The sequence below is a fragment of the Dendrobates tinctorius genome, unplaced genomic scaffold, assembly GCF_039654945.1.
Source record: "Dendrobates tinctorius isolate UK_male_01 unplaced genomic scaffold, ASM3965494v1 ptg000107l, whole genome shotgun sequence".
In the NCBI taxonomy this organism is placed as follows: Eukaryota; Metazoa; Chordata; class Amphibia; order Anura; family Dendrobatidae; genus Dendrobates; species Dendrobates tinctorius.
Window position 1 is genome coordinate 38,158,067 of NW_027361775.1, and position 217,542 is coordinate 38,375,608.

Sequence of the window (217,542 nt, forward strand, 5' to 3'; positions counted from 1 at the left end):
AGAGCGAGAACAAGATTTAGAACGGGAGCAAGTCCCACAGGACTGCACAAAATTCCTGACATCATGAGACAAGGTGGGCCACCAAAAAGAGCGACTCACCAGATCTCTAGTACCAAAAATACCTGGATGACCAGCCAATGCAGAGCAATGAACTTCAGACATCACTCTCTTCTTCCACTGGTCAGGAGCATACAACTTTCCACTGGGACAATGCTCAGGTTTGTCCTCCTGGAACTCTTGCAGAGCAAGTCTCAAATCGGGCGAGATGGCAGAAAGAACTACCTGTCATGATCTCAGTGCGGGTTTGACTCGCACACGTGGGGTTAATGTTTGGAACCAGTGCTGATGACTGGCATTTCTGGGGTTAAAGGTTGTGATCCTGATGCAGGCTTACCTGCACACCTGGGGCTATGATTGTGGCCTCTCCCTGGTACTGGGGAGGCTTCTTATAGCTTCAGGACGCTCCCATCCCTGTCAGTTATACTGTTGCCCTTGGCATTGTGTGGTGACCCCTGAGTGTGTTAGTGCTGTGTTCTGGTTGCTTGATTCTCTGTGTATGACTCGGTCTGTTCCCTGGATATCGCTTTGGATTCTGCCTGGTACCTCCTATGTCTGTTTGGTTTTGATCTCTGCTTGGCCCTGATTATCCGCTCTGTCTCATCCCTGGTACTGTACTGTGATCCTGTGTATGACCTTTGGCTTTGTCTGACTTCCCGTCTGTTTGTCCCTCCTGTACTCCGTTTGCCCGTACTGTTGTGACCTCCGTTTTGCCTGACTCTGAGTTGTACTGTCATATCTGAAAGCAGGACGCTAAGCCACGCCCCCTTGCAGTCACATGACCATAGGTCCCGTGCAAGCTTGCTCATTTTCAGTGTCCGCAGGTCCTGTGCCTCTTTACTTTCCAGCGCTGACTGGACCCTGACACTATTAGCTTGTAGCACGCATTGTCACCTCTGCTGCCCTGCTCCCCAGGTAACTCTTAGCACTGCTTCTGTACTCAGGACACGCGCACTGGCTCTATGAGCAAGTGTAGTTCGGTGTCTCTGACATTATAACTGACCATTTCAGTTTTTTTTTTTTTTTCTGAAGAGAAAGAGAAAAAAAAAAAAAAGTGTGTTATCCTCATGGATCCCATACAAGCCTTGGCTGATCAGGTCAAGCACCTGACCCAAATGTTCCATAAGCTCAATGTGGAACAACACACGATTGCCCAGACCCAGCAACAGTTGGTGGTTACTGTGCAGGGGGCTGTTGATGCAGGGGCTTCTGGTTCTGGGGGTAGGGATGTGTCATTAGCGTCCCCCCGAATCTCCGGTCAAATTACCAGACCTTTTCTCAGGGGATAAAAAGGAGTTCAGGTCTTTCAGAGAAGGATACAAGCTTTTTTTTTCTCTAAGGCCCCGCTCCTCCGGGGATGAGTTCCAGAGGGTGGGGGTCATTATTTCCCTACTTCGGGGGGCTCCGCAAGCATGCGCTTTCTCTCTGTCTTTCTCTGCTCCTGAACGTATGTCAGTGAACGCATTCTTTGAGGCCCTCGGGCACATTTATGATGAACCTGACCGAGTGCGATTGGCAGAGGACATGTTGATGAGTGTCTGTCAGGGGAAAACTCAGCTGAGTGGTTTTGTTCTGAGTTCTGCCGCTGGGTGGCAGAGGTCTCTTGGAGCGACGCCGCACTCCGAGGACTCTTTCGCAGAGGCTTGTCCGAGCGGCTGCAGGATGCCTTGGCGTTACATCCACCACCTAACTCTCTCGAGGACGCCATGACCCAGGCCGTCTGGATGGACCGCAGGCTGCGGGCCAGAGGGGTGATGCAGGTGGATACTCCATTATTCCTCAGTGGAAAAGAGACTGCCCCTGAGCCCATGGATGTAGGCGCCCTCTCCCTGAAGGATACGGAGAGGAAACGCCGGAAGGACATGCAGTTATGCTTTTACTGCGGTAAAACGGGACATTGGAAAAGGGAGTGCCCGAATTGCCCGTCTTCAAACCCGGTCGGCGGGAAACGACTAGGTCTGGGTAGTCAACGGGGAGGCTGCTCAGACCCTCAGGTACCATTTTCCTCGTTTTCTAAAGTAGTACTGCCTGTGGAACTGTTTGTGGATGGTAGTTCTTTTTCCTCTACAGCCTTCGTGGACTGCGGATCATCTATTAATCTTATTGACTCCCAATTGGTCACACACTGCAAGATAGGGACAGTTAGGCTCATGGTTCCGATCAAGGTGATGGCCATTAACTCATCTCCCCTCACTAAGGAGGGAATTCGCTTTATGTCTGATGTGTTTTCGCTCAGAGTGGGCGCTACTCATGTGGAAAACATAAGTTGTTTTGTGCTGGACAATCTACCTGCAGGGTTGGTGTTGGGCATGCCCTGGTTACAACACCATAACCCAGTTATTAACTGGAAAACGGGGGAGATTGTACAATGGGGGTTTAATGATTTTGAGTTGTATGATAAATCCGCACTGCTGGTTGAACCTGTTAAGTCTGTGTCTGTATCATCTGTCGAGCTGGAAGGTATTCCGGAATGCCTGAAGGACTTCGAAGATGTATTCTCTGAAAGCGAGGCCGAGACGTTGCCGCCACATAGACCCTTTGACTGCGCTATTGAGCTGGTCCCGGGGGCTAAATTACCCAAAGCCCGTCTGTTTAATTTGTCCGGTCCTGAGCGCTTGGCTATGAAGGAGTACTGTCAGGTCAGCGGTCGCGGCTGCGCCCGCTCCCGCCCCTCCTCCGGCGGCGGCCGCCGCCTCCTCCTCCTCCTGCCGGCGTCCTCGTCGCGGCACGGTCCCGCGCTCTGCCTCCCCTCCTGTGACCGCGCCGCGCTCCTTCCTTAGGGCGCGCGCGCGCACCAGCGTTCCCTCTTCCCCCTACGGGGGGTGGCGCCGGGGGTGGCACGCACCGCCCGCTTCCGGTCCCTAGGGTACTTCTGGCGCGCTCTCTATTGAGAGGACGCCTGAGTGTTTCTGTGCGCTTGCCACGTTGCGCTTTGGCCCCCTTCAGCTTCCTATAGTGCCCCCAGTTCCTGGCTGTCTTCTCCTTGGCTTCTAGTCCCCGCTCTTCATCCTTGTTCCAGTGTTCATTCCCTGCATGCCCGCTCTGTGCTCCCTTCTGGTACCCCCTTGTGTGCTTCCTCCCGGTCCTCTCCCCTCCAGTACCTGCTTCCTGTCTGTCTCCCCATCCGGTAGTCCTGTTTGTTCCTCTACCTCTCAGTCCTGTACTCCTGCCTACGGGCGCCTCTTATCCTTGAGCCGCCCCTCCTGGTACCGGCTGTCGCGGTTCTGTCCTCGGTGGTCTTGCCCCAAACGATCCCTGTATAGGGGTCGGTCTTCACCTGGAGCGCTCGATCCCCGGGGCTCCAGATCCGCGACCCAGAGGGTCCACTCTCGGACGTCCAGCCCCGAAAAACGTCACAGTACACTCAGGCCATGGACCCCGCTGGTGCTACGGCTGCCACGCAGAAGGAACTGTTGTTCCTGCGTGAAAATCAGGCCCGAATCATGGCTTTTATGAAGTCCATGGACACTCGTTTGTCCGCTTTGCAGACCTCCGACCCCGGGCATGCTCCCCTCCTAGCCAGTCTGCAGCAGGAGCTCGCGCAGCAGCGCGATGCCCAGTCCCACGTTTTGGCATATATGGCGTCCATCGACGACCGACTGCTTGCCTTGCAGTCCGCTGCAGTCGTCTCTAACCCTCCCAGGGACGCCGTCTCCTCCCCGCCCCCCCGCCTGGGTAAGCCTCCCAGATTTGGTGGAGATCCTAAACTTTGTCGGGGCTTTTTAAATCAGTGCAGACTGCACTTCGAGCTGTTGCCCCAACAATATCCCACGGATCGCGCCAAGGTGGCGTTCATAGTGTCCCACCTCGAGGGAGAAGCCCTGTCCTGGGTGAACCCTCTTTGGGAGAGGGATGATCCCGTCGTAGTGAATATCCAGCACTTCCTGGAAACATTTCGTAGGGTGTTTGACGAACCCGGCCGCTTGGCTTCTACCACAGAAGCTCTCTTTAATCTCCGCCAAGGGTCGCTTACGGTAGGGCAGTACGCCATCCGTTTTCGGACCTTGTCGTCTGAACTCGGATGGAATAATGAGGCACTTGTGGGTGCCTTCTGGAGAGGCCTTTCTAGCAAAATTAAAGACGAGCAAGCCGGTCGGGATACCCCCACCTCTCTGGAGGACCTTATAGCCCTGGCTACGCGCATAGACCTCCGTTTTTTGGAGCGTTCGCGGGAATCGATTAGAGAACGCAAACCCTTCAGGCTATATCAAGCGCCCATTCTACGCTCTGCTGCTCCTTCTACTAGCAGCGTCCCCGAGCCCATGCAGGTTGATCGGGTCAGGTTGACTGAGCAGCGTCGCAGAGAGAGGATGACTAAAGGGCTCTGCCTGTACTGTGGTGGGGCTAATCATTTCATCCGCACTTGTCCTGAGAGGCCGGGAAACGCCTCCACCTAGGTCAGGTAAGAGAGGTCTCCCTAGGTGATCATAATTCCTCTCTGCCGCTTACCCTTTCAGCCTTAATTATTTCAGGACGGGAGCGCAGATCTGTGGAGGCGTATGTGGACTCGGGTGCGGCTGGCAATTTCATCCGGCAGCAAGAGGTGGACCAACTTCAGATTCCGGTGGTTATCTTAAAAGACCCACGGGCTATCACCTCCGTCGATGGAGCACCCCTTCCCGGACTCGTTACTCGGATCACGACCGAAGTGGACTTACAAATTGGAGCGCTTCATTTTGAAAAGATAGCCTTCTATGTGCTGCCTAAATTGTCTCACGCTGTCCTCCTCGGATTACCCTGGCTTCGGCTGCACGAGCCAGTTGTCAACTGGCGCTCAGGGGAGATCCTCCGCTGGGGTCAATCCTGCCACACTCGTTGTTTGCAATCCGTGCTCCATCCTCCTCTCCTGCCTACGCCGACCAATCTCACGGGCCTTCCCGTACCGTACTACGCTTACGCTGACGTTTTCAGTAAAAAAGATGCGGAGTCTCTGCCTCCGCACCGGGCCTATGACTGCCCTATCAACTTGCTTCCTGGAGCCACTCCGCCCAGGGGGAGGACGTATCCCCTATCTCCAGCAGAGACCTCGGCCATGACTGAATACATCCGGGAGAACTTGGCGAAGGGGTTCATCCGAAAGTCCTCGTCCCCAGCTGGTGCAGGCTTCTTCTTTGTTCGGAAGAAAGACGGATCTCTTAGACCATGTATCGACTACCGGGGCCTGAACAATATCACAGTTAAGAATCGATACCCACTTCCACTCATCCCAGAACTCTTTGACCGGCTGAGAGGGGCTCGAATCTTCACGAAGCTGGACCTGCGGGGAGCCTACAATTTGATCCGGATTCGCGCAGGCGACGAATGGAAGACGGCCTTCAATACCCGTGATGGTCATTATGAGTATTTAGTCATGCCGTTTGGTCTCTGCAATGCTCCAGCTGTCTTCCAGGAGTTCGTTAATGAGGTGTTTCGGGACCTTCTGTACACTTGCGTAATAGTGTATTTAGACGATATCCTCATCTTCTCGTCTGACCTTCCCTCCCATCGGAGAAGCGTACGCATGGTCCTGCACCGTCTCCGGGAGAATCACCTCTACGCCAAGATTGAGAAGTGTCTCTTCGAGCAGACCTCCTTACCCTTCTTGGGGCATGTCATCACAGTTTCCGGTCTGAAGATGGATCCCGAGAAACTCTCGGCGGTACTCAAGTGGCCCCGTCCCGTCGGAATCAAAGCCATCCAGCGTTTCCTCGGATTCGCAAATTATTACCGACAGTTCGTGCCGCATTTTTCCTCGTTGACCAAACCTATCTCGGCCTTGACCCGCAAAGGAACTAAGCCTGACCACTGGCCCTCCGAGGCGGAAGATGCCTTTTTGGCGCTGAAACGCTCCTTTGCAGCAGCACCGGTCCTACATCGGCCGGTGGCCAGTAGGCCTTTTGTTCTTGAAGTAGACGCCTCCTCCACCGGAGCTGGGGCGGTCCTCTCCCAGCGAGTCCCCCCTGGACGTCTGGTCCCCTGCGGGTTCTTTTCCAAGTCCTTTTCGCCAGCAGAGTGCAACTACTCCATCGGTGATCGGGAGTTGCTGGCCATCAAGATGGCTCTGGAAGAGTGGCGGTACCTGCTCGAGGGGGCTGTGCACCCCTTTACCATCTTCACGGACCACAAAAATTTGGCCTATCTGCAGTCCGCCCAAAGGCTCAATTCCAGACAAGCCAGATGGGCCTTGTATTTTTCTCGATTCGACTTCCAGCTTCACTTCCGGCCTGGTAATAAGAACACCAAAGCCGATGCACTTTCCAGATCTCTACAGTCGCCTGAAGAGGACGAGAGCCCCTCGTATATTATCGAGCCTGCCAAACTGATCACCGTGGCCCCGGTGAACTTTTCTACTCCTCCACCAGGCAAGACCTTCGTGCCTCAGAATAAAGAGGTGTTGCGCTGGGGGCACTCCTCCAAGGTTGCGGGGCACGTGGGGTTCAAGAAGACTCTATCGCTTCTCTCACGTTATTACTGGTGGGCCACCCTTCGCCACGACGTGGCAGATTTTGTTGCCTCTTGCTCAAACTGTGCGCAGAACAAGGTTCCAAGAACTTTGCCCTCCGGTCTTCTCCATCCGTTGCCGGTGCCGGAGGCTCCTTGGCAGCAAATTGCCATGGACTTTATAACCGACTTGCCCTGCTCAGCTGGTTGCACCACCATCTTAGTCGTGGCGGACCGCTTCTCTAAGATGGCTCATTTTATCCCCCTGGCCGGGCTGCCCTCCGCTCCGAAGTTGGCCGAGATCTTCATCCATCAGATCTTCAGGTTGCATGGTCTTCCCCTACGGATTGTGTTTGATCGAGGGGTCCAATTTACTTCTCGCTTCTGGAGGGCTCTATGTCAGCTCATGGGTACGTCCCTCGACTTCTCCTCCGCCTATCACCCGCAGACCAATGGGCAGGTAGAACGGATTAACCAGGACCTGACGACTTACCTACGCCACTTCTCCAACGCCCATCAGGATAATTGGGTCTCTCTTTTACCCTGGGCTGAATTCGCCCATAATAACCACCCCAGTGAGTCTACCACGAAAACTCCGTTCTTTGTGGTTTCTGGTCGCAATCCTGGTGTTCCTCTACCCTTTGTCGCCTCTTCGGGAGTTCCGGCAGCTGATGCCCTCGCCACAGAATTTTTGAATATTTGGAAGGAGACCAGAGAGGCTCTGGTGAAGACCAGTGCCCGAATCAAAAGACATGCAGACAAGAGACGGAGGGACCTTCCCCCGTACCACCCTGGTGATAAGGTCTGGCTTTCAACCAAGCACATCCGCCTGAAAGTTCCTTCCTATAAGCTGTGCCCTCGTTACATCGGTCCCTTCGAGGTTCTAAAACGCATCAATGAAGTGTCTTACAAACTGAGGTTGCCGGCTTCTCTCCGGGTCCCTAACGCCTTTCACATCTCGCTCTTGAAACCTGTAGTTCTGAATCAGTTCCAACCGGTCTTCGTTGCCCCTCCTTTACCTATTGGATCGGATGACGTCTTTGAAGTAAAAGATATTTTAGCCATGAAGAGAGTCAGGGGGAAGACTTTCTTTCTCATTGAGTGGAAGGGATTTGGTCCTGAGGAAAGGTCTTGGGAGCCTCAAAAGAACATCAACGCTCCTCTAATCCTAAAAAAGTTTCTGGCCAATCTCAGAAAGGGGGGATGTAAAGAGGGGGGTACTGTCAGGTCAGCGGTCGCGGCTGCGCCCGCTCCCGCCCCTCCTCCGGCAGGGGCCGCCGCCTCCTCCTCCTCCTGCCGGCGTCCTCGTCGCGGCACGGTCCAGCGCTCTGCCTCCCCTCCTGTGAGCGCGCCGCGCTCCTTCCTTAGGGCGCGCGCGCGCACCAGCGTTCCCTCTTCCCCCTACGGGGGGTGGCGCCGGGGGCGGCACGCACCGCCCGCTTCCGGTCCCTAGGGTACTTCTGGCGCGCTCTCTATTGAGAGGACGCCTGAGTGTTTCTGTGCGCTTGCCACGTTGCGCTTTGGCCCCCTTCAGCTTCCTATAGTGCCCCCAGTTCCTGGCTGTCTTCTCCTTGGCTTCTAGTCCCCGCTCTTCATCCTTGTTCCAGTGTTCATTCCCTGCATGCCCGCTCTGTGCTCCCTTCTGGTACCCCCTTGTGTGCTTCCTCCCGGTCCTCTCCCCTCCAGTACCTGCTTCCTGTCTGTCTCCCCATCCGGTAGTCCTGTTTGTTCCTCTACCTCTCAGTCCTGTACTCCTGCCTACGGGCGCCTCTTATCCTTGAGCCGCCCCTCCTGGTACCGGCTGTCGCGGTTCTGTCCTCGGTGGTCTTGCCCCAAACGATCCCTGTATAGGGGTCGGTCTTCACCTGGAGCGCTCGATCCCCGGGGCTCCAGATCCGCGACCCAGAGGGTCCACTCTCGGACGTCCAGCCCCGAAAAACGTCACAAGTACATTACTGAAAGTCTGCGCAAAATACACATACGTCCTTCAGTCTCACCTGTGGCGGCAGGTTTCTTTTTTGTAAAGAAAAAAGATGGCGGGTTACGTCCCTGTCTCGACTTCCGGGAGCTTAATCAAATTACTGTACGGAATACGTACCCCCTTCCGTTGATTCCCGATTTATGTAACCAACTATCAGGGGCAAAGTGGTTTTCTAAACTGGACCTTCGGGGGGCATATAATTTGATAAGGGTCCGTGAGGGGGATGAATGGAAAACCGCGTTCCTCACGACCGAGGGACTATTTGAAAATTTAGTCATGCCGTTTGGTCTTACCAACGCCCCTGCCATATTTCAGAATTTCATCAACGTGGTATTCTCGGATCTCATTGGTCGTTTTGTCGTTATCTACTTAGATGATATTTTGATATATTCCCCCGACAAGTATTCTCATTTGGAACATGTACGAACTGTGCTCCAAAGGCTGAGAGAAAATCGTATGCCAAATTGGAAAAATGTGTATTCTGTGTACAAGAGTTGTCCTTTTTGGGGTTAATTGTATCCGGTGAGGGTTTTCGCATGGACCCCAAGAAGGTGCAGGTCATTGCGGATTGGGTGCAACCCCGAGATCTTAAGGGTCTTCAGCGCTTCTTGGGGTTCGCCAATTATTACCGCAAATTTATCCGGGGGTTTTCGCAAGTGGTCAAACCTCTCACGGATCTAACATGCAAAGGTGCGGATGTGAGAAATTGGTCCTCGCTCGCAAAAGAGGCCTTTGCGACGCTGAAAAAATGTTTTATGTCTGCTCCTGTGTTAGTGCAGCCAGATCCGTCCAAACCATTCGTCGTGGAAGTGGACGCCTCTGAGGTGGGGGCGGTGTTGTCCCAAGGGCCTGCCACTCTAACCATAGAATCATAGAATCATAGAATCATAGAATCGTAGAGTTGGAAGGGACCTCCTGGGCCATCTGGTCCAACCCCCTGCTCAAAGCAGGATTCGCTAAATCATCCCAGTCAGATGTCTGTCCAGCCTCTGTTTGAAGACTTCCATTGAAGGAGAACTCACCACTTCTCGTGGCAGCCTGTTCCACTCATTGATCACTCTAACTGTCAAAAAGTTTTTTCTAATATCTAATCTGTGTCTCTTCCCATTCAGTTTCATCCCATTGCTTCTAGTCTTTCCTTGTGCAAATGAGAATAAAGTTGATCCTTCTACAATGTGACAGCCCTTTAGATATTTGTAGACAGCTATTAAGTCTCCTCTCAGTCTTCTCTTTTGCAAACTAAACATTCCCAAATCCTGCAACCTTTCCTCATAAGACAGGGTTTGCAGACCGGTCACCATTCTGGTCGCTCTTTTCTGAACTTGCTCCAGTTTGTTGATGTCTTTTTTAAAATGTGGTGCCCAAAACTGGACACAATATTCCAGATGAGGTCTGACCAAAGAGGAGTAGAGGGAAATAATGACTTCACGTGATCTAGACTGTATGCTTCTGTTAATACATCCTAGAATTGCATTTGCCTTTTTTGCTGCTGCATCACACTGTTGACTCATATTCAGTCTGTGATCTATTAGTATACCCAAGTCTTTTTCACATGTGCTGTCACTTAGCCCTATTCCTCCCATTCTATATATGCTTTTTTCATTTTTATTGCCCAGATGTAGTACTTTGCATTTCTCCCTGTTAAAAACCATTCTGTTAGTTGCTGACCACTTCTCCAGTTTATTTAAATCTTTTTGAATCCTCTCTCTCTCCTCTCTAGTATTAGCTATCCCTCCTAGCTTTGTGTCATCAGCAAATTTAATCAGTTTACCCTCAATTCCTTCATCTAAATCGTTGATAAAGATGTTGAACAATACAGGGCCCAGGACAGAGCCCTGTGGTACCCCACTTGAGACATTCTTCCAACTGGATGTGGAGCCATTAACGACCACTCTTTGGGTCCGATCACTAAGCCAGTTATGAATCCACCTAACAGTTGCCTTGTCCATTCCATACTTAGTCATTTTTTCAATAAGGATTGTATGAGAGACTTTGTCAAATGCTTTGCTGAAGTCAAGATATACTATATCTACAGCATTTCCTTGATCCACCCAATCAGTGATACCGTCATAGAAGGAAATTAAGTTAGTCTGACATGACTTATCAGTTACAAACCCATGCTGACTCTGTTTAATCACTTCATTCTTATCCAGGTATTGACATACATGTTGTTTAATAATTTGTTCAAAGATCTTTCCTGGTATAGAAGTCAGACTCACCGGCCTATAGTTGCCTGGGTCCACCTTCTTCCCCTTTTTGAAGATAGGAACAACATTTGCTCTTCTCCAGTCTTCTGGCACTTCTCCTGTTCTCCAAGAATTTTCAAAGATTATGGAGAGGGGTTCAAAAATTTCTTCTGCTATCTCCTTCAGTACTCTGGGGTGTAATTCATCTGGACCTGGAGACTTGAATTCATTTAGGTTAGCTAAGTGTTTCCTCACTATCTTTCTGTTTATAGATATCCTGGATTCTTCTATTCCCTTAATAGGACAGTGAATAACAGTTGATGTTGCATTTCCTTTCTGAGAGAAAACAGATGCAAAATAGGAATTTAAAAGTTCAGCCTTCTCAACATCCTGTCTTACCATTTCATCATTTTCATCCTGTAAAAATACTATAGCATCTTTGACTTTTCTTTTACTTTTGACATATCCCCAAAATCCTTTATTATTGCTTTTGACATCTCTTGCAAGCCTCAGTTCATTTTCAGCTTTAGATAATCTGATTTGTGCCCTGCAGGTTCTGCAGACAGCATTATATTCTTCTTTAGATATGCCTCCCTCTTTCCATTTTATAAACATTTTTTTCTTCCTTTTTAGCATGTGCTTAAGTTCTGTGTTCATCCATCCTGGTTTCCTTAAATGCTTCCTATTCTTCCCTCTTTTCGGAATTGTTAACAACTGTGCATTGAGAATTTCATTTTTCAAGATTTCCCATCCTTCCTGGACATTTTTGTCTTTAAGGATATCCAGCCATTGGATCCCTCCAATTCTCTTTCTGAATCCCTTAAAATCTGCCTTTCTGAAATCTAACCTTGACGTCTGAGTCTTCACAGGTCTTCCACCTCTAGTTATCCAAAATTCTAAAATAGCATGGTCGCTACCTCCTAGGGTCCCAGCCACTTTTACCTCCTCAACCATTTCCTCCCTGTTTATAAGGATTAGATCCAAGGTAGCAGTTCCCCTTGTTTTCTCCCTTACCTTTTGGAAGATAAAGTTGTCAGCAAGAGAGGATAAGAATTTCCTTGACCTGTTAGTTTTGCCTGAGAGAGATTCCCAACAAATGTCTGGATAGTTGAAATCTCCCATGACAACCATGTCATATTTTTTGGAGAACTTGGCCATCTGATGCATAAAGAGTTCATCTATATCTTCGGCTTGCACAGGCGGCCTGTAGTAAATGCCTACAATGGTGTCCTTTCCATTGTTCTGTCCTTGTATTCTTACCCAAACAGTTTCCACAGAACTCCCAGTAACCAACCTCAGGCCATGTGCTTTCTTTTCCAAGAAGTTCTCTGCTGCGGAAAGAAATTACGACGTAGGCAATAGAGAGCTTCTTGCGGTCAAATTGGCGTTTGAAGAATGGAGGCACTTTTTGGAGGGGGCCAGTCACCCGGTTACGGTGATCACGGATCACAAAAATTTGTCGTACATTGAATCTGCTAAAAGACTAGCGCCCAGACAAGCCCGTTGGTCACTTTTTTTTCCCGTTTTCAGTTTACGATTACATTTCGACCAGGGTCTAAGAATGTCAAGGCTGACGCCTTATCACGCAGTTTTCAGCCGGTGTCGCCCCCTGAGCCACCATCCTCCATTCTTCACCCTGGGGTTGTGATAGCAGAGGTCTCATCTGAATTGGAACGGGAGATTCAGGGGGCCCAGTCGCAGGCCTCGGCGGCCAAGCCAGAGGGGAAGTTGTTTGTCCCAGAGCAACTTCGCCTGAAACTCTTGCAGGAGTTCCATGAATCCAAGCTGAGTGCTCACCCTGGTATTTCAGCCACACGTCTGGTGGTGGCTAGGATCTTTTGGTGGCCTACCCTTGGTTCGGACATAAAAAAATTCATTGCTGGTTGTGGGGTCTGTGCTCGTTCTAAAAGCTCTCATAGCCGGCTGGCAGGGGAGCTGATACCCTTGGCAGTGCCCGAGAGGCCATGGACTCACTTGTCCATGGATTTTGTTACCAATCTCCCTCCATCTAAGGGTAATACAGTGGTATGGGTAGTGGTGGACAGGTTTTCTAAGCAGGCTCATTTCGTACCCCTGTCCGCACTACCGTCAGCTGAGACTTTGTCCAGGTTGTTTGTGCAGCATGTGATCCGGTTGCATGGGGTACCCCTGAATGTGGTGTCTGATCGTGGTGTGCAGTTTGTGGCTAAGTTTTGGCGTGCTTTCTGCAAAAAATTAGGTATGTCTCTGTCCTTTTCGTCTGCATACCATCCTGAGAGCAATGGGCAGACGGAGCGCACTAACCAGTCCCTGGAACAGATCCTCAGGTGCCTAACCTCTGCTAGACAGAGTGACTGGTGCGATGCACTGCCGTTGGCTGAATTTGCCTTCAATAGTCGGGTGAGTCAATCCACTGGTAGGTCCCCTTTCGTGATTAACTATGGGTTCAGTCCTCATTTTGGTGAGTTTTCTCGTCTGGATTCGGGGTGCCCCGGGGCTGAGAACTCTGTTCAGCGGTTAAAAGATACATGGGCAGAAGTCCAGCGGCGTATATCCAGGTCTCAAGGCAGGTATAAGTTTTTCGCGGACAGGAAACGAACACCTGGTCCCACGTTTCAGGTTGGAGAGAAAGTTTGGCTCTCCACTCGAAACATTAAGTTAAAGATTCCATCAGCCAAGTTAGGACCCAAATTCATTGGTCCGTACAAGATTGTGGAAAAAATCAATCCAGTGGCGTATAGGCTGTGCCTTCCACCCTCTTTCAAGATCCCTAACGTCTTCCACAAATCTCTACTGAAACCTTTTGAAGCAGTCCGGGGAGACTCAGAGTCTGCTGCTTCTCCTGTTTTGGTCGAGGGGCAGGTGGAGTACGAGGTTGGTCATATCGTAGATTCCAGGTTGGTACGGCGGTCGGTACAGTACCTGGTTCATTGGAAGGGGTATGGACCGGAGGACAGGTCCTGGGTACCGGCCCGGTTGATGCATGCTGATCGCCTGGTACGGGCTTTCCATGCTAAGTACCCGGGCAAGCCTGGGGGTCCGGAGGCCCCCCGTTGAGAGGGGGGTACTGTCATGATCTCAGTGCGGGTTTGACTCGCACACGTGGGGTTAATGTTTGGAACCAGTGCTGATGACTGGCATTTCTGGGGTTAAAGGTTGTGATCCTGATGCAGGCTTACCTGCACACCTGGGGCTATGATTGTGGCCTCTCCCTGGTTCTGGGGAGGCTTCTTATAGCTTCAGGACGCTCCCATCCCTGTCAGTTATACTGTTGCCCTTGGCATTGTGTGGTGACCCCTGAGTGTGTTAGTGCTGTGTTCTGGTTGCTTGATTCTCTGTGTATGACTCGGTCTGTTCCCTGGATATCGCTTTGGATTCTGCCTGGTACCTCCTATGTCTGTTTGGTTTTGATCTCTGCTTGGCCCTGATTATCCGCTCTGTCTCATCCCTGGTACTGTACTGTGATCCTGTGTATGACCTTTGGCTTTGTCTGACTTCCCGTCTGTTTGTCCCTCCTGTACTCCGTTTGCCCGTACTGTCGTGGCCTCCGTTTTGCCTGACTCTGAGTTGTACTGTCATATCTGAAAGCAGGACGCTAAGCCACGCCCCCTTGCAGTCACATGACCATAGGTCCCGTGCAAGCTTGCTCATTTTCAGTGTCCGCAGGTCCCGTGCCTCTTTACTTTCCAGCGCTGACTGGACCCTGACACTATTAGCTTGTAGCACGCATTGTCACCTCTGCTGCCCTGCTCCCCAGGTAACTCTTAGCACTGCTTCTGTACTCAGGACACGCGCACTGGCTCTATGAGCAAGTGTAGTGCGGTGTCTCTGACACTACCCCTTCACCTAAGATGGTAGCAGGCTTGGTCACCACAGGAGAATCAGCAAAGAAACTCCTAGAGAGGGCGTCTGCCTTGACATTCTTAGTTCCAGGAAGAAAAGAGACCACAAAATCAAAACGTGTAAAAAACAAGGCCCACCTAGCCTGTCTAGGGTTCAAGCGTTTAGCCGACTCTAGGTAAATCAAATTCTTGTGGTCAGTGAGGACCACAACTTGATGTTTAGCTCCCTCCAACCAATGTCTCCACTCCTCAAATGCCCATTTCATGGCCAACAGTTCCCGATTCCCCACATCATAGTTACGTTCAGATGGAGAGAACTTTCGGGAAAAGAAAGCACAGGGATTCATTTTAGATGTTACAGGATCCTTTTGGGACAAAACAGCTCCTGCACCAATCTCAGAAGCATCCACCTCTACCTAGAACGGGAGTGAGACATCAGGTTGCCGCAAAACCGGGGCGGAGGTAAATCTTCGCTTCAGCTCCTGAAAGGAAGCAACAGCCTCCAGAGACCAATTCAACACATCAGTACCCTTCTTAGTCAGATCAGTCAATGGCTTGGCAATACTAGAAAATTTTGCTATAAAAATTAGCAAAACCCAAAAACTTCTGGAGGGCCTTCAAAGAAGTGGGCTGAACCCAATCATAAATGGCCTGTACCTTGGCCGGGTCCATTTCAATAGTTGACGGAGACAAAATAAATCCCAAATTGAAATCCTCTGTACTCCAAAAAGGCATTTCGATCCTTTGACATACAGGGAATTCTCCCTCAAGATCCGGAACACAGTCCGAATATGTTCCACATGAGAATCCCAATCCTTGGAGAAGATCAAAATATCATCCAGATAGATAATCAAAAATTTATCGACAAAGTCTCGGAAAATATCGTTCATGAAGCACTGGAAGACAGAAGGGGCATTAGTGAGCCCAAAAGGCATCACCAGGTACTCAAAATGTCCCTCCAGAGTATTAAACGCCGTCTTCCATTCATCCCCCTGCTTAATGCGGATAAGATTATACGCCCCCCTGAGGTCAAGCTTGGTAAACCAGCAAGCACCTCTAACTCTAGAGAATAGATCCGAAATCAGGGGTAACGGATACTGATATTTATTAGTAATTTTATTGAGGGCACGATAATCAATACAAGGCCTTAAAGAACCATCCTTTTTGGCCACAAAAAAAGCCCCGGCACCTAAGGGTGAAGAGGATGGTCTAATATGACCCTTCTCCAACGCCTCCTTAATATAGGACCGCATAGCCTCGTGCTCGGGTACAGATAAATTGAAGAGCCGACCCTTGGGAAATTTACACCCCGGTCTTAGTTCAATTGCACAGTCATAACTTCTATGAGGAGGCAAGGACGCAGACTCATTCTCACTAAATACATCATAAAAGTCCGCCAAATAGTAAGGAACATCATGCGACTGAGGAGAGGTGGAAAAAACCGGAGCCTCACTAAAGGCACACCGACAACCCCAACTCACCACAGACACAGATTTCCAATCCAAAACTGGATTATGAATTTGCAACCAGGGAAACCCCAGAACAACGGCATCATGCAGACCATGCAACACCAAAAATCTGCAATTTTCTTGATGGTCTGAGGCGACCCGCATGACCACCTGGGTCCAAAACTGAGGTTTATTTTTAGCCAAAGGATTAGCATCAATCCCCCTCAAAGGGATAGGCGTCTGCAGAGGTGTCATCAGAAATCCACAACGTTTAGCAAAATCCAAGTCCATTAGGTTTAGCGCTGCTCCTGAATCCACAAAAGCCTTGGCGGAAAATGTGGACAGGGAGCAGATCAGAGTAATTGCCAGAAGAAACTTAGGTTCAACACCACCAACAGAAAACGTGTGTGCAAAGCGTTTCTCTCGTTTAGGACAAACAGAAATAATATGCGAGGCATCTCCACAGAAAAAACACAGCTTATTACGCCTTCTGAACTCCTGACGTTGCGCCTTAGACAAAACTCTATCACATTGCATAGGTTCAGACGTCTGTTCAACCGGTGGCAACAACTCTCGTGCAATCCTGCGTTCACGTAAACGCCGATCAACCTGAATGGCTAATGACATAGAATCGTCCAGACCAGAGGGAACAGGAAATCCCACCATAGTATCTTTTACGGCTTCTGACAAACCCTTCCGAAAGAGAGCAGCCAAGGCATTATCATTCCAGGTAGTAAGGACCGCCCACTTTCGGAACTTTTGACAGTACAACTCTGCAGAATCTCGACCCTGGTTCAATGCCAACAGGGTCTTTTCAACCTGATCAATAGCATTAGGTTCGTCATACAACAACCCCAAAGCTTGAAAGAATGCGTTCACATTAGTCAGAATAGGATCATCTGGTTTCAAAGAAAACGCCCAATCCTGGGGATCGCCGCGCAGCAAAGAGATGACAATTTTAACCTGCTGCGCGGAGCTCCCTGACGAGTTAGGCTTCAAGGCAAAAGATAATTTACAATTATTTTTGAAACTCAAAAATTTAGATCGATCCCCAAAAAATACATCAGGTGTAGGGATCTTTGGTTCAACAGCATGTGAACGAGCAAGGTAGGCGGAAATTCCCCGCACTTCCGCAGCGAGCTGCTCCACACGATCAGACAATTGCTTTATTTCCATTGAGAGAAAAAAAAATTCTCCCTACGGCCTCAGAGATATAGAGGAAAGAATATACACACACTTTTTTTTTTTTTTTTAAACACAATTCTTTCCTGCTATTGAGTACCCTAGGATCTGCGGTATGGCGGGTGATTCTGTTATGATTGAGTCACCGTAGGAGGCAAAAACAGAAATGCTAGCTAAGTCCAGAAAACCAAAGAGGTTGGCAGCTATCGGATTGCTGACCCCTGATCCTATCACAACAACTAACAGTAGCCGTGGGGTGTTCCTACGATGCCCTAGACCCCTCGATCACAGCCGGAGAATTAAATAGGCCTAAAGAAAGAAAGGGGAAATCTAAACTGCCCCAGAGCAGACCCCAAAGCAATAGGCAGCCCCCAACATATAATGACGGTGAAGCAAGATGAAAACACTAACACAGACAGAAAGATAGACTGAGCAAAGACGGGGCCCAAGCTAACTAGATGGGAAAGGACAGGAAGGCTGCTGTCTGCAATCCGTGAAAAACCCTATGAAAATAAGAGCCAACAGACTGACAGTGAAAAAGGCCCTGAAGACGCTAGGCTTCAAAAAAGCTATGTCAGTACTCAGGAATATTCTGAAGACAGAGCAACAGGCAAAAGGAGATTCAGCTCACCCCAGCAGGGAATGGCAGAATCCAGAAAAGCAAGGAAAACAAAAACAAAACACAAATGCTAACAGGCAAAGCAGAAAACTTAGCTTTAGAGGAGCAGGAATCAGACTGGTGTCCTAGAAGTCCACAGAGAAATCACCCGCAGGGCAGAAGGGCGTCGGCAGCCTTATATCCAGTCAGTGACTCCACTCAGCCAGTCATCCTCATTAGGCTCAGGTGCCTGATAATCAGGCTCATTACCTTCCTTTACCAGAATAGGGAGTTCACCAGACCTCAGTGACGAAGGGGAAAATGAACTCACAACAGTTGTCCTCGGCCGAGAGGAAGTATGACGTGGGCAAAAGGGAGCTGTTGGCAAATAAATTGGCATTGGAAAAATGGCGACATTGGCTGGAGGGGGCTGCCCACCGTATTAGTTATTACTAATCACAAAAATCTTGCATATTTGCAGTCGGCCAAGCGTCTGAACCCGAGACAAGGTAGGTGGTCGCTGTTTTTTACGAGGTTCAATTTCGTGGTTACTTTTCGCCCCGGGGTCAAAAATGTTAAGGCGGATGCTCTGTCTAGGAGCTTTCCTGGTGGGGGAGACCAAGAGAGTCCAGTACCGATATTGCAGGAGAGGGTAGTTGTTTCGGCACTATATCCTGAACTGGAGGCTGAGGTGTTGGAGGCACAGGGGGATGCAAGGTTATTAACGAACACCACAACTCGGTGCTAGCAGGGCATCCAGGGGGTAAAGCAACTGCCAACCTTCTCGCTCATCCTTTTTGGTGGCCGGGGTTGCAATGGGATGTGGTGGAACAGGTGCCCGCATGCAGTACTTGCGCTCGCTGTAAGGTATCGCATACTCACCCATCTGGTACTCTCCTCCCATTACCCATTCCTTCCAGGCCTTAGACACATCTATCCATGGATTTCATCACGGACCTAGCAGTATCTGCGGGTTAAACGGTGGTGTTGGTGGTCGTGGATAGATTTAGTAAAATGGTCCGTTTCATCGCATTACCAGCACTACCTAATGCCAAGACTCTGGCCCAGGTTTTCATTAATGAGATCGTAAAACTTCACAGGGTTCCCTCTGATGTCGTGTCTGATCGTGGAACACAATTTGTTTCCAAGTTCTGGAGGGCATTCTGTTCTCGACTGGGGGTACAGCTGTCCTTCTCTTCAGCCTTTCATCCCCAGTCGAATGGGCAGACAGAGCGGGTCAACCTTAATTTGGAGACATACCTCAGGTGTTTCAGCTCTGAAAACCAAGAGGATTGGTCATCTTACGTACCATTAGCTGAATTTGCAATTAATAATCACCGTCAAGAGTCCACTGGCAGGTCACCGTTTTTCGGTGCGTATGGTTATCATCCACAGTTTGGTACCTTTAATGGGGAAGGGGCTTCAGGAGTTCTGGAGGAGGAGCATTTTGCTTCGTCGCTCTCTCCCATGTGGCAGGGCATCCTGAAGAAACTGAGAATTATGGGAGACAGGTACAAACGTATGGCTGACAGGAGACGTGTGCCAGGTCCGGACCTGAAAGTGAATGACTTTGTGTCGTTGTCCACTAGGAATATTAAGTTGAAGGTTCCTTCTTGGAAGTTGGGACCTAGGTTTATTGGTCTTTATAGAATATCTGCTGTCATAAACCCAGCGGCAATTCGTCTGGAGCTTCCTCAAGCTCTCAAAATCCACAATGTTTTTCATAGATCTCTTCTTAAGAAATGTGTGAACTCCATTAAGTCCTCTTCCCCACCACCCCCAATTTTGGTAGATGGCAATTTGAAGTTTGAGATTTCGAGGATTGTTGATTCTCATCTTCTTCGTCGTTCCTTGCAGTTCTTAGTGCACTGGAGGGGTTATGGTCCAGAAGAAAGGACGTGGGTGTCAGTGTCAGAGGTGAATGCCCCCGGTTGGTTAGGGAATTCCATACCTCACATCCTGAGAACCCGGGTCCTGAGTGTCCGGAGGCCATTCGTAGGAGGGGGGGTACTGTCACCAGCGCTTCGGAGGTGACAGGCTATCTTCCTGCGTCAGACCTCAAAAGGTCTCAGCGCCTGTCCATACAGACTGCTCCCTGAACCATCTGCCTCTAGGACCCAGCGTTGACCTCCTCCTGCCCTGAGAAGTTTGGATCTATTTAGTTAGTGGCTCAGCTGTGACCCAGTGTGGGTAATAGCTTCATTTCCACTTCTGCTTGCTAGAGTGTTGGACCTTCTCAGAGTGCTCCAGTTTGGTGTCTGGAATCCCTCTTCTGGTATCCGTATCTGGCGATTCAGCTAAGTGTTCCCCTGTTTGTCTCACCTTACCGTCTTTAGTTTAGCGGAGACTGCCTAGCGCGCATCTCCCTCCCGTTCCCTATTCAGGACTAGGCCCCAGGGAGATTCAGGGCCCCAGGTTCCGGCTCGGCGATTGGTGAGGAACCAATATAGGGACTCGGTAGGTTTTCTAGGGAGAGATTAGATCTAGCCTAGGGGTCTCCAAATCCCTTCCTTAGTGTCTGGGCCCCCTTCCCCATTTCCCTTTATGTTACACTTGGTTTTCCCACACCGTGCTTGACATTCCCATTGGATGGGAAGGGGGTATCATCCTTTCCATGATAATGCAAAAACTCAGAGATGGCTTTTTCTATAGCATTTTTGGTGTTAATGTCTTCAAGAAGGTTTGGATTTAAACGCCAATGCCATGGGCGTGGTACTATATGAGTTGTGAACTGATGAGTAGTGGGTGTAATCTCTATCTTTAGGATCTAAGACATGCCACACATCCACTGCCTGCAAATTGAAGAGATTGTTTTTCCAGGAGGATAATTATGTAGGGGGAATTGTAGACTTAAGCCCCCGTTACACACGGCGATATCGCTAGCAATATCGCTGTAAAGTCACCGATTTTGTGACGTTACAGCGATATTGCTAGTGATATCGCTGTGTCTGATACTTACCTCCGACCGGCTCCCCCGCTGGTTATCGCTGATCGCGCGAGAAGCTGCTGGACCATTCCTCGTCGGCCACTTCCTGCGGCGCTTCCTGCTGTGACGACGAGCGACACGTGGAGCCGGGCGGGAGGACGTCAGGATCGCCGCGTCTGACAGGTAAGTAGCGATCCCCGTCCCCAGCGATGTCGCTAGTGAGATCTGCCTGAGTGGCAGCTCACTAGCGACCACCTAGCGATTCACCAGCGATCCTAGCCATGTCATATCGCTGGTCGGGATCGCTGGTGAGTCGCTAGGTGTAACGGTACCCTTACCGACTGAGGAGTCCCACATCTTAACCATCGTCAAGTTGAGGTCTCTCCCCAAAATCAAAAGGCCTTCCATAAAACCCTCCAGTCGCCGCAGGTATCTCAGCCCGGTCCTCACCTGCTCTTTGATTGGTAGATAAAAGTTAGCTAGTGTGTAGATTTGATTTAAAAAAGAGATCTTCAATAACAAAAAAAGTCCATTATAATCAGGTTCAAGCCCCTAGAAGAGTGAAGGGGAAATTTTTGTGAATGGCAATGCTGACCCCTTTAGATTTAACAATTGAATTCGAACCATGATACCAGGTTGCGTAGTACCGGTTCTTCATTTCTGGGAAGTGATTATTTTTAAAATGAGTCTCCTGTAAGAAAAGAATTTGCACTCCCATTTTATGCATCCCGTATAGAATTTGAGAACGTTTTTACAGGACAATAAACCCTCCAACATTTAGAGAAGCTACCTTAACTGATGCCATGTCTGATATTACCAATTTCAACTTAGTCTAGGTGGATGGACAAAGAAGAAATGACAGAGATAGAGAACATATAAATGAAGAATAAAAATAGAAGAGGTTGAAATGAGCCTATATAGAGAATAGTTCCTAGAGAAAAGAGTGAGGCTACAATTACTTAAGGGCAAACTTCAAAAACAGAAAAAACCTACAAAGAAAAATTGAAGTGCTAGACCCACGTAAAATTTATAATGTTTATTGATAATACATAAAAATCAAGAATAATATCTTTAAAATTACACAAAAATAGAGGAGATGAAAAACAAGAGAAACTGCAGGTGTGTGACCATACAGATGAAAAAAATATATAATAAAAATAATAAATCCAAAATATGTGAAATGTCCAAACAGTTAAAAAAATAATAGCAAATGAAAAGCATTAGTAAATGAACATATACATAATTGGTGTATAAAGTGCTGTGCAAAGAAACATTAGAAAAGATTTCATCATGCTGAAATACATGAAGTACAATATGTAATGAGAAAACAGTCTCAGAATAACTAGAATGCGATAAAGCGTTCTCACCTCATAAAGTGACACTGGTCAGATTTGTAAAATTTGAACTGGTTATGAAGGTGAAAACAGGATTGGGTGGTGAAGTGGTTAAATATGACTAGTTTTGATTGTGTCTGAAAATGGCTAAAAATGTTCTTTGTCTACGGTGAACTTTTATTTCTCTTGAAATCTGTGTATAAAATCTTCATTAAATCATTAAAGTTTTGAAATCACATGATAAGATGGATAAATACAACTCCATTATGCTGAATCACAGATTATTATGGAAAGTAAATCTGACAGGTTTGGAGGAGGCAGAGGCTATTATTTCTATCGATTTTCATTATTGCTTTCACGTTTCTTAATAATGTATCAAGGCTCCTTAAATATGCATTATCAAGTGCAATTATCGTGCTAATCATTGCCATACAGGAAGCTACAACGATTGTTTCCTCTGCTTTATTGCTGTCTGAAATGTGCATGGAAATATTTATCACAAATAGCCTTTACAATGGGCACATGAGGCATGTAATGATATGATGGTAATGCTAAGGTTGGGTATACATGATAAGATATATGGTGGAAGGTCATGCAGGAGTTTGTTAAGGAGTGCGTTTATGTGGACTAATAGTATGCCATTGGGTAAAAAAACAAATAAATAATTAAACCTTTTACTACGAATTACCTTTTTTATGCCAATTTGGGCTGCATGGCTTTTCTGCGTTATACTACACTGTGCAGCCACTGAAAATACAGGCGCTTCTCACAACATTAGAATATCATCAAGAAGTTAATTTATTTCAATTCTTCAATAGAAAAAGTGAAGCTCATATATTATATAGGATCATTACAGAGTGATCTATTTCAAGTGTTTATTTCAGTTAATATTGATGATTATAGCTTACAGCCAATGAAAACCCAAAAGTCATTATCTCAGTAAATTATAATGATTAACAAAAAACACCTGCAAAGACTTCCTAAGCATTTAGAAAGGTCCCTTAGTCTGTTTCAGTAGGCTCCACAATCATGGGGAAGACTACTGACTTGACAGATGTCCAGAAGGCAGTCATTGACACACTCCACAAGGAGGGTAAGCCATAAAAGGTCATTGCTAAAGAAGCTGGCTGTTCACAGAGTGCTGTATCCAAGCATATTAATGGAAACTTGAGTGGAAGGAAAAGTGTGGTAGCAAAAGGTGCACAAGAAACCAGGATAACAACAGCCTTGAAAGGATTGTTAAGAAAAGGTCATTCAAAAATATTGGGGAGATTCACAAGGAGCAGACTGCTGCTGGAGTCATTGCTTCAAGAGCAGACGTATCCAGGACATGGGCTACAAGTTTCGCATTCCTGGTGTCAAGTCACTCATGACCAATAGACAACGCCAGAAGCGTCTTGCCTGGGCCAAGGAGAAAACGAACTGGACTGTTGCTAAGTGGACCAAGGTGTTGTTTTCAGATGAAAGTAAATTTTGCATTTCATTTGAAAATCAAGGTCCCAGAGTCTGGAGGAAGAGTGGAGAGGCACGCAATCCAAGCTGCTTGAGGTCTAGTGTGAAGCTTCCAAATTCGGTGATGATTTGGGAAGCCATGTCATCTGCTGGTGTAGGTCCACTGTGTTTTATCAAGACCAAAGTCAGCGCAGCTGTTTACCAAGAAATTTTAGAGCACTTGATGCTTCCCTCTGCCGACAAGCTTTTTGGAGATGGAAATGTCATTCTCCAGCAGGACTTGGCACCTGTCCTCACTGCCAAAAGTACCAATACCTAATTTAAAAACAACAGTATCACTGTGCTTGATTGGCCAGCAAACTCATTTGACCTTAACTCCATAGAGAATCTACGGGGTATTGTCAAGAGGAAGATGAGAGACACCAGACCCAAAAATGCAGACGAGCTGAAGGCCGCTATCAAAGCAACCTGGGCTTCAATAACACCTTAGCAGTGCTACAGGCTGATTGCCTCCATGCCACAATGCATTGATGCAGTAATTGATGCAAAAGGAGCCCCAACCAAGTATTGAGTGCATTTACTGAACATACATTTCATGAGTCCAACATTTCGGATTTTAAAATAATTTTTTAAGATGGTGTTATAAAGTATTCTAATTTACTGAGATAATGACTTTTGGGTTTTCATTGGCTGTAAGCCATAATCATCAACATTAACAGAAATAAACACTTGAAATAGATCACTCTGTTTGTGTAACAACCCTGCCGGCATCATTGCATGGTCTCACATCCCCCACCTGCCTTACACATCAACTTACACACTACTCCGGGCCATGCTGTATGTTCTGTCCTCTGCCGGCTCTTTGCTGTGAAACCTCATGTCTCCTGCTTGCTGGCTTCATGCTTCCTGGCTGTGTGCTTAGGGCGGTGGCCCCGGCACTTCTTGTTTCTTATAGGGTCAGTGTGCACCTTCCTAAGGTGTCCCCAGCCAATTGCCAAGAGGCCTCAGGTACTTAAGGCATCCTCGCCCATTGGAGGATGCCTGAGCAATGATTTCTCTCAGTTAGTGCCTTGCTGCTGAGCTGCCAGGTCCTTTCTCTGCTTTCTGCCTTCTCTGGGGGCTGCATTCCCAGACCTGTTACTGTGCTATAGGTGCCTTGTGTTCCCACCTCCCTGAGGGCTGCATACTCAGGCCTGAATCCTTGTCCTGCATTTGTTCCCATGTCCGTCCTTGTCTGTACTGTGTCCTATTCCTGTACCTTATCCCACACCTGACCTTGTCTGAACTGAGTCCTTTACCTGTGTCCATTTATATCCCTGTCTGTTGCCTTTCCTATTCCGCTGTGTGTTTCCTTGTGGTCTCTGCATCCTGTGACTCTGCTCTGCATACTGTGACTGCTCTGCACTCTGCTCTGCATCCTGCGACTTTGCTCTGCACTCTGCTCTGCATCCTGCGACTTTGCTCTGCACTCTGCTCTGTATCCTGCGACTTTGCTGTGCACTCTGCTCTGTATCCTGCGACTTTGCTCTGCACTCTGCTCTGCATCCTGCTCTTTGCTCCGCAACCTGCAGCTCTGCCCTGCTCTTTGCTCCGCACTCTGTGGCTCTTCCCCGCTCTTTGCTCCACACCCTGCGGCTCTGCTCCGCTGTTTGCTCTGCACCCTGCGGCTCTGCTCCGCTCTTTGCTCCGCACCTTGCGGCGCTGCTCCGCCCGTTTCTCCGCACCTTGTGATTCTGCTCTGCATCCAAAGGTACTGCCCTGCACTGCACCCTGCGGTTCAACCCTCTAGTCTGATCTGGTTCCTACCGGTTCCTGTCCCTCCTGTCTGAACAGGCTCCTAACTGTTCCCATATACCATTCATACTTGTCTGTGTTTCTGTCCTCTCTGAATCAGTTCCAGCTCATCCAGTCTGAACAGGTCCCTACTGGTTCCCATATACCATTCGTTCTACTCCACGGCTCTGTCCTTCCCAAGTCAGTTCCTGCCCCTTCTGTCCAAGCCATGCCCTCCTGCCTGCCAGAGTACCTGCTGTGCCCGCATACTCACCTGTCATCTGCACCTGTCTTAGCATTCCGGCCCCAGTGGGATCAGCTGCCACATCCAGACACCACTCAGGAGTGGTACCTGCTTAGTTACTCCCCTTCCAGGGTAGTCTGGTTTGTGGTTCAGTGGGGCCACACCCCCACGCTCACACCAACCAGTCAGAGCGCGAGCGTTACAGTTTGTAATGACTCTATATAATATATGAGTTTGACTTTTTGTATTGAAGAACTGAAATATATTAACTTAACACAGCTAAATTAGCACAGTTTTATCAAAACTATTTGGAGTAGCAAATGGGGCCTCCTGAGACTGCCACACACTTTTTGCACAATCTAGTTAGTGTCATGATCACGTGTGTCAGGACGCAGATGATGCCGCAAGGCGAACCCATAACACACGTGACCCTGGATACACCGCCTCCAGTGGGGCGCATTTAAATAATAAAAACGTGCAGGTGGATACGCCGCCTCCACCTGGCGAATTTAGGTATTACATGTTATACATACAATAATCAAATAATAAAGGGGGAACCTGGGAAACTTTAACAATGGTGGGCCCTGCAATAGGGAAAAGGGAATTGGAGACCTCCTGAGCTCCCCTGAGCCAGTGTCCCTGCATTCCTAACGTTCCCTATGCCGGTTTTGCACCGGGCGCCGCACGCGTACCTCAACGCCCTAGCTCGCCCTGACCCTAAACCCTCACTAGGGAATAGGTCGGTGCGGAAACTAATCCCACCACTGCACTGATAACACACATGAGGAAAGAGACAATACAGGGGAAACACCACTTAGCTTTGCTCTGTTGCGTGCGCTCCTAGCAACAGAGCCCTCCACCTGAGTGCATCTTCTCCTCCACCTGGATCCATCACCATAACAGGATCCTTCACCTTAGTGCAGCCTTGGAGCAGAGTCCAACACCAGTTGCAGCTGCTTAGAACCAGAGTCCCAAGGAAGTGTTCAGCTTCTGTCACGAAGTCAAGCATGCTTGAGTCCAGCTCAGCGGCCAAGTCCCACATGGTGAGTGCCACTCTCCATAGTAGCCACTCCACCAGACCATGCAGACACTTCCCGCTGACTCCATCACTGCGACCCCACCACGCCATGCCAGCCCTTCGTCCAGACACCATAGCTGCAACACGTCCCCCCTGGCTAAGCTGCGCAGGACTCCTCATCAGCTCCATCCTTCCTCCAGGCTCTCCCACACAAAGTGAAAGCAATCTCACAATATCACAGGCAGTGATTGCACACCCCTAGCACACCTTTATAGGGTGTCCCACCTGATCCATAATTAAGTGCACAAAAACCCAAAGTGCAATACCACAACCACCACCGGGGACAGTCAAAACACCTTTGAACTTAACCAAAGTAAAAAAAGTTCACTTTGTGATTTTAATACCTCCAGATCCAACACTGGATCATGACAGTACCCCCTCCTTAATGAGGGGCCTCTGGACCCTCAAGACCACCCCTCATTAGGGAAACACCTACAGCGGGGACGCCCAGATCCTGAGTTCACCCCACCATTACCTGACACTTCAGGTTCATGACAAACACCGCTGGTATTGGCAATACATGTTCATTTTGGAGGCACCACTCATCTCCACAGCGCCGACCTGGGGAACGAGATTATGTATGTGTATGTATGCTAAGAGCTGATCAGACTCCACAACACATTTCCAAGATGTTTTTTGGTGGCACCCATACATGCTCGTTCACACACAGGTCCGGACCTGCACGTTTATTGCACACATACATTTGTCATAACTTGGTGAACTCACTCTGGACTTGACAACAGAGGCGTCCCCCTGTGTCACCACACTCACACCCCCACTATTCACCAAGGGACACACCCTCCAACCCTTTCACCATGAGGACTGCGCCTCCTAAGGTTGGTTAATGGCGAGGGTAGAGATTTGTCCCTACTCCCCCGCAGCACACCTGCTGCACACACCAGGAGGAGAAGGGGACCGGGAAATGGAGGAAATATACACTCACTGGTCGCCTCCACACGACCAGGAGGGCGGCTTCTTCGATGGTATGAAGATTTGGCATAAAACCCCGCGGACTATCACACCAGTCAGCTCACCACAGGGGCGTACCCCTTCACCTCGGGGAATACCAGGCAGCTCCGTGGGCACCATTCCTCCCACCTGCCTGGGTGCGCCCGCCTGCATGAACCAGTCCTGCTCCCCAGCAGCGACTCTAGGGGGTTTTAGTACCATAGCCGCAGGAATATGGAGGAAAATATATATACTCGCTGGTCGCCTCCACACGACCAGGAGGGGCGGCATTGAAGATTTGGCATGAGCCCCGCGGACTATTCACCAATCTGCTCACTACAGGGACGTACCCCTTCACCTCGGGGAATACCAGGCAGCTCCGTGGGGCACCATTCCTCCCACCTGCCTGGGTGCGTCCCCTGTAAGAGCAAGTCCCGCTCCACAGCAGCGACTACACACCTAGTCTGCTCACCACAGGGATGTACCCCTTCACCTCGGGGAATACCAGGCAGCTCCATGGGGCACCATTCCTCCCACCTGCCTGGGTACCTCCCCGTGCGAGAGCAAGTCCCCCTCCCCAGCAGCGACTCTAGGGGCTTTTGCCAGACCGCAGCCGCCATTTTTGTTTCTCTGGTTATCTGAGCAGAGGCCCCAGACCCTGATAACTGCTGCTGCAGCGGCTTAAACACACCTTGCCACTCCCCACTGCACCTCAGTGAGGACCGGCAGCAATTACCACAGGTCTCCACATGGCCAAAGCTCACCAGAAAAAAAAAGTAAGGGCCTGTGATAATGTCATGATCACGTGTGTCAGGACGCAGATGATGCCGCAAGGCGAACCCATAACACACGTGACCCTGGATACACCGCCTCCAGTGGGGCGCATTTAAATAATAAAAACGTGCAGGTGGATACGCCGCCTCCACCTGGCGAATTTAGGTATTACACGTTATACATACAATAATCAAATAATAAAGGGGGAACCTGGGAAACTTTAACAATAGTGGGCCCTGCAATAGGGAAAAGGGAATTGGAGACCTCCTGAGCTCCCCTGAGCCAGTGTCCCTGCACTCCTAACGTTCCCTATGCCGGTTTCGCACCGGGCGCCGCACGCGTACCTCAACGCCCTAGTTCGCCCTGACCCTAAACCCTCACTAGAGAATAGGTCGGTGCGGAAACTAATCCCACCACTGCACTAATAACACACATGAGGAAAGAGACAATACAGGGGAAACACCACTTAGCTTTGCTCTGTTGCGTGCGCTCCTAGCAACAGAGCCCTCCACCTGAGTGCATCTTCTCCTCCACCTGGATCCATCACCATAACAGGATCCTTCACCTTAGTGCAGCCTTGGAGCAGAGTCCAACACCAGTTGCAGCTGCTTAGAACCAGAGTCCCAAGGAAGTGTTCAGCTTCTGCCACGAAGTCAAGCATGCTTGAGTCCAGCTCAGCGGCCAAGTCCCACATGGTGAGTGCCACTCTCCATAGTAGCCACTCCACCAGACCATGCAGACACTTCCCGCTGACTCCATCACTGCGACCCCACCACGCCATGCCAGCCCTTCGTCCAGACACCATAGCTGCAACACGTCCCCCCTGGCTAAGCTGCGCAGGACTCCTCACCAGCTCCATCCTTCCTCCAGGCTCTCCCACACAAAGTGAAAGCAATCTCACAATATCACAGGCAGTGATTGCACACCCCTAGCACACCTTTATAGGGTGTCCCACCTGATCCATAATTAAGTGCACAAAAACCCAAAGTGCAATACCACAACCACCACCGGGGACAGTCAAAACACCTTTGAACTTAACCAAAGTAAAAAAAGTTCACTTTGTGATTTTAATACCGCCAGATCCAACACTGGATCATGACAGATGCTGGAAGATCGATCTCAAACAGGACAGGATCCTATCTAGCTGACTGACAAGTTCACTTGCAGCACTATCAGGAGCGGCTTCTCTGCACTGTGACACTAAGAACATGGCGCCAGCAAAACACTAAGGCTATGTGCCCACGTTGCGTGTTAAAATGCACACTAAAAACCGGACTCCTTCCCAGAAATCGCGTGTTTTTTTCTGCGCGATTTCACCGCGATTTTACAGCGATTCTGTTCGCGATTTTATCAAGCACTTTCCAAGCGATTTGAAGCATCACTTGGAAAGTGATTGACAGGTTGGTCACACTCGTCAAACATAGTGTTTGATGAGTGTGACCAGCTTTTTACTATTGAGGCCGCCTATGCGGCCTCAATAGTAAAAGATAAAATGTTAAAAATGATAAAAAAATAAAAAATCAGACGTCCCGCGCTGCCATCCCGGGCCACAGCGTTCCCAGTAATGCCTTGCGAGACCTGTGATGACATTGGTCTCACGTTACTATAGCGATCTCGCGAGACCGTCATGCGAGACTACGTCATCACAGGACCTTGCCGCAAGGCATTACTGGGAACGCTTAGGCCGGGAATGCAGCGCGGGACGTCGGAAGGTAAATATACCCCAATTTTTTATTCTTTTTTTTACAGGCGTATGGTACCCAGGGCCTGGAGGACAGTCTCCTCTCCTCCACACCGTGGGTACCAACCGCACATGAGACGCTTAACTTCCCGCATGGTGGGTATAGCCACATGCGGGAAGTAAGCGATTCTCATGCATTCCTATGGGTGCGGAATCGCGGCAATTCTTTGCGATTCCGCACAAAAGAATGACCATGCTGCGATTTTTTCCGCGATGCGATTCCGCCGTGGAAAAAAGTGCAGCATTAGCACAGCATGTGCGGAATGCCATAGGAATGCATGGGGTGCGTTCTGTACACGATTTTTAAATGTTTTTGCAGCGTTTTTAGTGCCGAAAATCGCAGCAAAAACGCTTAAAAATCGCATCGTGGGCACACAGCCTAAATCTGCTTTTTATATGGCCAGGGACACGTGATTTCGGCAGCCATTAAAGAGGACCTTGTGTCATGATGTTGTGGATGGTTTCTGCGCCCTTATTGGCTGCCGGATTCAACACACATAAAGTTAAGGGGAAAAAAAAGAGCTCCTCTAACCTCACCACACCACATCCCCTCATCAAACACGTCCCCTCCGTTTATCATACAGCACCACTATCCTAGCCAAAGTCATAACAAAAGCTTTCGTGGAAACGTGATGATTTACCGAACTGTGACCAAATTTTGCCGACTTTGAGTAAAAATGCTTGTGAAAGTGAACACGAATCAGAATTCGTGCAGAATTTGAGATTTTCGAACATTTTCCAAACAATTTTGCTCAGCTCTAGTGGGGACAGGCCACAAGGGACCGGCTTTTTTTGACTGCTGTCACCTTTTGTATCTGCTGTCAGGTTCTCTTTGTCAGGTAAGCAGTTCTGACGTGCCACATGGATCATTGTAACAAATAAGTAAATAATTGCCCTTTTTACATCAAGCTTTCAGAATTTTTTATCATTGAGAATCCACTGGGAAAAAAATGATATTATGTCAAACACCTAACAATTAAATTTTTGTTCAAAAGAGGAGCAGCCAAACCTTCGTAACAATTCAGTATTTATTAAGTGGTCTTCTATAAAACAGTACTCTGATTTGTACACAAAATAATGCATTGACAATAAAACAGTATTATGATTCATTTCCAAAGCTTTGTAACTCTTCAGGATGGAATGCAAGGTCACAGCTCCCAAAGACATCCTTGGACTTCAAGTAAAATGGGGAGGATATAAATAGTCAGAAAGCATGTCACTGTCTTGTTGAGTGAAGGAAGAAACACATTTGCTGTAGCTGAGCACATGTTTTGTAATCTTGTCTTTTGTAAGCACTGAAGATACAGTATTTTCATAAGCATAAAAAATACAGTTAGAAATAAGGATGTTAGGTAATTGTGGGCTAAGAAGTTACACTGTGTATTTAAAAAGGAAAATGTTTCTAATTAGCACAAGATTCCATGGAAATAGCTAGCTAATGTCATAAGATAGATACATAGATAATACTGTAGATGGGGGCGTGGCCTAAGCTCAGCACCATGGCGGTTCTGTGAGCTTGAAGCTCCCGTGGGACTATACAGTCAAGCAACAACAGTTGTTATAAAATTGATGGAAATACGCTTAAAATGCTCCAAAAAGGATAACAACCACCTGTGAGTCTTTGGAATACTTTATTTAAAGCTTGTGACTTTTTTTGTTTTTTCTGACTGGCAGCCATAATTGACTGACAAGAATTGGTGTGGTGTGAGGTGATCCTGTCAGTGGGATGATACCAGGTGTGAAGGGATTCCCCTGGTGAACGAAAACTTACATCAGTGCTATTTATTTCACAAAGAAATCTATTTATTATATGCTGCCATTATCATTGACGTCATTTGAATAAGGACGTTTGCTGAGGGGTCAGGCGCCATTTTGAAAGATTGGGTCCCCCTGTCCGACGTTCATCTGACTGGAAATCATCTTATTAAGCCGTGGGACATCTGTCCTGGAGCTGCTGATGCCGCTGTGGGAGCTGTTGCAGTCTTTTCAGTGAGGCCGGCGGTTCCTGAGGTGAGGAGAAGCGCTAACACAGCTGAAAGACATAACCGGAAGTGACGCCGCCGCCATTGTTCCTGTCACAGAGCGCAAAATTTACTGCCCTGAAAAAACAGAGGGCGCGCTTGAGGTGACGAGGTATACTTGCCCTGGACTCGTCGGGACCGTGGGGGAAGCTGCCGCAGCATTCCCAGGCTGCCCTTGAGTTTTTCTGAGGTAACGAAACGGTGAGCGTCCAAACCACAAAACCGGAAGTGACGCGGCCGCCATTGCTGGAAAAGGGCGCAAAGTTTATTGCGCTGAAGAGAGCAGAGGTTGGAGTGTACGAGGAGAGGCACCAGTGAGTGAGGAGCCAGATAAAACCGAATCTTAAACACACCGAGGAAAGAAGACGAAAGACAAAGAAGAAGATTAGAAGAATAACAAGAAGGTTTTTTTTTTTTGTTTTTTTTTTTTAAAAGCAGCTATAATTTAACCTTTCAATAGTCCTGTTAGGGCTCTAGTAAACAAAGACTGAACTTTCTTGCTTGGTTATAGCCTACTATATAGCTCCGCCTCATGTTCCCACATGCTTTATGCATCCATTAGCCCTCTGTGTCTGTACTGTTACACACTTAACATTATGGCTGGTCCATACAATCAGGGCAATGGTTACCACCCACCTTTCGTGTCTACCTCTTTCCTCATAGACTGTAAGCTTGCGAGCAGGGCCCTCATTCCTCTTGGTATTTGTTAGAATCGATGTGATTATTGTTAGGCTGTAATGTCTATTGTCTGTACAAATCCCCTCTGAAATGTAAAGTGCTGCGGTATATGTCGGCGCTATAGAAATAAAGTTATATTATTAATATACTATATATGCTCGCAATTTGTTGTCTCTCATTTTTTTTTTTTTTTTCCTCGATTATCATATCACTAAAGAAGAGTCACCCGGCTGATAAACATTGGATGTATTATATGCTTAAGTAAAGTATTTTGTCATTGAGTTTTATAGATTATAAACTGCGTATAGAAATCTCATCCTAGAGAGATAAATTGATAGAAGTGTTCACCATTTAATATCTTTTAGTCTCCAGAGAGTTACTCAGTCAACTCTTTTTTGTAATTACATTTATATACTGGGTGATAATTCTGTTTATAGAAATCTCATCTTAGAGAGATAAATTGCTAAAAGTGTTAATCATTTAATATCTTTTAGTTTCTAGAGAGTAGCTCAGCTGACTTATTTTTGCAATAACATTTACATATTGTGTGTTAACCCTTTTATATACAGTAATTCATTATATAAATTTCATCTTAGTGAGATAAATTGCTAGAAGAGTTGACCATTTCTCAAGGCTTGAGGAAATCTTGTTGAGTCATATCACTCAATACTCTATTTATTCCATACCATAATTTAGTTTTAGTCTTCTTTTCATATTATTGATTAGTGTATAACAGTCCTCATACTTTACGCTAATACCGTGTGGGGAGTTCTTTTCATTAGTTATAATTTTTAACTTTATTTTGCTCACTGTACTTGCCATTTCTCAACATGGCCTCAGGTAATGCTAGATTCAAGTCTTCAACTACTAAAACCCCAAAAACTTGGAGTTCTTTGCAAACTAGGCCATCAGGTGATCTACACAATTTAGTCAGTCCGATTAAGTCTAGGTCCCCCATTAAAAGGGGAGATGGTAAACAGGTTCCATTGGCGAGCGCTTCCACTGCATGCCATGGTAAAGCGTCTAAGGGGAAACAGACACAGAAAGAGCTTTTTTCTGAGTTTCAAAATCTTTCGCCAAGGTCATCTCAAACCCCTGAGGTCCACAGGGGGAAATCCCATGTGGACTTGTCACAATCCCATAAGAGGAAGAATTTGGAGGGGGGTAAACATGACAAAGGTGCTACTAATCCGGATTCAGATAGCACATAAAGCGAATTCTCTCTAACTAGCAGTCCGGTAAAGCCTCTACCTAAAAAGGGATGTTCCGTGGCCACATGCCTTGATACCCAAACTCTCGACATGGTCAACTACGAGAGGTTTCTTAGTTCGAGTAAGCCAGGGGATTTTGGCGAATTTCTGTAAGTCCCTTAAAGACAATGTCACTGACGGATTCGAATCACAAAAGACTCTGATTCAGGACGTATGTGATAAGTTTACTAGTAGATTTAAAATTAATGAAAGCAGGATATCGCAAGTCGAAGACAGGATGGAGACCCTTGAGAGACAGAATCTGTCCTTAAAGGAGTAAATCTGCTTTATAAAATCTAAGCTGACGGACTTGGAGGACAGAAGACGTCGCAATAACCTCAAACTTAGGGGGATCCCAGAGTCTGTTGCCCAGTTGGATCTTTCAGAATATGTTAAGTCCCTCTTCAAGAAAGCAATCCCCTCACTATCTGACATCCACTTAACAATAGACCAGATACATAGGCTGCCTCGGCCGAGGGGCATCCCTCAGGATAAGCCGAGGGATACTATCTTGCGGCTATTGTTCTTCGAAGCTAAAGAAAAACTCTTAAAACTGGTTAGGGATAGAGGGACACTCCCAGCCCCCTTTGAGCATATCAGGGTTTTTGCAGACTTTTCCCGCAATACGATGGAAGCAAGAAAAAGCTTCAGAGAGGTTACAATTAAGCTGCGAGACCTGGATATCGCTTATAGATGGGGTTTCCCCACAAGGCTCATAGTGTGGTACAAGGGGAAAAACATTTCCTTGTTGAACGTTGAAGAAGGTAAAGACTTTTTTGCTCATGTTCAAAAGGAGCTGAAAGTCAAAGGATGAACTAGGTAGATAAATTCCATTTTAAGAATTACAACTAAGTGAATATTTCTGTTTAAATGGAACTAAAATCGTATTGGTCCCATGGGTTTTTTTGCCACTTCCATTTTACCCCAACTCTAGGTCAAAAACCAGGACTGGTTTCTACCAGGAGTTCTTCATCGTTTGTATCTTCTTTGTTTATTTTTGTTGTTTGCATAAGTTTTTCTTAGACTTCAAGTTTAGATAGAATAATTTGAATGGACATAAGGCTCTTATCCTATAATGTTAGGGGATTGAATAGTTCTTTTAAAAGACATACCACATGGAGAGAAATTAAACTTTATAAAGCGGACATAATATGTCTCCAAGAAACAAAATTCGCCAGAAATAACCACTCTTCCTTCCAACATAAAAAATTCCCCATTACTTTCTAAGCATTTGGAACCAATAGGAAAGCAGGGGTAATGACCATTATTAAAGACAATTTAGATTTCCAATTGATTGTAGAAGAGGCAGATCTTAAAGGCAGGTATCATATCTTAGTTTGCAAACTGAATGAGCGTATTTTTACGATAGTTAATGTCTATGCTCCCCACATAAGACAACTTACGTTTTTCAATAAACTGATTCGTAAAATTGAGAAAATTAAATAGGGTGAACTCTTATTAATAGGTGACTTTAACATGGTACCAGACAATCGTTTGGATTCATCCTCATCTGCTTGCTTGTCTTCATCCTCATTTGCTTGCTTGTCTTGATCCTCATTAGGCGACTGGTTAGTACGCAACAAACTCTTTGATGTTTTCAGATGCCTGAATTCATCTTCTAGAGAGTTCACGCATTATTCCAGCACGCATAACTCATCTTCCAGAATAGACCTGTTCCTTACAAATATCTTTTCCTTGTCAAAATTTCGGAAGAACTCAATTTTGAGCAAATCTTTCTGAGATCACTCCCCATTACTAGCCCAGTTCAGTATAGGCCCTCCAGCAACTAATGCATTTTTGTGGAAGGCCAACTCATCGCTTCTTAAAAATCCTAAATATAAAGACATTATAGAAGACTCTATCTACCATTATTTTAATGAAAACTCAAAGGAGGATACTGACCCATTCATTCTATGGCAGGCTCATAAAGCCATTGTTAGAGGCAAGCTTATACAATTGTTAGCTAAACACAAAAAAGAACTTAGAAAACAAATAATTGAGATACAGGAGAACATTAAGTTGAAGGAGGAACTCCAATCTAAATCACGTATCCCATGCCATATTCTTCATAAAGAAATTTTAAAGCTCCGGCAAGAGCTTAGTAACCAACTAATGTCAGAATACGACTTAGCCCTCAAGGTCTCTAAATTTACTTCCTATCTTTCCAAAAACAAACCCTCAAAATACATGATGGCCAAGTTAGAATTAGATCGTGTTAAAAAAAATATTTTCAAGATCCAACCGTCATCGGGAGTAATTAAAACACATCCTCAAGACATAGCGAATACCTTTTCCCAGTATTTTGAATCTCTATATAATTTACATAAGGATCCCTCAACTCCCACCCCCAGTTTAAATTCCATAGAATCCTTTTTAAAGGGTCTAAAACTACCAAAAATTGATAAGTTAGATTTGGAACTCCTCAATAGGCCTATTGGAACTGAGGAAATTGCAAATACAATTAAGAATCTCAAACCCTCAAAGGCCCCGGGGCCAGACGGTTTTGTAAATGAGTATTTTCAGCTTTTTTGCAGACTTTTATCTCCACAACTTCAGGTACTATTTAAACATGTATCGGCTATAGGTAGTTTTCCAAAAACCATGCTAGAAGCTACAATCATCATGATCCCCAAAGGAAAGGAGGGGTTGGATAGGGTTCAAAATTTTAGACCGATATCATTGATCAACGGGGACATAAAAATTTTCGCTAAAATCCTGGCAGGCCGCCTTAAAAATATTCTTCCGAAGTTGATCAAAAATGACCAAGTAGGATTTATTGCTGGCAGACAGGCCCCTGATGGGATGCGAAGAATTTTAAATATTTTAAATTTAATCAATTCCTCAAATACTACTTCTATGCTCATATCTCTTGATGCCGAAAAGGCTTTCGATAGACTAAATTGGCTATTTCTTAAAAACATCCTCGCATGTTTCGGCTTTGATAACAATTTCATTAGTAATATTTTTTCCCTTTACCATGAACCCAGTGCCAGAATTTATATCAATAGCCATCTATCCAAACCTTTTATTATCAGTAACGGAACTAGGCAGGGATGTCCCTTGTCACCTCTACTATTTGCATTAGCAGTCGAGCTTCTCGCAGAAGCCATTAGATCATCCCCATCGATATCAGGAATTGATACTAGAAGGTCCTCCCATAAGATTAGTCTGTTTGCAGATGACCTTTTCATATCGGTCACAAATCCAGTCGAATCTACTAATGTATTATCACTTCTAGAAAAGTTTAATAAAATGTCTTTCTTTAAGATCAATTCTCTCAAATCCAAAATTATGCCGTTTAACATGACCCGGGAAGATGTAGAATGGCTCCTGCAAAGAACCAATTTTAAATTAGAAGAAAAAAGCTTATCCTATTTAGGAATTTCCATTACTTCCAGCTTATGCTCTATAGTGCCAGTAAATATTAAAACTCTTGAGGCTAACATCTCTAAAGATTTCTCACATTTTAAATCTTTGGAGCTTACACTTCTGGGCAGAATACTAACAGTTAAATCTATTATATTGCCAAAAATATTGTATATTTTCCGAGCCATTCTGTTAAAATTCCCTTTAAAGCTGATAGATAAGATACAAAACCTGATTAACCTTTTCATTTGGAAAAACAAGAGACCACGAATAGCCAGGAACACTCTTTTTCGTCAAAAAATCCATGGGGGCTTGGCTGTCCCAAACATTTGGGCATACCAACAAGCGTATCTAGTTAAACATAGTCACTAATGGTTTACCCAAAAGGATCATCCAGCATGGATGTGGGTCGCCCTCCCAGGGCCGTGGGGTACTCGGTACCGGGCCGGTGTCAAGGGGATGTGTCACAGCGGCGGTGACCCGGTTCGTGGCCCGGGGCGCCCAAATCAAGGGTGGTTTGTGGTTAATGTAATAGTTTGTGACGCCACCTGTGGTGTTTGGCAAGTAAGATCTTAAGCCAACGCTGCATGCAGATCCACTGGGACTGATGGGGTGATGCTGCTAAGATGGTGTAGCTCCCCACAGGTGGAGCTGTAGTCCCAGAGCAGTGTAGGTGCAATGGCTGAGGAGAGGCACAGAATGGTGCGGATGCTGATACCCAGATGTAGCGGTGCTGATGCGAGAATGAATGGAGGACACCAGAACTTGCTGTTTCAAAGCTTTACTCACAGTTCGTAGTGCACACAGCTGCATCAGTACCGTGTCCTCCGAGGCAGAGGCCCAGCCAACCTCCAGGCGAGATAGGACTCTCCCTGCCAACACTCCGCCAACATGTGCCTTTCTGAACGACTCCGCCAATGCGCCTTTAATGGTGAAGCACTCCAGTACTTAGTTACCCTGGAATACCTCCTTCTAGATGTTCCTAGAACTCTCACTTGTATGACAGACAGCTGTAGCCTGCTCGGGGATGCTCCTGGATCCCGGCTCTCTATCAGTTTGCTGTTGTCCCAAGTCTTGAATGGGAGTAGTGCATTTACAGCCACTACTCCACCGGTGTCTGCTGCAGAACCATAAGTGTCCATACAACCTCGGGGATCGGGCCCCGGTCTTGCGCTGAGAACCTATAGGCACGGTTCCTATCCAACCCACTCCTCCTCTCTGTTCTCTCTCCTTCTTCGTTCCGTACTTGTCTTTCTCTCTCTCTTATGGAAATGCAGGTTACAGTTCTCCGTCTCTCTCCTTCTCCTTCCTTTCCCGTGCCAGCTGGCTCAGATCACTGAGGTAGCTGCAGCACTCCTTCTTCTATTCCTTTCCTTGGGAGCTCTCTACTAAGACCAGTCCTCAGCCTCTCCTGACTGACTGTCTTTCCTCCGCCTGACCTCCCGGCAGGCTGACCTCCTGTCAGCCTGCTCTCTTCTCTCCAGTCATACTGACTGACTGACTGAACTGAACTCTAGATCCTATCTTTCCCCTTCTTTTATACTAACTCCACCCACCTCCCAGCACATCTCGTGTTACGAAGCAAGGATCCACGAAAGGTGCTCTGCTACCCATTAAGCATTGAGCTGTAATCTGGTCCTCTGCTGAACTATCCTGGATGCAGGTGTTGGAGTGTGGCAAGGAGTTCCCACCTTACCTGGATGGTGGGGCACTACACCTTAGGAGAAGGTGCAGTACCTCTGTGGCGACTGAGCCTCAGGGGTGCCACAAATGGATCTGGAAATGGTGCAAATTAACTATAGTTCACTACGAGATTTTTTTTTTAAATATGTTCTTGTCTCTTCCCTGAAAAAGCATAGGCATCCTATTTATAATGCTATTTTTGAAATGTGGAGAAAATTTGTCAAACTTAAGAAAAATGATAATAGAATTTCTATTCTCAACAACCTACCTCTCAAAACGATCAGTCATATATGATTGCCCAATACCAAATGCCTGGCTCGATCATAATATAAAGAAAATTGGAGATTTCTGTGATGGCATATGTATCAAGTCTTTCTCTTCTCTTAAAGATAGCTTTCATTTGCCCTCAGGTGAATTCATGTCTTATTTGCTGATTAGAGATAACCTTCAAAAGTTAATAAGCAGTAGAAAGTTAAATTTGGATGTGATTCTCTCCTTAGTGAGCAACCCTGCTCTTGAAAGTAGATGGACTCTTAGGCATATTTATTAATGTTTCAATAGAGATACAGTGTTTTCAATGACCAGTTATATGAAAAAATGGGAGATGGATCTTAGATCACCCATTTCTGAGGAACAGTGGAAATATGCCTTTAGGATTTCCAACAGATATACAATTTCTGTGGGACTACATGAGACTCATATGAAAGTAGCACTCCGGTGGTACTACACACCTATGAGACTATCTCATATAAGTGTGGATGCATCTCCATTGTGTTGGAGAGGGTGCCATTGTAATGGAAATTTATTCCATATTTACTGGAGCTGCCCCAAGCTACATACACTCTGGTTACAGGTAAAGATGCATGTCATCTCACTGTCCAAAACCTAGATCCATGTCTCCCCCCGTATGGCGCTCTTGTCTTTAGACCTAGTAGACCTAGAGGGTATTAGCCCGACAATCAAATTTGTGATGACGCACATACAGTTGTGGCCAAAAGTATTGACACCCCTGCAATTCTGTCAGATAATACTCAGTTTCTTCCTGAAAATGATTGCAAACACAAATTCTTTGGTATTATTATCTTCATTTAATTTGTCTTAAATGAAAAAAACACAAAAAGAATTGTCCTAAAACCAAATTGGATATAATTCCACACCAAACATAAAAAAGAGGGTGGACAAAAGTATTGGCACTGTTTGAAAAATCATGTGATGCGTCTCTAATTTGTGTAATTAACAGCACCTGTAACTTACCTGTGGCAGCTAACAGGTGTTGGCAATAACTCAATCACACTTGCAGCCAGTTGACATGGATTAAAGTTGACTCAACCTCTGTCCTGTGTCCTTGTGTGTACCACATTGAGCATGGAGAAAAGAAAGAAGACCAAAGAACTGTCTGAGGACTTGAGAAACCAAATTGTGAGGAAGCATGAGCAATCTCAAGGCTACAAGTCCATCTCCAAAGACCTGAATGTTCCTGTGTCTACCGTGCGCAGTGTCATCAAGAAGTTTAAAGCCCATGGCACTGTGGCTAACCTCCCTAGATGTGGACGGAAAAGAAAAATTGACAAGAGATTTCAATGCAAGATTGTGCGGATGTTGGATAAAGAACCTCGACTAACATCCAAACAAGTTCAAGCTGCCCTGCAGTCTGAGGGTACAACAGTGTCAACCCGTACTATCCGTCGGCGTCTGAATGAAAAGGGACTGTATGGTAGGAGACCCAGGAAGACCCCACTTCTTACCCCGAGACATAAAAAAGCCAGGCTGGAGTTTGCCAAAACTTACCTGAAAAAGCCTAAAACGTTTTGGAAGAATGTTCTCTGGTCAGTTGAGACAAAAGTATAGCTTTTTGGGCAAAGGCATCAACATAGAGTTTACAGGAGAAAAAAAGATGCATTCAAAGAATAGAACACGGTCCCTACAGTCAAACATGGCGGAGGTTCCCTGATGTTTTGGGGTTGATTTGCTGCCTTTGGCACTGGACTGCTTGACCGTGTGCATGGCATTATGAAGTCAGAACACTACCAACAAATTTTGCAGCATAATGTAGGGCCCAGTGTGAGAAAGCTGGGTCTCCCTCAGAGGTCATGGGTCTTCCAGCAGGACAATGACCCAAAACACACTTCAAAAAGCACTAGAAAATGGTTTGAGAGAAAGCACTGGAGACTTCTAAGGTGGCCAGCAATGAGTCCTGACCTGAATCCCATAGAACACCTGTGGAGAGATCTAAAAATGGCAGTTTGGAGAAGTCACCCTTCAAATATCAGGGACCTGGAGCAGTTTGCCAAAGAAGAATGGTCTAAAATTCCAGCAGAGCATTGTAAGAAACTCATTGATGGTTACCGGAAGCGGTTGGTCACAGTTGCTTTGGCTAAAGGTTGTGCAACCAAGTATTAGGCTGAGGGTGCCAATACTTTTGTCTGGCCCATTTTTGGACTTTTGTTTGAAATGGTCAATGTTTTGCTTTTAGCTTCATTCTCTTTTGTGTTTTTTCATTTAAGACAAATTAAATGAAGATAATAATACCAAAGAATTTGTGCTTGCAATCATTTTCAGGAAGAACCTGAGTATTATCTGACAGAATTGCAGGGGTGTCAATACTTTTGGCCACAACTGTATTCCTTACGGTAAAGAATTTTATAGCGCAGTGGTGGAAGAAGCCGGATGCTCCTATTTTCTTGGATATAGTTAACACACTACGTACCCATAGTATAATGGAGGAAAAAATAGCTATCAACGCAGGTTCATTGAATCACTATCATTTGAAATGGGAGGTGTGGAATACCAAATATAAATGATTTGTTATGTCCTATTTTAAAGTCATGAAAGAATTGTAATCTCCTTCCTTGATGCCACGGATGAATTTTTGCGTCCTATTTTGAAGTCATGAGGGAATTGTTATGTCTTCCATTTTGTCCTTGAAGTCTGGTATACGATAGCAATAATTCTTGTTTGTAATTGTATGATTTTACTATTTGTAAAATGAAGATCTCTATCTTTTGATTCCTTTCCCATTCCCCTTCCCTTCCTTCACTTTTAAATTGTTAAACTTTAATAAAATTATTTGAAAAGATAATACTGTAGATGCATAGATACATACGGTTGAAACCAGAAGTTTACATATTGTAATGTAGCGCTGTCATTCGGGTAGGGGATACTCGCTTGGCAGCCAAATAATCACGTGTGGCACGGGTTTTCCATAAAACAATAACAATCCATGCGGTTTATTCAGGCATCATAAACCCACAGCAGCAACATAAAGTTCATATAATCAGCATAGCGTTCATGACAGAGCTCCCTCTGTCCAGCCTGTGGTCACACAGGTTACGCAATGTCCCACACGCAGGCTCTTCAGCTTCACAGTTATCTCACCCTTCAGGGTTCCCTCATGGCTGCTTCTCCATGTTCACTGCAGACGTCCCTTCAAGCCTCCAGGGAACTATCAGGCACGTGCAGCCATTAACACAGCATTCACTTGCTGTCAGGAAGACAGCCCCATCTCTCTCAGACGGGACCTTCCAAAACGGACCAACCAGGTCCCAGCATTCACTCATGTGACCTACTCTGGCCACTTTATATGGTCCATAGCCACGCCCACCGGGTCACATGGCTATGACCTCATCACAGGTCCTTCACACACACTCACATAGTCTTTTATTACCGGCGTTTTCAGACATACCCCTGGGTGGATTTGTAGGTAGCTAGTCCTGCCCAACTCTCCAGTTACCTGAAGGCTTTTCCCCTAACACATTGGCATGAAAGATCAGCTCTGCTGATCAGCACATAATCAAGCCTTCATCTCAAGACCACCCACCATGAGATACATTACGATCATTCAGCATCCTACGCCTATCAGGACACTGGAAATGCTTATACACCTGTCGTGGGACACCCACACAGCACCCCCTAGTGGACACAGTGGTCACTACACCACATACCTCCCCCTCTGTTCAAACTTGTTGGGTTGAACACACATTACACCAGGATCTCAATACCAGGCACTCACTACACCTTGCCCCACAGGTCGAGAGAACCGTCTCCATCTGTCATACGGCCTTATTCTTACGTTAGGCCTCCCCCACCCCCAGCGGTCAGAATATCGGTCGTTGTCTTTGACCCTCCAGTCACGGTCTGTCTGCGTCGTCAGACATTGTTTAGTCACCATCCTTTCGCTATCTAAGCATCTTGTAACAAATGGTACCCCACCACGTCTAAGTTTGCTTTTCAGTGCATTAACCTCACAGTTCATTGCACCTGCTGTCTCTGTAACATCCTCCAGTTCACACTGTAATCTACGGTGCAACGTATTGGCACGTTGAGCCTCTTTCTCTGCTTCTTCCACCTGGCGTATCAGCTGTTTCAGGCGCACATCATTTCCCTCCGCCAGGTCTTGGTACTGCTCAGAATTACGCCTTTCATCCTCCATTTGCCTTAATACAACCTTCAGTTTTTTCTCCGTACGATGTACTTGTTTGATTGCAGATTGTCACACTTTAATTTCCGCATCAAGCTGTTCCTCCAGCAGTGCAACCTTTGCTTCTAACTCCTCATTCTGGCGAACTAATTGCTGACGGGCACTTTCATTCTTCTGCGCATTACTACGTTCTGTTTCCAGATCAGCATTCATCTGGTCAACCTGAAGTGTGGCCTTTCTCAGCCTGTCATTGGCTAATTCAACATTGCCGAGTTCTTCCTCCATTTCTTCTTCAAGCTGAGCAATGCGAGACTCTAACCGCCTCTTTTTTTCCAAAGCCAGAGCATCTTTACCACTGTTATTGGCAACTATATCAGCCAGTTCATCTCTTTCCTGCTGTGCTTGCCTTTTAGCACACTCTGGAGCAGCAAGCTCCTTCTGCATATGGACCATCTCTGCTTCCATACTTTCCAGTTTTTTCTTGTCTTCACACTGTTCCTCACTCAGGCCTGGCCGCTGTAAGTCTTCGTCCCACTTCTTCTCCCGCAGAAGACCTCTTACAGTTTCTGTTAGTACTCCTACTTCCTCTCTGAGGGATGTATTCAGAACTTGCCACGATGCCATGTGACCTTTGAGCTCGGATACTTCTTTCTCTAGCACTTCTAGTCTGGGCTCCCTTCCTCTCTCAGAGCCACAGTCACCCCTAGAGTCTGAGTCACGCCGATCATCCAAGAGAACCCTCCAGTTACCCTCTGACAGTGTGTCCACTCCAACCGTCTCATCTCCCAGCCCACCATCCGTCATGTCACGAAACGTCAGGTCCGTAAGTTGGGCAGATGTACCCCTTATTCCGGTCACTTCTACCACTGACCTGTCCAGCTTAGCAGGCGTCACCGTCACTATGTCTGCTAACCCAACAGTAGGAACGTCTCCATCCTCCTGCCATATATCATCAAACCAGACAAAGTCCCGACCCCTCTCAAAGGTATGCACTAAGTTGGGTGGCATACTACCACCTTTGCACTCTCCCTTTGTCATCTCAATCAGGACTCTGTCCACCGTATAATTCACAATGACCCCATGGTCGCAGCGAACTCTGACTTGTTTCTCGGTCAGAGATAAAACGAGCAGAGTTTCTGTCAGAGTCACCTGACTCTTTGAGTCCAGCCTACCAGAGACTCCTCCCGGTGCAGCATAACGTTACACACCCGTGGCCCGTCGTTATCAGGAAAATACATGCCGCACTCCTCAAAAGGCATACACACACTGCAGTTCCCCAGACATGTCCACTGAGGTACCCAGTGCTGCCCCTTATGCAAACTCGGCCCCTTTCTGGACCACCATCCCAATTTGGGCCACCGCCTCCCTCTGAGACTCCACCCCTTTTTGGGACTCCACCCCTTTTGGGCTACCACCCCGATTTGGGCCACCGCCCCCTTTCGGGATTTCCCCATGTCCGTTTTACCGGTCTCCTTAGACCGCGGTTCACACAACACAGTTTATGTCTCTTACGATACCACACAAGACCTTGCTGGCACCACCACAGCTACTGCTGCCACCGATCACCGACACCACCGGCTGCCGTTCACATACAGCTGCTGGTGTCACATTCGTAACCCCGCCGAGTTACTGGAAGCCGCTTGTCCCCTTCGTAACCCCACCAAATTACAGCAAGCCGCTTGTCCCCTTCGTAACCCCGCCGAGTTACAGCAAGCCGCTTGTCACCTTCTTGACTCCCACTGAGCCACCGCAGGCTGAGTTGAGACAAGAGAAAAAAAAAACACACCACACAAAACTCACGTGTCCTGTCTGTGTGCTATTCAGGACACCCGTCTCCGCCTGAGACTGTCCAACACACAGGGCGCACCGGGTGCTATTCAGGGAGCGACCCTCCTCCCAGGGTTTCCCAACACACCGGCCTCACCATGTCCAGGGGCTCAGTGGGTGCTCTTCAGGACATCTGTCTCTGCCTGAGACTGCCCAACACTCACGCCTCACCAGGTCCAAGGTCTTACCACGTGCTCCAGGGAGTCAATTCTTCTCCTAGAATCTCCCAACACTGACCCTCCAGGACCTTGCTCACTGAACCCTCCAGGTAGACAGTCATTCTCACTGACCCAGGTCAGTACAACACGAACACCTGTCCATTACCTGTGTCGGCCACACAGGTCCTCGGATACCTCTTCTCCACAGAGGCACCCTATAGCAATCACCAGTCTCTTTCTCACTGACCCCGGTCAGTACAACACGGCTTTCACGGCCGTCACCTGCTGGTCGTGCAGGTTCTCGGACCCCTCTACCGCAGAGGTGTCCTACAAGTCTCTTCCACTGACCTGCTGTCAGTATATCACATGGCTTTCACAACCGTCAGCCCTCCTGGCTCAGCGTTGCCCTTAGCAACCGAATTTTGAAGTCCTCTTCCATTGCTCCTAGCAACAAGGCTACAACATTGCTCATAGCATTTCTCCACCAATTGTAAGGTAGCGTTGTCATTCGGGTAGGGGATACTCGCTTGGCAGCCAAATAATCACGTCCGGCACGGGTTTTCCATGAAACAATAACAATCCATGCGGTTTATTCAGGCATCATAAACCCACAGCAGCAACATAAAGTTCATATAATCAGCATAGCGTTCATGACAGAGCTTCCCTCTGTCCAGCCTGTGGTCACACAGGTTACGCAATGTCCCATATGCAGGCTCTTCAGCCTCACAGTTATCTCACCCTTCAGGGTTTCCTCATGGCTGCTTCTCCATGTTCACTGCAGACGTCCCTTCAAGCCTCCAGGGAACTATCAGGCACGTGCAGCCATTAGCACAGCATTCACTTGCTGTCAGGAAGACAGCCCCATCTCTCTCAGATGGGACCTTCCAAAACGGACCAACCAGGTCCTAGCATTCACTCATGTGACCCACCCTGGCCACCTTATATGGTCTGTAGCCACGCCCACCGGGTCACATGGCTATGACCTCATCACAGGTCCTTCACACACTCACATAGTCTTTTATTACAGGCGTTTTCAGACACATCCCTGGGTGGATTTGTAGGTAGCTAGATCTGCCCAACTCTCCAGCTACCTGAAGGCTTCTCCCTAACACACTGTAACAGAAGTTCAGCAGTACCTCTCCTGATCAACACACATATTCAAGTCTTCATCTCAAGGCCACCCACCTTGAGATACATTACGATCATTCAGCATCCTACTCCTATCAGGACACTGGAAATGCTTATACACCTGTCCTGGGACACCCACACAGCGCCCCCTAGCGGACACAGTGGTCACTACACCACAATACACTATAAAAAGACACATATGCATGTTTTTCTCAATATCTGACATGAAATCAGAATAAACCTTTCCCGTTTTAGGTCAATTAGGATTACCATAATTATTAATATTTGCCAAATGCCAGAATAATGAGAGAGAGAGAGAGAATGTTTTAAGGCATTTTTATTACTTAATGCAAAGTCAAAAGTTTACACACATTTCATTAGTATTTGGTACCATTGCCCTTAAACTGAATGACTTGCGTCAAACATTTGGGATATCCTTCCACAAGTTTCTCTCAATAGTTGGTCGTAATTTGGGCCCATTTCTCCTGACAAACCTGGTGTAACTGATCCAGGTGTGTAGGTCACCTTGCTCTCACTGGCCTTCTCAGCTTTGCCCATAAATTTTCAATAGGAGTGAGATCAGGGCTTTGTAATGGCCACTCCAAAACATTGACTTTGTTGTCCTTAACCCCTTAACGATCAGGGGTATTTTTGGTTTTGCCTTTTCATTTTTCCCTCCCCATCTTTCCAGAGCCATAACTTTTTTATTTTCCGTCAATATGGCCATGTGATGGCTTGTTTTTTGCGGGACGAGTTGTACTTTTGAACGACACCATTGGTTTTACCATGCCGTGTACATCAAAACGGGAAAAAAATTCCATGCGTGGATCCGTTAAACGGATGCGCTAACGATGAGCCCCAAATTGTCTGTTTTTTTGTGATCGTATTAACGCATGTTAATACATGGTTGCATTGCGTCGGCCTGCATTAGCAATAGAGTTCTTTGCAGAGCGAATGCTTCCGTTTGCTGTGCGTTCGCCGTAACGGACCCGAAAACGCGGTAGTCCGCATTCGAAGGTGGGTCACAAAATAACGGACCATCGCTAACGCATGCCGATTTTGACATGCACTAGGATCCGTTATGCTAATAGAGGTCAATGGGTACGCTAACGGATCCGTTACATTGCGTTAGTGCCGCATAGAAATAAAAATGCCTTAAAACATTCTTTCTCTCCCATTATTCTGGCCATTATGAAAATCTAATTGACCTAAAACGGGAAAGGTTTATTCTGATTTCATGTCAGATATTGAGAAAAACATGCAGATGTGTCTTTTAATATAGTGTATGTAAACTTCTAGTTTCAACTATAGATAGATGGAGAGATAGATAAAGACAGTGATAGACAGACACATGTAAGATTTTTTTTCTTGATAACAGTAGTTCATCATCATTTATGTTAATCTTGTATAACTGCTGCATTGTCAGATTGCGCTTCTTCAAGTGGTTACAAAAAGTTTTGGATGCTTAAAATGGTAAGGGTATGTTTGCACAATGTGATTATTTTGCTGTGATTTTCCAAAATCGCAGTAAAACCTGTGCGTTTTTTTCATACTTTTTGAAAATTGCAGCAAAAACTATTCATTTTTTCCTTATCTTGAAAAATTACTGCAAAAAATGCAACGAGATTGCATTAGTGACATACCCTTACTGTCCTTTAGTGCAAAGTGATCTGTACACAAAGCAATTTTTTCGATTGGCTGTTTAGTGAATTACTCGAGAGGGCAATAACAATAACGAGGGGGACAATGCTGGCATAATTCCCTTTGGCGGCTCCACTGTTATCTGTCCTCATTCCTGCCCCAGACTCACTGCTGTCTTTTACTACAGAGAGAAGGTAATACAGTCATTTCAGGGAAAAGATGATAGGTTATTTTTTACTCCCTTGCAGTTTTGAAAAAACCTGGAAACTACCTTTAACTTAATTCCAGACAATATGAATAAGTCCCTATGACCTAAAATGGCTGAATTTTGGGAAACAGTGGCCACAATGTTACAATGAGAGTGTCATGTAACTTGTGAGTATGTGAACACATAATGCAACATTAACCCATGGGCTTTTCACAGTGTATGTGTATGATGTAGTCACTTCTCTTTGCCTGCAAGAAAATTCACATTCACATGTCAGTTTTTCAAATAGTGAGCGTGCATTTAGCAATATGATTGCCAGCTCATGACTCATGCCACAGAGGAGCATGGCAAACAGTCAAGACAGAATGTTCTCCATTTCTTGCCCATAGGTCTTGACAATTAGGCTAAGTGTTCATGATCCCACTGTTGCCAGCTATAGGTAAATACTCTGGCATGATATGCCAGTAAGGCTGTGTGCCCACGATGAGATTTTTAAGCGTTTTTGCCTCGATTTTCGGCGCTAAAACGCGGCGAAAACGTTTAAAAATCTTGTACAGAACGCCCCCCATGCATTCCTATGGCATTCCACACATGCTGTGCTAATGCTGCGCTTTTTTCCGCGGCGGAATCGCATTGCGGAAAAAATTGCAGCATGCTCATTCTTTTGTGCAGAATGGCAAAGAATTGCCGCGATTCCGCACCCATAAGAATGCATGAGAATCGCTTACTTCCCGCATGTGGCTGTGCCCACCATGCGCGAAGTTAAGCGTCTCATGTACGGTTAAGACTGTCCTTAGACCTTCCTCCAGGCCCTGGGTACCATACCCCTGAAAAAAAAAGAATAAAAAAATAAAAAATCGGGGTATATTTACCTTCCGACGTCCCGCGCTGCCTTCCCGGCCTCAGCGTTCCCAGTAATGCCTTGCGGCAAGGACCTGTGATGACGTAGTCTCTCGTGACTCTAGCGGTCTCGCGAGATCGCTATTGCAATGCGAGACCAACGTCATCACAGGTCTCGCAAGGCATCGCTGGGAACGGGAGCGTCGCTGAGACAGCGCGGGATGTCGGAAGGTAAATATACCCCGATTTTTTATTTTTTTATCATTTTTAACATTCTATCTTTTACTATTGATGCCGCATAGGCGGCCTCAATAGTAAAAATCTGGTCACACTCGTCAAACACTATGTTTGACGAGTGTGACCAACCTGTCAATCACTTTCCAAGCGATGCTTCAAATCTCTTGGAAAGTGCTTGAATATCGCACGCGAAAATCGCGGTGAAATCGCGCGGAAAAAAACGCGCGATTTCTGGGAAGGAATCCGGTTTTCAGTGTCTGGATTTAAACGCTACGTGGGCACATAGCTTCTATGTACTTTTAGGCTGTGTTTAAAGCTGTAGCATGGTATGGGTTTTTTATCTATTTTTTTTGCTGCAATCGCCGTAAAACTCAGATACAAACCAGACAGGCCTAAATGCATCTGCACTAATACAGGGTGCAGCGGACCCAAGTAAAATGGCAGCTGCACAGGTGCATAAATGATTGTAGGCTGGCTGTTTCATTTGGTATTTATGCACCTGTGCAGCTGCCATTTTACTTGGGTCCGCTGCACCCTGTGTTAGTGCAGATGCCTTTAGGCCTGTCTGGTTTGTATCTGAATTTTTTGGAGGATTTTTTCCTCTTTTTGAGGTTTTCATCGCCGTAAAACTGCAGCATTCTTACCTTGATTTTTGAGAACTGTGACAAAACGGTGTCACGCTACAAAAGAGACACAATGTCAGCACTGCTATTTTTGTCCTGCAGGGGGCATCCTCCATGATTGTTGAACCCAGTTGATTGTCTGCCTGTACAATTAACTATAATTTCTCCTGCTGTGAATATAGGAAAGGGGGAGATTTGAACAAGGAGTAGTTCAGGGATAACAGGGTAATTACAGAGCACAAAATTCAATATGCAATATCACAGTTGTTATAATAATAATCTTTATTTTTTTTATTTTTATATAGTGCTAACATATTTAGCAGCGCTTTACAGTTATCAACTCACTGTCAGGCTATGTGCACACGTGCAGAATTCCCGCGGGTTTTATGCGTTTTTGTCGTGTTTTTTCACTGCGAAAACGCATAAAATCAGCAACCCATTGAGTTCAATGGCATTCCTCACATGCTGTGCTAATGCTGCGCATTTTTCCACGGCGGTATCGCATCGCAGAAAAATATGCAGCATGCCCATTCTTTGTGCGGAATCGCGGGAATTCTGCACACATAGGAATGCATTGTTCTGCTTACTTTCCGCATGTGGCTATGCCAACCATGCGCAAAGTAAGCGGAAAATGTGCAGATGGTACTCAGGGTCTGGAGGAGAGGAGATTCTCCTCCAGTCTCTGGGTACCATATCCCTGTAAAAAATAGAATTAAAATGAAAAATTGTGTTATTCTTACCTTCCAGCATCCCACACAGCATCCCCAGGCCTCAGCGATGCTCCCGGCAAGTCCTGATCCCAGGGATGCCTTGCGATAATGACCTGTGATGACGTAGCAGTCTCGCGTGATGCTACGTCATCTGGTGTCATTGTCGCAAGGCATAGCTGGGAACGGGACTTGCCGAGAGCGTTGCTGAGGCCTGGGGATGCTGTGTGGGACGCCGGAAGGTGAGAAACGATTTTTTATTTTTTTAAATTATTTTTAACATTATAATTTTTTATTATTGATGCTGCATAGGCAGCCTCATAGTAAAAAGTTGGTCGCACTAGTCAAATACTATATTTGACAAGTGTGACCAACCTGTCAATCACTTTTCCAAGCGATGCTACAGATCCCTTGGAAAACACTAGTATTCTGTGAGATAATTACGCTTGCAAAACGCAAGTTTTTCGTGGGAATTACGTGGGATTCCGCATGCGGATTTCTCCCATATTTCCCGCGGCAGGGAGTTGCGGAATTGCCGTGGAAATTTCCGCGGCAATACCGCACATGTGCACATAGCCTAACTCTTGCAGAGAGATTTCTGTAATGACACCGGTAGTGTCACTGAAGAAGCCTAGGAGGCGCTATCAGGGGGCACGGGACCGAGCGCAGAGAGGGTGAGAACTGAGGCACACAGTGCGCACAGGACCTGAGACTAAGAAGTCACGTGACCACAGGGGGCGGAGTCTCCGCCCGTGAGGACGGGGAAGCCGCTGAGCAGGGCCGGCGTCAGCACCCGGGCAAGTGCCGGGGCCCTGGCGAGATGGGAGGGCCCACTCACGCTGTCTGGCCGCCGCCACGCCCCCCATGTACTGACCCCATCCTGCGCCCTCCGCGAGGGACCCACGCAGTGACGCAGCCCCTTACAGCCAGCAATGATCATCGCTTCCTTCGGCTGTAATCTTGTGTGCGGTGCCAGCACAGGACCTGTGATGAGGTCACAGGAGGGGAGGAGTCGGGTCACATGATCAGGTTGGCTGCAGGACTCTGCTGTGCTTGTCACTTTTCATTATGGTGCTGGTCTGGATGGATGAGGTAACGTTTATGTGTGGGACAGTGGGGTCAGGGAGGGGTTTAACAAGGTGGATGTAGCAGAGCCGTGTGTGTACTTGTGTGGGGTCAGGAGGGGTTTAACAAGGTGGATGTAGCAGAGCCGTGTGTGTACTTGTGTGGGGTCAGGAGGGGTTTACAAGGTGGATGTAGCAGAGCCGTGTGTGTACTTATGTGGGGTCAGGAGGGGTTTAACAAGGTGGATGTAGCAGAGCCGTGTGTGTACTTGTGTGGGGTCAGGGAGGGGTTTAACAAGGTGGATGTAGCAGAGCCTTGTGTGTACTTGTGTGGGGTCAGGGAGGGGTTTAACAAGGTGGATGTAGCAGAGCCGTGTGTGTACTTGTGTGGGGTCAGGGAGGAGTTTTACAAGGTGGATGTAGCAGAGCCGTGTGTGTACTTGTGTGGGGTCAGGGAGGGGTTTAACAAGGTGGATGTAGCAGAGCCGTGTGTGTACTTTGTGTGGGGTCAGGAGGGGTTTAACAAGGTGAATGTAGCAGAGCCGTATGTGTACTTGTGTGGGGTCAGGAGGGGTTTACAAGGTGGATGTAGCAGAGCCGTGTGTGTACTTGTGTGGGGTCAGGGAGGGGTTTAACAAGGTGGATGTAGCAGAGCCGTGTGTGTACTTGTGTGGGGTCAGGGAAGGGTTTAACAAGGTGGATGTAGCAGAGCCGTGTGTGTACTTGTGTGGGGACAGGGAGGGGTTTAACAAGGTGGATGTAGCAGAGCCGTGTGTGTTCTTGGGTGGGGTCAGGAGGGGTTTACAAGTTGTACGGAGCAGAGCCGTGTGTGTACGAGGTGTACGGAGCGAAGCCGTGTGTGTACGAGCAGAGCCGTGTGTGTACGAGATGTACGGAACGGAGCCCTGTGTGTACGGAGCTGAGCCGTGTGTTTATGGAGCGGAGCAGAGCCGGGGGTGTACGGAGTGAAGCTGCGTGTGTACAAGGTGTACGGAGCGGAGCCGTGTGTGTACAAGGCATACAAAGCGGAGCCGTGAGTGTACGAGGTGTATGGTGGGGAGCATTTATACCTCCCGAGTCCCAACTGTCCCGGATCCAGCGAGACAGTCCCGATTTTGAGAGAGAGACTGCCCCAGCCGGGAGCTTACTTTCCCCGCGGGACACAGGAGTACACAGCGGAGCCCCAAGGAGCAATTTAAAACTTGCACGTAACGTTCTACCGGAAGTGACGTGCTGGAAGCTGACCAGAAATTAGGTCATTTCAGTAGGAGATTGTGACGGAACCATGGAGGCACTTCATGGAATGCTTCAGATCCATCACCGTGTCCTCCTCTGACAGCGGACAGCGAGATCGCCTTGGAATCGGGGATGTCGGCCATGTGAGCGGATCATGATATGTCCTTCACCAGGAGGCTCAGGTAGGCACTACAATGGGAGCTGGGCTGCTATAGTATCTTTATAGAATTTTTCTTTCTCTGTTTCTTTCTCTCTCTGTTCTTTCTCTCTAATCTTTTTTTTCTCTCTCTGTTCTTTCGCTCTCTGTTCTCTTTCTTTCTTTCTGTCTCTGTTCTTTCTCTCTGTCTGTTCTCTCTTTCCTCTCTTTCTTTCTCTCTCTCTCTGTTCTTTCTTTCCCCTCTTCCTCTCTGTTCTTTCCCCTCTTTCTTTTTCTCTCTACCTCTCTGTTCTTTCTTTCCCCTCCTTTTTCTCTCTCTCCCTGTTCTTTTTTTCTGTCAACTCTTTTTCTCTCTCCGTTCTTTCTTTCCCCTTTTTTCTCTCCCTCTCTGTTCTTTATTCCCCTCTTTCTTTCTTTCTTTCTTTCTTTCTTTCTCTTTCTTTCTTTCTTTCTTTCTTTCTTTCTTTCTTTCTCTTTCTTTCTTTTTCTTTCTTTCTTTCTTTCTTTCTTTCTTTCTCTCTGTTCTTTTTTTCTGTCCACTCTTTCTCTTTGTTCTTTTTCTTTCTTTCTTCTTTCTCTCTGTTCTTTCTTTCCCCTCTTTCTTTCTCTATCTGTTCTTTCTTTCTTTACCCTCTTTCTCTTTCTCTCTGTTCTTTTCTTTCTCTCTCTGTTCTTCCTTTCTTTCTCTCTGTTCTTCCTTTCTCTCTGTTCTTTATTTTCTTTCTTTCTTTCTCTGTTCGTTCTTTCTATGTTCTTCCTTTCTTTCTCTGTTCTTCCTTCCATTCTTTCTCTTTCTTTCTCTGTTCTTTATTCCCCTCTCTTCTTTCTTTCATGCGTACACTACTAATCAGTAGCCTCCATCACATGAACGTGTTTTGCCACAGAGCGAGTGTCCGTGTGGATCACATGCGTGTCCGTGTGATCCACACAGAGAAGTCCGTTTTTGGCCGTCACCACGGATGTCACACGGCATGAGTCTTGGTATGTGTTAAGGGGGGGCCAACTGAGACTTTTTCGCCCGGGGCCCTCAAAAACCTGGAGCCGGCCCTGCCGCTGAGAGCATGGAATACAGGGCAAAAACAATAGCGTAGTCAGTAGCCAGCTGAGAGTGAGGTACTCAGGGGCAAGACAAAAGAGTAAACAGAGACAAGCCTAGGGGTCAGAGAACCAAGAAGGACAGAACAGAACCGAGAAGAAAATAGAGGTAGAAGTCAGGGGACAAACTGGGTCATGTACAGCAAAGCTCACACGCACAGAGGCACAACAATTACAGATGAGTAACCTGGGTCAGCTTCCTCTAACTGAGTACACGAAAGTATCACCAACACTGAACCCAGGAACTACCAGCATTAAATAGCTGCCCCAGAACCAAAAAGTCATGACAGTACCCCCCTCTCAACGGGGGGCCACCAGACCCCCAGGTGCCCCAGGAAATCGGGCATGAAAGGACCGCACCAGACGATCGGCATGAATCAATTGGGCAGGAACCCAAGATCGGTCCTCTGGACCATACCCCTTCCGGTGCACAAGATACTGGAGGGTACGACGGACCAACCGGGAATCCACAATGCACTCCACCTTGTACTCCTCCTGACTATCCACCAATACAGGTGGCGAGGGACCCAATATCCCTTCTTCCATAGCCCCCAATGGTTTCAGCAGGGCCCTATGGAATACATTGGGGATCTTAAAAGACAATGGGAGACGCAAACGAAATGCCACTGGGTTAACTACTTTTGTGATCTCATAAGGGCCCCAATTTCGCCGAAGGAACCTTAAGCTAATGTTCCTGGTGGACAGCCACACTTTATCTCCAACCCGGAGAGTAGGTCCCAAAGCCCGTCTCCTGTCAGCAAAAACCTTAAACTTCCTCTGAGCCTCCCCAATATTCTTCTGGACCTCCCGCCACAAATTCTCCAACTGCTGTACAGCCACATCAGCCCCAGGGCAACCGGAGTCCAAACGAGAAAACTCCCCAAAGTGTGGATTGAACCAGTAATTGCAGAAGAAAGGGGAGATACCTGTGGAGTGGTTAATACAGTTATTGAACGCAAATTCTGCTAAAGGCAAGACATCACACTAATCATTTTGACAGGAAGTGGAAAGACAGTGTAAAATTTGCTGCAACGACTGGTTGGTCCTTTCAGTCTGACCATTGGTCTCTGGATGGTATGCAGATGAAAAGGACTATGCAACCCCCAACCTTTTACAAAACGCTCTCCAAAACCTTGACACAAACTACATTCCACGGTCAGATACCACACTCATGGGCACACCATGCAATCGAACCACATGCTGTACGAACAACCTAGACAAGGTCTCCGCAGAGGGCAACGCCACCAAGGTGCAAAGTGTGCTTGTTTCGAAAACCTGTCCACCACCACCCAAATGACAGTATTACCCTTGAAAGGGGGAAGATTGGTGATAAAATCCATGGACAAATATGTCCATGGTCTATCAGGAACTGGCAAAGGCACCAATTCCTCAGCCGGCCGATTATGAGAACTCTTAGTGCGGGCACAAACTTCACAGGCAGACGCAAGCTTTTTAACATCAGACGTAAGTGAGGCCCACCATTAAACCTTCGTGATGGCTCCATGAGTAGCCGAGATCCCAGGATGTCTACTCAGGGTTGAATCATAGAACTCCTTGAGAACTCAGAGTTGAAACTAAGTAGGAACAGTTTATCAACCGGTTTGGATGGGGGAACCTGAGACTGAGCTTCCCGAATCTCCCATTCCAACTCTGATGACACATCAGCCACCACCACCCCAGGTTAAAGAATGGAGGATGGAGGCTCGGGGGGGAGAAGCTGGATCTAGTCTCCGGGACAAGGCATCGGCTTTCACATTCTTGGATCCCGGACGAAACGTGATTGAGAACTAGAACCGGGAAAAAAAGTGACCATCTAACCTGCCTAGGGGTCAACCTCTTAGCAGACTCAATATACGCCAGGTTCTTATGATCGTTAACCACAGTAATTGGATGCGCCGCCCCCTCCAAAAAATGCCTCCATTCCTCAAAGACCAACTTAACCACCAGAAGCTCCTGATTGCCCACATCATAATTTCTTTAAGCCGGGGAGAACTTCTTGGAGAAGGCGCAAGGTCTTAGATTGGTCAAAGTGGCGGACCCCTTGAACAACACCGCTCCCACCCCCACCTCTGAGGCATCAACCTCTACCACAAAGGGTTCAGATGGATCTGGTTGAACCAGAACCGGGGCAGTCATTAAGTATTTTTTCAAAGACAGAAATGCTGCTACCGCTGAGGCCAACCAGTTCTTAACATCAGCCCCCTTCTGCGTCAAGTCAGTGAGGGGCTTGACCACTTGTGAGAATCCCTTAACCCCTTCCTGACATCTGATGTACTATCCCATCCATGGGACCCGGGCCCCTATGCCCATGGATGGGATAGTACATCATAGTGATCAGCGGCGCTCACGGGGCGGTGCAGCCCGGGCTGGGATTACTGCCCCCAACAGGATGGCACACAGTTTGCACGGAGCCTGTGCTAGGAGGAGGTGTAGTGTTATATACAGTATATAGTGTAATATGGTGTATACAGGTCATACACATTGTGTGCAGTATATAGAGTGTAGTGTATGGTGAATACAGGCCAGACACATCGTGTGCGGTATATAAAGTGTAGTGTATGGTGTATGGAGGCCATACACATTGCGTGTGGTATATAGAGTGTAGTGTACAGTGTATACAGGCCATACACATCGTGTGTGGTATATAGAGTGTAGTGTATGGTGTATACAGGCCATACACATCGTGTGTGGTATATAGAGTGTAGTGTATGGTGTATACAGGCCGTACACATCGTGTGCAGGATATAGAGTGTAGTGTATGGTGTATACAGGGTCATACACATCGTGTGCGGTATATAGAGTGTACTGTATATACACTGCAACACTTCCTCTTTCTTGTCATTCTGTAGGATTCTGTCTGAGCTGTAGATGGGTGCCTCTACTCATAAATGGTGCACACTAGTGAGGAATCTCTTCTTTTATTGTATACTCCCTTATATGTGTATTGGAGGTTGGAGGTTGAGCACAGATTTGTACACCTCTAGATTATGTTAGTATGGGTTGTCAAAACTGGACATACCATCTCTTAGCTCCTTACCAATCTACAGAAGCACAAGACAGGGATGTTTCCTTCCCCCTTCTGCTCCTGTAGACCTTAGCACTCCTGGTGAATAGTCTGGACTTTAAGATTGAAAGTCATGGCATTGAAGCTAAAGGGAACCTGTCAGCAGGATTGTGCACCGTAACCTACAGACAGTGTCAGGTCAGTGCTGTTATATTGCTTAAAATGATACCTGGTGATGAAATCCATCTTATGGTTGTTCTTTAATCTTAATTTTCAGTTTTGAGTTAATGATATGCTCGTTCTTCGGGGCGGCCTATGGGGGGGTCTTCATGTGGTGCTCTGCTTAGGTATTCACAATGCAGACTGCTGACAGGTCACCTATCCCTCACTGACCTGCCCCCTAGTTTGCATAATGAAAACCTGTACATAGTGAAGAAAAAAAACATCTTCTGAAGGCAGGCTTCAGCCATGGCACCTGCGCTTCAGCATAATCTCATGTTTCATGTACCAATAATACATGTTCTTCATGTTATTCAGCTAGAAAAAAAAATAAATCAATTTGAAAATGACACCTGCCGCACCTGCGCAGTAGCAGCTATAGCTGTATATAGAGGTGATCCAATAGCTGCTACTGCGCGTTCGTGGGTGGCGCCATCTTGGTGTAGAAGAAAAAACAGTTTCTCCTCCAAGATGGTGCCATCCACGCTTGCACAGCAGCAGCTATTGGATCACAGCTATATACACCGATAGCTGCTACTGCGCAGGTGCGGCAGGCGTCATTTTCAAATTGATTTATTTTAATTTTTTTTCTAGCTGAATAACATGAAGAACATGTATTATTGGCACATGAAACATGTGATTATACTGAAGCGCAGGTGCCAGAGCTGGCGCCTGCCTACAAAAGTTTCTTTTTCTTCAATACGCACTCATTATGCAAACTAGAGGGCAGATCAGTGACCTGTCAGCTGTCAGCATTATGAATACCTAATCAGAGCACCGTGGCATGAAGTCCCCCCATAGGCCGTCCCGGAGCACGAGCATATCATTAACTAAAAGCTGAAAATAAAGATTAAAGAACAACCATAAGACGGATTTCATCAACCAAGGTATCATTTTAATCAGTATAATGGTACTGACCTGACACTGTGTGTAGGATACTGTGCACAATCCTGCTGGCAGGTTCCTTTTAAGTCTCCTATAAACTGGGGTGGCATGGTGGCTCAGTGGTTAGCACTGCAGCCTTGCAGCTCTGTGGTCCTGGGTTCAAAATCCCACCAAGGACAACATTTGCAAGGAGTTTGTATGTGCTCCCCGTGTTTGCGTGGGTTTCCTCAGGGTACTCTGGTTTCCTCCCATATTCCAAAGACATACTGATAGGGAATTTAGATTGTGAGCCCCATTGGGGAAAGTGCCAATAATGTCTGTAAAGCTCTGTGGAATTAAGGGCGCTATATAAAAAAATAAAAATGAAAACTATATTTGCAGATGATGTCCTTGTCATGCTCTTTACCATCCAAGACTCCCTGATGAATGTACTATAAATAGGGGGAAAACATTTCCTATGATTTGCCATGCAACAACACCTTTTTTACCACTTGGCCAAGCTCCATTGGTCCTAAAAACAAACCTTCTGGAAGACTCATTAGTTCATGCTGAAATTGATTAACCTCACAAGTGTCACATTATATAGATCTCTTTTTGCAAAACATAGTAGTGAAGTTACCATCCTATCTCAAAGACTCAGTATCACATCATAAGATATTTATTGGTTTTAATATGACTGAAATGTATTTTATGTATAACTTGTTTATCCAGTGGTGTTGTGTAGTTTGTGAAGTATTTTGTTTCCTCTCCTGCATTTCGCATTTATCTGCTTGATGAAGACTCTTGAGTATGAAGTCGAAATGTGTTGAATCTTTAAGGTAATAAAAAGAAAAGTTTCTAATTACCTGAGCTATGATGGTTTAATCCTTCAGATGTACTTCTCACTCTGGTGGCCATTGGAGTATCTATCTATATATATATATATATATATATATATATATATAAGAGGCATTGTGATTACTCGCTAATCCCGCCCCCTGCACAGTAGCTCCACCCCCCACCACATCACCACACACAATCCCGCCCCCACCCCATTACCACATACAATCCCGCCCCCACCACATCACCATACACAATCCCACCCCCCACCACATTACCACACACAACCCCGCCCCCCACCACATTACCACACACAAACCAGCCCCCACACCACATCACCACACACAATCCCGCCCCCCAACATATCACCACACACAATCCCGCCCCCCACCACATTACCACACACAATCCCGCCCCCCACCACATTACCACACACAATCCCGCCCCCCCACCACATTACCACACACAATCTGGCCCCCACACCACATCACCACAAACAATCCCGCCCCCCACCACATTACCACACACAATCCCGCCCCCCACCACATTACCACACACAATCCGGCCCCCACACCACATTACCACACACAATCTGGCCCCCACTCCACATCACCACACACAATCCCGCCCCCCCACCACATCACCACACACACAATCCCGCCCCCCACCACATCACCACACACAATCCCGCCCCCCACCCCATCACCACACCCAATCTTGCCCCCCACCACATCACCACACACAATCCCGCCCCACCACATCACCACACACAATTCCGCCCCCCCAACACATCACCACACACAATCCCGCCCCACACCACATCACCACACACAATCCCGCCCCCCCACCACATCACCACACACAATCCCGCCCCCCACCACATCACCACACACAATCCCGCCCCCCACCACATCACCACACACAATCCCGCCCCCCACCACATCACCACACACAATCCCACCCCCCCACCACATCACCACACACAATCTCGCCCCCCCACCACATCACCACACACAATCCCGGCCCCCCACCACATCACCACACAATCCCGGCCCCCCACCACATCACCACACATAATCCTGCCCCCCACCACATCACCACACATAATCCCGCCCCCCACCACATCACCACACATAATCCCGCCCCCCACCACATTACTGAACATAATCCCGCCCCCTACCACATTACCACATACAATCCCGCCCCCACCACATCACCACACACAATCCCACCCCCCACCACATTACCACACACAATCCCGCCCCCCACCACATTACCACACACAAACCAGCCCCCACACCACATCACCACACACAATCCCGCCCCCCAACATATCACCACACACAATCCCGCCCCCCACCACATTACCACACACAATCCCGCCCCCCACCACATTACCACACACAAACCAGCCCCCACACCACATCACCACACACAATCCCGCCCCCCAACATATCACCACACACAATCCCGCCCCCCACCACATTACCACACACAATCCCGCCCCCCACCACATTACCACACACAATCTGGCCCCCACACCACATCACCACACACAATCCCGCCCCCCACCACATTACCACACACAATCCCGCCCCCCACCACATCACCACACCCAATCTTGCCCCCCACCACATCACCACACACAATCCCGCCCCACCACATCACCACACACAATTCCGCCCCCCCAACACATCACCACACACAATTCCGCCCCCCCAACACATCACCACACACAATCCCGCCCCACACCACATCACCACACACAATCCCGCCCCCCCACCACATCACCACACATAATCCCGCCCCCCACCACATTACTGAACATAATCCCGCCCCCCTACCACATTACCACAAATAATCCCGCCCCCCCACCATATTACCACAAATAATCCTATCCCCCACCACATTACCGCACATAATCCTGCCCCCCACCACATTACCACGCACAATCCCGCCCCCCACCACATCACCACACATAATCCTGCCCCCCACCACATTACCACACATAATCCCGCCCCCCACCACATTGCCACACATAATCCGGCCCCCCTCCACATTACCACACATAATCCCGCCCCCCACCACATTACCACACATAATCCGGCCCCCCCACATTACCACACGAGGCTCCGTCCCCCCACAGTTTCGTTATGAAATTTGTTTAGATGCTGGAATGAATAAAAAACGCACATCTTACTGAATCCAGTTTGTTTTTGATTTTACACTGTGAATAAAATGTATCATTAGTATTATTCAGATTTTTAATGATTATTATTGTTATTAACTTCAGTTTAATATAATTTACCACCTGCGTAAGCACTATTGAATGTTGTCATTATTTACTTTAGTTTAATCACCAGCAGCGTTAATTAGATAGCAATGAGCGTGCCGAGCGTTAGCTGGCTGGAAACAGCTAGTATTTGCATACTTGGGGAATTACGCAAAACCGTGTCTATCAAATTCCTCATTTTCCTGGGTTATGAGGCTGCATTTACACTGAAAGATTACCGTGAACAATTGTTCTTAAGAATGTTCATTTCACAATAGTCTTTCAGTGTAAACAGGCTGCAGGTCACCCGATCTTTTGTGGAGCGCATAAGCAGAACTTGCACTGCTGAGAACTATGTAATCAATAATAGTCCATTTAAGGTATAAAACACTGGTTTAGCATTGAAGCCACTAAAACTGATTCCTTGGAATTATTTTATACTGTCTGGACTCGCTGGATAGACTCGCATCCTGAGCCGCTCTCTAAGTGTCTCCCCCTGAGTGATTTATATGGAAAGATAAGAGGTTATTTTTTATTTCTGATCTGAGCATTTAATCTAGCTTGGTTAATGATATGATATACTGTAATGCTATATTCGGCATAAATTCTGATTATAGACTGACATAAGTGTCATTAATTGCACTAAGTTTGGGTAATTAATGGTGTATAAAGCTTCTATTACCAGGATCTTATTCCCAATTAAGAATTCCCCTCCCTCTTCCCATTCTTCCTTTTTTATTTTATTTCTTTCGCCTTACTTTTTCTTTTGTTTTCATGTGTTAATTGTCAGAGTATAAACCATAATGCTTGTTACCCCCCTATGTGGTGAAATCGTTAAGCACTGAAGTTTATTTTCTATGTTGTCAAAATTTCAATAAAACAATTTTGAAACAAAAGCATTGGTTCATTGCATTTCAACACTTAAGCTCAACAACCACTGACTGTGAATAATTTTATCTCAAGGAGACAAAGGTGTACACATCGGTCCATAAAGTAGTACATCTTTATTAGATAACAAAGAAATGACAGGATAATATTATTCAAATGGTGCCTCACAAAGGGATTCGCCAATAGGTCAAATAAATGCAGTAGTGTATACAATCAAAATTGGACTTCTGTCAGTCAAAAATAGATGACACTGGGTATTCCCCATAAATTTGTATAAAGCACTATACTGCAAAACAATTGTGAACTTATAGCAGGCTAAAGAGACTAATTAGGATAGAAAGTACTACCTTACAGCAATGTTTGCAGCCTCAATAAGATGAAGCACCGCATCCCTCCACCCTGATGCGCGTTTCGCCCTGCTTCTAGGCAAAAAACAAACTGAGCAAGGAAGTGAACCAGCTATATATTCAAGCAGTATAATTTTATTGTAGCAAATCAGTTATAAAAACCACATATAAAACAAAGAAACAGGAGAGAGTGGCAAAGAACCTCACATACCCAGGTAGCAGATGTAAATATGACCTTAAACATATCAAAAATACAATATTAGGTTAGAATCATAGAATCATAGAATCGTAGAGTTGGAAGGGACCTCCTGGGCCATCTGGTCCAACCCCCTGCTCAAAGCAGGATTCGCTAAATCATCCCAGTTAGATGTCTGTCCAGCCTCTGTTTAAAGACTTCCATTGAAGGAGAACTCACCACTTCTCGTGGCAGCCTGTTCCACTCATTGATCACTCTAACTGTCAAAAAGTTTTTTCTAATATCTAATCTGTGTCTCCTCCCATTCAGCTTCATCCCATTGCTTCTAGTCTTTCCTTGTGCAAATGAGAATAAAGTTGATCCTTCTACAATGTGACAGCCCTTTAGATATTTGTAGACAGCTATTAAGTCTCCTCTCAGTCTTCTCTTTTGCAAACTAAACATTCCCAAATCCTGCAACCTTTCCTCATAAGACAGGGTTTGCAGACCGGTCACCATTCTGGTCGCTCTTTTCTGAACTTGCTCCAGTTTGTTGATGTCTTTTTTAAAATGTGGTGCCCAAAATTGGACACAATATTCCAGATGAGGTCTGGAGCTCATAGAATAAATCAAGGTCTGTAGACAAAAATCCTGTAATGATCTAATGAAAAATTGTATTCCCATGTGGGATAGTCAGGAACCAAGGAAAGGCTGAAATAAGCTGCAGGTAGTAGACATTAATGAAGTATGCAATGTTGGCAAGTATCACATGTGACCCATTAAGCGGTCAAAACAAATATCAACAAATTTGCACTTGTAAGACCAATAGTAACTTGAAATAAGAACACCATTCCCAATTCAAATATAAAGGGAGGCAATTGGTGATATCTAAAAGAGATAAAACATGCGTCACATGTGAAACAAACGGATTAACTAATGTACTCATCTGTACCTGGGTGCTGGGAGAAGAGGTTTCCCAATGCGCGTTTCGCTTTAGCTTCTTCGGGGGGAATACATAGGATGATAAGAGGGGCTATCCTTTTATATGCACACTCACCATTATATGTGTCTAATGCAGAAATGTTGGCTCTTCCGTTGGCTGTGCCGGGCTGGAAATCACAGGTGCAGCATGCCACATGACACAACCCCGACCCCGCCAATACGTCAGCTGGAAGGAGGGGAAGTGCAACACTTTTAGGACGTGTTGCCGTGGCAACTGCACAGCTGGCCGGCCCACAGGAGCACACACCATGTTATGAAGGGTGAGAAGGACTGCACGATATCTGTGCGCACCACGTTACAGAATGTATGTGTCCACACTCTGTATACAGCCATCTAATTGTAAATACATCATGTAGTAACCATAAGGATGAGAGAATTGAAAAATACCGATATATTCTCATCTTATTTAGTAAGCTTTATTCTCATAATTATATATTGTGCCAAAGTGAGTTTTAAATAGAAAGAGGAAATAACATGCATATTTAAAGTGACAGTGTACAATATATCATAGAGCTAACATACCACTATGTCTTGTTATAATATGTAAAAAAACAAACAAAAACATACTCATGGATAAAGTGCCATAAAAGGTGAACAATACAAGGTGAATTAGAGTGCAGTAAGACCATATTTAAAGTGACACTGTATGATATGAAAAAGACAAGCAACTGGAAAAAAAACCTTAAAAACACAAAAGAGATGACTGATAAGGATATTTAGTGGATAAGAATAATATACAGGGTGGGTCATTTATATGGATACACCTGGGTGGGCCATTTATAAAATGGCTGCCTTGGTCACCACCCATCTTGAATGTTGTAAGGATTTGCTGCGGATTGAATGCTGCGTACAGCCACAGCGTTCAATACGTCGAGTCCAGATGTTACAGCATAGTGGAGGGGATTTTATGAAATCCCGCCTCCACTATGCGTGCAGGGACACGGGTGTCACACCCAAAATTACGGACATGCGGCACGTCTTTCTAGACCGCAGCATGTCTATTTATCTCGTGGAGGCACTCCATCTCTGCAAGATAAATAACCCAGTCTATGGATAGGATGCAGTGATTCCGCATGTGTTCAATGAACGCATCCGAAATCACCGCAAAACAAAAGCCAGCAGTTTCCAAAGCGCTGCCAGCATGCAGTGTGGAAACATACCCTTAGGGTTGGGAATAGGTTTAGGGGTGTGTTGGAGTTAGGGTTGTGATTAGGGTTATGGTTATGGTTGGGATTAGGGTTAGGAGTGTGTTGGGGTTAGGGTTGTGATTAGGGTTAGGGTTATCATTAGGGTTGGGATTATGGTTAGGAGTGTGTTGGGGTTAGGGTTGGGATTAGGGTTATGGTTAGGGTTGGGATTAGGGTTAGGGATGTGTAAAGGTTAGGGTTGGAGTTAGAATTGGGGTGTTTCCACTGTTTAGGCACATCAGGGGGTCTCCAAACGCAACATGGCGCCACCATTGATTCCAGCCAATTTTGGGGTTCAAAAAGTCAAACGGTGCTCCCTCCCTTCTGAGCTCTGGCGTGCGCCAAAACAGTGGTTTCCCCCACATATGGGGCATCAGCGTACTCAGGGCAAATTGCACAACAACTTTGGGGGTCTAATTTCTCCTGTTACAGTTGGGAAAATAAAATATTGGGGGCTAAAAAACATTTTTGTGGAAAAAAATTATTTTTTTATTTTCACGGCTCGGCATTAAAAACTTCTGTGAAGCACTTGGGGGTTCAAAGTGCTCACCACACATCTAGATGAGCTCCTTGGTGGGTCTAGTTTCCAAAATGGGGTCACTTGTGGGGGGGTTTCTACTGTTTATGCACATCAGGGGCTTTCCAAGCGCAACATGATGCCCGCAGACCATTCCATTAAAGTCGGCATTCCAAAAGTCACTACTTCCCTTTCGAGCCCCGACGTGTGCCCAAACAGTCTCCCCCCCCCCCCACATACGGGGTACCAGCATACTCAGGACACATTGGAAAACAAGTTTTGGGGTTCAATTTCTCCTGTTGCCTTTCTGAAAATAAAAAATTGCGGGCTAAAAAATCATTTTTGTGGAAAAAAATATGATTTTTTTATTTTCACAGCTCTGCATTATAAACTTTAGTGAAATACTTGGGGGTTCAAAGTTCTCACAACACATCTAGATAAGTTCCTTGAGGGGGACTATTTTCCAAAATGGGGTCACTTGTGGGGGGTTTCTACTGTTCGGCCACATCAGGGTTCTGCAGACGCAACATGACGCCCCCTGACCATTCCCTAAAAATGTCTGCATTCCAAAACTGCGCTCCTTCCCTTCCGAGCCCTGCCATGCATCCAAACAGTGGTTCCCCCAAACATATGGGGTATCTGAGTACTCATGACAAATTGCACAACAACTTTTATGGTCCAATTTCTCCTGTTATCCTTGTGAAACTAAAAATTTGGGGGTGAAAACATCATTTTTGTGGAAAAAAAATTATTTTTTATTTTCATGGCTCTGCGTTAAAAACTTTTGTAAAGCACTTGGGGATTTAAAGTGCTCACCACACATCTAGATAAGCTACTTGGTGGGTCTAGTTTCCAAAATAGGGTCACTTGTGGGGGGTTTCTACTGTTTAGACACATCAGGGGCTCTGCAAAAGCAACATGATGCCTGCAGACCATTCCATCAAAGTCTGCATTCCAAAACGACGCTCCTTCCTTTTCGAGCTCTGCCATGCGCCCAAACAGTGGTTCCCCCTCACATATGGGGTATTGGCATACTCAGGACAAATTGCACAACAACTTTTGTAGTACAATTTCTCCTGTTAACTTTGTGAAAGTAAAAATTTGGGGGTGAAAACATCTCTTTTGTAGAAAAAAAAGATTTCTTATTTTTACGGCTTTGCGTTAAAAGCGTTTGTAAAGCACTTGGGGGTTCAAAGTGCTCACCACACATCTAGATAAGTTCCTTAAGGGGTCTAGTTTGCAAAATGGTGTCACCTGTGGGTGGTTCCACTGTTTAGGCACATCAGAGGGTCTCCAAACATGACATGGCGTCCGATCTCAATTCCAGACAATTCTGCATTGAAAAGGTCAAATGGCGCGCCTTCCCTTCCGAGCTCTGCTGTGTGCCCAAACAGTGGTTTACTCCCATATATGGGGTATTGGCATACTCTGGACAAATTGGACAACAATGTTTGTAGTCTATTTTTTCCTCTTGTGAAAATAAAAATTTTGGGGCGAAAATATCATTTTTGTAGAAAAAATATGATTTTTTTTACGGCTCTACGTTATAAACCTCTGTGAAGCACTTGGGGGTTCAAAGTGCTCCCCACACATCTAGATAAGTTTCTTAGGGGGTCTAGTTTCCAAAATGGTGTCACTTGTGGGGGGTTTTCCACTGTTTAGGTACATTAGGGGCTCTCCAAAGGTAACATGGCGTCCGATCTCAATTCCAGCCAATTCTGCGTTGAAAAAGTCAAACGGTGCTCCATCTCTTCCGAGCTCTGCCGTGCACCCAAGCAGAGGTTTACCCCCACATATGGGGTATCAGCATACTCAGGACAAATTGCACAACAACTTTTGGGTCCAATTCCTCTTGCTACCCTTGGTAAAATAAAAAATTGGGGGTAAAAAGATCATTATTGTGAAAAAAACTGGATGTTTTATTTTTATGGCTTTACGTTATAAACTTCTGTGAAGCACTTGGGGGTTCAAAGTGCTCACCACACATCTAGATAATTTCTTAGGGGGTCAAGTTTCCAAAATGGTGTCTCTTGTGGGGGTTTCCATTGTTTAGGCACATCAGGGGCTCTCCAAACGCAACATGGCGTCCAATGTCAATTCCAGCAAATTCTGCATTGAAAAAGTCAAACGGCGCTCCTTCTGTTCCGAGCTCTGCTGTGAACCCAAACAGTGGTTTACCCCCACGTATGGGGTATTGGCGTATTCAGGAGAAATTGCACAACAAATTTTGTGGTTCATTTTCTCTTTTAACACTTGTGAAAATAAAAAAAATTGGTTCTGAAGTACATTTTTTGTAAAAAAAAGTTAAATGTTATTTTTTCCTTCCACATTTCTTCAGTTCCTGTGAAGCACGTAAAGGGTTAATTATCTTCTTGAATGTGGGTTTGAGCACCATGAGGGGTCCAGTTTTTAGAATGGTGTCACTTTTGGGTATTTTCTGTCATGTACACCCCTCAAAGTGACTTTAAATGTGATGTGGTCCCTAAAAAAAAATGGTTTTGAAAAAATGAGAAATCTCTGGTCAACTTTTAACCCTTATAACTTCCTAACAAAAAAAATTTTGTTTCCAAAATTGTGCTGATGTAAAGTAGACATGTGGGAAATGTTATTTACAGTTAGGTCCATATATATTTGGACAGAGACAACATTTTTCTCATTTTGGTTCTAGACATTACCACAATGAATTTTAAACAAAACAATTCAGATGCAGTTGAAGTTCAGACTTTCTGCTTTAATTTGAAGGTATCCACATTAAAATTGCATGAAGGGTTTAGGAGTTTCAGCTCCTTAACATGTGCCACCCTGTTTTTAAAGGGACCAAAAGTAATTGTACAATTGACTCCAAGGCTATTTTATGGACAGGTGTGGGCAATCCCTTCGTTATGTCATTCTCAATTAAGCAGATAAAAGGCCTGGAGTTGATTTGAGGTGTGGTGCTTGCATTTGGAAGGTTTTGCTGTGAAGGAGACATGTGGTCAAAGAAGCTCGCCATGCAGGTGAAACAAGCCATCCTTAAGCTGCAAAAACAGAAAAAACCCATCCAAGAAATTGCTACAACATTAGGAGTGGCAAAATCTACAGTCTGGTACATCCTGAGAAAGAAAGAAAGCACTGGTGAACTCATCAATGTAAAAAGACCTGGGCGCCCACGGAAGACAACAGTGGTGGATGATCGCAGAATAATCTCCATGGTGAAGAGAAACCCCTTCACAACAGCCAAACAAGTGAACAACACTCTCCAGGAGGTAGGCGTGTCAATATCCAAATCTACCATAAAGAGAAGACTGCATGAAAGTAAATACAGAGGGTTCACTGCACGGTGCAAGCCAGTCATAAGCATCAAGAATCAAAAGGCTAGACTGGACTTTGCTAAAAAACATCTAAAAAAAACCCAGCACAGTTCTGGAAGAACATTCTTTGGACAGATGAAACCAAGATCAACTTCTACCAGAATGATGGAAAGAGAAAAGTATGGCGAAGGCGGCGTGGTTCAGCTCATGATCCAAAGCATACCACATCATCTGTAAAACACGGCGGAGGCAGTGTGATGGCTTGGGCATGCATGGCTGCCAGTGGCACTGGGTCACTAGTGTTTATTGATGATGTGACACAGGACAGAAGCAGCCGAAAGAATTCTGAGGTATTCAGAGCCATACTGTGTGCTCAGATCCAGCCAAATGCAGCCAAACTGGTCGTCGTTTCATACAGATGGACAATGACCCAAAACATAAAGAAGTGGAATATTCTTAAATGGCCAAGTCAGTCACCTGATCTCAACCCAATTGAGCATGCATTTCACTTGTTAAAGACTAAACTTCAGACAGAAAGGCCCACAAACAAACAGCAACTGAAAACCACCGCAGTGAAAGCCTGGCAGAGCATCAAAAAGGAGGAAACACAGCGTCTGGTGATGTCCATGAGTTCAAGACTTCAGGCAGTCATTGCCAACAAAGGGTTTTCAACCAAGTACTAGAAATGAACATTTTATTTACAATTATTTAATCTGTCCAATTACTTTTGGTCACTTTAAAAACAGGGTGGCACATGTTAAGGAGCTGAAACTCCTAAACCCTTCATCCAATTTTAATGTGGATACCCTCAAATGAAAGCTGAAAGTCTGAACTTCAGCTGCATCTGAATTGTTTTGTTTAAAATTCATTGTGGTAATGTCTAGAACCAAAATTAGAAAAATGTTGTCTCTGTCCAAATATATGTGGACCTAACTGTATTAAGTAATTTGTGTGACATATCTCTTTGATTTAAGGGTATAAAAATGTAAAGTTTGAAAATTGCAAAATTTTAAAAACTTTCGCCATATTTCCATTTTTTTTTTTCATAAATTAACACAAGTCATATCGAAGAAATTTTACCACTAGCATGAAGTATAATATGTCACGAAAAAACAATCTCAGAATCAGCGGGATCCGTTAAAGTGTTCCAGAGTTATAGCCTCATAAATTGACAGTGGTCAGAATTGTAAAAATTGGCCTGGTCATTAAAGGGAACCTGTCACCCTCCCCCAGGAATTTTTAAGTAAAAGAGCCACCTTGTGCAGCACTAAGCACTAATGCTGCATTCTGTTAAGGTGGCTCTGTTACTTAGCTTCCGTTCCACCGCAGAAATAATCTTTTATAAAATTGTTCAAAAATACCTGAAATTTGACAGGGGGGCAGGTCTTTCCCCCTCTGACAGACGCCTTGCATCCATCACTCATTTCGTATTTGGCGCCGCATCCTCAGTTTTCTTTTGAAATGCGGTGCCTGCGCTTACTTTATCTTCTTGGGTATGCGCAGTCAGCGTTGCCCGATGTGCCCATGCTCTCAGATCACATCCCGGCCTTCATATCGCGTGGCCACAGATCCCGCCCCGCAGTCGCTTATGATTTATTCACACTGCGGGGCTGGGAATCTTGGGCATGAGAGCCGCAGATAACTACTGCGCATGCTCGAGATTCCCAGCCCCGCAATGTGAATAAATCATAAGCGACAGTGGGGCGGGGTCTGTGGCCACGCGATATGAAGGCCGAGATGTGATCTGAGAGCATGGGCACATCGGGCAACGCTGACTGCGCATACCCAAGAAGATATAGTATGGCGCAGGCACCGCATTTCAAAAGAAAACTGAGGATGCGGCGCCAAATACGAAATGAGTGATGGATGCAAGGTGTCTGTCAGAGGGGGAAAGTCGGCCCCCCTGTCAAATTTCAGGTATTTTTGAACAATTTTATAAAAGATTATTTCTGCGGTGGAGCGGAAGCTAAGTAACAGAGCCACCTTGACAGAATGCAGCATTAGTGCTGCACAAGGTGGCTCTGTTACTTAAAAATGCCTGGAGGGGGTGACAGGTTCCCTTTAAGCTGCAAATTGGCTCTGTCACTAAAGGGTTGATTCAAACCAAATGCCATAATAAGATTCTGGAAGGTAGAACCACTGTGTTTTTATCAAGATCAAAAAGAAAAATTGCTATTCCTGTTTGTACAACCAGTTTTTCTGCATTTTTTGCATACAACAATGAATTACAAATGAACTGTGCTGCGAATTATCAGTCTACAATCAGTAGATATTGGATCATTTGTGATTTATGCATGAAATGCACATTAACTTCAAAATTGACTCGGATGATAAGAATATTGGCCGGGTTCAGACATTTTGTGCAAATGTACGGAGATGACAGAAAGATTCCAAAGGTGCTATTATATTCTTGCATGAAAGCCTGCTGCTTAGTGCAAGTGCAGTGATAAATATTGAGGCATTTTTACAATAGTGTTGCTACCTGCTACAAGTCAAAAAAATATCTAGAGCCTAATACTCCTGCCAACATACAGTAGCATGATACATAGTATGTACTGCTATAAAAAATTCTCTAATCTCCATAAGCTATATTACTGCACTCCAGCATGGATATAGGAACCATCAAGGTCCACATGACCCACCAATTTATATTAGGTCTTAAAGTGGGGCTTTAAATACTGACATCAATTAAGTGTCCATATAATGCGCAAAGAATCAGGAGCTGAGGGGTACTGTTAGGCCGGGGTCACACTAACTGACGCAAAATACGGTCAGTATTTTACATGCGTAATACGGATGAATGGCCCCTAAACAGTGCTCCGTATGGCATCCGTGCTGCGAGATTTTCTCGCAGGCTTGCAAAATGGACATATAATGGAGCCCTATGACAGGGTTTCTAAACAGAAACCAAAGAATAGGTATAGACACATAGAATTCATATATATATATATATATATATATATATATATATACTGTATATATATATACTGTATATATATATATCTATTCTTTCGTTTCTTTATTAAAACTGTCAGTGTGAGTTTACTGTATAGCGCACTGAATTGCTGGCATTGCTAAAAGACACCGGGTGCGTATTTCTCGCAAGTCACATGTGTGGTCCGTGTGTAATGCGTATTTTTTGCGCACCCACAGACTTGCATTGGCGTACTACGGCCGTAGTACGCTGACAATCGCAGCATGCTGCGATTGGCACGGAGCGTAGAATACGGATGAGAAATATCCGGCTGGTGCGAGGGACCCCATAGAGAATCATTGGTCTGTGTCTAAAGCGTGCTTTTAGCGCCTCTCACTCGGCCGTATTCCTCGCCAGTGTGACCCTGGTCTTAAACGCTTGCACAGTCTCAGTGAAAAGGCTCAGCAACAAGAAAAAGTTTTTGTCAATTAGCGTCTCCCATCTATTAATTCTTATCACCAGTTCTATTTTAATCCACTTTCAAGTTGTAACCTTATTTACATAATAAATTAATTGTCTGTCATATTATTTTTTTTTAATCACATTAGAGAATTGTGAATCTGTCGGCAAGCAGAAAGTAATTCCAGTTGGAACCCAAAGATTTAAAAAGTATTAAAACATAAAGTGCCTTTTAGCAGTGAGTACAACCATTGTGTTAAGTACCACTGAGTCAACACCTGCCTTTTTTTAGTATGGAGGAAACCCTGATGGAAAAAGGTAGTACAAGTCCTATCCCAGGGTCTGTCTCTGCCCCAGTCGCCACAAGGTTCACCCAGAGTGCCATCAAGGAAATGTAACGTACCAGGCCATAAGCACCTGTCCACATGTTGATCATTAAGTGGACCTTAACTGTAACAGGGTGATGTTATAAGACACATGCTGGTGTAAGGCGGGGATGGCACATCAGGAAAAATGGTTGGAACTGGTGACCAAGTACCGAAGGACAGCCACCGCCATGACAGGGGATTGGCAAGCAAGTAGCGCAAGGGAAGAGACAGTGGTGTCACCCGCAGACAGGGTTCAGCCTACTTAGTCGGGTGCTTTGATGACATGTGCATAAGCACGTTGGTGGTGGTCAGGCTGATAGCAGTCAGGCCCCTGTTGATTTTGGTACAGTACAGGTTGCAAATTAACATTCTTTTATTGTCTGCACTTTAAAAAAGCACCAGACTGGGGAACTCCTAACAGGCAGTCCTCGTTAAAAATCTTTACAGGGTCATCCTGCAGTCCTCCCTCCTAATTTTTAGAGGGTCATTAGGTAGCCCTCAGGCAAAATCTTGAGAGGGTAAACGAGCTGCCCTTGCTGAAAGTCATGAGAGGGCAAACAGACGGCCCTCACTCAAAATCTTTAGAGGGTAAACAAGCAGCCCTTGCTCAAAATCTTGAGAGGGTGAACAGGCGACCCTCGCTTAAAATATTAAGAGTGTAAACAGGCGGCCCTTACTAAAAATCTTGAGAGGGTAAACAGGTGTCCCTCATTCAAAATATTGAGAAAGTAAACAGGTGGCCCTTGCTCAAAACATTGAGAGAGTAAATAGGTAGCCCTTGCTCAAAATTTTTAGAGGATAAACAGGCAGCCCTCACTTCATATTTTTAGAGTCATCATCTGACTCTCGCTCTTAATTTTTCCAGGGTGTGTATGATGTCCTCCTTCATAATTTTTACAGGATGTGTATGAGGCCTACCTCTACAATTCTCTTACATATACATATGTATACTTCCCAGGGGGTGAATGTTTTTTAGCCCTTGCACTTTGTGCATATGTATTATGAGTTTAGGAGTCCCACTACTTAACAATTTTAACATAATGTGTATGAGGGCATACTTTATGTCTAATACAAGGTGTATTGGACTCTGTCTTCCTTCTAATTTTTGGCTCTTTTTACATTGTCCGCATAGGCATTGTAAATTTCAGAGTCCCTCCTTCATAAATTAAATAGGATATGCCATGTCACACACATCACATGCCGAGATAAGGTAGTACTGTAGTCATAGGCGACAGGGAAATACGATGAGAGATGGCCCAGCTATTAGGGCTATGTTCACATGTTGCATTTTTGCTGATTTTTTTGCAGTGTTTGTTCATTTGTTTTATGCAAATTAAATCTCTTTTTTACAGTACCAGCAAAAGCCGTCATATTTCAGAAATCTCATGCACACAACTGATTTTTTTTCCTGACTGACATTACCTGCATTTTTGAAAGAAGCAGCATGTTAATTATTTCAGCGTTTTTGCAGCTTTTGTTCATCATTGAAAGCAATGAGAAGATGCAAAAATGCTGCAAAAACTCTATGTGTGGACATAGATTCTGAAGAGGCAATTTGCATATTATGTGTGGACATAGCCTAAGGAGTGGAGATGGTGTTTTTTTTTCTGTTTTTAATTTTGCGTTATATACAAGTGAAACGCTTGGTGGGTGAGATGTTCATTCAATGTTGGTAATTTACTAGTGATATTGTCTTTGCTTCTTTTTTTATGGGAAATATTTTCCCTCATTTCCTCAGGGTGCATATCATTGCTTTTAGAATTATTTACCTTCTTTTAAGCATCACAAACCAATTGGATGAATTTCTTTATTATAAAGCTAATTATCATTTAGTCTACAATCAATTATGCACGTGTTCATGCATATATATGGCTTTATTTTAATGATTTTTTATATATATGCTTTGTAAATGTATGCTCATATATACTGTATATACTAATAAATTCCCAGGGGTTTCCCATAATAGCTCACCTATCAACTTTTAGTTTCCATGCCTGCACTTGGTATTCACTAGTACTCATTTTTTATTGAATATTTAAATAAAATTTTGACTCTTTATCTACTGCTTGTAATTTGAGTCTCCGGCACAAGCTTCTTCTTTGGTTGTACTTACCGTATATACAAGTCATATTGGAAAGATTGTTTATTATAATTTTTTCCTGTAAAACCTATTTTTTCTTTGATTTTGTATGTTTTATTGTCAGTCCATAAAACTGACATAATACTCTGACATTATTGTTCTTAGCAGTGACCTGGGAGTCAGAGATGCGTCCAGGCGTCTTTCCCATGCTGTTCCCATTCTATTTGAGCGCTGTTTCCATTAATTTCAACAATTTTACTGCCCCTCAGTCCTCCGGGTAGGGCCTGCCAGAAAAATGTTTGACTTTTCCATTGACTTGAATTATACTTGTTACTTGAATCGAGCCCGTCCAAGTGTCCAATCTGTTTGATTCGTGTACTTAGCACTCAAGCTTTTTAGTGCTTGCTCATCACTACGGTATGCCATTATACAGTCATGAAGATTTCTCTTTCAATAGTTCAAAATTTTATGCAGATTTTCAAAGCTGCTTGACTAATTGTACAATAATTATAACATGAAAAGTAACAGGAGATTTCTACGTCTGCTTTGCTTTATTTCTAGCTCTCACACTATGGTGGGTGGCCAAAGAATATCGCTGCTGAAGTCTTGTGATTCTGGTAAGAACATATACACTAAATGATGTCTTTGTTTCTTGGATTCTGGAAGGAATGCTGACTGCTCACATCCAAGCAAAGTCAGACTTAGCCATGACCACAGGGGTGCAGGAATACTTGGGAGGTAAGAAACAAAGATTAGAATCATAATATGTAAGAAGAATGGAAATAAAATTAGCCAAGCTGTACTAATTGTAAATTATATATTACATCATTAGAGAAGTCAGATGAGTAAAGGATAGCACATATCACAATATTAATCAAAACTTTACTATATTGAGTTCATGACAAAACCAGACGCCATCATTTACTATATTAGTCAGTGGGTGGGTATCTTGTGAAATTTGCACCAAATACTTGCTACTAAAGAAATTTAGCATGTTTCAATCTCTGAGATGCAAAAAATCTTTCTACACTTGCTATGAACACATGTACGTTGGAGCCATAAATGTGTGTAATTTCCTCTAATGTTAATTAATAAATTTGTCCATAACTAGTGATGGGCGAATCCCTGTATGTTCAGGTTTGGCTGAACAGTTAAAAAAACGTTCAGCTGGGGTACCAGAATAGTAGTCGAACCTGAACCCGGACCCCATTCACATGATTGGGGCGTCCAAACATCCAGTGGTTGCCATGTTGTCATCTGCATGACAGCGTGGCAAACACTGTCTCTGATCGGCGGTGAGATCATTACCGCCGGTCAGAGAGCTGAGGTTCCCATCCCATGCGGTAACCCAGGCTGTAACCCACAGCTGTCAGCTTTACCATGGCTGGTTATCAAGAATAGAGAGGTCTACAAGCTCTTTTTTTTAAATTATTTAAAGAAATAATTTAAAAAAATGGCATGGGTCTTCCCTATTTTTGACAACCAGCCAAGCTAAAGCAGACAGTTGGGGACTGGTATTCTCAGGTTGGTAAGGGGTTATGGATATTGAGCCCGCAGTCTAAAATTAGCAGTCTGCAGCCACCCCAGAAAAGGTACGTCTACTAGATACGACAATTCTGGAGCTTTGCCCGTCTCATCCCAATTGCCACCAGTCACAGCTGCATTCTCCGGCTGTCATCTGATAGCGTGGGAACCCCAGCACTCTGACCTATGATAATAATCTTACCGTTGATCAGAGCTGCCAGTGTTTCTCGCATTGTCATGCAGTAAACACCCATTGTTCACGGTGCTGAACCCAAGCAGAAACACGGAATCCCTGGTGAAGTCCGTGTTCGGGGTCTGTGCCCGAACAGTTGGTGTCCGGTATAGACCCAAACTTTACTGTTCGGGTTCGCCCATTTCTATTGTGATGCAGTGAACCCTGTGACAGCTAGGGGGCGCTGTATGGGACATGCATGCAAGCGTTCCTTCATTGTAATAGGGAAAATGGTGACCAGCAGGGTTGTGAATGGTCAATATGTATCACAAGTGTAGGTTCCTTGTGATGGAAGCTGGATCATGTGTTGATCAGCAGAGGTACTGCTGAAGGTTTGCTGCAGTGTATCAGGGAAAGCTTCCAGGTGACTTGGTGAGATGGGTGGGACCAGTCACCTACAAACCCACCTAGGGGCGTGTGTCTGAACGCCCAAGATAAAGCCTGTGTGTGTGGCTGTGTGAAAGAAGACCTTTAGTGAGGTCATAACCATGTGATCCATACCTCACCTCTGGGTATGGTTATGGAACATATAAGGTGCCTGAGGTCTGGTCACATCGGGAGAGAGTGTGTATCTGAATGGTTCAGGGTGGAAGGTCCTGGAAGGTCTAGGTGTTGGAAGGTGTGCTGCCTTCCTGAATAGCACCTGCTGCGACTTTGAACCTGGTGAGGCCGGTGTGTTGGGAGTCCCTGGGAGTAGGGACGGATCCCTGAATAGCACCCGGTGAGGCGTGAGTGTTGGACGGTCTCAGGAGGGGATGGACGTCCTGAATAGCACCCGCTGAGGCCCTGCACCTGGTGAGGCCGGTGTGTTGGGAGACCCAAGGAGTAGGGTCAGATCCCTGAACAGCACCCAGACCAGCCACATGTGTGAGCAGAGTCTGTGACGGCCTACATTTGGGGAAGTCACTGCCCGGCTGTGGTTCTGTAACCGTGGGGCGGCCTAGTGAATAAGGCACCTTCCGGATCGGTGAGCCCAGTGCGGCCGCTTCCCTGGGAGAAAGGACCAACCAAGAGTCGGCGTCTGGAGCAGGTGCTCCTCAGAGGTAACCCCGCACAGGGGGCAAATAACTGTGTTGAGGCAATAGAGCCTGTTACTGGACATGGCACATCCTGTGTGGCCACAGAACTGAGAAAGTGAAGCTCTACTACGGACATTAAGGATTAATCTGTCTGATGCAAGACTGTTTTCTTTCTGTTGCCTAACATGGTTTATGCTGTTTAATAAACCACATAGACGGTTTAACGGAAAGTGTTCCTGTGTGACGTGAATCCGCTGCCAAATAAGTGTTCCCCAATACACTCGGTGAGCGTTGCCTTACACTATCCATAAATATCTCTCTTTGAAGACCATGCATAGTTTTCTAAGAATGTATTAAATTTGATGTTCAATAAGAAAAAACATTGACGTGACGGCGTGATGGTCTCAGATGTAACATAAATTGCTATGATACAGATTTCAATAAAAGTAATTTAAGAGACGCTTCTCCACCACTACTTTAAGAATAACAATCATCTTGTGACAACACACCAGAGGCGAACAAACCGCCAATGCAGCCTGTGCAACTGAACTGGGGCTCGGAAGTTGAGACGGTCCCTTGTAGGCAGAGGCATACTGCACACAGCAGCAGACCACGCAGCCGTTATGGGGCCACTCTGTCAAGATTGCGGGCGGGAAGGAAAGGGGCCCACTGTCGGTGTCATAAAGGGAGAGAGATGCTGGCCAATGAACGCTTTCCCCACCAGACTGATGAGAACAGTCACTGACTGCCGTCTCTGTCCTCATGCATGCGCATCCCATGACTGTTCACCTGTAATCAGGGGGCCCGAGCCACACAGCACTCTGGGGACAACAGTGGAGGAAGAGTAGAACTTACAGTGGATCTTCTGCTCCCTGCACTGTTTCATTACCAACAGCATACCCTCACAGAGAAAAGATCAGGGGACTAAAACTCACTGCACGGAACTGCATGGCAGAAGCAGTGAGCTGATATCAGTCCTGTCTGCTATGTCATCATTCCCTACATTGGTTTCTCCAGCCCCCTCCAGCTGATCTCTGAACTAAACGGCCGCCCTCCTCCATGGCTCATCTCTGAATACCTGATATCATAGATTAGTAGGTGTGCGTGTATATAGATGCATATATGTGTGTATGTGTGTGAACTGAGGGTTCAGTCGCCACAGAGGTACTGCACCTCCTCCTGAGGTGTGGTACCCCACCATCCAGGTAAGGTGAAGACACCAGACCACACTCCAACACCTGCATCCCACACAACACAGTAGTGTAGCAAAGCACCCTTTGGTGGCTCCCTGCTTGGAACACGAAGAGTGCTGGGAGGTGGGTGGAACTTAGTCTGCACCAAAAAGTTGGGAAGAGTTTATGATTTAGTCAGTCTGACGAGGGAGTCTGACGGGAGGGTCTGACTCAGGCAGTCAGCCAGTGAGGCTGACGGGGTCGGAAGGAGAGAGAAGATCCCCGGAGAGGGATGGACGAGGGAAGTGCTGCAGCAGACCTCAGTGACCTGGGTCTGCTGGCACAGGAAAGAGACATTGATGGAAAGCCTGACTTTATAAAATAGATTTGAATAGAACTTAAGGAGAAGAGGAGGACTGAGGATTAGGGTTAGAGCAGAACCCTTCCCAAGTTCACAGCGCAAGGCCGGGGTCCGGCCCGCGAGGTTGTATGGATACTAATGGTCTTGCAGCAGACACCGGAGGAATAGAAGTTGTCACCACTTTATTCCCACACAAGACTTGGGGGCACAACAGCAACGTGAGTGAGCCGGGATTTGGTAGCAAGGAGTCCCCGAAGCAGGCTACAGCTGTCTGCCGTACACGTAGAGTTCATAGGAACATCTGAGAGGAGGAACTCCAGTGTAACTCAGTACTGAGAGTACTTCACTATAGGCGCAAAAGGGAGACGTTCAGAAAAGGCACATATGTTGGCAGAGTGTTGGAACGGAGTACTTCATCTTGCCTGGAAGTTGGCTGAGCTCCTGACCCGGAGAACACGGCACGGATGCGGGCACCTGCATGCACAACAGACTGAGTAAAGCTTTGGAACTACATGCCCGGGTGTCCTCCGCTTATTCCTGCGCCAACCCACTCAGCACTGCTACATCTCTGTGCCTGACACTGCACCATCTACGTCTCTCCCCTATCCCTTCACCTACACTGCCCTGGGACTACTGCCCTACCTGTGGAGGGCCACAACATCATTGCTGCACCACACCATCTGTCCCAGAGGATCTGTCTGCAGCGTTGGCTTAACATCTTTTATTGCCGAACACCACAGGTGGTGTCACGAATCATTCAATGAACATTTCTGCCATTCACAATGGGCGCCCAGGGCCATGGGCCGGGTCATAGCTGCCGTGACAACAGCAACCCCCTCCTGGAGATCTGCGGGCCTGGTACCGAGTACCCCACAGCCCTGGGAGGGCGACCCATAAACTTGGCATCACGAACAGGATTACGAAGCCCGGTACCACCGGGTTCTGTGTGCTGAAGATTTATTGGACTTAACTGCTGATAATGTGTAAAATAACCAAATTGATAGACTGTAAAATGGACTGTCAAAATGGCGCCGGCGCGGTGAAGAAGGGCGTGACAACATGGGTGGTCCTAAGAAAAGAGTGCGGACTGTCCTTGGCCTCCCCTGCCTTAACTTCTATGCTACAGCAACATGGCCCACCCCCCAGAGGGGTTCGTATACTGGCTTGGTATGGAGGCGTAGGAAGAAGACGCCGCCCCCAGAAGGAGGAGCGAGGCCCTGTGGCGGGAAAGGAGCCCGGGAAGGAAGAAGAACGCCAGGATGCCATGATGGTAGGAGGACGGGGATCAGGCGAACGTGATGGAGAAAGATCACTTGCCCCCCAGGCAGCCCCCGCGGGGTGTACGACCACTGCGATACCATCTGCAGCGCCCACCTCTACCCCCAAGCCGATGCTGCCACTGGACGCGGCCTGCTAGGAGGAGGTACATGAGAGTCCCGGAGCAGACTGTGGGGCAGGGACCGAGTCCCAGCCCGGACCTGGCGCGGCCGCGCAGGCTCCTACCGGCATGCCCCAATGCGATACATGAAGTGGCCCCGCGGCCGCTCACTCACCAGGCAGGCCAGGAAGTCACCGCTACCATCGTTCACCAACTGGCACCCGTGCAGGAGCTAGAACATCCACAGGAACACCAGGTATGATCACAGCCCCTGCCATGATCCTGGTGTTAGGGACTGCGCCTGTGGACAGAAATGGTCCTATACTTGTACCGACATTAAGCGGCGACGTCCCTATGGAACCATACCCGCTGCGACAGGCAGCAGTACCGTTAGCTGTCGTATCATCTGGAAACAAAGGGCAACAGCCATTAGCACCTACTATGGCCCCTGTAGAATCACTGGCAACAGTTGCATCAGCTGCCACTCCATCTGCACCGGCAGAGACCAATCTCACTCCATGGGAAAAAGAATATATGCAATTTCTGGATAACAAGCAGGAAGAGGATGTCCACAAGTTCTCCCCTGGAAGCAGCTCAAGAAACCAGCTTCCATCACCCCAGGAGGGAACCAACATTAAAGAACATGCCCAAACTAACTAACTGTTACCCAGGAGGGTATTGGCACCATTGTGCCCCATTGTTTACAATTATGTTCCAGTTTTTGCCTAGTTGCGTTGGCAGCACTTTTACTGAACTGCAGTGATCATGAACTTGGAGTGAATCACAAACTTTCTTGTATATAGTTGCCCCTCTTTAGGTGCCCTTTCTTGGTTTTACGTAGGCTTTCTAAGAATGAAGACTACCTCAACCTGGAGCATTGCTCCAACATAAGGACACTGCAAAAAATCCCGTCTGGGAGCGGTGTCCAGCACTTACAAGAATTGTGATGTTTTAATGTGAAGAGTTATATAATGTGTCTTATAAGAGTAATAATAGTTATAGAATAGCTTTTATATAAAGTTTAAACTGATAGTAATGACTAGGTATCTGATTAGGAGTAAAGAGATAAAAATTTAAATAAAGAATATTCAGGTGATGAACCAGGTACCAGCGGTTGTCACTTATGGTTAAGAAGAAGTGGAAATGTGGAATGTGATAAAGGGTATTGAATAGCACTTTAAAATAAGGTAATGCAATAAATCATAGTTAGTTAAGTTGTTTGCAACGTTCAAGAGTGAGTGCCTCCCACATTGGGAAGTTTAGATAAGAATTGTTTATCAGCATACCAAACATTTTTGTATGTTCCTTTGTTTGTCTAACTTTGTTCACTTGCAACCCGCGGACATGCTGTGTTTAACGGGGGGGTATGTGGCGCCCATGAGGGTTCAGTGGCCACAGAGGTACTGCACCTCCTCCTGAGGTGTGGTACCCCACCATCCAGGTAAGGTGAAGACACCAGACCACACTCCAACACCTGCATCCCACACAGCATAGTAGTGTAGCAAAGCACCCTTTGGTGGCTCCCTGCTTGGAACACGAAGAGTGCTGGGAGGTGGGTGGAGCTTAGTCTGCACCAAAAGGTTGGGAAGAGTTTAGGATTTAGTCAGTCTGATGAGGGAGTCTGACGGGAGGGTCTGACTCAGGCAGTCAGCCAGTGAGGCTGACGGGGTCGGAAGGAGAGAGAAGATCCCCGGAGAGGTATGGACGAGGGAAGTGCTGCAGCAGACCTCAGTGACCTGGGTCTGCTGGCACAGGAAAGAGACATTGATGAAAAGCCTGACTCTTTATAAGATAGATTTGAACAGAACATAAGGAGAAGAGGAGGACTGAGGATTAGGGTTAGAGCAGAACCCTTCCCAAGTTCACAGCGCAAGGCCGGGGTCCGGCCCCCGAGGTTGTATGGATACTAATGGTCCTGCAGCAGACACCGGAGGAATAGAAGTTGTCACCACTTTATTCCCACACAAGACTTGGGGGCACAACAGCAATGTGAGTGAGCCGGGATTTGGTAGCAAGGAGTCCCCGAAGCAGGCTACAGCTGTCTGCCGTACAAGTAGAGTTCATAGGAACAGATGAGAGGAGGAACTCCAGTGTAACTCAGTACTGAGAGTACTTCACTATAGGCGCAAAAGGGAGATGTTCAGAAAAGGCACATATGTTGGCGGAGTGTTGGAACGGAGTACTTCATCTTGCCTGGAAGTTGGCTGAGCTCCTGACCCGGAGAACACGGCACAGATGCGGGCACCTGTATGCACAACAGACTGTGAGTAAAGCTTTGGAGCTACATGCCCGGGTGTCCTCCGCTTATTCCTGCGCCAACCCGCTCAGCACTGCTACATCTCTGTGCCTGACACTGCACTATCTACCCCTATCCCTTCACCTACACTGCCCTGGGACTACTGCCCTACCTGTGGAGGGCCACAACATCATTGCTGCACCACACCATCTGTCCCAGAGGATCTGTCTGCAGCGTCGGCTTAACATCTTTTATTGCCGAACACTACAGGTGGCGTCACGAATCATTCAATGAACATTTCCGCCATTCACAATGGGCGCCCAGGGCCACGGGCCGGGTCATAGCTGCCGTGACAACAGCAACCCCCTCTTGGAGATCCGCGGGCCCGGTACCGAGTACCCCACCAGCCCTGGGAGGGCGACCCATGTGTGCTTATGTATGTATATGTGTGCACTTGTATATGTTTTTATGTATGTGTGCATCTACAGTTGAAACAAGAAATTTACATACACTATATAAAAAGACACATATGCATGTTTTTCTCAATATCTGACATGAAGTCAGAATAAACCTTTCCCGTTTTAGGTCAATTAGGATTACCATGATTATTAATATTTGCCAAATGCCAGAATAATGAGAGAGACAAAGTTTTAAGGCATTTTTATTACTTACTGGTACCATTGCCCTTAAACTGAATGACTTGTGTTAAACGTTTGGGATATCCTTCCACAAGCTTCTCACAATAGTTGGTCGGAATTTGGGCCCATTCTTCCTGACTTGTGTAACTGATCCAGGTTTGTAGGTCGCCTTGCTCGCACCTGCCTTTTCAGCTTTGCCTATACATTTTCAATAGGATTGAGATCAAGGCTTTGTGATGGCTACCCCAAAACATTGACTTTGTTATCCTTAAACCACTTTGTTACCATTTTGGCAGTATGCTTCAGGTCATTGTTCATTCGGAAGACCCATTTCCGCCCAAGCTTTAACTTCCTGGCTGATGTCTTCAGATGTTACTTAAGTATTGCCACATAATCTTTTCTCATGATGCCATCTATTTTGTGAAGTGCACCAGTCCCTCCTGCCGCAAAACAACCCCACAACATGATGCTGTCACCCCCGTGTTTCACAGTTGGGATGGTGTTCTTAGGCTTCCAAGCTTCTCTCTTTTTCCTCCAAACGTAACAATTGTCATTATGCCCAAAAAGTTCAATCTTGGTTTCATCAGACCACAGGATATGTCTCCAGAAATTAAGGTCTTTGTCCCTGTGTGCATTTGTAAACAGGGAAGGTATATATCTTTGTACAGTGTTAGCCAGTAGATAAACATAAATTTATGTCTTTCTACATCAACTAAAAAATTTGCTCCTCAGACCGTGTAGGGCATCACAACACAGAACCAGACCCCAATAAGAAGACATTAAAACTTTCACGCTCCTTATCTATGAACTGTTCTAATATTTACGGCCACAAGTGTTTATCCCTCTACCATAATGATAGTTCTGCTTCACATCACTTGTCTTATCTACTGAATTATTTCTGTGCCGTATTGTGTATAAATATGTGACTCTTCAGATTTTGTATTATTCTATGCCTGATGAAGTAGTCTTGAAAGCTTCAATTTGTTACCATCTTTTCAGTTAGCCATTAAAAGGTATCAACCACTGAGGACTCTCAAATCTAAATATTTTTCATTTGTAAACATTAATCTGGCTTTTTATGTTTCTTTTGGAGTAATGGTTTCTTCCTGACAGAGTGGCCTTTCAGCCCATGCTGATACAGTACTTGCTTCACTTTGTATATTGACATAATCTTACCAGCTTCTGCCATCATCTTCACAAGATCTTTTGCTTTTGTTCTTTGTTTGATATGCACATGTCAGAAAAAAAGCAAGTTCATTTCTGGGACACAGAACCCGTCTCCTTCCTGACCCCCTGGACATTCCCATCTTGTTTGTACTTCTGTATAAGTGTTTGTACAGATGAATGAGACACCATCAGGTATCTTGAAATTGTACTCAAGGATGAGCCACACTTGCTCAAGTCCACAATTCTCTTCCTGATATCTTGTCTGATTTCTAGACACTTTCCCATGATGCTACACAAAGAAGCAGTGTGTTTCAGATGTGCATAAAAATACATCCACAGGTGTGTCTCTAATTAACTTATGATGACGTCAACTTGGCCTCTGTTCTATTCATTATCTATAGAGCTGCTGAGCACTTTGCTTGGCTATTTCTATCAGTTCCATAGATAATGAATAAAGTAGATATCAGATGATCAGATGATACAGATACCAGACATAGAATTTAATAATATATATACATGGTTGGGCTCTGCTAGCTCCAGCACTTATCACGTAACCACAAGCAAGGCTGCCACCAGAAATTTCAGGGCCCCATACTTGCAAAATTTTTGGGCCCCCTTGAGACTCCACCCAGACTGCACACCAGCTCCGCCTCCAGCCCTCAAACCTTCCACAGTCCCACCGCCCATTCTTGGAAAAACTCTACTTCTGCACCACGTCCTCACCAATCACACATTAACAGTTCCCATTGAACGCCATATCACATACACAGCCATGAGCTTTTGATTTGGCGAAAAGATTTTTTTAAGCTGCCACCACTGCAAGATAGACACTTGTGGCCTACTCTAACCTAACCTATTAAGCATTTTGAAAAGGGAATCGGTCACCACTTTTGCCCTATCTAAACTATTGTATGGCCATACAGGTTATAGAATGTTGAAAATAGTCCTACCGGTGTGTCTCATATCAGATGCCTTGTTGTGGATAAATCATCTTTTATTGCTTCATAAAAATTACCTATTCCAGGCAATTAAAACAGTGAGGGTGATATCCTGTATTAATTTAATAATAAATGAAATAATATAATATAAAAACTGAATATTAGAATTAAAACAACCCCTCTGAAACAATGGATGGCAGACCATCCGGAGAAAAGACCACTGTACACACTGGGTATGGTGGAAGATGAAACCGGCAAGGTATCATATAGATGTAATATATGCAGCAACACACAAAATAAATAAAATAACCTTTATTAAAATATTAGTGGGTGTACACACTAAACAAATAAATAAAAAGGCATCCCAAATATATACATGGTATTGTAATTTAATAAGTTTTAACATAGAGCTTTACAAATAACCATGTAAGGCAGGCTCAATAATAAACAGGTAAAAAGGTAATGATAATTATATACTTGTTAAGGCCCCCAAAAAGAGTTTTTTTATATAATAGTGTGCAATGTGAAGCAAAAAGAAGGGGGATGTTGGCAAAGGCCAAATAAGAGAAATGACGTGCACAAATATTATGGACAGTAAATGCCAGTGCGTGAACAAAAAACCGCCACTCAATAAACAAAAACCACACAATGGGAGAAAAGAGGGGGAGGCCCTGACGAAGGAGATCCACTCCGAAACGCGCGTCGGGGCGCGTTATAGGCACCAATTACTGGCTCATCAGGTAATTGTTTTACTCTTGGCTCCTCATCTTTTCTCCCATTGTGTGGTTTTTTTCACCCCCAATTTTTATTTTCCCAAGGGTAAAAGGACCCTAAAAGTTATTGTGCAATTTGTCCTGAGTATGCTGATACCCCATGTGTGGGTGTAAATGACTATTTGGGCGCATGGCAGAGCTCGGAAGGGAAGCAGCGCCATTTGACTTTTTTGGCTGGAATTGAGATCGGACACCATGTCGCGTTTGGAAAGCCCCTGATGTACCAAAACAGTGGAGCCCCCCACAAATGACACCATTTTGGAAACTAGACCCCCCAAGGAACTTATCTAGATGTGTGGTGAGCACTTTGAACCCCCAAGTGCTTCACAGAAGTTCATAACGCCCAGGCGTGAAAATAAAAAAATCATTTTTTTTTCCACAAAAATGATATTTTTGCCCCCAGTTTTTTATTTTCCTAAGTCTAACATCAGAAATTGGACCCCAAAAGTTATTTTGCAATTTGTTCTGAGTAGGCTGATACCCCATATGTGGGGGTAAAATACTGTTTGGGCGCATGGCAGAGCTTGGAAGGGAAGGAGCACCATTTGACTTTTTCAGCGCAGAATTGGCTGGAATTGAGATCAGACGCCATGTTGCGTTTGGAGAGCACCTGATATGCCCAAACAGTGGAAACCCCACAATTCTAACTCCAACCCTAACCCCAACACACCCCTAACCCTAATCTCAGCCCTAGCCCTGACCCTATCCCTAACCCTAGCCCTAGCTGTTATGAATGGGTCACCGAGGAAGAAAAAAACAACAAGCTAAATCTCAGAAAACCAGAGAGTGAGTAACTATGATTCTGAACATGGCGATACCTAATATGTGTATGTGTGATTTATTTTTCTTTTATTTTGAATGGGGAAAAAGGGGGGTGATTTAAACTTTCCTTTTTTTATTTTTTCATATTTTTTAAAACTTTTTTTTTAATTTTGGCATGCTTCAATAGCCTCCATGGGAGGCTAGACGCATCCACTACTTGATTGGCTCTGCTACATATAGGCAGGTGGCACTCATAGCAATCAGGCATCAACAACCATAGGTCTCCAGGAGAACTTTGGTTGTCATGCCAATGCATCGCTGACCCTGGTCATGTGAAGGAGGTCGGCGAGACGCTCATTTCCAGCCGCGCGACCGGAAGCACTGGTTAAATACCGCTGTCAGCGTTTGACAGCAGTGTTTAATGTTTAATAGGCGCAGGTGGATTGTGATTCCACCTACGCCTATTGCGGGCACATGTCAGCTGTTCAAAACAGCTGACATGTCTTGGCTTTGATGCGGGCTCACCGCCGGAGTCCTCCTCAAAGCAGGGGATATGTTAATAGGTTAATGTGTGTTGACAGATTTTCTTTAAAATATCCAATATTCTTTAAAGGTGTATATTTATTTTTATTTAATTGAATGTGTCATATATTCTTTTAAATGATCAATCATACCACATACAAGGGACAAATGATAACATACCATGACCAAATCACATATTACCACCACATAGTGACCGAATAATACCACATATGAGGGACAAATTCTGACACACCATGGCCAGACCACATATTACCACCACATAGTGACCAAATAATACCACATGCAAGGGACTCATCAGTGACATTATGCACAGGAGCTCTGTATAAATTGTACAGCATATACTCTCAGTGTACAGGTAACACACTGACTCATCAGGGACTTGACACACAGGAGCGCTGTATATAGTGTCAGTGTTCAGGTAATACAGTCATCACCAGTGGCATTATACACAGGAGCTCTGTATATAGTGTCAGTGTACAGGTAATATAGTGATCACCAGTGACATTACACAGAGGCGCTCTGTATGTAGTGTCAGTGTACAAATAATACAGTGATCACCAGTGACATTATACACAGGAGCTCTGTATATACTATATTGTGTATATAGTGTCAGTGTACAGTTAACACACTGTTTCACCAGTGACGTCTCTAGTTGAAGTCATTCATATTCGCATTTCTTCATCCAGTGCAGACCACCATCACTTCTTCTAGCCAGGACTCATCTGTGCATAAAATAACACACAGCTATCTAGAGCACCACATCCAGAGCACATTCCCAACTTTTCCCACAACTTCTACACTATGTCAGATGAAGAAAAAAACAATATAGTGCAGTCTTGCACAGTAACAATACCCACCTCAATTTATCATATCATCATAATTTGCTCTCCCCTACCCTCAAGTCATCAGCATTTGCTGTTCCCCACCCCCAGTCTCAATTAATAATCATTTGTTGTCCCCCACCCCCCAGTCTCAATTAATCATGATTTGCTGTACCCCATCTTTCAGTCTCAATTCATAATCATTTATTGTCCCCCTCCCCACAGTCTTAATTAATCACTATTTGCTGAGCCCCTTCCCCCAGGCTCAATCAATCATTATTTGCTGTTCACACCCACCCCCGTCTCAATACATCATTATTTGCTATCCCCACACCTCTGTCTCAATTGATCACCATTTGCTCTACCCCATCCCCATTCTCAATTCATTTTTTTACTCTCCCACACCCCCCAGTTTCAATTCATCACCATTTGCTGTACCTCACCCCCAGTCTCCATTAATCATTATTTGCTGTCCCTACCCCAGTCTCAAATCATTCACTGTACCCTATCCTCCAATCTCAATTCATTATGATTCATTTTACCCCATCCCCCAGTCTTTATTCATCAGCATTTTCTCCCACCTTCCCACGCTCATTTAATTCACGTTATTAAAAAAAATGTTAAACTTACCTCTCAGATGATCGCATTGCAGGCAAAGCTCCACTTCTGCTATCCTCTTGGCGCTTGGCGTGCAGTAAATAATAAAAATGCCTTAGCACATTCTCTCTCTCTCATGATTCTGGTAATAATTATGGTAATCCTAATTGACCTAAAATGGGAAAGGTTTATTCTGATTTCATGTCAGATATTGAGAGAAACATGCATATGTGTCTTCTTTTATAGTTAGTGTATGTAAACTTCTGGTTTCAGCTGCATCTTTTTGTCATGAACAGCTCTCTGCTGCCCCTATAGTTTGGAAAATTGGCTGATGATTAATGGAGGAGGCCACAGGCTGTTTCCACTTACAGGTCGTTTATTGAGAAACTAACAGTGAGTGTATGGTATACAGACCTCAATTGCATCTCCTGGAATATATGTATATACTCCAGGTACAGTCACTGCTAACTCCATGGTAACCCAAGATCTGCTCTCTGCCACCACCAGTTGTTTAAACAGGCTGACTGGGTGCCTGACAGATAGCATATGGCTTTCGGGTGCGGTTTACAGAACAAAAGGAACAATATTAAATATTATATTTAATCCAGAATGATAGGCAGTGTTTATAAAAATATACAAAGATGTTACAAAGGAGAAAAAACAATACAGCATACACAATTACATAAAATAAACAGGAATAACAAAGACACTTACTACACTTACTACATTTATCACAGAGATCATTCGACTTAGTGAAGGAGAGCACTTCGATCAAAAATAAACAGTGACGGGACCATGCATACACTGATATGTATCTCTCTACATGATCACAGATCATATTTAGCCTTAATTACCTAAGTTACACCCACACACACCCCTCTTGCTGACCTCATGTGGGCTGGGTTGTGGGATGTTCTCAGCCCTTCAGGATTTTATGAAATTCCCTACATTAACAATATCTTCACTCCAGACAATCGCAAAAGTTTGAGATCTTCACAATATTTTTTTATCGGGATTTTACCTTTCCATAGATAGTAAACATGAAAGGCTGGTGTCAAGATTATAGGCTGGGGTCACAGTTATGAGAAAATATGCATATTCTTACCCGTTATTCCATTGTGCAATTCTATTCCTAGGAGACTTAGAATGTAAGCTCTTTTTCCTACTGCAATTCTGTGTGAGAGAGGAGGAGGGAGGGGGTGAATGCCACCTCACTAGTGACTTTAGGGATATTAATATTTTCTATGACAGGCATCACTTAAAAAGTCATTCCTAACATTATGGCAGTCACAGGATTGGTGATAAATTTCTGTAGAGTTCTGACTGTTTTTTTTCAGTGCCATGTGTTCTTGAGTCTTTGACAGACATAAAACTGGGAGCTGGAACATTATATCCCCATATTAGTAAGCCTAGTCCATATGGCTGATTTCATAAAGTATGTCTCAGGTTGCTTTAGGGGGTCCATCTTACAATATCTCTAAAATGTGTTGCCTATAAAATTATACAGAATCAGACACAGCTGTTGTGAGTTCATTTTCCCCTTCGTCACTGAGGTCTGGTGAACTCCCTATTCTGGTAAAGGAAGGTAATGAGCCTGATTATCAGGCACCTGAGCCTAATGATGATGACTGGCTGAGTGGAGTCACTAACTGGATATAAGGCTGCCGACGCCCTTCTGCCCTGCGGGTGATTTCTCTGTGGACTTCTAGGAGACCAGTCTGATTCCTGCTCCTCTAAAGCTAAGTTTTCTGCTTTGCCTTTTAGCATTTGTGTTTTGTTTTTGTTTGCCTTGCTTTTCTGGATTCTGCCATTCCCTGCTGGGGTGAGCTGAATCTCCTTTTGCCTGTTGCTCTGTCTTCAGAATATTCCTGAGTACAGACATAGTCTTTTTGAAGCCTAGCGTCTTCAGGGCCTTTTTCACTGTCAGTCTGTTGGCTCTTATTTTCATAGGGTTTTTCACGGATTGCAGACAGCAGCCTTCCTGTCCTTTCCTATCTAGTTAGCTTGGACCCCGTCTTTGCTCAGTCTATCTTTCTGTCTGTGTTGTGTTCTTTCTTCTTGCTTCACCGTCATTATATGTGGGGGGCTGCTTTTTGCTTTGGGGTCTGCTCTGGGGCAGTTTAGATTTCCCTTTCTGTCTTTAGGCTATTTAGTCCTCCGGCTGTGATCGAGGGGTCTAGGGCATCGTAGGAACCCCCCGCGGCTACTGCTAGTTGTGTTGATAGGTTCAGGGGTCTGCAATCCGGTAGCTGCCAACCTCTCTGGTTTTCTGGACTTAGCTAGCATTTCTGTTTTTGCCTCCTACGGTGACTCAATCATAACACACAGCAGACTTTAAAGGAACATAGTCTCTGTACATCTTGATACGGAGGGAGAGATTTACTTTGCTCAGCGTATCCTACACCAGTCTAAGTGTATGTGCACACAGAATTTTTGATCCGCTCCAAAAAAACAAGCAAAGAAGTTGGTTTAATCAACTCATCCAGGCTCTAGGTGTGTAGAAATGCGGAATCCAACAGACCACTTGTAATATGAAAAATATGTATTACAACTCTAAGAACGTTGTATACGTTTGAAATGCGTTGCTCTGCATGCAAATGCAATACAATTTTTAATTGACTTTTTCCATTAAATTCTATACAATTTTAAGATGCTGGATTTTGCTACTTAAAAAAAAAACTTAAAGGGAACCTGTCACTTCTTTTTGCCGCTATAAGATGCAGCCACTGCCTTTCAGGGGTTATTTATTTCTATAATGCTGTAGATAAGCCCCCGGTCCAACCTGAAAGATAAGAAAAATACATTTTATTATACTCACCCGGGGAGGGTCCGATGCGGTCCGGTCCTATGGGCGTCGCAGTGTTCCTTTTGTCTACCTCCGTGTGCAGCCGAGTGAGCTGATCTACCACAATATACAGTTGTGGCCAAATGTATTGACACCCCTGCAATTTTGTCAGATAATACTCAGTTTCTTCCTGAAAATGATTGCAAACACAAATTCTTTGGTATTATTTTCTTCATTTAATTTGTCTTAAATGAAAAAACACAAAAGAGAATGAAGCAAAAAGCAAAACATTGATCATTTCACACAAAACTCCAAAAATGGGCCAGACAAAAGTATTGGCACCCTCAGCCTAATACTTGGTTGCACAACCTTTAGCCAAAATAACTGCGACCAACCGCTTCCGGTAACCATCAATGAGTTTCTTACAATGTTCTGCTGGAATTTTAGACCATTCTTCTTTGGCAAACTGCTCCAGGTCCCTGATATTAGAAGGGTGCCTACTCCAAACTGCCATTTTTAGATCTCTCCACAGGTGTTCTATGGGATTCAGGTCTGGACTCATTGCTGGCCACCTTAGAAGTCTCCAGTGTTTTCTCTCAAACCATTTTCTAGTGCTTTTTTAAGTGTGTTTTGGGTCATTGTCCTGCTGGAAGACCCATGACCACTGAGGGAGACCCAGCTTTCTCACACTGGGCCCTACATTATGCTGCAAAATTTGTTGGTAGTCTTCAGACTTCATAATACCATGCACACGGTCAAGCAGTCCAGTGCCAGAGGCAGTAAAGCAACTCCAAAACATCAGGGAACCTCCGCCATGTTTGACTGTAGGGACCGTGTTTTTTTCTTTGAATGCCTCTTTTTTTCTCCTGTAAACTTTATGTTGATGCCTTTGCCCAAAAAGCTCTACTTTTGTCTCATCTGACCAGAGAACATTCTTCCAAAACATTTTAGGCTTTTTCAGGTAAGTTTTGGCAAACTCCAGCCTGGCTTTTTTATGTCTCGGGGTAAGAAGTGGGGTCTTCCTGGGTCTCCTACCATACAGTCCCTTTTCATTCAGACGCCGACGGATAGTACGGGTTGACACTGTTGTACCCTCGGACTGCAGGGCAGCTTGAACTTGTTTGGATGTTAGTCGAGGTTCTTTATCCAACATCCGCACAATCTTGCGTTGGCTTTAGGACAATTTGGCTTTAGGACAATTCTTTTTGTGTTTTTTCATTTAAGACAAATTAAATGAAGATAATAATACCAAAGAATTTGTGTTTGCAATCATTTTCAGGAAGAAACTGAGTATTATCTGACAGAATTGCAGGGGTGTCAATACTTTTGGCCACAACTGTGTATATATATATATATATATATGTATTTTTTTTTTATACTGACTGATGTATAAAAGTATTTTAATTTTATTCTGTGCATAATTATAACATATTTTTACATTTTTGTGGTAAACTTATTTTTAGAATTGGATTTTTAATTTAAACTTAATTTAAATGTATTTAACTTTTTTTCTCTCACTGGGTTCGGACACTTACCAAATGTCGATTTGCCTTATCCTGATCGTAAGAGGTCAATCACATATTTTGTCTTTGCCTGATCCTCATTGAATATTTTTATGTCATGAAGCCTTTAGGAAAAAAAGACATGACATCAGTGTCGGACTAGGGTGCCAAGGGCCCACCAGTAACCAACTCCAGGGCCCCACTTTTCACCTACATGCAAATGTGACATTATCCTCAATCACAAATTTATATAATAATGAACTTGATAGATTGTTACATGAAAAAGATGCTGCCTTTGTCTGTACATAGTGATTCAAGTGTATTGTATCAATTACTGCTCATATAAGAGGGTGGTGTCCCACTCTAGCACAGGGCCCACCGGAGGATTCTCCTGATCTCCAGTGAGCCAGTCCAAGCCTGCATGACTTTCATGTGTACCATGGTAAAATAAAGGACTTTTGAGCTATTCTGCTAAACTGAATCTTCCTAACAGCATGCTGCACCAATTTTTGTTTAGCAAAATAATAGACCCTGTAATAGAACCAGATGGCACCCATTATAGTTTTCATCTGTTATGTTCAGGATCCATCCTCTTATTGTCACGTAGTGACTTGCCCTGTGTGATGCAACCAGCTGGTCGGTAACTGAAACAACAAGACAAACAAGGGAACACCGGGGACACAGTTACAATGGTGGGCCCTACAATAGGGAACGGGGACGTGGACACCTTCTGCACTCTCATGAGGCTGTGTCCCTGAACACTCCTAATGTTCCCTATACAGGCTCTTCGCCTGTCGCCGACCAGGATACCTGAATCCCTCACTAGCCCTGCACCTATCCCTTACTAGGGAACTGACTAGTGCGGACACTGGTCCCACCACTGTACTAATATAACATTAGGGAAAACAACAAACAGGGAAAACAAACAACTTAGCTTTCTCTGTTGCCAATGATCCTGAGGCAACAGAGTATGGCACCCGGATGCAGCTTCCAACTGAACAGCTGAAACACCAAAGCTCTGGATGAGCTGCAAAGCACTGTTCCAAATAGCTCCTCTCTCCTCCAAGGTTGGTTAGGAAATGACCAGTATCACCAACAGTGATCCAGAGCACCTGACACCCTTTTATAGGAAGGAGGGGAGGGTTAACACCTGCTAGCTAATTTAACATGTAGTAACCCCAGCGGTCACCGGAGACAAAACCCATTAGCAGCAACTAGGTTGTAATAACCCCAGCGGCCACCGGGGGCAAGGCCCATTAGCAGCCACTAAGGTTGTAATAATATCTGCGGCCACCGGGGGGCAAAAACTAACATTAAGCCAGAGGCTTGAAGGAAAAAAAGGTTATATGTGAGCCCAGATCTGCCACAGATCCAAACATGGATTGTGACACTTATACACTGGATCTGGTTTTTTAGTTTCTAGAATCAAGCAGAGAAGCTGAATCACAGGTGTTAACAGAGCCTTACTGTAGAATTCCAAAGATCAATATAGACATAGACATATATACAGTGTGTTTTGAGTGTATGAATCGTTAAAATTTAAGTTGAATACTCTTCTACTTTTTTACTTTCTACAGTGCTTTTTCTGATACTCAGATCAGTTTAAAACAAGAACAGCTACTTAATTCTTAAACATAGATCAACATTTCAAGTATTCTGAATAAAAATAACATTTATTTTTAATAACACAATTTTTAAATTTTTTTACAAAGATTTTTGCGACACTTTCCATTCTAAAATCTCTTTCTGTAGAAAATATTAATAAGAACAAGGAGTCATCTAATTTCAGAAGTTTTTCAGAAGAATTTCTTCCAGGTTTTCTTTATGCTTATAACACTCAGAAAACTGAGACTTTTTAGTTAATCTTCTTGCAATTCATCACCAAGAACAGTGGTAATCTATGAGTATAAATGTCAAAACACAAAAATGGCTGTGTTCCGGATCTGTCTGTATGTTACCACCTTGCATCTTCAATTTGGATGAACTTTTGCCTCTGAGAGAACCTTGACATTTTTGTGGTCAGATTACTGTTTGGTAGCAAACAAAACTAATTCTAAGCTATGCAGTTAAGGTTACAAGGTTAGGCCAATGACCAGCAGGATAATTTTTTGCAGGGGAACATTGATAATGTACTTTACACTTTAACTCTGTACTATAGTAACATATCTTCCAGAGTAATAATATTGTATAGCCTATCTTAGAGATGTATCTAAGTTTTCCGGCACCCGGAGCAAGAATTCAGTTTGGCGCCCCCCCCAAGCACATATGCGATTTGCACATTTAGTCATGTGCCGACTAGCTGCTCTCACTAATTCTCTCAATGTTCAGTGAAAATTGAGAAAAGTAGGAAGAAAATCTAGTTGCCACATTACCGTAAGTATGAAAATCGCATGTGAGTGAAGTGTCCATGTGATGACTGAAGTGCTGCAGAGCTGAATCCTGAAAGTGAGGATATTACACGCTGTTATGACAGGCATGCTACAGGACTTCATTTTATAATTAAAGGGTGTGTCCAGGTTTGAGATGAAAGTCTGCAGTCACTCTATAAGACTGCACGCTTTTGAATTCTAACAGTGCATGCACTGCACACTTTTAGGATTCTCCAGTGCCGGTGGCGAGAGTGGACGTCCATGTGAACACAAGTATACGATTTGTATACTTTTGGACACATTCTGGCTAGAAGTGTCTGACACCAATGAAATTCCTATAACCTATGGAAATTGATAACAAATCCAATAACTCAATACTACATGAACTTCAAAAATCCCTTACGCGCCTATTCAGGCAAAGAGGTCCAAAAGAGTATGTTAGGATAGAATAAATATAATTTATTACTCAAACAAATACATCATAAAATAAAACAGAGCAACACTCACTAAGCAGGCACATTGATAAGGGGGAAGAATTATACAATTATACACACAGAAGTACCATTGAATTAATAAATATTTAACCAGCCACAAAACTCCAATAAGCTGCTCATTATATATCCTATATTGTCAAGGAAACACCATGTGGTAATTACCATATGATCCTATACAAGGGAATTCAATTAATCCACAAAGGTGCATTGCATAGGCACATACATATTAAAATGTCAGGTAAAGTGCAAATAGTGCATAGTTACCATATCCAATGGCAATAGGTAAACACTGGGTACTTACATGTATCATGAATAGTGAAATCCCCCAGGCCTGCTGCCTGACGCATAAGGGTTTTTTGAAGTTCTTTTAGAAGTGTCCTACCTAGCTCAATTAATTTTCCTTGAGTGATTGAATGAGGCCATGCATGTCTAGTCGGCATGTAACCACATGTATGCAAATCACCTGCACCAGAGAATCCTGACAGCCTGCAGAGCGCACTGTTGGAATTCAGAAGTCTGCAGTCACATAGAATGACTGCAGACTTATCACAAACTTGAACAACCTATTCAATGCACCTAACATAAATAAAAATATGAGAATTAGTTAGTATTACTACAAATTTTACATCCAGGGTCCATATTGGTGACATTGTATCTGATTGGACTCATTCTCTTTCGTTTCATCATCTTGTCCAGACACCATGATAAATTTTCACAGCCAGAGCTTGTCTCTGCAGACTTTCATCTTCTCCGATCTTGTGCAGCACATCCCCACACGATGCCCTTAAAAATAGCTGTGTCATTATAATGCCTCTGTATAAAAATATCTGCCCAATGCTGTGCCTCTGAATAAATAATTGCCCCTCATCATACTCCCTGCAGAAAATATGACCCACACACTGTCCCTCTTGTGGTACGTGTCCTCCACAATGCTCTCTTCTTTCCATACAGGGGTCCCTCCTCACACTTTCCTTTCACACAGGGTCCACCCTATAGGCCCAGTCTCTATATTGTGCCCCCTTATCACACTCCTCCTCCTTTGCTTACTGTCCCCTCCTGGCTGTGCCCTTACTCCATGCTACCCCCCCACACTACTCAGTCTCTATTCTGTGCCCAGTCACACTTTTCTCCTCCCATACTGTCTCTTCACACTATTTCTCTCAAGTCTCCTCACACATTTCCCACTTCCTCCTCATACTGTCACCTCTCATAACATCCCCATTAACCATACTGTACTAACCATACTGTCTCCTAATATATTTACCCTCTGCTCTCCATTCTGCATTCTTACACATCCCACTGACTCATAAAATACTATGTCTGAACCCATCCCATCACCCTCACTCTGCATACAGTGTCTGCAGCTATCACCCTTGAACCCTATATATATATGCCCCAATCTCCTCCTTTGCTTCTCATTCTGTGTCCTCAAATCTCTCTCCCTTCTTCCTCCCCATATTGTGTGCACACCTATCCCTTCCTTGTTACTCAAACTGTGTTCTCAAATCTTATCTCTTCTCTCCACCCAAGCTGTGTCCTCAAATCCTATTTCTTCCACCTCCCCCTCCCCATATGGTGTCCACATCCATCCCTTCCTTATACCCTATACTGTGTCCTCAAATCTTATTTCTTTCCTCCCATCAAACTGTGTCCTCAAATCTTATGTCTTCTGTCACCTCAAACTCTGTCTTTAAATCCTATTTCTTCTCCTCCCACCCCCATTACAATAAATCTTCAGTGTCTTCAGCACTGGAACACTTGCCACCGTTTGTGCCTCTGCCCCACCGGCAAGTGACGTCAGCAGCGTGATCACATGACCTGACTACGCTGCTGATGTCACCCTGACCCAGCAAGAAAAACCCAAAAAACTGAACTGGAGTAGACTTGAATGACATGCATGATGTAAAAGCATGTTCACACTCGCCATAAAAGGCAGCAAAACCCTTTGGTTTTGCTGCCTTTTATGGCCAGTGTGAACATGCTTTTACATCATGCATGTCATTCAAGTCTACTCCAGTTCAGTTTTTTTTGTTTTTCTTCAGTATTTTTGTATTCAGTACAAATAGGGTGTGGCCTCCTTTCTACTGATCTGTGTAGTTCACTTATAGTCCCTCTGAAGCTGGGTGTCCGTTTGGGACCCAGAGACTCTGCCACTATTCATACTAGGTAGGTTTTAACCGTTAGTGTAGTTACTGTCTCAAATGGGTACACCTTGCCGTGGTGGGACAGCTTTATACTTTTTTGATCAAAATAGTGTTTACCAAGTACCCTATGTTATTTAATGCACTTGCTTTTTTACTTATTTATTTTCAGTACGGTATATACACACATTGTTTTTCCTTTGGTTTTGCTGACCCAGCAGGGCTTGAATTGTTCTTGCGTCTGAGAGATGGAATCCCTCGCAAACACGAGGAGAACCCTCATTGCAGATGTTGTCCGTGGTGGGATTTGAGCTTAGACCTCAGTTCTGCAAGGCTACATTGCTAATAACCACTGAGCCAGCATACTGCTTGGATATACACTATTGTGGTAAAAGAATTCAGAATAATTTGTATTTTACTAATTAAAATAAGATTTTTTCTAATTTTAGGAGTCCAGTGGTTGGCCCTAATCAGTGATTGACAGCTAACTTTCAGCTAACTTTATATGCATAGTCATACAGGGGAGGCTGGCAATCACTAAATAGGACTGCCCATTAGACTCCTAACCATAGAATGCACAAGAACTCCATGTTAGTGGTATTGGTCATGTGCGGCAAAAAAAAGATGGGAAGTGCTGAAAAACTACTGCGCATTAACACAGAAGTTACAGAGTTCTGAAATTGGAATGTCTGTCATTATCATAAGCTGCCCTCAAACTGGACAGCTAATAAAACTTGCAAGTTCCCTTTAATGGATCTCCTTTAGGTGTTTTTGGAAAGTTTTGGGCTAAGAACTAAGCTAAAAAAATATGGTTGCAGGAAGGATATGAAGAATAAATTAAGGAAAAAAAGAAGGCGATCTCTGCACAAGCAAAGGAAAATCTAAAAGTATCTATGGAGTAATGTTTACAGAGGCAGCTTTATCCCCTACTGAGCTTCAAAGAGGAAACTTCGGACATCTAATGCACATTTAAGTATTTGGATCAATGACCTGAAAGTCATGGGTCAACCAATGAAACTGAAGTTTTACAGACACTTGAACTTGACAAAGTCCACTTTCCAGAGCAGAGTTTGGGACAGCTGTGTGTGGCAGAGCGAGCGCTGAGGGCAGCATCTGAATAATGGCGTCTGTAGAAGAATTTAAGCCAGATCCCAGGTATAGTTATAGTCAATGTCGGACTGGGTGCCAAGGGCCTACCAGTAACATTGACTTTGGGGGGGCCACTTTTTACCTGCATGCAAATATTACGCTTCACTCGTTCACAAATTTACCTATGCTTCTATATAATTGTAAACTGGGTAGTGTGATTAATGAATGATGAGATGCAGTTTTTTTCTGTATAGAGTAAATCAAGTGAATTATGCCACGTTCAGCTCATACAGTGGGGTTTGGGTCCCATATCTACTCAAGGGCCCACCGGGGGATCCCCCTGTTCCCCTACAGGCCAGTCCAAGCCTGGTTATAGTAACATAGAGCTACAGATTACATTGCTGAGTGTTTGGAGAATTGCTATTAGAAAATAGAAATCTACATTTAACTCAGTAAACGTGTATCAAGGATCATGCAGTATGGTTTGGATGAGGTTCCACATGACATTTTCTATATTATCTGCCCCCTTTTTATATTATGCTTTAAATAATGCCTTGCAGATAAGGAAAGTAATTTCTTAATAACTATAGTTATTTTGGTCACCTCATTATGGTATCAAATATTGGTGCTGGATATGATAATTCAACAATGTAGGAGTCATCTTTGAGAAGGTTGTGAAGGGTATCACATATAACTCTAGAATAAAACAAATTGCCCATAGGTAACAATTGCATTGGGTCTGCGATTTCTCAAGTTAGGAAAAGTAGAAAATCAGCAGTTACAATCTCAACAGTTGTTTTGTGCATACAGGTGCAATCAGCAGTTACAATCTCAACAGTTGTTTTGGGCATACAGATGCATCTCACAAAATTAGAATATCATCAAAAAGTTAATTTATTTCAGTTCTTCAAAACAAAAAGTGAAAATCATATATTATATAGAGTTAGTACAAACAGAGTGATCTATTTAATCTATTTCAAGTGCTTATTCCTGTTAATGTTGATGATTACGGCTTACAGCCAATGAAAACGTCATTATTTCAGTTAATTAGAATACTTTATAACACAAGCTTGAAAAAATGATTTTAAAATCCAAAATGCTGGCCTAATGATTTTGGAAACTTCACATTAGACCTTAAGCAGCTTATATTGTCTGTCTCTCCACCTTTCCTCCAGACTCTGGGACCTTGATTTCCAAGGTCTAGTGTGAAGTATCCAGAATCAAAGATGGTTTCCGGAGCCATGTCATCTGCTGGTGTAGGTCCACTGTATTTTATCAAGAGCAAAGTCAGCGCAGCCGTCTACCAGGAAATTTAAGAGCACTTCATGCTTCCCTCTGCCGATAAGCTTATTGGAGATGGAAATTTCATTCTCCAGCAGGACTTGGCACTTGTCCACACTGCCAAAAGTATGAATTCCTGGTTTAAAAACAACAGTATCACTGTGCTTGATTGGCCAGCAAACTCACCTGACCTTAACCCCATAGAGAATCTAAGGGATATTGTCAAGAGGAAGATGAGAGACACCAGACCCAACAATGCAGATGAGCTGAAGGCTGCTATCAAAGCAACCTGGGCTTCCATAACACCTCAGTAGTGCCACAGGCTGATCGCCTCCTTGCCACGCCGTATTGATGCAGTAATTGATGCAAAAGGAGTCCCGACCAAGTATTGAGTGCATTTACTGAACATACAATGCAGAAGGCCAACATCTCATATTTTAAAATCATTTTTTTCAAGCTGGGGTTATACAGTATTCTAATTTACTGAGATAATGCCTTTTGGGTTTTCAGTGGCTGTAAGCCATAATCATCAACATTAACAGAAATAAACACTTGAAATAGATCACTCTATTTGTAATAACTCTATATAATATAGGAGTTTCTCTTTTTGTATTGAACTGAAATAAATTAACTTTTTGATGATATTCTAATTTTGTGAGATGCACCTGTATGCCCTACTGCTTGCACTGGTTTATATGTATCAGTCTGTGTATCTTTACACCTACTCCATTTAGCTTACCCCTAGGGGCTAGTTCAGGCAAACATATTATACATCTGTGTACTGTTCGACTCCAAAATGGAAAACATACGAACAGCAAACTTACTAATGAAAGTCAATGGTGTAGTTCACATGAATAGTTTAAAACACAGACTGATAGATTTTGTGTAAAAATCAAAGTATGTCTTTGTCTGATTCTTTTTTGAGATCAGCCTTGCCCATTAAACTTAATGCTTTAATAAAAGGATGCCATACGGACACCTTCTATATGGCATCCAGTTTTTGTGGATCCTTTGCAATTATAATATTGAAAATTATATTTGTCCTATTTTTATATTTTACATTGTTAATGTATAAGTTGGACCAGCTTCAGGTTTCCGTGGGCCCCGGGCGAAAGAGTCTCAGTGAGCCCCTTTAACACATACCACAATTCATAATACACAGATAAATAATGTAGGTATAGTACAATGCCAAAGAAACTGGACAGTATAGTCCTCCATACAGTATTATGGGAAACACACAGTGCTCTATAGAGAATAATGAGCCCCATATATTGCTCCATACAGTATTATGGGCACCGTATTGTGCTCCGTAGAGAATAATGAGCCCCATATATTGCTCCATACAGTATTATAGACACCACATAGCGCTCCATACAGAATTATGAACCCCATATATTGCTCCATACAGTATTATGTGACCACATAGTGCTTCATACAGAATAATGAGCCACATATAATGCTCCATACAGTAATATGGGCACCACATAGTGCTCTAAATAGAATAACATAGTGCTCCATATAGAATAATGTTCCCCATATATTGCTCCATGTAGTATAATAAGCTGCATATATTTCTCCATACAGTATAATGAGCCCCATACATTGCTCCATACAATATTAAGGGAACCACATAGTGTAGTGTCCCATACAGAACAATAAGCCCCATATAATGCTCCATACAGTATAATGAGCTCATATAGTGCTCCATACAGAATGAGCCCCATATAATTCTCCATACAGTATAATGAACCTCATATATTGCTCCATAGAGAATAATGAGCCCCATATATTACTCCATACAGAATAATGAGCCCCATATATTGCTCCATACATAATGTCCCCATATAATGCTCCATATAGTATATGATGGACCCCATATATTGCTCCATATATAATGGAACCCGTATATTACTCCATACATAATGGGCCCCGTATAATGCTGCATACAGTATATGAAGGACCCCATATATTGCTCCATATATAATGGTTCCCATATAATGCTCCATATAGTATATGATGGACCCCATATATTGCTCCATATATAATGGAACCCGTATATTACGCCATACATAATGGGCCCCGTATAATGCTGCATACAGTATATGAAGGACCCCATATATTGCTCCATATATAATGGTTCCCATATAATGCTCCATACAGTATATGATGGGCCCCATATAATGCTCCAGTATATAATGGGTCCCACGTAATACTCCAGTATATGCTGGCCTGGGCCCCATATAATGCTCTGGTATATGATGGTCCCCATATAATGATCCAGTGACAATGGGCCCCCTATAACGCTCCAGTATATGATGGGCTCCATATAATGCTCCAGTATTTGATAAGCCCCATATAATGCTACAAACAATAAAAAAATGAAATACTCACCTTTCCGCGATGGCCGCTGCTCTTCCCGGGACTCTTCAGCGGCGGCGTCTTCCGGCTCTCTGCATTGTGACTGATCAGGCAGATGATGCACACTAGTCATGTTATCATGCCCTCTGAACTGAACGTCACAGAGTCAGGAGATGCAGAAGAAGCTGCAGCGGAGGAACGGAGAAAAGTAAGTATTGCATGTACCGGGGCACTGAGCAAGCAGGGAGGGCCCACTCATGGGTGCTAGCACCAGGCCCACTTAGCGCGCCGGTGTCTCCGACTGCGAGTGGGCCCCCCTGCCTGCTCATGGCCCTGGCACTTGTCCGGGTGCGCTGGGTGCTGTCGCCGGGCCTGGTGTATAACAGATGCAATCTGGATGTTATATGGATGTAATAAAATGGACATATGTGTGGTATACAAATGACAATGCAGATAAAAAAGTCTGCATATTCTTCTGCATAACAAACGGAAAATATTTACATATGCTCGTCTTTACCCGTCTTTTAGGCACTTTTCACACATTTCTGTCGATTTTTACATCCGTGTAAAACTTACGGTTATTCTCTCATTTGTCACCTGTATTACATCTGTTTTACATCCATTTTTTACATCCATTTTTGTCCTATCTGTTAACAATGAATCAGTGAATAAAGTAAAAAAGTCTTCTCTTTTTCATCTGTGTTTAATGGATCAACATAGAATTTATTGGCTGAGTCTGATGTGCAGGACGGATGAGAATAGGACATTATTTGAGTCTCACGGATCGGACACATCGATCAGTTTTTAGAACAAAAATTGTGGATGGAGCAATTAAACTCTACGGGTCAGTGTTTTGTTCGCTTCAAAAAAGGACAGCACATGGACTGTACAGAGGATCGCGGAATGTAACCTTAGTTCACAAGGCCACAGAATTTATTGGACCAGTCATGTCTGCAAATGGCAGACATGACTGGTTGGTTTTGTGTGCCTGCTCGCTATGGAGCTGCCTGCTATTTACATGCACTAGTCTGGTCCATAATCATAAAATTCTCTTCAGCTGTTTCATATTACCCAGAACAGAGCTGTAGTATGTCAATTATTAGAAGTTCTAAGCCTGCATTCACATTAGGCCATAGAGCAGTTTTTGGTGAACATTACAGCAAAAATTGTTGAAAATTGCGTAAAAGCATTGCAGTTTTCCTATTATTGCAGAAAACAACCGTACTGTGGCTGCATTGTGTGAAAGTAACATACGGATACGGGTCGAATGATACGTCGTCAGTGTGACAGCAGAGCAGTGAAAGTTCTACCTGTGCCAAGATTGTGAAGACAATCTATGCAGCAATTAGCCATCGCAGTGGGTGGCGTTTCAGTCACAGGCAGCACTTACACCTTAGGGTAAGACCAGCTGATATGCCGCGGAGACTTGGCCGAGAACTGTATCTTTGAGGTAGCACTGTGGTTTTCAAATGATCTATTACAAGAATATTTGATTTTGTCTAAAATCAACTGCATCACCGTGTGCCCGACTGCAATAGACATGCGGTTTTGCTTTCCCCCTGTACAAATCAAAATTATACTCTGCAAATTTGATGCAACTGATTTTTAGTTGAACACCCGAGGCCATGGTACAGCTGCATGTTCTGCCGGTTCATGTCCTTGCAGATACAGTAGGTTTGGTGCTTCCTTCTACTTTGCTTACTGGCTACATCATTAATTTCCAATGCAAATGGTTAAATGCAAAATATATCACAATGGTGTTTACTGACATTATAATGGTGACTACCAAACATGGGTGAGCGTCTATGTACGAATGTCTTTTACCACTGTTCTGTTTGTTATTGCTCCACTTCTCTCCCGATTTCCCTTTTTACAGGATTCCCAAGCAGCTGGTTTACCTCCTGATGAACAACTACAGTATACCACCATCCTGCTTCTCCTTACCACCAACAGCGGCACGATTACCATACTGTAGGTCATCCAATGAAACACAGCTTGAATATATGTATATACAATATTATTCAAAATTAACCCCTTCCTGACATCTGTGCACATGTATAGAGGGGGCTCACATCTCTGACAGCAGCATCTAGGTGGCTCAGTGTGGTGTGGGGTGCCAAAGCAGCCAGGAACCCACTGAAGGTCACTGTCGCAACCATCTTTTTACTCCTATGAGATCATTAATTTCACCCATATACTGCAATACTGAAGTACAAAAAAATCACATAACCAGGACTCACGTCTCCTAGGGAAAAAATAACATAACTGGTATCCCTATATCTGGAATGTCAAAAAAAAAACCTGACATGTCGGAATTGGTGTTTCTTAGGCTAGTTTCACACTAGCGTTGCTTAGCGCTTCGTGCGCAATAGAAACGCATGCAAAAAGCGCATCATGCGTTTTGCATGCTCTTGCTTTTTTAGGCGCATGCGTTTTAACCAGTTTCTAGCCATGTTAACTCTTAAAACGCATGCAATTTTAAACGCAGGCGTGCGCATGTCTATGTGCACGCCTGCGTTCCCATAGACTAATGTGTTTTTTTGAGCATTCCATGCGCATGCTTTTTTTGACACTGGTCGGATGGACCAAAAATGCAACAGGTTGCGTCCAGCGCGCCTAGGCGCACACTCCAAAAATCGCATGCGCACGAAAACGCATACGAACGCGTGAAAACGCTAGACCATGCGCCCCCATGTTAAAGATAGGGGCGCAGGATGCATGCGCATGGACGCGCACGAAGCGCACTGCTAAAAAACGCTAGTGTGAAACCAGCCTTAGTGACCAACCCCCCCACCGAAAAATTTAATATAAAAATTGTCAAATATCGTATGTACCAATAAAAATTATAACTGGCCACACATGAAACAAGCCCTCACACAGCTACATCAATGGAAAAATAAAAAAGTTACGGGTCGCAGAAACACAGTTTCACCAGTAAAATTTAAAAAAAAATGCAAGATTGGCATTGCTGACTTGAAGAATCATGTCGCCAGGTAATTTTTGCAGCAAAAAAATCCAAATTGCAAATGAACGCAATGAAAAAAACAATGACGAATTTTGTTTTTTTTCACCCTACTTGGAATTTATTTCCTACTTTTCAATACATGATATGGTGAAATTAATGTTGTCATTGAAAACTACAACACGCTTCACAATAAACAACTCTATGACTTTGTCTTAAAAAAATAAAAAAGATAAGTCTCTAGGAAGAAGGGGAGGAAGAAATGAAAGCGCAAAACTGAAAATTGGCCCCATCAGGATGGGGTTAAATGTAAGCTGTGTTAGGCCTCATTTAGATGTTTGTTTTTTACTTACGTGTTCCATCTGTTCTATAAGTGCATGGAGCACGTGCCCATTATAATATATATTGCTATTCACACATCCGTGCTTTTTTGTGGCCTGTGCGTCTGCAACAAGATACGGAGACATGTCAGTGTTTGATCCGAGTTACAGATCACTTTCAATTATACAGTTCCTGGGTCTGTGATTTTCATGAATCTGTGTGCTGCCAGTTCGTAAAATCGCAATGAGGTGAAGCTTTGAACCTTTTTTTTTTTTGCATACCTGAAAATCACTGATGAAACACTGATGGTAAAAACATATACTCTTACCAAACACTGATGAAAATCTCATCCAAACCACTGATGAAGGGAAATAGACGTCTGAATGAGGCCCCAGAGTGAGATTACCCGAACATTTGGGTAGCTGGTTCCTTAGAAAATAGATCACTGCAACTCCAATACAAATATGGAAAACTGTTTCTTTAGCGCCATCTGTAGGTCACTACCTATATGTCAAAGCCCTGACCTTTCAAACTGGCCATCAGCTCTCAAAAAAATGTATTTTAATACATTCTTGCATTTGCATTTAAAAAACAAATCTATAAGCAGTCATCTTGGGCCCCTTCATAGAGTAGGTTAAACATTAGTAACCTATTCTCTAGTTTCCCAGGGCGCCTCTTCTAGCCTGCCACATCAGAATGGATTGGTTGGGCATTAGTGCTGGCTAGTGACGTCACTGTGCCTGCCAGGTATATGCACTATAATTACAGACATCAGCACAATCCCAGACTTCTGCAGCCCCTATATTGTCAGACTATATATACAGTGAGTTGACTACATCTTGGGGCCCTCTTCCAACAGACATATATGGTCGAAATTAATGCACGGCAGAGCATGCGGTGACTCCGTTTGCATCAATACAGCCAATGGCCCCATCGGAGCCTATTTCCAAATCCCGTTTTTATGGGTTCATATGATAGGGACATACCGAACATAGGGTCAAACATTATGTGAACCCAGGATTAGGAGATGAAGTGTAGCACTACAGAACCACATATATAATAATACAAAGATACAAGTATATTGCGCAATTTCAGTATTTTTGGGGTGTCTCCAATCGTCTATAACTCTGGCTACATTCAGTAAGGGTTGTTCTTTACTGTACAGACCATATATTATGCTGTCCCTGTCTAACCTTACAGCGCCATCTATACCTTATCTCTTCCCTTGTTTTTAGTGGTGGATACCTTGCAGCTAAGCATTATGGGGATTCTCACCGTTCTTTCCATCATCTCAGTCATTATTTATCTGGAAGACGCTATTTACATTCTAAAGAAAGTGCAATGCCCAATGAAGAAGAGAACATCCCTCTGGAGCAGCGCTGCCCCAACGGTGAGAGCCTAAATAGCCGCTCATTTGAAATGTTCATTTTGTGCAAATAGAATGACAGTTGTGTACATTTTGAAGGGGTTCCCCACTACTTGGCTAAACCCTTCTGAATCCATACGTTTGACACCCCACCCCAGTAAAATAAGATTTATACTCACCTCCGGTGCCAAAACTGTTTCAATGGTGTCAGAACTGTCTCTTCCGGGCTCACAGGACATTACTACGTCAAGTGATCCTTGTGGCCAGTCATCTGCCACTTCACTCGCCCCTCCTTCCTTTCACTTCCTCTGGATGTAGGTAAGTGATTGGTCCGAAGGTGGAGACAATAAAGGAGCTGCTGATTGGCCCCAGGGATCATATGACATAGCAATGTCATACGAGCCCTGAGAGAGACAGTACTGACAATGCTGGAATGGCTCTGACACCAGAGTATAAGTAAACATACAGATTGAGAAGGGGTTGTCCAAACCTTTAACCCCTTAAGGACCAAGCCACTTTGTTGGTTAATAACCAGGCATTAATTTTGAAATCTGACCACTGTCAGTTTATGATTTTATAACTCTGGAACGTTTCAACAGATCCCACTGATTCTGAGACTGTATTTTCGTGACATATTGTACTTCATGTTAGTGGTAAAATTTCTTTCATATAACTTGTGTTTATTTACAAAAATAACAGAAATATGGCGAAAATTTCTAATATTTTGCAATTTTCAAACTTTTAATTTTTATGCCGTTAAATCAGAGAGATATGTCACACAAAATACTTAATAAATAACATTTATCATATGTCTACTTTACATCAGCACAATTTTGGAAACAACAATTTTTTTGTTAGGAAGTTATAAGGGTTAAAATTTGACCAGCGGTTTCTAATTTTTTTAACAAAATTTACAAAACCATTTTTTTAGGGACCACATCACTATTGAAGTCACTTTGAGTAGTCAATATGACAAAAAATACCCAAAAGTGACACCATTCTAAAAACTGCACCCCTCAAGGTGCTCAAAATCACATTCAAAAAGTTTATTAACCCTTCAGGTGCTTCACAACAATTGAAGCAATGTGGAAGGAAAAAATCAATATTTAACTTTTTTTCACAAATTTTACTTCGGACACAATTTTTTTTATTTTGTCAAGAGTATCAGGAGAAAATGAACCACAATATTTGTTGTGCAATTTCTCCTGAGTACACCGATACCCCATGTGTGGAGGAAGACCAATCTTTAGGCGCACGGCAATGCTCAGAAGAGATGGAGCTCTGTTTGAGGTTTTGAACGTAAAATTGGATGGAATCGAGAGCGGACGCTATGTCGCGTTTGGAGAGCCCGTGATGTTCCTAAACAGTGGAAACCCCCCATAAGTGACCCCATTTTGGAAACTAGACCACCCCAAGGAACTTATTAGGCTGTGTGATGAGCACTTTGAACCCCCAAGTGCTTCACAGAAGTTAGTAACGTAGAGCCGTGAAAATAAAAAATCACATTTCCCCCCCAAATTTTTATTTTCACAAGGGTAACAGGAGAAATAGGACCCCAAAAGTTGTTGTGCAATTTGTCCTGAGTACGCTGATACCCCATATGTGGGGGTAAACAACTGTTTGGGTGCATGGCAGAGCTCGGAAGGGGAAGGAGCGTCATTTGACTTTTCAATGCAAAATTGGGTACAATTGAGATCAGACGCCATGTCTCGTTTGGAGAGCCCCTAATATGCCTAAACAGTGGAAACCCCCCAATTCTAACTCCAATCCTAATACCAACACACCCTCAACCCTAACACACCCCTAACCCTAATTCCACCCCTAACCCTAATCCCAACCCTAACCCTAACTTTAGCCCCAACCCTAACCCTAACTTTAGCCCCAAACCTAACCCTAACTTTAGCACCAACCCTAACTTTAGCCCCAACCCTAACCCTATCCCTAACCCCAGACCCAACTCTAACCCCAACCCTAATGGGAAAATGGAAATAAATACATTTTTTTGTTTTATTATTTTTCCCTAACTAAGGGGGTGATAAAGGGGGTTTGATTTACTATTTATAGCGGGTTTTTATAGCAGATTTTTATGTTTGGCAGCTGTCACACACTAAAAGACATCTTTTTTGTAAGAAGTTTTTGCATCACCGTATTTTGAGAGCTATAATTTTTTTATATTTCGGCATGTGAGGGCTTGTATTTTGCGGGACAAGATGGCGCTTTCAGTGATACTTTTTTTGATCGCATTTTATTCCACTTTTTCCAAGCGGTATGATAATACTGCTTGGAAAAAGTATAGTTTGCTACTTTTTTGAGGGTTTTTTTTACGGCGTTCACTTAAGGGGTTAACTAGTGTGACACTTTTATAGGTGGGATTTTTATGGACGAGGTGATAACAAACGTGTACTTTTTTTTGCTTTTTTACATAAAAATGTGTAATTATTAGTGGATTTTTTAAAATTATTTTTATTATTTTTTTAATAAATTTTTTTGCATATTTTTTATTTTTTTTTTCCTTTTTTACTTAGTCCCTTTATGGGACTTTCACTTTTTGCTGTGAGCATGGTCTCAGAGGCTTTCCGTAGCTGGATGACCCGGGGGTTGTCATGATGACCCCGGGTCACCATGGCAATGATCGGGCCTCGCGATGACATTGCAGGGATGCCGATCTGAAGGCAGAGGGAGCTCCTGTCCCTCTGCCTCCCCCTGAACGCTGCAATCGCGCTCGATCGCAGCAATTAGGGTGTTAACAGCCAGGGGCGGCCAGGACGCCGCTCCTGGCTGTTAGTGTAGAAGCTCAGCCACTGGCAGCGCTGAGCTCCTGCACTGATTGGGTGGGAGGTGCTGATATTTCAGCATCTTTTGCGCCATCATGCTGTGATCGGTCAGTCAGATTGACGGACTGATCACAGCGTTCTGGGTGCAGGGACCGACAGCATGGGTCCCCGCACCTCTTCCCGTGCCTCTCAGCTGTCATAGACAGCTGTCGGCACTTAACTACCACTGCACGTTTACAGTACACGCAGTGGTAGTTTAAATGCATGACGGACACAGTCCGTCATGGTGCGGGAACCTACTCCCGGCCATGACAGACTGTGTCCATCAATGGATGTTAAGGGGTTAATTGAAATGCAAACAATTTGGTTTTCACTTTTAAAATTAGCTCTTCAAATCAACTTCTTCATAAGCATGATTGAATACTAATATAATAACTAAAGAAACAGAAAAATGCAGGCTCCGTCTTCTCCCTATTGCTGTTTAGTGACTTCTGCACCTCACAGAGCATGCCCACAACACTGACATATAAGTTAATGAGATGTTTTCTATTGTCCATGTAACTTCTGGAAAATATATCTCTGATGCTCCTGTTACAACATAGGTAAGATAGTTTCCATCTTAGTGAAAGAAGATAGAATAAAATATACACAATCAGAAAGTAAACAACGATTAGAAAAAAGGGTAATATAAATAGTAAATAGCATATATATTAAATGCAAAACTATATGTACATGTCCCAAGTTGTCACCTAAAAACTGCAACCGATAAAAGGGAATCTGTCCCCAGATTTTGCCACCTAATCTGAGAACAGCATAATGTAGTGGTTGACACCCTGAATATAGCAATGTGTCACTTACTAGGTTGCTTGCTATAGTTTTGATAATCCGCAGGAGATTATCACTAGAGGACTAGTAAACCTGCTAACCTTCTAACTCCTCTTTCTTCACAAGCTCTGTATAACTGATTAGTAGCTTTCTGCATATGCACAGTGCAGACAGAAATCTGTCTGTTTGGCGGGGGAGGGGTTACACAGAGCTCCGCATTCCGAGAACTGGTAAATTTGCAGCAGAAAAAACAGTGATTTTATAAAAACTGCCACAGGCAACCCAGCAAGAATACATTGCTGGAATCAGGGTCTATGCTCAATCAATAAGCTTCTGTCAAATGTGTAAGCAAAAGTCTGGTGACAGATTCCCTTTAAAATTCACTATTATTATTATACATTTATATAGTGCCATTTATTCCATGGCGCTTTACATGTGAAAAGGGGAAATATAGACAAGTACAATAAACATGTGTAAGACAAGGGACACACAAGTACAGAAGGAGAGAGGACCCTACCCACGAGTGCTCACAGTCTACTATTGATTCTTTCTGACATGTTTCGCCATAGCTTGGCATCATCAAGGGAAGTAGGCTAGCCACAGGAATAAGATGTATAACCTGCACCAAATGGCAGATGTGTTTATACAGTTTAATAAAGAGTACTGATAAAATCTTCATAGCATTATGCTGCAGCAAATGCAAGCTCCTACTCCAAAGTGTATGCACATGCTCATTTTGTTGTCTTCTGGACTGATTGATTGTGAAGTACCATACGGTTTTGGCTCAGTATTAGTGCACTAGCCGGAGTCGAATCTATGATCACACACTCCCTTGGCTGATCAGGCTGTTGGAATGCTAATTTATAAATGCTTACGTACAAAACTATATACAGTACTTTATTATAACCATCTGATGGATTATTTCTTTGTTTAAAATTTGCTGTTTTTTGACTGAAACACTTTAACAAATCCTGCACTCTATACAATAGACAAAAGTAATGTAATGCAGTGATAATATTCACAGTCAAAGGTGTATATGTCTATGTTTCAGTTCATTATATGCAAATATCACCACAACAAAATGTAACGTGATATATTTTACTTCACCATCCATCACCACCATTTTCGTTTCATTCCTTCATCTTTTGTGTAGTTCAGCGTCACACACAGACATTAGCAAACAAGGCACATGACAAGCTATTAATATCTATGGGAGAGAATTTGATGTACTTGATCCCCCAGTGTTCATAGCCCAAACTGCATAGCAGCACTGCAGTAGAAAAATTAGGTGCTAAACTAGTCTATCCCTGTCCCCCGGATTACTCCTGAAGTGGGGAGAAGCCAAGCTCTCGTGCCTTGCTATACTCCTATAACAACGCCTGTCTGTCCCCTCCCCCACCCAGGGTAGGGGGAAACTGAAGTGTATAGGAACACACTAACCAGACAAACAAGGGAAGACAGACAGGGATAAATGGAAATACCAGCCATACAAAATACACACACTAAACAACAGAGTGGGACACAAGGGGAATTTAAAGAAGGAGAAACCAAATAGGAGAGGATTATGCACACAGACAAAACTCCAAGCAGTAATTACCAGAACAATCTTCAAACGCCAACTCCAACCACAAACTACACCTCCAACTCCAGAACCAAGCAGTAAGAACTGACACTGGCAATCCCTATGTGCCAGAGGCGAGCATATATAGAAGAGGGTAGTGGCCAACACTGAACTGCTGAGACAATCCAGGTAGGAAAGCTCCAGGCGCTTCAACTGAATAACCTTTGCACTGCCAGCAAGGGAAAAAATTGCACTGTTTAAAACTATGGTGAAGTACTTCTAACCAGTGCAGGAGTACTTGAAACCAGATGGCTTCTGGCTCCTCTCTGTCATGGTATCCCCATGACACTGAAATTGCAGAAGCTGTGCAGCGAGAATCGATAATGGACAGAATCCAAACCAAAAATGCAGTTGGGTAGCCAGGTCAGAATACAGGAGTTCAGGCAGTACAAACATTAATCACTGAGACAGTCCAAGGTCAAACCAGACTAGGGGTTTACCCAGGAAAAAAAGCTAGGTCAGAACAAGTGAGCACCAGGTAGTATATAGAATACAATTGCTGGCAAAATTGGCCTGCTATATGGACATTCAGATTGGCACTTGTGCCAACTGTCATGATAACTAGGTGGCTGGGTGCATTGTGCATGCTGAAATAAAAAAAGGGGGAAAGGGGAAGGAATATTTTCAGCTCACTATGTGTGTGAACATAGCCTTCATAGTAGGGTGTGGTACAAGGACTCCAGCACGGCGGCTGGGCTGCAGTGTCAAAAATAAAAAAGGGGATTCCAGCATCCGCTTGATGTTGAGATTAAAACATGATTTGACCATGGACATTACTAAGGGCCCTGAGCTCAAAACGCATAGACAGATGTCTTAATCCCCCCACCTAGCTCCTCACTTCACTCCTTCTTCCGCCACAATTATTTTATCATTATGATTTTTTCATTTTAAATGTTATCATTAAAAGTCATGCACAGTGTAGGAAAGGTTAAGTGCAACTCGAAGGGATAAGGGAAAGAGAACCAAACACTAGGGAAGGGGGGAGTGGAGACCCCTAGACAGATCTAATATCACCCTGTCTGTCCTATCGTCCGTCCCTATATAGGCTCCGCACCTATTGCTGAGCAGGATACCTAATCCCTTCCTGACCTTGGCGGTAAGCCCTTCACCAGGGAGGACAGGATGAGCGCTAGTCAATCTCACTAACACTAAAGACAGCAAGGATAAATGAAACAAGGGAACACTTAGCTTGAGAAGACTCAGAGAGAAACACTAACGTCCTCCCTACTCCAAAAAGGACAAAGGCCTACAGCCACAGCTCCATGCCTCAACAGAAAAATGCAAATGGAAATATCACCCGTGCTTGCAAGCAGCAAGCACGAAGTATATCAACACTCAGGTCCAGGTGTGGCCATTAGCCACGGGGGATGTGGCCACTCATTTGCAAAATAAACTACTGAGATCTTCTGCAAACAGATGCAGATATCTGCAGCCTCTGACACATCCGTGACATCATACTTTAATCCCAATATCTGCTAGGAGTTTGTATGTTCTCCCCGTGTTTGCGTGGGTTTCCTCCGGGTTCTCCGGTTTCTACCCACAGTCCAAATACATACTGATAGGGAATCAAGATTGTGAGCGACAGTGGGGACAGTGCCAATAATGTCTGGAAAGCGCTGTGGAATTAATGGCGATGCATAAATGAGTAAAATAAATAAATAATTACATAAATATCAAGCAAACGCTGGAATCTCCTTTGGCATTGTGCATATGCTGCCCAGATGCCTCTGCTTGGTCTGCTCGATGGCACTGGCCGAGAGGATTGGGGTTGGAATGCAGCTTATTAAGTATGTAACATGTTTTTTTCATCCTGGCGCAATTGAAAGTTTTGCTGAAAACATGACAAACAATATACATGTATGATTTATGTGTGTTGATTTTTGTTGTGACAACTGTGTATATTGCTTTAGGTCATCTCAATATTTACCTGCTTGGGTTTGTGGATTCCGCGTTCAGCTATGTTTGTGGAAATTGGGATTGGCACGTGAGTAGTAGATCAGTGTTGAAAGATACCATCCAGTAAATAATATTAATTATAGGAATGCTAATGTCTAATCTCCTATAAATGTGATTAGGCTGTAGTACTGAATACAGCCACTCAGACAAGTGCTAGTCAGGAGAAAACAGACCTCGCTTTAATGGGCCTCTGTCACCACAGAATGACTGTTAAGCCAAGGCGCTCAGTGCATCACAGCGGGGGCCAATCATTTATATACAGCTTCCCACCTGCTTGTTTTCCATTTTCCTCCACTCGTCTCTGACTCTATGAAGCCAGAGCTGCCAATCAAAGAAGGGATGGTGGCAATAGAGAGAAACCAAGAAGGAAGCTGGTGTACTTAAATGTTTGACCACGCTATGATGCACCTATCGGCGTGACTTGGTTTGAATAATCATTCTGTGCTGGTAGAGTCCCTTTAATGTTAAATCTATGTAATGTGTCTCACAGAATGGCTATTAGCAGTGAAACTTACCATATAGACCTAAAAGTTTGTTTCAAATGCATTTTGCTCCTTCCAGTCACTATTCCAAAACCCCACCACATCCAGAGTAAAATTATCCAGTAATGAGAAATGACCATTGCAGGTCCTTGCATAGACATACAGGCTACGAAAATGATCTGGGTGATACTAAGACACTGGTTATCAAAGTTCTTAAGGGGGACCACTCACAAAGATCAGGCTGCCCTAAGATCTAGCTACACAGCTTTAACCTTTTTCCGACTGGACAATTTTCGCATTTGCATTTTCGTTTTCTTTTTCCGAGAACTATAGCTTTTATATTTTTCAGTTGACACAGCCCAATGAGGGTTTTTATTTTGCAGGATGAGTTAAACTCTTGGCTAACACCATATATTTTTATTTGTTAGCCATATTTGTATTTTATTTTATTATGTGATGTACTGGAAAGCGGGAAAATTCCAAGTGTGAAAAAAGGGCAATTCCGCAATTGTTTCTTGGGTTGTGTTTTTACAGTCTTAATTGTACTGTAAAAATGACCTAGCAATATTATTATGATTAAGAAGTTACCAAACTTGCATACTTTTTTACATAAATGGTGAAATAAATCTAAAATTTGAAAAAAAAATTCACTTGCATCACCATTTTCCAAGACCCAAAACACTGTGTGAGGGCTTGTTTACTGCGTTCTGAGCTGACGTTTTTATTTATACCATATATTTTCACATATTGTCTTTCATATCAGTACCGTTATGACTGGCTAGTAGGGGGTTTTCAGCAAACCACTGGCCATCATGACAACCCATCAGGATCCCATGATTTCATTGTGGGGATCCGGTGAATGGTTAGAACTGTGCACCTCCCAGCTAGCACGCTGTAAATGACGCTGTCAGAGATAAACAGTGGGATTTAACAGAATTGTGCTCTTCCTGCAGCTGTTAGAAGCAGATAGTTGCTGAATAACACAGCTATCATCCTTCGTCTTTGATGCATGCTCAGGACCTGAGGCCGCATGAAAGGAGAAGGAGTTCTGACATGTGACGTACTAGTTCATATGTCAGTATTTGGTTAACACAGGATTGTGGTCAATGTTTTGATGTGGTTAATGGGATTTGCTATACATGGGTGGTACAGTAGATGGCTATTGTAACTGTGCCGTAGAGATAAACATAGCCTATTACGAAACAGAGACCTGTCACTGGCACCAATGTCAATGGTATCAATGGAACATTTTGAAGAGCCGATATTCCCTTATTGTGAACAGATTTTCTTTAAAAGGGAACTATACTTTCAACAAACTTTGTATAAATCAATTGTACTGGCAAATATAACAAACTTTGTAATATATTCTAAGAGAAATTTGCTGCCTTACCCAGTTAACAGCCATTTCTACCTCTCCCCTGCCTCCTGAACATATCATCTACTCTAAAAAGAAACCATTATAACTAAGGTGGACTGCCAGATCACTGTGGTGCCAGGTTACACGGCCCATTATAAACTGTGGAGAAGAGAGGCGTAAGGACTAGAGAGGTGTGAAGTGAGGAAACAGGCAGAGGGAGGCACAGAAAGATTGCACTGAGCTTTCTAACAAGTCTTTTTCTTCACCCCAGAGCTGGATTCACATCCACACAGACTAACACTGCTGTACAATTTCCTACATGGTGCTGCTGCTTCTGTCTGTGTGCTTAAAGTTAAATGAGCAGCAGGAATCCATGCCTGCGTGCTGCTGCTTGTCTTTGATCTCAATGTGATATAATAAGCAGTTAGTCTCCACCCATCAGCTTAGACTCAGGTGCAAATTAAGAGATAAGACTCATAAAGTGGAAAACTGGTGAAAATTCAGGATACAAGTTATATATTACCTAGAATTAATGATATATGTCATGTATACACAACACCTTCTGAAGTTATTTGAAAGTACAGTTACCCTTTAAAGAGGACCTATCACCCAGTCAAAAGTGACCAGTTTTTACTCTTACTTTATTCCCGCTGCTCATCTGAGTATTTGACACATGGTTCCAGAGAAATTATTATTATTATTATTATTATTATTATTATTATTATTATTATTATTATAGCGCCATTTATTCCATGGTGCTTTACATGTGAGGTGAGATCACATGTCCTTTTTATTTGCTGCTAATTTTCATGGCCTTTACCAAGGGGGCATGGCTCACAGAATTCTCTAGATGGGTTTTTTTAGGCTGAGAGCAATGCTCCCTTGTAGAGACCATAAAAAATAGCAGTAAAAGAAAGCTTTTATCTCTAAAACTGTATGGCGGATTTGAAAAAAATTGGAATGCTCAGGGAAGTAATGAGAAGAAAATAAAATAAAAACTGGCTAATTTTGACCTCATGACAGGTTCTTTTTAAGATGGAATCTCAATAATTGGACTAAAGAAAGCTGTTCAGCAATCAGTACTGTTTCTACCATTGACAGCCTACTACACGTTTACTGATGGACATGGCAGCATAGCATTCATAGTTCATTGTGGTAATCATTATTTTTAAAAGGTATTTTGCAGTATGCTTCTACCTTACCTTGATGGTTATTATAGAAGGTTATGGAGGAAAAGATGCAATTGTGAAGAAATTCGAATTCACAGAGGTTCAGATCAACACTGGACCATGCTGCTGCTGCTGCCCGTGCCTTCCCCGCATGAAGATGACCAAGTAAGAATAACCATAGTGTTTATAGTGACAAAGAAAACCAGATAAGTTATTACCAGGTACTGTACATGCTCTAGTGCCCAAAAAAATAAGAGTAATAATGATGCATGTAGCTAGGTAACAGACAAGTAAAATGATAAATTGTACAAGTTGGTCTTTGTCCACAAGAGCTTATGTTCTAAATGGAATGAGGAACATCATAGCTAAATATTAGGAGCCAATGTCATGGTTTGACACAATAAGTTCCGTAGAGTGGGTGCAGCATTGGAGCACTCTAGAAGGGGTTATTATAAAGTAGGGGTATTAAACAGGCGGCACGCAGCACGTGAAGCAATTTCTTATGGCCCACGTCCAGGAACAGATTATAAGGAGGGTAATCAGGGCTAGTTCCCAAGACTCCAGGGGCCATGGGTGGGGAGGACGATCAGATTGCCCTTAATGTATTTTCACCACTATTGGCAGTGCGCATCGTTGTGCAGGGAGAAGTCCTTCAGCACCGCTGCCAACAGTAGCAAGACAAAAAGCAGCTGCAGGAAGTCGCTCTCATTCAGCGATATTTTCCAAGGCTCAGCCAGCTGTGCCATTTAGGATGCATCAGGCCAGAAGAGGATGGCTGTGCTGCGGTTGATTGTCTGCAGAGGTGATTTATTTAGCTTTTTTTATTTATTTATTGGTAAAATCCTAAGGAACGGAGCAATTTTTAATTTTATAATTTACTGCTCTTGTTACGGACCACCCCAGCGGACAAGCAGAGGGGGCCCTTCTCCTTCGCATGGTGCATTGCGCTTGTAATCTCTTTGGTATGGAGCTGGTAAGCATTGCATTGAAGCTGGTCAGATCACTTCATCCATCCACCATTACTGCTCCTGCACTTCTCTCACGCTGTAAAGAAAAAGCTGCCTGTTTAGGCCTGAGGCTTATTCATGCCAGTAACTGAAACTGATAGTCATCAGGATGGCATTGCCCCCGGCAAGCATGGGAACTGTGATTCCCTGAAGATAAGATGTTTCTCACACGAGCTAAACTTGATTTAAAATGCACTTACATAAATGCTGCAGTAACACTTATCATCATTAAAACACTGACAGGTAATGCAGTTAATTATCTCAGGACAACTACACCTGTAAAGGGGTGAGATATATTAAGCCGTAAGTGCACAGTTAGTTCTTAAAATTAACGTGTTGAAAACTGTCAAAATGGACAAGTGTAATGATCTGAGCGACTTTGAGGAGGGAAAAATTGATGTCTAAATAAATTGTTTGAAACATCTCCAGAATGCTACTCTCCTATATATACAGCCCTATCCTGCAGTACATTACTCATCTCTATACATAGCTACATCCTACAGTATATCATTCCACTCATCTATACAGTCCCATCCTGCAGTATATGAAGCCTGTACTGTATATAAAGTCCTATTATGAATTAAATTACTCCTCTCATCTATATCTAGCCCCACCCTACAGTATATCACTCATCGCCACTATATACAGCCCCATCCTGCAGTACATTGCTCCAGTTCTGTATATACAGCCTCATCCAGCAGTATAACACTTGTATCCTTTATACACAACTCTATCCTGCAGTAATGTTAGATCCAGAAATATTTGGTCAGTGACACAAGTTTTGGCATTTTAGCTGATTGCCAACATATTCATATTCAAGATATAGTTATATAATCAATATGAACTGAAAGTGAAGACTCTCAGTTTTAATTTGAGAGTATTAACATTGTAATTAGGGTAAGGGTTTAGGAATTACAACTCTTTAATATGTTTCAAGGACCAAAGATAATTGAACAATTATCTCAAAATCTCTTTAATGGACTGAATGGGCTAGTCCCTCATTAATTCATCATCAATTAACCAGGTAAAATGTCTGGAGATGATTCCAGGTGTGACATTTGCTTTTGGAAGCTATTGCTGTGAACCCACAACATACAGTCAAAGGAATTCTCAATTGTAGTGAAACAGATGATCATTAGGCTGAACAAAAAGAAGGAATCCATCAGAGAGATAGCAGAGATGTTAGGACTGGCCAAATCAACAGTTTGGTTGATTCAGCAAAATGCACTGGTGAGCTTTTGAACTTAAAATGGCCTGGACATTCACAGAAGTCTACAATGGTGGAGTATCTCAAAATCCTTTCTTTGGTGAAGAAAAACCCATTCACAACATCCACTCAAATGAATAACACTCTCCAGGAAGTAGGTGTTTCAGTATCTAAAGCCCCCGTCACACAGAGCGATCTCGCTAGCGAGATCGCTGCTGAGTCACAAGTTTTGTGACGCAACAGCGATCTCACCATCGAGATCGCTGTGTGTGACAGCTATCAGCGACCGGCCCCCCTGCCGGGTATCGCTGATCGTTCATGAAAGGTCAGGACTTTTTTTGGGTCGTTGGTCTCCCGCTGGCCAGCAAGCATCGATGCGTGTGGCAGGCGGGAGAGCAACGACCAGCGATCAGCTAGCTGGTAACCAAGGTAAACGTCGGGTTTCTAAGCGGCGCGCGGTGCTTAGAAACCTGATGTGTACCTTAGTTACCAGCGCGCTGATGCAGGGAGCTGGTAACCAAGGTACACATCCGGTTTCTAAGTGCTGCGCGCCGCTTAGAAACCCGATGTGTACCTTGGTTACCAGCTCCCTGCATCAGCGCGCTGGTAACTAACGTACACAGCGACGCGCCCGCTCGGCGTCGCTGGTACTGATCGCTGGTGAAGCTGCCTGTTTGACAGCTCACCAGCGATCATGTAGCGACACACCAGCGATCCTGACAAGTTCATATTGTTGTTGGGATCGCTGGTGAGTCGCTATGTGTGACGGGGCCCTTTGTCTATCATAAAGAGAGGACTAAATGAGAGCAAATACAGAGGGTTTATCATAAGGTGCAATCCATTAATCAGCTGTAAAAATAGAAACGCCAGATTAGACTTTACCAAAACATGTTTAAAGAAACCAGCCCTGTTCTTTGGACAGATGAAACTAAGATCAACCTGTACCAGAATGATGGGAAGAAGAAACTATGGAGAATGCTTGAAGTCAGCTCATGATCCAAAGCATACCACATCCTCTGTAAGGGTGCCGTCACACTAAACGATGCACCAGCGATCCCGACAACGATACGACCTTGTCAGGATCGCTGGTGCCTCGCTGCATGATCGTTGGTCAGCTCTCAAACAGGCAGACACACCAGCGATCAGGACCAGCGAGGACGCTGGTATCCAAGGTAAATATTGGGTAACTAAGCGCGCGTGTCACTTAGTTACCCGCTGTGTTCCTTGGATACCAGCTACCAGTGCAAGCACGCAGGTATCCAAGGTACACAGGGGATAACTAAGCGATGCGCGTGCTTAGTTACTCTATATTTACCTTGGATACCAGCTCCCAGCGTCTGCTTACAGCGCTGGGAGCTCGCTGATCATTGGTCTCCCACTGCCACACGCAGCAATGCGTGGTGGCCAGTGGGAGACCAACGATCAAAAAATGGTCCAGGACACTCCAGCACGATCAGCGATACCCGGCGGGGGGGCCAGTCGCTGATGCATGTCACACACAGCGATATCGCTGGCGAGATCGCTGTTGCATCTCAAAATCAGTGATCTCGCTGTGTGTGATGGGGCCTTTAAACATGGTGGAGGCAGTGTTATGGCATGGGCATGCATGGCTTCCAATGGCACTGGGTCACTAGAGTTTATTGATGATGTGACTGAAGACAGAAGCAGCCGGATGATTTCTGAAGTGTACAGGATTATACCAAATGCAGCAAGGTTGATTGGAAGGCACTTCACAGTACAGATGTACAATGACCCAAAACATGCTGCTAAAGCAACCCAGGAGTTTAAGGCAAAGAAGAGAAATATTCTGCAATAGCCAAGTCAGTCACCAGATCTCAACCCTAGCCAAGGAGCATTTCACATGCTTGAGACAAAACTTAAGGCAGAAAGACTGACAAACAAGCAACAACTGAAGTAAAGGCCTGCCAAAGCATCTTAAAGGAGGAAACCCAGCGTTTGCTGACGTGCATGGCTTCCAGACTTACGGAAATCAAAGTATTAAAAATTAACATTTTATTTATGATAAAGTTAATTTGTCCAATTACTTTTGAGCCGCTGAAATGAGGAGGCTTTGTAGAAAAAATGGGTACAATTCCTAAACATTTCACAGGACATTTTTATTGAACCCCTTTAATTAATCTGAAAGTCTGAACTTCAATTGCATCTCAGTTATTTCATTTTAAATCCAAAATAGTGTCATTCAAAGGCCAAATCACAAAGACTAGTGGACCTAATTTATGGCCCAACTGTTACAATTGTGTTTTTTATTTGATATAATTCCATGGTTTAAATGTTAATCTTGTACAATAAATATAATCTGTGCATTGGGGTTAACACTGCAGTCTTGCAGCGCTGGGGTCCTTTGTTCACATCCTACCAAGGACAACATCTGCAAGGAGTTTGTATGTTCTTCCCGTGTTTGCGTTTCCTCTGGTTTCCTCCCACATTCCAGAGACAGGGAATGTGATAGGGAATTTAGATTGGCGCTAAATAAATGAGTAAAATAAAAAAATAAAATAAAGTCTGATCCCATCCAATCAGATAGCCTAACGTCTGTGTGACCCTGCCTTTAGTAATAGGTGCATGTAAATGGGGTTCTTTACAAAATATCATAATGAGAATATGAGCTGCCAGAGCTGCAGAAAAGCTTTTATCACATTTCCATTGCTTAATATTACTTACTCGTTACGGCAACAAACCATGAGACAGTCAGTGTCCACATCATTTCCTGTGCTGGATTGCACCTTTGTACAGCAATATTTCAAGGACTTATCACATGCAATCGAAGCTCTTTCTTGTCAAGACAAATTGAAAGTTTAAAGCATACTGATAGCATGATAGCTCTCGTAAAGTTTATATAGTATGTAACTAAACAAGCCCTACATATAAAAATATATTTCTTTTTGCAGAAGGAAGGTGAACCTCTTAATCCTGGGTGTCTTGCAGATGGCATTCTTGAAACCTCTTTTTAATTTCATTGGCTTGATACTTTGGGCAGATGGAATTTACAATCCAGAAGATGTAAGATATTTCTTTTAATTTAACATTACCGGTTTGATCTTTGTGAGTAATATATTCTTGAATGAATTCCTACCATAGAACCTTAAATGAAACCAGTCAGCAGGATTGCAGACCCCAAACTACTTACATTCACATCTAGCTCTTTCAAAGACAAGTCCAGCAATACCTTACATGTCAGTCCATTCTACAACTGCCAAGAAATCGGGGTTTGAATTGTTATGCAAATGAGGCTGTAGATCTGAAGCCTCTGTCACTCCAGCTCGAGCCCAGCGCTGTCTCATCTAGTTTAAAGGGAATCTCTCACCCCCCTGGGACATACATGACCTTGTTAGGCGTCAGGTTTCTGCGTCTGCTCTGCAGGAATCCAGAGCCTCACATTCTGCGGTCTCCTGCCCTGCTGTCTTTCTACTGCAGAGGAGATTACTTTGCAGCAGACCGTTCCAGAGACTAAGTCCCTCTGTATTCCTACTGGGCATGCTCACGAGACGGTTTCCCATTGGAGATCGGGAGTCATGTGCTGAGGTCCTGCTCCAGATCTCATTGGTCCATCTCGGAGATCTTGAAGCTTCTGGAAGGTCCCGGCTGCTATAAAAAGTGTGCATGGCCGTTCCGCCATGCGCTAGTATAGACTATACTGCTATGTGTGAATGGTGACGGATGTATGATTCTGGTGACTGACTTAATATGAAACCCCTTCCCTCTGATATTACGCATGTGGTTAGGGAATTAGTTCAGTAGTCTGCGCCAGTCTGTGGCAAGCCTTAGGCCACTGTGCACACCGCACCTCTGCGCTAGTGTCCGACATAGCGCCTGCTTTGTAGCTGTGTCATCCAGCGGCAGTGTCCTGCGCCGCGCTGCAGTTGCAGCCCTTCTTGGCGTTCGCAGTAGCGACACCGCACACACGGTAGGTCTAGAGGGACGCAGCTCCTCTGTCTTAGTTCCTGCTCCTGTGACCTTATACCATGTATGCATTTACCTGAGGCCTGTGACTCTAACAGGCTCAGCCTTTTGTATGTTTTTGTTGCGGCAACTCTGTGTGTGAACAGAGCCCGCTCTGCGCACTTCGGATGAAGTTGAACCCGTGCGCATTATATCGCCATATTGCTCATCTGCCATTACTCAGCAGCGGTTGTAACACCTACTTCACGGTGGACTCCAAGCGGCAAACGCACTTTATTATTATTTTTTATTTAGTGCGTTCCGCCGTTCCTAACATGACCTGTTAATATGGCCCTACAGGTAATAGAAATGTTACTCTAGTCCTACCTGTATACCTCGTATTAATGGTCTTGTTCATGAGAAATGTTACATTCTTACTGTATGTTAATGATTTCTTCCAGGCTCCAGGGCGTGCGGTTCCTGAAAAAAATACCTGCCTAATGTCATCATTGTAATGCTCACCCCCTCCCATGCACGTCAGTTGTGGCCCCGGAATCCTGCGCCCTTCACTACCTCAAAAATCCATACAGTGCCTGCAAGAAATCCCTGCCTCTTCTCTTCATTATAGTACTCACCTCCTCGCATGCAAGTCATTTGTGGCCCCAGAATCCCATGCCTCCGCCCTGCACTTCCTCAGAAATTTATACCTCAGCTTCCCTTGTATGGGCACTGCATTCAGGGATCTTTTGCGCAGGCACCCATGAGTCACTGTAACCTCCGGTGTGCGCGCCGATAAGGTGCTCTCCCCATTTCCTCCCTTCATAGTCATCGCTTGGAACCATGTGAACATGGCGATGACTATGCAGGGAGGAAGTGGGGAGAGCACCTTCTTGGCTTGCACACCGTAAGTCACTGGAGCGGAAGTTGCCAGCGCCTGCACAGAAGATCACTGAATGCAGTGCCCATAGAAGGGAAGCTGAGGTATGAATTTCTGAGGGAGTGCAGGGCGGAGGCATGGGATTCTGGGTCCACAAATGACTTGCATGCGAGGAGGTGAGTACTATAATGAAGAGAAGAGGCAGGGATTTCTTGCAGGCACTGCACGCCTCGCAGCCTGGAAGAAATCATTAGCATACACAAAGAATATAACATTTCTCAACAACAAGACCATTAATATGAGGCATTCAGGTAGGACTAGTGTAGCATTTCTATCACCAGTATGCCCACATTAATAGGTCATATACGTCCCGGGGTGGGACAGATTCCCTTTAAGTATGGAGGATTATGAGCTGTGCATTTTATTATATGAAGGATATGGATTGTATATTACACTAATATTTATGACTATGGACTGTAAATTATACTGAATGGATGACTACGGGCTGTGCAGTGTATTGAAGGACTATGGGATGCATTATACTATATGGAGGAAAATGGGGGGTGCATTATACTTCTGCTATGGGGCCTCACAACCTCTATGTATGCCCCTGGTGAGTATAATGGTTTATATTTTCTATTCATTAAAGAACAGCAGCAGAACAGGGAACATATACCAATAAGGAAGATATACATTGGGTACGGAAAGTATTCAGACCCCTTTAAATTTTTCACTCTTTGTTTCATTGCAGCCAATTGGTAAATTCAAAAATCTTTTTTCTCATTAATGTACACTCTGTACCCCATCTTGACTGAAAAAATAGAAATGTAGAAATTTTTTGCAAATGTATTAAAAAAGAAAAACTGAAATATGACATGGTCATAAGCATTCAGACCCTTTGCTCAGTATTGAGTAGAAGCACCTTTTTGAGCTAGTGCAGCAATGAGTCTTTTTGGGAATGATGCAACAAGTTTTTCACACCTGGATTTGGGGATCCAATGCCATTCTTCCTTGCAGATCCTCTTCAATTCTGTCAGGTTGGATGGTGGACAGCCATTTTCAGGTCTCTCCAGAGATGCTCAATTGGGTTTAGGTCAGGGCTCTGGCTGGGCTAGTCAAGAATGGCCAGAGTTGTTCTGAAGCCAATCCTTTGTTATTTTAGCTGTGTGCTTAGGGTCATTGTCTTGTTGGAAGGTGAACCTTCGGCCAAGTCTGAGGTCCAGAGCATTCTGGAAGAGGTTTTCATCCAGGATATCTCTGTACTTGGCCGCATTCATGTTTCCTTCAATTGCAACCTGTTGTACTTCATGTGATGTTTAGCAAACTCTATGCGGGTTTTCACCTGTTTTGCACTAAGGAGAGGCTTCCGTCAGGCCACTCTGCCATAAACGCCCACTGGTGGAGGGCTGCAGTGATAGTTGACTTTGTGGAACTTTCTTCCATCTCCCTACTGCATCTGTGGAGCTCAGCCACAGTGATCTTGAGGTTCTTCTTTACCTCTCTCACGAAGGCTCTACTCACACAATTGTTCAGTTTGGCAGGATGGCCAGGTCTAGGAAGACTTCTGGTGGTCCCCAACTTCTTCCATTTAAGGATTATGGAGGCCATTGTGCTCTTAGGAATCTTGAGTACTGCAGAAATTCTTTTGTGAGCTTGGTCAGATGTGTGCCTTTCCACAATTAGACAGGTGTGTGCCTTTACAAAACAAGTCACATCAGTTTAATTAAACACAGCTGGACTCCAGTGTAGGAGTAGAACCATCTCAAGGAGAATCACAAGGAAATGGACAGCATGTGACTTAAATGTGAGAGTCCGAGCAAAGGGTCTGAATACTTATGACCATGTGATATTTCTGTTTTTCTTTTTTAATACATTTGCAAACATTTCTACATTTCTGTCTTTTTCAGTCAAGATGGGATGCAGAGTGTCCATTAATGAGAAAAAAATAAACTTTTTTGAATTTACCAAATGGCTGCAATGAAACAAATAGTGAAAAATTTAAAGGGGTCTGAATACTTTCCATACCAACTGTATATACCAGTATGAGACATAGGATAAGGCACATATACCAGAATGGGTGATATATACAATGGCACGTAAAAGTTTGGGCACCCCTAATCAAATTTACTGTTATTGTGAACAGTTAAGCAAGTTGAAGATGAAATTTTCTCTACAATTACAAAAAAGAAAATGGGATGAAGCAAAAGTTTGGGGACTCTTGGAGATTTGTGTGATCAGATAACTTTGACTAAGGTTTCAGACCATAATTAGCCTGTTAGGGTTATGGCTTGTTCCCTACTGTTGTGAGGAAATGCCAGGTGATGCTAATTTCCCAGCTTTATAAAAACCCAGCCTCCTCTAAGCCTGTGCCAAAAAACAGCCACCATGGGTTCTTCTAAGCAGATACCTAGCACTCTGAAAATGAAAATGGCAGAGGCAAGCAAAGCATGAGAAGGCTATGAGAAGATAGCTAAGTGTTTTTAAGTTGCCCTTTCCTCAGTTCAAAATGTAATTAAGAAATGGCAGTTAATAGGAACACTGGAGGTCAAGATAAGGTCTGGAAGACCAAACAACATTTCAGTGAGAGCTGCAAGAGCTGCTTGTAGGACTGCTAGAGAGGCAAATTCAAACCCTGCTTGACTGCAAAAGACTGTTAGAAAGATTTAGCAGACTCTGGAGCTGTGGTACATTGTTCTACTGTTTAGAGACACCTGCACAAATATGGCCTCCATGGTAAGAGTCACCAGAAGAAAGTGTCTTCTGCATCCTCACCATAAAATTCAGCATCAGAAGTATGCAAAAGAACATCTAAACAAGCCTAATGCATTTTAGAAACAAGTCCTGTGGAGCGATAAGGTTAAAATAAAACTCTTTGGCCACAATGATCAAAAGGTATGTGTGGAGAAAAGAGGGCGCAGAATTTCAAGAAAAGACTATCTCCCCAATTATTAAGCATGGAGGAGGATCAATCATGTTTTGGGGTTGTGTTGCAGACAATGGCACAGGGAACATTTGACTGACCGAAGGAAAAATGAATTAAATTAAATTTCAACAAATTCTTGATGCAAACATAACACCATCTATAAAAAAGCTGAGGTTGAAAAGAGGATGGCTTCTATAAATGAATAATGATCCTAAACACACATCAAAATTCACAATAAACTACCTCCAAAGACGGATGCTCAAGGATTTCCAATGGCCATGACAGTCTCCTGATCTGAACATCATTGAAAATCTGTGGCTATGTCTCAAAATAGCAGTGCATGCAAGACGATCTCATGGAACTGGAAGAATTTTCCAAACAAGAAAAGCTGAATATCCCTCAAACAAGAATTGACAGACTCTTGGCTGGCTACAAAAAGAATTTAGAAGCTGTGATACTTTCAAAAGGGAGTGTTACTAGGTAGTAACCTTGCAGGGGGCCCAAACTTTTGCATCAGCCCCATTTTCCTTTTTGTAATTTTTAAAATGTAAAAGATGAAAATATTTTTTTCCCTTTTTAGAGATCATTTCATCTTCAACTTGTTTAACTGTTCACAATAACAATAATTTGGACCAGGAGCGTCCAAACCTTTACATACCACTGTAAATAAGGATGGGGCCAGAATGAGGGACATATATACCAGGATGAAAGATATACCGTTTTTTTTAAATTATAAGACACACGTTTTTCCCCAAAGTTTTGGGGGAAAATGGGGGTGCGTCTTATAATGCGGATATACTTTACCAGCTGTGGTGGCACAGGGTCCCAGGGTTGCTGCTGGAGGAGGAAAGAGTGGCGCATTGCTGCAGGCCGCAGGCTGGGATGAGGGGGTGTTCCGCTGTGCGCCGCTGTGCGTGAAAATGGCTGCGGTGCTCTGTGGTGCGGGGGTGCTCCGCTGGCATTTTGTGAAATCTCGGAGCCCCTCGCATATCCATTACTGTGATACGGTGGCCTCTGGGAAAATGGCCGCTGGGGTGGCGCATGCTCAGATTGAGATCTCGGCAACAAGATCTCGTCTTGGGAGAAGAGATCTCGGGACGAGGAGGAGGAGGAAGAACAGGAGCAAGTTTCATGGGCTATAAACGGTACTACCCGCACAACTGCCATACCATCTGTTCAGCGTGGATGGTGTGAGGACAGGGAGAAGGAGGAGAGCATGGTCAGTCGTCCTCTTGGTGAGGACACGGAAGTCTATCCTGTTAGAAGTCTGGCATGCATGGCTGAGTTTATGTTACGCTGCCTTTCCCGTGACCCGTGTGTTCTCAAAATTTTGGGTGACAGTCATTACTGGTTGGTGACACTTCTAGACCCACGCTGCAAGGAGAACTTTCTATCTCTTATTCCAAAGGCGGACCATGGGGCAGTACCATTGTTGAAGAATTATAAAAAAAAATTCCCATCTGATAACGCTGGCGGCAGAGGTCACAGTTCGTTGGACAACCAAGGAATACAGGCGAGAGAGACACAGTTCCAATCCAGAAGAGGCAAGGGGAACACTGTCAAACTTCTGAAAGAGTTTTCTCAGACCCTCCCATCGCACAGGCCCTGAGGCACGGGGTACTCTCACAAGGAGTGCAAAGTTTGAGAAGATGTTGAGGGAGCACCTAGCTGACCGTACCAACGTCCTACGTGATTCCTCTGTGCCTTCTAATTATTGGGTATCCAAGCTGTACACGTGGCATGAACTGGCTCTCTACGCCTTTGAGGTCCTGGCCTGCCCTGCCGCTAGCGTTTTGTCAGAGTGAGTTTTTAGTGCCGCTTCTGGAATTATAATTGATAAGCACATCCGCCTCTCTGACTCTTAAAAAAAATGAACAAGGACTGGATTGGGCCAGACTTTTTAACATCACTGAATCATAGCAGCGTAACATAAACTCAAATCCAGTGGGTTTTTTTGGGAAGTCTATTCCCATACACCTCTTCACACCCACACATGGGTATACACGTCCTGATTTTGGCTATTTGCTGTTGTCCTCCTCCTTCTTCTCATCCTCATCCTCCACCAACATATCACCAGGGTGACCATAGTCCGTGATGCAACACCCACATATTTTTTTTAAAAGGGTGTTTATAATGCCCGTTAAAAAAAATGGTTATACAGTATGTTCATGTACACCCCCCAGGGTACAGGTTTGTCAGCCCATACACTTAGTGCATGGGCATTACAAGTATAGGGGACACACTCCTTTCTAATGGAAACATTTTTTTAGGAGGCCCTCCTCCACGTCTCTTCCAAGAAGCATTGGAGTGCCTCCAAATTTTTGGCAGCCCTTGAATTCACTGCATAGGCAAACAGTATGGGACACCCACTTCCTAATAATGGGAACATTGTTTTCAGGAGACCCTCCTGTACGTCTCTTCAAAGGGCATTGGAGTGCCTCCAAATTTTTGGCAGCCCTTGCATTCACTGCATAGGCAAACACTATGGGACACCCACTTCCTAATAATGGGAACATTTTTTCATGAGGCCCTCCTGTTATGAATGGGTCACCGTGGAGAAAAAAGCAAACAAGCTAAGCCACAGAAAACAGAGTGGTTGGTAACTATGCAGATTGCAGATCCCTGATCTTACCACACACCTAGCAGTAGCCGTGGAGCGTGCCTACGATGAACCTAGACGCCTCGTCACGGCCGGAGGACTACATAAGCCTAAAGCAAGAAAAGAGAAAACTAACTGCCCCAGAGCAGACCCCAAAGGAATAGATAGCCCCCACACATGTATTGACGGTGAAACAAGATGAAGGCACAAACACAGGCAGGAAAATAGGCTGAGCAAATGATGGGGCCCAAACTAACTAGACAGGAAAGGAAAGGGAAGACACTATCTGCAACCTGCAAAAAACCCTACAAAATAATGTCCAACACTTCTGATAGCAAAATTAACCCTGAAGTCACTAGACTTCTCCCACTATATCAGCACTCTGAAATATTCTGAGACAGAGCAAAAAGAGACCGAACTAGTAAGGTACAAAAAGCCAATTGGCAAAATACTGATAAATAAGAGTGGAAATTCAGCTCAGCCCCCAGCCGGGGCTGGCAGACCTCACAAAAAACTGAATAGACCAACAAAATCAAGTGTGAACATTAGCAGAAAAACTTAGCTTTAGATGACTGGAACAGAGCTGAAAACCAAGAGCTGACAAGCCATAAGGAATCACCAGCAACTGAATAGGGCGTTGGCTGTCTTAAATCCAATCTGAGAATCCTGAAATCCAATCATCATCCTCATTTTCAGGTGGCAGATCTCCACCGACCAGAGGGAGTCCAGAAGGGGAACTCACAACTGATGAGAATGAACTCACAACAGTACCCCCCCTTTAGGAGGGGTCCCTGAACCCTCATCCACGCCTCCAGGCCGATTAGGATGGGCCCGGTGAAAAGCACGAACCAATCTATTGGCATGAATATCGGAGGCAGAGACCCAAGAATTATCCTCCTGACCATAACCCTTCCATTTGACCAAATACTGGAGTCTCCATCTAACCAAATGAGAATCCAATATTTTCTCTACCTCATATTCCACATTGCCTTCGACCAACACAGGGTCAGGAGGTGCTGCCATAGGAACCACTGGCTCAACAAACCTCTTCAACAGAGATTTGTGAAATACATTATGGATCTTGAACGTAACTGGAAGAGCCAATTGAAACGAAACAGGATTAAGAATTTCCTAAATCTTATAAGGACCACTAAATCTTGGCTTAAATTTAGGAGATGCAACCTTCATAGGAATATTCTTAGATGACAACCAAACCATATCACCCACTATAAACCGGGGACCAATGGTCCTATGCCGGTTGGAAAATCGCTGGGCCTTTTCCTGAGAAAGTGACAACTTATCCACCACTTGGTCCCATATCTGCTGCATTCTCTTAACCAAAGTGTCCACACCTGGGCAGGACGAAGATTCCACTTGCCCTGAAGAGAACCAAGGATGAAACCCAAAATTGCAGAAAAAGGGTGACATCAAAGTGGCAGAACTAGCTCTATTGTTCAGCGCGAATTCGGCCAAGGGCAAAAATGAGACCCAATCATCCTGATCAGCAGATATAAAACATCTCAAATAAGATTCCAAGGTCTGGTTTGTTCTCTCAGTCTGTCCATTGGTCTGGGGATGAAACGCGGAGGAGAAGGATAACTGAATTCCCAGATTGGAACAAAAGGCTCTCCAGAATCTGGAAACAAACTGGACTCCTCTGTCGGACACAATGTTCTCAGGAATCCCATGTAACCGAACCACCTGTTGTAAAAACAAGGGCACCAACTCAGCAGAAGATGGCAACTTTGGGAGTGGTACAAGATGGACCATCTTCGAAAATCTATCACAAATCACCCAGATAACAGTCATTCTCTGAGAGACAGGAAGATCAGAAATAAAATCCATTGAGATATGGGTCCATGGCCTCTTGGGCACCGGCAAGGGCATCAGCAATCCACTAGAACGAGAACAGGGTTTAGACCGAGAACAAGTCCCACGGGACTGTACAAAATTCCTGACGTCACGAGATAAGGCAGGCCAGCAAAAGGACCGACTCACCAAATCTCTGGCACTAAAAATACCTGGATGACCAGCCAATGCGGAGCAATGAATTTCAGACATCAATCTCTTTCTCCACTGGTCAGGAACATACAATTTTCCCATAGGGCAATGCTCAGGTTTATCCTCCTGAAATTCCTCCAGGGCGCGTCTCAAATCGGGCAAAATGGCAGAAAGAACTACCCCTTCACCTAGGATGGTAGTAGGCTCGGTCACACTAAGAGAATCGGCAAAGAAACTCCTAGAAAGGGCGTCTGCCTTAACATTCTTAGTGCCCGGAAGAAAAGAGACCACAAAATTAAAACGTGTGAAAAACAAGGCCCATCTAGCCTGTCTAGGATTCAAGCGTTTGGCCGACTCCAGATAAATCAAATTCTTGTGATCGGTGAGGACCACAACTTGATGTCTAGCTCCCTCCAACCAATGTCTCCACTCCTCAAATGCCCACTTCATGGCCAACAATTCCCGATTCCCCACGTCATAGTTGCGTTCAGATGGGGAGAGCTTTCTAGAAAAGAAGGCACAGGGATTCATCTTAGAAGTCACAGGGTCTTTTTGGACAAAACAGCTCCTGCACCAATCTCAGAAGCATCTACCTCCACCTGAAATGGAAGTGAGACATCAGGTTGCCGTAAAACTGGAGCTGAAGTAAATCTCTGCTTAAGCACCTGAAATGCTGAGATAGCCTCAGGAGACCAATTCAGCACATCAGCGCCCTTCTTGGTCAGATCAGTCAGTGGTTTGACAGTATCGGAAAAATTACCTATAAATTTACGATAGAAATTAGCAAAACCCAAAAACTTCTGGAGGGCCTTCAAAGAAGTAGGCTGAACCCAATCATAAATGGCCTGTACCTTGGCCGGGTCCATTTCAATAGTCGATGGAGATAAGATAAATCCCAAAAATGAAATCCTCTGTACACCAAAGAGGCATTTTGATCCCTTAACAAACAGGGAATTCTCTCTCAAAATCCGGAACACAGTCCGGACGTGTTCCACATGAGAATCCCAATCACTAGAAAAGATCAAAATATCATCCAGATAGATGATCAAAAACTTATCCACAAAGTCAAGGAAAATATCATTCATAAAGGACTGGAAGACAGAAGGGGCATTAGTGAGCCCAAAAGGCGTCCCTAGGTACTCAAAATATCCCTCCAGTGTATTAAACTCTGTCTTCCATTCATCCCCGTGCTTGATGCGAATAAGATTATACGCCCCCCTGAGGTCAAGCTTAGTAAACCAGCGGACACTCTTAACTCTGGAGAACAAATCAGACATCAGAGGCAACGGGTACTGATATTTAACCGTCATCTTGTTAAGGGAACAATAATCAATACACGGTCTTAATGAACCATCTTTCTTGGCCACAAAAAAAAAACCAGCACCTAAAGGTGACGAGGATGGTCTAATATGACCCTTCTCCAATGACTCCTTAATATAGGATCGCATAGCATCATGTTCGGGTACTGATAAGTTGAAAAGCTGACCCTTGGGAAATTTACACCCAGGCATCAACTCAATTGCACAGTCATAACTCCTATGAGGAGGCAAAGACACAGACTTGCTCTCACTAAATACATCAGAAAAATCGGCTAGATAATCAGGAATATCATGAGACTGAGGAGAGGTGGAGAAAACAGGAGCGTCCCTAAGAACACACTGACAACCCCAACTCACCACAGACCCAGATTTCCAATCCAAAACTGGATTATGAGTTTGCAACCAAGGAAAACCCAGAACAATAGTATCATGCAAATTATGCAGCACCAAAAATTTACAATTTTCTTGGTGGTCTGGGGCAACCCGCATCGTCATCTGGGTCCAAAACTGAGGTTTATTCTCCGCCAAAGGAGTAGCATCAATACCCCTCAAAAGAATAGGCGTCCGCAGAGGCGTCATGGAAAAACCACAACGTTTATCAAAGTCCAAATCCATCAGATTCAACGCTGCTCCTGAATCCACAAAAGCCTTCGTGGAAAATGTGGATAAGGAGCAGATCAGTGTAATTGCCAAAAGAAACTTAGGTTGTATACTGCCCACAGCAAATGTGTGTGCAAAACGTTTCTCTCGTTTTGGGCAGACAGAAATAATTTGAGAGACGTCTCCACAGAAAAAACACAGCTTATTACGCCTTCTAAACTCCTGACATTGCGCCCTAGACAAAACTCTATCACATTGCATAGGTTCAGACATTTGTCCAAAAGGTGGCAACTCCTCTCGTGTAATTTTGCGTTCACGTAAACGCCGATCAATTTGAATGGCTAATGACAGAATCGTCAAGAACAGAGGGAACAGGAAATCCCACCATAGTATCGTTTACGGTTTCTGACAAACCCTTCCGAAAGAGAGCTGCCAAGGCACCATCATTCCAGGTAGTAAGGACCGCCCACTTTCGGAATTTTTGACAGTATAACTCTGTAGAATCCTGACCCTGTTTCAATGCCAATAGGGCTTTCTCAGCTTGATCAATAGCATTAGGTTCATCATACAACAACCCCAAGGCTTGAAAAAATGCATCCACATTAGTCAGAATAGGATCTTCATGTGTCAAAGAAAACGCCCAATCCTGGGGATCGCTGCGCAGCAAAGAGATGACAATTTTAACCTGCTGCGCAGAGCTCCCCGATGAATTAGGCTTCAAGGCAAGAAATAATTTACAATTATTCTTCAAATTCAAAAATTTAGACCGATCCCCAATAAACACATCAGGAGTAGGGATCCTTGGTTCAGCAGTGTGTGAATGAACGAGATAGGCGGAAATTCCCGGTACTTCAACAGTGAGCTGCTCCACACATCAGACAATCGCTTAATCTCCATTTAAAAAAGAAAAAAAAAATCCTCCTATGGCCCCAGAGAAAAAGAGGAAAAAATATACATATATATAAAAAAAAAAATTCTGACACTTTTTTTTTTACAATTCTTTCCTGCTTTTGAGTACCCTAGAATCTGCGGTATGGCTGGTGATTCTGTTATGAATGGGTCACCGTGGAGAAAAAAGCAAACAAGCTAAGCCACAGAAAACAGAGTGGTTGGTAACTATGCAGATTGCAGATCCCTGATCTTACCACACAACTAGCAGTAGCCGTGGAGCGTGCCTATGATGAACCTAGACCCCCTGAGGAAGGAGCTGCCTTGCTCCGAAACGCGCGTCGGGGTTAGCCTGCGTGTCTGTCTCCATTCCATTCAGGTAACGCTGTTTATATTTTACATATGTTAGTATTTTTGGTCCCTCATCCATTCATCTGCAGTGGGTCTGGTCGGTCTATATGGGTGACAATGTACACTGGTGCCTTATATATGCTCTATAGCCTCTAGTTGACTGACGGACTAACTGTAGTGATTTGCGATATGCTTCTATGTGACTATTGTTACCACATGTTATTGGTTCCTACTTGATGGCCATATGACTAATGCTAACTGTTTTATTAAGAACCAAAAATCTTTGTGTCATTTGATATATGATCTATAGGGATTCTTCTTCGATTATCATATTCTAGAGTCCTGTATGGTGTAGACAGCATGTATGGCTTATTTTGCCATTTTATATGCCTTGAGACCCCCCCTTTTCATGTGAACCTGTGTTTATTTTTGTGATGTATACTAATAAAATGTTACTTTTTATGGGTTCTTTGACTGTTGGTCGTTCACTTCTTTGCATTATAATCATGTGCACTAAACTAAGAAACCAGAGTGCAATGACGCTCACCACCACCGGGGGGAAACTTAGAACAAACGACACAAAAGTGCAATAATCCTAATGGCCACCGGGGCAAAAACCAACTTAGGAAAAAAAAAAGGTTACCTGTGCTTTATCTAAGTCCTGATCCAGCATGGATCATGACAGTATTGAGGTGCGTCCAAATTTTGGGCAGCCCTGCCACTCACTGCATGCTCAATAACAGTATAGGAAACCCACTGTTTAATAATGGGAACAACAAAGCATAGCCGGCTTGTGGCTCTCTAAGAATAATGAAGGCCAACTGCTGGACCTTTAAAGAGAATCTGTCACCTAATTTTTGGCCTATAAGGTGCAGCCACCGCCATCAGGGTCTTATCTACAGCATTCTGTAATGCTGTAGATAAGCCCCGGATGTAACTGAATGATAAGAAAAACGAGTTAGATTATACTTACTTGGGGCCGGACCTCTCTGACCTTTTCCGGTGCCTGCGCACTGCAGTACTTTACTCTGCCCTCAACAGGGCAGATAAATTATGCCTGCGCAGGAGACGCAGCAGAAGTAAGGAGGAGGACGCCATCGCTAGAAGATGGGAGGTGTCGGACCGGACCCCTGGGTGAGTATAATATAAAGGCCCCTTTACATTTAGCGATGCACCAGCGATCCCGACCACGATACGACCCGGTCAGGATCGCTGGTGCATCGCTAAATGTACGCTAGTGAGCTGCCAAACACAGGCAGATCTCACTAGCGATGCAGCAGCGGTCGCTCTTACCTTTCAGACGCGGCAAGGGTGACTGTCTTCCATCTGCGTCCACGGCTCGCTCGTCGGCGCCAGCAGGAAGCCAACGACAAGAAATGGACCAGGCCGATCTCGCGCGATCAGCGATAGCCAGTGGGGAGCCGGTCGGAGGTGAGTATCACATGTAGCGATATCACTAGCGATATCGCTGCTGCGTCACAAAATTGGTGATGCTTTAGCGATATCGCTATGTGTAAAGGGCCCTTAACTCTTTTTTCTTATCTTTCAGGTTACATCATGGGCTTATCTACAGCATTACAGATTGCTGTAGATAAGCCCCTGATAGCGGTGGCCGCATCTTATAGGCTAAAAAGTAGGTGACAGATTCCCTTTAAGAATAGTAAAGGCCGTCTGATGGCCCTATAAAAATAGGCTTTGTGACTTTCAGAGTCCCTCCTTCATAAATGAAACAGGATGTGTCTGATGATGTGTCACACACCACATGGCCAGATAAGGTTGCAAAATGTTAAAATGACAGTTCCTAGTGAATGCATTTGTCTTTGTTGAAAGCAATGCTAAAGTTCAAAAATTCATCAAAAACGCTACGTGTGAACATAGCCCAAGGTGCGGAAGAGCATTTTTGTTTTTGGTTATTTATTTTGCCTTATATACAAGTCATTACCCTGGAAAGGATGTTCCTTAGCATAATTCCCATTAAAATCCATTTTTGTTTCGTTTTTGTATGTTTTATTGTGAGTCTGTAAAAGTGGCATAAGACCAGTGACCTGGGAGTCAGAAATGCTTCCAGGTGTCTTCCCCATGCTGTTCCCATGTCATTTGAGCACTGTTCCCATCGATTTCCGCAATTTCTAGTCCCTCTGCATACCGCCGGGGGTGCCGCCGGAAAAATGTTCGAGTTTGCCATAGACTTACATTGGGCTCGTTGCTCGGGTCGAGCACCTGAACATTCCAATTTGCTCGACCCGAGCAACGAGCACCCGAGCATTTTAGTGCTCGCCCATCACTAAACTAAAGATGTTTGCATTCTTAGTAACACATATAATATCTTGTAATTTTCAAACATTTTAACATTTTTCTATGACTTTTAGCTCTCAGGCGCCAGTGCGGCACTATGGATGAATGTGGTTCTTGGCTTCTGTACAGTTTTAGCACTATGGCCAATTGGGATCCTTTTCCGTGAGGCCAGAGTTCACTTGGCTGAATTCAACATGGGAACAAAATTTGCAGTTTTTCAGGTAAGAATCGAGGAAATGTTTCTCATTTGTCATCGTTTCCTCTATATCCCTATTAGCAGTAACAAGGCTTTTAACCTCTTCCCTCCACCACCAATTTTATTTTTTTTCACTTTTTTCCCAGTCTTCTCCCAAGAGCCAAAACTTTTTTGCTTTTTTATTTATTTAATTTGTGGGATGTGTTTTTTGAATAACGTCATTCATTTTAACATTCAATCTACGGAAAAAAAATATATAATTCTGCCATCACTATTTGGCTTTGTTTTTATGGCCTACATTCTATGGTAAAAGTCAATCTAAGGCTGGTTTCACACTATCTTATTTTCCACACAGCGCTCGGCGCCACTAAGCCCCGCCCCCTGCCGGCTCCCTGCCTGCCCCATCCGGTCATCGCCGCCTACTATCGCACACGGCTGCATGCGATCTGCGCACCCTATCTTTAGCATAGGGTGCGCAGACCGTGCGCTAGTAGGATTTTAGCATGCGCTGCGTACTTTTGATGGTGCGCCGGTGTGCACCGAACGCACCATGTTGCATTTTGGCGCGCTCGGTGCACCTTCAAAAGTGCGCAGCGCACGCTAAAATCACATAAGGATTCTCTTAGTACTTTTGCTTCCCCCTGACCCCGCACCTTTCATGCATAAATACCTTTTTCATATCGGTTCAGATGTATGTAAACTGCCGTTGTCTGGTCCGCTGGGCGGGGCTTATTCAACTGCTGCCCCCTCCCTGTCTTGCTCTACACGAGATGAAATGCATAGAGCAAGACAGGGAGGGGAGAGCAGTTGACTAAGCCCCGCCCAGCGGACCGGACCGTGGCAGTTTACATACATCTGAACCGATATAAAAAAGGTATTTATGCATGAAAGGTGCGGGGTCAGGGGAAAGCAAAAGTACTAAGAGAATCCTTATGTGACACACAATTGAATGATATCATTACATGATATCTCAAAAAAGGGGTGACAGATTCCTTTTAAGTGCTGCTGTCACAGCTTGACTGTGTCATTTAAGAGGTTGAACATCAGCTAACTCCCGTGTTGCTGCCAGTAGATGCAGGTGCTGCCTGTATAAAACAGTTTGCGCCCATCAAACATGGAGCTTCTAAGCCCATTCCATGCAATAGTACCCGACACTTAAGGAAAGAGTTAATGTTTTCAACCCACCATAACAACCTATCATCAATCAGTATATATGATAAGTTGCTGTTCTCCAATAACTGAGAAAACAAAAAATCCTGAATATGAGGCTCTCTAGTTCCTACTTTGTATACACTGATGGGCAAGAATGCACAACACCTCTCTATTTATTGTGTATAGGACTGATGGACGTATCAAAACTTAGTCATTTATATATTTAGTATTATATGTCAACTCAGAAACAGTATGTTGTACACAAAATGATAAAATGAACATAATTTATTTGTTTTTTAAACTTGTTTTTTTTTTCAGGTGCTGCTTATCCTGACCACACTACAGGCTTCCATTTTTAGTATTCTGGGCAATACAGGAGTGCTTCCTTGCGTGCCTCCATATGCATATAAAGCCAGATCTCACTGTGAGTTAGTTGTCCATTCTTAATGGGAACTGTACTTTCAACAAACTTTGCATAAATTAATAGTAGATACGATTATAAGAAACTATCTAATATATCATAGAACAGGAGTGTGCAATTAATTTTTCCAAGAGGCCAAATGAGAGACTGTGACTGTTGTGGAGAGTCACATTAACCGGCCAAACAATTCTGCCTATTATTATTGCTTTATATTTTTATCTGTCAAACTGGTGGTTGTGGAACCACTGCTCCACGGACCGGGGAGAGCCTGGAGGGGCGTAACTGAGCAGCCACCTGGTTCTTCACTAGAGCCACTGATGGTGTGGTTAGACTTGGTCACAGGTGGATGCCAGGTACCACTCCAGGACTGACCCCGGAGCTGCAGCAGCTGACCACAAAGGTGGCAGGGATGGTCTTGGAGAGTGGGACCAGCCAAGAACTGGTTAACAGGAGAAATGGATGCTGCACAGCAGGTAAATAGAACAGGTTCTGAAAAGGACAGCACGGTTGGTAGACAGAACGGATACTGGATCAGGCATGAATGAGATAAATTAAAAAACACAGGGCGGACCCGAGTGCAAGATCACAAGAAAAGGTTTAGACTGGACTGGTGATGGTAGCAGTACAGGTACGGACTAGGAGGATCAGGCACCTGAGCTATTGGCTGGGGACACTTTCAGAAGAGTGCACTGCCCCTTTAAGAAGCGGGGAACATGTGCGCATGCCCTAAGCACACTCCCAGGAGACCTGCATACTGTGCGTAAGTCCTTAGAGGAAATAGACGTGGCGGGAGCTGGAGCAGAGCGGGAGCATGGATGTGCCTGCTGAAAGGAGGAAGAGGGGTCATGCAGGGATTCTCGAGCTATTATTACAGTACCCCCAATATGCCCCCTCTTCTTCAAGCCCGCAAGGAATCTGTGTAGAAGAAGTGGGGCATGAATATTTTGTCTGGGTTCCCAACATCTTTCTTCAGGACCAAATCCTTTCCAGTCCACTAAGAAAAAAGACCTTCCCTCTCACCTTCTTCCGGGCAAGGATACTTTTCACCTCAAAGACATCCTCGGAGCTAATGGGAGGCGGCATAGCACCAGGATCCTTGAAGAAAGGGTTCAAGATGACTGACTTGAGGAGAGATATATGGAAGGAATTGGGTACACGTAATGAGGCTGGCAGCTTCAATTTATAGGACACGACATTAATTTGCTTGATGACTTCAACGGGACCGATGAAGCAAGGGCACAACTTGTAGGATGGATCTTCAGACTGATGTTCTTAGAAGATAGCCACACCTTATTCCTTGGACAATAACAAGGTAGATCCAAGCGTCTTTTTTCAACATGCCGCTTCATACATTCAGATGATCTTTCAAGAGTGGCTTTTGCATCCTCCCAGAGTTTAGAGAAATCCTTTGTGAGAGAATCGGCTGCTGGTGCACCAGAAGTGGTTGACACCGGAAGTGGGGTTCCTGGCTTTTGCTAAAAGTCAATGAAGAACTGAGACCTCATAGAAGATTCACTTACATAGTTATTATAGGAGAACTCCACCCAGGGTAAGAGCTTGACCCAATCATCATGGTGTGCATCCGTGAAATGCTGCAGGAAGCTGGCCAGAACCTGATTAAATCTATACACCACGTTTAGATGTTTGCACATAGCTCGCCAGAATCCGGATGTGGATTAGATGTGAAAAAAAAATCTGTGGAAGGTGTGCTGAATTTATCCGCGACCTCAGGAGCAGTCGGAAGACCTGGCAATGGGATGAAGTGAGCCATCTTCGCGAAGTGATCCACCTAGACTAACCAGATGAAGGAGCATCCAGAGAAAACAGGGAGGTCTTTAATGAAGTCCATGGTGATGTGCTGCCAAGGCACAAAAGACACAGGAAATGGTAGAAGTCACCCAGATGGAGGTTGCCTGGGATTCTTGTTGCGTGTAGAGGAAGTACAGGCAGAAACTAATTCAATGATATCCTTTCATATGGTATGACACCAACAGTGATGCAAGATGAGCTGCAAAGTATTTCTCTGCCTGGAATGGCTAGCCACCTTTGAGGAGTCCCACATAGCAGAACTTTCCTCTTATCCGATTTCGACATTAAAGTCTTCAATGGAGGAATCTGAGACAAGTTCTCGATGGGTCACAGTAACCATCTTGGAAGGCTCGATGATAAGTTAGGGTTCCTACTCTTGGTCGGTGGGTAAGAAATATCTAGCAAGAGCATCTGGTTTGATATTCTTGTCAGCTGGATGGAAATGCAGGAGAAAGTCAAAACATTCAGTCTTTGTGCGAACTGGAGGTAAGCGAGGTTCTTATCTTCAGTGTATATGACGACTGGATGGACTGCTCCTTCAAAAAGGTAATGCCACTCCTCTAGAGCCATCTTGATTGCCAATAACTCTCCATCGCCAATCGAGTAGTTGCGTTCTGGAATAGAGAAGACTTTGAAAAAAAAAAATGCATGTGACTATTTGGCCAGAGGAGGATTTTTCCCTGAAATCTTCCCCAGAAGAAAAAGCATCTACTAACAGAAATAATTGTTTGCTAACTTCTAGTTTATTTAGTAGTGGAGCAGAGTAGAAGACCTGTTTCAGGGAGAGAAATGAGTTCTCCACTTCCGGAGGTCATGCTTCTTAATCGACGTCCTTATCGATCATGGCAAAAATGTGTGCGGTCCAAGATGAGAAGTGGGGAATAAGTGTTAGAAACGGCTTAACGCACTAAATAAAATAAATAATAAATTGCGTTCGTCACTTGGGGTCCACCGTGCAGAAGGTGTTATAACTGCTGCTGAGTAATGGCAGACGTGCTATATGGCAGTATAATGTGCACGGGGTTAAACGTCTAACTAATTCCCTATCCTCATGCGTAATATCAGCGGGAAGGGGTTTCAAATGAGTCAGTCACTAGAATCATACATCCGTCACCATTCACACATCTAGCAAGTAAAGTCTATACTAGCGCATGGCCGAACGGCCATGCGGTCCTTTTATAGCTGTGCGCTGCCGGGACCTTCCAGATCTTTGAGATGGACCAACCAGATCAGGGGAAGGACCTGAGCACATGACTCCCGAGCTCCAATGGGAGATCGTCTTATGAGCATGCTCAGTGGAGCCGCAGCGGGACTTAGCCTCAGGAGTGACTTGCTGCAAAGCAGTATGTGAGGCTCTGGACTCCTGTTGTGTAGCTACAGGAATCCGACGCCAAACAATAAGTTGTCAAAAATAATTAGCAATCCTAGGAAAGGCTGGATGGCCTTAACGCCCGCAGGACGTGGCTACTTGCAGATGAAAGACAGCTTCTCTGGGTCTATCCTCAAACCCGTGTCCAAGATTATATATCCTAAGAAAGGCAAAGAGGATGCATTTTTCGAACTTGACATACAGGCTATTCTCCCTAAGTCTCTGCCAGACTTGGTAAACGTTCATCCTATGAGAGGTCAGATCTGGAGAGAAGACCAGGCTATCATCCAGATAAACCCCTACGCAGGAATAGAGAAGATCCCAGAAGATGTGATTCACAAATTTTTGGAAGACAGCTGAGGCATTACTGAGTCCAAGCAGTGTAACTCAATACTCATAATCACAGGTAGGAGGTTGTAACTGAACCCATCGCTGTTATCTTTGGAGCAAACAGCTCTTTGCTGCCCCTCTGTCATCTGGAGAATTACGTGATTGGCCGATGATTAATGGAGGAGGCTGCAGGCTGTTTCCACTAATAGGCCAGCTATCTGGAAACTAACAGGGAGCATATGGTATATATACTTCCGATTCTAACACATGGAATATGTGTATATAATCCCCGGTACCTTCGCTGCTAGCTCCATGATAACCCCAGAATTACTCGCTGTCACCACCAGTCATTTATACAGGCTGATTGAAGGCGTGGATTTGGTAGCGTACAGCTTCAGAGTGCAGTTTACAAAACAAAAGGAACAAAACTATTACGGTACATTTTTTATTTAATCCAGAACAATAGACATTGTTTGTAAAATCTTTTGTATATTTTTTTTATAAAGGGTACAAAACAATACAGCATATAAAATTACATAAAATAAAACAGGATTAACAAAAGAACTTACTAGACTGATCACAGAGATGATTCCGTTTTTTTGAAGGAAAGCACTTCAATTGGAGTTGTTCAGTGAATGGGATTCATGCATACACCGATGTATATCGCTCTACAGGAACACAGATCATAATTTGTCTTAACCTTTTATCAGCAGTTACAACCTGAGTTACACCCACACACCACCCTTGACTACTTCACGTGTGCCAGGTTGTGGAATGTTCTCAGCCTTTTAGGATTTTATTAGAGTCAGTAATGAGCGGTCATAGAGGAGCACTTATGAAGCAACCCAGGGGCAAATTAGAATGTCAGGTATCCACCGCAGCTCCAGCCGAAAACCTCCGATGGAGGATAGGAGCAATGAGAAAATGGAAAACGGTCTTAGGAGCGCAGGAAAGAGACTCAGACGAGAGATGGGGTTAAAGCACAACGCGTTTCGACGGAGGATCCGTCTTCATCAGGTGGATCACCCACATGATGAAGACGGATCCTCCGTCGAAACGCGTTGTGCTTTAACCCCATCTCTCGTCTGAGTCTCTTTCCTGCGCTTCTAAGACCGTTTTCCATTTTCTCATTTTAGGATTTTATGACATTCCCAACTTATGTGATATTTTCACTCCTGATGATGCAGAAGTTTGAGATCGCTGCAATATTTTTTAATTGGGATTTTACATTTCCACAGATAGTAAACATGACAAAGCTGGTGTCAGTTATCTGGCCACTATTGATTTGGGGTTTATAGGCAGGTGTTACAGTTATGAGAAAACATGCATTTTCTTCCCCGATTTGCCCTGAAGTCGAAAATGTATGTCCCATCACTATCGGATCTATTCAAGCCCCAATATTCATAATTTTCTACCGGTGACACCAAGTCTATGGTAAATGTATAACATTTCCCCGGAGAGACCCTAAATGTCATTTCAATTCAGGATGTATTTCCTGGGGACAAAAGCCTCTTCCACTTTTCTATCTATGTATAAACACATGTAGCCTTTTGTTATCCAACCCTCTAAAAAGAACTTTCCTGTCTTAATTACCTGTCCAATCTATAAAACTGTCTATGCACAATAGACATCCTCGTTGGCACTGAAAGGGTCCTTTACTTCAAAAAGAAGCTGTCTGCATGGGCAGTAAGGTGTAAATTTTTTTTAAAAAAAAGATACTCGCCTTACACCATTCCCCCTCAGTTTTAGTCTGCAATGTGTACTGAGGCACAGTTAGCACAATATAGCAACATCATCGCACTTGCTATGCTCTCAAATGCATTGATTCAATGATGGAAGAGGGAGCCATCTGCTCCCTGTTCCATCGATTATTTCATTGGAATCTGTATCCCTAGGATACGGATACCAATGAAAGTGAGATGCAGAGCAGAGGGCAGTTGCATTGTATGGGATGCCATTGCATAAATACCTTTGGCCCTTCCGGTCTGCACCTGACCAGCATAGGGACTGAATTTGCCCTCATCTGTCTTCGAACATTCTGCTCCTTTCTCCAGTTTTTTTGCTCTTTTTCTCCATTCACCATCCACTTTGAAAAAAATAGGTCAACTTTGTCTTGTTTAAGGACAAGTCAGACTGCCAGCCCTGTGAAGTGTCAGGTTACACCTTCTACTATACTCTTGAGGGCAGGAGGAGGGAAAAGCAGAGAAGAATACAAACAAGAGCAGAAACAGAAATATCGTGATGAGCTTTCTAAAATGTCTTTTTATCTCAAACCAAGAGCTGGATTCAGGTCTACACTGCTCAGCCCAGCTGTGTAATTTTGTCCATGCTGATGTTCCTTTCTGTGTGTTAAAGAGTGAAAAGCAGGAACCTCTTTATGTTGTGCGCTCTAAATGGGACACATTATAGCAGCTAGTCAAGGATTGAGGGAGAGAGGAAGGAGCTGAGCACGCTGGAGATTAATGAAATTCTGTTGCATATGGAGTTGACCAATGGGTGCCATGTCTGCTGGTGATTTCAACCAACATAGAAAAGACGAAAGGGGGTTATTTCCGGCAGATTCATCCAAGAATAAAAATAATTTTTATTTAATTGGGTTAAAAATGGTTAAAACAGGTTTGTGTTTTAGCCATTTTTAACCTAATTAAATGAAAATTATTTTTTTACCTGGAAGGATGTGATGGAAACAACCCTCTTTCGTCTTTCCTGTTATTGCAGCTAGTCTCTTATCCCATCAGCTCAGAGTTGATTACAAGTTAAGAGCTAGAGCTTGTAGAGTAGAAAACTGGAAAAATGCAGGATGCACATTACATAATGGCTAGAAATAGTGCAATTCCTCACTAAGGCCAGGTTCACATTACGTTTAACCAGCCCGTCAACGCTATGCGTTGCTATAGCATAACACGATCACGTTATGCTATACCCGCTAGCGCAGATGTGTCATCTGTGCTAGCGGTGACGGAGCCTCAGACGCTGCAGCCCGTGTCCGAGGCTCTGTCACTGAATGATGGCACATCATGAACGCGTTCTGCTTTACGGTATGCGTCGCGATGCGCCCGACAATGGAGGGCAATGGCAGCGTTAACGGACTGCGTTACACCGCGGTGCAATGCAGTCTGTCTAACGGACTGCTAAAACGAAATGTGAACCCGGCCTTACACACACTAGAAAGCTTTTCTGAAAGTTACCTGAATGTACTGTACTTTCACCTTAGGCCGGTGCCACACTAGAGAGGAATACGGACGAGTGAGAGGCGTAAAAAGCACGCATTACACACGGACAAATTATTCTCTATGGGGCAGCTCCCATCAGCCGTATATTTCTCGTCTGTATTCTACGGTCCATGCCAATCGCAGCATGCTGCGATTGTCAGCGTACTACGCCCGTAGTACGCCAATGCAAGTCTATGGGTGCGCTAAAAATACGCATTACACATGGACCACACATGTGGCTTGCGAGAAATACGCACCCAGTGTCCTTTAGAAAAGCCGGCAATTCAGTACTATACAGTAAACTCACACTGACAGTTTTAATAAAGAAACGAAAGAATAGATATAGACACATAGAATACATATATATATATATATATATATATATATATATATATACATGTCATTGAGACACATATATATATATATTTATATTTCACAGAGTTCTTCATAGCAGAATAGCCGCTAATTCAATTGCCGGCTTTTGTCAAATCATTCCCCAACCCGACATGAAATGACACATGGTTTACATACAGTAAACCATTTCATTTCATGTTTTTTTTTGTGTGTCTTTCATTAGTAATTAGATGAGGGTTGAGGTGTAAAATTTGGGAGGTGTAGGTGTTAATTTAAGGGGTTAATTCTTTGTAAAAAAAAATCTGTGGGCTCCGCATTGACAAATTACCGCTGGAGCCCACACATTTTTTTTTACAACGAATTAACCCCTTAAATTAACACCTACACCTCCCAAATTTTACACCTCAACCCTCATCTAATTACTAATGAAAGACACACAAAAAAAAACATGAAATGAAATGGTTTACTGTATGTAAACCATGTGTCATTTCATGTCGGGTTGGGGAATGATTTGACAAAAGCCGGCAATTGAATTAGCGGCTATTCTGCTATGAAGAACTCTGTGAAATATAAATATATATATGTGTCTCAATGACGTGTATATATATATATATATGTATTCTATGTGTCTATATCTATTCTTTCCTTTGTGTTATAAAACCTGTCATAGGGCTCATGTCCATTTTGCAAGCCGGCGAGAAAATCTCAGCATATGGATGCTTACATGTGCAAAATACACGACCACACCTTGCTTACGGATGACATACGGAGCACTATTTAGGGGTCATTCATCCGTATTATGCCTGTAAACTACGGACTGTATTTTGCGTTGGTTAGTGTGACCCCGGCCTTACACTTAAATGTTAGTTATAAAAAGAAAAGTGTATACACATTTTATAGTATTGTATGTTTTATTATATGAATATATAACAATGCATTTGAAAGTTTCAAGGTTTATATATAAAGCAAACATTAGTCATACTATTTACCCATGTCTGCAGGCATTAGACAGTAAGTACAGCTTCCATTAATGGTCTCACTGGAGGGTATTTGTTTTACACCGTTACTTGGTCAAACAAGTTACGAAAGTAGCATATGACATCTGGAACAGGATACATAGTGGAGCACATGTATAAAAAGTGTCTTTGTGTTAATAGTTTCCACACATTTGGACTAGATTCACATGGTTGTACTAAAACCGTGCCAGTGGATATGACTGGTGCTCCGTGCACAGCTCCATGGATTCGACTGTACAATTGATATGCACTCTTCTGGTCTGTAAAAAGTTTTCCACATGGACCATAGGTCTGCATAAAAGATCAATTATATATGCACAAGTAAATAGGTTATAGTCAGTATACAGTTGAACACACTGTCCAAATATACGCGGGTCAAGCCCTTAAAATGTAGAAAAATCCACTGCAGATGCGCTAAATTGTAACAATCTGAAAGTTTTGTAATTATTACTTGTACTTCACACTGAATCAAGTCTAAAATGTGAAGAATGTCAATTATTTTAAACAGAACCATTGGATTCATGCTGCCTGAACCATGGGCAACATGAATCAAACAAAAAAAAAAAAAAAAGGTCAGACTCAACAGGTGTATACTAAAAATCTTCAATTGCTTATTTCTAAATGACTAAAATAAAATAACAGCAAATTCACTGAAAAATCTGTACCAGCAACACATTATTGGCATATTATGTACCAATCATGGCACACACCATAAGCAAGAGCACATAATGTGCCAAAAACGTGATGGTGAATCAGATTTTTCTTTAGATTTGTTACCTTTTTAACCAATTATAATTTAAAGCATGGCAGATTTTTAATATACACCTGTTTAGCCAGACCTATATTTGTTCTTGAAGTCTTGAAAGTTGTGCCAGAAAAGAAGTGTGGTCTCAAGTCCAGTGAATATCATTCAGCAATGGTGAGTTGGCTACCTCTACCTCTCTAGTATTAAGCACGAATCAGAGCCTAGCTTCGTGGTTGCAACCATGTATGATTTACTCTGATATATGCCAATATTTCAAGGAAACATAGCTTGAGAAGCTGCTTAGAGACTAGGGATTATAGGGAGAGATCTGATTAGTCCAATGTTGCCCTAAGGTGGTTTCTCCCCACCTTGCTCCAGTTAATTTACACATCTCTCTGTGTACACACATAGGAGAAACCTCTTAATCAAATGTAGCGGGCCAGGAAATGCACTTGACTAGTCAAGTCTCTCCTATATTAGGGCTCTTTCACACATCCTATTTCCGGTACTGTACAATCAGAACCGGTGCTGTCCGTGTACCGCATCAGTATTACATGTTCCAGCGCCTGGTAAAAGCCGTAGCCATATATTTAGGGCTGTTCCCATCTGCCGGGTGCAAAATCCAGTCATCATTGTTGACTGGTCTTCCTGCGATCAGCGAGACCATGCAAATCTGATGACAGTTGTAGACAGCAGCTGCCGTTTGTGTATAGCGCTCACTACAACTGTCATCATTGTTGCATGGTCTCCCTGCAATCAGTGAGACCAGGCGAGTCTGATGATAGTTGTAGTCAGCGGTCGCCATTTTTGTCTAGCACGTATTTAATAAATACATTTTTTTTTAAATGGTGTGCGGTCCACAATCATTTAACCAGCTGAGTTAAAACTGATGGCTGCAAGCTGATGTTAATATTCTGGGAAGGGGCCAATAGCCATAAAGCTTCCCAAACTAACAATAACAGCTCATAGCCTTTGAGTAAAAGGAGAACCCCCCAAAAAAAATTACATGGTGTCCCACAAATATTACTAACACGCTAAGGCTAAACAGATAGCTGCAGGCTGATATTAATACTCTGGGAAGGTGATGTGGATATTGGCCCCCTCCCAGACTAAGAACATCAGCCGCCCCAGAAATGACACATTCATTAGATGCACCATTCTGGCGATTAGCCTCCGCTCATCCCACTTGCCCTAAAAGATTTTTCTTGTTTTTTAATTTTGAAAATAATAAATGGGTAAAAGAGGGTTGGGGATTTTTTTCTCAATTAAATTACTTTACTATATGTCTTTATTAAATTTGACTATGGGGTTAGTAGTGGAGATGTCTGATCGACACCTCTCCATTACTAACCCCTGGGCTTAATGTCAGCAGCCATCAAAGAGCTGACATCAACTCCACAATTATTAGTCCACTTGTCATAGCACCATGGCAAGTGGGAAGAATGCTCATGTTCTTAGTCAGAGAGGGGGCAATATCCATGGCCCGTTCCCAGGCTATTAATATCAGCCCGCAGCTTTTTTTTTTGGGGGGGTGGTGGTTCTCATTTTACTAAAAAGTAAAGGCTAAGCAAACAGCTGTGAGCTGTTATTAATAGCCCGGGAACCCTTATGGCTATTGGCCCCTTCCCAGAATATTAACATCAGTTCCCAGCTGTCAGCTTTCCCTCAGATAGTTAGAAAAGTGATGGGGGACCCCATATCATTTAAAAAAACAAATATTTATTTAAGACGGTAGCCATGGCTGCTGACTACAACTATCACCTCACCAACTATCAACCCTCAACTGGTCTCACTGATCACAGGGAGGCCAGGCGACAATGGTGACATAAGGATTCAGCAACCGACGCCTGGGAACAGCACTAAATATACAGCATTTTGCAGGCACAGGTACGTGTCACACTGATGACACACGTATTTGATCTGTGTATCATCAGCATGTATGTCTGTATGCAGGACATTTTCTGGTCCTTGCTGCTGGTAAAAAATTGACATGTCGGCAAAGTTTTGCTTGGTCCGTGTAAACACACTAACATATGCACAGACCCATTCATTACTCAAATAGCTTTTTAAACTATCTTTTCTCTAAAGCAACCCAGTGTTTCAGCGTAACACATACCTGTCTGCAATTGTACAGCCATTTTATAATGATTCATGACAGGTTCCCTTTAAAGGGAATCTGTCAACAGGCTTTTGTTTATGAAAGGAGAATATTGTAGATACAGAGATCCTGATTCCAATGACTTATCACTTACTGGGCTGCCTGCTCCAGTTTTGATAAAATAATTGCAAGTAAAGAGGTCTCTGAATGCTGATCTCTGTATAACTCATTCATATCTGATAGACAGCTTTCTGTGCACACAGAGCAGAGACAGAGCGCTACCAATAAGTGGTGGGGGCAGGGTTACACAGAGTCATGAATATGGAGGACTACTGGGCAGCAGATATACTAGTCCTCTAGTGAATCTCCTGCTGATAAAACACTGAAGTTATTAAAACTACAGGAAGCAGCCATGTACATGACACATCACTGGAATCAGGGTACCTCCCCCTACATTACACTGCTCTCAGATTAGAGAAGCACACTACCCCAACCCATTTCCTTCAATGAGGAGTGGGCAACACTTTAAATATCAATAGAGCATACTGATCCTTGTAGAAATTAAACTACATCCAGATCAAAAAAGTGTGATAGAAACACTAATTAATTAAAATACAAATTTTATTTCAACAACATATAGACATTTAATCAAACAAGATGCCTCATACCATAGAAAAATCAGAGTTTAGCATTTGCACAAGTTAGGAAACATGGGAAAAATAATGATTAACATATTTTAGTAAGTATATACAGTATCTGTCAGAATTTAATATATAAAGTCATGATATTAGGGATGTTTCCTTTTAGCGCTCAAAGAGAATTGTTATAAAATAAACAACCCCACGGCCTCATAAGATATAATTTACATAACACTAAATAGTTAAATTGACGCTTTAATATAAAAGTATGATATTACAAAAAAACCGCAGGGTCTCACTAACTGCAATTGCATAATTTTGCACATGAATAAAAGGCGCACTATTAAGCTGAAATTATTAACACAATTTACCAGAGAAAATTCTCCTCATTTTATTTTATATGTGTGCTCATTAGAAAAAAAATCCTTATTTAGTGCTCACCTTTTTTTTTAGTTATATTGCAACACGCCACATGGCCTCACAAAATTATATTTTATATAACATGCACTAAAAATTAGCGCTCCAGTACAAAAACTTGACATTGCAGTAAACCGCATAGCTAAATGAAGTGCATGCTTTACACATAGGAAAACGAGCGCACTTAAACAGCTGCAAATACTGCCGTGTGCTTCACATATACCGAACCATGTCGCATCTAGCCAACAGATATATAGAAAACACTTTTTATCTCACAAAATCCATATAACCTGCTCCCAACTTTTTGCACATGTACATGCCAAGTGGCCCGCTCAAACTCCTTAACACCGACGCGCGTTTCGCTATCAATGCTTCCTCCTATTCTGTCCCCCCAGCCCTCCGCCTCCTCTTCATTAAAAAAAACAAATTGCGGGCACATGCCTAGTGCCCCAGCTGAGATTTGCCGGTTGGCACCCGGCAACAGCAGGGAATTTTCCTATTGGTCCCAGAATTTTGATCACTATGATAGACCCTATCACAGTGATCAATAGCCCAATAATTAGTAAATCATCCCTTTGTCATCCCCTTAGTCACATTACATTTTTGCTATTTTATAATTTTGATTTCTTTCATACTTTATAATTAGGGTTAGGTTTGGATTTAAGGTTTATTCAAAAGTAAAAAAAATAAAATAAAAATTATAATATGATGACGATTAGCGCTGAGCGCAAGCGCTCGCTAGTCAAGTTTGCAACTGGTACTCGGGTATGCACAGAGTAGTGTGGGTGCTCGACTGACATGCTCGAGTCTCCACCCTGCATGTTTTGCCGCTGTTAGACACCCAAAAAATATGCAGGGACTGCCTGCGAAACACAGGAAACCCATGCAGGTTTTTTTTGGGTGTCTAACAGCTGCAAAACATGCAGGGCGGAGACTCGAGCATGTCACTTAAGCACCCGAGTGCATACCCAAGCACCCTAGGTAAACTCGAGTAGCGAGCACTTAAGCTCAACGCTAATGACGACATATTCAACATGATGACCTAATGTTATCAAATTCTGTGTCGTACCTGTGGGTTCAAAATCTTCACTATACCCCTGGATCAAATCCTTGAGGGGTGTAGTTTCCAAAATGGGTAATTTCTGTGGGGTTTCTGCTGTTTATGCACCTTTGGGGACCTGCAAATGCGACATGGCGTCAGCAATCTATTTCCGCCAATTTGTGCTTCAAAATTCAAATTGTGTTCCTTCTGCTCCAATCCCTGCCGTTTGTCCAAACAGGTTTCTGACCATGTGGAGTATCGCTGCGCTCAAAAGAAAGTTGGTAACAAACTGTGGGGTCCACTTTTGGTGTTACGCCTTGCAAAAGTGAAAAGATTGAGGCTAAGCCAACATTTTAGAGGTTAAAGTTTATTTATTTTTGTTCATTCACTTTGCATTAATTCCTGTGCAGCACGTGAAGGGTTCAAACATTTCAACTGACAACAGTTTAGAAGTATTTGAAGGGTGCGGTTTTTAAAGTGGTATCACTTTTGGGGAGTTTCCAGTATCTAGGCCCCTCCAGGTCCATTGAAATCTGATTAGGTCATTTAAGAAACAGGCTTTGTAAATATGTTGAGAAAATAAGATATTGCTGCTAAACTTTTATCCCCTCTAACATCCTAACAAAATAAAAAGATGTTTGAAAAATGATGCAGATGTAAAGTAGACATGTGGGAAGTGTTATTTATTCATTATTTTGTACAACATGACTAATTGGTGTAAGGAAAAAAGATTGAAGGTTTGAAAATTGCTATTTTTATCAAAATTTTCATCAAAATTGCAATATTTTCACAAATAAACACAGGTCATATCAAAGACATTTTACCACTAACATGAAGTACAATATGCCATGAAACAATCTCAGAATCAGTGGGATCCGTTGAAGCGTTCCAGGGTTATTACCTCATAAAGTGACAGTGGTTAGAATTTAAAATTTTGGCCCGGTCATGAAGGTCAAAATTATCTTGGTCACTAAGGGGTTAAATATGGGTTCCAATAATTTAGCCTTTAGCAATTTATACAAATAGAGGTCTGGCAACTCACAACTGGTTTGGTTTGACCATTCCTTAGAGATGCCAAGTTCTTAATGTATTTCCGAATATCTAATATAGTTATTTTTGTTTTTTTACAGTGATGCATAACCATCTGCTAATTATAGAGACGTTTTTGTTGTCGATACTGGCTCGAAATGCATATAGGAAGAAGGATGAAGAAGCAGGTTACACGATAAAAACACAGGCTGTGTGACTTACATCTAGAATCAGTGCTCCAAGACCCTATTATGGGAGTTTATTTTTACCTATGTATCGTCCGGCCATACCAAAGACTCGATGACCAGTACTAGAAGACTAAAAACCATGTGTCCCAAAGACCGTTCAATGCCAAATATTAGAGGTAATCTTATACATGGAGGCATCATAAATGTTTCAGCACTTTATGACTATTTGGCTCTTTTATCAATTCACAACCACTATTTATCACTGACAATACCAGATCTACACCTCGGTGGCTCTGCACACTGTGACCAGTTACTATAATATGTATTTTTTTTATTATACAGCAATTATTTTGGAGTCATACTACAGTCAGTGATTGGATGGAAGGGGTACAATCATTTTCATACTTAGCAATACGGGCTTCACAGTATGAGAGAAATGGTTTACAATTGAAATTCAGTTTTCAGGTGGTAACGTGACCTGGGAGAAGAGAAGTAGATTTGCTATAAGGAACTTATTCTATTTGAATATTTGCAAACAAAAGGCTCAAATTGTCCATTATAAATAATACTGATGAAGCCAACTCCATCATCCAATGATTATACTCCGGTCCATTCCATAGTCGACTCCTCGAAGACTTGTTTTTTGTACCATACATGAGATTTCCTTCCTGTTTTATACCTACTATGCATTGTCATCTAGTGTAACATCTCCCAGGATATGGGGTATATTATATACCTATGTTTTGTTGCTTTCATATCAATATGTGCTCTGTTATGGTTCATTATAGTTCGTATGACATGTGTCAGGTCTTGGTTGTGTTTTACAGTCTTGTACTATATGCTCCATCCATTGATTTTTTTCAACTTACCCAGTCATATAATTGTGGTTTTCCCAAGGTTTTAATACGTTTTAACAGTAAATTTTGCATTTTTCAAACCCCCTTTTTACATATTATCCACATTGTTATCTTAAAATAAATTCCCGTTTATGTCTATCTAGCATTGCTTCTCTTTTAACAGCTGCTTTCCTGAGGAATTATTTCAAAGGCAATGCCTAGCAGTCATGGAGCTACTTAGAACCAGATAAGGGTTTTTCCAGAACACACCAGTATTGGCAGCTGGTAAACCAATTTCATCCTTACCTAAGCACTTCGATTAGGAGTAGGCAAAAAAGTAACTAATCTCTGCCATAAGTCAGTGCTAAGAATTACAAAGGCTTTACTCATTCCCTGCACCAAGCTTCTTTGAAGGAGGAATTAAAGGGAATCTGTCACCTCATTTTTGGCCTATGAGATGCAGCCACCGCCATCAAGGGCTTATCTACAGCATTCTATAATGCTGTAGATAAGCCCCCGATGTAACCTGAAAGATAAGAAGCGATTACGTCCTCCTTCTTACTTCTGCCGCGGCTCCTGCGCAGGCATACTATATCTGCGCTGTTGAGGGCAGAGGAGAGTACTGCAGTGCGCAAGCACCGGGAAAGGTCAGAGGGGTCCAGCGCCTGCGCACTGCAGTACTTTACTCTGTCCTCAACAGGGCAGATAAAGTACGCCTGTGCAGGAGCTACGGCAGAAGGAGGACGTCATCGCTAGAAGATGGGAGGCGCCACACCGGACTGTGACACCCAGCATTGGACAAGACCGGACCCCCGGGTGAGCATAATCTAAGTCGTTTTTCTTATCTTTCAGGTTACATCGGGGGCTTATCTACAGCATTATAGAATGCTGTACATAAGCCCCTAATGGCGGTGGCCACATCTCATAGGCCAAAAATGAGGTGACAGATTCCCTTTAAAGTAGGTATTTCCAGGAAGTGAAAACACTGGAAATCGTGGTCAGAAGATGGTCAGACTAGAACTAGTTTTAATAAGCAAATAGGGATATTCCAACTAGTCTTCAGCAGTGTACAGAACACTATCATTACTTTAGTCTTTTCTAGGTGCAATCCCTCTGTAGTAAGGTATAGCAGGAATAGGCCACAGCTTTTTTGAGGTAACGCAGAATCCAAATTAAAAAGTTTCCATATGAACTTTAGGAAAAAAAAAGAGGCAGAGTCAGGAAAATCATGGTCCTGTAGGAGTCTACGGCTGCCATAGTATGAGGCTTCACTGATTGCTAAACTTACACTTTTCCTCTTCATATATTGAAAGAAACAACATGACATGTAATCCCAGCTTACCTAAATCCTGAGAGTTTTGTGTGAACACATTTATCTTTATTGTTAAAAGCAAAACGCCAGCATATTTTTCTATTTCAGCACTGGAGTGGTGCTACTAATCTAAGTAGTCTTATATTCATCAGCCGCTGTCTTCAGCTCTTCCCAGTGCCGCCATTTGTGACTCCAACGTCTGACTGACCTGAAGTCAAGGTTAATGGTTACAAGCTCTCAATGCAAGCCTAGGAGAGTCTCGTTCTGACTCTCACAGACTTACATTGAGTTGTGACTTCTAGATTAACCAGCAAACAGTGGAGCGATCCAATAGGCACAAACTAAAGACCGACTGTAGCGGTGCTCATGAGATTTGAGCGAATTTGTTTCGGGTTGTCTCTTATTCGGCAAGCTATAGCGCTTACCGAATAAACTGCAGAGGGAAACCGGCTCCCTAGACCGTGCGCCACAGCTGCATGTGTCGCGGCTGTGTCACAGTCACAGCACATGCATAGAGAGCTCAACAAACAGGCCCTACGTGCATGTGCTGTGACTGTGGCACAGTGGTGAAACTGCGGGTTCCCTCTGCAGCTTATTCGTTAAGCGCTATAGCTTGTCGAATAAGAGGGAACCCCAACAAATTCGCTCAACTCTAGTGCTGATAACAGATGAAGACAGCGGCTGGTGAGTATTATACTAGGGGCAGGGAACTTACATTAGGGACGCCACTTCAGAGCTGCAATAATAAAAAAACGCTTGAGTGGTGCTTTAAAATATCTCCATAAAACCTGGAAGTAACAATAATCAATGATCTAGAGTATTGTGGAAAAAGATCTGTTAAGGTTTTCTAATTAAAAGTAGCCAAACCCAGAATTTGAATTCATCATACCATTAGGTTTTATTATTATGGTGATAATTTTATGATTAATGACCGATGCACTGCACAGTTGGCTGTCAATCACTTTCGGGGTAGTGCTGTGAACGATGACTGTAGCCGCCCCAGCACGCCGGGATAGCCGATGGCTTCCAGGAGATAGAACATTTTCTCCCAAGTGCTGCACTTTCCGTACTGCAGCCGGGCACCTTCATAACGCTATTAACCCTATATCTGCAGGTCAAAAGCCTTATCAGACATGACAGGTTTCCTTCAAAGCAATCTTACATTGTAAAATGTAGAACAATTACATTTTGGTAAAACCAAGATCCATCAGCTGTGATAGTAAAGAATGTCAATTGATTACATGATATATTATGTGACTAATGGGAGTAATATCGAAAACAGCTCTACCACTTTCAGTATTATATACTATATATATATATATATATATACACACACACACACACACACACACACACACACACACACACAATACTAATTGAATGTGAATAGTTAAGATGGAAGAAAAGATTAAAACAGTTTTACAGATATCCGTTTGTGACAAACATTGGGGTCCCATGTGGCCATACTTCTGTTACATTATTGTGAGTAAAACAATGAGCTTGCAAACAGAGTAAAAAGCCTATGGCAAGGGTTGTACCTGTTTTGCAACTGCACATGACTATATGTGCGTATAGGCGGAGAACTGTCAATCCAGGGCAGAGTGTGGGGGAACGCCGCCGACCCGCCTATCTGACTAGTCTCCAGTGCGGCTTGGTCCTCAGCGGCTATTAAAGTAGGTTCTCCTTTGAAACATTTTGAGCGTTTCAAGGTCAAAGATGCCTGCAAAACATAATACATCCAGTACCTGATAATACTGGCCATGGATTGGGCATGTATCAGGTGTCAGGTTCCCTTTAATACTCTCCCTCTCTTTAAATACTCTTTCAAAGTAAGTGGTAATTTAGAGGAAGGAAGGACATTTTCTTAGCTGCTGATGGTGAGGTCAAGGATATTGTTGATTGACTTCATATGGAAAAAAAAAACCCCTGGAAAATATATTTTTTAAATATACATATAAAACAGAAAAATTAATATATAAACAAAAGAGAAATCCCAGTCAAATCAATATTTGGTGTGACCACTCTAACTTCAAAACAGCATTAGAGGAACAATTTTCAGGATAATTTTAAATTCCTATTTTGCATTTGTGTTCAAAAAGAAAGCAATGGTAACATCAACTGAGCTTCACGGTGCTATCGAAGGAATTAAAGAATCCACTCTATCCATAGAGAGATAGTGAGGGGACACTTAGCTAATTAAAATTAATTTACATCTCCTGGTCCAGATTAATTACATCCTAGGGTACTGAAAAAGTTAGCAGAGGAAATCCCAGAACCACTAGCCAGATTCTATGAAAAATCCTGGAGGACAGGAGAACTCCCAGAAGATTAGAGAAGTGCAAATGTTGTCCCCATCTTCAAAAAAGGAAAGAAGATGGAGCCAGGAAATTACAGCACTGTGTGCTTTACTTCTATACCATGAAAGATCTTTGAACAAATTATTAAACAACATGTATGCAAGTACTTGGATAAGAATACAGTAATTAACCAGAGCCAGCATGGGTTTGTAGCAAACAAATCATACCAGACTAATCTAATTTCCTTCTATGATGGAATTACTAACTGGGTGGATCAGGGAAACGCAGTAGATATATTATATATCGACTTCAGCAAAGCATTTGATAAAGTATCTCATATTATCCTTATTAAAAAAGTATTAGATGGACAAGGCTGCGGTTAGGTGGATTCATAACTGGCTCAGTGATCGTACTCAGAGTGGTAATAAATGGTTGCACATCCAATTGGAAGAGTGTTTGTGTTTCAAGTGGGGGTACCACAAGGCTCTGTCCTGACCCCAGTGTTGTTCAACATTGTTATAAATGATCTAGATAAGGGAACTGAATGTAAACTAATCAAATTTGCAGACGATGCAAACCTAGGAGGGATAGCTAACACTAGAGAAGACAGAGAAAGGATTCAGAAAGATCTAGATAAGCTTGAACAATGGGCTGCGACTAGTAGAATGGTATTTAACAAGGAGAAATACAAGATTTTACATCTGGGCAAGAAAAATGAAAATTACATCTAAAGAATGGGAAGAATAGAACTAAGCAACCGCACATGTGAAAAAGGCTTGGGTATACTAACAGGTCACAGACTGCACACGAGTCAACAGCGTAATGCAGCAGCAAAAACGGCAAACAGTTCTAGGATGTATTAAGAGAAGCATAGGCTCTAGATCATGTCAAGTAATTATCCCCCTCTACTCCTGTGTCCAGTTTCAAGCACCACAATTTAAAAAAGACATTGAAAAACTGGAGCAAATTCAGAAAAGAGCTACCAGGATGATGAGCGGACTGCGAAGTATGCCCTATGATGAGCGGTTAAAGAATCTGGGAATGTTTAGCTTTCAGAAAGATAACAGGAGACTTAATAGCTGTCTGCAAATATCTGAAGTGATGTCACAGTGTAGAGCAGGGGTCCCCAATCTGTACCTTGGGAGCCACATGTGGCTCGTGGTCCCATGAATTGTGGCTGGCGACTGTCTGCCAGCTTGGCGGATTAGGTCCAGGTCTAGCAAACAGTTATGAAGAGTACATCTCAAAATGGTGAATTTTGTGAGTAGCCCTGCACAGAAGTGCAGATCTGGATGCACATATATTGGTCTTAGGAGTTTAGAGATGCTTTAGGTATGGTACGCTGGAGGATAGTACTATTAGAGGAGGTGCTCAAAGCTGGATGTGACAGTGTGTTGGGAGTCCTTGATGGGAGAATATTGAATGGGGGTATTGCGGGAACCCCTGGATCTCAGTGTACTGCTTTGGAGTGATTTCTGTGGAAATGCTTTGGTTATCATTATACCTGTATTGGGGGCTTTGGTTGACACTACTTTGAAGAGGGTGGGAGCTGGATGTGGCTTGCGACCCTCTAAGCTGAATGTGGCTCTCAAGGTCAGAAAAGTTGGGGACCACTGGTGTAGCGGGATCATCCTTATTTTCATTTGCACATTGAAATGGAGAACATACAGATTAGATAATAGAAAAAATTTTTTGACAGTGAGGGTGATCAATGAGTGTAACAGGCTGCCACAAGAGGTGGCGCGTTCTCCTTCAATGGAAGTCTTCAAACAGAGGCTGGACATACATTTTTCTGAGAAGGTTTATTGAATCCTGCATTGAACAGGGGGTTGGACACGATGACCCTGGAGGTCCCTTCCAACTCTAACATTCTATGATTCATTAATCCAGACCAAATCCCCAACTTAATTTTGTGAACCGAAGCCCCAAACTTAAAGAGGTAAGGATTGGTCAAAATCCAGGACAGGATTTAATAAACCGGATTATCCAACTATTGACTGCTAGATTTTAATGGTACAGCGTCCCCAAGGCAGAAACCTGAAACTAAGAGTACTGGCAGACAACCCAAGCTCCAACCCTTTTTGAAGAAACTCTAGGATAGATCTTATTAGAACTTCTCCACCTAGTTTCTCCAGTCAGCTAGTTAGAAACTTCTTCCATGTTCTTCAATATATCCTAGCGGTTACAGGTTTCCTGCTTTTCAGAAGGGTAGATATTAATCCTTGGGAAAACACCTTCCCTGTCAACAGTGACATCTCAAATTCCAGGCTGTTAAATGAAGACCTGGAACCTGGAAGTGATAGAATGGGCCCTGGGAGCGCAGATCCGGGTCCTGAAAGACCCAAGGTTCTGAAATTGGCATCTGCCTCAATGAAAACCACGGTCTTTTCAGCCAGAAGGGGACTATTCAAATCACCTTTCCCATATCTTCCCTGATTTTCCTCAGAACCGACTGTATCATCATTATGGAAGGAAAGGCATAGACTAGCCCGGTCCACAGCATAAGGTTCTTCCCTTGTGTTTAGTGCACAGAACATGTCCACTTTCCTGTTCCCCCTGTTGGATACAGATCTATTTCTGGGACCCGCCACACACTTGTAATATGCTCGAATACCGCAGGGTTCAGAGACCTTTCCCCCTGCCTTAACTGATTCAGACTCAGGAAATCTGCCTTCTCGTTTCCCCTCCCCTTTATGAGTAGCGCCGTCAAGGAAGAGATATCGTTCCGATATACAAAAAATGTCTCCAGTTGTGTCCATCAAGGAACAAGATCTTGTTCCCCCTTGGTGGTTTATAGATGCCACTGTCACTCGATTGTCCGACAGTATACAAACATGACGGCCCTGAAAGACAAGAGGAAACCTTACTAATGCCCTCCTCACAGCTAACAACTCGCTTATGTTGGATGAATACTTTTTCTCCTGGTTTATCCACACACCCTGGATTACACACTCTTACATGTGCCCCTCCATCCATTCATGCTTTCATCTGTTATGACATCACTTATTGGATTTACCCATGGAACCCCTGTCGATAGATTTTCTATGTCCATCCACCACTACAGAGCATCCATCGTTGTCGAGGAAAGATTTATCGTTTTTTCCCCCCAAACGCTTACCTAGTCGCTCCTACCCTCTCAACACGTCCCACTGTAGTTGCCAGGAATGGAGCTGGGCCCATAATACTGCAAGAATGCATGAGGCTATGGTTCCGAATAACTATATTGCCCTCCTGAGAGACATAATTGGTATGTTCACTGGTGAGTAAGCTAAATACATTACTTTGTGTTTCTTCTCTTCTGGAAGAAAGCACATTTAACTTGTCAAATCCAGTGTGAAACCCAGAAAAGTCTTAAAAAGGACTTAATCTTGACTTTTCCAGATTCAACAATCATCCCAACTTTGCTAAGTGTCACGCTCACGCCTTGGCTGACTGGCGTGAGCCGGGTGGTTTGTGGCCCCACTGTGCCACAAACCAGACTACCCTGGAAGGGGCGTGACTACGACAGCTACCTCGGTCTTCACTGGAGCCTCTGATGGTGAGGTCAGGCTTGTGCGGCAGGTTGCTGTCGGGTGCCACTCCAGGGTGGTGTCTGGCTGTGGCTGCTTATCCCACGCGAGGACAAGTCACTTGGACAGGTGTGACTAACGGGCAGGCTGAGACACTGGGCAAGCAGGCACGGCTTGGTACACTGGGCAAGCGGGCACGGCTTGGAGACACTGGGCAAGCGGGCACGGCTTGGAGACACCGGGCACGGCTTGGAGACACTGGGCAAGCGGGCACGGCTTGGAGACACTGGGCAGGTAGGTGACGGCTTGAGACACAGGACTAGCAGGAGTGGTATATGAGAGAACAGGTTTAGCCCTGTTCACACAGGAGGGCAGGTATGGATATAGGCAGGAAGGAGTGGAATATGAGGGAACAGGTTTGGACCTGTTCACACAGGAGGTGCAGGTATGGATATAGGCAGGAAGGAGTGGAATATGAAGGAACAGGTTTGGACCTGTTCACACAGGAGGTGCAGGTAGGCGGAGCCGCAGGAGTGCGGAGTAGGCTGGGCTCCAAGGGAGCCGGGCAGGCAGAGCGGCTAGGGAGCCGAGCAGGCAGAGCGGCTAGGGAGCCGTGCAGGCAGAGCGGCTAGAGAGCCGTGCAGGCAGAGCGGCTAGAGAGCCGTGCAGGCAGAGCGGCTAGAGAGCCGTGCAGGCAGAGCGGCTAGAGAGCCGTGCAGGCAGAGCGGCTAGAGAGCCGTGCAGGCAGAGCGGCTAGAGAGCCGTGCAGGCAGAGCGGCTAGAGAGCCGTGCAGGCAGAGCGGCTAGAGAGCCGTGCAGCTGCACAGATAAAGCTGCGAGGGTGCAGATGCACAGATAGAGCTGCGAGGGTGCAGATTCACAGATAAAGCTGCAAGGACACAAGGAAAGACACGGCAGAGAAGGAACCACAAACAAGGAGACTGACAGACAGACAGAGGTAAGACTGAGTTCAGACAGAGACACAGGGACAAAGACACAAGGACCAGGATATTCTGCCTCCTGGCAGGCGGACAGAGTACAGACAAGGTACTGGGAACAAGACTCAAGGGCCAGGATATTCTGCCTCCTGGCAGGCGGACAAGGTACAAAGCGAGACAAAGAGTATTCCAACAGAGAAGGAGATACACAGAACAGGGCCTGGCTTCCTCAGCAGCAAGATACTAACTGAGTATAGACATTGCACAAGCCATGATTTAGTGGGAGTGGCGAAACTAAATAGTCAAGGGCTCCAGGTGATTGGTAAGGGACATATTACACAGGTGCACCCTGACTGCATAAGAACCAGAGAGTTCAGGCACCGCCCCCCTATACACACAGTCTGGAAACATGAGCAGAGGCACAGAGCTGGCAACAGACAGAATTCACAGCATGGCTTGAAGCAGAAAGTAAGTTGGTGTGCGGGGGATGGGAGGCCATGCAGTGATGCCAGCAGGGTTGTTACACTAAGATAGTTCTGTCTCTTAGAAGCTGGGTGTTGCAGTGTTATATTGACCTTCCTACAATCAAAAAATCATCCAGATATGGAATGGCCAGTGTCTCTTTCTCACAAAAATGAGCTGTCATCTCTGCCACAATATTAGTAGACACTCTTGGCGCCATAGAGAGACCGAAGGGTAAGGCCTTGACCTGAAAACGTCTTATGCTCCTTCCCCATGGGTAAGGCCACCCTTAGAAATTTGTGATGATCTGCATGAATAGGTACATGGTACTATGCATCCTTCAGATCCAATACTACCATGAAGCAGTCTGGGAATAGGAGCTTTATGGCCGTTCTTATTGACACCATCTTGAAAGGACAGTAATCTAAAAATCTGTTTAGCCCCTTTAAATTGATAATGGTCCTGAAGGTTCTGTCCATTTTTTTTTTTAAATCAATGAAAGAGGGGAATAGAACTCCCTGCCTTCTTCTTTGGTTACCCCTGCAAGGACTTTCTTCTGGATTAGATTCAGAACTTCCATTTCCAATGCCAACTGTTCTTTGCGTGATCTCCTGGCAAATGTAATTATTAGAGATTCTTGAGGGATCGAATGAAATTCCAGCTTCAGGCCATCCTTCATTGTGTCTAGTATCCTACCGCTGGATGTAATTCTCTTCCAGGCAGGGAAAAAGGAGAGCCTTCCTCCCACCTGGATGAAGGTGTCACTGGGAATTTTTCTTCCCATTCGAGGAGGGACCCACGAACATAAATCTGGAATTTTTCTTTTTTTTTTCCTATTAATTTCCCTGAATTTTGGGAGGCTTCCTTTTGATATATTTCTTCACCAAATGGACCTACTCTTGTAACCTGGCATGGGAAAACTGTTGAATCCCTTTCTTTTTATCCCCAGCTTTTTCTAGGATGTCATCTAATGCTTGGCCAAACAGAAATTCTCCTTCACATGGAATGGAGCATAACTTAGTTTCTGATTGCACATCCCCTGGTCAGCATTTTAACCATAATGCTCTCATAGCCACGTTAGAGAGAGCTGCAGATCTTGCAGCTAGCCTCATCAAGTCCACTGAGGAGTTTGCTAGAAAGGCTGCTATCCCATGTACTAAGGGCAGATTAGCCAGGATTTTTTTCCCTAGGAACGTTATCCTTAAAGTTGTTCTTTCAGCAGCCAGACCATTATGGATTTTGCAGCATAATCCCTGCTATGACAGGTCTGAGAGCACCTGCTGATGCTCCCCAATTACTTCTCAGATAGAAAGGCAGACAGCTATCTAAATTGTCCCCAAGAATACCCAGGTCTTCGAAGGGTAAGGTAGATTTTTTTCTATGACTTTGCTACTGCGATATCTATTTTCAGGCTGTGATCCCAAAATGAAGCAGCCTTCTCCTCAAATGGATACTTCCTTTTCAAGGATGATGGCAATGATGCTTTCCTATTTGGTTTCTTACACTGCTCCCTATTGAATTTTGGGACTTTCTTGTTAACAGGGAATGTATGTTTTCTCTTTCGTTCCAGGCCTCCCAACAGAATGACCTCAATTGATTTAGGGGTTTTAGGACCCATAAGCCCCATGGTGGTTCTTATTGGTTCTATTAACCTGCTTGTGTCACTCACAGGAAACAATGGCCTATCCCCGACATCCAAGGCTGTGGAGTCGGGTTCCATTTTGGTGGAATCCATATAAAATGGACCTACTCCAACTGCTAAAATATATAAAAATATATAATAAATTGGGTACAGTAATTCACTGCAGTATGTGCTGTAGATTCTTTCATAAGAATTTGGGAAAGTTATGAAATGGCCTATAAATAGTTGAGGTGAATCCATGCTGCACTTTATGTGACCAGTGCTGTGGAGTCGGAGTCAGGAAAATTGAGGTGTCAGAGGTTTGGCTTGCCAACTCTACAGCCCTGCAGACATTGTCCTCAGATGATGACGAGGAGTAGGATCCCGAATCAGAATCGCCATCTATTTTAGTGGATTCGTCTGAATCGGACAATAATTGTTTAGGCCTCTTTTTTCCCTTATTTGTGCCTTCCTGCTTTAATGGACGACTTTAGATTCATTGCAAAATCAGGGTCCTCCTTACAGATCATTTTCTGGATGCATGATACACACAGGCTTTTATGCCAGTCGGTCAGTAACGGAGACATACACATTCTCTATTTTTATGCTTTTTATCAGTTTTCCTAGGTCTTTCCTTTTTGGACAAATAACAAAAAAGCAAAGGGGGGGGTTCCCATTAGCAAGGCGAACTTTCTCGAAGATCGATGATCACCAGTTGTTACTCAAGGCTACTGGATCTGGTCACACAACTGTTCCTTCCTGGAGTCTCTGAACCTCTGGCTGGTCTTACTGCCTCTTTTACTTGTGCGACTGCCACTGCTGCGTTCTCATCTTTGGTGATGATGCAGCATCTGATGTTGTTGCTGCTGCAGATCCTTTCATCGCTAAAGAAGAGCTGGAGCATTATTACTCTTGCCACAGCCTGCACTCCTTTTTAAATGCAATGCCCGCAGCGCTTTCTTGCCGCCAATGGAACCCATGGAAGCGATATCACTTCTTGTATATGTCACCTGCCCCACACGTCACCAGGGCACACCCATGCCAAGCCACTCAAATTGACTTGGCGCACTTGTCATCAGGGTGTGCCATCTTGTGGAGAACTGTTAGCATGCGCCGAGTCATTGCCAATTTACTTGGGACGCTTGTCATCAAGGAGCGCCATGTGTATGTGCTGAGCGGACTTCCTCGATTCACTTGGTGAGCTCTACAACAGAGAACACCATCTTGTAGCGTGGAATGCATATCTGCAAACTCAAGCAGGCGTGGAAGCTGAAGATTACGCTGGACCCTCCGCTGCTCACGCTCACCTACCACACCAGCAATGAAGCCCTGTGGTGACGCTTCTAAACCCAACACACCGGTGCTACTGTCAGGTAAGCTGCTCTTCCAGGCACCAGGTCAGGCCTGGGACATTTTTTCCAGCAGCACCTTCATCCTGAGGTCTCCAATCGAGGACAGGAAATCGAACTGCTGCGGAGGAGAGGTGCCGCCCTTTTATTTTAGTGGGTTTCCTGTCCTGGCTGGGCAGATTTTCTCAGGTGGTGCTGTCATGGGTGAATGTAAAATACAGGCAGATACTTATCCATTCTGCAATACTATCATGGATGAGCCAGATTGGCTCCAAATTTATTCTGCAGCAGGAGACTGACATCAAGCCAGCATTTGTCTCCTGGCCTAACCTCCTGCATGAGTTATTGTGGGGAGGGGCAGCACAGCTGAGTTTAGCTGTGTTACATTGCAAAGCATTCTATCTGATTTCCTTCAGCAGCCGACACATCCTTTTTCTTTCCCATTTTGGCAAAAAATGTAGGCTGCTTAATAATGTGGAACAGCCTTCTTAAGTAGTCTTGCTTTTATTTGGACACACCTGCCAAACTAATTTGCACAGGTATCTGCAATTGCTTTCCGTGATATAAAGAGCCCTGACACACATCACCATCAATGAGTTTAAATGACAAACAAAAAAACTCTTTTTGCATAATAATTTGGAACACAGTTTAAACAAAAAATCTATGCAGGCAGCAACACTCAAAGGAAAAAAACACACTCCACAATAACTTAGATCAGGTTTCTCACAATGTGAGATGTAGTAATCCAGCTCTTGTCTCCTGGCCTAACCTTCTGCATGAGTTAGTGTGGGGAGGGGCAGCACAGCTGAGTTTAGCTGTGTTACATTGCAAAGCATTCTATCAGCTTTCTTAACATGGTCACCTCTGTTGTACCTCCCCAACACTACCTGGGAAGATGAAAGCTCAAAGTGTCAGTATCACACTTATGTCTGTTGTGCCCAACTTGTAATTGCTCTGCAATAAAATTAGAGCATTCTGCCATTATATCTCACACAAGAGTAATCCAGAACAGAGAGGTTACAGGACAATGAGAGATAACAGCCTGCTCCCAAGGCATAGCAGTTACATATTGCTCTAGTACATCTGTCAAAGTAATTAAAAACTATCCTCAGTGTAAAAAAAGGAACAAGGAGTCCTGGAAGTGATGATATGGACCCAAAGAGGCTTCAGCTCAACATGAAGTCTGTCTGGGACTACTTGAAGAGACAGGAGGATATCCAAAAACCTACATCCACAAATTTGTGGTTAGTTCTCCAAGATGTTTGAAACAAGCTCCATGTTGAGCTCCTTCAAAAACTGTATTCAAGTGTGCCAAATATTGATTTGATTTAGAGCTTTCTCTTTTGTGTATTCATCTTTAAATTTTGCCAATTGATAAAAATAAACGTAAAATTTCTATTTTTGAAAGAATTCTTTAGCAGCATTTTTTTCTCACCTGCTTAAAATCTTTGTCCACTACTGTAAAACCAATGAAAATTATTTTTAAAAGGGCTTAAAGCAGTTAAAAATAATGAAAGAAATTATACTAATCCACACTGATCTTTCCGTGTGTGTCCTGTCCGGTTATTATCAAGTCCCTGCTGGCATGCTTTTCCTGCTCCTGTCCTTGAAACGCCAGAATGGCAGCTCAGTGAATCACTGGGTGAGATGGGTCACTGCTGTGGCCAGTTATTGGCTGAGCGGGCACTTGTGCCCATAGCCAAAGTGTTAAGGACTGAACCAGGAAGTGGAGACCAACATGAACAAGAGCTTCTTTTGTTCATTGTCAGAGTATGATGAATTCAGACTATGAATACCGAATACTGTTGTTTTTAGGTTTATTACTTTACAGACAGTCATTTGAAGAATGGCAAAATTTTTCAAATCTAACAAATGCAAAAAAAAAAAAAAAAAAAAAGATTTACGACAACAGGCACTTTTAATGAGAAATGGCTAAATTCCATGGGGTTAATGTTTAATACAATACATTTCACTGGTCACCACCCCCACAGATCAGTAAGCTGTACTTAATACCTCCGATATCGTGACACACACAAACACATACTCTCAGTGTCACTTGTGTCCAGCTCTTTTTCCTCCAGGATAATAATTTACTGTGCTGTCAAATGGGAGCTCACAGCTGGAGGGATTTCAAGTACTAAAAGGCTACAATAAGATGCAACAGTCCATGCGATAAAACCTCCTGGTAAAATAGAAATTAAATCGACAAAAAAAGAAATATATTTTGGACACTTCGTTCATTAAAAAGAGATTGGCTTCATTTAAAAAATACAACAAAATAACATGGTGATTTATAGGAAAAAAGCTTGTGTCCTATCCACTACCACAAACACTGGCTCTCAGGAACCGTTCTGCACAAAACCCCAGAATTCGGGGCTGAGCGTACTCTCCTCTCTATGTGGCTACTTTCCTGGAGGTCATAGGACATGGAGTCTGCTGAGAAGGATTGAAAATAAGAAAAGAAAAAGAAAAAGTGAGAAATCCTTAGTCCTCCTCGTCCTCACTTATGTCATAGGCAGCAGCAGTGGATCGAGAACGCCGGCCTGGTGATGCTGGCGGAGAGGTTTTGGTAGAGAAGGGCCATCGGAATGATGGAGATGGAGAACGCTCCCGGGATGGGCTGCTGCTGGGGCTCTGTCTTGGACTAATTGCTTGAAGCATTCTTCCTTTGCCCTCCTTCAACATGTGTTTCTAAAATAAATAGGGTAGACCATAACTTATATATTTGGGCCATTAGTAACACAAGGATCTCTTCCAACACTTTGTCATGGCTGCCAAGCAGACAGATATGGCGACTAGCAGCCAAGAGGTAGCTGGTTATTTATATTGATAATTATGTTAATACAGTAAAATGAAAAGTGAATGTGTCTGGGGAAACATATCTTCAAGACTGAAGAGTCCTTTACAGCAGTGTTCCCCAACTCCAGTCCTCAAGAGACACCAACAGGTCAGGTTTTAAGGATTTCCTTAGTATCGCCCAGGAGGTGGAATTATTGCCTGTGCAGGTGAGCAATTTTAAGGGGGAAATCCTGAAAACATGCCCTGTTGGTGGCTCTTGAGGACTGGAGTTGGGGAACACTGTTTACAGCATCATGAATGCTTGGTGATATGACTGGTGACTTGAGTGCACTTCAGGTCCCCTGCTTTTCTAAAGTTATTACATTACTTCTCACTAAATGGGCTCTAGAGGAGTGGCAAGCAACTAGTGGCTCTGGAGGGCTCTACCCGCGGCATCTGGATTGCCTCTTTCAAGCTTCGCACACGCGTGTAATTATCCTCTCCTATAAATAGCAGGAATTATTTCTATAAGCGAGTACACTGCCTCCTTTTGTTTCACGTACTATAATATAGAGGATCCTTGTACAGCCAGCTAGGGATGTGAACGTGTGACCATCGGAAGGACTCAACAGTCACATGTGAAACTCGAAGAATGTGGTAAGCTCACCAGAAAGCCATGGAAGGACATAAATGGGCCCCACTGGGTATTCATACAATATTATCCGCAGTTACTGTATGTGCAGTGAAATATATTAGCGCTACATAAACAATTTCCAGTCATTCATTTGCACAAAATATATTTTTGGCTGATAAGTGAGGGATAGCTTACCAAGGCTCCTTCTGGGCCAAACATCTCTAAGAAATTTCCAATGAATTCTCTTGACTTTTCTTCCCATTTCTGTATTAGATCAATACTCTTCTCTTCTACTTTTTGTACAAACTCCTTTGACTTTTCCTCCACATCTTTTACCTTCTTTTTTACTTTATCAACTCGTTCCTGTAAGTTGTATTTCTTCTCCTAAACACAGAGCACATAACTATATTCAAGCCGAGAAATTACAACTAATAAAAATAGTTTTCTGTACAAGATAAATGGCAATCCTCACATTGATAAAGCTGACATTCAGCTCTTTGGCCGTGTATCCACGCTGCAAATTACGACGAGCGTAGACATCATAATCACGCACGATCCTAGTGATGATGTCAGATGTAGATATTCCTTCTGTCCGCTGAGTTGGTGCAAACATTCCTGTAAACAAAAAAAAATATTTCAGATTACACGTCTCAAACATTTATGGCATATGAAGATAACGGGGGTGTGTGTGTGTATGTCTCATGAACCTTCGGTTCCAAGAAGAACAGATTGCGCAAATATAAATGACATCCAAGTAAAATAATATTCAGGCTATAAAAAGTAGACTTTCATTGTTCCATAAAAATAAATTCCTAATATTTAACTCACTGATACATAACATCATAGATGTGTACACGGACCTGCATCTTTTATGTGTTTGTAGACATCATCGCTTCCTGCAGAGGAATAAGGAATATCGTCATGGGCTACAAAGTCAATCTACAGACAAGAAGAAGAAGAAAAATTTACTACAACTTTATAAGGACTTATTATAGCAAGTATATAAATTTCAGGGCCTGGTTGGGAAACGCATTAGATCATTTGTCTAAATAAAAAAAAAAAAAAAAAAAAAAAAAAAAAGAAAAGAAAAAAATAAAAGGTTATTGTTCTTCAGCCTCACAAGCACAGGATCATGAGACAAGAACAACATTTTTGAAGCAGGTTTTGGTTACTTCACCATTTCTGTTTCAAATACAGAATATTTATTAAATTCTAAATCTTTCAGAACCTATCAACTAGACAGGTGAAAAAGTTAGATTGTAGGATTCCTAGAGGTCAGATCCTTGCCAGTCACTAGAACATAAAGGCCCCGTCACACTAAGCGATCTCGGTAGCGAGATCGCTGCAGAGTCACAACTTTTGTGACGTAACAGCGATCTCACCAGCGAGATCGCTGTGTTTGTGACAGCGATCAGCGAGCGGCCCCCCTGCCGGTATCGCTGGAAGAAACCTCTGGACATTTCTTTGGTCGCTGGTCTCCCGCTGGCCAGCACGCATCGCTGTGTGTGACAGGCGGGAGACCAGAGATCAGGTGTAAAAAATAATAAAAAAAATAAAAAAAGGAGATTTTTGTGTACTCACCGTAAAATCTCTTTCTCTTAGCCTCTAATTGGGGGACATAGAACCATGGGTGTTATGCTGCTGTCCACTAGGAGGCGACACTATGCATAATCTGAAAAAGATTAACTTTGGCTCCTCCTCTGCAGTATACACCCCTGGACGGCGTCAGCCTTCTCCAGTTTTGTGCCAAAGCATTAGGAGGAACGTAACCAAATAACATAACCATGCCTGTAAGAAGGCTACTATGTACGAGCTCAAAGAACAATATGAGAACTCATCCGTAAACAACGGCCCATAAGGGCAACAGGGTGGGAGCTGTGTCCCCCAATTAGCGGCTAAGAGAAAGAGATTTTACGGTGAGTACACAAAAATCTCCTTTACTCTGTCGCCTCATTGGGGGACACAGAACCATGGGACGTCCCAAAGCAGTCCCTGGGTGGGAAGCAATGGACGAATATTGTGCTAGCAGGTCCCTAAGTTAGGGGCACTGCCACCTGCAGAACCAATCTACCCAGGCTCGCATCCGCTGAGGACTGGGTATGAACACTGTAGTGTTTCGTAAACGTGTGTAGGCTAGTCCAAGTGGCCGCCTTACACACTTGTTGTGCCGAAGCCTGATGCCGAATGGCCCAGGAGGCCCTTACTGCCCGTGTAGAGTGTGCCGTGATACCGGCCGGAATAGGGGAACTGTTAAGTCGGTAGGCCTCATGTATGGTGGACTTGATCCACCTGGCAAGGGTAGCCTTGGAAGCCGGCAGTCCCTTGCGACTACCTTCCGGAAGAATGAAGAGGGAATCAGACTTCCGGAAAGGTGCAGTCCTGGACACGTAAATCCGCAATGCTCTGACGAGGTCAAGCGTATGCAGAGCCTTCTCCACTCTATGAACCGGAACCGGGCAAAGGGATGGCAGTGAAATCTCATTGAGGTGAAAGTTGGACACAACCTTCGGAAGGAAGGATGGTACCATGCGGAGAACCACCTTGTCCTGGTGAAAGGCTAGGAAAGGCCGTCTGCAGGAAAGTGCTGACAATTCCGACACTCTGCGTAACGAGGTGATCGCCACTAGAAAAACCACTTTCTGAGACAGAATGAGGAGTGGAACTCCTCTAAGAGGTTCGAAGGGTGGAGCTTGCAATGTTGTCAGGAACAGATTGAGGTCCCACGTATCCAGCGGACGTTTGTAGGGAGGAACCAATCGGGAAACTCCCTGGATGAAAGTCCTTACTTGCGGTTTAATAGCAATGCGCTTTTGAAAAAGGACTGAAAGCGCCGACACCTGACTCTTAAGCGAACTTAAGGATAGCTTGGCGTCTAGGCCCGATTGAAGAAAACCTAGTACCTTCGGGAGGGAATAAGGGAGTGGGACTTGTCCATGAGATTCGCACCAAGAAAAGAAAGCTCTCCAGGTACGATAATAGAGCTTGGCGGAGGCAGGCTTCCTTGCCCTGATCATAGTTGCAATGACTGCCGGTGAAAAACATGCCTGGGTTAGAATCCAGGTTTCAAGGGCCATGCCGTCAAATTGAGAGCCCCTGAATTCTGGTGGAAGAACGGACCTTGAGACAGAAGGTCGTGACGGTCGGGTAGACGCCAGGGGGCGTCTGCTGTAAGTTGGACGAGGTCGGCGTACCATGTACGTCTGGCGCGATGAGGATGGTCGGAACTCCCTCTTGCTTGATCTTCCTCACGACGCTGGAGATTAGGGGGGAGGGGTGGAAAAATGTACAGGAGTCGGAACTGGGACCAGTCCTGGACCAGGGCATCCACTCCGAGCGACCGCGGGTCGTGTGTCCTGGCCATGAAATTGGGGACCTTGGTATTGAGATGGGATGCCATTAGGTCCACCTCCGGGGTTCCCCAGCGTTGACAGATCTGGTAAAAAATCTCGGGATGGAGAGACCACTCCCCCGAGTCCATTCCTTGCCTGCTGAGGAAGTCAGCTTCCCAGTTTTCTACACCCGGAATGTGGACCGCAGAAAGTACCGACCTCGTGTCTTCCGCCCAGCGGAGGATATGAGCCACTTCTCTCATCGCCTGGGCGCTGCGGGTCCCGCCTTGGTGGTTCACGTATGCCACAGCCGTGGCATTGTCCGATGTATCCGTATGTGCGAGGCTGCAAGCAAGTGATGAAAGGCTCTCAGTGCCAAGAGGATGGCCCTGATTTCCAGAACATTGATGGGCAATGTCACTTCCCTCGGTGATCACTTGCCCTGTGCCCTGTGATGTAGGTGCACCGCCCCCCAGCCTGTCAGGCTTGCATCGGTAGTCAGTATCTTCCATTGTCCTGAGAGAAAGGGCTTCCCTCGTGTAAGTGAGGTTGGTTTGAGCCACCAATGCAGGGACCTCCTGGTTGATGACGTCAACCTGAACTCCCTGTCGAGGGAGAAGGGGTTCCTGTCCAAAGATCTGAGTATGGCTAGTTGAAGGACCCTGAGGTGAAACTGGGCAAATGGCACTGCCTCTATTGCTGCTGCCATCCGGCCGAGGACTCTCATGGCAAACCGGAGAGATCGAGGAGGACTGCGAAGGAGTGTACGAACTCCCAGACGGATGGCCAGTGTCTTGTCCTTGGGAAGGAGCACCAGGCCCCTGGAGGTGTCGAATACCATTCCCAGGAATGTTAGAGTCCGAGTTGGGATAGTCGACGATTTCTGTAGGTTGACTAGCCATCCCAGGCGACTCAGAGTGTCTAGTGTGATTGAGACACTGACCTCGCAGTCTTTGAAAGTGGGACACTTGATGAGGAGGTCGTCCAGGTACGGGACGACTAGAATGCCTCGAGTGCAGAACGTCCATGGTGGCCGCCATAACTTTGGTGAACGTTCTTGGAGCCGTGGCGAGTCCGAACGGAAGGGCGACAAACTGGTAGTGGTTTTGGTTGACCGCGAACCTGAGAAACCTTTGGTGGGCGGGAGCAATTGGTACGTGCAGATACGCATCCTGTATGTCTATGGAGGCGAGGTATTCTCCCTGCTCCATGGATGCAATGATGGACCGGAGGGACTCCATGCGGAAATGACGGACCCGTACGTAATTGTTGAGCTGTTTTAGGTCCAGTATGGGTCGGACGCTGCCTCCTTTCTTGGGGACTACGAACAAATTTGAGTAGAACCCTCGGAATCTCTTGTTCGCTGGAACCGGCACCACAACTCCTGATTGAAGGAGAGAGGAAACCGCTTGGTGGAAAGCACGAGCCTTGTCTGGTGGTGTTGGAGGAATAGAAAGGAAGAACCGGTTCGGTAGAGCGGAAGTGAACTCTATCTTGTATCCGGAAGACACTATTTCCCTGACCCACCTGTCTTCTGTAATAGGCAGCCAGACTTGCTGGAAGAGTAAAAGTCGGCCGCCTACTGGTGGGGTGTCTTCCGGAGTTCGCGAGTCATGATGAAGCGAAGTTCTGAGGTTTTCCTCCCTTGGGTTTCGCTTGGCCTGCTTTCGACTGCCAAGACCTGTCCGGTCGCTGCTGCGTCCGTGGGTTGTCCCTGCGTGGAGAGCGGTTACGGTTTTGCGCTGGGCGCGAAACGGACCAGCCCGAGGAATTCCGAAAGGATCGGAATCGCGTCTGGTTTCTTCGTTTAAACGTGCGTTTCGGTTTTAGTTGAGGGAGAGAGGTACTCTTTCCCCCAGTGGCATTGGCTATCATGGTGTCCAACTTTTCGCCGAAAAGTCTTCCAGTAAAATACGGAAGTCGTGTGAGGGACTTCTTTGAGGCCGCATCCTCTTTCCATTCTCGCAGCCAGAGGATGCGTCGGATCGTGATGGCGTTTGATGCTATTCCCGCTACACCTCTTGCGGAATCCAGGGCTGCATGAATCATGTAGTCTGCTACCACTGCTATCTGGACCGCTTGGTCCGAGAGCTCAGGATTTGAAGCTTGAAGACCCTCCTGTAGTTTTTTGGCCCAAGCCAGGATGGCCTTGGCCGCCCAAACTGAAGCAAACGCAGGGCCCAGAGAGGCGCCTGCCGCTTCGAAAATAGAACGAGCCATGCTTTCTACTTGCCGGTCTGCTGCGTCCCAGAGGGTTGAGCTATCTGGCAGAGAGAGTAAAGTCTGCGCTGCTAGCCTAGAAACCGGAGGGTCCACTTCAGGTGGATCTGTCCATTGTTTGGTGTCTTTCTGTGGGAAGGGTACTTCGCTTCCAAATATTTGCGATTAGCAAATTTTTTCTCAGGCTGCGCAAACTGTTTGGTAAGTATTTTCTCAAACTCATGGTGATTAGGGAAGACCTTAGGTGGTTTCTGAACACTTTCGAAGCAAATCCTATGTTCTGGGACTTCCGGGGCCGACTCTGGAATCTTTAGCACCCGATGAATGGCAGAGATTATGTCCTCAACTAGCGCTGTATTGCTAGGGGGAGAAGGTACCACGGACCTCTCCGTTTCGTTATCTGAGTCGGAGTCACAGATGCCCTCCGAATCCTGTGCCTCGCTAAGGTGATCCCTGGAGGGCGACCTGGGGCAGGGGCCTTCTGTGGTGGGGGATCCCTGTGGTAAATTGCACTGTCTGTCTGTGACAGGGGACTGCCTAGGAGACCTGGAATGACGGTGTCTCTCCCTGGGGGGGGGGGACGACCTTGTGCTATAGGGCGACTCAGGTGATCGAGACCTGTGGGTCCGCTTACGTCTGTGAGAGTCGGAAGCAGCATGTTCCTGAGACAAGCTGTTCGTTTGCTGTGTAACGTCCATAGCCGGGGCCCGACTCTGCAGAGCTTGCAGCAATGTGGCAGTTAGGTTGTCTATGGACTGTGTCATAGACCGAGACATCTGAGTTGCCCATTCCGGCGTGGCCTCTGACACTGAAGCGTCAGTAAGGACTCCCTGGGGTTCCGACCCAGAGTTCTGGATGCAGTCCCGGCAGTGCGGATACGTGCTGCCACTAGGGAGCGTGGCTTTGCAGGCTGTGCAGAATGCATAGAAACATTCCTGCCTGGTTCTCTTCCTTGAGCCCGGCATAGTGCACAGAGGCTGGCTATAAGGGATCGTACAGGGGTGGCTACGCAGAGGGAACCCACAGAGAGCCTTATAGGAAGTATAGATTCACAGCTGAGTAATGAGAACCCAGCTGTGAGATTACCCCACCGGTGTGCCCCTAGGTCCAGCGCCGACAGATCCCAGTTCTGTGCCCCCTGAGACTGCTGTGATGCTCCTCTCCTGGATCTCATCCAAAAAAAAAATGGCCACCGGGACTCTGAGGAGAGGGAGGAGGGGGCGGAGAGCTGAAAAGGGCGCGCTGGGCTTGTAAAAAACGCGCCCTTTCTGCCTCAATCCGCCCCTTCTATGACACTCCAGCGTGTCATTTTAGTCATCCGGGGGGCGGGCCGGGGGGCGGGGAAAAGGCGGCGCAGTCTAAATTAGAGGCGCGGTAGTCCGGGGGGGGGGGCGGATTTGTACCAGACCCCCCCAGAATGGTCGACTGGATAGCGGTGGGGGTAGCAGGGGAAGCAGTTCTTGTGTGGGGGGCCCCTGGAGCGCTATGGAGCCGCTGCTGCTGCAGAGACAGGGACGCAGAAAAGCCCTGTCTCTGCTGTGCCATGCCAGTCCGCACCCTCCCGCGGCCCCAACAGGATCCCTCAGCTGGTCTGGGGTCCCTGGAAGCTGCGGAATGCTGCCTGTACTCCGACCCTACCTGAGGCGTCTCAACCTAATGCCTCCTGCGGGGGATTAGGGAGGGTGCGTCTGTCACCGTCAGGGGGTCTTCATCCTCGCCTCAACCTCAACTCAGACCCCAAAGGGGTTGGGGAAGGAGGGGGATCTCAACTTCGCATCAGTACCCAAGGGACTGGGGAAGGAGCGACATGGGGAACAGCAGTCTCCACTTCAACTGGGCACCCCTAAAAAGGGGGCCAAGGAAGGAGCCATGCCGGGAGTCTCGCTGGAGACCGACTTTTCTTCATCTGTATTTCCGGACGAAAAAAGGAAAAAAAACGGAAGAAAAAAGGTGTGCCTCCTTGCGACACTAAGCAAAAACTGGAGAAGGCTGACGCCGTCCAGGGGTGTATACTGCAGAGGAGGAGCCAAAGTTAATCTTTTTCAGATTATGCATAGTGTCGCCTCCTAGTGGACAGCAGCATAACACCCATGGTTCTGTGTCCCCCAATGAGGCGACAGAGTAATATAGTTATTCTCACATTCCGAAGTCCTGTTCAGCCATCCTGCCTCTCTCCACGCTCCGGTCCCAGTGAGCCTTTGCACGAATGACCGCGAGACTTTGTTATCCCTCGAGACCGTGACATCTCGTGGTCATTCTCGCAAAGGCTCACTGGGACCGGAGCGTGGAGAGAGGCAGGATGGCTGAACGGGACTTCGGAAGGTGAGAATAACTATATTTTTGATTTTGATTTTGTTTGGCCAGCGAGGCCGGGCGCTCGGCATCGCTGTGCTGATCGCTGGTGAAGCTGTCTGTGTGACAGCTCACCAGCGATCACATAGCGACTTACTAGCGATGCTGACACCTTGATATTGGTGTCGGGATCGCTGGTAAGTCGCTTAGTGTGACGGGGCCTTAAGACTTCAGTCCCTTGTCCACCAAGCTACACAATCAAGATAAGGAGGAATTTGAGTGAAGTGATGGTCAAATAAAGAGCACTACCGTTTCATTCACAGTCTATTCTACTCAATCAGTGGGAGCCCAGAGGTCAGATCTCCATTGAGCTAGCATTTAACACGTATGCTAATGAGAGGCGAGAAATGGTCCAAGCTGGACTAACCCTTTACTTTATGAGAACAAACTTGAGGCATGGAACCACTCTCACCCTGTGCTCTTCCAGGAATTCTGGCGTAAGTGTCCATGGTGCATTCCTCACCACCTCGTCCACGTAACGGCAATGCTGCACAGCATCATATCTCTCCGCTTCGTTCATGACTGTGAATCCCTTCAGGTTATGAGTCAGCTCATCACTACAGACTGTAAAACAGAAATGTATAGGAGCTCTACATTTTTTAAAGGCAGCTGATCACATGTAACTTAGTGAACCTGACTCGCTTTCCATTCCCATAAATATTTTTACATTAGACTTCATGCAGATGTTGCCCCCGGTCAGTCTGAGACACAGAAGTACATACACAGGGCCTTGTGCTGCCCAGAATCAAAACTAGTATGCGCCATCATACATTACAAATCTATTGGGGGCCATACTCTGGACTTCATCTTATTTTACTGAAGATTAATAGCTGGCCTGTAAGTGGTTCTTTACTTATTGATGGATGCTGCCTGCCATTGAGGACAATTTTTTTTCCCTAAATTAAATGCAGGCATTTTGAGATTAAAATAATAGGTTGTAATTGGGATCATTACAAGTTTAACACCATTTGCCTTCTATAGCCTCAGTGTTGCACTGAATATTGCTAGTGCACTTTTCACCAAATTTTTCATGTTGAACTGAACACAATGTAATTGAGGATGCAGAGCAGAATTAAACATTTTTTTTTAATTTCCCCTCTATGTTGCATAAATATTAGCAAGCCAAGCATTTGGCCACTAAGGAGTTAACTTATTTTTAAACGTCCAAGTGGTATCATTGTCTAACCACCCGCATGAATCAATGTGGACCGATGGGCAGTGCAACTGAGTTTAGTTGTGTCATATGAAAAAACATTTTATCACCTCTCCTGATTAGCGAGTGTCAGTAATCACACTTATGTCAAATGTACTAGAGCAATATGTAACTGCTATGCCATGGGAGCAGGCTGTTATCTCTCATTGCCCTGTAACCTTTCTGTTCTGGATTACTCCTGTGTGAGATATAATGGCAGAATGCTCTAATTTTATTGCAGACCAATTACAAGTTGGGCACAACAGACATAAGTGTTATACTGACACTTTGAGCTTTCATCTTCCCAGGTAGTGTTGGGTAGGTACAACAGAGGTGACCACGTTAAGAAAGCTGATCGAATGCTTTGCAATGTAACACAGCTAAACTCAGCTGTGCTGCCCCTCCCCACACTAACTCATGCAGAAGGTTAGGCCAGGAGACAAGAGCTGGATTACTACATCTCACATGGTGAGAAACCTGATCTAAGTTATTGTGGAGTGTGTTTTTTTCCTTTGAGTGTTGCTGCCTGCATGATTTTTTTTTTAATTTAAAGTAGAGGAGAGAGGTATAGATAAATAACTATAATATATATAACACCCTTTTTAAAAAAATTTAGAATAGGAAACTGCCAATACAGTAATTCTGTAAATATCATCAAAATAATCTCAATAATAATCTATACAGATGTAAGAAATTTCAGTCCAGTGACAGACTTCAGGTTTGGGAGAGAGGTACTCTGCTTAGTCGTTTACAGGAAATGTAAAACTTTTCCACCCCTTCAGGTTCATGATTAGGGCATAATTACTTTTGCAGTTCCTTAATATATTCTTTTGGCTCCAGGTTGAAATAACAAAATTGAAAAATCTGTGAAATTTATGCAAGAAAGGGGTTTGACACGGACTGACTGTCAGTAGAAGGCGACCTTGCCTCTGTCCAGAGCGCAGTGGATGTGGACAGCAGGATTTTTCCATGAGATTTCCAGCTGCACCGTGGTCTGAGTCACCACTATACCAATAAGCATCACCTTGAAAACTCAGATTCCAAAAAAAGCAGCATCTATGAGTAGGGCTTTGTACAGATCACATCAACTCGGCTTACTCAGCACAGAACCCAGACTGTTTCCAGAAATGTGGTTACAAATACTGGAAAGCTTCCTTAAGAAATGTACCTCCCTAACCAAACACCGGGCTGCGCTGTCAAAGTCTCCGCTTACCTCCTACAATCAGGTATGTGTTGGGGAAGAGATTCTTTGCTTGCATTAAAGCGCGGGCATGTCCAGAATGAAATAGGTCAAAGATACCATCGGCATACACTCGTACGGGTCTGCCAACTGCGGAAACACAGAGAAGATTCTGCTCACCCAAGTGTGACCACTTTCTTTAAACAGGACTTATAATGTAACTATTAGCTATGCATGCAGGACAAAGACAAAGAAAACGCCACCCGTCATTAAAATCTAGCAGATTTGGAAGGTCGACCTAGAATGCAACTCAGCACACAGATAAACTGCAGGTAGCTGCAGTGGAAAGCTTGTATCTACTACTATTGTTATTCTATTTATGGTGAACTACAATAATACCCATCAGAGGTTTTCTGAGATCTGGAATAACGCACCACACCAAGAAATGAAGACTGTTAGAAGGGTATTCCCATTTCTACGTTTACTGCAGGTTTTGCCATCTAATCTGAGATAAAGATGATGTAGAGACAGAAATCCTGATTTTAGCAATGCGTCACTTACTGGGCTGCTTGCTGTAGTTTGGATAAAAATCACTTTTACACTAGAGACTTGGTAAACCTGCTGCCATGGCGTCCATGTTCATGAGCTCTGTATAAGCACGCCCACACCTCTGATTGGCAGATTTTGCGTACACTGTGCATAGACAGAAAGCTGCCAATCAGTGCTGTGGGTGGGTAATACAGAGCGCAGCATTTAGAGAACTGGTAGATCTGCAGCAGAGAAAATCAGTTTTATCAAAACTGCAGCAAACATCCCAGTAAATACATTATTGGCAACAGGGTGCCCGATTCATCAAGGTGTTTTTTGCCAGAAAACCGGAGTAAAACATTTTCAAATGTAAGTGTATGCCTGAACACTTAAAACAAAGAACCCAACATTTCAGACCACTAGGACTTGTTTATGGTGGCATTCTGTCAGGAACCAGTAGAATCAACTGTCCATGAATAGACAGATACCTGTGAACAGGGCCTAGCTAAGCCCGCCCGTACTGCAGAGTGCAGCTTTGTCAGTTATGGAGACGGCTGCTCTTAGTTTGCATCTGTACATGCCGGTTTTCCGTTTGGAAGTGACGGTCAGTCTTTTGCCATTTGTGTTTAAACACTTACGTGGTGTTCCCATCTTGGCTTCTTCCATTGTTACTCTTTTGTATGCCTTACTATAGTCAATCTGTAACTGATCGGAGAAAGGTGCAGGTTCGCTCACACCCTGAAAATGTGAACAAAACACATCACTATAGTAGCCATAGTACCAACTGCTAGAACTGCAACGCATGTCACATAGTACAGTATGTATACCCCCGGATAGCATCGTTGGCACGTTATCGTCTGAATGTAAGAAAAGGTGCCTGGCAGCCACTCATCTCCCCCTGCGTCCACAGACAAGGGCGGTAAATTCATGTGGGCATCAGATATGGATTATGTTATGGCCAGCAATTGCAACTCTGTAGATTAAGACTGAAGGCAGCAAAACCACAAAGAAACAAATCTGGAAACAAGAAACACACGTGGAAAAAACCACAATGTGTGTTAAACCTTAGATTCCTCAAAGTACCCCCTTTTCAAAAGGACGACAGCTTTCGACTTCTTTGGCTTTTTCTCAAGCAGCTTCATCAGATAAGTCACCTGGAATAGGCTGGAGGTGTTTTTTAGATCATTGGCCTCTGTTGCAGCACACATGGAAGTCCCACGAATGCAAAGTAGATGGGACGGCATGTTTTTGCAGAATGCTGTAGTTTCCAGCCAGGTAATTGTGCCTAGAATTTGGAACAAATTACGAAAGGACTCACATCCCTATGCCATCACACCAGGCACCATACATGTAGAAACCATCCACTCACCTCAGATTTTGCCCCATCAAAGGACAGTACAGACACATTTCCACTGATCTTTAGTCCAGTCCTTGCCTTGATTGTACCAAACAAGTCTCTTCTTGTTTGCAGTTCTCCGTAGTGGTGTGTTGCAACAATTCGACCATAGAGGCAACAGTTAATGTTGAGATAAGTCTGTGCTTCATTTAGGAGTACCGATATCTGAGGTGCCATCAGTTACCGATTTCTGATGAACTTACCCTCCTTGACAGAGGTAATCCTTGGTCTTCCTTTGCCAGATTGGTCATCATGCGAACCAGTTTCAAAGCGATTTATATTTTTCATGACTGCACACGAGGATATCTTCAAGGTTCTAGCAATTTTCTGGACTGACTTACTTTCAGTTGTTAAAGTAATGATGAACGGTCATTTCTCTTTTCTTGGTGGAGTGTTTCTTGCCATATTCTGGCTTAGGAAAGCTGCGCAATGGGGTTCAGTACAGTATGGAACTGCGTACCACAGTTGACGGTCGCAAACACTTTCGGAAGGCCACAGTTTATATAAATGAACAGTGGATGGGGCACAGCTGTTCATCAGAAAACATTCCAGGTGACTACTTGGTGAATCTACTTGAGAGTATGCCAAAGGTGTGTAAAATTATCTTCAGAGGAAAAGTAAATGGGGACAGTACTTTGAGGAATCAGGTTTAGTATATTGTGGTTTGTTTTACACACATTTCTTTACTCCTTGTGTTCCTTTGTAGTTTTGTTGCCTTCAGTCTGAATCTAGAATGCGTACATTATGATAAGAACTATGAAAACCACTGCATGAAGAGGTGTGTCCAAACATTTGACTGGTACTGTGTATATATATAACAGAGAAACACATCAGAATAAGGATTAGCTGTCTCTTCACGGTTTCCAGGGAGAGGGATTGACCACACACAGGGTAATGCATGAAACTATTAAATAAGTATTTCCTTGGCCACACACACTGGATATGTGCTGTAATCGACCATATACATTCCGCATTCACCTCCTGTCTGGCAACTTGTCAGAGTAACCTCCAGATGGTCCCTTACTCTTATTATAGCTGATAAGGAAACCCCTTCCATATATCAATAGAGAGACAGGAGGAATATATACAGTTAGGTCCAGAAATATTTGGCCAGTGACACATGTTTTGGCATTTTTAGCTCTTTACCAAAACATATCCAAGATACAGTTACATAATCAATATGGGCGTATTGTGCAGACCCCCAGCTTTAATTTGAGGGTATTCACATCCTAATTGGAGTAAGGGTTTAGGAATTACAGCTTTTTAATATGTAGCTGCCATTTTTTTTTAAAAAAGGGACCAAAAGTAATTGTTCAATTCTCAAAATTTCTTTAATGGGCTGCATGGGCTATTCCCTAATCCATTATCAATTAATGAGGTAAGTGGTCTGGAGAGAATTCTAGGTGTGGAATTTGCATCTGGAAGCTGTTGCTGTGAACCCACACCATGCGGACAAAGGAGCTCTCAATGAAAGAGAGACAGATCATCGATAGGTTGAAAAAAGAAGAAATCGATCAGAAAGATAGCAGAAATGTTAGAAGTTGCTAAATCACCAGTTTGGTAGTCTGAAAAAAAAAAAAAAGAGCCCACTGGTGAGCTTGGCAACTCAAAAAAAGGCTTGGACGACCACGGAAGTCAACAGTGGTGGTTGATTGCAACATCCTTTCAACGGTGAAGAAAAACCCCTTCACAACATCCATCCAAATGAAGAACATCCTCCAGGAAGTAAGTGGTTCAGTATCTACATACAAATGAGAGCAAATACAGAGGGCTCGCCACAAGGTGCAAACTATTAATCACTATTAAATATAAGATTGACAAAAAAAAAATCTAAAGAAGCCAACCCAGTTCTGGAAAAGCATTCTTTGGACAGATGAAATTAAGATCATCCTGTACCAGAATGATGGGAAGAAGAAAGTATGGAGAAGGCTTGAAGTCGGCTCATGATTCAAAGCATACCACATCATCTGTAACACATGGCATGCATGGCTTTCAATGGCAACGGGTCATTAGTGTTTAGTGATGAATTGACTGCAGACAGAAGGTGCCGGATGAATTCGGAAGCATACAGGACGACACTTTCTGCTCAGCTTCAACCAAATGCAGCAAGGTTGATTGGACGGCACTTCACAGTACAGATGGGCGATGACCCAAAAAATACAGCGAAAGCAACACAGGAGTTTAAGGCAAACTGAAGTCAGCTGCAGTAAAAGCATGACAAAGGAGGAAACCCAGAGTTTGGCGACGTCCATGGCTTCCAGACTTCAGGCAGTCATTGCTGCAAAGGATTCTCTACAAAACATTAAAAATTAACATTTTATTTATGGTAAAGTTATTATGTCCAATTACTTTTCAGGACCTGAAAATAAAAGGCTTTGTAAAAAAAAAAAAAAAATGGTTGCAGTTTCTAAACATTTCACATGATATTTCTGTTCAATCCCTGTAGTTATACCTGAAAGTTTTCACTTCAATTGCACCTCAGTTGTAAAATGTAAAATCCAAAATAGTGTTACGCAGAGCCCAAATCACAAAGATTCGGTCACTGTACAAATATTTCTGGACATCTCTGTGTCACTTAATTGTGACATTCTATTTATTACCCTAACAAAAAAAAAATCAGAGCCATCATAAAACACAAAAATCATGATAGAATTATAAATATACAAAATGATCGCGAGCATGACACCCACTGTTTGGACACATAATATTGTAGCTCCTCCTCGTAAAATATGCCCTTTTCTACTTTTTAGACTGATCTATGAAAGTAAGACAGGAGATAGTCTGGGCCTTGTGACCACCACCAATGAAAAGAATACAGAATCCTTGCTGTTCACTATGGTAAAGTAAGATAAAGCAAAGTTAGAAATTAATCAGTGTCAGAAAGGAGGTCAGACCCCACATATCTTACTTATATGACAGGTCTCACCGACAACCCATAGGACATTAAACTGTATGCATAAAAAGAAAACACTATCATTTGGGGAGAAAAGGGATTTGCTGCCATCAGGTGGACAAAGTGAGAAATGCAGTCAGTTTTTAAAGTAGTAAAAAAACAAATGAAATAGTTGACAACTTATGGTTTATGCATAGCAAACAGGAAAAGAATAATGCACTTCTATTAGGGTTATTCCCATCTTCATAGATTGATGTTGTTGGATAGAGCTTGTAATATAAAGTATTTTTGCCACTTACTGTTAATTACAATTTGCAGCTGTTCTTGAGATATTCACTCTTTTCTTTCATTCACAACTCATTGCCTAGGAGACCGACCACCACTACTGTGCACTTGTGCGCACTAGATTAAACACCAACACTGCACTCCAGCAATCCAGACCAGCTCTAAGCTTGTATGACATCAGTGATGGTCGGTCACTGAGCAACGAGTTGTATGCAAAAGAAGAAAAACCTGTGAAATATCTCAAGAACGGATACAAATTTTAAGAAACAGTAAATTGCAAAAGTGCTAGTATTTACAAGAACTTGCTGACAGTATTCATCTGTGAAGATGGAATAACCCTTGAAAAGGGAGTCTGTCAACACAGAATGACTGGTCAACAAATTATAGGAGCACCCTTGGTGTGGCCAAATATTTAAGTGCCCCTTCCCACCTACTTGTTTTCCCTCTAGCTCCTGCCCCCTAATGTGATTATCAGCTCTGTCTTTATAGAGCCATAGAACGCCGGAGATACAGTCATGGCCAAAAGTATTGACACCCCTGCAATTCTGTCAGATAATACTCAGCTTCTTCCTGAAAATGAATGCAAACACAAATTCTTTGGTATTATTATCTTCATTTAATTTGTCTTAAATGAAAAAACACAAAAAGAATTGTCCTAAAGCCAAATTGGATATAATTCCACACCAAACATAACAAAGAGGGTGGACAAAAGTATTGGCACTGTTCGAAAAATCATGTGATGCTTCTCTAATTTGTGTAATTAACAGCACCTATAACTTACCTGTGGCACCTAACAGGTGTTGGCAATAACTAAATCACACTTGCAGCCAGTTGACATGGATTAAAGTTGACTCAACCTCTGTCCTGTGTCCTTGTGTGTACCACATTGAGCATGGAGAAAAGAAAGAAGACCAAAGAACTGTCTGAGGACTTGAGAAACCAAATTGTGAGGAAGCATGAGCAATCTCAAGGCTACAAGTCCATCTCCAAAGACCTGAATGTTCCTGTGTCTACCGTGCGCAGTGTCATCAAGAAGTTTAAAGCCCATGGCACTGTGGCTAACCTCTCTAGATGTGGCCGGAAAAGAAAAATTGACAAGAGATTTCAATGCAAGATTGTGCGGATGTTGGATAAAGAACCTCCACTAACATCCAAACAAGTTCAAGCTGCCCTGCAGTCCGAGGGTACAACGGTGTCAACCCGTACTATCCGTCGGCATCTGAATGAAAAGGGACTGTATGGTAGGAGACCCAGGAAGACTCCACTTCTTACCCCGAGACATAAAAAAGCCAGGCTGGAGTTTGCCAAAACTTACCTGAAAAAGCCTAAAACATTTTGGAAGAATGTTCTCTGGTCAGATGAGACAAAAGTAGAGCTTTTAGGGCAAAAGCATCAACATAGAGTTTACAGGAGAAAAAAGAGGCATTCAACGAAAAGTACACGGTCCCTACAGTCAAACATGGCGGAGGTTCCCTGATGTTTTGGGGTTGCTTTGCTGCCTCTGGCACTGGACTGCTTGACTGTCTGCTTGGCATTATGAAGTCAGAAGACTACCAACAAATTTTGCAGCATAATATAGGGCCCAGTGTGAGAAAGCTGGGTCTACCTCAGAGGTCATGGGTCTTCCAGCAGGACAATAACCCAAAACACACTTCAAAAAGCACTAGAAAATGGTTTGAGAGAAAGCACTGGAGACTTCTAAGGTGGCCAGCAATGAGTCCAGACCTGAATCCCATAGAACACCTGTGGAGAGATCTAAAAATGGCAGTTTGGAGAAGGCACCCTTTCAAATATCAGGGACCTGGAGTAGTTTGCCAAAGAAGAATGGTCTAAAATTCCAGCAGAGCATTGTAAGAAACTCATTGATGGTTACCGGAAGCAGTTGGTCGCAGTTATTTTGGCTGAAGGTTGTGCAACCAAGTATTAGGCTGAGGGTGCCAATACTTTTGTCCGGCCCATTTTTGGAGTTTTGTGTGAAATGATCAATGTTTTGCTTTTTGCTTCATTCTCTTTTGTGTTTTTTCATTTAAGACAAATTAAATGCAGATAATAATACCAAAGAATTTGTGTTTGCAATCATTTTCAGGAAGAAACTGAATATTATCTGACAGAATTGCAGGGGTGTCAATACTTTTGGCCATGACTGTAGATGGAAAACAAGTAGGTGGGCCGGTACACTCGCTTGGCTACAGCACGGGTGCACTGAGCACATATGCAGGGGAAATAGTAAAGATCATGTAGGGCCAAATCACTGCTACAGTCTCTTCTTTCTCAAGAATGGTAGGGGTCCCAGGTAATATCATTAACTCTTGAAGACAGAGTACAAAAGACTCGCAGTTATGTGTCTGTTGTATTCATGCTGAGAATGGGGTCTCTATTTCCTCACCTAATTTAGGCTCGTCAATTACCGGAACATTAATACTGCGAAGTGTTAAATGACTGCCGATGCAGGTCGTATAATATCCTGCTTGCACAGGCCCACCCGACTTCAGATGGGATTAGTAATGAATCGATGAGTGCACACAGACTGCGATTGTTCTTGGTAGCACAGCACTCGCTGCTGAGAATAAGGAGATTTTGTGCAGTACACCCGACAAGTGAGGGCGATCGGTAGCCCGTTTAGACTATGCAACTATGATGAATGAGCAATACAAGGAACGCCTGTCATGATAAATGGACTGTTAGGGATTGTGGTCTGTGTCTCCTCTAGATGCTGCCACTTCTGATACTATACCAAACTAGGATTCCTTTAAAATGATTAAATGTTTTTGCATTATCACATTTTACAGCTACAGGGTGATAATCTGGGGCCCACAATGAGACTTATCGCCGCATCCAAGCCAGGGGTCTAGAACTCACAACCTCCTTCTCGGGACTAGAACACACAACCCCTCTCCACCATTGGATGTACTGTTTTGCAGTGGACAGACCACATATTACACGAAGATCAGCTGAACCCTCCAATTCTGATGGGACTGCCGACAACCTAAAATGTATTGAATGTTGAGCTTGTTTGTTGGGCCTTTGTCAGGGAAGAAAAAGATTTGGACATGGTGAATTTCAACAAGAACAAACCTTTATTGGCAAGAGACATGAGCCGCTGCCGGCTGCGGAATGTGCCGTGGTTCACAAGTGCAAGGCTTTATTTGCGCAAACTTTAGGGTAAAGTTTCCTACTTTTTCCTTTAACATTACATTATAAAGTGTCCTCCAGGTTTGCTTTTCTCTCAATCATTAGTACGAGGACACTTCACTTCACTCTGGAATGGCCAGCACACTGGGGTAGGGACTTCTACAAGAATCTATGACTTGCAAACAATATTTTCTCACTTTGGCTAAAGAACAGACTCCCCTTAGCAATACCTGATGGGGTGCAGGAGCAATAAGGGGTTGTCTTAGTAGTGGACAACCCCTTTAATGAGCTGTCACATGACTTAGGATAAAAAGCCAAACCAGGCAGGTGTTTTGGGGCACTTGCCCCTCTTCAGGGTAAAGCAGGAGGTCTGATTTGTTTAAGTGGGAAGCCTGCAACAAGAGCAACTAAAAGGTACCACCAGGTTCTTCTATTTGTGTCTTAACACTAAGCGCTGTGACTCCAAAGGAGTGAATATAAAATAAGTTACAATTCAGACAACATAGGAACCTATCACCTTAAAAGGAATGTTAGACAAGCACAGCAGCTTGCTTCATAATCAGGAAATACATTAGGTATGCAAAAAGGAAGGTTAAAAGGGTTTTCTGTGATTTTTTTAGGCAATATGAGTACATAATAATGTAATGGTTATTCCACTCTGATAATTACCAATCCAGCATTGCGGTTCTTGTATGTAATCCTTCAGCTGGTCACGTAATACATCATTCATGTGACTGCTGCAGCCAATCACAGGCCTTATAGCTGATTCTACAACGTATAGCACTTGACTATGGAAACCAGTGATTGTCTTCTGATCTCGCGTGAATGATGAGTGACAAGTTGCAGGACAGGTGGGATGACAGCAGCACTGTTGAGATTGCACAGGATTTGACAATGCAGTTATTTTATATATTATCACACTGGCAATTTTTTATAGAACGCCCCCTTTAAGTACATGTCAATTTCTGAAAATGTTGCAATAAAAACAGTAATACTTACTGTCATTTGACGGGGAATCTTTGTAGGCAAAGACTCTTCATCTGTTATCCCATTGGGACCCAAGACATCTTTTCTTCTCTTGCGAGAACCAAGCTTTGTCGTGTTCTGAAGCTCCATTACGTAGATATAAGAGGGTGTGTTGTGGAGGTCCGTATAGATCTATCATAGGTTTTCTATCCACCTATTGAAAAGATAAGCAATTCATCACCAATACAGCTGTGCTACTGTTATGCTGAAAAGTACATATGCTTGTTTTCCACTGTTATTAAAAAATCATGTAGGAGGATGAAGACACATTTACCGATGGAAAGTAAGGAGAGGACAGTGGTTAATGACAGTGATCAAAGAGTCCCAATCTATTCCTCAATCCTTCTACTCCAAAGGCCCTGTAAGGGCCAAAGAATTACTGAAAATTAGGGAGACCCCACCTGGTATGTGCATAAGATGCTGGTCATGTCTTCTGGAGTTCTAAGGCCACGTTTGGTTACTGCATTATACAAGCAGAGTTACAGGGCAGTGAGGAATTCAAACACCCAAAACCCCTAACCCAGGGGTGGGGAACTTCATTTGGATATTTATACTATCACTCGGGGGCCGTACAAAAATTATCAACTTGAAATTTATCCTGCCATATTTTGATCAAACAGTTAAAGAAGTTGTCCACTATTCGGACAACTGCTTGTCATACCCCTCTCATGGCCCCCATAAAATAATGAAGCTTATACTCACCTCCCGTACTGGCGCCGTTCCAGCGGTGTTGGTACTCACAGTCTAGGGGGACCCGTGTGGTTGTTGTGACAGGCGATGCCAGCGCCCTGTCACCGATGGAGTCATTGTCCTCGCCTCCTGTCAATTTCAGAATTAAGAGGTAGTCAGAGATCATCTGCACCCGCTTGTTCATTCTTTTTTTCCCCTTCCAGGGTCCGGAGCAGGCACAGCCCCGCTGGCGTGCTCCGCGCGCTGTCGGCTGACCGGGGGCCGCCATGGCCAGAAGTCCCTGCGCTCCATCATAGAACGTATACCCCGGAAGTGACCGCGCGTGACGTCACTTCCGGGACGCCGACAGCCGCGCGTGCAGGATGAGGAGAGACCGGAGAGCTGCGGGAGGCCTCCGGTCGGGGATCACTGGCCCGCTTTACCCCCCGAGAGAGAGCATGAGGGCCAGCAAGGTCCCGAATTTCAAGAAGACAGGAGCAGCACGGAGGAGGGAAGGCAGAACCACCGACCACCACTGCCCAGCCATTTAGATCCATCAGGTACACTGCAGCAGCCGGCCACGCAGCATACCCCTTAACCTCTCCATGCCCCATGGGGGATAGGAAAGACACTGGTGAGAGGGAGGTGGGAGGGACCTTTTAACCTCTTTGTGCTTCCTGTCCCCAATTAGGGAGTGGAGACAACCTCCTATGCTGGCGTGGAAGGTTGCTAGAGAAAAAATGATTTTAAAATCTGAAATGTTGGCCTACTGAATTGTATGTTCAGTAAATGCACTCAATACTCGGTCGGAGCACCTTTTGAATCAATTACTGCATCAATGCGGTGTGGCACGGAGGCGATCAGCCTGTGGCACTGCTGAGGTGTTATGAAAGCCCAGGTTGCCTTCAGCTTATATGCATTGTTGGGCCTGGTGTCTCATCTTCCTCTTGACAATACCCCATAGATTCTCTAGGGGTTATGGTCAGGCGAGTTTGTTGTCCAATCAAGTGCAGGATGCGTTTTTTTTTTTTAAACCAGGTATTGGTACTTTTGGCAGCGTGGACAGGTGCTACGTCCTGCTGGAGAATGAAATTTCCATCTCCAAAATTTCCTGGTACACAGCTGCATTGACTTTGGTCATGATAAAACACAGTGGACCTATACAAGCAGATGACATGGCTCCCCAAACCATCACGGATTGTGGAAACTTCACACTAGACCTCATAGAGCTTGGACTGTGTGCCTCACCACTCTTTCTACAGACTCTGGGACCTTGATTTCCAAATGGAATGCAAAATTTACTTTCATCTGAAAGAAATACATTGGACAACTGAGCAACAGTCCCATTCGTTTTCTCCTTGGCCCAGGTAAGATGCTTCTGAAGGTGTCTATTGACCTTGAGTGGCTTGACACAAGGAATGAGATGCTTGTAGCCAATATCCTGGATATGTCTGTGCCTGGTGGCTCTTGAAGCAATGACTCTTGCAACCGTCAACTCCTTGAACAGCCAGCATCTTTAGCAATGACCCTTTGTGGCTTATCCTCCTTGTGGAGTGTGTCAATAACTGCCTTCTGGACATTTGTCAAGTCAGTAGTCTTCCCCATGATCGTTTAGACTACTAAAGAGACTAAAGGCCCTTTTACATTTAGCGATGCACCAGCGATCCGACCCGGTCAGGTTCGCTGGTACATCGCTAAATGATCGCTAGTGAGCTTTCACACAGAAAGATCTCACAGCGATGCAGCAGCGACGCAGCGCACGATACTTACCTTTCACACACAGCGATCCTGACGTCCTCCCGCCCGCCTCCACGTGTCGCTCGTCGGCGCCAGCAGGAAGCCCAGCAGGAAGCTGACGACAAGAAATGGAGCCGCCCGATCTCGTGTGATCAGCGACAGACAGCGGGGGAGCCGGTCGGAGGTAAGTATCACACATAGCGATATCGCTAGCAATATCGCTAAAACGTCACAAAATCGGTGACGTTCTAGCGATATCGCTATGTGTAAAACCCCCTTAAGGGACCTTTTTAAACGCTTAGGAAGCGTTTGCAGGTGTTTTCTGTTAATTATTCTAATTTACTGAGATAATAACTTTTGGGTTTTCATTGGCTGTAAGCCATAATCATCAAGCTTAACAGAAATAAACACTTGAAATAGATCATGGTTTGTAATGACTCTATATAATATATGAGGCTAGGTGCTGACGTTGGGTATTTGCTTGCAGGATGCAAGGTTTCTGCATCTTTTAGCGGCAAAAAAGTGCGCATTTTTGTATGCAGTTTTTTGCATGTGTTTTTGTACAGCAATGAAGGCTTTTTTTTAGCTAAATAAAAATATTTAAAACAAAAGTTTTGTGATGTCATTTCTTGGTTCAATACCACCTTTTTCAAGCTGATGCAGTGTGGCATTAGGGTAATGGGAGTAGGACTTGGTGTCAGCAGCTGTCATTGACATCAAGCCCTAGGCTTAGTAATGAAAAGGTGTCAGCCCGACACCCTCATTACTAAGCCGATAAGTAAACACAAACACACAAACCTACACATTGTCACCAGCCTATGTAGGAGCATTAACAGAACGAATGTACATTGGTTACAGCCTAACAGCAACTGTTAATTTTAAAGAAAAGGAAAAAAAAAAAATTAAGTGGGCTCCTGCGTAATTTTAATAACCAGCGGAGGAAAAGCCGACGGCTGAGGGCTGATTTTAATATTCTGGGAAGGAGCCAATAGCCATAAAGGTTGCCACGCTATTAATATCAGCTCACAGTTGTTTGCTTAGCTTTTACTGACTCGTATACAGGGGGATCCCAGAAAAAAATTGACATAGGGTCCCCCTATAAAATCTAACCAGTAAAGGTTAGGCAGACAGCTGTGAGCTAATATTAATAGCCTTGGAGGGGGCCAGGGATATTGACCCCCTCCCAAACTAAAAACATCAGCTCTCAGACACCCCAGAAAAGGCGCATCTATACGATGCGCCAAATCTGGCACTTAGCCTTGCTCTTACCACTTGCCCTGTAGCAGTGGCACGTGGGGTTCATATTTGTGGGGTTGATGTCATCTTTGTATTGTCAGGTGACATCAAGCCCACAGGTTAGTAATAGAGAGGCATCTATAAGACACCTATCCATTGGTAAACACATAGTGATATTATATATAAAAAAAAACAAACAAAAAAAAAAAAAAAACACACACCCAGAATTAAGTCCTTATTTGAAATAATGACACAGACTCCTTTAATGAATCTTAATTAAACCATATTCACCGAATGCCTAATCCACTGACGCCAATATTTCCTGCAATAAAAATAAACCACAATATTCCTCACCTGTCCGCAGAGAAGAAAATCCATAATGTCCCTGTCATGATCCCAGTGCAGGTTTTTGCGCTGCACATCGGGGGTTAATGTCTGGAGCTCTGTGCAGGTTTTGACCTGCACACTTGGGGTTAATGATTGTGGCCTCTTTCTGGTTCTGGGAGAGCTTCATAAACCCCTGGGTAGCTTCAATTCCTGCCAGTTATACTTTTGCCTTTGGCCTAGTGTGCTGACCCCCGTGTGCCTGTTTGTTGCTATTGCTTGTTTATATGGTCCTGACCCGGCTGTTTCCCGTTGTGAGTTTGCCTGTTGATTTTGTACTGCGTTATTATCTGTGTATGACTCATTGCCTGTGACCTGACTACTCTCTGCTCGCCCCTTTGGTACCTTGCAGTTATCTCTGTGTGTGACTCATTGGCTACGTCCTGACTATTCTCACTGTCTATGCCCCTGGGTAACTTTGTCTCGCAGTTACTCTGCTAAGAATTGTCTTGCAGCTCCTAGCTCTGTGGAGTTTAGGCCACGCCTCTAGCAGTCACGTGCTTCAGGTCCTGCGGCTCTGAAGTACGCATCTATTCGGTTGCTGCCCGCTCCACAGGTAGCTTTGAGCACGCTTTCGCTTTACTCAGGGCACGCGCACTGGCTCACTGAGCAAGTTCAGTGCGGTGTCTCTGACAGTCCCACAATGATCCTGAGGACTTTGAGAGCAGTCACTAATGTGACTGCTCTCAAAGTCAGTGTATCGCCAGCTGACAGGAGGTAATCGCTCCCGCAGTGTATAGCACTGAGCTGCCGTAAGAAAGTTCTCACACAGTGGTGCCGTGAGAGCACCAGAATCTCATCAGCTGATGAACTCTGGTGACCACTCTCATGGCAGCTCAGTGATACCCTGCAGGAGAGACTACCTCCTGTCAGTGTATCGCCTGCGACCAGGTAGAGCAGTCATATCTCCCGATGTGGCTGTTATACACGTGAGATAGCCGAGGGACATGCGGGATTACGTGGAGTACGACAGACAGGCGATTATATGGTGGTTTATTATTTCACATTTTTTCTAGGAGACGAGGGCATCGGAGATTTGGTGTCAGGTGAGTATAATTTTTAATTTTAATATGCATGTAATTATTTTACTTTTTTTTTTTTTTTTTTTTTTTTAACTGTGAGCACAGACACCGGCTGATGAGACTACATCTCCCATCAGTGGCACCTGCTGTCTCTTTTATCAGTGACAACAGACGTAGGCCGATGCAAGCAGAAGACTCATCAGTCCATGCCTGCTGACCTGCGGTAAGCTTTTTACCGCAGGTCACAGCTGCGGGGTCACGCCGACATTGACAGCATGACCCCGCAGCGCTCTGTACAGCAGCAATACCGCCGATAAGAACCACCGCGCCGGTGTTTCCCATGCTGTTACACAGTTGACAGCTTGGGAAACACCATAGGAAGCCGGTAAAAATGCAAACAAAAACTCAGCAAATCCGCAAACATTTTTATACCTGCGCTTTTGCTGCGGATTTGACTGACTCAAATCGAAGTCAATGGGTGAAAAACACTACAGAAACACACAAAGAATTGACATGCTGCAAAAAACAAAAAAAAACGCACTTCAAATTTACTGACCTTGCGCACAACACTTCAGGATGGTCATTCAATTAGCTTGCATAAGGATTCCATAGCGTTTTTGGCCCATTTGCGAGCAGAAAAGAAATGCGAAAACGCATCAAAAACGCATGATGTGCACACAGCCTGAGTTTCAATTTTGGTATTGAAGAACTGAAATACATTAACTTTTTGATGATATTCTTATTTTGTGAGGAGCACCTGTATATAGAACTAAGACAGTAGGGGGTCTGCAGCATACATAACATAGAAGACACAGAGACTGCTCGATATACATCACATAGGAGACACTGGAGCTGCAGCATATACATTAGAGGAGATGCTGGGACTGGAGTATATACATCACAGGAGTGCGCAGTACGTGCATGCAGCATCAGGAGCAATTAAAGTGGTCGGCCTGAGCTCTGTGATCCCTGGACCGAGTACTGCGGTCCCCAGCAATCTTCCCGGGGGCTGGACAAAAGGACGTTGCGGGCCATAAATGTCCTGTGCACCGGAGTTTTCACACCCCTGCCCTAAACCCTCAAGGTAGTCAAACATAAGGGCAATGCAATCTAAAAAATGCTGTGAAGAACAAGTATGTTATTACTGCTCAGGAGTTAGGCTGGCTTCACATTTGCGGATGGGCGAGCTGCAGACTTCCTCCGGTCAGCTCCACCCACTGCCACACCTCCTCCGGTCAGCTCCGCGTACGTCCGCATACTTCTGCATGCGGCCTGCGTACCCTCTCTAACATTGGGTATGCAGGTCGTCCGCATGCGTCGTCTTGACGATGCGGCAACCCGCATCAAATGCATCATGTTTGAATTTTATGCCGTTGATGCATGGTCAAAACGATTCATGTGGAGGCATCCGCATACATCCGCACGACCTGCATACCCAATGTTAAAGATAGGGTACGCAGGCTGCATGAAGTAGTATGTGGACGTAGGTGGAGCTGACCAGAGGAAGTGTGGCAGTGGGCAGAGTTTCATGGAGGAAGTCTGCAGCCCTCCGCAGCTCCTCCATACGCAAATGTGAACCTAGCCTTAAGGCCCTTTCTCACATAGCGAGATCTCTAAAGTGTCACCGATTTTGTGATGCAACAGCGATCTCGCTACATGTGACACGCCACCGCTGCGATCTCGCTGATCATGCTCGAATGGCCTGGGCCATTTTTTCATCGTTGGTGTCCCGCTGGCCAGCAAGCATCGCAGTGTTTGACGCCAACGAGCGACCTCGTTGGCGATGCAGAACACAAGGACGCAGGCGGGAGTCGTCTGAATAGCCGCTATGTGACAAGATACCAACGACCGCCGAGGTCGTTGTATGGATCGCTGCTGCGTCGGTGAGTATATCTGTCTGACAGCTCACCAGCGATCCTTACCAGGTCGTATCGTTGTCGGGATCGCTGGTGCGTCGCTAAGTGTAACGGTACCCTTATACTGTGACTACAACTTGCAAAGAGTAGAGGTTGTAAATACTGATAGAGCTCTGATGTAAGGGTGAGATTGGGAGGGGGAGTCTGCTGTGGCTAACGACGAGGGGAAACACTGTCTAAATACCATGAAAGCTAATCTGTCAGTATAATCACCCCTCCTAAGCCGTCTATAAGGGCATGTAAGTCATAGGAAGCTGAATCAAATTATACTTTCATATCTGCGATCCAAGGTTTTTTTCCAGAGAAATCCACGTTTTTCTTTATATGTAAATGGTAGCCAAAACTGCACAGTAGGAACAGCACAGCTCCGTCAGCTGTATGGATACTGCATATCCAGAGAATAGGGAGTGGATGTGCTATATTCGGCTGCGGTCACTATACTGTTAATGAAAATGTGGTGTGCAGGCGCCAGAGCAGCAGATTGGTGAGATTACCGATGTCGCGCCCCCACCGATCAGACATTGATGACCTATCCCAAGGATAGGACACCAATGTTAAAGTCCTGGAGAACCACCTTTAATTAAGTTTGGTGTCTAAGAAATTGTTTGATAAATTTTTCAGCTACAGAGTCAAAGGAGTGTAAGTAACTATTTTATATCTGGAGCACCATCCTGAAACCCATACTGTAAATAGCCTTTGATTGCTGCTTTAAATTGATCATTGCCATAGGTTACTTTCAGGCATACAACACTGGTGTGTATTACTAGCAGCTGGGCATGTCTGCTATGTTGTGTAATATATTAGGTTTCATCCTTACGGGAACACACCCCGAGGTGCCCGAGCCCAGCATGGATGGATAAATATAGCTGCAGCTAAGAGCGCACTTCATCTGGGATTCCCGGCTACGGAGTGTCACAAATCAGACACAATCACACCGGTCTTGTGAGAAGCCTACACTGCTGAACTCATAGGCAAATAAACAAATAAAGTGATCCTGAGAATGGGGCAATGCAGAACCCTGTCAACATGTTAACCCATTAGTGACAGAGACAATGTGGTACTTAATGACCAGGCCAATTTTTACAATTCTGACCGTCAGTATATGAGGTTATAGCTCTGGAACGCTCCAACGGATTCCACTGATTCTGAGAAAGTTTCTTTGTGACATTGTACTTCAGGTTAGTGGTAACATTTCTTCGGGATAACTTGCGTTTATTTATGCAAGAAACAAACAAACAGAAAATTGGCATAAATTTGGAAAATTTCGCTATTTTCAAACTTAATTTTTGTACCCTTAAATTAGAGAGTGGTGTCACACAAATTAGTTAATAAGTAACATTTCCCACATGTCTACTTTGCATCAGCACAATTTTGGAAACATTTTTTTTTGGTTAGGACGTTATAGAGGTTAAAAGTTGACCAGCGATCTCATTTTCCTAACAAAATTTACAAATCCATTTTTTTAGCCTCTGCTGTTTCTAAACATTTTCTTAATGTGCATAGGAGGAAATTTATCTAATTTTAGATTCTGTGGAATCGAAAAAAATTCACAAAACCTCTTAGAGGGGGTAATTTACAACAAAAACTTCTAAACCGTGAGCTATATTGGATGTTTATGTTAGATACTAGGATTCCTCACGGTTTGAATGCTAGACAGGATCTTATAAAACAATATTAAAATCTAAATGCGGTATTTATTGTTTGAGAATTTATTATGTATATCCATTATATGTCTGGAGAAGTTTGTGTTTGGTACTGGCTTTCTTGCTTTTCTTTGACCTTCATTGTATTGGTTATCTGCTATTTGCATTTTTAGTTATTTGTCCAATCAGCACTTTATATGTATGATATATAGATCTCTTTCTTGATATGTGATAGATCATCAGTAAAGGGGGTTTTACACATAGCGATATCGCTAGCAATATCGCTATAACGTCACCGATTTTGTGACGGGATAGCGATATCGCTATGTGTGATACTTACCTCCGACCGGCTCCCCCGCTATCCATCGCTGATTGTGCGAGAATGTCCGGCTCCATTTCTCGTCGGGCGCTTCCTGCGGCGCCGACGAGCGACGTGTGGAGGCGGGCGGGAGGACGTCAGGATCGCCGCGTCTGAAAGGTAAGTAACGACCACTGTATCGCTGCTGCATCGCTGTGAGATCTGCCTGTTTGGCAGCTCACTAGCGATCATTTAGCGATGCACCAGCGATCCTGAAAGCGTCGTATCGTTGTCGGGATCGCTGGTGCATCGCTAAGTGTAAAAGGGTCTTAAGACTGTTTAGTTGAAACACGTCGATCGTTCTGCACTGGTGTGAATATGTGTCTGCATGAACAATTTTTCATGGAATTTTAAAATTGTCCAATAAAGATTTATTGAGATTTCAGCCGCTTTGCCCTAAGCTGGATCTTTTTTTTTTTCTTTCTTGCCCTCTGAAGTTCTCTGTGACAACTCACCACAATCCGTGGTGGGCGTTGCGTTAGCTGGCTTGGTAATTGGACTACAGACCGGTAAGCTGACTTTCGTCTCCTTTTTTTTTTTTTCTTCAAATTTTGTCCTCCATTTTCTCCTGATACCCTTGTGAAAATAAAAAAATATTGTTCCCAATTAATTTTTTGGTGAAAAAAGTAAAATGTTCATTTTTTCCTTCCACATTGCGTTAATTCTCGTGAAGCCCTGAAGGGTTAATAAACTTCTTAAATGTAGTTTTGCCCACCTTGATGTGTGCAGTTTTTAAAATGGTGTTACTTTTGGGTATTTTCTGTTATATTGACCCTTCGAACTCGCTTCAAATGTGAGGTGGTCCCTAAAAAAAATATTTTTGTTGGAAAAATGAGAGATCGCTTCATTCATCGGGAGCCAAGTCTAACTTCAACATCAGAGGCTCTAGTGAACAGTCTGGTGTTCGCTTAGTTACGCCCCCCCCCCCAGGCTCTCTATATTGTTGCCGGGTTCCGGCCGGCAGAACTCAGCGGGCACACGGCGCATGCGCCCACCATTGTCTTCCAGGAGGAAGACGCCGACGGCCGGGGGACATCACAGGGGGGATGCAGGAGGGTCCAGGGACACCGGAGGTACTGGATGGGAAATCGGGGAACCCCATTTCTCTCTCCTCTGAAGTGCGATCACATCAGAGGAGAGAGAAAATAAATGTGAAATCGGACTTTATTTTTTGCGGTCGCCATTATTTCATTAATAACGGTGATCGCAACACTGGGGTTGGTAAAAACCAACCCGAATCATGTTCTCTGGGGTCTCGGCTACCGGAGGTAGCTGAGACCCCAGAGAAACTCCAGATCTGCGGGGCGCTATTCACTTATTTCTCAGCGCCGATAAAAAGTGGCGCTGAGGCATAAGTACCCTTATCTGCCGCCGTTGAAAGGTGTATCGGCGTTCGTTAAGGGGGTAAATCTCTGCTCCATTCATAGTCTATGGGACTGTCGGAAACAGCTAAGTGCTGTGTTCTGCTTTCTCTTGTAGTCCCATAGATAATAAATGGACTGTAGATCGAGCATACCGTAGCTCAGAGTAAAAACATACCTGGCTGTAATGATAGAGCCAGAGTCTTCTTATGCTGCCCGTGGGTTGGAAAGCATAAGTCAGCTGTAAGGTTATGAATCTGTGCACCGCAAGGTATAGAGAAGAAGGTGGGTAGAATATTAAATAGATTTGTAAAGATTCAGTATAACTCATATTTTATACATTGAAATCCCTGGTGTTTGTATGGACAGGAGTCCAGTGGGCGGTCGTACTCTGATCGAAAGCCATCTCTTTATGCAGTGATACAGGAAGACTGTCAATCACTGAAAAGGACCGCAAACAACAGGGATTTCAATAAACAAAATCAAACTTAGACTGAAAGAAATTATATATCAGCTCCTATAACATTCTGCCTACAGTTTAGATCCCATTTTCAACATGACAGTTTCCCTTTAAAAGATCCCTACTATTTGGATCTCTGAAACTTGTGACTATAGCGGTTATCTTGTACAGCTGTGTATGGCTTATTTTGAGATTATATCATGTACTGCCATCATAAAAAGATGTTCTGTACATAAAATCCTTTCTTTGTGGTTAATGGGGAAAAAAACATATTAAAAAGAAGTTTCTTGATTACTGTAAATTGTCATTTCCAGTGCGCTCAACTTAGCCGGCTCCATTACAACACTCGCAGAAGGAAGCATACATCACAGCGATGATCATGGCGGATGTTATACAAAGTATCATTTACAAAGGCTGACTAATAGGAGATTTAACTTGAAGGAGGACGGTGGTTGACACATCAGAAAATGTATGTATGTAACCTGCAAACTTATTGCCGGTATACTTGTGAAATTACTGATACAGATGGAAACAGAAACAGAAATAAACCCAGCGGTTAAAACCAAAACAAAGAACGGAGGCCTCTAATCAACTTCCCCAACTAAAAATATGAAAAAATCATACACAAAATTGGAGGAATAGGGCTAAGCAACAGGACATGTGAATAAGACTTGGGTATATAATAGATCACAGACTGCACATGAGTCAACAGTGTGATGCAGCAGCAAAAAAAGGCAAATACAATTCTGGGATGTTTTAACAGAAGCATACAGTCTAGATCACGTGAAGTCATTATTTCCCTCTACTCCTCTTTGGTCAGACCTCATCTGGAATACTGTGTCTAGTTTTATGCACCACATTTTAAAAATGACATCAACAAACTGGAGCAAGTTCAGAGAAGAGCGACCGAAATAGTGACCGGTCGGAAAACCATGTCCTATGAGGAATGGTTAGGCTGTGTGCACACGTTGCGGATTCTGCTGCGTTTCCGCTGCGGTTTTGGCCCTGCGGAAACGCAGCAGTTCCGCTGACATGGTACAGTACAATGAAACCCTATGGGGTTTCAAAAACGCTGTGCTCACGCTGCGGTTTTTTCCGCGGTTTACAAACCGCAGCATGTCAATTGTTTGTGCGGTTTCCGCAGCGGATTCACACCTTTAACATAGTAGAGGTGTGAAACCGCAGGGCAAAACCGCAGGTCACTTTACCTGCGTTTCTGCGCGGAAAAACCCGCAGCGGAATCCGCAACGTGTGCACATAGCCTAACAGGATGCTTAACTTGCAAAAAAGAAGACTGAGAGGAGACTTGATAGCTGTTTACAAATATCTCAAGGGCTGTCACATTGTAGAAGGATCATCTTTATTCTCATTTGCACAAGGAAAGACTAGAAGCAATGGGATGAAACTGAATGGGAGGAGACACAGATTAGATATTAGAAAAAACTTTTTGACAGTTAGGATGATCAATGAGTGGAACAAGCTGCCACGAGAGGTGGTGAGTTCTCCTTCAATGGAAGTCTTCAAACAGAGGCTGGACAGACATCTGCCTGGGATGATTTAGCGAATCCTGCTTTGAGCAGGGGGTTGGACCAGATTGCCCAGGAGGTTCCTTCCAACTCTACCATTCTATGATTTTATGAACTATCTAATTGGAGATTTCTAGGGTTGTAGCCTTAGACTTGAGTAACAATTGGTGCTTTTAATTACGTTATACACTTATTTCAAGCTTTACCTAAAGTAAACCATGTACACCAATCTCGTCTTAAGCATAATATGTCTCGCTATATCAAGTATAGTTTGCAGGCCCAAGATGTGCGGCTTTTGGCTGTTTGCTAGACCTGGTGTTAATGCAGAAAGATGGTAACACCTACAAACAGCAGGTCTGCAAATAGTGACTTGTGAGAAGAGCAGATCTGGATATACATATACTGGCCATGAGGACAGTCGGGTAATAATTTAAGCTTGAGACTGGATGATACCGCCAGATAGAACTGTTCCTTAACCCCATAACAACCTTTGACGCACTTGTATGTCAAAGGTTGTGTCCCTGCCTTTGATGCGGGATCATGTACCGAGCCAGCATTATCCCCCCACTTATGTTAACCTGTTAAATCTCACTGTTAATTTCTGACAGCAGCATTTAACATGCACTAGCATGAGGCATGTCATTGTATGCTCCCATTGGCGCACCAGAGACGTGATCGCAGGACGTCGATGGAGTTGTCATGAGGAGTTGGTGTCCATTTTGGTGAAGTAGGTATAAAATGGACCGACTCCTAAAATATATAATGAAATAGGTACAGTAGTTCAATGCAGGATGTTCTGTGAATTTTCTCATCAGAATTTGGGAAAGTTATGAAATGTCCTATAAACGTCTGTTCCTCATCTAAGGATCTCTGCTTTTAGCTGAGATGATTCTGTGCTGCACTTTATGTACATGCTCAGTAGTGAGGCAGTGCTGTGGAGATGTAGGTGAGGTGAATCTGTGCTGCACTTTATGCACATGCTCAGTAGTGAGGCAGTGCTGTGGAGATGTAGGTGAGGTGAATCTGTGCTGCACTTTATGTACATGCTCAGTAGTGACCAGTGCTGTGGAGATGTAGGTGAGGTGAATCTGTGCTGCACTTTATGCACATGCTCAGTAGTGAGGCAGTGCTGTGGAGATGTAGGTGAGGTGAATCTGTGCTGCACTTTATGCACATGCTCAGTAGTGAGGCAGTGCTGTGGAGATGTAGGTGAGGTGAATCTGTGCTGCACTTTATGCACATGCTCAGTAGTGAGGCAGTGCTGTGGAGATGTAGGTGAGGTGAATCTGTGCTGCACTTTATGCACATGCTCAGTAGTGAGGCAGTGCTGTGGAGATGTAGGTGAGGTGAATCTGTGCTGCACTTTATGCACATGCTCAGTAGTGAGGCAGTGCTGTGGAGATGTAGGTGAGGTGAATCTGTGCTGCACTTTATGCACATGCTCAGTAGTGAGGCAGTGCTGTGGAGATGTAGGTGAGGTGAATCTGTGCTGCACTTTATGTACATGCTCAGCAGTGCTGTGGAGAAGTAGGTGAGGTGAATCTGTGCTGCACTTTATGCACATGCTCAGTAGTGACCAGTGCTGTGGAGATGTAGGTGAGATGAATCTGTGCTGCACTTTATGTACATGCTCAGTAGTGACCAGTGCTGGGGAGTCATAGATGAGATGAATCTGTGCTGCACTTTATGTACATGCTCAGTAGTGACCAGTGCTGTGGAGATGTAGGTGAGGTGAATCTGTGCTGCACTTTATGCACATGCTCAGTAGTGAGGCAGTGCTGTGGAGATGTAGGTGAGGTGAATCTGTGCTGCACTTTATGCACATGCTCAGTAGTGACCAGTGCTGTGGAGTCGTAGATGAGATGAATCTGTGCTGCACTTTATGTACATGCTCAGTAGTAACCAGTGCTGTGGAGTCATAGATGAGATGAATCTGTGCTGCACTTTATGCACATGCTCAGTAGTGACCAGTGCTGTGGAGTCATAGATGAGATGAATCTGTGCTGCACTTTATGTACATGCTCAGTAGTGACCAGTGCTGTGGAGATGTAGGTGAGGTGAATCTGTGCTGCACTTTATGCACATGCTCAGTAGTGACCAGTGCTGTGGAGATGTAGGTGCATGGCTATGTGTATGGAAAAATAAAAAATTATGACTCTTGGAACTGGAGGAAAACATGAAAAATTGCCTATGAGGGGAAGGGGTTAAAGCTGGAAGTGACAGTGTGGAGGGAGTGTTTGATACAAGAATACAGAGTATAGAAAAAGTGGGAACCCCAAGATGTAAGTAGGCTGCCTATAATGGAGCCTACTTACCGCACAAGATCTTGCTGTGATTTCTGTGGGAAAGGTGTGGCGTAATCTGAGAGCAGCAAGATGTAGAAGCAGAGCTGTGCACATACTATGGTTGCGTTAAGCTGTTTCAATAAAATCAGTGTTTTATCAGCAGGAGCTTGTCACTAGGGGACTAGGTTTCTTGTGTCTCCTGGTCCAACCCTTAACCACCACTGATTGGCCGCTTTCTGTCAATATAGCAGTGTGGGCGGGGTTACACAGGGTTCAACATTCTGAGCTCTGCTAAATCTGCAACAGAGAAAACTGATTCTTTCTGAACTACTGCACCCAATAAACCAAGTGGTACAACACTGGAATCAGTGTCTTTGCCCCTGCCTGTTGTCAGAATACATAGCAAAAACATGCTGACGGATTGCCTTTAAAAAAAAAAAAAAAAAAAAAAACAGAAAGTGATGCACCAACAGGACCCACACCCTGTTACTGAATGCGGAATAGGCTGCAAATAACATCAAGTTGTTTTTCCAACATTGTTCTAGGCAGAATAGTTACAGTAGTGAGTCACTAACAGAATTCGGATGCCCTACCCTCTTTTTCACATTTATTTATGCCTAAAAACTGGAAGCAGCATATTACCAATTGCATTACTGTCAGATAGATCTGGCCCTCGGTGTCTTTCCCACACACTCACGTGTAATGTTTCTTTATTGGTTTACTCAAGGGTGTAGTGAAAATTCAGCAGCCCTCTGCCCCCATGCTACACGGGAGATGATGTGATGCCTACGGGTGGTGCCCAATTTACAGACTACTTTTAATCTTTCATTGGTGAAGAAAATATCTCATGATCCCGACAGACAACAAACTAAATGCCCTAATAAAACACTAAGCAGCTTGGGGATGGTCAAGGCCTAAAACTAAACAGTCTGAAGAGAATTTAGAGAAGATTCTCCCTTCTTTTACATTAAAATTCTGTACATTAAATGGGAAATATATATCATGTAAAGTGCTGTGTAATATGTAGGCACTATAGAAATATATATATATTTCAGCGCTCTGAAATCTCATCTCCTGAGATCCCGATATCTCCATGCATGTAGGAATTATATATTTTTTTTTCCATGAAACACCCTCATCCATAACCTAGGACTGACCCTGCAGGACGTGATGAGCCCTCACAGGCTTCTGAACTCGCAAACTGGAGGAATGGTAGGATTTAGAAGAGGAATGTGAAGATTAAGTTGCAGATCTGCTTCTTCTATCCGGCAGGTCCAAGTCTCAGACTTCAGCCTATATATAACTTTGCCTAATAATCCAGGTTACTAGGTTGCCCAGTCAGTCATGGGGTCTTAAAAAAACCCCAGACAGTAATAGCTTTGCCCTGTGCCCCAGTATTACAAGAATTGTAAATGTCACAGTCCATGACAGCTAGGAGATCAGGGAGGGTAGTGGCAAGCATAGTCTGTAATGCGGTGGCTTGCGAAAGTATTCACAACTTGTAATGTCACACTTCTGAGGGCCTGCATCAGTTCATGTAAAGAACGTGCCTACATGCAGGGTTGTTGTCATACCATGTGCTTTCCATTTGATAGCAATGGATTTGATGGAGCGTGGGGAGGGGTAAATCATCAGAGATTGGGATTTTTTTTTTTTCCATAACCCACCAACTTTGTCCCGGACTCGTTTGGAGATCCCCTTGGTCTTGGTGCCTCTATCTTAATGGTGTTGCAGCCTCTGTGGCCTTTCAAAAGAAGTTTTGTATATACTGACCGACTATGTGACACTTAGATTGCACACAGGGGGTCTTCCTGTCACTAATCATGTCACTTATGAAGGTAATTGCTTGCACTAGAAATTTTTAGGGGCTTCATCCCAAAAGTGGTGAATACATATGCACATTTTTAGCTATTTGATGCCATAAATTTAATTTCTCACTTCACTAACTTAGACTATTTAGTGCTGATGCATCACACACAAATCGGATTACAAAAATGTTTAAACACAGGTTGTAATGTATCAAAATAGGTAAAAAAAAAACAAAAAAAAAAACAAGGGAGTGAATACTTTCACAAGCCACTGTGTATGTCCAGAGCATTAGGCATATAATGTATGGAATAGACTGCACAGGACCCACTTATCACCCAGTGCTGACAGCTCTTGCAAAGACCATCTCTTCTTCATTATATTGATCGCCTATTGTTTTTAATAAGTGATGCATAATATCCCCTACAGTAAGTGGTGTTAGGAACTTGATCCAAAATGAAAACTGTATGAAATGTGTTATCCCAAGAAAAACATGTGTCATCTATCAATACGAGAGGTGCTAGATGTAGGATCACTGGGGGCTTCACTGCTTCAACCTACCCGTGCCCTCTGTTCTGCTGATGACCTGAGGTTAGCATCCTCAATAATCAGAACCTCCCACTCCCGTCTCCAAGACTTTACACGTGCTGCGCCAATTCTTTGGAATGCACTTCCCAGGTCAATACGATTAGTCCCCAATCCCCAAAATTTTAAGCGTGCCCTGAAAACACATTTATTCAGACTGGCCTATCGCCTCAACACATTAACCTAATCTATCCCTGTGTGACACAGCCAAAAGTTTTACCATAACCAGGTTCCCCGTATCATGTTCCCACATGCTTTATGCATCCATTAGCCCTCTGTGTCTGTACTGTTATACACTTAACATTACGGCTGGTCCATACAATCAGAGCAACTGTTACCACCCACCTTTCGTGTCTCCCTTTTCCCTCATAGACTGTAAGCTTGCGAGCAGGGCCCTCATTCCTCTTGGCATCTGTTTTGATCTATGTGATTATTGTTATGCTGTAATGTCTATTGTCTGTACAAGTCCCCTCTGAAATGTAAAATGCTGCGGAATATGTCGGCGCTATAGAAATAATAATACATTTTATTATTATTATTATTATTATTATTCAACCCTCACCAATCACTAGGACAGGGTGCAGTTTACATACAATATACATTGTGTAGGGAAAGTATTCAGACCTTTAAATTTTTCACTCGTTTCATTGCAGCCATTCGGTAAATTCAAAAAAGTTCATTTTTTTTCTTATTAATGGACACTCTGCACCCCATCTTGACTGAAAACAAAACAGAAATGTAGAAATTTTTGCAAATTTACTAAAAAAGAAAAACTGAAATATCACATGGTCATAAGTATTCAGACCCTTTGCTCAGACACTCATATTTAAGTCACATGCTGTCCATTTCCTTGTGATCCTCTTTGAGATGGTTTTACTCCTTCATTGGAGTCCAGCTGTGTTTAATTAAACTGATAGGTGTGTGCCTTTACAAATCAAGTCCTGACCAAATGAGAATCATGAGGTCAAAGGAACTGGCCAAGGAGCTCAGAGACAGAATTGTGGCAAGGCACAGATCTGGCCAAGGCTACAAAAGAACTTCTGCAGTACTCCAGGTTCCTAAGAGCACAGTGGCCTCCATAATCCTTAAATGGTAGAAGTTTGGGACCACCTGAAGTCTTCCTAGACCTGGCCGTCCAGCCAAACTGAGCAATCATGGGAGAAGAGCCTTGGTGAGAGAGGTAAAGAAGAACCCCAAGATCACTGTGGCTGAGCTCCACAGATGCAGTAGAGAGATGGGAGAAAGTTCCACAAAGTCAACTATCACTGCAGCTCTCCCCCTGTCGGGCTCTTATGGCAGAGTGGCCCGACAGAAGCCTCTCCTCAGTGCAAGACATATGGAAGCCCGCTTAGAGTTTGCTAAAAAACACATGAAGGACTTCCAGACTATGAGAAATAAGATTCTCTTGTCTGATGAGACAAACATAGAACTTTTTTGGTAATAATGCTAAGCGGTATGTGTGGAGAAAACCAGCCACTGCTCATCTCCTGCCCAATACAATCCCAACAGTGAAACATGGTGGTGGCAGCATCATGCTATGGGGGTGTTTTTCAGCTGCAGGGACAGGACGACCGGCTGCAATTGAAGGAAACATGAATGTGGCCAAGTACAGAGATATCCTGGATGAAAACCCTCTTCCAGAGTGCTCTGGACCTCAGACTTGGCTGAAGGTTCACCTTCCAACAAGACAATGACCCTAAGCACACAGCTAAAATAACAAAGGATTGGCTTCAGAACAACTCTGTGACCATTCTTGACTGGCCCAGCCAGAGCCCTGACCTAAACCCAATTGAGCATCTCTGGAGAGACCTGAAAATGGCTGTCCACCAACGTTCACCATCCAACCTGACAAAACTGGAGAGGATCTGCAAGGAAGAATGGCAGAGGATCCCCAATCCAGGTGTGAAAAACTTGTTGCATCATTCCCAAGAAGACTCATGGCTGTACTAGCTCAAAAGGGTGCCTCTACTCAATACTGAGCAAAGGGTTTGAATTCTTTTGACCATGTGATATTTCAGTTTTTCTTTTTTTAATAAATTTGAAAAAAATTTTACATTTTTGTTTTTTTCAGTCAAGATGGGGTGCAGAGTGTACATTAATTAGAGAAAAATTAACTTTTTTGAATTTACCAAATGGCTGCAATGAAACAAAGTGAAAAATTTAAAGGGGTCTGAATACTTTCCGTACCCACTGTATACAGAGCAGTAGTGGTCACGTGCGACAACCCAAACCGACATGGTGCACTGGAGTGCAACAGGAGATTCCGGATCCCCATCTAGCCAAATGTTAATACAGGAAATGTTTTCGTGCTATTTGTCCCCTTTAAACCACATTATGGCTTAGCGCCACTTTGAATATTATATGGAGTTTATGAAAGCTCAGTAGAACGTCTAGAAATTCATATAGCGGACATTTCATCCCACCTGATATGTCTGCTTCAGTAAACACTTACATTTCTAATGAAGGAACAGCCGCCTAATGGTAACACAAAGTTGTCAATTTATGTTTACATTTCTAGGAGGAGTAACAGAAAAACGGCACAAAAGCAGAATTCTAAGGCCCGGGTCAGACTTGTGTGTGCAATGCGAGAAACTCGCGCGAGTCTCTCGCATCAATACCCGGCACTGCCGCCGGCACTCGGAACCGAAGTGTGCGGCTGCATAGAAATACATGCAGCCGCACACTCCGGTCTCTCGCATTGCACATGCAAGTCTGACCTTGGCCTAAAAAAGGAAGTTGCAGAATTATTATATGGCCAAAGTGAAAACAAAAACAGGTGATGAGACCCAAAGATTTCTGTGACCATAACAATATGGCAAATATACTTGCCGTATCTAAAACGTTCTTTTGGCTATGTGCACATGGTGCGATTCTGCTGTGGATCCGCAGTGGATTTGGCCCTGCGGATTCACAGCAGAACTGCATGTGATGTACAGTAGCATTAAAGCCTATGTGAAACAAAATCCGCTGTGCACATGCTGCTTTTTTTTCCGCGCGGATTTGGTGCAGAATGAAAAAAGCAGCATGTCACTTCTTTTGTGCGGTTTTGCTGCAGTTTTCCACCTGCTCCATTCTAGAAATCCGCAGGTGGAAAACCGCACAAACATGCAGTAAAACCTCACTAAAAAAAGCACTAAATCCGCAGGAAAAATGCAGGTCATTTGACCTGCGGATTTAGTCAATGCTGCGCGGAAAATTCCTAAACAGAATACGCACCGTGTGCAAATAGCCTTTCGTTGCAAAATTCTCCTACTCTCATTGTTAATAGATGCGAAGGTTAGATTACAATAGATGCCACATAGGTGACCCGAGACTAGTACTGCAAGCCACATAGGTGACCCGAGACTAGTACTGCAAGCCACATAGGTGAACCGAGACTAGTACTGCAAGCCACATAGGTGACCCGAGACTAGTACTGCAGAGCACATAGGTGAACCGAGACTAGTACTGCAAGCCACATAGGTGAACCGAGACTAGTACTGCAAGCCACATAGGTGACCCGAGACTAGTACTGCAAGCCACATAGGTGACCCGAGACTAGTACTGCAAGCCACATAGGTGACCCGAGACTAGTACTGCAAGCCACATAGGTGACCCGAGACTAGTACTGCAAGCCACATAGGTGACCCGAGACTAGTACTGCAAGCCACATAGGTGACCCGAGACTAGTACTGCAAGCCACATAGGTGACCCGAGACTAGTACTGCAGAGCACATAGGTGACCCGAGACTAGTACTGCAGAGCACATAGGTGAACCGAGTCTAGTACTGCAGAGCACATAGGTGAACCGAGTCTAGTACTGCAGAGCACATAGGTGAACCGAGTCTAGTACTGCAGAGCACATAGGTGAACCGAGACTAGTACTGCAGAGCACATAGGTGAACCGAGACTAGTACTGCAGGCCACATAGGTGAACCGAGACTAGTACTGCAGGCCACATAGGTGACCCGAGACTAGTACTGCAGGCCACATAGGTGAACCGAGTCTAGTACTGCAGAGCACATAGGTGAACTGAGACTAGTACTGCAGAGCACATAGGTGAACCGAGTCTAGTACTGCAGAGCACATAGGTGAACCGAGTCTAGTACTGCAGAGCACATAGGTGAACCGAGTCTAGTACTGCAGAGCACATAGGTGAACCGAGACTAGTACTGCAGAGCACATAGGTGAAGCGAGACTAGTAATGCAGAGCACATAGGTGAACCGAGACTAGTACTGCAGAGCACATAGGTGAACCGAAACTAGTACTGCAGAGCACATAGGTGAACCGAGACTAGTACTGCAGAGCACATAGGTGAACCGAGACTAGTACTGCAGAGCACATAGGATTTTTCTAAACCCGCAGGTAAAATGACCTGCATTTTACCTGCAGATTTAGTGCAAATTTCCTGCGGATTTAATGCAGTTTTTGTGCGTATTTCACCTGCAGATTCCTATAATGGAAGAGGTGTAAAAACGATGCGGAATCTGCACAAAGAATTGACATGCTGCGGATTCAAAACCGCAGCAAATCTGCGCAGAAAAATACACAGCATGTGCACACTGTTTTTGATTTTACATTGACTATAATGGTACTGTGCACCGCAGGAGAATCTGCTGCGGATCCACAGGGCCAAATCCGCTGCGGATCTGCAGCAGAATCCGCAACGTGTGCAGAGACCCCAGATGGTACTTATACTGTGCTGATGGGGTCTGCGGAACTAGAGATTACTCCAGAAACATTATCACGGTTAGTAGAGGGAGAAATTTCAATAATGACAGAAATAATCACTTACCAAAGATAAATATTTTACCGGCTTCAAACCTGGAACATATATATATATATATATATGTATATATATATATATATATATGTATATATATATATATATATGTATATATATATATATATATATATATATATATATATATATATATATATACGGTATATATATATTGGATTAAACTGTAGAAAAACCTTGGAACTTTATAAGCCGACATCCTAATGAGGCAGAATACATATTAGAACTCACCTTTCGGATTATTGCTCCTCTGCAGGATCACAGCACACAGTCCCCATTATAGATATACAAGACACTAGATTACGCTCCAGTATAGGAGGGATCCAAAATGTTGTGGCACACACAGTAACGCTCAGGGTCGCTGTCAAGTCTGCATCTGCTGCCCTAATACCTGCTTATGTATAAATGACACTCGCTGTACTTTGTCCAGTTCATTCCTCATAACTGCTGACATGTTTAAAGGTCAGACTGAAAGTCAATGATATCCCGAGTGCACACGCTTCATACATATTGCACATGCCCCATAATATACAATGTACTCAGATTAAATAAATATATGCCAGCACAGAGGTCTCTATGCCTTCAGCAGAAATACATATTGTCCACATCACTATTGGTTAATTAAATTGCTCAGTTCGGGAGTAGAATATTGAAATTAACTAAAGTGCCGGATTTCTCTCATTATCTCCAGCGGGGCCTGCAGGACTCTATTGACTATAATAGGGTCAGATGAGAATCCTTCATGGTGTCTGTCCTTTACCATACTAAATTACTCAGCATGTTGCACGGTTCTATTCACCATTTTTGCTTAGATCTGTGACTGCGGCTACACAGCAGATGTGAGCAGAGACTAAATACCTGTCATCTTACTCAACAGAGTCCCAGTCATCTTACCTCCTCTCCAGTATGGGACTGGAAGTGCTGGTGACACCTATTAATCTGTGCCACCTGGACTGGGGGAATGGAGATAACAAGAGCAGATCTCAACAAGACTCGGTCTGAATATATTAAGAGGTCAGCTCCATAATAATAATAATAATAATAATAATAATAATAATTGGGAAACAATTTTACATTTGTGATTCCATGTAAAAACACTCAGCAGATTTATCCATGTATGTACAATAAACTGAAAAATATGGTCCTCAAGCGAAAATCCACATGTATGCCCACCACTAATATATACAGTATATATATATATATATATATATATATAGCTATGGCAAAAATTAAGAGACCACTGCCAAATCAGTTTGTCTGATTTTTCTCTTTATAGGTATATTTTTGAGTAAAATGTAAATTGCTCTTTTATTCTATAAACTACTGACAACATGTCTCCGAATTTCCAAGCACTAAATTTTGTATTTATTTTCGGAAAATGAGAAATAGTCAAAATAACAAAAAACAAACCCAGTGCTTGCAGACCTCAAATAATGCTAAGAAAACAAGTTCATAATCATTTAGAAACAACAACACTAATGTTTTAACTCAGGAAGAGATCAGAAATCAATATTATGTAGAATAACCATGATTATTAATCACAGCTTTCATGCATCTTGGCATGCTTTCCACCAGTCTTTCACACTACTTTTGGGTGACCTTATGCCATTCCTGGTACAAAAATGGAAGCAGTTCTTCTTTGTTTGATGGCTTGTGACTATCCATCTTCCTCTTAATTACATTCCACGGGTTTTCAATGGGGTTCAGGCCTGGAGATTGGGCTGGCAATGACAGGGATTTGATGTGGTGGTCCTTCATCCACACATTGATTGACCTAGCTGTGTGGCATGGCGCATTGTCCTGCTGGTAAAAACAGTCCTCAGAGTTGGGGAACATTGCCTAAGCAGAAGGAATCAACTGTTTTCCAGGATAACCTTGTGTGCGGCTTGATTCATACGTCCTTCGCAAAGATTAACCTGCCCAATTCCACCCTTGATGAAGCATCCCCAGATCATCACCGATCCTCCACCAAATTTCACAGTGGGTGCAAGACACTGTGGCTTATACGCCTCTCCAGATCTCCGTCTAACCATTAGATGACCAGTCCTCTATGCCATTCCTTTTGTAGGTTACTTGATGTCATCCTGCAGTTTCTGAGTGACATTCGAATAAGATGACGGTCATCCCGTCAGTGGAGTGTCATTTCCGCCCTGTGTCGGACTGAAGCTTTGTTGTCCCTAATATCTGCTGCTTGACCTTGTTGTAATGGACCCCGTCTTAGAAATTTTAAGGATGGAGGCAACATCTTAATGGTCTCTTAATTTTTGCCAGAGCTGTGTGTGTAATATTATATATATATGTCCAACTTTCCAAAGAAGCATGAAACACTCGAATTACTAGAATAAACAAATAAACCTGGAGGAGCAGCTGCCCTTCTCTACAATCCATTATCACTTTGGGAAATGTAGCATTATATGCAGCCATATCATAGATATCCATACATCCCACAGTAAACTATCTCATAGACAGGCCCCTGAGCAGGAAGCTCTCCTCCCTGACTATGGGGCACTGACCCTCTCTCCTTATATATTGCTTGTGTATACAGAGGATGTCAATAATAAGGTACCAGGCTTACAGCATTGTTTCCTGTTAGTGCTATGGGGACACTACGCTCTTAATGAATCATGTGCTTGTTGCAATGGGTGAACATCCACCATGCTAGAACCTTATCTGTTCACAGACCTGACGTGTCGGGGCAAAGGCTGGTGTGTAACCTGCACACAGGAGGCAGACTGACAGCCAGAGACATAGCGCCCCCTGTGCCGGGAGCTGGTACTGCCAAAGGCTGATGTGTAACCTGCACACAGGAGGCAGGCTGACAGCCAGAGACATAGCGCCCCCTGTGCCGGGAGCTGGTACTGCCAAAGGCTGGTGTGTAACCTGCACACAGGAGGCAGACTGAAAGCCAGAGACATAGCGCCCCCTGTGCCGGGAGCTGGTACTGCCAAAGGCTGGTGTGTAACCTGCACACAGGACACAGACTGACAGCCAGAGACATAGAGCCCCCTGTGCCGGGAGCTGGTACTGTCAAAGGCTGGTGTGTAACCTGCACACAGGAGGGCAGACTGACAGCCAGAGACATAGCGCCCCCTATGCCGGGAGCTGGTACTGCCAAAGGCTGGTGTGTAACCTGCACACAGGAGGCAGACTGACAGTCAGAGACATAGTGCCCCCTGTGCCGGGAGCTGGTACTGCCAAAGGCTGGTGTGTAACCTGCACACAGGAGGGCAAACTGACAGCCAGAGACATAGCGCCCCCTGTGCCGGGAGCTGGTACTGCCAAAGGCTGGTGTGTAACCTGCACACAGGAGACAGACTGACAGCCAGAGACATAATGCCCCCTGTTCCAGGAGCTGGTACTGCCAAAGGCTGATGTGTAACCTGCACACAGGAGACAGACTGACAGCCAGAGACATAGCGCCCCCTGTTTCAGGAGCTGGTACTGCCAAAGGCTGGTGTGTAACCTGCACACAGGAGACAGACTGACAGCCAGAGACATAGCGCCCCCTGTGCCGGGAGCTGGTACTGCCAAAGGCTGGTGTGTAACCTGCACACAGGAGGCAGACTGACAGCCAGAGACATAGCGCCCCCTGTGCCAGGAGCTGGAACTGCCAAAGGCTGGTGTGTAACCTGCACACAGGAGACAGACTGACAGCCAGAGACATAGCGCCCCCTGTGCCGGGAGCTGGAACTGCCAAAGGTTGGTGTGTAACCTGCACACAGGAGACAGACTGACAGCCAGAGACATAGCGCCCCCTGTGTCGGGAGATGGAACTGCCAAAGGCTGGTGTGTAACATGCACACAGGAGGCAGACTGACAGCCAGAGACATAGCGCCCCCTGTGCCGGGAGCTGGTACTGACAAAGGCTGGTGTGTAACCTGCACACAGGAGACAGACTGACAGCCAGAGACATAGCGCCCCCTGTGCCGGGAGCTGGTACTGTCAAAGGCTGGTGTGTAACCTGCACACAGGAGGGCAGACTGACAGCCAGAGACATAGCGCCCCCTATTCCGGGAGCTGGTACTGACAAAGGCTGGTGTGTAACCTGCACACAGGAGGCAGACTGACAGTCAGAGACATAGTGCCCCCTGTGCCGGGAGCTGGTACTGCCAAAGACTGGTGTGTAACCTGCACACAGGAGACAGACTGACAGCCAGAGACATAGCGCCCCCTGTGCCGGGAGCTGGAACTGCCAAAGGCTGGTGTGTAACCTGCACACAAGAGACAGACTGACAGCCAGAGACATAGCGCCCCCTGTGCCGGGAGCTGGAACTGCCAAAGGCTGGTGTGTAACATGCACACAGGAGACAGACTGACAGCCAGAGACATAGCGCCCCCTGTGCCGGGAGCTGGTACTGACAAAGGCTGGTACTGCCAAAGGCTGGTGTGTAACATGCACACAGGAGACAGACTGACAGCCAGAGACATAGCGCCCCCTGTGCCAGGAGCTGGTACTGACAAAGGCTGGTGTGTAACCTGCACACAGGAGGCAGACTGACAGCCAGAGACATAGTGCCCCCTGTGACAGGAGCTGGTACTGACAAAGGCTGGTGTGTAACCTGCACACAGGAGGCAGACTGACAGCCAGAGACATAGCGCCCCCTGTGCCAGGAGCTGGTACTGCCAAAGGCTGGTGTGTAACATGCACACAGGAGACAGACTGACAGCCAGAGACATAGCGCCCCCTGTGCCAGGAGCTGGTACTGACAAAGGCTGGTGTGTAACCTGCACACAGGAGGCAGACTGACAGCCAGAGACATAACGCCCCCTGTGCCAGGAGCTGGTACTGACAAAGGCTGGTGTGTAACCTGCACACAGGAGGCAGACTGACAGCCAGAGACATAGTGCCCCCTGTGACAGGAGCTGGTACTGACAAAGGCTGGTGTGTAACCTGCACACAGGAGGCAGACTGAGAGCCAGAGACATAGCGCCCCCTGTGCCAGGAGCTGGTACTGACAAAGGCTGGTGTGTAACCTGCACACAGGAGGCAGACTGACAGCCAGAGACATAGTGCCCCCTGTGACAGGAGCTGGTACTGACAAAGGCTGGTGTGTAACCTGCACACAGGAGACAGACTGACAGCCAGAGACATAGCGCCCCCTGTGCCAGGAGCTGGTACTGACAAAGGCTGGTGTGTAACCTGCACACAGGAGACTGACAGCCAGAGACATAGCGCCCCCTGTGCCGGGAGCTGGTACTGCCAGTCACCCCTCCATACATACTGGAGGTACAGATATCAGTAGGACCAGCCTGTACCTCCCTGCATACATGTAATCCGCCCCCTTCTCACAGGTTCACCCGACTCATTGTGTACATAGATACCTGTTACTAGGTACGCCGCCAATTACTTTCCGGGCTGCAAAAGTGGAAACAAAACGCCCCGTGAGCGGTCCGTGCCTCCATATACGGCGCAGATCACCAGCTCACCACCCGGTGTGTCCGTGTCCAGTCCGGGCGGGGCTACTTAGTGTCATAGTCTGACAGCACCGCCCGGAAGTACAGCTCATAGCCAGCATTATAGGGAGCAGCGATGGAAACTGCCCGCCGGGAACCAGAAGACGGGCTGGAGAGTTCCGGTGTGAGCAGTGCCGCAGTGTGGTGGTCAGGCAGGACGGACGCGTGTCTCCGGTGTGGTACAAGTGGAGGGCGGTGCTCCAGCTCCTGTCTGTGGAGCCGTACACTTAGGGCTCGTTCACACTACCATGTTTTCAGTGTCATCAGAGGAAAAAGCAGCCAGCCCTCGGACCAGTGTTATAGATTAGTGTCTTTTTCTGCAGCAAAACCTGATCTCTTGGAGGAAAGAAGCTGCAGAAATAAAGCAGGTTTTCTTGTAGTTTTTTCTGGCATGCTAGATTTATCCCTTGCGCATGCTGGTAAAGTTTAGTGTTAAAAAAATGTCCTATTGGATAGAATTAGGTTTTGGCACAAAAAATGCAGCTAAAAAACTGATACCCGCGTTTTGGTCCTTTTTTTTTTTTCCACCACCCATTCATTTCATTGGGTGGAAAAATACTGAAAGAAATGACCTGCTTCATTGTGCAAAAAACCATGCAGAGCACAAAATTCTGATGACACAAAACCAAGCTGTGTGCATGAGACTTGTTAAATCTCGTAGGCTTTGCTGGTACCCTAAAATGCAGCTGAAAACGCATAACAAAAAAAAATTGCCTAGTGTAAACTTAGCCTTAGATAGGAAGCTGTAACTGGTCGTGTAAATGATTAACCTATTCATCCCTAGGCCATTTTCCTTTTCTTTTTTTTGCTTCCTTGCGCCCCTTCTTCTCCCTTTCTTCCAGAACTTTTATTTTTTCATCAATATGGCCATGTAAGGGTTTGTTTTTTTATGGGACGAGTTGTATTTTTGAACGATTACTATGGTGGGGTCTTATGACTTCTAATGGTTTGAATAAACCATTAGCTTCCTGTAGACATTCACTAATCCTACTTACATTTCCCCTTCTTTTATATTTATTGTATTTGAGTTGATTTGCGTTATTTATTTTTTTTCTAGTTCTGCGATTCTTTTGGCAGCTACCCTGAGGCTGTGGCACCGAAACACTAAGGGTGTGTGCACACGCTGCGGATTTGGCGGCTGCGGATCCGCAGCAGTTTCTGCTGCGGTGTACAGTACCATTATTCCCTATGGGAAATAGAAACCGCTGTGCAGACTCTGCGGAATTTTCCGCGCGGATTATCTGCGGTTTCTAAACTCCAGAAAGAATTGACATGTCAATTCTTTCTGCGGAATCCGCAGCAGTTTCCCATCTCCACCATTGTGGAGAT

At 44.4% G+C, this 217,542-nt stretch overlaps 2 protein-coding genes across 5 annotated transcripts; one reads left to right on the forward strand and one right to left on the reverse strand.

Moving 5' to 3' along the window:
* Window positions 1-52,596: 52,596 nt before the first annotated feature.
* SLC51A (solute carrier family 51 member A) lies at window positions 52,597-154,716 on the forward strand. Of its 3 annotated transcripts, XM_073589370.1 has the most exons (10): window positions 52,597-53,229; window positions 75,287-75,342; window positions 104,782-104,876; window positions 107,424-107,578; window positions 114,685-114,758; window positions 117,745-117,903; window positions 122,862-122,973; window positions 137,780-137,926; window positions 139,372-139,477; window positions 153,635-154,716. In XM_073589370.1, exons 3-10 carry the CDS (start codon window positions 104,810-104,812, stop codon window positions 153,748-153,750), a joined length of 936 nt encoding a protein of 311 aa, XP_073445471.1. In that variant the 5' UTR covers window positions 52,597-53,229; window positions 75,287-75,342; window positions 104,782-104,809; the 3' UTR covers window positions 153,751-154,716. The 3 variants fall into 3 exon arrangements, with proteins under 3 accessions (XP_073445471.1, XP_073445472.1, XP_073445470.1); XM_073589371.1 differs by lacking the exon at window positions 52,597-53,229 and having other exon boundaries at window positions 75,340-75,463; XM_073589369.1 differs by lacking the exons at window positions 52,597-53,229; window positions 75,287-75,342 and adding an exon at window positions 98,282-99,332.
* A 13,129-nt stretch (window positions 154,717-167,845) lies between these two features.
* PCYT1A (phosphate cytidylyltransferase 1A, choline) lies at window positions 167,846-216,306 on the reverse strand. 2 transcript variants are annotated; one of them, XM_073589372.1, is made up of 9 exons: window positions 216,082-216,306; window positions 188,964-189,144; window positions 180,897-180,996; window positions 179,764-179,880; window positions 177,771-177,922; window positions 170,318-170,396; window positions 169,930-170,072; window positions 169,653-169,841; window positions 167,846-168,736 (listed from the first exon to the last, which is right to left on the reverse strand). In XM_073589372.1, exons 2-9 carry the CDS (start codon window positions 189,078-189,080, stop codon window positions 168,530-168,532), a joined length of 1,104 nt encoding a protein of 367 aa, XP_073445473.1. In that variant the 5' UTR covers window positions 189,081-189,144; window positions 216,082-216,306; the 3' UTR covers window positions 167,846-168,529. The 2 variants fall into 2 exon arrangements, with proteins under 2 accessions (XP_073445473.1, XP_073445474.1); XM_073589373.1 differs by lacking the exon at window positions 216,082-216,306 and adding an exon at window positions 210,991-211,140.
* Window positions 216,307-217,542: the final 1,236 nt, after the last annotated feature.

Bases quoted from the DNA above. Each gene is read 5' to 3' on its own strand.
- SLC51A (XM_073589369.1), top strand. From the start codon at position 99,298: ATGGCGTCTGTAGAAGAATTTAAGCCAGATCCCAG. The intron at 117,904-122,861 runs GTAAGAATAACC...TTCTTTTTGCAG, and splicing joins CCCCGCATGAAGATGACCAA to AAGGAAGGTGAACCTCTTAA. The intron at 122,974-137,779 runs GTAAGATATTTC...TATGACTTTTAG, and splicing joins GAATTTACAATCCAGAAGAT to CTCTCAGGCGCCAGTGCGGC.
- PCYT1A (XM_073589372.1), bottom strand. From the start codon at position 189,080: ATGGAGCTTCAGAACACGACAAAGCTTGGTTCTCGCAAGAGAAGAAAA. The intron at 179,881-180,896 runs GTAAGTGTTTAA...GTGTTTCCGCAG, and splicing joins AGCCAAGATGGGAACACCAC to TTGGCAGACCCGTACGAGTG. The intron at 169,842-169,929 runs GTGAGGATTGCC...CTCTGTGTTTAG, and splicing joins TGAATGTCAGCTTTATCAAT to GAGAAGAAATACAACTTACA.